Source organism: Typopeltis vanoorti, chromosome 3, assembly GCF_054136105.1.
Source record: "Typopeltis vanoorti isolate ZY-2024b chromosome 3, IOZ_Tvanoo_1.0, whole genome shotgun sequence".
Taxonomy (NCBI): domain Eukaryota; kingdom Metazoa; phylum Arthropoda; class Arachnida; order Uropygi; family Thelyphonidae; genus Typopeltis; species Typopeltis vanoorti.
This window is the reverse complement of record NC_143551.1, coordinates 108,343,875-108,572,500: the sequence shown is the minus strand read 5'-3', so window position 1 is coordinate 108,572,500 and position 228,626 is coordinate 108,343,875. Positions and strand designations below refer to the sequence as shown.

At 35.7% G+C, this 228,626-nt stretch overlaps 1 protein-coding gene across 1 annotated transcript; it reads left to right on the top strand.

Annotated features, from left to right (window-relative positions):
* Positions 1 to 29,010: 29,010 nt before the first annotated feature.
* Positions 29,011 to 221,359, top strand: Alg12 (Alg12 alpha-1,6-mannosyltransferase). The gene is made up of 10 exons (XM_090415859.1): positions 29,011 to 29,046; positions 80,841 to 80,984; positions 97,513 to 97,645; positions 118,332 to 118,505; positions 133,037 to 133,231; positions 141,052 to 141,155; positions 163,325 to 163,551; positions 178,831 to 179,000; positions 201,624 to 201,699; positions 219,950 to 221,359. Exons 2-10 carry the CDS (start codon positions 80,859 to 80,861, stop codon positions 220,224 to 220,226), a joined length of 1,482 nt encoding a protein of 493 aa, XP_090271985.1. The 5' UTR covers positions 29,011 to 29,046; positions 80,841 to 80,858; the 3' UTR covers positions 220,227 to 221,359.
* Positions 221,360 to 228,626: the final 7,267 nt, after the last annotated feature.

Below are 228,626 nucleotides of genomic sequence, written 5' to 3'. Positions count from 1 at the left end.
CAAGAGCTACATCTGTTTCTAGATAAAATAAACCTTCTTCACCCCCGCATCAAATTTACATTAGAAAAAGAATCTCCACAGGGTACCTCTTACCTGGATCTACACATCCAAAGAAGAGAAGATGGTTCCATCTCCACTTCTGTCTATCGAAAGCCGACCTTTTCAGGTCGCTCCATGCACAACTCCTCTGCTCATCATCCTTCTCAAAAATTTGGCATCATCAAATCACTGGTAACCAGAGCACACAGATTTTGCTCCTCTGAGGAATCTCTAAAACAAGAATTGGAAATAATAAAAAACACAGCCATTCTAAATGGATACTATCCCAAAACTACTCAAAAAATCATCAGCCACTTCTCCACACATCAACCTAGACAAGAACAAGCCCATAGGATTCCCATACCATATGTCAAAGGCATCTCGGAGCGACTTTCAAAAATTATGAAAAAAAATGCAATCTTGCTGCGACCTACAAACCCATCAACCAGATCTATAACTTGTTACCTTCGCCTAAAGACAAACTCCCACCTCTGTTACTACCTGGCGTGTGCGAGGTACTATGCTCCTGTAAACGGTCATACTATGGGCAGACCTGCACTTAAACGCATCTCTGAACATCAAGACCACATCCGTCTCATCAAGCCGCAGAAATATGGCCTCTCCCCACACGGAGTTGAAAAAACTAAACCATAGGATCCATTGGGAAAACACCAAACTTCTACACAGATCTTCATACAAACATGAACGTTTATATAAAGAAAGTGCTGAAGCCCTACTTCACAGACCCAATCTAAACCGCAATGATGTCCTTGCCATTCCTAAAGTATGGGAAATTGTCATACAAAATTGTGTGAATTAATTTAATTTTAATTTTAATGTAATCTAAATAATCTATTTTTTTTTATTTATTTTTTTTATTTTTGTTACACTAGAAAGCGCTGCTGCACGCATTTGGATTCCATTGTATTCATGTGCCCCTATCTATATGTTATTCCTAGTATTGTTCCCAACTGTACTGACGATGTTCTAAGACACTTAGGTCGAAAAATTTACGTATTAAAAAACTATTACTGTGGTTTTACGTGTGTTTATTTAGTCATGAATGTTATTATCATGCGCATATCTTACGTAGCATATTAACTGCGCATTCTTTGTAACATCAGTAGTGTCATCTATTTGTAACGCATAATAAGGACTCTTCTTAGCGCTTTCGATTAACCGAGATTTACGTCACCTGCCATATCATTAATTCTGCGACCGACAGTGTCATTTGAAAGAGGAATCAATCCACATATTTTAGTAACTCCTTGCCAAACATTTTTTACCACATCTTTTATAGCTGGAAGTAGCAAATTTTCCCCGATAGAATGCGGTTTTTCTGTTTTCGCTATGCGCAAACTTAAGAGACAGGATGCTTTCAGTGCTTTGCTATTAATGGAATCCATGGTCGAAACTATATCTTTCCCATGATTTAATGTGCCTAAGTATCGCTGAAAAAATTCAATTCGCTTATATTTCACATCACAATGTTTAGTTTCTAAATGTCGTCGGAGTTTCGCAGTTTTCATGCACTCGTTCGACAACACTTCATAACACAAAACACATTGAGGTTTCTGTTCACTTTCATCTCCACACCAAGTAAACCGGAATTCTAAATATGAACTGTTATATTTCCTATTGTATGTATTTTTCCTTTGAACTGCTTGTTTCTTCTACTTTAATAGTATCAGATTTACTCGCCGTTATAACACGTGTATCACAATTAGGGTTATCATCACCTGTTTCATTTGCTCTTCTTTCCAAAGTCCTAGTTTTAAGCCACTTTTCCATTATTAAAAAACGTTTCCGAAAATATATATAAATATATAAATACTGGGGCTAACTCACAACACACTTTGTCCAAGTATCACTTAGCACTTCTGAAGATATACTGAGCCTTCGTTGAAGGAGAGAAACCTTCAATAATTAAAAATTCAATAAACAACAAGCAATTGATTGAAATGTGGTTATCACATGTTCACTTCTAATCCGACAAAACAGTAAGAGAAGGCGGAAGCAATAAAATTATATTGTTGTTCACTTCATCCCTCTGTTATTATTGGGCATTCTGCGGCTACAAATTTAGCGGCAAAATGAGGAATAATAAAACAGAGTTGAAGTGAACAACGATATAGTTTTATTGCTTCTGCCTTTGAACATTATGACGCTATTTCTTGGTTTTTCTCCATTTGATTTCAATAATTTTTACTTACTTATTCAATTTTAATTTGTTTTGTTTGGATAATTAAAAATATATATTTATTTAATTAATTTGAATCTTCCTGTGGGCTACCTGTCCTATCTTCGCGACCACAAGTTGAGAAACACTGCCCCTAGCACATTCTCGGAATACACGAACTGATATCCCGTCCAAAGCCATAGCTGTATTGACATCCAGATTCTGTAATATCCTATGTACCTCGACTTCATATATCCTTACTCCCACATTAATACCAGTAATATGTTCTTTAGGTTTAGAGTTTTCTTGATCAATAGATGCTAAATTAACTTTGGCATTACTTGAACTGTTCTTTCTAAGTGGTCTAGCCTTTTTATTGCGTACATCACGATCATTCTTAACAGTTTCTGAAAAGAGAAATGAAAAAGATAATGAAGAACCATGTAATCCATAACCAGTAATATGTATTACTGTAATATCATCACCTTGATGATGCACTCTTAAAAAATGATTACTCGATAATTCAACTAGTTTGTCTTCTTCAATCACTTCCTTACCGTCTGTGGTACTGAATAATGGTACTGCATTATTCAGTACCATTCTACTGTGGCCATTTTTTCTTTTCGTTGATATATTGAAATATATTGAAAGAACTCTTTCGGATTACTCTTGGCCCTTTAGCTAATCTTTCATACTCCAATATTGCCTTTCTTAACATACTAGTCACTTTGCTGGCCTGGCTTTTATAATGCTCATGGGCTTGCTGGTCACCCATATCTATGAATCGCTTCCACATGCTTCTCTTTCTTGTTAACTCCTTCTTAATGCTGTAACTCATTTATTTAATATTTAGTTTATTAATTCTCTTAATTCTTCGTATACAGTTAGCTATTTGTTCTTTCAAACATTATTTTACCCATGCACAATATAATAACGTACTTGCTCCGTGCAAGTTCCCAGTCTTATAATTCCACATCAAACCCTTCGTTACTGAAAATTCCACATCATTAGCCACCTCCAACGTCAAAACTGAATGAACGCTTTCACCTGGCGGCAATATATCCACGTTAGTTATACACTTATGTTAAATCCTTAGATGGAATTATAAGTTCCAACACTCTCGATCCTCTTGTGTCTTACACTACAACCTGCCTTAGGTAATTATCCCTAAGAAGCTGCATAAATTCCATTTCTTTCTGCCCATATGAACTTTCCTCCTTCCAATATGTATCCTCATTATTAAAATCACCTGTAACAATTACCCGCCCTCTACTTATTGAATTCATTTGCCAATACACATCGCCCAAATCATCTTTGCATTCCCTGGCCTATAGCATCAGCCAACCAAGTTTGTATCTTGCATCAGATTGATTCGAAAGCACTGTTTTTCCTTTTACTGATTTGTTGTTGAACTAACACTGTCTAATTCTACGGTCTTCAGAAAAGCTAATTGTAGCTTAGACGTCAGTGGGATATACTATTAACATCCAAGTTCATAAATATATCACTTCCTTTCCTTTACTTTTTCATATACATAATTTACCACTCCACCAAACACACACGCATATTAAAAATAAAGAAAACATCGCAGCGTATACAACATACTGTATATTAAATAGCATTTAATATCTTCGGATCATACTTTGCTGTAAACAACTTGCGATTGCATGTCTATTATATGGCAACACTCTTTTTCAATTTTTAATAGTACGTGGTACTTTCCCGGAAATTTGAACTCTAATTATGTAGTTGAAAAGCTAACAAACTATTGTCGGTAATAAATCTGTAACAACTAAATAAAGATATTTCAACTGCTAAACTTACATATATTAATTCTACTTATTGTAAAAAATGGAAGCAGTACTCAGCAAACTTTTCTGTCATTGTCTGTACATGCAATTTCTCTGAAAGACAATACAATCTTGTAGTTATAAAAAGGATTTTTTTTTTAAGATTTTATTATTTCTCAGATAAATTGCATACATTATATGAACACAATTATGCATAACAAATACTTTCTCGTACTTAAAGTTTTTTTAAATAATAATAATAACAATAACTGTTTACAACGTATATTATTATAATATTCATAATGATGATTATTACAGATGTTTTTTTAATTATTAATTAACTTTTTTTAACATTTTATTATTATTTATTTATTTATTTATTTATTTTTATTTTTTAAGTTTGAGAAAGAATGATTACACATACAAATTTCTGCATTTGCTTATAAGGATTACTCGTAGATGAGTGAGGCAAGTTAATCCCACCTACTTCGAAGCTTGGGTTAGCTTTTATGAAGAGAGTGGGATTTAGCCTTCACTGTTTATGTTGTTGCTACTGTTTATGTATGGGATGTAGGCATTGGATGTAGGCATTTGTGATGTGTATATTAGTGTTAATGGTTTCTTAACTTTGTTGGTATATTTTCCAGAGTTCGTTTTTTAATGTTCTGTAGTTATCTACGTGTTTTAACTTTCTTGGTAGGTTGTTGAGTTGCGTGGGTATCTGATGTGATCTCACAAAAGAACCGTATGAGTTGTTGAAGAGTGTGTGGACGTAGAGAGTTGTTGTAGGTCGTGTTATACGATATGTGTCTCTGTTGTTTCGATAGATGATGTTGAAGTAATTCCTTGTTAATGTCATGTAGTGTTTCAGGTTTTTAATGCTCAGAATTCTGTGTATCGCCATGTGCTTGTCGGATATTGGTTGTTGCGTGTAAGGTGTCCAGATCACTGTTGACACGATTTTCCTGTGTAGTGTTTCTAATTTTGTTAGGTGGCTGTTTGATGTATTTGTATAGACTGTTATTCCGTATATGAGTAGGGATTCGCAAATACCGTGATATAGAAATTTTTTTATGTTGGGTGGAATAATGTCTTTAACTTGGAAGAGTTTTGCTGCGATGATCCGGAGTTTGGTGTGTGTAAGTATTCTATATGTTTTGTCCATTTAAGGTGGGAATCTATATACAGACCGAGGTATTTTGCCTGTGTTACAGGTTTGATTTCGGAACATTGGCAGGTATTTTTGTTGTTAATGCAGCGGTATGTGTGATAATGTATCGATAGTGATGCGGGGCGTATGATTCTTGGGTTGTGTATTATCAGCATCTGTGTTTTGGTGCCGTTGATTAGAATTGCGTTTTGGTGGAAGTATGTTGTGATTTCGTTTTGGTCTTGTTGTGCTTTGCAGAGAGCTGTGTTAATGTCTGTGCGGATTGCTAGCAGTGCTGTGTCATCTGCGTATTGAAATATTTGACTTCTTATGGATATGTTATGAACATCGTTAATGTACATGTTGAATAGAGTGGGTGATAATATGGCACCTTGAGGTACACCGTGTTTTACTTGTATACTACGACTGTGACATGTACCTATTTTTGTTACTTGTGTTCTGTTTGAGAGGTAGTTCTTGAACCATGCATGCAGTGTTTCTCTTATACCTATTGAGTATAGTTTGGTGAGTAGTATGTCGTGTTCAAGTGTGTCAAATGCTTTGGTTAGGTCCAGCAGTATAAGGACGGCGTACTTGTTTTTGTCAAGAGCTTTGTTTATTGTGTCGGCGATGTCTTCTAATAAAGTAATGATGCTTTTTGTTTTCTGAAAGCCGTATTGGTTTTGTGAGATGATGTTATACTTCTGTAAATAGTTCTGTAGTCTGGTGTGTGTTATTTTTTCTAGGATTTTTGAGATGACTGGTAGTGTAGCTATTGGTCTGTAGTTCTGAGTATCGTTTCTTTTGCCGTGTTTGTATATTGGCGTAATTACTGCAATTTTTAGTTGTTGTGGAATAATGCCTGTATCGAATATTATGTTCACGAGTATTGGATTTATTTGTTTAAAGTGTGTTATAAGGTCTGTGAGTCTTATTTGGTCTATTCCTGGAGTGGTCTTTGGTTTTAGTTGTAGGATTGCTTCTTTCAGTTCCTGTTTTGTTATGGATGGAAAATACATCGTTTGTTGTTGACTTTGTGTCGGTAGTTTTTTGTTGATCGTTGGTAGTTTGTCTTTTTTGAGTTGTGTGATGTTGGTTGTGAAAGCATGGTTGAATGAGTCTGCTAGTTCCTCTTGGTTTGTGTCCTGACCGAAGCTTTTTGCAATAAAATCTTGTGCTGAAGTTTTCTTTTTTCGGGTTACTAATTCGTTGAGTGTAGCCCATGTTTGCTTAATGTTGTCGTTATATTCCATGAATTTTTGGAAGTAGTAGCATCGTTTTGCCCTACGAATTTTTGTTGTTAGTTTATTTCTTGTGTTTTTGTATAAGGTTTGTAAATGTGTGTTACTGGGTGACTTATTAAGTTTTGTCCATAGATTTTCTTTTTCAGTAATAGTATTTAGTATGTCGTCATTTATCCATGGATTGTTGTCTGTTTGTCGCCTCGTTTGTGTAGGTTTTGTTGCTTTTTTTTTGTATATTTCTGTGAACTTTAATTGAAAATTCTCGTATAATGTTATAGGATCGTTTATTTTATGTAGAGAATTCCAGTCTGTATATTTTACTTGGTTATCGACAATGCTCTTTAGTATGATCGAGTTTTGTCGACTTTTGTGGTGGTAGGAGGAGGGAATAGGAAACGTAATAAAACGAAGTTGAGACAAAGTAGTGATCGGCAATTTTTACGTTAATTACTGATGATGTATATGTATGGATGGGAGCCCATATATTGATATGATCAGTGCATGATTGTGTTAGTGAGTTATTGAGTATTTCTTCTCTTGTTGGGGAGTTAATGGTAGGGTTTATGTTGTACTGACTTAGTATATCAAGATATGTGTTAGTGGTTGAAGAAGCGTGGTCAAGAGTATTTATGTTAATGTCTCCTATTAGGATGAGCCGGTGTGTGTGTTGTACACGGTTCGATGCCGCTTAGCCATGTTTCTAACTCGTGAAAAAACCGAGTGGATTATTATCTGGGGTCTGTATATTGTGTTTATTGTGTATTTGATATTATTGTGACTATTTGTGAGTTCCAAAATTAGTGTTTCCGCATGTTCGAAGTGAGTTTGTTTTTCTATCACATTGTATTTTTCTTTGATAAATGCCACAATGCCACCTCCTCTTGTTTGGTCTGCATAAGTTGTAGGTTTGATAATTATTTATGTTGTATGCGTAAATTTCTGTGTCGTTTATTGCAACTTCGGTCAGTATTGGCGCATCTATGTTTATCATGGTATAATTGAGCTGTGTTATCAATGTAAGCCAGTGTTTTTTTTATACTTCTTATGTTTGTTTGTATGACTGTGAAGTTAGTGTTGGTGGAAATGTTGTCGGACCATTTCTTCAAAGAGTCAAAGACCTTGAAGTTTATGTTTTCTGACTGGATATATTCGCCTATGTTTGAGATCTCCATTATATAGTTTTTAAATGAGTTCTAATCTTATTCTTAAGGATGTAAAGAGTTAGTGTTTTATATTGGTAGGCTGTGTAAGTCGGATTCACTTGTAATTATGTATACTCGAGTGTTTTCATTCTTTCTCAAAAATATCTGGGAATTCTTTGTCCACAGGAACTTGTAGTTTTTCTCTGTTTTTGTCTTCCTTGCCTGGTATAGAAGATTTTTGAAGTATGGAGTCCAGTGTTCCGTTATATAAATCGGTATTGGGAGTTTCTTATCAGTTAGGATCGTTGTTGTCGGCCTTGTTTTCTTGCTTGCTGTAAGAATGGAGTCTCTCACATTTCTGTTGGTAAAACGAGCGATGATTGGTGGCGGTCTCTCTTTATTTTTTTGTAGGCCTCAGTTGATATAGGTGATATCTGTGGTTGCGATTTGAATTCCAATTTTGTTGTCTATCAGTTGCATTATGTTGCTTAAGTCTTCTGTATTTTCTTTCGTTATTCCCTCAATTTGAAGTTCTTTTTTCTTTCTTTTTGTAGTATGTGTTCCATTTGACACTTGAGTGTCTTTACTTCTTTCCGCAATTCGTGATTTTCGCGATGGAGTGTTTCTTGCGTTTCTATCGCTACCGTTAATTTCGTCTTTATTTCTCGCACGGTTCCTAACATTTCTTCAGAGGTCTCGTTATTGAACTGTATGTAATGTTCGTACTCCTCGAATTTTTTGTTAATTTGTTCCATGTGTGCATTTAATAAGTCTTTCACCATGAGTTTAAATAAATCAATGTTATCTATAATTTTAGGATCCGGAAGCGGCTTACCTTGATGTGCCTCGTTACTTTTCTTTGGTGTCTGGTCTTTGTTCTTCGTATTCTCACAGCACTGTTGACATCGCCATTCGGTCCGTTTCACAGCTCCTTTTGCTTTCCACGTGCTTTCTGAGATCCCTGAACAGTGAAAGTGTTGTTTTTTGTTACATCCGGAATAATGCGGCCCGCCCCCTTCATCGCTTAATTGCTTATTGCATTTGTTGCAGCTCATTTTGCTTGAACATCGTTGTCTCGGTGACCTATAGCCTTTCTTCCCGTTAGCGACTATTAAAATGGCGACGTCCTTTGTTCTTCGTTGGCTGGTGACTGCAGTACACTCTATGAACTTCCAACACTGAAAATTTGAATCTTATTTATCCGATTTTGGTAATTTGAAAATCCCTGTCTTCAGCGTGACTAGTAGATAGAATGAAATAGTAGCACTTTCAAGTTAGAAACATGAGTTAATTAACACTTTAAACCTATAAAACCAGGAGCAGCAATACAGCATGCGTGCATCTGTCTGCCTACACAGCGCCCTCTGTATGATAATTATAATAATAATAATAATTATTATTATTATAAAAACGAATAGATCTTTGTAGTTCAGTGGAAGCGATGTTTGCATCCTCTGTGCTAGCCTGCCCGAAGAATTACCTAGGTTCTACTTAGTTGGGGACTAGAGGAACTTTTTTCTAAACTTTACTTTGACCGATTCCCATGTTTGTCGATTTTTGGAACGAGCAGTGATTTTTTTTAAATCCCCCCCCCCCCCGAAACTCGAGGTTTTATTCCCATAAACGCTAGAAAATCGACTACAGAACACATTGGGTTATGTTTAGGGACCAAGAGATAGCGACACCTGTCAGCCGTCCCAGATACTGCTCATAATTACTGATAGTCTTGGCCAGCTATCTCTGATTGGTTACTGGTGCAGATTGAACTCCCCTAAGTCTCCAAAAGATAAATATAGATAAAATAGCGTCGCCTAGTCCCTATAAAGGAATAAAAGACATTAGTTGATTTGTGATTTGATTTTAAAAATGAAAAAGATTTCATTTATTGTAACAGTACTGGAAACATATTTCCATAGATCATTGAAAATATATGTTAACACATATTACATATTACATAAGCATATAAACAATATTATAATCTAGATGCATACAACTTACTTGTACTAGACATGTGCCCATGTGTAAATCTAAATAGTAGATATGAGATATAAATCTAGATTAATGGAAAAAAATCTTTATTTTTGTTTAAATTAAATAGGAGTATTTCTAGAACAGAACCATGTGGTATCTTACTTGTAATCTGTGATTGGCTACTGCTAAACGTTTTGGGATAATGTACTACCAAATACAACTGCTGACTCTCATCAGACAGCAATTGCAGCCAACAAGCTACCAGCCGATTATCCATCCTCATGAACAATAGTTTATCATGTTGTATTTTATAATAACTTTAGAGATATCTAGGAGAAAAATCACGTATACATATCTCCTCTGTCTAACACACATCACCCTATTATAAAATTCCCCATAATCTCAACGAAATCAATCTGGGAACCCACACTGTTTCAGATAATAAATATAGTGTTAGGATAAAGGACCACGACATGGCGGTACTCGTCAGCCGTCTCTCATCACCAGAGGCACCGTATATAATTAGTAATAGTTTGGAGCCAGCTACCACTGATTGACTATTGGCAGAGATGGAACTTTCGCCTCAGTCTGGAAAAGTTAGAAGGGGCAAAAATGGCATTGCTCGGTCCCTATAGAAAAGTAAAATACGTTATGGAATTTACTATTATGCTTACACTATCTTGAATAGCAGATAACAACAGCACTTGTAACTGCTACTTCCAGAATGTCAGGGTCAAACGCCGACTGTCTCGCAGAAGGAATTAAGAATCTTATCCCCGAGGAGAATGGATAGAGGCGCCGATATCACAGAACACTGTGATAAAGACAGACAAACCTTCAACAAAGCCTTCAGTCCAACAAGCACCAAGGGACAATCGGAACAGTGGGAAAGGAAGCTGCTGTCCCTCAACACCACGGACAACTCATTATGGAATATGACACAGGCTCTGAGAACAGAATGCAGACCTCTCCCAACAGGTCATGATGAAACAGCTTTTATCTATAATCATGCCAACAAAGCAGAAGCTTTCGCCGACAGTTTCGAAAAACAATGCGCAAAATACTACTCTCTTGAAGACCAAGATTTCTTGAGGAAAGTTCAAGCCAGCATGCACTGAAAGGTGTAAATATCCCAAATGACACCCAATCAATGACGTCACTCACTGCGAGAAATAGTCAAGAAACTAAACAACAGTAAAGTACCAGATCTAGATGGGATTTTCAACAATGTCATCAAAACTACCCCATAAATCCATCATGCACCTTGTAGCAATCGCTAATGGAATGCTAATATTTCACTACTTTCCACCACCCTGGAAAGAAACTGACATGATATTAATCCCTAAACTGAGGGAAGCAAAGCAGATCCCTCAGAACTACAGTCCAATCAACCTTCTCTGAACGAGTGATATGATACCAACAAGATTCCAAAAAATCAAGAGGGAAGAAAATCCTATAACCTGATGGGCAGTTTTGGCTTTGGTGAGAATTCACTCCACCGAACATACACAAATCGTCACATAGTGGAACACATCAACATAGAATATAGCTGGAGACAGAGACTGGTGACGTCTTTCTTAACGTTGCAAAGGCATTCGAGGTCTGGCATAGAGGGTTACTCTACAAACTAATCGACATTAAACGCCCATTAGGCCTAATCAGCGTTATCTGTTTTTATCTTGAGGATCGGAAGCTTCGTGTCAAATTGTAGGGAATCAGATCACTCGAACGTAGAATTAGAGTAGGAATTTTGTCTTCGCCATTTATTATATGGCTGACAATTCCCATAATGCATAATACACGTCATACATGTCCGCAAGGAGATGTGCTTTTCTTTATGGAGAATTTACGACGAGTTGCCTCTGTCCTGAAAGGTTGCTTAAGCTTGGATCCTTCGAAACTTTTATAGTTTCTATATTCGGTACGAAACTCTTGTAGTTTCTACATATTCGGCTTTGAAATAATGTTGGATTCAATAACAACTTAATTTATATCATTTTGCATCGCCGAAGTGAAGCCGTTTGGCTCTTTATTTCAGTAGTAATTAATATATTATTATATCTAATTAATTTTTTATAACCTATGGATTCTATGAAGCACAAACATAGCCATACGATGGCGTTCAAGCGTAGTGTGTTTGAGGAAAAAAAGAATGCTAATAGGGCAGCAAAGCAACTTTGTACCTCCACCTACAGAAAAACAACTTTGGGCCTCTGCCTACAGAAAAGGTGGTACGAACTTGGAGAAAACAAGAGTAACAATTAATAGAAACAAATTTAAAAAAAAAAAACACAATCTCCACAGAAATCCAGCAAAATGGCCAGAAATTGAAAATGAATTAAAAACTTGGATAATGGACCGAAGAAGTCAGGTGGCTGCTTATCTACAAAAATGATTATTCAATGAGCAAAATTATTTCAACAGAAAGAAATATCATCAATTTTACAGGATCGAAAATAAAATTATTCGGTTTCACAGTCCCATCATAAATCTCAGAAAACAAGACAATTTTTGAACTTTTACAGATAGCTAATATGGATTTTTATTCATATAAAATTCCATATTAGCCTCTGGTTTTTGACCTACCCTCGAACAAGACTGTTGACTCAAAAGGTAAAAAAAACCATTATTGTTAAAACTTCTGATTACGAAATAACCCATTATACTGTTGTTTTGAAGTTCTGTGTGGATGGAACAAAATTGACGCCTTTTCTTAATTTAAAAAAAAATGCCCAAAGAAAAACTTCCCAAAGGAGTTTGCATTCATATTCATTTAAAAGGACGGATGGACGAGGGAGGAAAGCAGTTATAGATAAAGGTGTGTGGTCCGGACGTCCTGGCAGTTTACTTCAGAAACCTACTTTGTTAGTATGAGCTCAGTTTAGATGTCATAAATCTGCAGCTGTTATAAATCGCAAAATTAACACAAAAATAGCTGTAATACCAGGAGGGCTCACGTCCGCGCTTCAACCTTTAGATGTATTAATAATTAAACCATTCAAAGGATTTATGAGACAAAAATGGTTCAATTGGATGCAATCTCCAAATTTTGAGGAAACATCCACAGGTCGGAGAAAGAATGCCACAATTTCGCAGGTGTGCGAATGTATCAAGAGTTCATGGAATGAAGTGAAACTCGAAATTATTATAAAATCTTTTCAAAAGGGTGTATTAGTAATTTTCTTGTTTAGGGTGGATGGTTTATTATTTCAAGGCAGCGATGATTCGGTTTCTGATGAAGAATCAAATTTAGAAAATTTTGAGAATGAAGATGATGAATAAAGATTTGAAAAGAAGTGTAATGAAATTATAAAAAAAATATTTGTTTATATTATATTAGATTTTTTTTAATGATTTGATGGTTTTTAAGAATAATTGTTTTTTGTGTAATAAACGGATAATACATATATCAAAATTTAAAAAAAAATTAATATTTACATGAAAAATTTGATGCATAATTCGTGCGTCTTATATTGGGAAGAATATATATATATATATATATATATATATATATTTTTTTTTTTTCCCCCAAAAAATACGACATGAAAAATATGATGTCCAATACAACAGTGCGTCTTATAAGACGAATAATACGGTAATTATTACCAGATTGATAAGTATCATATCTCCAGGGAGATGTGATACTTATCAATATATACTTATCCTTATCTTATCAATAATACTTATCCTTGGACTCCCTGGAGATATGTGATATGATAAATACCAACACATCCCTCCCTGGTAATGATAAATACCAATATGATAAATACCAACACATCCGAGACTCCCTGTTTTTTATGCTCCAAAGTGGAAATTTTTTTCAAATAAAATATAATTAGTTATTTACAGCGTCACGAAAGAGAGAAAAAAAAATCCAATAATCCATCAAATTTATCAACACCGACGCACACATCGTGCTTTCCTACCAAGCTTCCACGGCGCTCCGAAATAATAAACATAGCAGTACTTATAGTTCAGTTATAAATCTATCGAACTACGCACTTTCTCACAATTAAATTAAATATTTAATAAAGGTTAAATTTTGCTAGTCCACCAAACGACTTACCTAGGAAAGAATATATAAAAGAACCTGAAATTTTTTTAAACACGACCTTGAAATGGAAAAGATTACGATTATTAATTTCCTAAAACTAAACAAATTACATTACGCAGAATATCTAGCGATAAGAACCGATCAGGACGCCATACACACAAAGCAACCTCACTCTAATATATCCTTCTGGGCATTTCAAGATGGACAAAGCGTCCTAGGGTCGAGTGTGTAAGATTATGAGTGTGTGTTTGCAGACTTTGCGCAATTCCTAAAATTGAACACAACATACTGTACCAATGCTTCATTGTCCTCTTCAGGAGGGTAATAAAGCGTTAGTGCTTCATGAACAGGGCACTTTTTGACACATAAACATTGCATCACATTCGCGTTAATAGCAAAGGTGTGCTTTCAAAATGCATACACCTTTGAGCCCTTCGAAAAGATGTAAAGAGGGCAGAGCAGGTCAAATTCTTAGCTGTCTAGTATTTTTAAACCGCTGAGAAGGCGAGGCTGGGTGAGCTAACATTTTGAGCTCACCCAGCACCTAGGATCGATTATTGTGTCAACCAATCCATTTGAGCTTTGTCACTTGTCATGAGTTAAGCGCTTTCTGTATCCAATGGCTGTATCACAAACAGCTGTTACACATGTTTTCTGGAACTGAAAATTTGAAAGTGGATGTTAGGAGAATAAAGCTAATTGTTTTTTCTTTTGCTTGTACACTATAGCATTTGTTTAGGTTGCAAAGTTTTTTAACGGTTCATTCTAGTCTTCGGAAACAACAGACAGTAAAAATATCTATTCCTGAATAAAAATGAATATTCTGTGTATTATAAGACGTTGTTGATCTACAACAAAATACCAGCATGTGAGATTGATAAGACAGAGAACCGCTGATACTAAAAGAAAAACAATAAACGAACGTCGGATTCCCGAAAGTGTGGATAATTCCGATAATGATCCGATATTATGTATACTGAGTCACAGTAAACAAAATGAAATTCTTGGAAAACGGAGCGAAGTATACATATACACAAACCAGAGAAATACACATAACATGTGCAACAAATTTTACGAGATGATTTGCTGCTCCATCAAACCATATTTATTCCTGCAATACTTTCTCTCTCTCTCTCTCTCTCTCTCTCTCTCTCTCACATAAGTTTTTTTTTAAATTATGCCATCATAAATTCACTTATTCATGTTTAGAATTTATAGGATCATGCTATTCGCTCTACCCAGCAACTTACAGGACACACATATCACAAATGATAATTATTAATTATTCTTTACCATTAATGACGGTATTTCTACTCACACTTATTTCTTCCTTTTCTCACATGTTATTTAAATGATGGTTCACATATTTTCATCTTTGAGTATTTCAAATATACTAACCAAATATAGCATTCTCCTGCATTGTTGTTTTCTAATCAATCATAAAAGAGATTGTTTCCCCACTCTTCGCAGAAGTATTGAAAGTTATCGTGCAATTAATTATTTTGGACCAATTAAGATGAGTGCTGATGCGCTATGTCCTCTCAAAACTTTCATACATTGATAAAATGCAATCCCACGGTCATGAGCGTCCGCGGGGGGGGGGGGGGGGACTTTCTCCCGGGATCGATTAAAAAATTCCACAAATTATAATCGTAAAATTGATTGTGATATGAAATCAATTTTATTATGGGTTGGCCTGTTGCATGGTATCCATAGAACACGTGTTTTTGCAGTAATAAAACACGTGTTCCTGTTTTTGGTTCATCTTTTTCTGATTTGTATATCTTACTAGACAGAGGGCAAATTAAAGGTCAGTTTGCCCTCTGTCTAGTAAGTTACGTGAAGTGTGAATTGTAAATTTATAGTGAAACAAATTTAAACAAAAAAAAAAAAATACATTTTTAAAAGTTAAGTGTATGTAATTTAATATTATTTTACTTGTTATTTTTATGATTTTCTTGCTTTTAAACTGAAATAATTTAATATTTGTTAATTAATTAGTTGATTTTTAATAAAATATGCTGGTCAGTTTTTTAATATATGAAATTGTGCTAAAAACTATTAATTCTGAATAACTTTTTTCCCCCAAGAATTAAAGATCATTAAAATCGATGCAAAATGAAAATAATGTATTTATCGTTTACATCGACAAATAATTACATAAAAAATAGCTAAAAGACGTTTATTGATGTAATTATTTAATTAAATAAATAATTATAAAAATTTATTAATTTCCAAGCTTCCCTCTCCCCTCCTGGAAAACGTGACTGCACACATCCAACCGAAATGATCACGCGACGCCAATATATATATATATATATATATTTTACAATATGTATTTCAACCGAGTCAATGAATCGTCACACACACACACACACACACACACACACACACACACACACACACACACACACACATATATATAAGCTATAAGCTAGAGCCTGTGTAGCTCAGTGGATATGGCGTTTGCATACCACGGCGCTTGGCCGCACGAAGGAAGACTTGGTTTCGAGTCTAGTCGGCGACTAGAGGAAATTTTTCCAAGCCTTTTTTCGACCGGTTCCCGAGTTAGTCGATCTCTGGCACGGGCAAGCAGGTATTTCCTCCGGAAACTCGGGTTTTTCGTCCTGTAAACTCAAGAAAATCGACCGTAGAACCCACATTATTTCAGACATTAAATATATTTTGTTAGGATTAGGGACCACGAGATGGCGGCACATTTGAGCCGTCTTTCTTCACTGTGTATCGTTTAATTAGTGATAGCCTTGGGCCATCTAGCTCTGATTGGTACCAGTGGAGATTGAACTGCCCACTCAGTCTCCAAAAGTTAGATAGGGCTAAATGGCTTCGCCTACTCCCCGCATACGGGAATAAAAAGGCGTTAGCTGATATATATAAGCTATTTTAAACCTGGTTTTACTCCATTTCCCAAGTAAGCAAACAGGCAAACAATTCGAGTTTGCGCCTGCACGTATTGGAAGTCTAGCTGATCCTCAAAGTAGTGCAAGTCAAGGCAACTGATGGTAAAAGTAGAATAAGCTCTGATCACCATTCTTAATATTTACCCTTAATGCACAGCCCATCTCCTTGAGGAGATGTATGATGCTATGTATTAAAGGCAAGGGGGCACTATCCAGACCGGTTTCGACCTTTATTGAAATCTCATCAGTGGGAGCCAAGCTAGTTCTGTATTACTAAAATCTTGGTATTTCTAGCCTGGCTCCCACTTATATATATATATATATATATATATATATATATATATGTGTGTGTGTGTGTGTGTGTGTGTGTGTGTACCAGTGGAGATTGAACTGCCCACTCAGTCTCCAAAAGTTAGATAGGGCTAAATGGCCTCGCCTACTCCCGTATATACGGGAATAAAAAGGCGTTAGCTGATTTTTTTTTTTTTTTAAGTATTTTACCTTGGGTATAATAAATGCTAACGATACCAAGCTATTTACACCATGAGTTGCCTTGACTTGCACTACTTTGAGGATCAGCTAGACTTCCAATACGTACAGGCGCAAACTTGACTTGTTTGTCTGTTTGCTTACTTGGGAAATGGAGTAAAACCATGTTTAAAATAGCTTGGTATCGTTAGCATTTATTATTATACCCAAGGTAAAATACTTTCTACACACACACACACACACACACACACACACACACACACACACACACACACACACACACACACACACACACACACACACACACACACACACACACACACATATATATATATACATATATTCATTTTGATGTTTTGACTGAGCTATGAACTATGTTCAGTGTAATGAGTTCTTTTGCTGAGCTGATTTTCAATGTAACTTGAAGTCATTCATATACAACAGATGGGAAAATTTTATATTACATTTAGTGATTTGATATCCAAGTGATGTTTTCTTCAAAATTATAGATAACGGAATTAATCAAAGAAATGTTCAAGAGTAATGGGGATCTTGGAAAATTTATTACTATTATTATTATTTTTTTTTAAGTAAGTGGAGATAAACTATCTAATCAGTCTCCAAAAAGCTAGATACATATAAATCGGCCTCGTCTACTCTCTATTCAGTACTAAAAAGCATTAGCTGATTTTTTTTTTTTTTTTTTTAAAAGAGCCTATGTAGCTTAGTGGAATTGGTGCTTGCACTAATCAGCACTAAAATGCTGAAAGATGTTTTCAACTCTAGTCAACGACTAGAGGAACTTTTTCTAAACTTTTTTCGACCTGTTCGCGAGTCAGTCGATCTCTTGCAATACTGGAAAGCGGTATTTTTTTTTTCTCCAGGAAACTCGGGTTTTTCGTTTCGCAAAGTGAAGAAAATGAACCGTAGAATCCACAGTGTTTTCCAAATTAAAAATATTATATTAAGGCTAGATACTACGAGATGGCGGCACTTCTTCTCCATCTCTTTACCGCGTTTCCTTAATTAGTGATCGACTTGGGCCAACCATCTCTGATTGGCTACCAGTGGAGATTGAAATGCCCACTCAGTCTCCGAAAGTTAGTTATGGCTAAAGCGGCCTCGCCTACTCCCTAAATGGGAATAAAAGACGTTACCTGATTTTTTTAAATTAAAATAATCTGTTTTGTCCAGGATGCCGCTAATCACCAGCTAGCAAAATAAATTCGCCTTGAGAAGTGAATTTCAAGAGACATGGTGATAACGATACATCCATATTTTTGCTGAGCCATACTTAGATGATACCTATTATAATAATTCAAAACAGAATAAAAGAAAAGTAAAGAGTAACAAGAAATAATAGAAATAGGACCAATCGGATTCACAGATGGAATAGGAACTAGTGATGCACTCTTTGTTGGATAGAAGATTTAACTCGAGAAAAAGCAAAAAATTATTTTGTATGCTTATAGATTAGAAGCAAGCATTTGATTCAGGAGAGAAACACTGCAAAAAAGATCGAAACGTATTTAATCAGTGTAATCAGAAAGAAATCTCGACAGCATTCATGTTTATCATGTGGTGTTGTTCTCTCTTTCCCTACTTGATCAATCTATTTCGAGGAATAGGTTGATCAAGTGAGAGTAACTGTACCTGAGAGTAACTGTCAACAGAAGAAACATTAGCCACTTAAAACAAAATAAATCTTCTGAGCTTTTTATTCCCTATAAGGAGTTGGAGGAGCTGTTGTAACTTTACCTTTTGAAGTCTGAGAAGTTGAATCTCTGCTGGTATTAATCAGAGATAGCTTGCCCAAATTGCCGCTAATTATAAATGGAATCCGATGAAGAGAAGCAGGAAGGTATCGTCATATGTTTTCCCCTAGTCCAAACAGTATATTATTGTCTGAAATAGTGTGGGTTTTCGGTTTTCTCGAATTGATGGGACGAAAATCCTGAGGGAGAAAAAATCCCGCTTTCCTTTGCCAGAAATCGATTAACTCTGGAACTAGTGTGATCTCAATAAAGATTGAAACCTGTCCATGTAATGACTCTTCCTATTATGCATAGCAAATACCCCTCTGATAGGAAAGTGCTGTGCTTTATATACTAAAATAATTGATGCGAAATCAATAGGTAGGCTCTATATATAAGTGGCCTAATCGCGAAGGTACATCATGCAAAAACTTTATTGGCTTATTCTTGAATTACACAAGAATATAATTTCTTTTTAAGTATAACTAAGTTTGTAGTCAAGCGAAAAAGCGTTCTACAACTATTCATTGTTTAGATTATATTTGGTCATTCAAACGTATAATTAAATTGAAACATATTGATCTTTAATTGACCATTATTTATGAACATCTAATCACAACAATTTTTTCGCCGACGGAGCTGTTCGGCTTCTTCAGGGCTTATACCGTACGAGAAAAAATGCAAAGTGGCTAGTACAGTGAAAATGGAGTAACATTGTATAAATTAAACATTAAAACAGAACGCATAACATTACACGCATGGAGCATATTCTGTGAGTCCCTGTTATGAGAGCATGTTCTGTAGTTTTGAGCGAAATTAAACTTTTCTCCAGAACGGAGAACTACAACGGCTTCTTTGAAATTTCTACAATGGAAATCTTCTTCTAGGTAAGGCATGAAGCTGCTATCCTATTCAATGGTATGTTAAGTAATCGCGAAATGATGGGCTAGACCTGATTTGTCTGTTGTGTTGTTATTAACATCTCCTATATGTTCTTTTTTTCGGATTTCGAGGCTTCTCGACGTCTGTCCTATATAGTTTAGACCACAAGCACATGAGATGTTGTACACTCCATCATGTTTAAAAAAAAGGATTAATGTCTTTTGGCGATCTTAAAACGTGACGGACCGTCTTGACTGGTTTGAAAGCAAATCTGACGTTGAAAGGTTTAAAACGTTTTGCGATCTTCTCGGACAGTGTGCATGCATAAGGGATAACTATGGATGAACTGTACTGAGTGATGGTAGGTTGTTGTTGTTGTTGTTGTTGTTGTGTATGTGTGTGGGGGGGGTTCTATGAAGAATCTTGTCGATTAGATTCTTTGGATAGCCATTTTTTATTAATGTCTCTGATATATGAGTAATTTAATCATAGAGTTCTTTTTCTACTGAGATGATATTCGTGGCTCTATTTTAGAGCATATGTATTATGCTGAGGTTCTGGGTAGACTGTTACTTTGATATGTCCATCTGCTAGTTTCTTGATTTAGGGTATCCAAAATGGTAGTTGATTACTTTTTTCAGTTCCAAAGTGAATTGTGTTTTTTGATGAAAGAATTAAATTTGGTTACAAAGTCCAAAAGAGCTGTGTTTGTGTCCCTCCAAATTATGAAGACATCGTCTGCATACCTCCACTACACAACAGGTTTTGGGTCTAATTTTGATAGGATGTCTGCTTGTAGCTTTTCCATGAACAGATCTGCACAAGACGGCGAAAGGGAAACTTGTAGTTTCCGTTCTGGAGAAAAGTTTAATTTCGCTCAAAACTACAGAACGTGCTCTCATAACAATGACTAACAGAACACACTCCATGCGTGTAATGTTACGCGTTCTGTTTTAATGTTTAATTTATACGATAGTGTTACTCCATTTTCTCTGTACTAGCCAATTTGAGTTTTTTCTCTTACCGTTATAAGCCCTGAAGAAGCCGGACATTCCCGTCGGCAAAACTTGTTGGTATTAGATGTTTATAGATCATGGTCAATTAAAGATCAATATAATTCAATTTATTTCTACAACTATTTCTTACTGGGATTATTTTAATAATCAGTTATATATGGAAAATATATAACTGGTAAATATATATGAATTTTGCTTTAAGCACCTTCATAGCGCGATTGGAAGAACGACGGTACCTTGCGCCCTTGGATTAGAAAAGGCCTAAGTTCGATTCTCGTCATGAAGGGAGGAATCTTTATATGGACTTTTTCGATTGAAGGGGAGTTAACCGATCTCATACGGGGGTAACAGGGTTTTTTCTCCGAGAAACTCGGAGAAAAAACCCTGCTACCTCGGGTTTTTCTTCCCGCATACAGAAAAATCGGCCTATTAGAACACACAATTTACAGACAAAAATACTAGCTGTGGTTGTGGTCAGTAGATGGCGTTGATGTAGGTGAGTGGTGGTGGAGATTTGGTGTCGTAGTGGGGCGGAATATTGTGTAGTGGGTGTTCTCCCGCGATGAGGCTTCGGACTCCTTGGAGGTGTCGCGAATAATAATAATAATAATAATAATAAAACTTTGCTGTCTTCCTAGGACTGGTTCTCACTGGTGCGATCGTAATAAATTATCATTAAAAGAATGTTTTGTGAAGTAGAATTCATCAATGATTTTGCAACTGGAGTCGAGAGTATGGCAGGCAACTCCTCCCCCTGGTGGTTCCTGACCATAACACTATTTATTAATGTCTGAAACAATGCAAGGTGAACTGTCGATTTTCTTGAATTAAAGGATTAAAACTGGAGATTCTGGAAGGTTAGCTTTACTTATTCGCACCAGAGATCGAGTAACTGGGGAATTGCTCAATGAAATGCTTAGAACAAGTTATCTAATGACGACTAGTGACTAGATCGACCTGTATTATAGTCTTTGGACGACTTACTGCTATGAATACAGTACATCCATTTATTTTAACAATTTTTGAAATCTGAATATCCCCGTGATTATATATTTCTCACAAAACAGTAATCATGGCTGTCGAATGCACCCATATTATTATCTTCTTTTTGCAAGGCATGGTGTCAAATGCACTTTCATATTTACTAAATTTGTAATTCCCTGAAGGCGATATGAGCGCTATTTTAACGTTATCACTGTTTCTAAATCAATATGCAGCTAGCTATTAATAAGTACTAAATAATAGCTAGGCTGACTATATTTCCTTGATACAAAAAGGGAACATTGAGATGGCAAAAACCGGACGGGGTTATGTAATGTTCCGTATTCATGAAAAAGTAAGACGCAAAAAAAAAAAAGTTTTATTACATAAACATATTGAGCTTACGTAGAAGAGGACTGTATTTCATCACGATTGTACCATAAATATTTCTCCGATGAAGTGATCTTACGCAGCAAATTTCGGTCTTTCAATACCTTATCATAAAACTTCTCACACTCCATGACACAATTTTGTTTTACAACTAACTGTCATTTTCTCAACACTTAATCTAGATTTCTCCTTTGACTAGGTATTCTTCATACAGAAATTATTCTTTCAACAGGTGCTGTACTTCCTGGAATACAAAAATTAGACTCTACAATTTTACAAACGTCGTGAAGGTATAGGCGTTTTTCGCTAATAAAAAAAAATTAGCTAACGCCTTTTTATTCCCCTATATACAGGGAGTAGGCGAGGCCGTTTTTAGCCCTATCTAACTTTCTGGAGACTGAGTGGGCACTTCAATCTCCACTGGTACCCAATCAGAGATAGCTGGCCCAAGACTATCACTAATTAAGCTGCACTCAACTAAGAGAGACGACTCTACAGGTACTGCCATCTCGTGGTCCCTAACCCTAACACTCGTATTTAATGTCTGAAATAATGTGGGTTCTACTGTCGATTTTCTTGAGTTTACGGGATGAAAAACTCGAGTTTCCGGGAGAAAAACCCGCGTGCCCATGCCAGAGATCGACTAACTCGGGAACCGGTCGAAAAAAGGCTTAGAAAAATTTCCTCTAGTCGCCGACTAGACTCGAAACCAAGTCTTCCTTCGTGCGGCCAAGCGCTGTGGTATGCAAACGCCACACCCACTGAGCTACACAGGCTTTTTTTTAAAAAAAAAAAAAATCAGCTAACGCCTTTTTATTCCCGTAAATACAGGGAATAGGCGTGGCCGTTTTTAGCCCTATCTAACTTTCTGGAGACTGAGTGAGCAGTTAAATCTCTACCGTTTTTCGCTTATTTCAGAAAAAAATATGTACCCACCTATCACATACTGGAATGTTTTCTTTATTCCATTTATCCAACTGCCTCACAATTATAGATTTTTAGTCTACTGATCGAATACGAGTTTCTTTTGTTTCTGTGCGTGTGATAAGTTCCTCGTTCAGGCCGTCCTGTATTTCTTTTCATTTTCATATCTTCCTTAGTAGCACCCACTTGAACTTCTCAGTGTTTCCTAAACAACACTTGTTGACATATTCTAAGCTGGTTTCGTAGTAATTCTCGACTACTTCATAAAACCCAGCCTCACTAATTTCTTCTGAATCTACAAACATTTTTAGTTGTTTTTTGATATCAGTAGTTACAAACACTTCACTTTTTTCTAGACTAAATTCTTTACAAGATTTTTAATGTTCATGTTCTGTAGCTGAAATATTATCTTTTTTAATTAAGCAAATGTATGTTTGAAACGTACACACTTGATCTTTTGCAAATGACGACCACAATTTCAAACAGGGACTTCAAACAATTTTCGCATCATAACAGGGCATTTTTCTTGAGAAAGAAAATAAGAACGGGGCTCATCAAACATACTTCTGTCAATTAATGGACCCAAGGACAAAAATCTTGTATTTCCTTGCTGTAACAATTTAGCGTAATTGTTTTCTGCAAAGTCACAAAAGTTTTTCAGTTCTTCAACTCTGACTGTGTATATATTGAAGTACAGTATTTGTATACTTTTACTGCAAAACATTCAATATCAATTGGTAAACAGTCGACAGTACACTGGAGACAATTGAGTATAATGTGAGCTCCACAATCAATACCAATAATCTGCCTCATCAGTTCAATTTAAAGTTTTTGCCACATATTATTTTTGCCAATTTTTTTGCAACCACCAAAACCGGTACCGTGTTATGCAACCAACAGTGGCGGATTAAGGATATTTGGGGCCTCCTAGTAAAATTAAAATTATAATAAAATTAAATAAATTAAACCGCATTACCCAACATTGGTAATGCGGTTTAATTTAAAGTGTAGATAGCGCGTGCTGTTCAAAATACAAAATACGAAGCTTGTCAACTTGTGCCGACATTGGTATTGCGGCATTATTTAAAGCATAATAGTGCTTGCTGTTCAAAATACGTATTGAAATGTAATAATTGTTTTGAAAATATTTTCGCGTAAAATAATCAAGATTTTTATGATGTTTACTGAAAACATTAATCTATTTTAAAACACTGTAGGAAAATATCTTGGCTTGGGGACCCCCAAAGCCTAGGGTCCCTAGGCACGTGCCTTATTGCCTTAATGGGTAATCCGCCACTGGCAACAAAGCAACAATTTTATTTTGTAAGGCAAATTTGTCACTTGCTTTCTTCAACATAGCACTCTGTAGGGCGGATGTTTCATGAGGTAAGGAAATATAGTCTATAATTTTGTCTTGAACACCATAATTTGGCAAAAAGTACTCCACAACGATTGGAAAAAGTTTGATGTCTTTTTTATTTGATGCATCTGACTGTAGTATTTGTTTTATTCAAATTCTCTATTACTGGTATCCATGATATTTATATGAGATTATAGGTTATGAATAATAATTTATGATTGACCAATATTAAAGTACAGTATATTTATAATTGTTATTAAAAAAATTGGCATTTTTATTAAAACGACAGGACAGCTAGAAAAAACGGTAGTGTCCCGTTCAAAACGGTATGCATGTATGTATGGTCAGCTTATTAATAGCTTACCTATGACAGTTGATTGTTTGAAAGTCGCCAAGGCTTTCAAACAGTATTTTCAAACAATCAAACAACTGCAGTCAATCAACAGCTGACTGCAATTGTCTCATAATTTCTATAATCCTTATTGTTGTCTGAAATAGAATGGGTGCTGTGAGATATAATTCTGATGTGTGAGATCAAAAACTCGAGTTTTTCTCTTATAACCTTGATGCCAAAACGTATGGCGTTTACCTTTATGCATGTGCCAGAGATCACTAGTGGTGATCTCTGGCACAGGCATAAAGGGTATAAAGGTAAATGCCATACGTTTACCTTTATTCCCTTCCGGAATTAGTGATTCCGGAAGGGAACGAAAAAGGATTAAAATGCATTTCTCTAGAGACGATTATCACGAATAGCTGGTTTACGTTTCGTGGTCTACCACTATGGTAACAGAAACTTTGACACAAATGTATCAAAGATTTAAGACAGTATCAACATTAACATTAACACTGAGTTCTGGTTTAAAAAAAAATCAGCTAACGCCTTTTTATTCCTGTATATAGGGAGTAGGCGAGGCAGTTTTAGCCATATCTAACTTTTTTGGAGACTGAGTGGGCAGTTCAATCTCCACTGGTACACAATCAGAGATAGCTGGCCCAAGGTTATCACTAATTAAGCGGCACGCAGTGAAGGGAGACTGCTCAACAAGTGCCACCATTGTCTCTAACACAATATATTTAATGTCTGTAAATGATGTGAGTTCTACGGTCAATTTTCTTGAGTTTATGGGAAGAAAAACCCGAAAAAACCCGCTTGCCCATGACAGAGATCCACTAACTAGGGAAACGGTCGAAAAAAGGCTTAAAAAATTTTTCCTCTAGTCCCGAATAGATACGAAAGCAAGTCTTCCTTCATGCGATCAAAGTATTGTGGTGTACAAACGCCACTTTTTCACCAAAAGTTTTCTGCAACCTACTGTAAACTCACTTGGTCCTTAAATTAATTAAAATTCCAATTAAAGATATAAGACATTCTCTATGGAAGCTTTTATATAGTACGATATCTGCATAAGAAAGTCATTAATGGGTGCGATTCTCTTAACTGAGTAGAAAAACGTTTACTAAGCCTTTTTTCGACCAGTTCCGAGTTAGTCGATCTTTGACACGGGCAGCGGGGTTTTCCCTCCGGAAAACATGGGTTTTTCATCCTGTAAACTCAAGGAAATCGACCAAGAACCTACATTATTTGGACAATAAGCATAAAATTAGGAACCACTAGATGGCGGCTCTTGTCAGCGGTTTTTCTTCCCGAATGCAATGAATGATTAGTGATAGTCTTTGGCCAGCTACCAGTAGATTAAACTTCCCCCCTCACACTTCGAAAGCTCGATAGGACTGAGCGGTGTCACGTATTCTCTATAAGGGACTTAAAGGATTGAGCACATTTTTATTTATTTAATTTAATTTTATTTTATTTTCTGAAAATCAGTATTGGAATTCTTTTACATACAGCATCAGCACTGTATTATTATTATTATTATTATTATTATTTTTTTTTTTTATGTGACAAAAGGCCTATGCAGCTCAGTGGAAGTGGCACTTGCATCTTTTGAGCTAAGCCACATGAAGATAGACTTATTGTTCGAGTCTTGTCGCCCACTGGAGGAAATTTTTCTATGCCTTTCTTCGACCGGTTCTCAAATTAGTCGATCTCTGACATGGGCAAGCTGGATTATTCGCCCAGAAACTCTGGTTTTTCATCCCATAAACTCCAGAAAATTTGCCGTAGACCCACATTATTTCAGATAGTAACATATCCTGGTAGGATTAGGTATCTAGAGATGGCAGCACTTGTTTTTCGGTCTCTGCATCGGTGGCTGCTTATAATTAATGATAGACATCGGCTATCTCTGATTGGCTACCAGTGGAGACGGAACTGCCCACTCAGACTCCAAAAGCTAGATAGTGTAATGGCCTCACCAACTCCCTATAAGCGAATTAAAGGCATTAGCTTATTATTATTATTATTACATGACACTTCCAGGGAGTCCAAGGACTCATAGTGGGAGGGCACTCTGCTACTCTACTCTAGTATAAAAGAATTCCATCAGCTCATAAATTCATTATGAGTTTTATTGTCCCCAAACTCTTTCATTGGTGCATCAACTGGATCTGTCCATATCAGGATTTGTGAAAATCTAACATTAAAATTCTAATTACGGCTTATAATATGCCTCTTGAAATGGATGCCAACATTCTTCACGTTTACTATAGAGTCGTTTTGGGAACCATTTCAGAATTTTAGAACTTGTGGGTTTTTGCTGAGCATTTGTTCCAGAGTGTGATATTTCTTCAATCCCATTATTTTGAACCTACTTATTGAGAATCAGGTTTGCATACAGAACCAGATGCAGAGCCATCGTGAGGAATTTTGATGCCTATGGCCAGGAAAGAAAATTGCGCCATTCTAAAAAATAAAAAAAAAAAAAATAAAATAATAATAATAATAATTTTATTATTATTATTATTATTAATTAATTAGCACCTATGACCAGGGCCACATTGGTCATAGCCTCAGTATGCTTCTGACCAGATGACTTAGTTTCTTGTAGCTATCAGCATACATCCAGTACCATCGTCAGGTTGTAGCATAGAGGTAGCCTGCCTCACGGCGTGACTTAATGAGGGCGCTCGTTCAGCCATATTGTGGTAGGCGCCATCGCTACAGCATAGCAAGCACTGAAAGAAGCCTTCCCAAGCTTTAACTGATTAAAAATTATTTGCGAACAGTAATGACCCAAGAAAGATGGTTGGTCTGGCATCTATATCGATAGAGGTGGACATAGCTTATAATTTAAATTTTGAAGAGCTTATAAACAGTTTTATTGTGCGATATCCCCCATAGAGCATTATTATGTAATCGTTTTGCATTAATATTTCTCTTGTAATAAAAACAAAATAACAATTGTAGATTTTCTTATATCGTTGTCTTATAATGCATCATGGGCGATATTTAATTGTTTGCCTCAGGGCGCGATCTAATCTGGCGACGACCTTGCATTCATCAATAAATTTTGTTGATAAGGTAGTAGTATCTTATGACCGCAAGTCTTAATTTCTATTCCTTGGCGACATCTCATCCCGCATACAGACAAATCGGCCCTTCAGAACACACGCAATTTACAGACAAAAAATACTAGTTGTGGTAGTGTTGGAGGTGGGCGGTAGATGGCGTTGATGGAGATGATTCGTAGCAGAGGTTAGGTGTAGAGACAGTTGTAGGCGTCCTCCTGCGATGAGTCTTTGGACTCCTTGGAGGTATCAGGAATAATAATAATAATAATAATAATATCTCTCTTGTTTTGCGTTGCAAAAACCGTAACTGGGATGGTTTCGTCTTGATTCTTATTTGAAGACGTATCCGGTACCTATTCTGTAATGGCATACAGTTAAATATGGCCAATCCAGTAAAACACTACGGAAGAAGCTTACATGTAAATGGACTGGAATCAATCCATAAATTTGTCAGATTCTTCCCAGCTCCAGGCGAAGACAATTACCCATAAATGATAAAAAAAAATCATACCACTCAAAAATTGTTGAGTACCATGAAAGTTCTACGATGATTTCCTAATTTTGCATTAAAAATACCTTATGAATTTATTTACCAGTGCAGCGGATAAAATTGCTGGCTGTTTTATGGTATACACGTGAGGTTTTGAAACAGCAGAAATATTACATAGCCCCTTTTTCATACACAAAAGAACGAGCAAGTAAGAAATGCACACTTTGGAAGTCATGGATATTAACAGTTCTTGAAAATGTAGTGTTAAAGTCGGAACAATGGTATCTTTTAACAAAGATTCAAGGATATTGCTTCCTCTAGGTCGTTTAAGCGTCTGATCAAATTATGCACCTCTATTTATTTATTTATTTTGGGGAAGGGCTTTTGGCGACTCTTAAATAAAGTACTGTATTTCAGTTTTGTAACATAACAAAAAGGGATTTGTGATCTTGTGCTGTGTGTTTGAAAATGGTTTTCCGCGATCTGAATTTTTGGTTATTAGCAAACGTATCCAATTATCAGTAAATCATATTATTTTAACGTTGTTAATGAGAATATATTCTGTCTTTCCAAGGTATTTCAACTGTTCCATCCTCACGAACATATGCAAGCAATGATTAGTGATACTAATAATATTGTTCATTTCATGAAAACGTACGAACAGCTTCTCAAGTTGCTTTCGCTAGTTGGCAAGGACGTTTCACTGAAGTATTTTTATTCTGTAAACTGCGCGCATTCGGCTGAATTTCGTATGAAACTTATCAGTTTTGTATTTATTATGTCTTTTCACTTTTTTTATGTCGAGTGTTTGTGGGATTGTTTGGGATGGTAATAAAAAGTTGTTGTACTTCTGTTGGTAATTATCAGTCTTTCAAAACATTTATGATGTGAAATATGATAGCATTACGTATTCAATATGCTGATTACGTTGGAAATTTAGGACATTTCAGTTATATGGAATGTACTTTAAACTTTGAACGTCGTCTATTAAATAGTTCTTAGCTCATTTTATGTATAAAATTGCAATTAGCAAGAATATGTTAATTATTATTATTATTATTACGGGCAACTCCAAGGAGTCCTTAGACTCATCGAAGGAGGCCCTAAATCATGTCAAAAACTATCCAGCATTCGCACAGTATCTATCATACTTGTAAATGTTAATTCACGCTGACACTTTTAACTGAGTGGAAAAGTTTAATAAGTTTTGGTAAATTAATTTGCATTAGTTGACTATTCTGGAAATGAGCCAGAAAATATTCGTTACAGTGTAAAGACGAAATTATTATTATTACAATTACATGACACCTCCACGGAGTCTAAAGACTCATCAAGGGAGGGCATTACTAAAATTTTACGAAGTTTTGTAGAGATGTTGGTATATCTGTTTATGACTTTATCCTATCCCCCCCCCCCCCCGAACCAATTTTGTCACATATCATTGTGATCATTTTTTCAGATATTCTCAGTTTGCATCTACACTAAAGAAATTGGTGTATATGAACGCACATTAAATTTATTTATTTATTAATTTTAAGGCATGGTTCAATGATCTCATTTCTTAATGAAAGTGTGGACCTTCTGCGAGGAGTCTTTTTTTTTTTTGACTCCATGAAGATCCGATGTTAATATTTTTTTTTTCAAAGTGATGTGGATATTTTCAGAGAACTCTCAGTTAATTGACTTGCTTTCTGAAACATAATTGACTTGCTCCACCCTGAAATTGCATTTGTGTGTGTGTGTGTATTTTTTATTTTATTTATTTTTTTCCAGTGTTGAGTCCAGTGTGTTATATGTCAGTTTTGACTTATAAATAAGAAAAATAGCCGTAATGGAATGGGATTTACATAATGGATTTAATACTGTTCGTATTTCGTTTGTATCGTACTAATTTAGAAAATGCCCAAACATGAACACAGAGCTCACCATGTATTGGTATGTTGAGTGTATCTGATTTATCATAGTGGAAAAAAAAATTTCTGTTATGAAATGTATGCAAAATTTAGTTTTTAGAAATGCATACATAATTCAGTCTTAATTCTTTGATCTGATAGTACATTATTGCAAGGGATTGTCATACTGTAAATCTAATTCAAGCTTGGTCTGCATAAACGGAGTGATTTGCATTTTTCATATTTATGTATATATTTATGTTCATATTTATATTTTATTTTTATTTATATTGATGTTCATCTCTTATCCATGAGAGGTATGAGCGTTGGATCTTGCTATAATATCAGAAGACCTGTTCATAACTAAGGTGACTGCATTGCTTCCGTTTGGATCACGTGGTCTTCACTTGGGAGGTAGCAAAACATGGAAAATCCCAGTTAAGAAGTATGTGGAACTACGAGGCAGGTAATTATACAATTCACTTAGGAGGCAGCTTGAAGCAGTACCATGGCATAAATATCTACAAAGGAAGGATGTTCACAGTGCTTGGGGGAATAGTCAAGGGGTATCTGGAGGAAGCAAAAGCAATATCACTCTGTATACCCAAGGTCAGTAGGGTAAATTGGGTAGGAGTGAGATGGATCAGTGGTATCATTAAGCATAAGCTGCAAACAAAGAAAAATGTTGTGGAGGGTATATAAGGAGGAAGGTAACCAGCTAACTCACGGAGCATACAAGGATTGGGTAAGAAAGGTGACCTGCATGGTATGGAAGGCAATATCAGATTATGAGAAGAAATTAGTTGACTAGACGCAAGGAAATCCCAAAGAGTTTTTTCATTACATGGAAGTAGGGGAAAAAAGACTATGGAAGGATAACCTTAATGAGTGCAGGTGACAGAGAAGTAATGCAGGCATGCTCCCATGCTGAATGTCTTTAGGGGAGAGATGAAATTGTTGAGCTAGTGAGTGATCATTTTGCAAGGGTATACATCCAAGTGAAATGCTATGACAGAGGTGACAGTGACTGATGTGAGATTAGAGGTTAAAGAATTGAAAGTACTCAGTATATTGCAGAATCTGAATGCAAATATATCTGTGGGATTGGATGGGATATTGGTTCACATTTTAATGTGAAGGAAATTGGTGAGGCTGTTGACTAGGTGTTTAAGTCTCAGCTCTGTCAAAGTTGCAAGAGAGTGGAAGAAGGGCAAAATAATTCCTTGCATAAAGGAGGATCCAAGTCTATGGTAGTAAATTCTAGACCATTTAGTATCTCAGGAGTGGTGGTAAAAGTACTGGAAAAGTTGGTCCAAAAGAGAATTCAGGAATGATACTCAATGAGGTGTGGCACAGCTTCATTCTGTCTTCTGTATCATGTTGGTCACCTTTCTTACCTGATCCTTGCACTGTTCGTGAGTTAGCTGGGCGCCTTTCTCCTTATATACCCTCTACAACATTTTTCTTTATTTGCAGCTCTGCAAGAGCAGACACTGCAACAAATTATTATTATTATTACGTGACACCTCCAAGGAGTCCAAAGACTCATCGAGAGGAGGGCACCTACTCTACAACTCTCCATCTCCACCACCATGTCATTCGCCAACTACAGCGAACAGCAACTACCATCATCATCTACTGCTCACCACTACCACAGGCAATCACAAACATCCATGTCGGGATTCGAACTCGCAGTTTTTTTGGCTTGAGAGCAGATATGCTAACCACTCGGCCAACCATGCCACCCGGGGATGGATAAAATATGGATATGACACTAGCTATGTGGATAAGAGGGTGGCTGATGGACAGATAATAAAAGTAGTATATGGAGAAGCAGAATCCAAGAAAAGATCATGCCTTAATAATCTACCAACCTTTTATAATAGGGACAAATGAGTTGGATAACGAGATTTGTTATGTGATGATATTGCTGGATGTTGCAAAGGCGTTTGACAGAATACCACATGGAATTCTGTTGCACTCACTGCAACAAATGGGGATGGATATGACACTGGTTTTGTGGATAAGAGGGTGGCTGATGGATAGATGCCAAAAAGTAGTATATATATGAGAAAGCAGGTGTCTTATGGTGCAATGCAGGGTGTTGCACTTGGATCACTGCTCTCTAATTTGTACATAAATGATATAGGAAATAGTTTGAAGAAAGATATTCCATTGTTTGCTGATGATGCAATGATGGGAAGGGTAATAATTAATGAAGGTGATGTAGAGAGAGAGATTGCAGATGATTTAAATAGGGCTGACAGTAGCAAAACATAATGGATGTCAATTTAATGTGGAAGTGTGTAAAGTTATGCATTTTGGGATACAAAGATTACAAGCTAGGTATCACATTAAAGGAACTGTACTCCAGGAAAAAGCCAGGGATTTGGGGATAGTAATAGCAGATAGTGCTAAAGTGGCCAGGGTTACTCATAGGATTACTTGGTTATTGAAGAACACTAACAAGCAAGGATAAGGTAGTTAATTCCTCTTTATAAAGTCTTGATACGACCACATCTGGTTTACTGTGCTCAGGTCTGGTCACCTGGATTTCTTGGGATAAGGAAGTGATGGAAAAGGATCCAGATGTGAGTGGTCTGTGGAATTCTTCCTATGAGAATAGATTGAGTGTTCTGTAGATTGAAAAAGTTTGTTGATAGGCAAAAAAGGTGGGATATGTAGAAACATTTAAGTTACTTAAATACTTTTATAGGATTGATTCAGGGAAAATGTTTCAGCACTTGGCTAGAGGGGGTAGAAAAAGAGGTAATCTCTGGAAGTTGGGTAAGAGTTGGTTAGCAAGGGTGTGAGGGATAGATTTTTTGCTGAGAGAGTGGTGAATGAATGGAATTAGTTGCCTGAGTCAGTTGTAGATGCATTGTCTGTTGATGGCTTTAAGGAGAAGTATGATAGATATTGTGTTGATGGTTTTGGCCTCCACCAGTGGATCTTAGGATTCCATGGTGCCTATACAATGCTAATAATTATGATTGAGTCATATAAACTAGTGAAGTGCCTATCAAATAGATACAGGGGAATTATTGCATAGGTAATGGGAGAACTGGCAGTCATCTCTGAAAACTGTACAAAGGACATATAATTAATGAAATGAAAAGTAGATTTATTGTTTTGCATGGTAGATGGTGAATGAGTGGAATGCAGTGCCAGAGTGGGTAGTGAGTGCTCCCATGCTGAATGTCTTTAGGGCAAGCTATGATAGTTATTGTGATATGTGAGTGTTTGAGCACCCACAATGAGTCTTCAGACTGCATTGAGGCTTGGAAGTAATAATAAATATACTACTAATAACTTATTATTTGTATCTTTATGCATTGGCCTGAATACTCAATATATAAAATCTATCAACAGTAATTTTTTTTTTGAGGAAGTACATAGGAAGCACTATTCACCATGTTGATTGTTTTAATGAATTTTTTTAAAGACTGCTGTTGGCTGCCACTGATGAAGCCTCAGTATATGTAAAAACATATACTGAGGTAGTGCATTATACATGTCCCTAAGGATATGTGCATTGCATTATGGGATACTAAGTCAACTGATGTGAAGTCATTCTTGGGATAAGGAAGTGATGGAAAAGGATCCAGATGTGAGTGGTCTGTGGAATTCTTCCTATGAGAATAGATTGAGTGTTCTGTAGATTGAAAAAGTTTGTTGATAGGCAAAAAAGGTGGGATATGTAGAAACATTTAAGTTACTTAAATGTTACTCTATATACAAGTATCCCAGTTGTGAAGTTACTTCACACACAAACTTTGTTTGCTTACACTTGGATAAAGGATGAAACCGAGAATATAATTTCTTGGTACCTTTAATTTATAGTATAACCAAGTGAAAAAACTTTCATCCTCCTCCTTTCATAATATTTCTCCTAGCATCTTCAAAGTCTGATATCTACATAATTTGCTGAAGTAAGGAATGATGGTGGATTCAGCTGCAGTAACAAGTGGCGTATCGCCAAGTCTTCCGCCATTTAAGAACTCTATTATAAGCAATATCATAAGGGACTTTGTGGCATGCAGTACTTGCGGCATGTATGCATCTCGGGAATTGGATATGTGGCTTGTGAAAGAGAGCGGAGAGCGTATGTGCGCAAAATGCAGGCAGTTGGAGGAAATAAGTGCATTAGAAATATCAATATCCGACCTTGTTGCTCCAGGAATGGGAAATGAATGTAGGAAGACAAGTAGTGCGATAGGAGAGAATGAAAAAAATATATATATGAATGAGAAAATAATAGTTGATAGTGTGAAAGGTGTGAGTGACTGTGAAAGTTTAGGAGATGGTTTTGTTTGGGAGAGTGAATTTAGATTGAGTGACTGACCTGCAGAGGGAGATAGATGAGCTGAAAGAAGAGGTGGAATGTCTTGTGAATGAGAGCAGAAGTATGAAAGATAAGATTAGGAGAATGGAAGAGATAAATGCAAGGCGAATCAGAGTAGGGGAGAGAGAGAGAATTTTGGGAGTGTTAGAAGAGGAGCGAAAGGAAACAGTAGAAGAGAGGGAATGAGTGAGAGGTATGGGGGTGCTAGAAGAGGAGAGAATGGAAACAGTAGAAGAAACGGAATGAGAGAGAGAGGTATGGGAATGCTAGCAGACAAGAGGATGGAAACAGTAGGAGAGACAGAATGAGAGAGAGAGATATGGAAGTGCTAGAAGTGGAGAACATGGAAACAGTAGTAGGAGAGAGGGAATGAGAGAGATGTATGGGAGTGCTAGAAGAGGAGAGAATGGAAACAGTAGTAGGAGAGAGAGAGGTATGGGAATGCTAGAAGAGAGAATAGCAGTAGAGGAGAGGGAATGAGAGAGACCTATGGGAATGAAAGAAGAGGAGAGAATGGAAACAATAAGAGAGAGGGAATGGTAAGAGGTATAATGTATGGCGACTCAATGATCCGTGATGTTCGAGATAGGATGCATGAGGAGTGTTTGTCAGGAGGAACAATAGAAAGGGTGGCTATGACAATTAAGAGAGGTGAAAGGGTGGATGAGATGATTGTGATGGTAGGAAGAAATGACTTGAGTGGTAATGTAAGTCGGGCAGTGAGAAATATGAGATATTTGCATGAGGCTTTACGGAAGAAGACAGAGAGAGGAAAAATAGTGTGCATGTTGCCTAGGTATGATAATGACGAGCTGAGCAGAAGAGCAGTAATATTGAATGACATAATAGCTAGAATGTGTGACAAGAGAGGACTGGTATATGTGGATGCTTGGAGTGCGTTTGAGGAAAGAGAGGATTTGTATGCGAGAGACCACTTACATTTGAATGAGGAAGGACGTAGGCATCTGGAGAGATTGCTGTTCTGAATGAGTCAGTGTGTCCCAGGGAGGATGATAGAAGGGGTGGCCTCTTGTGGGAATGGATACTTGGGAGAAGGGAGATGACATCAGGTAACACTGAGCCCAGTGGAGTCTAGAGGGGATAATGCTAGGTATAGAAACAATGGCATTTATATGCTTTATACTAATACCAGGAGTGTCCTGGCATTAGTATAAAGTGGCGCAGAGAGCATTAGCCTGGCCAAAAACTATTGGGGTTACTGATACGTGGTTGACAGAAGAGGATATAATAACAGGAATAGAAGTCGCTGGATACATCATTTTTCGGCAGGATAGGAGGGGAAAGCGTGGTGGTGGGGTACTGCTTATGATAAGTGACGACCTATGTCCTCTAAGAGTGGAGGCTTTGGAAGGCAGTGAGACAAATGATTTTGAGAGCATATGGTGTGAGGCAGCGGTGGACAAGATAGGATATTTAGTGGGGTGTTGCTACAGACCAAGGAGCACAGAGGATGGGGACCAGGAGATGTTTAGACAGTTAAGTTTGGCAAGTGCAAGCAGAATGATTGTTATGAGAGATTTTAACTACAGTAGTATAAATTGGAGAGAGGAAGATGCATGTAGCAATAGGGGAATGGAATTTCTAGAATTCTTGAGGGACAAATGTCTTAGGCAACATGTAACAGAGGGAACAAGAGGTTCAAGAGTTTTGGATTTGGTTATAGCATCAGAAGAGTTGATAATAACTGAGATGACATCTCTCCCACCAGTTGGAGAGAGTGACCATATGGTTTAACTTGGAAAATGAATAGACATGCAGGAGTATCAAAGAGATGGGAACTTATGTGGAATTATAAAGCAGGTGATTATAATAGTCTTAGACGTCAACTTTGGGAAGTTTCTTGCAGGGAGGAACCTGGAAGGCCAGGATATCATTAGTGCATGGGAAATTGTGAAAGAATATTTGTTAGCAGCAATGGTAAGTTGTATACCATGAGTGAAAAAGAGGACACAATTTGGAGTAAAGTGGATGACAAACAATATTAAACAGGAATTGCATGCGAAAAAGAGGCTATGGAAGAGATATAAGGAGAGATGTGAAAAGACGATGCATGAAGAACATAAGACACAGGCCAGAAGAGTGACTAGTGTGGTAAGGAAAGCGAAACTGGAATACGAGAGGAGATTGGCCCTAAGATCCAAAGAAAATCCTAGGGAATTTTTTAGCTATGTGGCCAGTAAGAGGAGAAATGACTGTGGAAGAATGATATTGTGGGATAAAAATGGGAATAGAGTGACTGATGCAGAGGACATAGTGGAATTGTTCAATGAACACTTTATTGGAGTATTTCATCCTAGAGGAGTCAGTTTTAATGCTAGAGGGATAGGGCAGGTTCGAGGTTTAGAGGTACAGGAGGAGAGTGTGTTTCAGATACTGAGTACTCTGGATGTCAGTAAAGCGTTGGGACTGGATGGTATTTCACCACGAGTTTTGAGAGAATGTGCTAGGGAACTGACAGTACCTTTAACCTGTCTTTTCAATGAAAGTCTGGCTGCGGGAAAGGTGCCCAGGGAATGGAAGGAAGGTAAGATAGTGCCATTGCATAAGGGTGGTAATAGACTGGAAGTGTCTAATTATAGGCCAGTTTGTGTGTCATTAGTAGTTGTTAAGATCTTGGAGAAAGTCATGAGGGACCATATACAGCATTGGGCAGATGAGGGTAATGTTATCTGTGAGAGTCAACATGGATTTGTGAAAGGGCACTCTCGTTTTAACAATATGCTTGCCTTTTATAATAAAGTTACAAGAACATTAGATGAGGGGAAAGGCATATACTGCAATTTTCTTAAACTTAGTGAAGGCATTTTACATGGGGCCACATGATAAGCTGATATTTAAGTTGCAGCACATGGGTCTGGATGTCAGATTGGTCAACTGGATTCAGGATTGGCTGTCTGATAGGTATCAGAGAGTTGTGTATGGTGGAGAAGTTTCAAGGAGGTAGAGGGTTACAAGTGGGGTCCCACAGGGCTCAGTACTAGGACCTATATTGTTTAACCTTTATATCAATGACATTGCCAGTGGATTGCAAAGGGATATTCAGTTGTTTGCAGAAGATGCGAAGCTGGGAAGGATTATTAGTAATAGTGCAGATGTGGTAGCCCTGCAAGAGGATTTGAATAAGCTAGATAGATGGGGAAATGAATGGGGGTGTCAGTTTAATGCAGCAAAATGTAAGGTCTTGAGGTTTGGGAAACATCGAGGGGGATGCTGCATACTCTGTGGGAGGAGTTATACTGGAGGAAGTAGGGGAGACAAGAGATCTGGGGTTGATGATTGATAGAAACCTGAAATTTAGGGGACATATTGCAAAGGTGGTGAAGGTAACACAGAGGATTGCTGCAATTATGAGAAGGACACTGACCTGCAGAGATAAAAGGGTTATCATTCCATTGTAAGTCTCTGATCAGACCACACTTGGACTATTGTTCTCAGATTTGGTCCCCCAGGATTTGAAAGGGATAAATTAACTGTGGAAAGGGTACAAAGATGGTTTCAGGACTGTACAATTTTGGTTATGAGGATCGGCTGAGGGAATGTGGACTGCAGAGTTTGGTGGATAGAAGAAGGAGAGGTGATATGATTGAGGCTTTTAAACTGTTGAGAGGTGGTTACAGGGTTGACACTGGGGAGTTCTTTCGCTTGGTTGAACAGCCGGAAGGAGTGATGACAAGAGGCCATCCCTGGAAGTTACAAAAGGAAACTGTGAGCAAGAGGGTGAGGAGTGGTTTCTTTTCATGGAGGGTGGTTGAACCGTGGAATGCATTGCCTGATGGAGTGGTGAGAGCGAGGGTCAATGAGTTTAAGGAGTGGTATGATAGACTTTGTGTTTCTTAGGGGGGGACCTCCCCTCAATGAGTCTTGACAGACTTTATGTTCTTAGGAAGGACCTCCCACGATGAGTCTTTTGGCTCCATGGAGGCCTGAATAATAATAATAATAATAATAATATGGTTTCACATACTTTTTAAAATTTAAAGTCTAAATTTTAAAGAAATGCCATGTTAATATCACTCTTACTTGCAAGGTTATTAGAGAAGGAAGGCTGATGCCCTCATTCATTATCCAATCTCAAGTTTGTCATTTAAGTGTCAAAGAGTCCTGTTATTTAACTTATATATTCATGATATTGGAACAGGTTTAAATGGAGATATGCAGCTGTTAATGGATGATGTAAAGTTGGGGAGTGATAATGAGGAAAATTGATATTGTGGCTCCCCAGGAGGATTTGAATGGATTATGTGGGCCGATAGTTCAGCATTACAGTATACAGGTGATATCAGACTCCTAAGAATTACAGGATTTGTTTGGTATAGTGAATACTTTGATATAGTAAATTTTGTTTAGCATGGTATTGGCCTATTTTGTTTTAGTTAGAAATTTTCAATAGTTTGTTATAGCAATTCAATTTGTTATAATAATGTTTGCTGTAGTGAAAATCAGCTGTATGAGGTTTTGAAATCAGAAGTTGAGGACGGGATGGGATGGGATGCTATATTCAGTTGGTGGTGAGGTATCAAAGGATGCCTTGCCACTTAACTCAGGAGCCATGTTATGAGAATTGAGGACAATGGATTATGGCAATAATGAGATATTGACATTTTAGATCCACTATGTGAATATAAGGCCATGATCAGGTGACATTTGGACTACTGTGTACAGATTTATTCACTGAGATTTTGAAGAAAGAAAACATTTTGCAAAGGCTCCAGAGAAGAAAAATTAAAATAATACAAGGTCTGGAATTGAATAGAACAGATTGAGGAAATGACAGAGCCTGGTAAATTGGAAGAGGATGGGTGATATGATTGAACCATGCACAGTTGAGAAGTTTATACCAGATTAATGTAGAAAATATTTTTTAGAGTAGAGAGAAATAGGGACAAAATGAAACTATCATTGAAAATTATGCATAAAAGGGAGTGAGGAGCAGGTTTTTTTTTTGCTTGTTGAGTACTGTGAGTGGAATTTATTGTCTGAGGATTCCATTAGGCAATTGAAGAAGCACTGTTTAATGATGAACCATATTTAATAATGAAGAATCTTGAAAGTTCAAATTTATTTTTTAAGTTTTAAATGAGTTTAAATATAACCATCTAGAGAGTTTGTTGTTTATGGAGAGTTAAAGCGTGAATTTATTATACATATTTAATGGAAATGAAATTAAAACATTCATGACTTCACTATTTCATCTGTTACCTGCTTCCATTTAAAAGAACATCAATAGGTTTCCCTCCTACCATCAGCCTTTAGTCCAGTGTTTTTCAACATAAATTATAATGCAGAATAATAAATGTCTAAATTTTCTATAGACTGTGGACTACTCAAATTACATTTATATATCAATATTGAGTAAAACTTCCCTTGAGTGTGTGGACTCAATTGAGATTTGAGACTGGTTTCAATTCTAGACATGCATACATGTTCAAGAATTGAAACCAGTTCGAAAGTAGATCTGGAAAATTGCAAATTTTAGTGATGGTTTTATGCTGGAATTTCTTTAGTTTTACATATATACACATGAGAGGCAGCATACTCTGTTGGTAGAACTTTACACTAATGGAATAAGTACTTTATACCAAAAGTGGAGAAGACAAGGAATCTTGGGGCAATTGCTGATAGAAGTTTGAAGTTCAGCAGACATATTGTTGAGGGTTGTGAAAATAACCCAGAGGATTGCTGCAATATCAAGGATGTTGACCAGCAGAAATAAGAGGTGGTTTCATTGTAAAGCTTTAATCATACTCATATAGATTATTGGGCTAATATCTGGTTCTTGGAATAATATATATATATATATATATATATATATATATATATATTATTCCTTTTATTCATTAATGGGTGCATGCTGTGGATATAGTTTTAATATGCATATTCCTAATAGGCATTTCTGTAGAATTTCTTGAAAAAACAGAACATCAGGTGTCTCATATTTGGATTGAATTTTCTTAAAAACAAAAAATTTTGAGTTCTAAGTTTTTTTTTTTTTTTTTTTCCATTAGTAAATATAATCAAAAGCTACCTTTATGCAGAATTTCTATTTCCTAGATCTATGTTAAGTGGATAAATCTTCTAATCTGCCAACACTGTCAGAGCTTATGTGTATGTACATGTGCACACATGCACTCTGTCTATATGTATATATTAAATTCTTCAGTAAACAGTCAAAAATATTCACGTTTTTATTTATTTATTCCTTTTTACTTAAGAAGCTTAAATAATCTGGAAAAGTGGATGGATGAATAGGATGTCAATTTAGTTTCAATGAAATATAAGATCTTGAATTTGGGATTGACTGATGGGAGGCTGCATCCTATTGGTAGAACTTTATTAGAGGAAGTAGAGGAGATAAGGATTCTTCAGGTGATTGTTGTTAGAAGTTCAGGTGACATATTGTGAAGGTGGTGAAGATAAGCTAGAGAATTGATGCAATACCAAGAAGGATATTGGCCAGCAGAGACGTGATCTGGATTATTGTGCTCATATTTGATCCCTGGAATTTGAAGGAGATAACATAACCTTGTTGTAGATACAGAGGCAGGTAATAAACAAGATATCAGTACTATATACTGTTGCTTATCAGGATAGACTGGTAGCATGCATACTGCAGAGTTTGATGGACAGAGGATAAAGGATGACATGGTTGATATGTTTGGCAGGTATTTACCAGATCGACATTTGGTATGGTAGTAGAAGAGTAAAGAACAAAGATAAGGGGGGGGCATCCCTGGAAGTTTCAAAAGTGATGAGTAAGAGGATGAGGGGCAGTTTTTTTGTGTGGAGGATGGGTTTGGACTGTGGAGTGCTGCATTGCCTAAGAGTGTGTCAAGGGCATAATAGACTTTCTGTTGTCTAAGATAGACCTTCTATGATGAGTCTTGCGACTTCTTTGTTGTCCTGAATAATAATAAATCTGTATTAAGAAATTATATTTAAAGACATATGTGAAATACACAATATTGAAATAAGTATAGGACAGCACTTTCACAAAAACCTAAATTGCACACATGCCTGTGCATACTCACACCTTTCAGTGCATCCAACAATTGGTGTGTGTGTGTGTGTGTGTGTGTGTGTTGCCCAGATCCAACATCAGATTTGTTCCTGAGGTGTTTTAAGAAAGAGACATCTTTCTTTCAAGCATTACAACCAAGGTCCAAGTTTATAGCATGAACACTGAACACAAAGCATTGTCTTGGTATTTTGTACACCCACAATTGTTCATCCAATCAGAACAGGGTGTATCACATGATTTGTTGCTTCATGTAATGGGCATATTGTAGTTGTAGTTGCTCTATTACAGCTACAATATTCATTATGTCAATATTTTCTGTGTGATAGCCATGATTTGTTTTTGGTTTGTTATTATTATTATATACAGCTGCCATTCTATTGAAACAGAGACTGTGCAGCTGTTAATGTAGTGTTGTACCTAACCTGAGTCCATAGATTTTTTTGAGTGTTGTTTGATTGATCATTGCCACAGTTAGACTGCAAAGATTTTCATGTCATCCTTGTGAGCACTGTTTGGTTCCTTGATGTAATTAACACTTGATAAATTAACACCTCACAAATGAATAGGCAGTCAATATTGCATCCTATGATAACATCTCTTGCAAAATCTGTAACATTCTTTTCCCTAGTAGAGTGCAGATATAGGGTCGATTCTAGGTGTACATCTGTTTACTTTATAAGTAGCATATGATGATTAGAATATACTTTGTTTCTTTCTAAAACAAGATATCCCATTACTTATTTTTGCATAATGTATATATAATTTATAATAATAAAAAACATTGCAGAAAATGAAGATACCATTTTTTTTTTTTTTTATTCACTGATTCTTCAGTGAAAATCTTTGAATTAAAGATACCAGATGTGTTGATAAGGGTCAGATATCAGTTTTCTTCTGCTTTAATTTTAGTGCCAGAAGTATCATTGAAATACCTCACCATCCCTGCTACTTGGGACATCTAAATTACATGATCTTCAATCTTTTAAACAATATGATAAGATAGCCTCTTTCAACCAAGTTTTTGACTTTCTATTTTCTGCATAGCACTTGGCATTCATCATTCATTTTTCTTCAGCTGTTAGCAAACATGGACAGCATTCAGAAAAGGTAGCATTCATTGATATTAGCAGTAGGATGTACAGGATATATATATATATATATATATATTAAATCTATGTTTTCAGAATTATTAGCAAAGTTATAAATTAATTATTGAAATTTTTTCATTAATTTTCATACCTTTCAAAAACACATTTAGTACATTATAATTTAACTTGACTCATTTTGTAATTCATTGGGCAAATAGGCATAGTTTTGGGTGATATAGGCATTGTCACAAATAGACTGACTACTGATACACATGTATCATGGCCAGTATTGAAAACTTCTATCCTGGAACCATGCTTATGGAGTGGTATTATTTGCTTTTGTTTCATTCCTAGGAACTTTTTTCACTGCAAGATTTTCATTAAAGAACCACATTACCTCTTTAACAACTACATTTTGTGAGGATATTACTAAATCTAACATACTAAAACCTCATATTACTCCCATCACAAACTTAAAGTAGTTATCCATCAAAATTTTAACAAATTGTTCCCATACTATCTCCTCCTTCCAGTCCACAATTTACCTTTCCCAATCAGTGCTTGCTACATTAACTATTATATATATATATATATATATATATATATAACACAATTTCTGTGCTATCATTAACAGCACTTCCTCTCCTTTTTATCTATGAAGGGGGGGGGGCTGAAAAGTACTGATAAACACCTAGAACAAAAATCACTGGTTTGTGCAACAAGGGTAATACTTTTTCCCCCAGAGGATTGCAAATGATGCAGCAGTGTTATAACAAGTGTATAACACTTTGCGAAGAATATGTAGAATAATGTGTAAGTTAATGGTTCTACCTCAGTTCCATCATGGTGATTATCACAACTTTTCAGCATCCTTGTTACCTATCCTTACAGAAAATTCTATATTATTATTATTATTATTATTACGGGCAACTCCAGGGAGTCCTTAGACTCATCGAGGGAGGCCCTAAACATCATGTCCGCACGACTATACGACATTCTCACAGTATCTATCATACCTTGCCTTGACTCAATCACCGTTATAGTACCCACAACAGACTCTGGCAGTTTATTCCACTCATTTACCACTCTAAAAGTAAAGAACCCAGCTCTAAAACCCCTGCTAACCACACTCTTGCTCAGCTTCCATAGGTGTCCCCTAGTTCTCTCTCCCCCCCCCACCAGTCCTGGTCTCAAAAATATCCTCTGAATTAATCCTATACAGACCCTTTAGCAATTTGAATGGCTCAATCATATCTCCCCTTTTCCGCCTATCAACTAATTTCTGCAACCCACAAATCTTCGACCTGTTCTCATATGGTTCATTCCATAGACCTGCTATCATCTTAGTCACTCTCCTCTGGATCCTCTCCACCTCCTTCCCATCAAGAAGAAACCTAGGTGACCAAATCTGGGCACAGTAGTCGAGATGAGGTCTTATCAAGGCTTGGTACAGAGGTACAATAACTTGCTTGTCTCTGCTCGTCAAGGTATTTTTCAACAACCAAGTGAGTTGATGAGCTGATTTAGCTACTTTTGCAATGTGCCCCCCCCCTAAACTTCATCTCCCTATCCACCAACACTCCCAAGTCCCTAGCATCATCAATCTCCTGGAGTACAGTTCCACCAATGTGGTATACTGCTGCTAATCTTTTCACCTTAAAATGCATAACCTTACATTTTGTCACATTAAATTGACATCCATTCTCCTTAGCCCAGAACTCCAATCTATCCAAGTCGTCCTGCAAGATTTTGACATCTGCATTCACTATTGCCCTACCCAACTTTGCATCATCAGCGAACAAATGAACTGTTCCTCTTAGATCCTTCCCTATATCGTGAATGAACAAATTAAACAGCAGTGGTCCAAGAACAGAACCCTGCGGCACACCACTAGTCACAGGCCGTCTTTTGGACACTCTACTCCTAAATAAACTGCTCTTTGATATCTCTCCATCAACCACCCCACCTATCCATCTCACCAACCCTATATCCATTCCCATATGTTGTAGTTTATGGATTAGAATTCCATGTGGTATCTTGTCAAATGCCTTAGCCAGATCCAGCAGTATCACTGTAAATGCATTACCCTTATCCAGTTCAGCCGTCACTGTGTTATAAAACTTGAGCAAGTTATTGAGGCATGATCTACCCTTCACAAAGCCATGCTGTTCCCCCTACAGTATCTCATTTTCATCAATCCATTCCTGTATTTTTCCCTTGACTACTTTCTCCAAGACCTTGACAACGACTCCTGATATGCTGATCGGTCAGTAATTTGCAACCGTAGTCTTGGATCCTCCTTTATGCAGTGGAACTATTTTCCCCTCTTTCAACACCTTCGGGACTAAACCAGATCCGAGACTCAGATTAAACAACATAGTCAAGGGCACTGATAATTCTTTAGCCGCTTTACGCAAGACCCGTGCCGGTATACCATCCAATCCCACAGATGTATTCACATTAAGGTTCTGTAATAGACTATTCACCTCCACTTCATTCATCACAATTCCTGTATAAACTAATGGTTCCTTCATTTTTTCAATGTCACCACCTGGATGATACACTTTTGCAGAGTGCTCACTCAGTAACTCCACTATGTCGACTGATTCAGTGACCTCCTTACCATCGTCATTCCTTAAAATCATTTTGCTGTGTACAGTTTTTTTTTTGCTTGCAGATTATTGAAAGAACTGTTTGGGATTCTCTTTAGCTTGCATAGCTAGTTTCCTTTCATTATCCGCTTTTGCTTTTTTTACCACACTCGTTACCCTTCTGGCCTGCATTTTATACCATTCATGTGCCTGCAGGTCACCTCTTTCTTTAAATTCCCTCCACAGTTGTTTCTTTTTTTACAACTCAAGCTTAATGGTTATTCATCCATTTAACCCCTACTTGTTTTACTATTCAGACCCTAGGTATACAATCAGCCATAACCTCCTGTAGATGCTCCTTGACCACTTCCCATGCTCTCTCGACATCCAGACCTTGCAGTTTTACGTGCCATGGCACTGAACCACACAATCTCCTAAGCTTGTCATACTTGCCAGCACGGTAATTCCACATATACCCTGTCTGAATCGAAAATTCCACACCTTTAGCCACCTGGGAGGTGGCTAAAGGTGTGGAACCTTATGACCACTCTCACCAATAGGTGGCAACATGGTCATATTCATTACAGTCAAATTCTCAGATGCTATTACCAGGTCAAGCATTCTCACACCCCTAGTATTTTCAATTACATGCTGTCCCAGATAGTTATCCCTTAATAATTGAATAAAATCCATTTCCTTCCTCACATGTGTCCTCTGCTCCTTCCATTCAATGTTACCATAGTTGAAATCCCCCATAATAATTACCTTCCTTCCGCTCATTTCATCAATTTGTTTATGCATACTATCTCCACCATCAATTCCATCACCTGGTCTATAGCAGCACCCAACTGTATATTTTGTTCTGCCAGTCTCAATCTCACACCAATTAGCCTCAAATGAGCTCTTTTCACTATCCTGCGATACAACTTCAGTTCTCCTTGGCTGCAGTTCATCAGCTATCATCAATAACATCCCTTCCCCCATTTTATTCCTATTCCTCCATTTTTATTCCCAACATATCATCCTCAGATAACCATGCATCACTTAATTATCTTTGGGCATACTGACTCAGTCAGCATAAATTCAGTTCCCTTGTTTATTGAACTCCTTACATCAGTATACTGACATAACTTTAGATTACTTTAGCTGAAGTAACTAGAACAGGATTACATATGGGTGAGTCTTTGGTGAATGATTTAGTAATAAATAGTATGGGAGTGATTGGGAGTCAACATAATAAAACCACAAGTGGCCTAGAAGAAATGAGATGTAGTGAGAGTGGGGAGGTAAGTAATAGAGAGTTGAGTAATGAAGCTGGGAGAGTCATGCTGAATAGTGTAGAGAATGAGTCCATGAGCGTGGACTTGAATGAAGTTAAGAGTGGTAAAATATATGGTGATTCTATGATTAAGGGTATGGAGAGTGGTATGCATGAGGAGTGCTTGGCTGATGGGACAATAGAAAGAGTGGCTTTAGCAATAAAGAGAGGGCATGAAGCAGACAAGATGATAGTTATGGTAGGTACGAATGACCTGAGAGGTAGTATAAATCGGGTAGGAAAAGATTTAAGAACATTATTAGATATTGTGAAGAGGAAAAGTGTCAATGGGAGAATAGTGTGTGTGCTGCCTCGTTTTGACAATTACGAGTTAAGTAGACGAGCAATGATAATGAATGATATGATTGCAAGAATGTGCAGAAAAAGAGGTCTGGAGTTTGTTGATGTTTGGAGTGTGTTTGAAGGAAAAAGGCAGTTGTATGCTAGAGATGGACTGCATCTTAACATGGAAGGACATAAGCGATTGAAGAAGTTATTGTTTTCTGAATAGGTTGAAGTTATTGGGCAGGGAAACTAATATTGAAAAGGTTGAGTGTAAGAGAGAGAAACTTTAGCACTGATTGTGTATCTATTGATCCTTATAGGCAGAATAAATTGCAGAAGAGAGGGGATAAAAATCGGCATAGGACTACGGTAGTTAGTGACTAATATTTCAGTTCTAAAGCCGGTACAAGATCTAGAGGGAATCTGCAATTTTTGTATACCAATGCTAGAAGCATTCGAAATAAGAGAGAAGAATTTTTGGCATTAGTCAGTGAAATCTCACCAAAAGTTGTAGGCATTAGTGAAACTTGGCTGTCAGCAGAAGATGTGGTCACTGGAATTGAATGTGATGGGTACAGTATTTTCAGGGAGGATAGAGAAGATAGAACAGGAGGAGGAGTACTGTTGATGATAGCTGATGTGTTGCAGCCAAAGAAAGTAGTATATCATGATGATAGACATGTGAATGAAAGTTCATTTGAGGCAGTCTGGTGCGAAATAGTGACCAATGCAACCAAATATACAGTTGGATGCTGCTATAGGCCAGGGAGTACGGGGGGAGATATTGAATTCATGCATCAGCAACTTAGTGCAATGAGTGAAGGCTTAGTGATTATTATGGGGGATTTTAATTATGGTGATATCAATTGGAAGGAGGAAATATCACGTAGCAAAAAGGAAATGGAGTTCATACATCTTCTACGAGATAATTACTTGAAACAGCACGTAACTGAAGGGACACGTGGTGTGAGATATATGCATAAGTAAGGTGTCCTCGTTACCTCCAGTTGGTGAAAGCGATCATGTGGTATTGACTTGGGAGGTTGCAAAATCTGTGGATTTTTCTATTAAGAAGGGGTATGTACAGAACTACAGGTTAGGCAATTATAACAAGCTTCGGAGTGAGCTTGCAGCCATCCCATGGCAGAACATATTGCAAGGGAAAGATGTTAGCAGTGCTTGGGATAAAATCAGCGGGTATCTGAGGAAAGCAATATCAGAATGTGTCCCCATGGTCAGGAGGTCAAACAAGGCAGGCATTAGATGGATGAGCAGTAGTATCAAGCTTGAACTGCAAAAAAAGAAAATGTTATGGAGAATTTACAAGGAGAAAGGCGATCAGGACACCCATGAGCAGTACAAGGCTCAAGCTAGGAAGGTTACCAGCATAGTAAGAAAAGCTAAATCAGATTATGAGAAGACCTTAGCCAAAGAGATCAAGGGTAATCCCAAAGAGTTCTTCTGCTATGTGGCAAGTAAGAGGAAGAATGACTTCGGAAGGATAACCTTAGTGGGTGCTGATGGTATTGAGGTGACAAAATCAGATGTAATAGTCGAGTTACTGAGTGATCACTTTTCAAAAGTCTATCACCCAAGTGAGGATATCTCTATACCTATAGCAATACCTAATGTGAGAATTGAAGCTAAAGAATCAGAGGTATTAAATATATTGCAAAACTTAAATGCAAACACTGTGGTAGGCTTAGATGGAATATCAGCTCCGGTGTTGCGTGAATGTGCAAATGAATTGTCAACCCCTCTTACCTGGATATTTAATTCAAGTTTGAACTCTGGTATGGTCCCTAGGGAGTGGAAGTTAGGCAAAGTGGTTCCTTTGCATAAGGGTGGCTCTAAAACTGCGGTATTGAATTACAGACCAATCACCATCTCAGGAGTAGTGGTAAAAGTATTGGAAAAGTTGGTTAAAGACAAAATTCAAGAATGGGTGGATCAGGATATGATACTCTATAGAGGCCAACATGGTTTTGTTAAAGGTAGATCCTGCCTTAGCAATCTATTAACTATTCATAATAGAATAACATCTGAGTTGGACAAAGGAACTGGCTACACAGTGGTACTTCTGGATTTTGCTAAGGCTTTTGACAGGATACCCCATAGAACACTGTTACGCAAATTGGAGCAGATGGGAATGGATATTAAATTGGTGATATGGATAGGAGAATGGCTCAGGGAGAGATACCATAAGGTGGTGTCTGGAGGAGCCGAGTCCAGAATGAGGCAGGTGACCAGTGGTGTGCCTCAGGGCTCTGTGCTTGGGCCAATGTTGTTTAATTTGTATATAAATGATATAGGAAACGGCTTAAAGGGAGATATTCAGTTGTTTGCTGATGATGCAAAGTTGTGTAGTGCAATAAAAAATCAAGCTGATGTTGAAAGTTTGCAGGAGGATTTAAATAAGCTATTAAAATGGGCAAAAGAAAATGGATGTCAGTTCAATGTGGAAAAGTGTAAAGTCATGCATTTTGGGATTAAAAGATTACCAGCTGTGTACTACATCGATGGAAAGGTACTCCAAGAGATTGATGAGGCTAGGGACTTAGGGGTATTGGTAGATAGGGAGATGAAGTTCAGAGGACACATTGCTAAGGTGTCCAAGATTGCACATAGGATTACTTGGTTGTTGAGGAACACACTGACATCCAGAGATAAAGAGGTTATTATTCCCCTTTATAAAGCATTGATACTTCCACATTTGGATTACTGTGCTCAGGTCTGGTCACCTGGATTCCTTGGAGATGAGGAGGCTGTGGAGAGGGTTCAGAGAAGAGTGACAATGCTCCCTACATTGATAGATTGAGAGCTTGTGTATTGCAGAGATTGGTTGATAGACGAAGAAGAGGGGATATGATAGAAACATTCAAATTAAGGTTTTTATAGGATTGATGCAGGGGAAATGTTTCAGCTGTGTGATAGTGATGGAAGAACAAGAGGTCATCTCTGGAAATTAAAGAAGGATGTGGTTAACAAAGGTGTCAGAACAAGGTTTTTTGCCTGGAGGGTGGTGAATGAGTGGAATTCATTGCCTGACTTAGTTGTGAGCTCTTCGTCTGTAAATGAATTCAAGAAGAGATATGACAGATATTGTTTTGCTAGTTTGGGTCTCCCGCGATGAGTCTACTGACTCCATGGAGATACCCGTAATAATAATAATAATAACAGTCTCACTGTTATAACTGTGAATCACTTACTTTTTTGATCCATTTGTTTGTTTGTGTGCTCATTCACGCATGTGCATTCAGATTGTTGAATAAAGTACTAATCACTAGTAACAAGTTTTGTACTTAAGTCTTAAATGTTATCAAACTTATTGAAAACATTAGAATGTCATGTTTTTCAGGCAATTCATAATTAATATGTTCAGGTTAATATTACATTCATAAATGAATTGATCAAATTTTTGAAATAATCTTCATGCCTTTCGGCAACTTAATTAACTGACACATTTTGCAATTTGAAAAGTGAATAATTTTATAAAATTTTTGAGTCTTTAGAGGAAAAACTCAACACCATATCTGCTTCCTCAACACAGGTAAAGCACTCTGCATAGAAAATGAGCCTTTGATCAGAACAAGTGATAATTTATCAGATAGCATTACATTTGAACTCCTAAGTTAAGATGCCATTTCCATTTGTTAATACTATACACATTATCTAACAGCACTGTGATGTTTCTGTATGTTATTTGGAAGAACACCTGATGTTGATTGACCGGTGATTAATAGTTTTCATAAGTGGACTGCACTCTTGAAATTCCATCAAAATATATATGACCTCATTCTCAAACCAACTTCTTATTTTATGGAAATACTTTTTACCTAGCTTGACTGTGTATGAAATCATACATGCAAGCCTGGTTGGCCGAGTGGTTGGCATATCCGCTTTCCAACCAAAAGGTTGCAGGTTTGAATCCCACGGTGGGCATGGATATTTGTAATTGTCTGTGGAAATACTAGTGGTGGTGGTGGGCAGTAGATGATGCAGTGCACTGTAATTGGTGGATTTAGTGGTGGAGACAGAGAGTTGTAGAGTGGGTGCCCTCCCTCGATGAGTCTTTGGACTCCTTGGAGATGTTACGTAATAACAAAATACTGAGGATTGGCAAGCAATTCTCAATGGATATTGAGATTCTTCTGTAAAGAAAGTTTGTGTAGAGCATTTTGAAGTTGGTCTTGCACAGTTTCCTTTGAAATATCAAGTTTAGCTGACAGTTTATAAGTGTTTGTAACCAGATAATCCTGAGACTGTGATCTCAGGATTGAGTTACTACATAGAACAAAATTGATCTTTGAGAGTGTTGCCGCTGGCTTTGGACTTTTTTGAACTGGTTAAGTGCAGTGTGCACTTCTCTACTTCATAATTATTTTTAAGCACATTTATGATTAAATTCATCAGCAGTCTTTGTATTTTAATTTTTTTTTTTATATATATATTTTTTTTGTGTATATCCCACCCAAGAAAGGTGGTAAGCCTGTGGGTATGTTTTGTACTGGATTAGATAATCTGGAAATCCTGCTTTAGATCCCAAACAGAACTTTTTCAGCTATTTCAGACATTTTTAGATTCTAAATATGGAGCTTTTTTCCAAGTTGTTTCATGCCTCCAATACGTAGGATGATAGTCTCGCAAAATGCAATGAAATTCATCTACCATATGAAGACGTTTAACATGAATTCCTACAGTAGGAATGAAATCAACAACCTGCTGGTTGGAGTGTAGAGGCATTGTTTGCTGCTTGTCCCATCAGACCAGAAATTATTTCAACATGCAACATGACACTTTTGATCTTTCTCATTTCTTACCAAAAGTTTGTTTCCAGGATGCTTGTGAGTGTTAAAAAAAACCACTCGGTGCTTCAGACCTTTTGTGTAGCAACTGCTATAGAAATCTAATTGAAGTATCTTTTGTTTTAAACACATGTTGTGAGAGAGAAGAAAATTATTACATAACACCTTCAAGGAGTCCAAGGACTCATCATGAGAGGGCACACTACTCCATTACACACAACTCATTGTCTCCCCAACTACACAGTGACACTACTACTACCATCAATACTACCACCAATAGTATTTTTTGTAAACTGCATTTGTTCTCATGGATAATTTGCCTGTTTGCAGGATGAAAAACTTGAGTTTTTGGGAGGAAAAAACTTTGTCCTCTGTATGAGATTGGCCAACTCACCTACAATCGAAAAAGTCCACGTAGTGAGTTCACAACAAAAATTGAACTTAGGTCTTTTCCATTTAAAGGGTGCAATGTTCTGTTGTTCTTTCAATTACACTATAGAGATGCATAAAAACCTACTAATCAGTATGAAATCAGTTGACTCACCTTCATCTGTAAAAGACCATATAAAGATTTCTCTAATATAGACAAGAATTGTATTCGTCTTTTTTCAACTGGCTGCCCACTTGGCTTCAGAAAGTTAGGGTTAAAGATACTTTGCACACTCCCTTTGGAGAAAAAGTGTTAGATTCCTATCCTCCCAATTTCTGCATTCTACTATTATGATTTTTGTTATTATCTTAATCAATATAATTAATATATGCTATTCTATGTAATGCAATATCTATATTAAATAGGTCTAGCACTATATATTGTGATTCACATGCAGTTTCATTTTTTAAAATGACTTCTTTGTAAATAAGAACTTCTTATAGAGTTATTCCAAAGGCTCCAAATATTGTTGGGTTTACTACTACTGCTATTATTATGGAATACTTCCAAGAGATACTTTCCAGGAGAAAAAACTTGGCTGTATCCATATGAGATCAGCTAACTCACCTTCAACTGAAAAAGCTCATATAAAGATTCCTCACATCTTGATGAAAATCAAACTCAGATCTTTTCCAATTGAGGGTGCAGTGTCCCACTGTTTATATTTTTGTAGGTCTAATTTTGTACAGACAAGTATGATGCCCTGTGGGGGGGAGGGGGCAATTCCTGTCAGACATTTCCCTCAGCTGGCAGGTGAGGAAAGTCCTAAATGGACTGCAAATAAAGAATGAGAATCCATGGACCAATGGGATCAGTGGGTATTTCATCTATTCCATGGAAAGGGCCTCTACATCTCTAACACATCTAGTAGTGACTTAACTCCAAACTTAGTATTGTGTCCTATAACAAATCTTATGCTGCATTCAAGGGACTTGGGCAGAAGGACCTGTTGGAGATGTATATTACAGTCTCCAATACAGGTCACTGTGATTGAGGAATATAGAAGACACAGGCTCAGCAGCAAACTTTGCGTAGGCATATTGAATGTCCAAGTACTTCGGATGGGTTCTCTTGACACTAACTGTAGAGAAAAGGGGTATGGAATTGACACTCTGGGAATTAGAGATCAGATGGAATGGAGATTATTTCAAAAGGCAGAATGGTGTGCTGTAAATTTACTTTTACTCAGAGATTCAAAGCACTATGGATAGCTGTGATACTATCTACCAAGGAGAGATGATCATTCATTCTAGTAGATTCAAATGCAGAAGTGGGAAGGATTATGACATTTAGCCTTGAATGTGAGTTTGTTCTAGGAGAACATACACTCATGATAAACATCTGTTGGAATTGCCAATGCTAACAGATTAGTTATTACTAGCTTCCAGAAGCATCCATGACATAATTATATTTTGACATCAAACATCAATAGATCAAGGCACCAAGTTTGATTACATCTTGACACCATAATGGTGGCAGATGAGCATCTTTGATGAGCATACTTTTCCAGAAGCAAACTATGGCACAGACCATCAAATAGTAAGAGTCAAAGTAAGATTACGACTCCAAATCCTCCCAAGGCAATTATATCCCACTAGACCAGATGTCTGTAATCCACAGAAGAATCACCAAAAGAAATTGGATGCTCATTTGGAGACTGATGAGAATGCACCTGAAATGTTTTAGGAGAGAGAGAGTCAAAGATATAATACAGTCAAGAAACGTTGGTCCAATTAATGGATCTCAGTCAATATTGGATCTTTTCAAGAGGAGGAAAATGGGAAAAACAGAAACTGAAGAATATATATATAAGATTGCATACAGAAGTCAGGAACCACATCATGTAGGACAAAGTCAAATATGTTAAGAAATGTGATGACAGAGTACTAGATGAGCAGGCATAGTTACAGAAAGATGTTCAGGTTAGTTTGTGAGCTTAAGCACAGGTTTCAGCCCAAATTGAATGTTATTAAAGACAGGAATGGGACAGTACTAACAGAAGAAAAGCAAATCAAAAACAGACGGAGAGAAGGGGGGGGGGGTGTTGAGTAAAATTTGGAAGGGACCACTTCCCGTGGGAATTTTGAGTTGGAACCACCACCTTAGGCATGAAGATGAAAGACTTGGGAACATAATAACAATAACGCCCAAGTGCAGATGGAATCAGGGCATTATTAATTAAGGCTGGAAGAGGCGAGGCTCGATGAGTCAGCAGTCTGAGTTACATTGATGATATGCTGCTATTCTCTAATGACAGGGGAGTGCTAGGATGATTCCCTCAGTACTGTATCATCAGTAATGAGGATTCTGGATGCAACTGTTTCTTAGTTACTTATGGATGTGAAACTTAGAATGTGAAAAAAAAGTCTGATAGGAAAAAGGATAACTGTTTTTGAGATGTGGTGTTATAGGACACTGTTGAGGATCTCATACCCTGAAAATTGGACAAATAGATGGGTTCCAGAAAGGATTGGTAGGACTTTAGCTCCTTAAGACCATTAACAGAAAAAACTGAAATACTTTAGACACACAGAAAGAATAGAAGAAGGATTTTTCAAAACAGTAATAGAGGAGAAAATGATAAGTAGTAGACCTTTGTTGAGATGGATAGATGGTGTGCCTGGGGGAACTGGTTCAGAGAGAGAGTTGCAGTCTCAAGAAAATCTCACAATAGGACTATCTGGAAAATTCATCTGTCAGATTACAAAGGTATGGAATAACCATATCGCATCTTATGTCTGTTGAAATTATGGAAGTTAAGCATTTGAAATTGCTGATGCATAATCTTTTTTTTTACGTTACTGGTTAGTGTGGTATCTGTCATATCCAGTTTCTCTTCATTCAAGAGGCTGACCCTGGCTAGCATCTAATTTCTAATGATTATGGCCTGAAAGGGAGAGGAGGCTGAAAACATTTTTATTGTGATAGCCAGGATAGATTGCATGATTTCAGTGCCTGAGGACTAAACCACAGAAGTTTAAAATGTTGATGGAAGCAGTGGAATTCAAGCTGTCCCATTGTAAAGTGTGGTTGAATTCTGTTTTTCATGTGGTATTGCCCTGCCAAGTGGAGATGATCTATAGGAAAATGCAGAAGAGTGACATTTAGTCCTTATGGTGAATTTGGTCTGGGAGGACATACACCCATTCTAACAGATTAGTTATTACTAGCTTCCAGAGGATTTCATGACATAATTATACTTGGACATCAAATGTCAATAGGTCACCACTAGATCTACAGCCATCAGATCCGTTGGATCTGATGGCTGTAGATGTAGTGGTGACCTTTGTAGATCTAGTGTTGGATCTGATGGTTGGATCTGTCTACACTTTATGGCTGTAGATCTGTCTACACTTCATATTGTTAGTAGCTGTGTTTATCTTCCAGTTATTAAACTATAACACTTAAGTCAACTATTTAGCAGTAAACTATCTGCTGCCTATGTAACTTTTCCAGTTCATTCCTAGATAGTTTATATAGGCAACAGTGGTTTCCACACCCTTCAGCAGAAAGGCCAAGTTAGATACCGATAGATGGTGTTTGAGTTGCATCACCTGTTGTGATTTCGCTTTGCTTATCAGAAGCTTGAAATGCCATAGACCATTTCTGGACTTCAGAGCAAAGAACCTGAGTTACATTTTTTCTATTTTTTATTTTTTTATTTTTGGCTTGTACTATGAATGATGTTTTCAGAGTTATGGCAGACGTCGTGGTATTGCCATGATGCCAACATTTCCTCTTTTCAAGTGTATTGCTTTAAAGTGGTTATTCCGCAGACTGGCTACTAGGTGATATACTGAAACTTAATAATGGTAATTAGGACACTGCCATGTTAGCTAGGAAATAATAATTATTATTATTATTGCCTCCATGGAATCAAAAGACTCATCGTGGGAGGTCGTTTTTAGGAAACGCAGTTTATCATACCACTCATTGACCGTTCTTGCTCCAACTAAGTTCAACCACCCTCCATGCAAAGAAACCACTCCTCATCCTTTTGCTCACAGTTTCCTTTCGTAACTTCCAGGGATGGCCCCCTTGTGATCGCTCCTTCCCGCCATTCCACCAAGTGAAAGAATTCCCCAATGTCTACCCTGTAACTGCCTCTCAACAGTTTAAAAGTCTCGATCATATCACCTCTCCTTCTTCTATCCACCAAACTCTGCAGTCCACATTCCCTCAGTCGATCCTCGTAACTGACACATACAGTTTTGCTGCCACTATTATGTCAGGTTTGCCTGGAGGGAGTCTGTGGTATTGGAATACACAAGGCTGCAATCTGCAGAGGAGCTAGGTACAATTTTTCATGAGGTCTGATATTTCTGTAGTTTCACAACTATTCATTTGACTTCCTATATAGAGCCACATATTTAATAACAAGAATGAGTTTTAAAATAACAATAAACTCGACTAGTTTATAAGTCATCTGATGTGCATCATCAGATGACTTATGCGAAAGACTTTCTAGATGACTTACTAGAAAGAATAATTGCACATAAAAAATGTCATGAACTTTAACAGTCTAATACATATAACAAAGTGAAAAAAACACAAAAAACATTGAGACAAACAATATGTGTGTAGTAGAACAAAGATGGTTATTGCTGTCACGTTCTATAGCATATTGTGTGTCATATCCCAGGCGTGTAGCATTTATTAAAAATTTGGCATCCATGGACCTGGGATTTGCACATTAAGCCATGACCATGGGCTTGTACTTCCCCTTATGAATTTGCTTGTGTGTACTGATGTTGGCATGTTAGGTTTGGTCAGAAATATCTGCATTAATAAATTATTATTATTAATTCTTGTGCCTAAGTTTTTAATAATCAACTATGAATTTACAAATCCACCCAACATTGAATACTGTTCTCACATTTAATCTTTAAGCCTTTGTGCTTCCTAAGAATACTTGACTTGGTTGGCTATTTTTGCAATTACAGCCTAAGGATATAACCAGTACCATTGTTTGGAATTGCATATGTTCTTTTGACTGAATTGCCTATTTCGCAGAACAGGAAACCTGCATTTCTGGGAGGTAAAATGGCCAACTCAGTCTCTCATGAATTCAGTTCACTCTCCATCACACAGTTTTTGCTGCATGTATACTCTACAAATATTTCCACTGGTCATCAGAATTGGCATTGCTAATTCCTCCACTCTCCGCTCTTGCAGCAGTTAACATATTTCTTCATGGTTTCACTGTCATAATCACAACAAAATTTTCCTCTTCATTCATTCTTTCTGCTCTTGCTGTCTTTTGGACCAGTCCTCCATGTTATATAAATGCGAATTTAGGCTTAGTTGCTGGTTTAAGCTTATTGCCAGGTTTAATAGAATGAAAACAGCAAATTGAAATAAGGGTGATTAGTGGAGTCACTCTCATTCTCCTATAATTCTCATGGCCACCCTTATTCATGATTTAAATAAATTGACATTGTGGGTGAAGGATAATGATTGTCAATTTAATGTTGCAAAATGTTAGGTTATGCACTTCAGGATGAAAAGGTTACTGTGTATCACATTGATTGTAATTGATTGCAGAAAATTGATGAGGCTAGGGATTTGCAGTATGACCTCTGAACTTCGTCACTGTTACCCTCAAATCCATAACAAAACTAACAAGTAAAGATAGGGAACTTATTAACAGTTTTTGTGGGGTGAATGTCCCTTGACTTTACCTGACACTTCAGTTCATCCCACGATGTTCAATAAGGTTGAGATCAGACCTCTGTGGAGAGCAGTAAAGTATAGTAATGTTCACAAACTACACAGTCACACAGTAGCAGCCTTATGATATACTGAAAGAGACAATAGTTAGTTCTGTAGAGATGCCACAAAGTAGGAAGCATTTCATTCTCCAGTATGTTCAGTTACCTCTTGGCGTTCAAATGTTCATGGCACCAAAAACAAAGGTCAGAGGCTAAGCCAGGAAAAACAGAACCATACTATCACCTCTGATTTCATAGTTGGGGGTTACACACTCTGTAAAGAGATGATCACTGGGCATCTGCCAAACCACACCTGTCCATCTCATTGGTAGAGGGTGTAGTGCGATTCATTGGTCCATAACACAGCTTTCCAAGCTTCCACATTCCATCGTACACACTCGTTGCATCACTGAAGACAATGCTGCATGTTATTCCAGTAATGTGTGACTTGCATATTGTAGTTCTACCATGGAAACCACGTTGTGAGCCTTGGTTCTGAATGTTTTTGTGCAGATTCATATTCCAGTTAATATCTTGGAACACTGGATTCAGTGTGTCAGCCAATGAATGGCTGTTTAATATATTATTATTAGACACCTCCAGGGAGTTCAAAGACTCATCGAGGGAGGGCACCTGCACTACAGGTCTCTCTCCACCGACGATGACTACTACTTCCACAGACAATCACAAACATCCATGCCCATGGCGTGATTCGAACCCGCAGCTTTTTGGCTGGAGAGCAGATACGCTAACCACTCGGCCAGCCAGGCTGGCATATTATCCTTCATAGTACTCCAGTTACATTTGGTGAGTGTGGTGGGTTGTCCATTTCAGGTAGCACTTACAGTTGCAGACTACCTGCACTTCCATCTCAGTATGGTATCACTGATTATTGACCTGGGATGGACCAACTTGTCAACAATTTTCTGAATAGATAGGCCTGCAACATGCATCCTGTCACAACGCCTCTTTCAAATTCTGTCAATTCCCTTCTCACAGCCGTTTCACCCAGACACAGTTGCACTGATTTGGCAGCATCATATACTTCCAATTTATACTGGCTACAAATATGTGACTTGTTACATGGCACAATGCACCTTGTTCATGAGGATGTCCATTGACTTTCCAAGCAGTGTATATAAATCTTGCCCACACATAAAAGATTACAAGACCTATAGCATGTCAGTGCTGAGAATGGGTAAGAAGAGAAAATAAATTTTGTTGATTTGATTTTTTGACTAGTTGAAAGCTGTAGTCTTTCAGAAAGACAGTGATGGAGACTGTTCCAGAGGACAGTAATAAACGGAATGAAAGAGAAGGAGAAGTTAGTTTGATAAGTTTCAAGATGGATGCTAAATGGATGTTTATCAACAACTGCTCTTGTTCTTACAGTTTTGGAAGATATTGGAGAAATGACACTTTGCCAATTGAAGAGCACTGATTTGAAAGTACCTGTAGAAGAGGCATAATGCAGAAATTGAATGTGTCTCAGTGATTAACTTAATGATTTTGTTACAGATGGGCATTAGTTAATCTGATTGTTCTCTTGTGTATAACATCAAGAAATGCTAGTGAGGTTTTGAGTGCATTATACTAGGTGTGAGCAATAATCCATAGTAGGTGGATTTGGGGATTTAGACAGTGTTAATCTTAATGACATTAGATTTGCAACATAACTGAGTCCACTAATGTCAGTAACGTAGTAGGACTAGAATGGAATTTAGTAAGATATTTTAAGGGAATGTGCTAAGGAAAAGAACTGATCTTGCCATTGACCTGGCCATTTAATTAGTTTTACAATAGAATGATTTTTTTTCAGCAGTGAAATAATGGGTTTAGCTAGTTCCATTGCATAATTGTGGACTGGAGGTACCAAACTATAGACCAGTTTTTGTTTCTTCTAAGGTTGTTAAAATTTTGGATTTATACAGTGTTAGTAGTTGTATAAGCAAAAAGTAGTGCCATGTACATTTTTGGTGCCTGCAGAAACTATTGCTAAAATGCATTTGTGCCAGAAAATGCTGGTTGTATAGTTCAGTCCAAGAAGAGAAATTCATCATGTGTAAAACCCCATTATGTTAATTGATGATGTTAATGGATGAAAATGTAGAATGGTAACTGCTGCTAAAGATATTGTTGAGGCATTTAGTAATCACTTTATAAGGGTGTTTCATCCTTATCAGGGTAAAGTCATGAGAAACTTAAGTCTAGAGGACATAGGAGAGGATGTAATAATTGTGATTGGGCAGGAGGTATTTGAGGAAATAAATAACCTTGATGTTAGTAAGGTGATAGGATTTGGTGACATATTAAGGCACATGTCACCAAAGCCTTAAGGGAATATTCCAGGAAATTGGCAGTTGCATTGGCATGCTTGTTTAATAAGAATCTTACAACAGCACAGGTTCCAGGAAAGTAGAAAGAAGGCAAAATTGTTCCACTGCATAAAGGTGGTGATAAGGCTGTGGCTAGAAATTATAGGCCACTATGTATATCTGGAGTTGTGGGTACTACAGAGATTGGTAAAAAGTAGCATACAGAAATGAATTGATAACGGTATTCTCTGTGGACATATACAGTGGTATAACTTAGATTTTGTGAAAGCTTTTGATAGACTGCCACATGACAAGCTGTGAAATAAATTGAAACAAATGGGATTGAATAACAGACATCTGAGTTGGATCAGTGACTGGCTGTTAGATAAGTATCAGAAAGTTGTATATGGGGATGCAGTATACCAAAAGAGGTCACTAGTAGTGTTCCACAGGGGTCAGTTTAGGGACCATTGTTGTTCAATTTGTATATTAATGATATTGGGATGGGTTTAACTGGTGATATGCAGCTGTTTTCAGATAATACAAAATTTGGGAGAGTAATGCAAAGTCAAGGAGATATTATGGTCTTACATGAGGACTTGAATAGATTGCATGAATGGACAGGTCAGTGTTGCAAAGTGTAAGATTTGAAATTTGGTAAGCACCAATGGGATGCAAAATATACACTTGGTAGGGAAACTTCAAAGGAAGTAAAGGAGATGAGAGATCTGGTGGACAAGGACCTGAAATTCGGGGACCACATTGCACAAGTTGTGAAGATGTCCCATCGGATAATGGCAACGATGTGGAGGACCCTGACATGCAGAAATAAAGAGGTTATGATGCTGTTGTATAAGGCCTTGATCAGGACTCATATGGATTATTGTGCACAGATTTGGCCACTGGGTTTTCATGGTGATGAGGATATGTTGGAAAGGGTATAGAGAAGATTCACAAAGGTGGTCAGTGGTCTTGGGAATGTGGAGTACAAGGACAGATTGAGAGAATGCAAGTTGCAGAGGCTTCTGAATAAGAGGAAGTGGGGGGGGGAAATATGATTGAGACGTATAAGACTAGTCAGGATGTTATCAGGTTGACATGGAAGAGATTTTTCATAGAATGGGAGAGAGGAGATAGAACAAGAGGCCATCCCTGGAACCTGCTCCTCACTCCTATGCTCACACCCTTATACAGTTTCCAGAAGAATGGTTAGTGAGTGGAATGCATTGCCTGAATGTGTTGTGAATGTAGACAGTACATTGAATCAGTTTACGGCACGGCTGGATAAGCTTTGTGTGTGCCTCTCTCTCTCACAATGAGTCTGACTCCATGGGGGGGTCAGATGTTAATAATGTGTTGATATCTGAGTGCTATTGAGAATAAGAGAAAGTGATGTTAGCTCTTTCTTGTGGGAAATTATACAGAATTGTGTTTGTATCATTGAAGTCTACAAGTTTCTGCTGGCTTCACTGAAAAGTAGTGAGGAGATGAGAGTTTAAGGTATTTGTTATAGAGGATCTTGAGGCTTCTAAATTGGGTACTACATGTTTGTCAAGTGAGCAGGAAGAGTGAAATGTACTGTTATCGGTATAGCTATGAATAGGATTTGAAGTCGTTGAGAGCAGGCTGTTTATGTATAGGAGGAAGAGAGTGGATGTACAGAACTCTGGGGATACTCCTGCATCATTGGGAAAATCCAATAAAAGCCATCTACCATGACATGTAAATGACCAGAGTGGAAGCTGATGACTCAGTTGCAAAAGGATGAAAATGCAGACCATAGGATGTAGTGTGTGCTGAGCAGATCTGTGCGTTAGACTTAATCATATGCCTTAGAATTGTTGAGAATGACCACTTGAGTTTCTCTAAACCTATCCATGACTAGATCCAGAGGTAGGTCATACATTCTAGAAGATCATTTGTGGGTTGAGAGTGGTAGAATCCATATTGTTAGTCACTAATTAGCTGGTGGACCTCCCACGCAGTGTAGGAGTTGACTATTCATCACCTCTATACTTTTTGAAAGAACAGCAGTGAGACTAATCGGATGTAGTTCAATGACTGACTTTTACACCAATTTTTTCTTTCTTTTTCTTTTTTTAGTACAAATAGGTGGTGTGCCAGTCGAGCAGGAAAGATCAAAGAGACTATATAAGATAGGTGTTGATTTCAAAGAACAAGTTTTTAGCACAATAGGGTGTGCCATTATTTCCAGATGCCATTTTTATGTCCAAGTTATTCAGTATTCTTCTGATCTCTTTATCACAGAAAACAAGAAGTAGCATACAGTGAATTGCAGTTGGGGTGGGGGGGGGGGGTATTTTTTTTTTTTTTTTTTTTGTCATCAGTGTAGGAATTATATCAGCCTTGTCTTTTGGGTGATGTTACAAAAGCACTATCTGGTTGTTAGTGGTGGAAGCATGGTAGGCAGAAGGTATTCTCACTGGGCTTGGCTAAGAAGCAGAAGGCTTGACTATGTTTATGGCATTTGGCTCTTTCAAAATTAGATTTAAATTTATTAATGGTGTTATTTTGCAGTTGTTGCAAGCTGCAGTATAGAGTAGTGTGACTGAAGTTTTGTCTCAAACCATTTGTGGTATGCTGAATTTTTTTTTCATGAATGCTCAGAAAACTTGTTGGAGAACCAAGGCTGGGAATTTTGGGTGCAGTGAGGGAGATGAAGGCCTTCATTCCAGTTATAATTATTTCTGTCATTTGATCTAAGCAGGAGAACTGAAGCAGTAGTCAGACCATGGATAGGAGAAATAGAAGTCATCTTGTCAGGCACCTTTGTAATGCCAGAGGACATAAGACTGAGAAAGGCTAGGTTTAGGTGGTTCTAAAGTGTAAGAAACTTTGATCAGCTTGTGGTCTGAGTTACCAAGAGAAGAACTGACATCCATGGTGTATTCCTCACAAGCTCTCCCTCTATATTTGGAAGGGAGAGCTTGAGCTCCTTACCTGAGCATTGTACAAACACCATCAAGGGTGTTTGTATGATGGTGGGGATCGCCTGGTATTCAGGTAGGAAGATGGACTATCTGTATTAAGTCTTTACTAATGGCAAATATCCTGGCATCTCTGCTTGCTTGATCAGAAAGGGAAGCAATTTGAGTTACATTGATATTCACAAGCAAGATGATCTCAATATGTAGGTATTTTGACCATATGAAATTATGCATTTCATATGAGCTCAAATTATGAAATCATGCTTGAGAAATACGAGGGTGATCTGAAAAGTTCTCAGCCTCGACCATAGATGGCAACACTATCAGCAAGATTTTTTTTCTTTTCTAAGTTGGTATATCTGTCATAAGCATCCATGTGAAATTGCAAATCATTCTATCAATTAGTTTGTTTTATACAGCTGTTTGAAGCAAAAGTGTTGTCTGTATACCTTGAAATGGATAAAATTGAATATCGTGTGGCTATAAAATTCTTTGTAAAAGAAGGTTTAACGCCAAAAGAAATTCATTCGAAGTTCATAAAAGTTTATGGCACTCTTCTCTTTTGTTTTCGACAATTAAGAAATGGGCTGCCGAGCTTAAATGTGGCCTTACCAGCCTTGAAGATAATCCACATGAAGGACGTCCAAAAAGTGTAACAACACCAGAAATCATTGATCAAGTGCACAATATGGTATTGGATGACCGGCAAGTCAAAGTGCATGAAATTGCTGAGACTATACGCATTTCAAAAGAATGTGTAGGATATATTTTGCATGAAGAATTGCAAATGAAAAAGCTTTGTGCAACATATGTGGCACACTTGCTCACAGCAGATCAAAAGCACACTCGCATGAAAATCTATGAACAGTGCTTGGAGTATTTTAACAAGAGTAAAATTGATTTTGTGTGTCGATTTATTACTATGGATGAGACTTGGATTCACCATTACACACCAGAATCTAAGTTGTTCAGTGCCAAAGAAGATAAAGTCGGTTCCATCAGCAGGAAAGGTCATGGCATCGGTGTTTCAGGATGCTAAAGGCATTTTGTTTATTAATTATCTTGAAAAGGGTAAAACAATAACCAGGAATATTATTCCGATCTTTTAACCAGACTAGACGAAAAAATTCATGAGAAAAGACCCGGTTTGCAGAAGAAAAAAATCATCTTTTATCATAATAATGCACATACCCACAAAGGTGTTTTGGCAATGGGAAAATTAAGGGATCTGCACTATAAATTGTTGGAACATCCACCCTATTCCCCAGATTTGGTTCCATCTGACTTCTATCTCTTCCCAAAACTAAAACTCTTCCTTGCTGTCAGTGTTTTTCTTCAAATCAAGAGGTGATTGCAGCTGTAGAGGGGTATTTTGCAGATCTTACTGAGAACCACTACAGGGAAGGGATAATGGTGCTGGAGCATCTCTGGAATAAATGTATTAGTCTTAGGGAGATTATGTTGAAAAATAAAAATAATTTTGAAATTATAAATTCATTTTTTCATTGTTAGGCCAAGAACTTTTCAGACCACCCTCGTATATTTGCAATTTTTGCTATGTGACCTTTGAACTTCAAATTCCTATCTGCTATAATGCCAAGATCCCTAGTCTCATCATTATAGCATAAAGTCTTGATATGGCCTTGATAAATCCTTGGTTGTCCTTAGTAGCAGATGCCATACACATGTTGTTTAGCTAACTAAGTCATTTTTTAGTAGATATTAGTGATATTGTTATATATATTTGCTGGTATTTTGTTTATTTTTGACGGTGTTGTTTAGTCAACTATTATTAAGTGATGTACTTTCAGAAGCGTTTTTTGTTATGGCACCAATGCATACGAGAAAAATAGTGACCAAGACATTGATATTGACTGGTCAACATGTGGGATTTTGTGCAATGTAGAGTGTATTTAATGTATTCGTTCTAACAAATAAGCTTAGGTGTTGATAGTTATTCATGACTTCTTTTTAATGGTATTAACAACACCAAACAATTTTTTCAAAAGATATTTTATTAATGGCTTATATTTCGTTGAATTTCAAATCAGCATCATCAGAGCACAACACAGCTGGTATATGTGACAGTGAGTAAGTGAAACAATACAATTGTAATGGACAAAAGATCTAAAATCCTATTTTGACACCATCTAATGTTGTAAAAAAAAAAACAAAAAAAAACATTACAGCTATGTGGAAGTTGCTCTTACAATAATAGTCTATTTTTTTATTTATTATTTTTTTTTTTTTTGGCAAATTAATGTAATCATATTTGTTTAGGTTAGGAGAATTCTTCAAAGCCATCGCTGACTCAAAAAATAATCTTTCAGATCTATAACAGCTTCTGAATGGCACTTTCGTTTTCTTCCATCTAATCCTGCGTGAAGGGACAACCAGCGCATGGTCTGCTAGTCCTGACTCGCCATAGTAATAGTAACGAATATATATTTTTTATGTTCTTCCAGGCAGATGTTAACTGATCTTCCTGTTTGTCTGTACTAGGCCAAGTCACAGGGAACTTCATGCACTCTAGGGTGTGCTAGAGGATGAAGTTTATCCTTAGGTGAGCAAATCAGAGTTGCTAGTTTAACATGAGGTTCGAATGTAGTGTAAAGGCCATGTTTCATCAGTACTTTGGTTATCTTTTCTGATGTACCTCTGACACAGGGAATAGAAATGGTAATGTTGTGTTCCTGTGTATTAGGGGAGGAAGGGGGTAATGGGGCTATGGAGTATTTTATCTATTTTATAGGGATTGTAGCCATTGGCCAAGAACTTATGGCGCAGATATCTGAGTTCTGTGAACAGAGCTGTATCGTTAGAACAAATGGCTCTGGCTCTGTGTAAGTGTTTTTAAAATGGCATAATGTTGAACTGGATGATGAAGTGATTGTTTATGTGGGTATCTTCCTGTGCATGTGGACTTTCTGTAAATGGAAAAAAGACAGTGATCCATCTGAAAGGTGTCAAGAAATGGTAAACAGTTATTTGATTCTTTTTTTATTTTGATTTTTTTTTATTCTTTTTCTACTGTGAAACAAAAAAAAATAAAAAATAAATAAAATCAAATAACTGATTACCATTTCTTGACACATTAGTCACCTGCCTTTCAAATGGATCACTATCTTTTTCCATTTACAGAAAGCCAACACACACACAGGAAGATACCTATGTAAACAATCACATCATCATCCAGTTACATCATGTACCACATGATGTAACTGGATGATGATAAGAGGTATACTTAATGAGAAAGTGATGAAAGAATGTTTTCCAGATGCGAAGATAAAGGATGTTAGTGACACTGTAAGTATACAGAAGAAAGAGGCAAATTAGTTAATTTTTTTTGGTTGGCACAAATGATTTGAAAGGTGAGAAATACATAATAAGAGAAGATATAAAAGAGTTGTTAGTGGAAGCAAAAATGAGTGGCAAGAAAATGAAGATTGTGTCTGCTGCCTCAGAGTGATAGGAAATAACTGAGAAGAAAGGCCATGATTGCCAATGAGAAAATTATGCAGGAGGAATAGTGTGCAGTTTATTGATGTGTGGAGGAGTGAATTTGATGGATGAAAGAACTTATATATGCCTGACAGATTACATTTAAATGGTTTTGGAGTTAGATATTTGGAGAAAATGTTTAGTGAGAGTGTGGTAGTGCAAAATCAGGGAAACTAGAGATATTAGAGTATGTGTGAACATACTCTAAAAAAAAATTAGAGTATGTGTACACAAATGATTATGTGTATAGTAATGATTATACAATGCTGAATGGGATTTCACAAGTTTCTGATTTGAATGGTTGATAATGACATTATACAAAGGTAACTATGGGTATAAAGGGATGTTGAAATGCATGTACACGAATGTAACAGAATAAGGGTGAGGAATTTTGGCGTTGTTCAGCTCGACTTGACCAAAAATTATAGAAATCAGTGAGATCTGGTTGACTGAAAATGATATAGTTACAGGGATAGAATGTCAAGGGCATTGTATTTTCAGGGAGGATAGAAGGAACAGGATTGGAGGTAGGGTATTGCTGATGATTGCTGAAGAATTATAACTAACAGAATTAGAAGTTAAAGAGGATTTTAGGTTTGAGGGAGATGATTCATTTGAGGCTGTCTAGTATGAGATCGAGGCAAATAGGACAGAATACATTGTTGGGTGCCGCTATAGACGAGGGTTCACATAAAGATGTAGATGCCATGTATTGGCAGATTAACACAATGAGTGGGAGACTTTAACTATGAGGACATCAATTGGAGGGAGGAAAGAGTACATAGCAAGATGGAAGCAGGATTTATACATTTGCTAAAAGATAATTACATGAAACACTATGTTATAGAAGTGACAAGGGGGTTTGAGGGTGTTGGATCTGATAATAGCATCAGAAAATGAATCCATAATGAAGGAAGACATTCTGCCTCCAATTGGGGAGAGTGACCATGTGGTCTTGTTCTGGGAAATTGCCAAACGTGGAGTACTCTGTCAAGAAGGGGGGGGGGTATGTTCAACTATAAGGCTAGTGATTATGAGAAACTCAGGCATCATCTTGGAACAGTGCCATGGCTTAGAAGTTACAAGGAAACAATGCCAGTAATACATGGCAAGTGGCCTGAGATTGCTTGAGATGAGCGTATCATACTGCATACCCAAGGTCAGGAGCATAAACCAAGTTGGAATTAAGTGGATGAGTAGGGATGTTAAGTAAGAAGATGTTAAGTAAGAACTGCAAAAAAAGAAAACATTCTGGAGGAAATATAAAGAAGAAAGTGATCAGCATATTCACGAGCAGTGCAAAGTGCAAGGCAAGAAGGGTGATTAGTATGGTAAGGAAGGCCAAATTAGAGTACTGTCTCTAGAAGTAATAAACCTAGCAACCTTCACTTCAGTCTCTGTTTTATTGCAGAACTGTCTATTTCACATGCAATTGTCTAGCGCCAAAAAAAAAGGTGATAATCGCTTGGAGGATGAGGGAGTATCTCCCATCATAAAGTACAAATCTTCTCACAGGCTAGTTTTGCAGTATAAGGTTTTGTGTTGTCCTGTAATTAGCACTTTCTTCCAATTAACTAGTCCTGGCTGTTTCTGAAGTAACATCCTGCACATGCTCAAATTGCATCGAGTAGATCTTAGCCTGCAGCGAGTGACTTGTAGTGGACAATACCAGCTCCAGTCCAACACACACACACATACAGAGCATAGTCTTCTGAGAATGAAGCAGTGCCTTTGAAGTGTATGGTATTGGATCGTTTGGTGACACCCAATGATAAGTTTGCTTCCTGTTTAGAGTATAACATTCATTTTTCATCATAAGTGAGCAAGTAATCCAAAAAGGTTCATTTTTTATGACATAAAAGAAGTGAAGAACAAATGATAGTCTTTGAAATTTATTGTCATCTGATAATGCATGTGGGACTCATTTGCTTAGTTTCCATGATTTTTCCAATTGTTGCATGTGTAAACGAATTGTTTCACCATTTCCATTAAACATTTGTGAAAATTCTTGACATGTTAATGTAGAATCATTTTTAACAGCAGCATGTAATTCTTCATTATCAATAATGGAGAGTCTTCCTGAACGTGGTGCATCTTCAAGTGATTCATCACCAGAAACAAACTTTTTAAACCATTTCTGCTCAGTATGTTCTGCTACTGCATCTTTTCCAAATGTCACACATATCTTCTTATGAGATGCTTTTGAAGCCTTTGAACTAGGGTTACCATATGTCAGCATTTTGATAATGAAAATATCTGCCAGTGTTGAAAGGCTCTTTTCATTAATACAAGCTCAGTGGACCAAGGAAAGAAATAGACTTACCATAGACTCTGTGAAAGGACTTGCTATAGTTAAATTTAATTACAGACATTTTACATTTAAAAATATGTTCAACTATTTGTGTCGAAACAAAGAACTACTAAAGAAAATTAGGTCTAGTGAAAAATATGCATGTGCTGCAAAGTAATGTATGTAGTGTGATAAGTCATTCTTTTTCATGTAGGCCTACTCTTGTTTCATAAGACTTATGATGACATTTAAAATCTCATAATTTTGTGTGTTCTAATAAGCATACTCATCACATCTAATTAATGAAAAGCTTACAAAGGTAAAAATTTCAAACATATGTATTTATTTTTGTGTTAGATGTTTGTGTCCGTAACTAGTTGGTCAGGCGAGGGGGGGGTGTCAGCATTTTGGCATTTTAGAATAAGGTAACCCTACTTTGAACCAAGTTTAATTCTGTAAAGCAAACAAGCCTGAATTATACCAGGTTCAACTGACATTTTAAAAGGGTTCAAAGTCACAGAAAAAGAGTGCACTGATTGACTGATGTGTATCTGTGCCTTATGACACACACAAAAAATTGTGCTCTGCAAACCACTACAAAATAAAACAAGTCATTGCAGTGAACTGTACTGAAAACTACACAAACCTTTTTGGTTACCGTATGACTTATTCACATTTTATAATAAAGTGACAGCAGAATTGGATAAAGGTAATGACTACACCATGATACTGCTCGACTGTGGCAAGGCATTTGAGAAAATACCACATGGAAAACTATTACAAAAACTGGAGCAAATGGGAATGGATATGAGGCTAGTAGCATGGATCGGGTAGTGGCTCATGGACAGACACCAGAGAGTAGTATATCTATCTATCTCTCCCGTAGTACTTAATGGACCGTTGGGTCACTCATGGCTGAGCCATGAATGTCTAATGGGCGGTGAATTAAGAAGACAGATGGAGCCCATCTCCTCTTCTGTCTTCGTCTATATCCTATGGCTGTATCCTGTATGTTCACGGGTTTGGTTTGCCTGTTTGCGGGATGAAAAACCCCAGGATAAACTGGGGAAAAAACCCTGCTGTCCATGCCCAAGACCGGCTAACTTGGCTATGGCTGAGGAAGATCCTTCAGCTCCTCACGTCACCGAAAGGAATCGAACCTAGGACACTCCTTCCCCAGGCATATGGTTGTGAGGCACACAGCCACTAGGCTAACCGCATGGACGAGTAGTATATGATGGAGTGGAATCTAGGAGAATGATGGTGACTAGTGGAGTACCTCAGGGTTTGGTACTAGGATACTCTTTAATTTTTATATCTCAATGACATAGGGATAGATTTAAGAGGGAATATTCAGTTGTTCTCTGATGATACAAAACTTGGCAGAGAGTAATAGTTGATAAAGGTGATTTAGATATCCTACAGAATGATTTAAATAAATTGGCATTGTGGGCAAAGGATAATGATTGTCATTTTAATTTTGCAAAATGTAAGGTTATGCACTTCTTGTTGAAAATGTTGCATATGGGGTATCATATTGATGGTATTGGTCTGCAAGAAATTGATGAGGCTAGGGACTTGGAGATAATGGTGGACAGAGAGTTGAAGTTCAGAGGGCATATTGCAGAAGGATTACTTGGATGTTGATAATACACTAACAAGTAAAGATAAGGAAGTTATCCCTCTTTATAAGGCTATGATTTGGTCACCTGGGTTTCTTGAGGGACCAGGAGGTGGTAGAAAGGATTCAGAGATGAGTGACCAAGATGGTTGACAGGTATGTGAGTAGTATATGATGGAGTGGAATCTAGGAGAATGATGGTGACTAGTGGAGTACCTCAGGGTTTGGTACTAGGATACTCTTTAATTTTTATATCTCAATGACATAGGGATAGATTTAAGAGGGAATATTCAGTTGTTCTCTGATGATACAAAACTTGGCAGAGAGTAATAGTTGATAAAGGTGATTTAGATATCCTACAGAATGATTTAAATAAATTGGCATTGTGGGCAAAGGATAATGATTGTCATTTTAATTTTGCAAAATGTAAGGTTATGCACTTCTTGTTGAAAATGTTGCATATGGGGTATCATATTGATGGTATTGGTCTGCAAGAAATTGATGAGGCTAGGGACTTGGAGATAATGGTGGACAGAGAGTTGAAGTTCAGAGGGCATATTGCAGAAGGATTACTTGGATGTTGATAATACACTAACAAGTAAAGATAAGGAAGTTATCCCTCTTTATAAGGCTATGATTTGGTCACCTGGGTTTCTTGAGGGACCAGGAGGTGGTAGAAAGGATTCAGAGATGAGTGACCAAGATGGTTGACAGGTATGTGGAATACTCCCTACGAGAATAGGTTGAATGTTTGTGGGTTACAAAGTTTAGTTGATAGGCGAAAAAGAGGGGACATGATAGACACATTTAAATATTAAAGCAGTTTTATAAAATTGATGCAAGTGAAATTTTTCAGTATATGACAAATAGAGAACTAGGGCCATCTGTGGAAGTTGTGCAAGAGTGTGTGGAGCAGATATTTTGTATGGAAAATGGTGAGTGAGTGGAATGGATTGCCATAATTTTTTGTGGGTTCCCTGATGGTGAATTGATTCAAGGAGAGGTATGAAAGGATTTGTGAGTATAATGATTAATTTAGGTCTCCCCATGATGAATCTCTGGACTCCATGGAGATGCCATAAAATAATAAAAATATCTTGACATCTGGATTACTATGCTCATGTCTGTTTTCCTGGGTTGTTTCTTGGAGAGGATTCAGAGACCAAGATGGTGAGTGGTCTATAGGATACTCCCTATGAGGATAGATTAAGGGTGTGCGGATTGCAGAAGTTGGTTGATAGGCAAAAAAAGAGGGAATATGATAGAAACATTTAAGTTGCTCAGTCCTTCAGCCAATCCTCTTATTCAAGCCAATAGTTTATATTCCAATCACATATCCTTCAATTTATTCAACAGTCTTTCATGTGGTATCCTATAAAATGCTTTACCAAATTTATTTGGCATATGACATAATAAAGACACATGACATCAAAATATATAAATACTTATTTGTGCAGACAATAAAAATGAGACAAGTAATGCACATATACAAATATGTAAAAAAAGTTACTGAAATTTTAAGTCTAGTTTGGCTAGCCATTCAAGAGCTGAAGGATCTGCCTCAAAAAAGTCTCTCAGGTCACCAAGGTAGGCTCATATGCTGCAGCTTTCCACAATGTGCCGGATGGTTTGGTTTATGGTCCCACAGTCATATTAGGGGTGTAGGTGATCTTCCCCACTTGTGTAAGCTGTTTGTGCAGATGCCACGTCCTGTGCATATCCTATTTAAGCTTTTCCATAGATGACGTGGAAGCTCAATCCCTTTTGGATTTTGTTTGGGAAGGATATATTTGTTTAAGTCTGGTGGTGATTTTTCTTTCCAAGTTTCTAGCCATTTTGAATTAACGTTGAAATTGCTATTTACTAGTTCTTCAGCTAGTATTAGTAGAGGCTGATGGGATTTATGGCGATTTATACTTATATATGGGAAGGCTTCATGTATTGGTAACAGGGGATTGCTGTTGAATTTTTTTTATACTCTTTTACTAGAGCGTCTTGTCTGCACAGGTTCGGTGGTGCAATATTGCTCAAATTTGTGAGCCAGTAGAGAGATTTGGATTTGACACAACCTGTTATTGTCCTCATCACTGCATTTATTTGCGTGTCGATTTTCTTGATATGAGGACTGTTGAGCCATACTAGTGAACAATATTCTGCTGCAGAGTAGAAGACTAGGCCCAACGTGGAGCATCGCAGTGTAATAGCAGAAGAACCCCATGTAGAACCACACAGTTTTTGTATGGTGTTGTTATGGATTCTGATCTTTAAAGAGATATTCTCCAGATGTCTTTTGAAAGATGGTGTTCTATCCAAAGTAACACCCAGATATTTAGGGAAATCTTGGTGCTGCAGCATTGTGTTGTTAAAGAACCTATTTGTCAATTTGGTGTTTAGGTGAAAAGAATTAACCTCTGTCTTATTGAGGCTTGGTGTTAGTCTCCATTTATGAAAGTATTCCCCTAAGGTCATTTGTGAGAATATCTTTAGTTACTTCGATGTTCTTGTGCTGGGCGGCAAGGGCTATATCATCAGCATAAGCAAATTTTCTTGGCCTAGTTGTCAGTAGATCAGATGTATATAAGTTGAATACGATGGGTGCTATTACTGAGCCTTGTGGGAGCCCATTGTTCAGCTTTCTCAATTTGCTCATTTTGTTTTCAGTACCACATGAAAGAACCTGTCAGAAAGCATGTTACCAATAAGTCACATGATGGATTCGCATGGTATGGCTTGTATAGCAACCCCTCTTTCTGTACAGTGTCATATGTAGCAGTAAGGTTAACAAACACAACAGAAGTTTTCAAACATCTCTGAAAGCCTGCTTCGATATAGGTAGTATATAGGTTTGATATAGGCTTAGTACTTGGTCCATACAACTAGGTGCAAAATAAGGAGTGCAATTGGGTGATAGTTCTCTGCTTGATCTTGAGGCTTGTTGGGTTTTAATATGGCTATTAATTTGGTTCTCTTAAAGGCGGTTGGAACGTTTCCTATCCTTAAAATGTGAGAAAAGAATCTTGTTAGCCATCGATGAGCATTTTTTCCACAGTTAACCAAGAATGCAGGATGAATACCATCTAAGCCTGATGCTTTGCCGGTTTACATCTCCTTTAAGGCCTCAGTTATTCGTCTGTGGTAAATTCTCCTGAAAATTAGGAACTATCAGCTGCACTTTGTCATAAGTTTCTGAGTGTTCTTTTAACCTCCCATGTGTGTTGATGATCTCTAGGGCTCTACAGCAAGGTTATTCAACAAGCAGTTTGATCTGGAGTCACCAAAGGATCTTTATGAGTGACTGGGTTACTTCCACCTAACTTCTTTAATAGGCTCCATGCTTTTCTAGTTGATTTTTTAAAGTCTAAGTCCTCTGTAGTTTTTATCCATTTTTCTCTGCGCTCGTTATCAAGCTTCTGTAGTAATTTGTCAGTTATGTCGCAGTCACCAGATTCTAAATAGACTTGGTATAGCTTTTCACAGTCTTTAATCCAGCCAGGTATGTATTCCTTTTGGAAACTCCTTGGAATATACTTCTTCGCTGTTGATATGACTGCTCCAATGCATCTTTGTAGTTTTCACTCATAGGTGGTATCCATCTTACTATTTTATCCAGTTCTTGTGAAAAATCCTGCCAGTTCGCTTTTCTAAAATTCCATCATGTGGAATGGACCGTATTATTAGTATTTGTATTTCTACTTCTACCAATACTGGGCGATGTTGGCTGTGTGAAAAATCTTCAAGGACTTGTCTTGTGTTTATCAGCTGATTTTGGGTAACAAAGCAGAGGTCTAGGTTGTATTCCCTCTTCCATGCTGCAGCCTTAAAGGTTCATTTGCATCAAATATTAAGCTAAGATTGTTTTGCTCAGCCCAGTTTTTTAATGCTAAACCATTTCCATCATTATTATTGTAACTCCACATGGTGTGATGGCTATTAAAATCTCCTATGTAAATAGTAGGATGTGGAAATATGGGAATTACTTCAGATGGCCATTCTACCAGGGGAGGCTTATAGATGTTAACCACTGTGAGATCTTCAATTATTGCTATGATAATATGTATATTCTGATTAATATGAGCTGACATTAAGTGAGCATTCTCTATATTATTGCATACATAAGTTGCACAGCAATGAGCTTGGTGATGTGTAGCTCCTAGTATATCATACCCTGGAATTTTTCCTCTAGATTTTAATTGTTGTTCATTATCTGTGTGCATCTCTTGAATGACAGCTATGTCTATATCATTTTCTTGAAGGATTTTTGAGATATCGACTTTTAGCAAAGCTGATTCATTTAATGTTAGTTGCCAAATCCGGAAATTAGCACTCAGTTTTCTTTTCTTGTCCTGATACAATCACCAAATGGTCCTTTACAGGACCATTGGTGATTGTATAGCTTGTGATTTCATGTGTCTGTAGCCAGGAGATCATTAAGATAGATCTGGCTGTCAGCAATCGCTCTAGCTCCTAAATGAGCTAGAGCAATTGCTGACAGCTATCGCAATTGCTGACATAATCGCTGACAGCTATCAGTGATTGCTGATTGCTAGAGCGATTTATGGAGGCGAGCTAGAAATACATCCTGCTTTTCCAAAATCTAGCAGTATCATAGTGTATTCATTCCCTTTATTCAACTCAGACATAACATTGTAACATTATTTTGTAATCTTTTTATGTTTTTTATTTTAAATGTTATATTATGAGCATATTTGAATATATAACTGTTATGTTTTTTAAGTTCTTACTCCCAATACAAAACTTTCAATATTTAGATCAATTTAGATTGCCTTGATCAATATGTTGGGACCTCAGATTGTAGGCATTAGTGAGACCTGGCTGTCAGAATCAGATGCACTAACTGGTATCGAGTGGAAAGGGTACAGTATTTTTAGGAAGGATAGAGAGGATAGGAGAGGAGGAACGTACTGTTAATGATATCGGATGACTTGAATCCAGTTAGTTGAGGACAATGATTGTAGTACTAGTAACAGTATTTCATGTGGCAGTGAATTTGAAACCATCTGGTGTGAGGTGGAATCTAACAAGATCAATTACATAGTGGGGTGTTGTTAGTGATGAAGTTGGATAAGTTGCTAGTAATGAAGAAATGCATCACCAAATAGAGACAATGGGTGCAAAAAGAGTAATCATAATGGGAGACTAATCATCCAAATATTGATTGGGTAGCAGTAAAATCTCATGAGAAGAATGAAACTCAATTTATTGAGCTGTTGTAAGACAACTTCCTCAAGCAGCATGTGACAGAAGGAATTCGAGGTTAAAGAATGTTAGATTTGATTATAGTGTCAGAGGGTGTGTCATTTAAAGACCTAACTATTCTGCCTCTAGTTGGTGACAGTGATCATGCAGCACTCATGATCACTGTCACCTTGGGAAGTGACTAGGTTTATGAATATTCCATTCAGAAAAAGTTACATGCTATTACAAAGCAGAAAATTATGACCAAATGAGGAGTATCCTGTGGTTCAGTGGAATGGTATCTGTTGCTGGATGGAAAGAATATTGACAGTGCATGGGAAGCATTTAAACAATACTTAGGAATAGAGGATGTACCATGGAATTGGAAAAAAAATATTAATTAAATAACAGTCATATTATTTATTGTTTTTGTTAGGGAGCAATGTCAGTAATAACTTTCTTGGAAAAAATGTTTAAAAAATTAACATTGATTTTAAAAAAAGCAAATTTTTATTAAAAAATTATGCATTTTTTTATGTTCTTTTTTTTATGAAACAATTTTTTTTAGTTTAAATTTGCTGCAGATATTCTATCATGTCTATTAAACAATATAAACTAAAATTATTGAGCAAATATCAGTTCCTTTAAAGCTATGAAATTTAATTTGTCCATATAATGATTATTACACAAATTTTGCATGTTTGAAAAATAAACTTAAAAAAAAAATTAAAATACATATCAATGATTATACTTTTAGTTCAATATATTCTGGATATATTAAGCTATGTTAGAAAAAAAATTAATATTCTAGGACTAATAGTTTTCCAAGATATCTTGCCAAAAACAACTGCAATGTGTTAAAATTTAAAAACCAGAGAAAAATCAATTTAACGTTTATAACTATATTTTATTATTATTCTATGAATATTTAAAAGCCACCAGCAACATATGTGTTATCAACAGTGTTTTAAATAACATATTCATAGATTTTTGCTTTCTTTTTAATTTTTCTTCTTCTGAGTTAGTTTTTTTTGCTCTTAAGCATCCCTGTTTATCAAATATCTGAAATATTTATAAACATTGTTCACCTATTTGGAGGTAGCAGAGTTTCCCGGAAACTCTGGTTTTTCATCCCACATACAGACAAATCGTCCCTTCAGAACACACGCAATTTACAGACAAAAAATACTAGTTGTGGTGGTTGTGGGCGGTAGGTGGCGTTGATGGAGATGATTGATAGAGGTTCCGTGTAATAGTGGAAACAGTTATATAGTAAGTGTCCTCCCGCGATGCGTCTTCAGACTCCTTGGAGGTGTCACGAATAATAATAATATTTTCAGTCCCAGTCTTTCAAATACTGGTAATCTTCCTAGATCACCACCATTAAAAGTTATCAGTGCATGATATACTGCTATTTCTTCTCTTCTTTTAGGCATATTTATATATATTAATGTTTCTAAATGTTATATTAAAACTTAATTTTTATAATAAATCTCAGACTGAAGACAAGGCTTTGAAAACACACGAGTTAGTGGCAGCCACATTGGTTCTGGCTTTGGTGTTGTAAGCTTTGCTCTGATTGGCTTATTTCAAAGTAGCTTACAATATAGCAATGGTAGCAAGAACCAATAAAATTTCTTCTCACAATTGATTTTACTTACAAAACTGATGTTAAAGAGCTTTTAAATCTACATAATTTACTTTTTAAATTTTTTAATTCTGACAGTTACAAGCAAAGTTATAACAATTTAAAGATTTTGCATATTTAATGGACATTTAAATGATAAATATGATAAGATAACTCAAAATGTAGGACATTTTTGAGTACAAAAATTACAGAATATATTCATTAGTATATAAACTTTATAAAAACAAAAAAAAAATTTCTTATTTTTACCTCAAAACTGTGATTTTTTTTTTTGTGGGTATCCTAACCTTAAATGATATGATATCAGAATGTGTCCCGAGAGTTCGAAGAATTAATTGGATAGGAGTCAAATGGATGTGTAATCTTATTAAGCAAGAGATTCGTAAGAAAAAGATGATGTGGAAGGAATACCGTTTGCATAAAGATGATGTCCGTTATGAAAATTATAAGCAGCAGGCTAGAATAGTTACACCTGTTGTATGGAAAGCAAAGTCTGAATATGAAAAGAAACTGGCTCTGCATGCTAAAAGACAACCCACAAGAATTCTATCAATATGCAGCAAGTAAAAGAAAGAATGAATATGAAAGAATAATTCTTTCATATTCATGCTTATGCATCAAAGGTTGTTCAATTAATGAGTGCCCATTTTGTTAAAAGCTATCAACCTGGTGTATATAACATTGGGCAGGCTCTATAACCAGGCTATATAATTTATATTATAAGTCTCATAACAGGGAAGATGCTGCAGGAATGGAAATTCTATGGTAATTCCATTGCACAAGGGTGGTGCAAAGACTGACCAACTATCGACCAATTAGTATCTCAGGAGTGGTGGTGAAGATCTTGGAAAAATTGGTTACTGCTCGCATTCAGAAATGGGTTGACAGTGAATCTCTATTTTGCAATGAACAACATGAGGGAAGGTCATGTTTTAGCAACTTGCTCACATTCTATAACAATGTTACCATTGAACCAGACAAGGGAACTGGATACATCATGATACTTTTGGATTTTGCTAAGGCTTTTGACAGAATACAGCATGGTAGACTGTTGCATAAATTGGAGAATATGGGTTTGGATTATAGAACAAGAGGATAGCTGACTGACAGATATCAAAAAGTGGTATATATGGAGGATGTGAGTCTGCAAGATTTAAGGTAATAAGTGGTGTACCACAAGGATCGGTGCTTGGTCCACTGTTAATCAATCTGTACATTAATGATATTGGGAAGGATTTAACAAGCAACATTCAGCTATTTGCTGATGATGCAAAGATAGGTAGGGTAATCAGGAATGCTGCTGATATGCAGTGCTTGCAGAATGATTTCAATAGGCTGGAATTGTGGACACAGGAAAATGGATGTCAGTAAATGTAAAGTCATTCACTTCAGCATGATTAGATATCAATGTCGTATTATACTGGTAGGAGTATGCTAGAAGAATCTGATTAGGCTAGGAATTAGTAGATAAGAAGTTGAAGTTCAGGGGCCATGTGGCAAAGATTGCAAATACAACTCAAAAGATAATAGCAATGCTGAAATGAACGTTCACATGTAAAGATAAGGATGTCATTTTGCCTCTTTACAAGGCCCCGATAAGACCTCACTTGGACTATTGTGCACAGGTCTGGTCTCCTGTTTCCATTGTGATTCTGATATAGTGGAGAGAGTGCAAAGGAGACTGTTAAAAATGATATCAGGATTGTGGAATACTGATTATGAAGATAGATTGAGAATTTGTAGACTGCAGACACTAGCAAACAGGAGAAAGAGGGGAAATATATTGAGACTTACAAACTTCTGAAAGGGTCATATAGGATTTTATTTGATGGAATTTTTCAATTTGTGGAAGGTGGGGAAAGGACAAGAGGGCATCCTTGGAAGCTGAGAATGAATGCCACTAAGAAGGGGGATGAGGGCCAGATTTTTCTCTCAAAGAGTGGTGCGTGATTGGAATGGATTACCATTGGATGTTGCGAGTGCAATCAGTGTGAATGAATTCAAGAATAAGTACGATAGCTGGTGCGTGTAGTATGTGGCCTCCTGCGATGAGAGTCTAACTCCCTGGAGATCTCTCTTAATAATGATAATAATAATAAATTATTATGTGTTAAAAAAACTCTAAAAAACACAAACCTTCAAAGCATCCCAGATTTTGGAACTTGTATTAAGAAATGGCTATGGTACCAGCTGTGACAGGGTAGAAAGTTATTGCAAGATCACCAGTTTATGTGCAGTCTACTTTCGCTATTGCAAGCACTACTACAACAAATTCACTCACTATAACAAACTCTCCAACAGCTCTCCATGGGTACAATATTATGCTAAACAAAATTCACTATATCCAACTATTCAGTATAAAAACTTCTCTTGTGGTCTTTACAAGTTGGATATAGTAAGCAGGAACTGTAGTTTGACATTTTAACATCAAAAGACCAAACAGAAATTACTGTGAATACCTTGCATCAGTTTTTGTATATTTGAACAATACAATAATGTTTCCAGTTTTACTAATTTAATATGAAATTTTGATTTTAAAATATTATTATTACGCCCTCCATGGAGTCGGCAGACTCATCGTGGTAGGTTCATTCAATTGACAACATATTTATCATATAGAATCTTAAAATCCTTAACACTCCTTGCAATTCTCCATGAAAAAAATTACTATTCACACCCCCTCTTCACCACACTTTTTACATAACTTCCAGGGATGACCTCTGGTTCTTCCCCTCTCACCTTCTATTCTTTTATAATCCTCTCTGGATTAATCTGATAAAATCCTCTCACTAACTTAAATGTCTCTATCATATCACCTCTCTTCCTCCTATCAACCAAACTCTGTAATCCACATGATCACTCTCATCAACCGGTAGAAGCGTTAACACCTCTTTAACAACTACATCTTGTGAAGTTATCACCAAATCCAAAACATTAAAGTCTCTGATTGCTTCAATCACATACTTCTTAAGATACTTATCTCTCAGAAATTCCACAAGCTCATTCTCCTTGTTCCCATACACTATCTCCTCCTTCTATTCTATATTCTATATAGCTGAGTGGTTAGCATATCCGCTCTCCAGCCAAAAGACTGGGGGTTTGAATCCAATGGGCATGGATGTTTGTGATTGTCTGTGAAAATAGTGGTGGTGGGCAGTAGATGGCATTGGTGTAGTTGCAGTTAGTTGTAGTTGGTGGATTGAGTGGCAGAGAGGGAGAGAGTTGTAGAGTAGGTGCCCTCCCTTGATGAGTCTTTGGACTCATCGTAATAATAATAATATCCTCTAATTAAAGTCTCCCATCAGGATCACTTTCTTTTTCCATGAGCAACTAATTTGCCTAAATGTAATTGATATGTAATATCAGTTTCACAAACAGCTACAATTACCAAACAGATCAAACAGTACAGTAATTAGTTAATAATTGTTAATAATCAGTTAAAGATAGGAATCAATTAAAGATTTCTGTTTAAAAAGAGGGTCAGTTAAAATCTTGTTGGATTATTGAGTTTCTTGAATATTTTTATTTCTGATATTTTATAACGTGATATTTATAATGTAGATATGAACTAAATAAATAAGATAAGCAACATTTTAAGATATCTTACTTTCTTTTATTCTCTTAAAGCATCTTGTAAACACAAACATGGAGCTCTTGCTTGTGATAATAGCAGCTGTTCATTTGGTAGTGTGTCCATACACCAAGGTAGAAGAGAGCTTTAACTTGCAGGCAATACATGATATGCTGTATCATGGCAGTAATATTTCTCAGGTTTGTTAGAAATGCAAATTAATGTATTTTAATGTTTTAAAGTTGAATAATTTTAATTTCCATATAATGCAGATACAATGTAACAGAAATGTAAATTTTTGATAAAAATTATCATTTTTATAGCAGACTTTTTGTGCCTTACTCAATGGTATATGTATGATGTTGAATCTTAAACTCATTCAAACTCCTAGCTTTTCACAACTCATTCTAGCATTGTATTCCACTCATCAACCACTCTCCATGTACAAAATTGATCCTCTCATCTTCTTCACAACAACTTTACACTCCTTCCAGGGATGGCATCTCATGATATAAATCCTGTAAAATTCTGTTACCAAATTAAACATCTCTTTCATATCACCTCTTTCCTGCCTATCCACTAAGTAATTTCTATTTCTGCAACTTCTTGTAACCAACATTCATTCCATTGTCATGACCGCATCTCTAGACCAACTTCAGTTTCCACATCAGGTTGGAAACTAGCTGACTAAATTCACATGCATTTGTCAGTGTACATGGCTATCAGTTCAGTTCAGTGCATTCTGCAGTGGCATAACCATCTCCTTATCTTTACTTGTCTTTGTGCTCTTATTAACTTTGAAACACTTGTTATTGTGCTCTGAACTTCAGGCTTATGTTGAGCATCATCCTAGGAACCTGAATCTCACTACCATTTGGAGTCTAGGTCCACCAATACAGTGCAGTTCTGCACTTCTACATTTCAAAGTGTGACACCTTACTCTTATTCACAGTAAAATTATAACCTCACTCATTCATCCCAGCTGAAAGTTTATTTAAATTTTCCTGAAGGGTGGTAAAATTAGCATCATTCCTGATAACTCTTGAACTTTGCCTCATCACCAAACAGCTGAATGTTTTTTGTATATACGAATTGTTATTGACAAAGGAGAGTCAAGTAGAGAACTCTGCACCACACCACTGGTTACCTTCCTGTTCCTCCTTCCTGAACAAAAACAATTGCCTAAAATGGAACATCCAAAAACAATTGCCTAAAATAGAACATCCATAAGCTAGGCTCATGGATGTTCCATTCAGAAACAGTTACATGCTGAACTAGATCAGAAAATTATTACCAACTGAAGAGCATGCTAGATTCTGTTCTATGGTATTATTTGCTGGACAGGAAGGATATCAGCTGAGAAGCATTTAAAAAAATACTTAAATGATGCAATATTGGAATGTGTTCCTAGAGTTTGAAGAATAAATAGGGTTGGAGTAAAGTGGATGGGCAATCTTATTAAGCAAGAGATTCCTGAAAAAAAGATTATGTGGAAGGAATACCATGCCACTTAGGTTGATGTCAGTTATGAAAATTGTGAGGCATAGGCCAGAAGAGTTATAAGTATTGTATGGAAAGAAACTGGAATTGCAAGATAGAGACAATCCAAAATAATTATATTGTTGTATTGTAAGTAAAAGAAGGAATGAATGTGAAAGAAGAATTATACTAAATGCAGAAAGTTCATGGGTGACAAATGGCTGAAGAGATTATTCAACTGATGAGTGACTACTTTGCCATGAGCTATCAACCTGGTGTGTGCAACATCGAGCTTGCTGCTACCTCTTTATTCAACAGAGAAACTCAGGTATATGAGGAGGATATGCTAAGAGCTGTTGCACAAACTGAATAAGAATTCGGCAGTAGGGGCTGATGGGATATCAGCACAGATGCTGAAAGAGTGTTCAACTGACTTGGCTGTCCAGTTGAACACTCTTTTCAGTTCAGATGAACAACACGAGTTTGCTAAAGGAAGTTCATGTTTGAACAACTTGCTCGTATTTTATATTAATGTTACTGTTTAGTTATATAAGTAGAATGGATACACCATAGTACTTTTGGACCTCCAAGACTTTTGACAGGATGAGGCTTTTGGCATTATGGAAGACTGTTGCATAAATTGGAAAATGTAGGATTGGATTATAAAAGATTAGCAGGAATAAGAAGATGACTGAATGACAGATATCAAAAGTTGATATATGAGGAATGTGAGTCTGTAAGATTTAAGGTGACATTGATTAATCTGACCTTGTCCATTGTTATTCAGTCTTTACATTAACGGTATTGGAAAGGATTTGACATGTAATATACAACTGTTTGCTGATGATGCAAAGATAGGCAGGGTAATCAGGATTGCTGATGATATGCAGTAGTTGCAGAATGATTTGAATGATATGCTGGAGTTGTGGCCATGTGAAAATGGCTATCAGTTCAGTGTTAGCAAATGTAAAATGATGCACTTAGGTGTAATGAGATATCTAATGTTGTATTGTATTGGTGGGATTATACTAGAGGAAACCAATTGCACTGCTGAAATAAACCTTAACATCTAAGGATAAAGAAGTCATTTTGCCTCTTTATAAGGCCTTGATAAAACCTTACTTGGGCTATTGTGCACAGGTCTAGTTTCCTGGTTTTCTTGGTGATGCACATACAGTGAAGAGAGAGAGAGAGAGAGTGTGTGTGTGTGTGTGTGTGTGTGTGTGTGTGTGTGTGTGTGTGTGTGTGTGTGTGTGTGTGTGTGTGTGTGTGTGTGTGTGTGCAAAAGAGAGAGTTAAAGATGACATTGAGGTTGTGGAAGACAGATTGAGAATTTGTGGGCTGTAGGCACTAGCAAAACAGGAGAAAGAGGGGTGATATGATTGAGACTTACATACTTCTAAGAGGGCAATTCATTTTATGGAGAGTTGGGAGAGGAAGAGAGAGAGCATCCATAGAAGTTGAAAATGAATACAGTCAAGAAAGATGAGAGCTATATTTTTCTCTCTTAGAGTGGTGCATGATTAGAATAGATTGTCTTTGGAGGTTGTGAGTGCAGGTAGTATGATTGAATTTAAGTAAAGTTATGGCAGGTTGTGTGGCCTCCCTCGATGAGTCCCTGACTTGGTGGAGATCTCTCTCTTAAGAATAATAATATTTAAAAATTGTTTTACATGTTTGTATTTTATTATAATGCAAACATTAAAAAATAAAGACCTTTACAATTATTCATGTTTGAATGAAATATTATAACTTCTCCCGAATTGCCTTTGCCAAACAGGTGGTGGGAGATAAACCAGTGTTAAAATTTGATAAAGATGTATAACCAGTGTTAAAATTATAAAGATGTATACAGTTACTGAAAGTTTGGAGCTATAGTTGGTATTTCCTCCATTTTGGAAAGGTATGCTTTTATTATTATTATTTGACAACTCCAGGGAGTCCAAAGACTCATTGAGGGAGAGTGTGCCAACAGCATCGAACGATTGATCTCCTTCCAACTAATAACCACGCTCAAACTTGCTTAACTTTTTACGTGAGCCATTAATAGCAGAGGCTCTACCAATCGACCAACCTTTGCTGGCCAATTTATGTTGGCCTCACTATGGGATGTTGCATTTGGCTGGGAGGAGATATATATCACATTACAAGTCCATTAGTTGTTCAATAAGGTGGTGACAAATGCTCACATTTGCTATATGCAACAATCATCACTATGGTATTAAAATGATACATTTAAAAATTTAATACTGTATATGATTTTAACAAAAGAAACACATACACACATAAAATGTATGAAAACCCAAAGTCGTATTAATTATTGATTGTGATTTAGTATGTTGTTTCCAAGGTTTTTTGCAAGTAGGTATAGGAATGGGAATATTTTATTTATTTTATTTTTTTAATTTTTGTGTGTATCTCTTCTGACTGCAAGTCCTTTTCTGTGAATGCCAACTATGAGTGATAATAATTTATAGAACGAAATTTTTTAAAATAGAACACACAAATTTGTTCTTAGATATATATATATGCAGTTGTGATACCGCTCCCTTTTTTCTTTTTTTTTTCTTTTCTTTTTTTTATGGCAGAAATCTATCAGTAATAATTAAGAAAATTCAGTTTGTACCCTATCAAAAAAAAAATAAATAAATAAAATAAAATAACAAATAACAAATAAATAAAAAAAAAAATTTAATAAATTCAAAATGGATTATGCATACACAGTATTTCATTATACATTATAAAATAAAAATATGTGCAAAAGTAAGAGAAAAGGCTCGAGCTTTATGGCCTAGGCCTAAGCTTAAATCACATATAAAAGTTTTAAAAAGAATAAAAGATGATCAGTTTTCATATGTGAAATGTAGAAAACTCAATATATAGATGTAAATACTATTCAAGAAAAAAATGAAAGTTTGAAACCAAGCACAAACTCTTGGCACTTAGGCAGTATTAAATTTAGTTTAATCCTTTATCCAAGTGTGAGCAAACAAAGTTTGCACCTGAAAGTATCTTCAGGACTGGGGTCAGGTAATACAACACCGGGCAACTCGTGGCAAAGGTGGACCAAGCTAACATCACTCCTATCTCAGTATCTCCCATAATGCAAAACACATCTCCTTGCGGATATGTATAATGTTATGCATTAAGGAAAGGGCCACTACCCAGACTAGTTTCGACCTTTATTGAGGTTTCTTCAGTGGGAGCTAGGCCCAGACGTGGAGATACCAGGCAGAAGCAATAGCGAGGTCATCTTTACCTATAGGAGTTGCCAAAAGGTGTGCCACCTTTTTATTAAATTACTCTGGATTTAGAGAAAGATGTTGAAAGTTTATTTTTCACTTGGTTAGACTATAATAAACTTAGTTTAATCCTTTATTCAGGTGTGAACAAACAAAGTTTGTGCCTGAAAGTATCTTCAGGACTGGGGTCAGGTAATACAACACCGGGCAACTCGTAGCAAAAGTGGACCAAGATAACATCACTCCTATCTCAGTATCTCCCATAATGCAAAACACATCTCCTCGTGGATATGTATAATGTTATGCATTAAGGGAAGGGCCACTATCCAGACTAGTTTCAACCTTTATTGAGGTCTCTTCAGTGGGAGCCAGGCCCACTGAAGAGACCTCACCTGACCCAAGTCATGAAGATACTTTCAGGTGCAAACTTTGTTTGCTCACACTTGAATAAAGGATTAAACTAAATTTATTATAGTCTAACCAAGTGAGGGGTGTATGGGATGTATGGAGAGGTAGCACCTTAGTATCGATGTCAGCCGCTGATCTCAGGGTCAGGATGTTGGGCTCTGGTCCTCACATACACTCAACTCCCACTTATGACTCCAAGAAGTTGGTAGTTCACACCAGCGGCCACACCCCGGTAAACTGCCTCGGCTGGTGGACTAAACTAAGTGAGGGTATCAGCAATATAGAATGCTGTAAATAGGGAATGTCACCCCTTATGTGCACGAAGTCTGGAATGGCCAAGATGTCAGAAGAATCAACACTGACTGATCAATGGCATCAAGGTCATGACAGCAAGATGTGCGGCACATCGAGGGCACACTCCTGACATCTAAGGGACTTGTGGCCAGCCGTCGTGGAAGAGATCGGAGCCTCACCACGTATTTATCCATTGTCAACCATGAAACACACCATGTCACAATATGAAGTTAGAGATGTGGTTGAGACCTCTGCAACCATCAGCTCTTATAGATACAGGGAAGAAGAGCTTGAAACTGGGAATTGTAAGACAAGAACTACTAAGGTAGTGTATGAAGATAATATCCCAAACTCTCCAGGGAGGATATTCTCAGATATCCCTTGTCTGAAATCCAGGAGCAATCTCTTGAAAATAGTGACATGGAACGTCAGAACACTCTATGAGGCAGGCAAATTAGTTAACCTACTCCAGGAATTAGAAGTGATGAAGGCTGATATTGCAGGTATCAGTGAAGTGAGGTGGACAGATACAGGCATAATAAGAAGAAAAAATCGCACTATAATCTACTCTGGCAGTGACTTACACCTTAATGGAGTAGTGCTTGTCCTAAGTAATAGAATTGCAAAATCTCTACAGGGATGTTGGCCCATAAATGACAGAATCATAACAGCCAAAATAACTGCACAACCATTCAACCTGTATATTATCGAAGCATATGCACCGACCCAAGATCACCCAGATGAAGAGTTGGAACAATTTTATGAAGGCATCCAAACTGCAATCTCCAGTGCTAAGTCAGATGATGTTATTATACTGATGAGCGACCTAAATGCAAAAGTGGGCTCAGAAAAAATCTCATTTTGCATGGGAAACCAAGGGCTTGGAATCAGAAATGAAAGAGGTGAAAGATTAATTCAATTCTGTGAAACCAATGACTTAATAATTGCCAACACACTGTTTAAACATCCTCTCAGAAGACTATATACCTGGACAAGTCCTAGGGACATCTATAGAAACCAAATTGACTATATAATAATAAGCAAAAGATTCCGAAATGCAATAACACAAACAAAAACATATCCTGGAGCAGACATAGGATCAGACCACAACTCAGTGATTGCAAAAATCAAAATAAAACTTAAGATACCAAGCCAACCATTCATAAGAGTAACTTATAATTCAGACTCACTTAACAACCAAGAACTTAAAGACTGCTTTATAAAAGAATTCACAGAATCCCTTAACAAGTCTGACACCACAACTCACACAGAAAATAGAACGCCAATTGATGAAATTAACATGAACTGGCAAACATTCAAGAATAGCATCAATGAAGCAGCCAAAAATACACTCCCACAATTAAAAAGGAAAAGGAATAAACCTTGGATGAAAAAATACTGACGTTGATGGAACAAAGAAAAAATTTAAAGAACAAACCTGAATATAAAAGCATGAATAAAGAAATAAAAAAAGAATGCAGGAAAGCCAAAGAGGAATGGATTAAATATAAATGTATAGATATAGAAAACCTTGATAGAAAACACAGAAGCAGAGAAATGCATGAAAAGATCAGAGAAATGACAAGCAGGACAAATACAGCAAACCATGCAAGTGTCATAGAGACTCAAGAGACCATATTCTAATGGATAAAAAAGAAATCATGGAAAGATGGATTGAATACACAAGGAAATTATATGAACAACAAAGAAATGATATTCCTGAACAGACTGATTTAGAAGGACCATCCATTTTACTCTGTGAAGTTGAAAATGCCGTCAGAAAACTAAAACCACATAAAGCTGCAGGAATAGATAACATCTTGGCAGAATGGTTGAGGGCTCTCGATGAAGGAGGACTGAAATTTCTAACAAAATTATGCAATAAAATATGCAAGACTGGATTTCTACCCATAGATATTAATCACTCAATTTTCATTCCAATTCCCAAAAAAATAAAAGCTACAAGATGTGAAGAGTTCAAGACAATCAGCCTCATCAGTCAAGTATCAAAAGTCCATCTATACGTTATTCTTGAAAGAAATAAAAGAAAAATAAACATAGAAATAAATGATACATAAAGTGGCTTCAAGGAAAATGTAGGTACAAGAGAAGGTATTTTCAATGGCAGAACCATCATAGAAAGATATCAAGAAAAACAAAAAGATGTGTATCTCTGCTTCGTAGATTACAAAAAGGCATTCGACAATGTCCAACATGAACAATTAATTGAAATCCTTTCAAAAATAGGCATGGATGGAAAAGATATTAGGCTATTAACTAATCTTTACTGGGAACAGACTGCATCTTTGAGAATAAACAGAGAGACCTCAGAAGAATTCCCAGTTCGGAAAGGTGTGAGACAAGGCTGTGTCTTTTCTCCGATTCTCTTTAACCTATACACAGAAGAAATATTTAATAAAATTAGTAACCTCAAAGGAATCACTGTAGGGGGCAGAAATATTAATAACCTAAGATATGCATATGACACGGTTCTTCTAGTTGAAAACAAATATGACCTCAAAACTCTTATAGATGAAACTCTCAAGTATAGCAAACAGTATGGCCTCAGTTTCAACTTTAAAAAGACAAAAATCATGATAATTTCAAGAGAAAAGAAAATACCAAAAATATGCATCGATATAGAAGGAAATAAATTAGAACAAGTGCAAAAATACATATACCTCGGACACTTGATCACAGAGAATGGCAGGACAGAAGATGAAATTAGAAAAAGGATTGAAATCGCAAGGTCAACTTTCAACAGTATGAAAAATCTACTAACATCTAGAGAATTAAATCTGAAAACAAGACTAAGAATCTCCAAATGCTACATATGGTCTACATTATTATATGGAGTAGAGACATGGACACTCTCCAATCTGAGTGTGAAAAAACTGGAGTCTTTTGAAATGTGGATGCTGTGAAGAATTATGAGAATATCATGGAAAGAAAAAAAGACAAATGAAGAGGTATTAGAGATGGCAGGTGTCAACAGAAGCATGATGAAAGAAATTAAAAAGAGAAAAGTCAGATATTTCGGACATATTGTGAGACATAACTGCCTACAAAGGACACTTCTCGAAGGAACTGTTGAGGGAAAGAGAAAGAGAGGAAGACAAAGACTGGAGTGGATGAAAAATATAGAAAGCTGGACCTATCTCTCATATGAGGAATGCAGCAGAGAGGCGCAGAATAGGACATGGTGGAGACACATGGTAGTCAATCTCCTGGAGGAAGAAGACACCTGACAGGACAGGAACCAAGTGAAAAATAAACTTTCATCTTTCTCTAAATCCAGAGTAATTTAATAAAAAGGTGGTGCACCTTTTGGCAACTCTTATAGGTAAAGATGACCTCGCTATTGCTTCTGCCCACGTCTGGGCCTGTCTCCCACTGAAGAGACCTCAATAAAGATCGAAACTAGTCTGGGTAGTGGCCCTTTCCTTAATGCATAACATTATACATGTCTGCAAGGAGATGTGTTATGCATTATGGGAGATACTGAGATAGGAATGATGTTAGCTTGGTCCACCTTTGCTACGAGTTGCCCGGTGTTGTATTACCTGACCCCAGTCCTGAAGATACTTTCAGGCGCAAACTTTGTTTGTTCACACCTGGATAAAGGATTAAACTAAATTTATTATATTCTAACCAAGTGAAAAATAAAAATAAACGTTCAGCACTTAGGCAGACTCTGAAGAAAATATTGATTGATTGATTGATTCAGCCAGTTTGCAATGTGATCAAGTTGTTTGCAGTTAAAGAAAAATCAGAACTCCATGGTGGTGAAAGTTAAGGAAGCAGTCCTGGAAAAGAATGCATATCAAAAACTGCTAGTAAGTAAGTTAGCATCTACTCTAAGAAAATAAAGAGAAAAATATAAGAAAGTGAAGCAATGTGCAAAAATAGGTAAAGAAAAATCATGGTAAGAATATAGAAGATGAATATCAGGAAGGTAGTAAAATGGCCATTGCAAAAAGCTTAAAAATAAAGGAAGGGGTGCTATAAAAGGAATCATAGATGAGAAAGGCATTATAAAAAACTTGAAAGCTTGCTAAATGAAACAGGAATTGACAGAACAATGGCAGAAAATATTCAAGAGGAATGCAATAGAACACACGGTAGAAAAAGCCAAGGAAATACTTGAAATGAAAGGCAGCTAAAGTAGATTATATTTAACCAGAAAAGCTCCAGTATGAAGATATAAAAGTTTTTTCATTGGTTGCACTGCATAATTCAGAAAGCGTGATCAGAAGGTCAAATTTCAAATGACTGCAGTATAGTTCTTATGACACTCATCTAAAAAAAAAGAAGTAGGACAGGCTTGAAGGAATGTAGTCTTCAAAGTTCGAGATGATAGAGGGGAGATATGGTAGTTGGTGGGATAATCCTATATAGTTCGGGTGTGTACAAATGACACTTTATGGCTGATGAAAGAACAGAATCTTCCATTCAAGTTGAGTAATGGTGTGGTCTCATGCCATATAATATGGGCTACCAGTGGATGTTATGAATAAATCTTCAGTAAATACTTTTAAAGAAAAATATGACCTGGAAGAGGTCCTCTCTTGATGAGTTCTTACTGATCAAGAGAGGACCTCTTGATCAGTAAGAACTTGACTGGCTTCTCTGGAGAAGCCAGCATAAATAATATATAGTAGAGAGTGGTATAATTACTGATGCCAATTCTGATGAACTGTGACCATGCATAGTTTATTTTAACAGTATTACAACACCAAACCAACTAAATTATAAAAAAAAAACTGGCTAATATTTCACTGAATTTCAAACCAGTATCTTCAGAGCACATTACATGTTACAGTTAACATGCAATAATGAGTAAGTGAAACAACCAGACAAAAGATCTAATTTGATCTTTTGTCCGGTTGGTGATCCTAATTTGGTGCTCTCTATTGTTGTAAAAAAAAAGGAGTATTACAGCTGTGCAGGAGCTGATCTTAAGATAAGGATTCTTAATGGTTGATTGAATAATGGGTGTGAATGTAGACACATTGAATCAGTTTAGGGCATGGTTAGATGAGCATTGTGTGCGATAGTGTGTACCTCCCACGATGAGTCTCTGACTCCATGGAGGTCAGATGATTTCATGGTAATGAGAATATTTTAGAAAAGGTCCAGAGATGATTCACAAAGGTGGTCAGTGGTCTTTGGAATGTGGAGTATGAGGACAGATTGAGAGAATGTAAATTGCAAAGCCTTGTGAATAGGAGGGGGAGATATGATTGAGACATATAAGCTGGTCAGGGGGTTGTTATCAGGTTGGCATGGAAGAGATTTTTCATAGAATAGGAGAGGAGGTAGAACAAGAGGCCATCACTGGAAACTGTATAAGGAGGGTATGAGCAAAGGAGTGAGAAGAAGGTTTTTTATATGGAGAGTGGTTGGTGAGTGGAATGCATTGCCTGAGTGTGTTATGTGGACACATTGAATCAGTTTAAGGCATGGTTTGATGAGTGTCATGTGTGATAGCATATACCTCCCACGATGAGTCTCTGACTCCATGGAGGTCAGATGTTAATAATAATCTCCCAAATGTTTGACAAATTAATGCAACCATAGTTGTTCAGGTTAGGAGAATGCTTCATAGCCATGGCTGACTCTACAAATAATCTTTCTGACCTGTAATGGCATCCATAAAGCACATTTGTTTTCTCCTGTCTAATTCTGTGTGAACGGGGTATCCAAATCATGGTCTGCCAATCCATAGTAGGCCAAGTCACAGTCAGATGGAACTTTACAGGATATGCAAGGGTATTAAGTTTATCCTTAGGAGAGCAGATCAGAGTTGCTAATTTAACATATTTTTGATGATATCATATTTGTGACCATGCATGTAGAAAATTCAAGCAATAGAAAGTGAATTCAAGAGAATGTGAAAGAGAGTGGAGTGAACTGGTGAAAGATGGGTCATTGATCAAATTAATTGCACTCAAATCTGATATAATCAAATTTTGATATCAGATTTGCGATCATGCATGTAGAAAATTCAAGCAACAGAAACTGAATCAAAGAGAATGTGAAAGAGAGTGGAGTGAATTGGTGAAAGATGGGTTATTAATCAAATTAATTTCTCTTCTGTGGTATTGTAAATTGTGTTGCTATTACTTGTTGTTATTTATAAAGCCTGCTTGGTTACTGCACCTTTGAAATACCATTATTCTAATTAGCTGTGCGTGCTTTCTCTCGCGTAACCTTTCGTGCTTATACTATTGCATACTATGTTTATCTACCTTTTGCACTACGAGTCTTATGCCTATGGATACTAGAAAATTTATTTTTATTGGGACTGTGCCACTAAGATCTTTTAACTGGCATAAAACTCAGTAATATGGCCGGTTGATTTCTCTCTCTCTTTCTCTAACACAAATTCCTTCACTAAAACTTTACGCAAACATTCGTGGTCTATTTGCACTTAACTATACGATTCGGCTATCTCACTTGGTTTCCCGCTCACAAGTCCGATAATATTTTTAGGAACAGTGCATTGTAAAATAAACAATGAGGTGGTACTCTATAGACTAAATCTAAATCAAAACACATTTATTTACATTTAAAATAAAGTACATTAAAATAAGTGATAAGGAGGTTACTCTTCTCTCTCTACCTATCCTTTTGGTTTAAAGAAACAAACTTTCTCTTTTCAATATTAAATGACTAAACAATATATATATATAATTACTCTGTTACTTCTCTGCTTAAAAAAATCAAATAGCTGAGACTAAATTACTCATAAAGAGATTTGCTAGCTATGGCAAGTTATCTTACAATTTATATTCCAGTTAACAACTCAGAGTACTCTAGAGATTAGCTAGTTATGGCAAGTTATCTTACAATTTATATTCCAGTTAACACAAATCAGAGTCTCTTATAGATATTTCTTATTACTATTTCTTATCAGTCCATCTATGACATATATCCTAGATTACAAAAAGAATGTACATTAGAGGTTGGAACACACTTATGGAGACTCTTTGTCACGACGCCTTCCAAAGGTCCTGCATCAAAGTCACTATGGTTCTTCTATCATCTTAGGCCTTGCTTCAGGGGACATTTCGTCAGAGTATTAACGGTTCTTGGACTGCAATTTTCCTGGTACTCAAAAGCTCAGGCAAGAAGTTTCAGCATACAGGCTTGAAGATCATTCTGTGGCTTTTGGCTTCGGTTGACTTCCCAATTTTTTCTTGTGGCATGGATTCACCGTAAAGTCTGTTTCTCTGGGTCAGTATGCTCCGCTGACTGCCTCTGGCTCTCTTTGGTAACAGCACTTCACCTCTCCTGCTTCGGTAACTGGACCTTGTCTCCTCTCGACTGCCTCTGGTTCTCTGCTGGAAAACTGCCCCTCTGGTTCTCTGCCAGAAACTGCTCCACTATGTTTGGCTCAGTCCGCTTTTATTTTCGCCTTCTCAGGACCTTACACCAAGGGTTGTAATCCCCGAAGAAATCGGCAGTTCTCCTTGATCCTTTTATTAAGGCCATTGCGCTCTTTTTTCCTTGTCTTGTCGGGCAGCGGAAACTTCTCTGAAATTAGTGGACCTCTTTGATACTAGCTTTGAAGGTGTTCATGTGCAGAGCTTACAAACAAATTTCTTGTGCTCTTATACATAGCTATTATACATTATACAAAGTTCCGATGGCAAAGCATTGCCTTTGTTTTTGACATTCAAGAAACTTTAGTTAAAATAGTAAATACAATCAATTCCCATAGGATTATTTACATTAATAAAATACATAGATACAAAACAAGGTTATTTTTGTGACAGTTCTCATGAGACTTAACCTTAGTAAAAATCGATGTAAAGTGCTTTGGTATTTCTAAGCTACATAGAGTTTTACAGTATGTCGAGAATATTTAAGGAGTGCTTAGACAAATCATTCCAAATATAAAAACATATTCAATCCATCTGTAATTGGATGGATTTGTGATTTGCATAATACTCAGACAAAAGAGAAACTTGAGAAAGCTCTTCTTGTAATATTTATGCCAAGAAATATTGATGTTTAGTTATTTTAAGAAGAGAAATCTCATGTTATCCAGATTTGGCTCCTGCTAAATGAAAGAATGGAAAAGTTCTCTTCTTGCAAGCAATTAGGTTGAGTTTTGCTATCATTGAATTTGAAAAGTTATCAGGGACCTTATTGTAGAGTGGTTTGGAAATCAAAAAATTAGGGTTCTAGAAGTAGATACTTAGATGTATTGTTGAATTGTTAAGTGTAATGCATTTCAGATGAGAAAGAAATGTGATATACTGTCATCAGCAAACTAATAGATTGGATTTACAGCTAAAGAAAGTAATTGATATGCAGAGGGAAGAGATGAAGTCCTTGGCATTAGTGCAAAGTTTAAAGATAAAGCCACCATAAATGCACACTAAAGAAAAAGCTGGCAACCAATTACAAAAGACACAACGTCCAGACAGTGCCATTGCATTTGTCCAGAGATGTAGGTGACATGAGCAAGGTGATCCCCTGGTAATTGTCAGTAATGAAATTCAGACTGCAATTATTTCATACTTGAAGGATTCTTGGTAACATAAACATGATCCATACAGCAGAAATAGATTGATTATGCACTAAATGTCATTAAAGGAGTATAGCATAAAAACATATTCAGCTATTGAGCATAATGTAATCAGGATCAGAAAACATTTTGATATCCATATTCAATATGAATCCTCTGATGTCTCTGTGGTAAAAAATTAAAATAAGCAAGCATTGAACATTGTGAGTTTGGAAATAAGATGACATTTATCAGGATCATCAGTGCAGGAATTAGGGGGGAAAAAAAAGTAGGATGTCAGAAGATTTACTTTTTATTTGGTTATAAACTATCCAGTTGTAAAAAAGTGGAAGCAGAGTTGGCAAAATATTGCAGCCAACAGCTTTGGTAAGAGATGTGCACGTTTTCTGTTTTTGGCCCTTTAAAAATTATTTTTTGATGTCTGATAATTTGTTTGCAGATATTTAGAGCTTTTAGTACAATCAGCAAAAAAAAAAAAAGGTGAAGATTTCATTGATATCCAGTTATAATATGCTTGATTCTCTTGAATAACCTTAGCATACCTCTTAAAGAATCACAACTTTAGATAAGAGAGAATTTAAAATGAAATTAGAAATATTTCCATACTGGTAGCTTAGATAGTAAAAGTTACTGCTTGTTTATTTTAAGACTGTATGTTCTTATCTCATGTAAAACATGGATGTTTGCTAAACCTAAAATCTTTTCTAGAGACAATTGCAAAACTTTTTGGCTTGTGTTTTTAAATTTGAAGCATACTCATTCATTATAAATATTTGGATTAGAAGACTGGAGCAATAATTCACTCAGTAAAATCAATATAGAAACCATGAAGTCTTAAAATACCAGCAGGTTGAAGCAACATAAAGTGCTACTGTGTGATAATAAAAAAAAATTGACACTATGTTGCAATATGAATTGTCTAGAAGATTGATAACATCCACAATGTACTTAAATGCATTGTTAATGAAAAGAGATTAAGAGTGTGTGAAGTGTAGAAGTGCAGTTTTGATATGTTGGTGGGGGGGGGGTCACCTGCAGATAGCCCTCTTCTGTATACAATCAAGAATTCTTAGGGAGGTTTTGGGTGCACCACCCCAAATGTGAGAACAGCATTCAAAGAGTGGAGCGTGCACCCAAAACCACACTAAGAATTCTTGATTGTATACAGAAGAGGACTATCAGCCTAAAAGGTGATCCCCCTCTCTCACATTTGAGCTTTATAAAGCATTAGGAGTTGAATAGGATAGAAGTAATGTTTTGAACATTTTTTTTTTTTTGTACTCTTTTTGCCTAAGCTTTCTTAACATCTCTAACACAAATTCTCCACAGAAAACTTTACTATGAGTTTGCTGTTCTCCACTTTGCATAAACCAATGTAAACAGTACTATACTAACATAATTTTAACATATTACAAGCAGAAGCAACATATACAATTTTTAAAGAAATGACTTTCCTGTATGTCATACCAAAATTTGCAACAAAAGGAAATAAATCCATCCCCCAGTAATAATAAAATCTGCTACCATGCCTCAGTATCTCATGAAACTCATGAAATATTGACTAAAATATTTTCTAGGCCCCAAAGAATGGCAAAATTTCTCCAATAAATTACAATTGTTAATTAGTAGTACTTCTTACATAATAGAAGAAAGTCACAATAAAAAAATGGAAAAATCTTACTAATTCACCAACACAAACCACATCCTACCTTCCCCTCCCCCTCAACCTCACTTTCAGTATGGATCATCCATATTGAAGTTTCAATCATTTGAGTAGTACAGGGTTTCTCGAATGAAGAAGAGGAATGGAGAGTACTATCATCGTCAAAATGATGAATAAGATTTGAAGCTAGAGAGAGAGAGAGAAGGTCATGGATGTAAAGGAGGAAGAGTTGAGTATACATGATTTAATTGGTTAGTCTGCAACTGGACTGTACTGTTATACCTTAAACTGATGTGCCTTGTGTACAGTGGAAACAAAGGGCATGCACTATGATTGGAAATATCTGGAATTGAATTCTAGGTAGAATGTAAAAAATCTTTATAAACATTTTTAAATTAAAAGTGAGTTTCTGTTTTATATAGGAAAAGCAATTTTTCCTTTTGTTAAACAAACAAATCAGATAGAGAAACATACAACTGGGAGATATAAATGCAGGTTCTGCATAGTTTTCTTTTGCTGTGCTATAGAGCAATGTCATCTTCAAAGAACATTGTTTACACTTTATACCAGGAGGAAATGGGGGAGAAGGGTTTGATTGTTATGCTGGGGAACACAACTCCTAATGTGCGGCTCTCATCAGTTCCCAGTTCTAAGTTCACTTGTCAGATGGCTCCTATATCTATACTCCTAACAGTTTATTTTTCTCATCCTACAAATCTAGGTTCTTACCTTAAATAAACATTAGATCCAATACCCTACTTCCTTAAACTGCTTTTGAACTGGTAACTACACTTTGTCCACTTATAGGCTTCTATTGCAAACCCTGATATTCATGACTGAATTTTGCTATCTGTTCTTAGGCTGATTTGTTTCTTTGCAGGATGAAAAGCCCGATTCATCTTCCGTTGATAAAAAAAAAATAATAATAAATAAATAAAAACTGGCAATCACCTGCTGGAAAGATTTAGTCTATTACAAGTTTATTATTAACCATCAATTTGTTTAGTTTATTTCACTAAGGTTTTGAAGCCTTTCAGGCCCAGTACTTAATAATATCTTGTAAAAAACATATCATTATTATTTTTTTTAAATATTTCTTTCAGTATGATCACCTGGAGTTTCCTGGTGTGGTTCCTCGTACTTTTATTGGTCCTCTGATGGTAGCTGCTTTATCTTATCCCTTTTTTAATATTATCACTGTTTTTGGACTTAGCAAATTTTTAACACAGTATGTTGGTAAGTTACATAGAATTATATAACTGTTATATATATAGTTACTGTTACTTGTTAAAAATTGTTTAAAATGCACATTCCACAATATATTGTAATTGAAACACTGATACTCTTCTAAAACTTTTCAATAGTATATATGGTAATCTCATTTAATCTGGCAACCTTTAATTCCGGGATGCTTAAGGGTCAAAGCTGTATAACTGAGAGAGACCTCTACATTGCCTTTAAAGGAATGCGAAATATATATAATGCAAAAGGAATGCTGGATACTGAATGAACTAGGATGGACTGGCAATTTGGGATTTAGCCGACCAAATTTTATTTTTATTGGTTAAACCAAAATAAAAAATTATGGTACAACATGACAAAATTTCATGCCGGCTGGGGCGTCGCTCGGTTAAACAAGGCCCCCTGTTGTTTTCGCCAGGGAACCAGGGAGAACAGTGCAAATTCAGCTTCTGGAACAAATCTGAAAACAAACCCCAACTCAACATCACCAGAGTTAAAGATCAGTACTATCAATGTAAGAAGCCTGAATGTCAAAGAAATGGAGCTAGCTGAAGAATTAGATAACTACCAGATCGACATAATAGGGGGTGACTGAAACAAAAAAGACAAAAACTGGTGAGATCTTTCTGAGCAATAAATACAAAATGTTATATTCAGACTATGACAACCAAGGAAAAGAAGGAGTAGCCATTGCATTCAACACTAAATACGAGGCTAATCTTCTTGAATGGCAGGCAATCTCAAGTAGAGTGATGTGGATGTGGGCAAATATGAGAATGGGCAACTGGACAATGAGACTTATTTGTGCCTATGGTCCCACAGAAGGTTCTACTAAGGTAGAAGTGGAGGAATTTTTTGATGATTTAGAGAAAGCAACTGACACAATGCATAAGGAAAAGTTGGTCCTTGTTGGGAATCTAAATAGCAGAGTAGGAAATGTTTGTCAGACATACAAAAATATATTGGGAAAATTTGGAGAAAAGAGCACAGCTAATAATAATGGGAATTACCTGTTGGATTTCTGCTCAGGTCATGGACTGGTTATTACTAACACCATGTTCAAACTTAAAAATGTGCACAAATTCACATGGAGAGAAGAGGCAAGAAATAAGAAAAGTCTCATTGATTATGTTATTGTTGATAGTGATGTTTTCTGCTAGGTGTACAGAGGATTTGAAATTGGAAGTGATCACTATTTAGTCTTGAGCAGGATGAAATTGAATTTCATATTGAAAAGAATAACATGTAAGAAAGTTTTAAAACGAATAAAAGTTGAGCAGCTCTCAGATGTGAACTGTAGATTAAATACACAAAGATTATTGAAGGAAAAATTAAAGAGTTTGAGAACAGGAACCAAACCTTGGAGATTCTATGGCAAGCCTTGAAGAAAACCTTGATTGATTCAGCCAGAGAGGCATGTGGTGAGGTTGCCTGCAAGGATAGAAAAATCAGAACTCCGTGGTGGGCACAGGAAGTTAAAGAGGCAGTGAAGGAAAAGAAGAAAGCATATCAAAAGTTCCTGGCAAATAAGTCAGCTTGTGCTCATAGAGAATACAGAGACAAATGTAAGAAAGCTAAACAAAAGTCATGGAAGACTTTGACAAGAACATAGAAAATAAATATCAAGAAGGTGGTAAAATATTCTGGAGGTTGTTGAAGAAGCTTAGAAATGGAGGAAAGAGTGCTGTAAAAGGAGTTAGAGATGATAAAGATAACATGAAAACTGGAGAGAAAGATATCCTTGAAGTATGGAGTAATTACTTTGAGAAATTGCTAAATGAAACAAGCAGTTATAGCATAGTGGTAAAAAACACTCAACAGGCATACAGTCAGGAATACATATCCATACTTGAAGTAGAAAAAGCCATCAAAGGCTTAAAATGCAGAAAGGCGCCAGGAGTAGATGATATTTGACCAGAAATGCTGAAGTATGGTGGTATAAAAGCCTTGCAGTGGCTGCACTGCATAGTTCAGAAGGCCTGGACAGAGGGATGAATTCCATGATTGGAGTAGAGCTCTCATAGTACCCATATATCCCAACAGATATATGGGTATATATACGTTCCATATATGGAATGTACGGAGTGTTCCTGGTAAAATATATGCAAGTATGCTTGAGAAACTGTTGATAAGAATTGTGGAAGAAAAGCTTGGTGAAGAACAAGCTGGATTCAGGCCAAACTGAGGCTGTCAGGATCAGATCTTCACTTTACGACAAATAGTTGAGAAATCATGGGAATGGGAATATAACAAAGATCTCTATTTAAGTTTTGTAGATCTGGTAAAGGCATATGACAAGATGCCAAGAGAGAAGATATTCAATACACTACAGTTATATGGTGTCAATAGGGCATTATATCTAGCAATATTAGTCTTTATTTGAGTTGTAAATCAGCAGTTAGAATTGAAGGAAGTACAGGAAGATGGTTTAATGTTAAATCTGGTGTGAGACAAGGATGTACATTATCCCCCTCTGTTATTCATTATCTATATGGATCACATTATGAAGGAAAGTAGTATTAGACATGGTATCAAAATTGGAGATGTTAATGTCAGCTCTTTGCTTTATGCGGACAATGTTATACTGATCAATAAATCCGCTACAAGTCTGCAAGATTCCCTGACTAAATTAAATAACTGTTGTAATAAATATGGTATGAAGATCAGCAATAAAAAGACAAAGACAATGAAAATAGGTAGAATCGTTGAAAATTTCAACTGCATTGTGAACGGAGAACCTGTCGAAGAAGTAAAACATTTCACCTACTTTGGCACGATTTTTAGTGAAGATGGTAATTTAAATATGGAAATAGACAACAGAATCAACAAAGCTGGTATGGTAGGAAGTCATTTGAATAAATTCATATGGAATAAGAGAGAAATTAGTAAGAACACTAAATTAGCTGTATACAAGACTGTGTTCAAACCAGTTTTAACTTACGGATCTGAGAGCTGGGTCAGTAGTAAAACACTTGACCAAAGACTAGAGACTGCAGATATGAGAATCCTGAGAAAGATTACAGGTGTGAACAAATGGCATCAATGGCAATATCATATTGAAAACGAGGATATTAGGAAAGAACTTGACATTGTCAGCATCCAGGAATGCGTTAGCAGAGCTAATCTTCTCAGGTGGTATGGTCATTTAAACAGAATGGGCGAGGAGAGATTAGCAAAACAAGTGTTCTCTGCTAGGTTGGCAGCAAAACGACCCAGAGGAAGACCAAGATATATAGTGGATTGATACGGTACAAAGTGCCTTAGATGACAGAAATATAAGATCTGATAATATTGGAGTCTTGACAAGTAACAGACTGATCTGGAGGAAAATTGTAGATAGGAAGTTAGTAATGATGTAAATTTTTCATGTAGTACTATCATATCCTGTACACCCCCTTGAGGGTACATGGCAGGAATTTGATGATGACCTTTAATTCAGATTATAGCTAGATTGTAAAGGATTTTTGATTATAGAAAGGTAACTAAATCTAGACTATCACTTTATAAAATAGTGTGCTAATTGTATTTTTCAAAGTTTATTTTCCAAGTGCAAAATATATAATTTTTAAAAATATGTTCATATTTTTGCACATTCAAAAATGCCTACACCTCATTTTCTAGCATTTGCTTCCATGACAGCTAATACACTATATGCTTCCTTGTTTGATGGATTTGGTTGATGATAGTATCAGTGGATGAGATAAACCCCCTTTGCTTCCCAGTTAGAGAGTGACCATGTGTCTCTGAGCTGGGAGATGGCCAAACATGTTGAAGCTTTGGTTATAAAAAGGTATCTCTGGAACTGCGAACAGTTAATTATGATAAATATAATAAATTTAGTTTAATCCTTTACCCAAGTGTAGGCAAACAAAGTTTGCAAATCAGGCACAAACTTTGTTTGCCTACACTTGGGTAAAGGATTAAACTAAATTTATTATAGTCTAACCAAGTGGGAAATAAACTTCCAACATCTTTCTCTAAATCCAGAGTAAATTAATAATAAGGTGGTAGTACATCTTTTGACAACTCGTGTAAGTAAATGTGACCTCTCCATTGCTTATGCCTTAGTATCACCACTTCTGGGTCTGGCTCCCACAGATGAGACCTCAATAAAGGTCGAAACCGGTCTGGGTAATGGCCCTTCCCTTAATGAATAGCATTATACATGTCTGCAAGGAGATGTGCTTTGCATTATCGGAGACAAGGAGTGATGAGAGCTTGGTCCACCTTTACTGCCAGTTGCCTCAGTCCTGAAGATGCTTCAGGCACAAACTTTGTTTGCCTACACTTGGGTAAAGGATTAAACTAAATTTATTATAGTCTAACCAAATGGAAAATAAACTTCCAAAATAATTATGATAAACTTGAAGGTAGTGTAATGCAATACTTGGAAACAGCCAAAGAGGATGTCTGAGGGAAGCAGTATCCAACTGTATTCCTAGAGTTAGAATAAATACAATTTAATAGATGAGAAAAGAAAGATGTACAAATATGTTGCACAACCCTGATATGATGACATTAGTTTCAGCACATTTTGTTAACATTAGACATATTAACAGAATGTAAAAGAATTAGTAGTATCTCTAGGTCTGGTTGATTAATTTCAACTTTAAATGCTAGTAGGTCCAAAGAGGTGGAAAGAAGGTATGATATTGACACTGCACAAGAATGGTGCCAGGAAGCAGGTAATTATAGGCTTCTTAGTATCTGCTGTTAGAATTCAGGAAATGAATTATATATCTACACATTGCTTTTCTTTTGGGTTTCATTATTTTAAGTATGCACAGATAACTACACAGACATTTGCTGATATTATGAACACAAATAATATTTAGAAACGTGTAGAAATAAATAAAATGAAGATTTGCTGACATTGATGCTCCAAAATACTCTACACATTATTGCAAGAATATGAGTATAACACATGCTGTGTCAGATGAGACAACTACCCTGCACTTCAAATGGAACCAAGACTGTTCTACAGCAGTTCTACTTTTGTGAAAGGCCATATACACAGATTTGTGTGTGTGTGTGTGTGTGTGTGTGTGTGTGTGTGTGTGTGTGTGTTATGATTGGGATATAAGAATAGTTGGAGAAAGTTTTTTCACTTGGTTACAAAGTAAATTATGCTTGAAAAGAAATTATGTTGTATATATGTGAAGTGTCTTCAGTAAACTGGTCTGGTTAGTAATCCTTCTCATAATGAATAGCAATATACACATCAGAAAGTGTGCTTTGCATTATGGGACACTAAAACAATTGATGTGGAGTCAACAGCCTCTGTATACGAGTAACCTAGTCATGAAGATACTTCATATGCAAACTTTGTTTGTTTACACTTCAATAAAGGATTAAACAAGAATATAATTTTTTGTCAAGAATAATTTATTTAGGATATAAGAATCTTGCTTTAAAACAAATCATCTTGTAAAGCATCCATTAAACCATCAACAGTTTATTAGGCATAAGGTTGTCTGTATTGAATGAGGTTGACCAGAGAAAAAATAGCTATCTTTCCGAAGTTGCAGGTTTTGTTTGCCTTATATCTTGTTTTTCTTGGATATCCAAGAAACTTTACAGTATTAAACTTTTTCAGGCAGTTGATAAAATGGCTTTTGTAGTATATTGGAAAGACCCTGAGTAGTGTATCATAATGAAGTCAAAAACTAGAGTGTAGCAGTATATGAAAGAAAACTTGTACAACTGTTAAAAAGCTTCTCATTCTCACAAGATTTCAGCACAAATTTATGACCAAGCAACAACGAGAAGTAGGATGGCAATTAAGTACATTTCCTACTTACAAAACTTAAGAAGCCAGATATATACAGCATCCTTGTTGATTGCTGGAGCAACCAGAGAATTCAGAAAGTGAATGATGCTTAGCAAATTCTTGTTGTGTCTTCACTGAAAAAAAATTTGGAGATTCATATTTTTTGATTGAATTTTGATACAGTACATTAGAAAACCTGAGAGGGAAAAACTACACATTTTCCATTACCAGATTGTTCTCATTTGACTGATGGAAAGAAGGAGGCATTAAAAAAAAAGAAAGAAAGAAAAATAACCAGTAACTCATCTAGAAAATGACAGAATAACAAAATTAGCTATATTTACCATAATTGGTAAATGATTAATCATCATGAGTGACTTTAATTATATGAACATCGATTGAATATCAGTGAAATCTCACGAAAAGAATTAAGCCAAATTTACTGCACTGTTGCGAGACAACTTCCCTGAGCAGCATGAGAAGAAAGAACTCATAGTTAAAGAGTATTAAACCTGATTATCATGTCAGAGTGGTTTCCATAAAAGATATGACTGGTCAATCTCCAGTTGGTGACAGTTATCATGCTGTGCTGACCTGAGATATATTCATACACTTAGTGGCTAAGCATATGGATATTCCATTTAGAAAAGATAATAATGTTACAGTTAAGTCTGACAAGGAGAATGATACTTTTAAACTTTGCTAAAGCTTTTGATAGGATGCAGCACAGAAGACCGTTGCATTAGCTGAAGGATGTGGAATTGGATTATAAACCATTAGTTTGGATGAGAGGATAGCTGACTGACAGATATCAAAAATTGGTGAATGCATGATGTAAGTCTGCACAATTTAAGATGACCAATGGTATAAAGGGATATCTGAGGTCCATTGTTATTCAGTTTTCACATGACACTGAAAGAATTTGACATGAGACACAGATTTTCGATTTCCACAATTTTTCCACAATCATCAGCAAACTGCAACAGCAGTTTGCTGATGATTGTGGAAAAATTGTGGAAATCGAAACTTGGAGAAGAGCAAGCTGGTTCAAGCAGTTCACGGACAATTTATTGCAGGGAAAATTCATCACAGAAAAATTCATTGCAGGAAAAAATTCGCTGAAAATATTATTCTCTAGAAAATTGAAATGATATTGCATTGATACCGATACATGAAAAGTAAATGCAGCGCGAGATAAATTTCACAAAATATAATTTTTTTATGTATGTATTATTTATTTAGATTTTAATTACATTTGCATAATATTTTTTATTCTTATACAGTGAAAGTAATATTTTATTGATCAGTGAGTTTCCTAATTTCTGTTTCGTCTTAAAAAGTTGTAAATATTCTTTCTTACTTAGATAACTACAGGTTCTGCTAATGGAATATTAATATTTACAAAACTGGAATAGTGTGGTTTAGGGAGAAAGGGCCATATTTAAGAATATTTATTCTGCGAACCATTTACTGTTTTTCTGCACACTTAGACACCCATCCAGATGTGATACACACACACATTATCTGAACTAATTCAAATGAGGTGTTTCAGTTATTGAATACACATGTATTTTGAAAATGACTCCACTTTTCCTATGTAGGAAAGGTATGTTGTATGCTGTTATTGTTTACAGAGTTAGTTTGTAGGTGCACTTTTGAGTAATATATTAAAGAAAATGATAATTAAATTACATATATGCTATCATAATGATGTAAATCAACATATGCTAAATTGCCATCTCTGGCTGCAATATGTCTTTACCTTTTCCTCCAATTCTAATATTTTCAGACGAAGAAATTCATCTCTCACCTAATAACAATTACAAACATCCATGCCTGTTGCAAGTTTCGAATCCACAGCTCATTGGTGGGAGAGGGTATGCTGTCTAGTCGGTTGTTCATCATCATCATGGTTTATTTACAATTTGTAAATAGGGAACAAACTAAATAAATAGGAATAAGAAAAAGTTAAATATTATATGTAGCTTTCTAGGCATCTCTTTTTTGAACCTGTTGAGTTATTTCTTGTGGAGAGAAAGAAAGAGTCTGTGCTGATAAGGTGATTAATATACTGCCAGAATTGTTTAGTTGATCTTCCTCTCTGTTTTTGTCCATTTGAGGGGGCATATAAAACTAAGATGTCAATGTCAAATTATGGAGAAGGAGAATGTCTTCAGTTGATATCCAAGCCAATCAAGTTGATGTCTGCGTTAGGTTTCAATCAAGAGTTTTTGGTTTCTCTCTTCTAAAATAATGGAATTACAAATATGATCCTTCCAAGAGTAACCGAGTAATGGTCTTAAGCAGGTTGTATTAAAGTTGTTAATTGTTTTTATTGTTTTTTGGGTGGAAACTTTCCAGTTTCTCCACCATATAAGAAGAGAGCCTGAGAGGTTACTTTGTAAAGTTTAATTTTTGTTTCCAAGGTAATGAGGGGCAATTTCAATATATTTCTTAGATTCCTGTGTTGATTGAGAGCTTTATATGTTCTTAATATTATGTTATGTCATTTACAGTATTATTTATATTTGAGCCTAAGTATTGTAAGACTTCTACTTTTTCTAAAGGTTGGTTGTGTTCTGTAATGATGGAACCTTGTACTATATTTGTGAGTATTTTAGTTTTATTTCAGTTAACTGTCAATCCAAATATTTTTGCAGCTTGGCATAGTTTGTCATGGTGTTGTTGTACCTTGGCTAAAGATGAGTCTATGAATACAATATCATCTGCATAGCTGAGATTGTTAGCTAGTTGAGTTGGTTGTTAATGACATGATATTTCTGATTACAGTTTACTTTTGAATGGTTCAAAAGAGAAGTAATTAATTATATCACTTTGGGAGGCATCCATCTATAGATATATTTTTTCAGTAAAAAAAAGACTAAATATAAAATTTAATTTCTTAGTGTCATAAAATACTAGTATTGGAGAAAAAGGTAAAGGCTGCAGATGGCAATTTATTCATGCTGATTTGCATCATTATGATAGCATTTACGTAATTTTATTATCATTTTCTTTAATATAATTACTCAAAATTGCCCCCATGACTTAAATTAGCTCTGCAAATGATAGTAGCATGCAAGATGCCTTTACTATACAAGAAAAATGCAGTGATTTTCAAAATACATGTGTATTTGATAACTGAAACACGTTACCTTCTGAATTAGTTCAGATAAAAAATATAATTACACCTGGATGGATGTCTAAATGTTTAGAACAGAAAAATAGTGAACAGTTAGAAGAATAAATATTCTTAAATATTGTGCCCTTTCTCCCTAACTATTCTTAAATATTTTGTTCTCCCTAATAACTATTCTAACTATTAATAGAATAGTTAGAATATGAATAGTTATTAATATGAATAATAGGAATATGTAAATAGTTAACTATAAATATTAGTTAGAAATATTATTATTCTAACTAATATTTATCATCAGTATATCAAAAATCTTTTTTTTTTTTTTTTCATATATATGGGAATGACAAAATAGAATTTCAAATTTTCTTGCAATGAAGTTTCTCATGATGAATTTTCCAGTGATTAATTTTCCTCACAAATTTTCTTCATGATGAATTGTCCGGAAATGGGTTCAAACTAGATAGAAGTTTTCTGGATCACATTTTCATTTTATGTGAAACTGGAATAAGTAAAATGTTATGGAACAAGCCTATGTAACAAGTAAAATATTTCAGCTATTTAGACACATTTTTATTGAAGATGGCAAAAAAAATCTGCAAATATATAACAGAATAAGCAATGCTGGTATGGTGGGAAGTCATTGAATAAATTTATATGGAATAAGAGAAAGGAGCAGAACACTAAACTAGCAGTATACAATACAGTGTTGAAACCAGTTTTAAGTTATGGATCAGAGTTGGGTTAGAAATAAAGATTGAATCAAAGATTAGAGACCACAAATATGAGAGTTCTAAGAAAAATTTGAGGCCTGAACAGATGGCATCAATAGCAGAATCATATTAAAAATGAAGACATTAAGGAAGAAACTTGGCATTTTTTTGTATTCAAGAATTTGTGAGCAGAACTAATCTAAGGTGGTATGTTCACTTATATAAAATGGGAGAGGAAAGGTTAGCAAAACAGGTGTTTGATGCCAAGATGACAGGAAAAAGGCCCAGAGGAAGATGAGGTCTAGTTGAATTGATTGCCAGAAGTGCCTTAGAAGAATGAAACGTTAGATACAACAATACATGAATGCTGACAAATAATAGACTAATTTGGAGAAAAATTATTGAAAGGAGATTATTAATAATGTAAACTTAATCATGTAGTGCTGTCATTCTAGCCCGAACATCCTTTGCAGATATAAGGAAATTGATAATGATTATGACAATTTTCACTTTAAGACAAATTATTATTATATTACGTGACCCCTCCAAGGAGTCCTTGGACTCATCATGTGAAGGTACACTACTCCACTACACAACTCACTGTTTCTACTATTACACACTGACACTACTACCATCAATATATAATGTCGTCTACCACCCATCCACCACCAATAATATTTTGTCTGTAAATTGTGTGTTTGTCCTGTTGGCCAATTTGGCTGTATGCGGGATGAAAAACCCTGCTACCTCCGTATGAGATCAGCTACTCACCTTCACTTGAAAAAGTTCATATAAAATTTCTCTCATCACAACCAGAATCAAAAGCGCAGTGTCCAGTTCTTCTAATTGTGCTATGGAGGTGCTTTGAGAAATAATTAAGAAACCATGGAAATATAATAAGGATCTGTATTTAAGTTTTGTAGATCTGGAAAAAGGCATATGATAAGGTGTCAAGAGAAAAGTTTTGTATTTCCAAAACACTACAATTATATGGTGTAAATGGGACATTATATTTAGCAATACATAATCAGTATTTAGGTCATAAGTTAGCAGTTAGATTTGGAGGTACAGGAAGATGGTTTGATGTAAAATTAGGTGTGAGATAAGGATACACTACACATTATCCTCCACTGTTATTCACCATCTATATAAATCACAGTATCAAGAAAGGTGGCATTAAGCCTGATATCAAAATAAGAGATACTCAACTCTTTACTAGCCGATGATGTCCTAGTCTTAAATCCAGTACAAGTTTGCAGGATTCCTTAACAAATATTGGCATGAATATCACAATCAGAAGACCAAAACGATAAAATAGGCAGGAAATTAAGAAACTTTAACTGCATTCAGAGTGGAGAACTTATAGAACAAGTAAAACATTTCAGCTATTTAGGCCCAATTTTTAGTGAATATGGCAAATTAAATATGGAAATTGACTTAATAGTATTTCTAAACCTGTGGTTCATATAGCTAGCTCCTTTGGCTCAAATATAAAAAGATAAGCAGATTAAGGAGATAATGAATATATTATAATAAATTATGAATATATTGTGATACTATTATTTTAACAGCATTTTAAATTGGATATGTTTCTATTTTATTATGTTTTTAGATTTTTTAGGTCTTTTTTAATATATATTGTTTTTACTTGTTTTACTTTTTCTCACATTCCAATTTTGCTTGTAGAGTTGTTTTTTATTTTTTGCTATTTTAATTCTAACTTGTGATCCTCACTATATCTTATTTATTATTTATAATTGTTATAACCATCTCCTTTATTCCTTTTTTTTTTTTTCTATTTTAACTTCATATTTTAACCAACATTTCAAACATATCTCAATCTGAGAGAGAGAAAATCACTACAAATTAATTTCCAAAGATTTGCTGTTTCTAGAAGACGTAATACTACCAATGTAGTCCAATGATATCATTGCACCATTGTTCTCATTAATATCTTTTCTTTCTTTTTTCCCCACAGTATTTTTAATTTAAAGGAGCTGTAGCCAAAACAGTTCATTATTATAGGAAACTTCATATTGATAAAAGCTTTGCTTATCTTTTTATTAAAATAAGACAATAGAATTAGCGAAGTTGGTGTGATGGAATTCAACTGAATAAATTTATATGGAATAAGTTAGTTGAAAACTAATATATACAAGACAGTGTTCAAGTCAATTTTAACTTATGGATGTGAGAGATGGGTTAGAAATAAAACACTTGATCAAAACCTCTCACAGACTTGAGAGTTTTGAAAAAAAAAATAGGGAAACAAATGGTATCACTGGCAGTAAAATGCAGGTATCAGGAAGGAACATGAAATTATTTTCATTAAAGAATGTTTGAGCAGAGCTAATCTGAAGTGGTATGCTCACATGAACAGAATGAGAGAAGAAAGTTGAGTAATAAAAGTGTTTGATGACAGGTTGGCAAGAAAAATTACATGAGGATGACCAAGATCTAGGTGGATTGATGCAATAAGAAGTGCCTTAGAAGTTTGAAATATAAGATCTGACAATATTAGAATTCTGACATACAGCAGACTAATTTGGAGAAAAAGTGTCAAAAAGGAGTTAATAGTAGTAATATCGGAAACTTTTCATGTCATGCTATCATAGTATTCCCTTTGTGGATACATATAGCCAATTTCATAATGAAAGTCTTCAGTAGTATCTGAGACAAGCTTCAATACTTACAAAACTTGGTTCTATTCTTTTCTTTTCACTCTTATGCTTGACTCTACTTAAATCTCGGGGGGAAAATGAGATTTCTTTTCTTGGGATAACCTTGACATTTAATCTTTCTTTTTTAACAGTCCATGTTTCTGAACCATATAATAAAGTGGGAGTAGCCATTACTTTGTAAAATTTTAGTCGAGTTTCTCGTCTTGTTTTTTTAGTCAGTGTCCTTTTAATTGTTCCACAGATCTGCTAAAATTTCTTTATATTTTCATCTATATCTTTATCTTTTAGATATGATATTATGCAGCCTAAATCATTATTTTTTTATTTTCAATGACTATTTTTGATCTAACATGATCTTGTTTAAATGCCATGACTTTTTTTTTTTTTTTTTTGAAATTTTTAAATTGTATCGTTGGCTTATTTTGTTTAATTCATAAACTGATTTTTGAAGGACATCTTCATTGTCTTGTAATATAATCTGATTATCTGCATACAGCATTATATTGATAACAGTTCTTCTGGTTAACTGGATACCTCAGTGCTTCCCAAACTTCTGAATGTCAGGGCCCTCTTTGGAAAATTAAAATATTTCACAGCCCTCTTGGAAAAAAATGGTAATATAGGCATATATTATTATAATATTTATTATATTTATATTCAATATAAAATGTACACAGCGAATATTGCAAAAATCAAATGCAAATATTACATTTTTAGCATCTTACATACACATTTGACATGGCACATTATCTCATATTTTTATATAGATAGATATATTGTACATAATAAATTTAGTACAATCCTTTATCCAAGTGTAAGTAAACAAAGTTTGCACCTGAAAATATCTTCAGGACTGAGGTAAGGTAGTGCAACACCAGGCAACTCTGAGCAAAGGTGGACCATGCTCTCATCACTCCTTGTCTCAGTATCTCCCATAATGCAAAGCACATCTCCTTGCAGACATGTATACTGCTATGCATTAAGGAAAGGGCCACTACCCAGACCGGTTTCGACCTTTATTGAGGTCTCGTCAGTGGGAGGCAGACCCAAACGTGGAGATACTAAGGCAGAAGCAATAGGAGAGGTCATATTTACCTATAGGAGTTGCCAACAGATGTACCACCTTATTATTGAATTATTATGGATTTAGAGAAAAATGTTGGAAGTTTTATTTTTCACTTGGTTAGACTATAATGAATTTACTTTAATCCTTTATCCAAGTGTAAGCAAACAAAGTTTGCACCTGAACCAAGGTGCAAACCAAGTGAAAAATAAAACTTCCAACATCTTTCTCTAAATCCAGAGTACTTCAATAATAAGGTGGTACACCTGTTGGCAACTACTATAGGTAAATATGACCTCTCCTATTGCTTCTGTCTTAGTATCTCCACATTTGGATCTGCCTCCCACTGACGAGACCTCAATAAAGGTAGAAACCGGTCTGGGTAGTGGCCCTTCCCTTAATGCATAGCAGTATACATGTCCGCAAAGAGATGTGCTTTGCATTATGGGAGATACTGAGACAAGGAGTGATGAGAGCTTGGTCCACCTTTGCTCGGAGTTGCCTGGTGTTGCACTACCTTACCTCAGTCCTGAAGATATTTTCAGGTGCAAACTTTGTTTGCTTACACTTGGATAAAGGATTAAACTAAATTTATTATAGTCTAACCAAGTGAAAAATAAAACTTCCAGATATATTGTACATTTGCAGTACAAGCACATGAAATGCAAAACAATTAGTATTAAAGAAAGAATTAAAAACATAAAAGAAGTTTAATAACAATTTAATGTGATGGATGTGTTTCAATACTGCTGCACCAATATCAGGTGAAATATTTGAAACTGCAATTCTTAGATTTCTGCTTTGAAATGAAACTTATATGAATAAGCATATATTTATTAATATTCATTGAGTGCCGAAATACGCAGGAAGCAAAATTTGTGAACCCCACCAATATGTGATTTTTTTTCCATTAAAATATAAAAAATAACAAAAAAGAACTAATAAATAATAAAAATTAAATATGTTTCTTTTAAGATAAAAAAAAATCTACCTAGTCTTAAAAGATTTTAAATTTGTTTTCATTATTTCACGGCCCCCCTCAACAAAACCTATGGCCCCCAAGAGGGCCGTGGCCCACAGTTTGGGAAGTGCTGGGATACCTTGTTTTATTGTTGTTTTCCATATTTTAATAATCTGATCAATATATATATATACAGGTATCCCTCAATTAACGCGATTAATTAATCCCTCGATGTTACCGCGTATATCAAAATCGCGTTAATCAAATCTAATAATCAATGGTAATAATTACAATTCGCCCATGATCGATTACTGTATTAATAATTCGTTTTATGTGGTACTCTTTTAGGAAAGATAAAAAATGAATGCAAAGTAAATGTTTAATAAATACTTGTACTTACATTATTTACTGCATTTTTTTTATCAAAAGAAGTTATCAAGAGTCGTTTGAACAGTTTAGTGGTTTTTTTTATCGGCATAAATTCTATGATAAAAGCAAAATGACTCTCCAGACCTCAGCAAAAATGCAAGAAAACAAAGAAAAAACACTGCAAATATAATACATGATGGTACAAATTAAGTGGATATTGAATCCAACGTTATTTCATAGCCGAATATAGAAACTAAAAGAGTTTCGTGCCGAATATATAGAAACTAAAAGTTTCGGTGGATGCAAGCATAATCAACCTTATGGGCAACCGTAATAAAGGTGGAGTAAGCTCCAGATCACTTTTGCTTAGTATTTTCCATAAATGTAAAGCACATCTCCTAGAGGACATGTATGATAAATCAGTCTTTGGCTCTCTATTTCAGTAATACACATGATTTATTTATTTTCAGTTACAATCTAAAAACTATTGAACAAAGAATAAAAAAACAACAACAACTAAACCGTACTCTACTGATATCGGAGGTCGCAGTATCTCTCAGATACAGTTTACTGTCAAATATCACAAACCTTTACATAACATATGTTAAACCAAACTGACAGCAAAAAAACACTGTGGAATATCACTTGTAACATATGAATGCACAGCTACTCACGACCTCCAAGTTATACACTGAATTGTGTGAGAATATTTATATTAAGCATTTTGCTTGTATCTCTCAGATCTGCTGCAAGCTCCTCAGGGTTAAAGGCGCGTTAATCAAAACTCTTGCCGCGTATATCAAGGGATTGCGGTAATTAATTTCGCCGCAATAATCAAATCCACATTAAGCAAAACCGCGTTAAGCAAGGGATATCTATATATATATAGAGAGAGAGAGAGGGAGAGAATAGTGTTGGAGATAGCTACATCCCTGATTTATTTCAGTCTCTTCTGTTAATTTATTACCTAACTGTAGTTGTATTTTTGTATCTTTGTATAAACTTTGTATAGCTTGTATCAAATGTAATGGATATCCTTGGTTTTTCATTATATTCCATAGTTTTTCTCTGTGTATTTTATCAAAATCTTCCTCATAATCTATGAAGGCCATATGAGTCTTTAAATTAAATTTTTGTCTTATTTTAATAATTTGTTTTAACACACAAATGTTGTCTATACATGATCTTTCATATCTGAGAGTAGATTTTTTGCAGTATTACTAAGTCTTTTATTCAGGATATTACTGTAAATTTTAATCTTTCTTGTCATAAACATATCACAAATATTATCTTCTCCATATCCAACAAATTTTCTGTTTTTCTCCATGGATTGTGCAACAACTTTATATAACTGCCTATAGTTGCATATATATAACTATATAAATTACAGATCCATCCATCTATTGCATACTGTTCACATTTGGGATGGATCACTTTGGACTTCTTTAGCTGCTTTTATATCTATAGATATATTCTGAGCCTCTTACCATTGATATATCTTTGATCCTTAAGTAACCACCTGATTACTTTAAGGTCAAAGCTAGATAACTGTGAGAAGTCCTTCCACACTTATAAGGAATATGGAGAAACAACCAGAGCTTCTAATGCATTTGCCCAGTTCTCATGTTCTGGTGATGTGCCATGTTATTAGGTATCCACTATGATATTTTTTATTATTATCCCAAGACCTCATGGAGTCAAAGACTCATCTAGGAGGTCCTTTTTTGTCATACACACAGCTCATCATACTGCACCTTAAACACACTCAAATTCTCTGCAGACACCACACTCTCAGGCAAGGCATTCCAATCATTCACATTCCAGGGATGACCTCTGGTTCTCCCCTGATCTCCCACCATTTTCTGTAAAACCTCTCCAACATTGATCCTGTAACAACCCCCTTACTAACTTGTAGGTCTATCATATCACCCCTCCTCCTCCTATCCACAAGACTCTGTAAATTGCATATTCTCAACTTTTCCTTATATCAAAGATCAGAAACTACCTGAGCCAGTTGCCTCTGGATCCTTTTGAACACCAGGCAACCAAATCTGTGCACAGTAGTCGATGTGTGGCCATTGATATAACCTCACACCTGTTACAACCTCAGTTTTGCTGAGGTTTGGTTTTCCAGTAGATGATTTTTTGCTGATTTCCCTGGTATCCTAATGAAAACACTGTGACCTTGTTTAACCATGCGATATACAATAACATGATATTTTTTCCTCTTGTACCATGATTTTTGCTTGTAGTGTAAACTAATATAGAATACAGCTTAGTTGGCTAAGCCTTAAATTGCAGGCCCATTCTTATTCGTTAAATATACATACATATAATGCTAGGGTGAGGGACCGCAAGATAGGGGTGGCTATTCTCTTTTGCAGGTGCTGTATAAAAGGTAATAGTTTTGGGCTAGCTATTTCTAATTGGCTAAGGGTGGAGATTTGTTACCCTCCAGTTTCTAAAAAGTTACGGTTTAATGACCTCACCTACTCCCTTTGCAGAATAAGAGGCATAAGCAAATTTATTTTTACTTTTCAATGATAGGCTTTTGAGGAGTGATATTGGCAAATTTAAAAATATGAAACTGGACAATGAAATTTAGTAGAGCCTGTGATCACACAAGGTTTTAGTAAGAAAGTAGAGGAATTTTTTCTAGTCATTAAAGGGGGGGGGAACTGACATAAAAAAAAATGAAAAGGTTCTTGTTGGAGATCTAAACAGTAGGAAACATATCAGATTAGTATATATGTGTAAATGTTTTAGGTAAAATTTGAGAAAAGAGCAAATCTAGTAATAATGATGACTGCCTGGTAGATTTCTTGTAGAAAGTGCTGAATTTCTTTTCAGGAGACATAGTCTAGTCTTTGTTGATAACCATTTTTCAACATAAAGAACTATGTTACTGCTGATAGTGAAATCATCATGCTGGTTCAGAACATAAGAGTGTACAAGGAATTTGAAACAGGAAGTGGTGATTCATCATTTAGTTTTGAGCAGAATAAAATTGAATATCACATTGAAAAAAAAAAGTGTGTAAGAAATCCACTTTAGAAAGAATCAAAGTAGAGCATTTTTTTGAGGTAGTTGTAGTCTCAAATATACAAACATTATTCAAGAAGAAATGAAGGAGTGAAAAAAAAGAACCAAACCTTGGCAATCCAGTGGCATTTGCTGAAGAAAATGTTGATTGATTGATTCATCCAGAAAAACATGGTGGAGTTGTATACAAATATAGAAAAATCAGAACTTTTGGTGGACTTGGAAAGTTAGTCAATTGTGGAAAATAAGAAATTACATCAATTCCTAGCAAGTAAGGCAGCAGCATCATTAAGAAATGTAGAGAAAAGCATAAGAAAGCTAAGGTATGTACATAAAAGTATCTAACTAAAAGTAACGGAAAGACTCTGTTAAGAGACATTGAAGATAGGTATCATGAAGGTAGCAAAATGTTAAATGTTCCATATGCTGTTGAAAATGCTTAGAAATGGATGAGTAAAAGAAATGAGGGATGATAAAGGCAAAATAAAAACTGAACATAAAAGATATTCGACATATCCAGAACTTTAATGTCAGAATTATTTAATTTCTTACTGAATGTTCAAAAGGAAGATTTATGCAAACATGCTTAAAGAGGTTAAGGAAAAGAAGAACAAGATGAACAAGTTGTTGAGAAATCAGAGTATAAGAAAGATCTGTATTTAAATGTAGTAGAGCCAAAAAGAAGAAAAAAAAAGCCTATGATAAGATGTCATGAGAAAAGATCCTCAGGTATGATGCTACCCTTATATGGTATAAATGGGACATTATACAAAGCAATATATATTTTATACTTAAGTTAGAAGTGAGAAATGTACCAGAACACGGTTTGATGTGAAATCGGGTGTAAGGCAATGATGAATGCTATCCGTGCTCGTTATTCATAATTTATATGAATCATATTATGAATTAATATGGCATGAAACCTGATATCAAAACTGGAGACACTGAACTCAATTCTATGCAGATTTATAATCTTAAATAAGTCAAGACAAGTCTTCAGGATTCTTCATCTAAAATTGAATAATTAAGTTAATCCTTATTGTGACAGATTTGTATAAAAATCTGCGCTGTAAAGGTAGTAACTGTAAAAATAGGCAAGAATGTGGAAAACATTAACTGCATTATCTATGGAAAATCTATAGAAACAAGTAAAACATTTCTACAATGTAGATAGTGATGATGACAAATTAAAGGTGGAAATAGATACGAGAATAAACGAAGCTGTTATTATGAAAATTAATCTGAATAAATTATATGATAAGGAATAAGAATAGAAACCGAGCAATAATGTAAACTTTATTATTATTATTACGTGACACCTCCAGGGAGTCCAAAGACTCATCAAGGGAGGGCACCTACTCTACAACTCTGCCTCCACCACTCAACTCGCCAACTACAACGAACTGCACCAACACCATCTGCCACCAACCACTATCACTGGTATTTTCACAGACAATCACAAACATCCATGCCCACTGCAGGATTTGAACCTGCAGCCTTTTGGCTAGAGAGCGGATACACTAACCACTCGGCCAACCTGGCCGGCAAAACTTAATCATATACAGTAATGTATATGATTAAGTTTATGTTAATGCTAAGATTCCATTAACAATGATGTAAACTTAATCATATTCCTTCATTATCCATCACAGAAGGAAAGCTATTTGCCAATTGAATAACTGGAAGTGCAATTACATTGTGCTGCACCAGAAGTCAGTTGACATACTAACCAGTTCAAGAATCATTTAATTGAAGTTTGGTCATTTTTGAAGGTCTTCAGATAATTGCAAAATAACTGTAGTACTATCATGATATACTGTATATATATCAGGAATAAATGATGATATCCATGGATAATTATCAGTGAATTCTGTTAATCAAAATTCATTGGTAACTTCTACTACCCAACTCTCCTATGAATCTGTTAAAACATAAAGTGACTAATTATATTATCACTCATTTGAGTTCAACTCATCTCTAGATTTATAAAACACACACACACACACACAAAAGTTAGTTCCCTCTATTGCTGTTCTTTAAAATACTTATGTTTCCTGTTATGTTCAGGTCTTTAAATCCAGTGTGAACAAGTTTCATCTCTCTCTTTACCTTTCTGCCCATCCATGATGGTAGTGTACAATTTCACAAATGTTAGATGGAATAAACTCTTGCTTAGAATTGCTATTAAGAAAATGAAGGATGAATTGTCAGGATGGATACTGTTCATAAAAAAAAAAAAAAAAAAGTCACCGTTTGGCAGGCAGTAATGTCTGTTTTCATCTTACAGCTTGAGTTTGGATGTTGTCAGCATAGATGTTTGTGATTATCATTTCTCATATGCCACCATCCTGTGTATTGGAGCTCTTAAATGACTTGTTTGGGCTCTAGCTTGCTGGTTTCCAGATTATCTAACTATCAGCCTGCTCACTATAGAACAGAATTTACTCTGAGAAATTTAGTAATTAGAAGAGCATGTTTGTGGTCTCCCTCTATATTTGCAATTATAACATGAGCCTGTGATGTTTTAATAAAAATTTAAATATGATTTAATCTCACTTAATTGATGTCTGTCATTTAAAGTTCATATAATCCTGAAATTACTTCAGGTGCAAACTTCCTTTGCTTACACTTGGATAAAGCATTAAACCAAGAATATAATTTCTTGGCATCTTTAATTTATAGGATATATGAATTCATATATTTCAAATATAAATATAGATTATGGAATAGCCAAAAAACTGTTAAAAATTTTCAATCACTTTTATAATTAGAGTACAAAAAAAAAAAGCTTGTTTTTCATTATTGTTTTCAGCTTGTTTAACAGTATTAGTAATACGAGTAACTTCACTATTTAACATTTAATTAATTGGTAGGTTACATAAAGCATATGTTACTCTATGAAAATTGCTTTTAATATATTTATTTTTTTATTTTTTAAAATGCAGTTCGAGCTATTTTGGGAAGTATGGTGATTGTTGCCTTTGGTAAGTTCCGAAAGTCTTTAGAGATGGAGTTTGGCACTGTTGTGACAACTTGGCTAGTACTCATTACTGCATCTCAGTTCCATTTCATGTATTATTTGTCTCGTCCTCTGCCCAATACATTTGCTCTTATATTTGGTAAGTTATTAGGACAAAAAATAAATATAACTATTAATGGGAGCGGGATTTTATGTAATTCTGACTTTGAGATTGAAACAACTCGTTATACCTGGTGGTAAATTTACTAAACATCTTCATGATAATTAAAGATATACAGAAACCTATTAGAGGAATAAGATTTAAGATAATAACATCAGAGTAATTAGTAATCGTCATCATTGCCCATGGGTCCAGTGCCCATTGTTGTCTAATGCTTGTTTCACCATTCTTTGCCATTTCTCTCTGTCCATTGCAGGTGACTCTTCTTCTTCCTAACATGGATTTTAAGCCAGATGGCCTGTTTCGGTCTCATGCCATCTCTTTCTTGGTATTCCAATTCTTCTTTTTCCACTTATTTTATCTTTGTATAATATTTTCAGTAGTAACTCTTGTCCATTTTGATCTTTCTACTGTTATCCATTCTGCAGATATTACCAAAAAAACCTTGAGTTTCCTTTGAAGTATTTTCTGCATTAGATTCGTTTTGCAGTTTATTTACTTTGCAATACAGTTCTTCATTTGTTTCTTTTTGTATCCATCCAATTCATAGAACTTTCTATAATATGTTCTTTTGAAGGCCAATATTTGTCTCATAGAGTCTTTCGCCATTACCTATGTCTCACAACCATAGAGACCACTTGTGAATATGCATGTTTCCAACAGTTCAGCTTTATGTGAAGGCTCACTGATTTATTTTTCCAAAAACTATAGTTTTTGTTATCCAAGATCTTACTCTTTGTTACAGTCTGAATCATGCATTATGTTGCTGCCTAGATAAGTGAAATTCCTATTCCTCTTGACCTTTATTTATTTATTTATTATTTCTTTATTTATTTGCTTTTTCAACTTCTTCTCTCTGAATATCATTGTTTTTGTTTTATTGATGTTCATTATCAGCCCGGTATCTCTTTCCTTCTTCATTTAACTTCAGCACAGTCTTTCTAGTTCCTCTTCATCTTCTTCAATAATGACCATGTCATCTGTAAATTGTAAGTTGTTTATTTTTATACCTTGAATTAAAATTCCCCTTATTATCTTATGACATCCATTGTTTTTTCCAAAAGCACTATAAAAATGCTTGGGGATATTGGATCTCATGTTTCCTGTTGTCTACAACCATCTTCCTATTTCTCCACAGTTTCTCACAGCAGCTTCTGCATTGTCATTGATGTTCTGCGATAGACATATCAGTTACTGTCCACTCCATAAGATTTGAGTACAGTCCATGTCGCTTTGTGATTTATACTGTTGAATGCTTTCTGAAAGTCAACAAAACGTTTTTATTTTTACATAGAGCTTTATCCACAATCACAATTACTCTTAACATTAATATTTAGTGCACAGTACTTCTGTCTCTTCTAAATCCTGCTTGCTCATCTTCCATATTTTCTTCCATAAGTTTCCTTATTCTTTCCATTAATATCATCATAAATACTTTTCCCACCTGACTCGTTAGAGTCATTGTTCTGTAATTTTTGAAGTCCATTTTGTTTTTTTTGTGAATGGGTATTAGGATTGATCTTGTCCATTCTTTTGGTATTTTGCTTTCATCCCATGCTATGTTGCACAACTGGTACAGTTCGTCTGTTATCACTTTGCCAACATGTTTCAACATCCATCTTAGTGATAGATCATGTTAATTACCTACAGTTATTATACTGTTAATTATCCTATGTAACAGTAATCACTGGATCCGTCATAGCTCAGTCTGTATCAACACTGTCCTGGAATGAACAGGAGAACTCATGCAATTTACATACAAATATACTTATAGGCACAGAACCAATTGCCTTATCCTAAAATCCTAGTTATGAAATACCTTGGATGGTTATAAGTGCTTCAGGACCCATTAAGAACCATAGAAGAGGAATAGTGATCATTTAATATTGGCAGGGGATTTTATACTAATGAGAGAAATGATAATTAGGAAGCATTTGGATGGAGTTGCAACATAACTTTGAGGATATGATGAACTTTTTCACATTGTACTATTATAATATCCTTTACATCACCCCTTGAGGATACATATCAGGAATTTGATAATGATAAAAGAGTTAAGAGGTATCAATTTGGGAAATATTTTAATTTGTGTTTAGTAGTATATTATAAGTACTAAGGATTTTAAAATTCAGTATGATAAATAAATATGTTGTCAGTTGAATTGAATCCTCCATGATCAGTCTGCTGACTCTATGGGTGTAATAATAATAATAACCCCAAATCGGTGTCACTGATTGGATGCCTTGCAAAATTTAATATGCAAGTTTATTCTCAGAAGTAAATTTCTTAATAAAGTGGAGACAGTTGAATAAATAAGCAGTTTCTCAAAGAAATGTAAGAAAATGCTATGGAATATGTATGGATCTTTTAGATCATCTGTTAAATGTAATTGTATAAGTGAAAACTAATATTAACTAAATTATTAATTAAAAATTCTAATACACAATTTGAACTGTAGTTAGTTAGCATGCTAATATCTGAAGAGATTTTATGGATATATAAAAAGGAATATTATTATTAATGCCAGACCTCCATGGAATCAAGGATTTGTCACAGGAATCACACTGTCTCAAACAAAGTTTGATTAAACTGTGCTTTAAACTCATTCAATATGTCTGCATTCACAAATCTCTCAGGCAATTCATTTCACCTGCAAACCACTCTCCACGCAAAGAGCTTGTTCCTCACTGCTTATCTCATACCCTCCTTATGCAATTTCCAGGAATGGCCTCTTAATCTACCTCCCATTCTATGAAAACTTTCTTTGACATTAACATGTTAGTAACTCCTAACCAACATATGAAGCCTATTCAGAGGCTTTGCAAATTCCATTCTTTTAATCTGTCTTCACCCCCCCCCCCCCATTCTAAGACCAATTATAACCTTAGTTGATTTTCTTTGGACCCTTTCTAATGTATTATCATCTTCATGAAAACCTGTTTCCAAATTTGTACATAATAAGCCACAAGGCCTGATGAAGGTCTTATACTTATATGGTCTTATAGAACCATAAACTCTGTTGCTGGACATTAAGGTCCTCTGCAACATTGCAAACTCCAATGTAATGACTTTTACAACTACAACTTACTCCTGACTAGTGACTCCTGAAATTCAAGTCCTTGTCTACCACCACTTCCAGATCACATCTCCTCAGCCTTCAAAATTTTCCCCATCAAATTCATCTTATGTTGCCTACCGAATTTTAGAACCTTACACTTTGTAATATTGAACTGAAAGTTCTACTCACTTGCCAACTTATACAATCTATTCGAATCCCCCCGTAATGCCATAAATTTGCTTGACTCCTCACTGTTCTTCTCATATTGACATCATCTGCGAAAATTGCATATTGTTATTATTTAAGACCTTCAGAGAGTTAAGGACTCATTGAGGTAGGCCATACATCACCCACACTAGCTGTTATACTTTCTCTTAAATTACTTACTAATATAATAACGGAATTAACTCGCGTAAATTATTCTTTATTCTTAGAATTTTCGCCTGAGTATTACAGGTATCATCAGTACAGGTACAGAGGCTAATTAAACAATAACTGTTATATTCATAAAGGGCCACCTAAGTAGCTCAAGTTCAAATTTTCTAAATTTATTTAAAAAAATAAATAAATAAAAAATAAAATAATTTTATTTTATTTTATTATTATTTTTTAATATATGTGTATACAATTACAAGTTAGGAAAGATTTGCTGATTTATAGAGTACTATCTCCCACAAGGGGGAAAGACATAGACCATCATATCTGTTTAGGTTAGGGGAGTTAAGTAATGTTTCACATGTTTCTTTGTAAAGCCGTTTCATTAGGAATCGACTTTTGTGAATGACTTTTGTTTTGTTCCACTGAACTCTGTCTGGTGTTGATGGCATGCTCTGTAAGTCCAGTCCAGTTCAGGTTTAAGGTACTGGATATACGACTTGTGTTCTTCTAACTGGATCAGATCAGATCTTCCTGTTTGTCTGAAATATGATAACCCACAAGAACAGGGAATCTGGTAGACACCTGGATAGCTGAGATGTGGGAGCTTGTCCTTTGTAGACATGAGGAATGTGAAGATTTTTCTGATGGGTCGAAAGGCCACACAAATATTTAGTTGTTTTAACACTTTAGCTATGCATTCGCTAATGCATTGTACATAGGGGATAGGTTCTTCTGTATTTGAAGAAGGATGCTGGAGCATGACTACTTAAAGCTCTTTTTATGAAGGAATTCTTACAACCATTGGATATGAAGGAGGAATTAATATATTGTAATTCTTTTTGTAATAGTTCTTCTGAAGAACAAAAGGGGTGGGCTCTATGAACTAGTGTTTTTATGGTACCTGCCTTTTGACTGGGATGGTGATGTGGTTCAGCCTGGATGTACTGGCCTGTATGAGTCTCCTTCCTTTAGACTGTGAATTGTAAGTTACCATCTGGTTGGCGAAGAATTAAGAGGTCTAGAAAGACTAACTGCTTATTTACTTCTACTTCTAGGGCGAACTGGATCCTTGGATGAAGTGCATTTATTTTTGAGAGAAACTGTTGTAATTCTTCCGAAGTGTCCTTCCACATGGCAAAAATGTCGTCCACATATCTGAACCACAGGTTAGGTCTGGGTGTAACGTTGTCAAAGATACGTTGTTCGAAGTGCTCCATGAAGTAGTTGGCAATGGCAGGAGATATTGGATTACCCATTGCTGTTCCTTTGATTTGTTAGTATAACTGGTTTTTGAAGGAAAAATAAGACTTTATTACAAATTCAGATAATTTAATTATGTCTGGAGGAAATTCTTGGTGTAGTAATTCAGTGCTGTCTGCCAACAGAACATTCGTAAATAGCGAAACAACATCTAGACTAATCATAATCTCCGAATCGTCTAGATGCAGATTGGAAATTTTATTTCTGAAATCCACCGAATTTTTTATATACGTAGCAGTTCTTCTAGTTGAAGTGAGTAACTTTAGCAGAAATTTTGATATTTTGTAAGTGTTACAACCTATACAGTCTACAACAGGTCTTAATGGAATTCCTGGCTTATGCGCTTTTGGAAGACCATATAATCTTGGTGGGTGCCCGAAGGAGGTCTTTAGTGTTTTCTTTTTATCTTTATCCCATATCGATATTTTTTCTATAAGAGCATTAAGCTTTTTATTTGACTACCATTAGGATCCGAAGTGAGGGGCCTATAAGTCGAATAGTCATGCAGTAACAGTGACATTTTTCTCTCGTATTCCCTTCTGTCTTGAATGACTACAGCCTTCCCTTTGTCAGCTTTCGTAATAATTAGGTTCTTGTTATTTTTTAGCGATTTCAGCACTTTTTGTTCAGCATACGATAGGTTCGGCCGAGGAGGCTTGGTGCTAAAAAGAATTTTTGCACACTCAAATCTTGTCCTGGTGGCTGTTTTTTTGGGGTAAGGATTGAATACCTCTATCTATGCTATGGAAAAAATCTATTATGGGTATCTTATTCGGAGCAACGGCAAAATTATGAACTTTTGACAGAACGCTGTCTGTTAGCAGGCAGCTGGACACATTTATCACTACTCTATCTGTATCACTGACAATATTGCTAGATTTGGGGTGACTCACCAGTGAATCAAACTTGCGTTTTAATCTATCACGGGAAGCATTGAAAACCTTTTGGTATGACATCGATGAAATGCATAAAATGGTGTTAAAATTTTCAGTCTCTAATACTGGTTCTATAGCGTTCTTGATATCTACTTTTTCAGAAGGGTAAGAGATTTCTTTGCTTCTTGTAGCTGATAATTTACCAGTGACCTACTGGCCTTTAAATAAATCTGATGGGCTCTTTGAGACTTAAAAACTTATTTTAGTTTACAGCAGGTAGGAATAACCAGAGCCATCTTACAGCGCTTTAGGACTATTATTGTGTTAATGCAATTTGCCTTCTTAACTAATACTTTACCATACTTTACCGTATCTGGCATATTGTTTGGACAAAGCATATTTGCACATAACATAGATAGAGGTATTCAATCCTTACCCCAAAAAACAGCCAACAGGACAAAATTTGAGTGTGCAAAAATCCTTTTTAGTGCCAAGCCTCCTCTGCCGAACCCATCGTACGCTGAACAAAAAGTGCTGAAATCGCTAAAAAATAACAAGAACCTAATTATTACGAAAACTGACAAAGGGAAGGCTGTAGTCATTCAAGACAGAAGGGAATACGAGAGAAAAATATCACCTTTACTGCACGACTATTCAACTTATAGTCCCCTCACTTCGGATCCTAACGGTAGTCAAATAAAAAGACCTAATGTTCTTATAGAAAAAATATCGATATGGGATGAAGATAAAAAGAAAACACTAAGACCTCCTTCGGGCGCCCACCGAGATTATATGGTCTTCCAGAAGCGCATAAGCCAGGAATTCCATTAAGATCTGTTGTAGACTGTATAGGTTGTAACACTTACAAAATATCAAAATTTCTGCTAAAGTTACTCACTTCAACTAGAAGAGCTGCTACATATATAAAATAAAAACCCGTCAGAAAAATCTCCACATTCCTCACATCTCCAAAGGACAAGCTCCCACACCTCAGCTATCCAGGTGTCTACCAGATTCCCTGCTCTTGTGGGTTATCATATTTCGGACAAACAGAAAGATCTGCTCTTATCCGGTTAGAAGAACACAAGTTGTATATTCAGTACCTTGAACCTGAACAGTCTGGCCTTGCAGAGCATGCCACCAACACCAGACATACAGTTCAGTGGAACAAGACAAAAGTCATTCACAAAAGTCGGTTCCTAATGAAACGGCTTTACAAAGAAACATGTGAAACATTACTTCACTCCCCTAACCTAAACAGATCTGATGGTCTATGTCTTTCCCCCTTGTGGGAGATAGTACTCTATAAATCAGCAAATCTTTCCTAACTTGTAATTGTATACACACATATATATATATATTAAAAAAAAACATAAATAAATTTTATTTTTTAAATATTTTATTTATTTTTTATTTTAAAATAAATTTAGGAAATTTTAACCTTAGCTACTTAGGTGGCGCTTTGTGAATATAACAGTTATTGTTTAATTAGCCTTTGTGCCTGTGATACTCAGGCAAAAATTCTACGAATAAAGAATAATTTACGTGAGTTAAATTCCGTTATTATATTAGTAAGTAATATGTCTACTCGTGGTATTTCCTTAATGAAACTTTCTCTTAAACGCATTAATGCTACTAGATGCAATCACCACTACCACCAGGCAAACAGTTTAACTCACTTCCTATGAATGAAAATCTAGCTCTTGCCCCTTTCTTACAAACTTAACTTCCATGAATGCCACTCCCTCCTGTCCTCTCCCCATCTTCCATATAATGAAAATTTGATATGCTATAATTCCCATTCAGAAGTTTATGGATTTAATCATATTATCCTCTCTTTCATCTACTTACCAGTCTGCAGCTCAATTTTGCATAAACTACATTCCATAATCCCAGTCTCGTCTTTGTAACTCTTCTTTGCATTTTCATAGCTTTTTTATCTCTCAGGAGACCAAATCTGTGCAGTAATCCAAGTGTGGTTGTATCAAGATGTTGTAAAGAGGAAAAATCATTTCCCTATCCTTACATGTCCATGCTTATTTCAACATTAAAATTGTTTGCTCAAATTGTATTTGCAAATTTTATTCTGTGACTTTTGAACTACAAACTCTTATCCACCATAAGATCCCTAATTATGTGGTATCCTATCAAATGCCATAGAAAGATCCAACGTTATCATAGTGTATCCATTCTCTTGATCCAACTCAGCTGTAACATTGATCCAACTTGATCCAACTCAGCTGTAAAATATGAGCAAATTGCTAAAACATGACCTTCCTTTAGTAAACCCATGCTGCTCCTTGCAGAGTATAGCTTGCTTGTCTATCCATTTCTGTATCCGAGTTCTTATACCAACTTCTCTAAAATCTTCACTACCACACCAGAAATACTGATAGGTCGGTAGTTAGACACATCAGTTTTTGCACCACCCTTGTACAATGGAACTATCATACATCCCTTCTATTCCTGTGGTATCATTCCTGAGTTGAGACTCAAGTTATACAAACATGTGAAAGGCCTAATCAATTCGGCTGAACTTTCCTTTAGCAAACAGACTGATATTCCATCTGTCCTTATAGACAAATTCTTATTCAGGTTATGCAAGAGCTCTTCAACCTCATTTTCATGAACCTGTAACTCTTCATCCAATGTAGCAATAGCACTGTGCACCATGTTACATACACCTGGTTGATATATCTTAGCAAAGTGAGCACTCATTAACTGAACAATCTCCTTAGCTTCTAAGACTCGGGTAACATCTGCATTCAATAAAGTTATTCTTTTACATTCGTTCATTCTTTCTTTTACTTGCAGCATAACAATAAAATTCTTTTGGATTGCCTTAGCTTGCATGACCAATTTCTTTTCACACTCCGATTTAGCTTTCTTCACAATACTCGTAACTTTTCTGGCCTGTACTTTATATATTTCATAACTCCTCTCACTCCTTATCTCACAATATTCCTTCCACATCATCTTCTTCTAGTGGATCTCTTGTTTAATAAGGCTGCTCATCTGTTTCATTCCCATCCTATTTGTTCTTTGACACTTCAGGACTCTGAACTCTAGGACACTTCAGATACTGCCTCGTTTAAGCACTTTTTCAAAGCTTCCCATACATTGCTGATATCTTTCTCATTCAATAACTGATATCATGAAACCAAAGATAGTATTCTCCTGAGTTTGTCATAATTTTCAGCTTTGTATTTCAGTATGCAACTACTTCTAATTAGAACATTGATATAGTTTGCTACTTCTCAGGTCAGTATGGCATGATCACTGTCACAAACTAGAGCAGAACAGCCATGTTCTTAATAAGTTTGAGTTTTATCTGCTACCCAATAAATGATCAAATAATTTAAGTTACCCATAATGATTACACACATCAGGGCAATTTGACACTGCATTTCATCATCCCCAGCAGCTGAACCATCAGGTCTATACAACGCTCCACCATATAGGTTCCATCCAGTTAGCTTTCACTTCAAACTCATTATTATTGCTTTCATGCCTTTCTATCTTAACTTGATTTGAATCATCAGATTTCATTAGTACTATTCCTTCCTCTCCTATCTGTTCTGTGCTTGTCTTCCCCCCCCACCACCACCACCAACCCATATATAACTTGCTGATACCTATCTGACAACCAGTCACCTATCCAACTCAATAGTCTGTTGTCCAATCCCATTTGTTTCAGTTTAGTTGCCAGCTTGTACAAGAATCCCACCTAGTAACCAGTGATGATGGTGAGTATTGACAAGGGTGTGCTGTGATAAGGCAAAATGATTAAAAAATCATTAAATTTGTCTGCCAGCTTTAACAATTTTTAACTTGCCTTCATATTCCCTCATTTTAAGGTCTTGAGGTTTGGGACATATCAATGGGACACTTCATACTCTGTTGGAGGAGTCGTACAGGAGGAAGTAGGGGAGACAAGAGATTTGGGGTTGATGATTGATGGAAACCTGAAATTCAGGGAACATATTGCAAAGGTGGTGAAGGTAACACAGAGGATTGCTGCAATACTGAGAAGAACGCTGACCTGCAGAGATAAGAGTTATCATTCTGTTGTATAAGACCCTGATCAGACCACACTTAGACTATTGTTCTCAAATTTGGTCCCCAGGATTTGAAGGGAATAAATTAATTGTGGAAAGGATACAAAGGCGGATAACAAAGATGGTTGCAGGACTGTACAATGTTAGTTATGAGGATTGGCTGAGGGAATGTGGACTGCAGAGTTTGGTAGATAGAAGAAGGAGAGGTGATATAATTGAGACTTTCAAACTGTTGAGAAGCAGTTACAGGGTTGACACTGGGAAGTTCTTTCGCTTTGTTGAACAGCGGGAAGGAGTGATGACAAGTAGCCATCCCTGAAAGTTATGAAAGGAAACTGTGAGCAAGAGGGCGAGGAGTGGTTTCTTTGCATGGAGGGTGGTTGAACCGTGGAATGCATTGCCTGATAGAGTGGTGAGAGTGAGAACGGTCAAGGAGTGGTATGATAGACTTTGTGTTTCCTAGGAACGACCTCCCACGATGAGTCTTTTGACTGCATGGAGGCCTGAATAATAATAATAATTCTTGGTGTAAAAAAGGTGTACACAAAATATCTTCAATACTGTTTCTCATTGTCGAGAAGGATAGAATAAATGTTTTTTTTTTTTTTTTTTTTTTTTTTTTTTTTTTTTTTTTTAAATACACAGTTATCTAACAGGAAACCACAAGGAATATTTAATTGCATTTCAGTTCTCTGTTGGCAGTAATGTACTGAGTAGAACCTACTATTTGTACTGTTGAGAGCCTGCATACCAACAGTACAAGAACAACAGTACAAACACATGCGATCATCTGCGTATTTAGTGTTGAATAACTACTCCTTTTGTTGTCATTACCTGAATATAACATTTGTATTTTTTGCTCATAAAAATCTCATCTGTTTTTGTCTTCTTTATTTTGGTAATGCCTATCATGTTGATCTGTTACTTATTCAATTCTTCTGCTTATTTAGTTTCATTTCTTTCCATTGATGCTTCATATGTTGGTGGTGCCAGTCTCGAACTCTGAGTTGGGATTTGCTCCAGCAGCTGATTTTCACTATTTTCCCTGACAAAAACAATATGGGCCTTGTTTAACTGGATGATGCCCAGCAGGAATAACATTCTGTCATGTTGTATCATTATTTTGGATTTTGGTTTAAGCCAATAAAAATACAATTTGGTTGACTAAATCCCAAACTTTTGTCCCTTTCTTGTTTGTTCAGTATCCTCCAGGTGAACAAACCTATTAATTGGTGCACTACGAGAAGGTGAGGATTTTTTAGGTCAGAAGCCCTGGTCAGTTCTCTATTCCTTAAAAGGCAATTTGGAGGCTTCCTCCAAGTTATTCAGCTTTGACACTTAAGCACCCTTTTCCTATGTTTCCTGTCTTAGCTGGGAAAAACTAATCAAATAAGCATCATCCTTGGTCTGTCATGTTTTGTTTATGTAAATTTTTAGGCACTTTGATACAGTCTGTGTTCTATGTAAACTCTTTTCCTTCATATCTTTGGTATTCCTAGCATTTATGAATGGACCAATTTTCAGACCTGGAAGCAACCTGTTCATCCTTTCACAACATGTCTATCCTCCCATCATATATAACCAATTCTCTTTCCTGCAATCATCCTAGTCTCCAGGTTCTTCACACTTCTCTTCCCATTCTGGTTTTTTGTTTTCTTATTTTTCTTCTTCCATAATTTGCACTTCACCTTCAAATTCCCCTTTTCTCAGTTCGGTAATATTTAGCCTTTCATAACCTTCTCATCCATGATGGAAGATGAATTTCATTGCCTGGTGTGAGACCACCTCCCTGCTTACTGGAGACCTGAAGTGGCTCGAAAAAAGTTCCATGTTTGGTCTTTAGAGCAGGGTTTCTGGATTATGTAAAAATAAATTTTAAAAAATTACAAAAAAAAAAAATTCTTAGACCACCCATGGTACAAAATGTACTATAGGTTTATAATAACCTTTTGTGGGTGGGAACCACACATACATACCTACATACATACATCTTCAAGGCCCACTTTCCTAATTGGGTTGTGGGGGCAGAAGCTGCAAGAGGAACTTCCAACGGTCGCGATCCTCCGCCACCAAGCTCAGGTGTTCTGGTGGGACTCCTAAACATGTCCACCCAAGGTTTTGGTTATAACCTATCCAGCGAGTCCTTGGCCTTCCGCGTGGCCTCCCACCAGGAAGCATCATCCTTGGCAAAGAGGGCCTGCCAGGGGAGCCTTTCTTGTGGCATTCTGACCAAGTGTCCGTACCAACGTAACTGTGATCTCTCAACATGGAGAAGCAACAGTTGAGTATTGCGGGTTTCCTGAATTGCAGAGCTTCTGACTCTGTCGAGTCTTGTCAACCCCGCAACCCCTCGAAATGAATCTCATTTCAGCCGCTTGGATTCATGTCTGCATTCTTTCAGTCATTACCCAACTCTCATGACCATTGGTGAGGATGGGGACATAGACTGTATTGAAGACAACCAGCTTTGCCTTCTGGCTTAACTCCCACTTCAATACTACCGAACGACCAAGCTCCCGCAATATTGCTCTTGCTGAGCCAATCCGAGTATCTAGCTCTACGTCCCACTTTCCATCACTCGTGAATATGGACCCAAGGTATTTAAACTTTTCCACCTGTGCCTCAGTGGGACTCCACTCACATGTAGAGTGCACTGTGATGGTTGTCTTGAGACCACAAATGTTTCAGTTTTGGCCACGCTGATCTTCATTCCAGCTTCTGCACAAACAGCTACAAACCTATTCAGGGTCTGCTGGAGGTCATCTATGGAAGAGCTAAGCAGAACTAGGTCATCTGCAAAAAGCAGACATCCAATGCTACATCTTCCAGTTGTGACACACTCACTGCTTCGGCTGTGCCTGTCAATCCAGTCCATAAATATTATGAAAAGGAGGGGTGACAGAACACACCTTTGATGGAGGCCAATGGAGACTGTGAAAGTTCAGACTTTGTGCTGTTTACCCTGACACAAAACTCTGGGCATTCATACAGGGACTTGATGGCAGCTTGATGGAACCACACATAAAAAAAAGAAAAAAAAATCTCCTTATTTTCTAGATTTCTCGCTCTTTATTCCATACTCACTCATATTGACATCACGTCCATTCAAGAGCAATCCATTTCTCTTGTACAATTATATTTTCCTGTTAAACCTCATTCCAGCACCCACAAACTGCAGATTCATCTCTTTATGCACCTTAACTATCTTGTTAATCATCACTGTCTGTGTTCTTAACTGCATTGACTGTTTCATCTCCTCTAACAATTCTTTCAGATTATATTCCATTTCTTTTCTGACTTCTGACATTTCATGATCCTTGTCTTGCTTGAAGCCTCAGTTATCCTGCTCATTGTTTTACATTGAAATTACACTTTTTTTTATATTCCTTCCTCCAATATTCATAGTTCTTATTTGTTCACTATATTATCTTTCATTTCATTGTTTTTTTCCTTTTCCTTTAGTACATGTCACTTGCTTTTCCATCAATTGCCTTAGATATGCATCATTTCACTCATTTAATTTAACCTCTTTCACTATTACTCCTTCTATACACTTAAAAAAAAAAAAATAAGAGAAAAGTTTATCACACTAATGCAGTAAATCAGGTTAGTGCTAATTTGCTTGTATCAAATAATGTGTTAATTTATTTATTAATTAACATAACACATTAACATAACAACATAACATATGGTATTAATTCACAATATGAGAATAATAAGAAAACAATTAATATTCGTTTAACTTATTTGCTGATATTTCACTAGTATTATTATCCAACATCTTCACAGCACAAAAACAGTTTGTCACATTACACAAACAGCAACAATTTAGTTAACAATGGGACTAATTTAAAAAGTGTAACAGATAACACAAGGAACTAAAGTCCTAATTTGCACCTGTTGTTGAATAAAGAGATTGAGAGAGAAAAAACAAGTATTAATTTGATCTTAAAATATGTCTCCCGGATTTATAATAACCTTATAAACCCTTCCAAATAAAAAAAAAATCTGGGAGACCGTTATTTTAAGATCAAATTAATACTTGTTTTCTGTCTCTCTCTCTTTACCCAACAATAGATGGCCCAATTAAGACTTTAGTTCTTTGTGATGTCCATTACAATTTTTTAAACTGGCTCCAATGTTAACCAAATTGTTGCTGTTTGTATAATGTGATGAACTCTTTTTTACGCACTGAAGATGCTGGATATTATATCAGCAAATAAATTAAATAAATATTAATTTTATTCTTATTATTCTTGTGTTATGAGTTAATACATTAAATAAATTAACATGAACTGCCAACACATAAGCCTTTCTACTCATTGAAGAATGTGTTAGTTACCGCATGAGAATTAATTAGTCTCCATTAAAACTCAAATTTTTGCGATTTGAAAATTATGATTCATTCTAGAATTGTGATAGTTATATTATCAGTTATTAGACATTTTAAATTAATATGGTGGGATTTGATGAAATAACTACCATTTGAAACCAAAAAACTTGCAGACATCTTGTTGCATTTTAATGTAGAGAATTATATGTTGCATTGTGTTTTGTGTGCATACATTTAAATTTAATAAACTCTTCATCAATGGATATATGACATATTTGTAGAGACTGTTTACTTGTGCATACATTAAATTTTGGTGCAGCATAAGTCATAACTGCTGAGTGAGAATTATCTCATCAGTCCCACTGAGACACCTAGACAATTTCATTACAAGAAAATACTTTTTTTCTAATGAATTTCTTTATATTAAAGTATGCATTATTGACTCTTTCCTTATTAATATCTTGAAATATGAACTAGATACTCTTTCTCCCTCTCTCTCTCTCTTTCTTCTCTCTCCATCGTTCTCTCTCTCTCTGATATTATTTCAGCTTTGTTATCATATCATTTCTGGCTGAAACAGCATCATCTGGGACTCATCATTACTACAGCAGCAGTTGTAACTATTTTCAGAGCTGAACTTGCCATCCTTCTGGGTATTATCATTCTTATTGAATTAGCAACAAGGAGATTGAGTCTTCAATATCTGCTGAAATGTGGAATACCAGCAGGATTTTGTATGTTAGGTAAGTGATAACACTCCTTATTCAAAATAAATTCTATCATAGGAATATAGGAACACACTTTCATTGACTGTTATTCTTCTGAATACAATCAAGCAGTTAATATATATATATTCTTTTGAATACAACATATATCTACCCAGGGCCGCATTTATACTTTTGGAGGCCTGAGGCACAACATCATTATGAGGCCCTCAAAAATAAGCATTTTTTTAGTTTATTGAAAATAAAAGTCAACATTTCCATAATAACTAATTTTAATAACACAATACGACATTGGTATACATATATTTGCATTTTAAAAAAAGTATAAAAATAAATCAGTTCAAATTTAAATAAAAAAATTAATAACTAAGAGTTGTTTTTTCTGACTTTGGTTTTAGCAAATATATCTATAATGTCACCATAATTGATAGTCCATTACATCTGATTCAATGCATAATAACGACAGGTCACTTGTTTTATTTTGGTGCAAGTTGCTTCTTAAATAATTTTTTATTCGTTTCAACACTGAAAAATAGCGTTCAGCACTTCCATTTGAAATAGGCATCGTCAAAAAAATATTTTTAAAATTCTTTCTACGTTCGGAAAAGTAGACAAATTTATACATATTTTTAATTGAAGAATTTTCTTCCTTTTTCATTATTAAAAATTGCTTAACTTCATCAGTAAATTTTTCTGGATCAGTATCAGTCCCATAAGTTTGTAAAATTTTATCAATACTAGTCTTGTCTTGATCTATATCTTCCTTCAAAAAAAATGTCAAACATATCTAATATGTTGAAATAGCTTTTTGTTCTTTCATTAATTTCCAAAATTAGCTTATTGCAAATGACATTAAAAGTGTTCACAGCAAAATTTTCTTTCCCATGTAATATAATCTCATTGTTAGATTGTGAAACTTTGTCACTCATTTTTTTTTCATTTTTTAACTCTTTCCTTTTCATCTTTAAATTTTGTGTCATCTGTTAATAAATTCCCGTCTTCATTTACAGCAGCAAAACTATTTCTTATATCTAAAATAAAACCAACTAAAGAGTGCAACAAATTATTAGCTAAAACCAATCCATATCGGGATCTTGTAGAGATTTACTAACGAATTAGCGTTTATTTGTTGTAAAATTTTGTCACACTGTTAAAATTGCTGTTTCTGGTTTGTCAAAATGTTCAGCCAATGATGAGCTCTCTAATTTAGAAATAGGTTTTTCATGAGGAGAAATGAATAGTTCAAGTAATGCGTCTTTAATTTGTTTATATCCACGTTTCAAAGCCAATATAGCATCAGCTCTTGCGGACCTCGTTTCACTTAGTCTTTTAACTGTTAAAGATTTTTTTTTCTAAATGTTTATGGAGTATACCCCATCTTCTTGTTGAAGATGAAAAGTAATTATATACATTTTGAATAAAACAAAAATATTACACTGCTTCCAGACAAGATTCCACAGCATAGTTGTCAATTAAATTTAAGGAATGAGCACGGTATATAATGTGCAGAGGGACTACGTTTTTTCAGCCTAGCTTGTAAACCTGTATAGATACTTTTCATATTGGCAGCATTATCATAGCTTTTCCCTCTGCACATTTTTATATCCAAAGATAATTCTTTTAATTTTTTTAATAAGGAATTATGTTATGTAATTCTGATGAATCCGATAAATGTTTCTCTAATGTCAGAATTTGCGGCAACATACCTAAATATCATAGCTAGTTGGTCATTATGGGCAATGTCTGGCATTGAATCGATTATTATTGCAAAATAAGCAGCTTCCTTAATTTCTGATATTAATATTTCTCTTGTTTTTTTAGCTATTAACACTATGAATTCATCACAATTATGGTAAGAGAGATAATTTGATCTGCCAGAACCACAGTTGGCATACATTTTCATGTGATGTTTTAAAAAATCATCAAATTCACTTAAATAATGTAAACACGATAAATAATTTCCGCAAGAATCAGAAAAAATATCATTTGTATTTCCTCTAAATGCTAGCCCTAGTTTACTCAGTAACTTAATGGTAGCTATTATTCTTTTTAAAACCTCTCTCCAATAATTTTCTTCAGAATGTATTTGTTTGATCAATTCGACTATTTACAGAACTTTATTTTCTTTTTGCGATATGTGCACATCGCTCATATATGCTCAGTAGAATGCTCGTGATCACATAAGGTTCGTGTTATATTTCCCCCAGTCATTAAAACCCTTCATTAAGCTATTATTTGACTTAGAAAACAATTTACAAACAAAGCAGTAAATTGCTTTGCTGGTTTCTAAAAAATTGGCCACTCTCATTTCTCCTTTTTATTCCATTCGCCTTTTTACAGTAAAAATGTGATATATTTACATTTCTGACATATATTCTATTGCATTCTATGTATTCTTTTTTTTAAATTTTCGATTTTACCAACATTCTGGTGCATATTTATTAAAATATGCTCGATAAACTGTTCATTAATAGTAAGTGGCCACGCTGCTATATCGGTAGGATAAGAGATAGCTTGCTTGCTGATAAGTACAGACTCTGATTGATAATTTTCTTCAGAATCCTCTTGATTTGTATCATTTACTTCTCTCTCTCTCTCTCTCTCCTTCTATGTTTTCCACATCATTTTGATGTTCTTCATTTTCACTTTCATCTCCTCCTGATAATGATCCCAATGTTTCGTTTTCATTCTGAGAGCTGTGAAGTACAACTTCAGTTCTACGAAATTCTTCATTTTCAGAAGGCAAAAAGACAAAATTGCCCCTTTTTGACTATTCAGCTGTTTTTCATTTTCTCTAAGTCGTTTTCTTCTACTAGCTCCAGATTCAAATTTTCTTGGCATCATTATGTGTATTAATCTATCAAAAGCAAAATAAATATTTATTAAATCCAAAATAAACATATAAATAAAATAAATAATTACATTAAAAGCTTAAAAAATACAAAAATAGAAACAGTAGTATCTTGGTTTTGTTAAAATAAACAAGTAGCAGTAAAATAAGAATAATAATTAATTGAATAATATATTCTTACCAACTGCGACAACTACTTTAACCATATAATTAGGTATATACACTTGTATACAGTATACTGCTTTACAAGTACTAGCCAAATATTAAACTGATAGTAACTAAACTATCAATTTAATTACCATTTTTTGGAATTTCTTTTACTGTTCTACGATATTTGGTACACAATTTGGTACACCCTTTTTGATGCACAATTTATTTATTGTGTTTCTTCCCAAACATATAAACGAATTTCACATGTATACAATAAATATTAATATTAATAAAATCTTGGTAATAATAAACTGGCATCTTCGTAAGTCATATTATATAAATAAATGACTAACTTATATCGATGGATTATAAATAATTATGCAACTTCTATGATACTTTATATTTAATATTAAATTTTCTAAATGCCGTATATTATCGCGTATAATGCGAACAATTTCTGGTAAAAAATACTACTTAAAGTTAGGGGTTCGCATTATATGCGGATCCTAAAAAAAATATATCTTATTAGACTTGCACACACAATATATACTACCTAATGCCTATGCAACCAAATCTACTTGACCCACTCGCATTTGGCGACCGAACGCACATCGTATCTGTGCATAAAGCTACTTACATTATTGGCTTTATGCACAGATACGATGCGCGCTCTGTCGCCGAATGATAGAGCACAGTTAGGTATATCGGTTTAACCACAGCTCATTTTAAATATTATTCGTTAAACAAACCTAGCCTGAAAATGAGCTAACAGAAATGTAAACGTTCATCTTTTGAAGCAGGATTTAAATTGCGTGTCGTGCAGTTTGCAGAAGAACATAATATAACAGTGTTGCTATGAGAGAATTTGGTGTAGCAGACAGTAATATTAGACTTTGGCGTAAGCAAAAAGACAGTCTTCAAGAAATCCCCAAAACGAAACGTGCCCGTCGTGGAGATGTAGCATTCTTTCCAGAACTCGAAGAAGAGCTAAATGAATGGATTTTGATGCAACGACAAGATGGCATTATAGTAACAAGAAATGCAATTCGTTTTTGAGCTCTACAACTCAAGAATGGTAAATTCAAGGACACACCAGGTATTTCATCTTTTCTTGCTTCGCCTGGGTGGTGCAACAGATTTATGGAATGCAAAGCATTACCATTATGACACCGAACAAAAATTGCGCAGAAGTTACCAAAGCAGCTTGAAGAAAAAGTGCAGTCCTTCCATAAATTTATCATAAAATTACGGGAGTGTCACGGATATGAGCTTTCCCAAATTGGCAATATAGATGAGACGCCCATGTACTTTGATATGCCTGGGAATCGAACAGTAAACTCAGTTGGTGAAAAGGGTGTCTTCATAAAAACAACAGGACATGAAAAAACGCATTTTACCATTGTTCTAGCATGCATGGCAGATGGAACCAAATTAAAGCCGATAGTGATATTTAAAAGGAAGAAAATTCCGAAGCATATGAAATTTCCACCAGGTGTAATTGTTCGTGCCAATCAGAAAGGTTGGATGGATGAAGAAGGTGTACAATTGTGGCTGGATCAAGTATGGAACATACGTCCAGGTAGCTTGTTACGTCAACAAAGCATGCTAGTCTGAGATATGTTCCGGGTGCATTTAACAGAGGCAAGCAAAGAGAAAGCACGTGAGCTACGTACAGACCTAGCAGTCATACCGAGTGGTCTAACTTCCGTTTTGCAGCCACTTGATGTCAGCTTGAATAAGCCATTTAAAGATCACTTACGTGAAAAATGGAGAGAATGGATGTCATCTGGTTTGGTGAAGATGACAAAGGGTGGGAATTTTCAGAAGCCTGAGATCACCCTAGTCACCAGCTGGGTTAAAGAAGCATGGGATTCGATACCATCTGAAATGATTCAACGCTCATTTCTTAAATGTGGAATAAGTAATTCAATGGATGGATCCGAAGATCACGTCATATATACTAAAGCGAGGATGATGCACAACAAAATGGAGAGCATGAAGACGACAACTGCTACACTGATGATGCAATCCCTACAGATGAATTTATAAATGAAATGTTTGATGACTCAAAAGATGAAGAATTTAAAGGATTTTGACATTTTGTTTTAAAATAAATATTTCTTTCATTAATTCGTATTGTATTTTGACATTTTGTTTTAAAATAAATATTTCTTTCGTTAAATCGTATTGTATTATTTATAATGTTATGGAAGAAGATTAACAGATCTCATTATACGTGGACATGGCATTTTAGGGCTAGTTTTCAAACAAAATTTCTAGTTCGCATTATACGTGGATCACATTATACGCGATAATATATGGTAGTTTAAAATCTTTTAATGTAATTCTAAATATATATATTATTTACACTTTTAAATATTCCATGTAATTGAATCATAATTAATTTAAAGAAAGATGTAATTAAAATCTTTCTGTGAAAGATTTCAATTGCAGTGTTGATTATTGATTGATTTTGTTTGACAAGTATCATAGTTGCTACAAAAATTCTGAATACTGAAAAAATATTAAAAGGTATTGGTAATAATTTAGTATAAGGATAAAAGGTTTTTGTTTTTTTTTTAAAAAAAGAATTTAAATGCAATCAAATTAAGCTTTGCTAATCAAGATAAAAATTGGAAACTTCATGAACTATGAAGTTCAGATATTCTCACTAAAAATAAAAATTTTGAATTTACGGTAATAAAAATTATAGCAAAAATCATCATATTTATGGAATTACAACATTTATTTATTACAAGATTTATTCAATTCCAGTCAACCAAATCACAAATAAAAGAATAAGACTGTATGTCACAAACACTTCTCAATGGACTCTATTCTTACAATATTCCCTCCACATCATTCTCTTATGGATTTCTTGCTTAATCCATTTCACTATGACCCTGTTTGTTCTTTGAACTCTAGGAACACAGCCAGATAACACATTATGCAAGCATCTTTTCAAAGCTTTTAACACTATAGGACTAAACATAATATTTTCCTGAGTTTTTCATAATTTATCTCTTTGTACAGCATGTAACCTGTCCTAATTGGAACATATATGTAGCTACTTCCTAAGTCAGTATGGCATGATCACTTATCACCAACTAATAGCAAAACAGTCATCCTTAACTTAGATTCCTTTCTGACACTGTGATCAAATCTAACATTCTTTGGCCTTGATTTGCTTCTTTCATGCGCTGCTTGAGAAAGTTGTCTCGCAATAGCTCAATAAATTTTTCATTCTTATCAGGAATTTTCTGTGCTAGTCAATCAACATCCCACCATATATTTCATTCCATTAACATCCATTTTACACCAGATAGCCTCAAACTCAGTTCTATATTATCACTATTATTTCTTTCATGAGTTTCTGCCTAACTGGACTTAAATCATTAATTAATATAATTAATAGTACCTCCTCTTCCCCTCCTGTCTTATCTCTTCTGTCCTTTCTAAAAATAGTGTACCCTTCACACTCAATTCCAATTACTACATTTTACTCTGGGAGCCAAGTTTCACTAATGCTAACAATCTTAAGCCGCAGCATATTCACCAATGCAACAACTCAACCCATTTGTTCACAGTTCTCTTGGAATTTCTATATAGATATAAGTCTATATACTTTCATAAGTTTATATATACACACACACACACACACACACACACACACACACACACACACACACACACACACAGTTTATATATAAGTTTGTATACTTATATCTGCAGTCTGCTTAGCCCATTTCTGCAGCTTTCTCTTTTAAGTCTCCCCTCCCTCACTGACACACATACTCAAAAAAAGTCTGAACTACGGCATATTGGTCCATCCCTTCATCAGGTTCATAACCATGTTTGTGATATTTATATCATTATCATATTTGTATGCTTTAGCTGAACTTACACATTTTCACTGTTCCTCCCATGATGATCTAGGTTCCCTAATGTTCTGCATCCCAGGTCTCGCCTCAGTAAATTAGGTCTCACTCCCAGTAAATAATTTCTCCAGGTTCATTCAAATGCATGCCTTTCCTGTAACAGGTTTTTTCTATCATCAAACTCAATCCACACATCCAAAAATTCACAACCGTATCTTCTACACAGCCTGCATATTGGATCATTTGCTATCATACCATCCTTCTTAACTAGTACTATCATATTTCATCAACATACTAATAATTTTACTCTTTCACTGTTCTTTCTTGCTTCTTCCAGGAATCCTTTCATACTGTGTTTATCACTAATTAAATCCTTTGTCTCTACAAATACTACCATCCATTTTCTTTTCTGTTTCCTGATTGCATTTGTCACATCTTTAATTTTCGCTCCCAAGAATCTCAAAATAGGGACTCTCTTGTCAAGCCAAATGAATGAATCATTATACCATATTACCTTCTTTTTTTCTTGCATTCTATTCAGCTTATCTTTATGTGTTCAGTTAATTTTTAATTTAACTTTTTATTCCCCCCCCCCCAAACACACACACACACACACACACACACACACTAGAGGTCAGGCTAAGGCCAACAGTTGGCCAAAGTAATAATGCTATAGTACACCGTAGTGAAATGTAATGTTGCGCTTGCCTCTTTGTGTGTGTGTGTTCCTGATTGATGACCTTAATATGAGGGTCAAAATGTTCAGCACCTGTTCTATTTTAAATTAATGTTATTACTCTAACACAAGTAGTTGTGTCCATAATTTTGACACAGAGAACCTTGAAATTTATCTAAAAAAAATTAAATAACAAGAAAAAAAAGTTTTTATACTGATATGTTTTTTCAAATGTTTAAATGTGCTAGTTTTGTTTCTAACTAGTTCTTAATCAACATTTCAGCTCTAACAATTACTGTGGATTCATATTTCTGGCAACGGCATTTGTGGCCTGAAGGGGAAGTGTTATGGTTTAACATAATTCTGAATCGAAGTTCAGACTGGGGTGTATCCTTTGTTTAGGCTTTTAATAATATAGATATAAAATATCTTTTAAGGAGACATCATTTGCTGTCACATAGGTATCTATATAGACTGTATTGCATTTGCAGTCCACACAAAAGCAAATAATGACTTGCATTTTAGGGTCTTTTTTTTGTTGAGTTTTCATTGATGAACTAGATACATTTATGTTTCTTTAAATGTCATAGGAAAGCATTGCTTTGGCAATAGATTGAATTATAAATTAAGTTCACGTGTTTGTAATTTGGCTTCATGGCAGTCAAACTATTAATGTTTCTTGTTCAATGTGTCATGTCTTATGTCACATTAGTAGAGCATGAGATATGTCCCAGCATGAATGTGTTAAATGAACATAAACATATTGGGGTCATTATCAGTTTATTAATGCTAACATAATTAGCAGATATAATGAATAATCTATATGCATAAAATTCCTTGAGGAATAAAGCCTTCAGTATAAATTTTATATGAAAAGATGATTACAACAAGCTTTTGAGGAAGTTTGAAAAGTAGTGACATGGCATTCATCTGTAAGGGAAGAATGTTAGTTAGCAGTGTGTGGGAGAAGGTCAAGGGATGTCTGTCTGAAAGAAGTAGTATCAGATTATATATTCAAGATTGAAGAATGAATGAGGTGGGGTTAGATGGATGTTAGTACCATTAAGCAAGAGCTGAAGGGAGAGGGAAGGAATTGCAAAGGATAATGAAGAAAGCAAGAACTGAAAAAAAAAAATTGTATAGGGTAGATTAAAAATGATCAGCAATTTCATGAGTAATATAAGCACAGGTAAGAAGGATAATCAGATTATCAGTATGAGATTCTGAGAGAAAATTAGCTGAGTAAGCCAAAGGAAATCCCAAAGAAATGTTCATTATGTGGTGAGTAAAAGGAATAATAATGAAGGATAACCTTAATAAGCACTGAAAATAAGGATGTGACAGAAGTAAACAAAATAGTTGAGTTACTGACTATTTTTCAAGGGTGGCATTCAGGTTAAAGATATTGCAGTGACAAATAAGACAGGAACTGATGTGAAAATAGAGGTTGATAAATTAGAAACACTTAAGATAATGCAGAATCTCAGTGCAAATATGACCATGGGATTAGATGCAGTATCAGCTTGCCTATCATGAGAATTGTGCAAAGCAGTTATTGCCTCTCTCAGCTCTGTTAAATTTCCTAAATTCCTAAAAACAGTTTAGACTGCTTAAATTTAAATCTCAGCTCTGGTAAAATCTTAAGGGAGTAGAAGAAGAGAAAAATAATTCATTTGCATAATGGTGGCTCCAAGATACAACTAATGAATTCAAGACCATTAAATATCAAGTGGTAGTAAAAAGTATTGTCAAAGTTGATCAAAGACAGAATTCTGGAATGGATATTGACAGACGCACTGGCAAGTAGAGATAAGGAATTATTATTTCTCATTTTAAGGTTTCGATACGGCCATGTCTGGGTTTCTTGGGAATGAGGAGGTGAGACAGCATGGTTTTGTAAAGCGTAGATCATGTCTTAGTAATATACTCACTTTTTTTTATAATAGTGACACTTGAGTTTGATAAAGGGAATAGCTACAGTGATACTGCTGGATTTTGAAAAAGGCATTTAACAGCATACTGCATAGAACTCCAGTAGATAAATTGGAATATATGATGATGGATATGAAGCTGGTGATGTTGATATGAGGGTGATTGATGAACAGATATCAAAGAGTAGTATATGGAGAAGTAGAGGCGAAGAGAGAGATGACTAGCAGTGTGTTATTTGGACTGCTACTGTTTAATTTGTACGTTAATGATAGAGGAAATTTATTTATTTCATATGATGATATAACAGCCATGATCCCATTTTACAGGGGGGAAATAGCATCTCAATTCCCCCCCCCCACACACACACACTTTATCTGGGCTCAGGACTGGTATAGCTGACGAATCAGGCCTATGGCTGGGAAGGACCATTTCTTAAGTATTCCTGACTGTAATCCTGTGTGTATTCACAGGGCCGGTTTGCCTGTTCTGGGGGATAAAAAAAACCTGAGTTTCCTGAGTAAGAAAACCTCCATATGAGACTAGCTAACTCACCTTTTCATCAAAAGAGACCAGATAAAGGTTCCTCACATCACGGACAGGAATTGAACCCAAGTCTTTCCGACCAAAGGGCTTCGTTTATACCGACTGAGCCACCGATGCTCTTATAGGAAATGATTTAAAGGGAAATATTCAGTTGTTTCCTGACGATGCAAAACTGAATAGCCAGCAGTAATTTGGGATGAAAAAATTGCAGGCTGTGTACTACATTGACACAACTGTACTCCAGAAAATTGTTGAGATAGGGATTTAGGGGTTAGTGGATAGAGCATGTTACAAAAATGGCTGTAGTAGCTTGCAGGATTACTTGGTTATTGACAGATACACTGGCAAGCAGAGGTAAGGAAGTTGTTATTCATCATTTTAAGGTTTCAATACAGCCATATCTGGGTTTCTTGGGAATGAGGAGGTGGTAGAGAGGATTTAGAATAAAGTGATCTATGAAATTCATCCTGTAAGGATGGATCAAGGATTTGTGGGTTGCAGAAGTTGGTTAATAGGTGATGAAAAAGAGGGGACATAATAGAAACGTATAATTTATTTTTAAAAAAAATTATAGTATTGATGCAGAGGAAATTTTTCAGCACATGACTAGAGGAAGAACAAGGGGTCATTTCTGGAAATTGGAGCATGTTTGATGAGCGGATGAGTTGCAAGAGTCTGCCGAGTGCTCTGTCAGTAAAGGAGTATGATAGGTATGTACAAATAGTTGGGCCTTCTATGATGAGGCTTTAGACGTCATGGAGATTCCAATGGAATAATAATAATAATCAGTAACAAAAGCACATATTTCACGATGATCATGTGATCACATCTTCAGAGTTGAACATACAGTTGGGTCATTACATAAAACAAGAATGGTAATGACAACAAATGTTACACAGAACATTTGTTTTGACTAAAGCAAACATTGTAATATTAGGGAACTAAGGAACAGTTTAAATATAGTCAGTAAGCAGTGAGGTGTAAAGACTCAGTACATAAAAGTATTTATTAAAAAATAATAAGAATAACAAAAATTAGTAGATTATTAGTAGCAGTTCAAAGTCACCAATTCTCAAAATTTTGAAACATTTAAACTATTACTGATTAAAATTAAATCGAGTATGAAAGACTTCATGGCATTCATTGAAAAGTCTTTCATATTTGTAAGAGCTACTAGTAAGAACTTTTCATATCAGCTCTCACAGATTCTATAATAGGATTTGGCTTGTAGAAACTCAGTGCTCTAAGTATAGCCTTAATGTCAATATCTTGGTCTCTTGAACGTAATTTAGGGGACAAGTTATGACTGTCACTCTGAGAAAAGTCCTTACATGGAGAGACTTTTGCCCGGTATTGTACTACCTACTAGGATCATTTGCATTGGCTAACGCTAGTGTCACCGATACTTTATAGTTTACTATATTAGGCAAGAAACTCTCTGATTCCGATCTTTGAGTTTCTTATTCGGTTTTAAAACTTTGTGGGATTTAATATCCCCTTAATTTAAGTAAAGTCCTTACATGGATTTTATGTGTAGACAAAAAAAAAAACCTATGTTATTTTTCTTCAGATTTGGTTAAAAAATTACATTTTGAAGTGGTATATATTCTTTATTCTTCTTGATTGTGAATATAGAATTTATTCTATATTCAGAAGAATATAGAATAAATTCTATATTCTTCTGAATTACTGCCTTTAAACATATCTAAAGTCAGAAATAAAAGTTTTTCATTTATTAAAAGAAATCATAATCTTATCTCAAGAGCTGATAAGGGAAACACCACTTGGATTCTACAGAATATAACTGTAAGGTTTTATTTCCTCTCAGTTATTATTCCACCAATAAATTCATCACACACCAAATCACAGGCAATTACTTGCTTGAAAACACTACTTCTTTGGATGTTGACGTTCAAATGTTAAAGATTTTTCAAGCAGGAACATTAGGATAAACTTCAAAAAATACATAAAATAGACAAACTGTTGAGCCATTGGTAGACTGTATTGGTTGTCCTACATAAAAAGTTTTAAAATGTTTATCTAATTGTCAAATCAAGGAAAGTCAGTCATTCATAAAGAATACTTCAGTTTCATTTCTAAATTGAAAATCACCACCTTCAGGGCTCATTAATATTTTGCTCATCACCAACTTACCTTTAGAGATAACACTTCAGTTACTTTCTTAAAACTTTTCTGCTGAGTCATTAATTGATTTGCTTTTACAGTTCACTCCAGTTACTTTGTGGGAAAGTAAGCTCTATAAGCAAGTTGAAGGGTATATTATGAGTTCTCTTCTATCTCTGCAGTTATTTATGGAACCTCAGAAGAATGTTTTTTTCACTACTGTTACTCCTTGCCTCTCCATTTGGATTCACTAAGTTGATTATGTGTTTTCTGTTTGGCCATACTCTATTGAGGAATAGATATCTTTTTAGTCAAAACTGAGAATTGTCTCTACTGAGGATTCCCTCAGACTAGAATTACAAGTGTATTAAAATTAACAGTTTTTCTCAGTAGTTATTTTTCTTCCAAAATACAAGGGTGGTCTGAAAAGTTCTCGGCCTAACAATGAACAAACGAATTTATAATTTTAAAATTATTTTTATTTTTCAACATAATCTCTCTTAAGACTAATACATTTATTCCAGCAATGCTTCATCGTCATTATCCCATCCCTGTAGCGGTTCTCAGTAAGATCTGCAAAATATCCCTCTACAGCTGCATCAAAGAAAAACGCTGACCAGCAAAGAAGAGTTTTAGTTTTTGGAAGCGATAGAAGTCAGAGAGAACCAAATCTGAGGAATAGGGTGGATGTTCCAACAATTCATAGTGCAGATCCTTTAATTTTCCCATTGCCAAAATACCTTTGTGGGCAGGTGCATTGTCCTGATGAAAGATGGTTTTTTTCTTCTGCAAATTGGGTCTTTTCTCACGAATTTTTTCATCTAGTCTGGTTAAAAGATCAGAATAATATTCCCAGTTATTGTTTTACCCTTTTCAAGATAATTAATAAACAAAATGCCTTTTTGCATCCCAAAACACCAATGCCATGACCTTTCCTGCTAATGGTGCTGAACAACTGGCTTCTGTCCACTGTTTTGACTGCTGTTTGGATTCTGGTATGTAATGGTGAATCCAAGTCTCATCCACAGTAATAAATTGGCACACAATATCAATTTTACTCTTGTTAAAATGCTCCGAGCACTGCTCAGAGATTTTCATGCGAGTGCGTTTTTGATCTGCTGTGAGCAAGCATGGCACCCATCTTGCACAAAGCTTTTTCATTTGCAATTCTTCATGCAAATATATCCTACATGTTCTTTTGAAATGCATAGTCTCAGCAATTTCATGCACTTTGACTCACCAGTCATCCAATACCATATCGTGCACTTGATCAATGATTTCTGGTGTAGCTACACTTTTTGGATGTCCTTTACGTGGATCATCTTCAATGCTGGTACAGCCACGTTTTAACTTGCGGCCCATTTCTTAATTGTCGAAAACGAAGAAGAGCCCATAAACTTTTATGAACTTCAAATGAATTTCTTTTGGGGTTAAACCGTCTTTTACAAGGAATTTTATAACTGCACGGTACATGCTCAATTTTATCCATTTCAAGAGATACAGACAACATTTTTTGTTTCAGACAGCTCTATAAAACAAACTACTTGATAGAATGACTTGCAATTTCACATGGATGCTTATGACAGATGTACCAACTTATAAAAAAAAAAATCTTGCTGATAGTGTTGCCATGTATGGTCGAGGCTGAGAACTTTTCAGACCAACATCGTATAACAGATCTTGGACTATCATTTTCTGCTAACAGTACTTCATGAGAGATCAAGAAAATATCCATTCCTTATATCAAAGACATCTCAGAACATATCTTTTGGGTTCTAAAAAAATATAATAAAAGTTTTTCATATCAGCTCTTATAAATTTGAGACCTTTCCTGAAGTCCTTCATAATCAGCCTAATTTAAATGACAGTGATGGTTTAAATGCTTCCAAACTTTGGGAATTGCTGACTTGAACAGCTGCTAATAATCTGCTTATTATTATTATTGTTTCATTTATTTTTATGTACTGAACCTCTGTACCTTTTGGATGTGTTTTACACTGTTTCTTAGTTTCTAATAGTATTATACTGCTGGCCTCAGAGTAATAACAATAATGTACTTTGTAAGTTTAATTTCCTCACTTAATGGTCCAGTTTAGTTTTCATTCTGAAGATGTGATGAGATATGCATCACGATATGTTTTTATATTAAATACTTTATTTTTCATTATGTAATTTTACATATACAAGCTGATAAGGGGGAACATAGTTCCCCTCCTTATCTGCAGTTTCAGTGATCCGCAGTCAACCCCCAGTTCAGAAAAAAATTCCAGAAATAAACAATTCATAAGTTTTAAATTGCACGCTATTTTGAGTGGTCTGATGAAATCTCGTGCTGTCTGGCTCTGTCCAGCCTGGGATGTGAATCATCCTTTTGTCCAGTGTATTCACGCTGTACTGTATATGCTATCCCCCCCCGTTAGTACCTTAGTAGCTGTCTTGGTTATCAGATTGACTCTCGGCAATTCAGATATGCCAAAGAGAAGCCGTGAAGTGCTTCATTTAAGTGAAAAGGTGAAAGTTCTCAATTTCATAAGGAAAGAAAATAAATTGTATGCTGAGGTTGCTAAGATCTACGGTAGGAATAAATCTTCTATCCATGAAATTGTGAAGAAGGAAAGAAATTCGTGCTAGTTTTGCTGTCCCATCTCAAATTGCAAAAGATTATGGCCACAGTACGTGATAAGTGCTTAATGAATATGGTAAAAGGCATCAAATTTGTGGGTGGAAGACATGAACAGAAAATGTGTTCTGATTGATGACAACAGGTTGTGTCAGAAAGCATTGAGCCTATATGAAGACTTCAGCAACCCCTGAAATGAGTGATTCCAATCCATTTATTGCAAGTAAGGGATGGTTACACAGATTCAGCAATAGGTTTTGGACTGAAAAATATATAAATTACTGGAAAGGCTGCATCTGACAATGAAGAAGCTGCACCTACATTTCTGGCAAAGTTGAAGAAGTTGATTAAAGAGAAGATACCATCCAAAGCAAGTCTTCAATTGTAATGAAACCAGGCTCTTCCTGAAGAAGATACCCAATAGAACCTACATTCATAAAAGTGCAAAGGAGGCACTAGGGCATAAAACATGGAAGAACAGATTAACTGTGGTACTATTGCTGCAGGGCATATAAAGCCAGGCATAGTGTACAGAGCAAAGAACCCATGTGCTCTCAAAAACAATTATCTACCCATGTTCTGGCAACGTAAACAGAAAGCATGGATGACAGCCATCTTGTTTATGGAATGGTTCCACCAATGTTTCATCCCAGAAGTGAAAAAATATTGGAAGAAGAAGGATTGGAATTTAAAGTCCTATTAATAATAGATAATGGCCATCCTTGAATCTATTTGCTATGTCGAGGTTGTATTTTTACCTCCAAATACAACCTCACTGCTTCAGCTGCTTGACCAGGGCATTATTTGGTGTGTTAAGGCCACATACACCTGCCTGATATTTGATCGCATTCAATCAACAATTGATGCAGACCCTAATCTGGACATAATGCAGTGCTTGAAGTCATTCACTATTGAAGATGCAATAACATTCATCAAAGCTGCAATGGATGAATTAAAATCAGAAATTATAAATGCCTTTCGGAAGAATTATGGAGTGAAGTCATGAATGATTTTAAAGGCTTCCCAGGGATCGATGGAGAAGTTAGAAAAATCATTCATGCAACAAGGCAAGTTGGTGGAGAAAGATTTGCCAACATTCTTGATGAAGAAATGGAAGAACATATTGAAGGCCATTGAGAAGTGTTAACAAATGTGGAATTGGAAGAACCCGAGTCATCTACTAGGAAGATGAAGAAGAAGAACAAAATTGAAGCAGAACCAGAAATATGGACATTACCAAAATTTACCAAAAAGTGTTTTAAATTGCACAGACATTAAAGGACAAAATTATGGAATACGATACTCGGATGGAATGCAGCATTGAAGTCACTCGTATGATTACCAAAGGTTTACAACCTTTGCAACAACACTTTGATGAGTTAAAAACAAAGACGACAACTTCTGATTACAATTTTCTTCCAAAAGGTTTTGGCAAAAAAAAAACTTCAACTACATAACAAGGATCTCCAACCATCAACATTGTCTCCTCCTGACATCCAACCATCAACATTGTTATGGCTTGATGATCATCCTTCTTATGTATTGTCAGAAGGTCAATAGTAGCCTAACACTACGTCACAATGCCTACGTCATTCACCTCACTTCATCTAACATCATCAGAGAACCTCCATCACTCAGTCAGTAGAGACGAAGCCCTTTGGTCAGAAAGACCTAGGTTCAATTCCCATCTATGATATGAGGAACCTTTATCTGGTCTCTTTCAACTAAAAGTGAGTTAGCCAGTCTCATATGGAGGTGTTATCACCCAGAAACTCCGGTTTTTCATCTTTATATTTTATATATTATATATATATATAGGGATTATATATATATATAATCCCTCATTAGGAAGGCTCTCACCCCCCCCCCCCCCAAAAAAAAAAAGGGACAGGGGAGAAAGGGAGGAATCCCATACAAATAAATAAATAAATCACAAGAAGGGTGAGTACAGTACAATGAGATATTTTGAGAGAGAGAGACTGCATTCACATAACTTTTATTACAGTATATTGTTATAATTGTTCTCCTTTCTTTTAGAGTTACATGGTGATCAGCATTCATTTTAAAAATTTATGGAATTTACAACCCTGTTAAAAAAACTTTTTTATTATCCAGACGTTTCGATCTTCACATCAAGATCATCATCTGGAGCATACATCAATATACAAGACAAGCTGAGTTACATTATTAACTGTAAGCTAAAGAAACAATGATTTGATCACATGTTATTCTACTGGCATGACCTCTAGTGAAAAAAAAAAAAAGTACATCAAGCTAAATTCTATTTATGATGACAGGAATAAACATTCTTTCAGATAGTTTTCTTTCAGAAACAATGATGTCCTATTGTTTCTGAAAGTCCAATATGTCCAATGTTGGCAGTTTCTAAACGTATTTTGTCTGGTATGTTATTAGGGATGAATCTTAGGCCTCTTTCAATATTACACATAAATCCAAGTTTGTTTATCGATTTCAGTGCTATAGCAAAATTTAAACCTTTGTTAAGTATAGAGATTTCGTCTTTGTTTAGAGCGTGGTTAGATAGGTTGACTATGTTATCGATACCTGTGGGTGATTGGTCCAATCACATTTAAAAATAATAAATTTAGTTTAATCCTTTATCCAAGTGTGAGCAAACAAAGTTTGCGCCTGAAAGTATCTTCAGGACTGGGTTAAGGTGGTACACACCAGGGCAACTCGTTGCAAAGGTGGAGCAAGGTGGCCCTTCCCTTAATGCATAACAATAGACATATCCGCAAGGAGATGTGTTTTGCATTATAGGAGATACTAGGATAGGAGTGTTGGTAGCTTGCTCCACCTTTGCAACGAGTTGCCCTGGTGTGTACCACCTTAACCCAGTCCTGAAGATACTTTCAGGCGCAAACTTTGTTTGCTCACACTTGGATAAAGGATTAAACTAAATTTATTATACTCTAACCAAGTGGAAAATAAACTTTCAACATCTTTCTCTAAATCCAGAGTAATTTATTAAAAAAGGGTGGCACACCAATTGGCAATTCCTATAGGTGGAGATGACCTGCAAATGCTTCTGCCTGATATCTCGACTTGGGCCTGGCTCCCACTGAAGAGACCTCAATAAAGGTCGAAACCGGTCTGGGTAGTGGCCCTTCCCTTAATGCATAACAATAGACATATCCGCAAGGAGATGTGTTTTGCATTATAGGAGATACTAGGATAGGAGTGTTGGTAGCTTGCTCCACCTTTGCAACGAGTTGCCCTGGTGTGTACCACCTTAACCCAGTCCTGAAGATACTTTCAGGCGCAAACTTTGTTTGCTCACACTTGGATAAAGGATTAAACTAAATTTATTATACTCTAACCAAGTGGAAAATAAACTTTCAACATCTTTCTCTAAATCCAGAGTAATTTATTAAAAAAGGGTGGCACACCAATTGGCAATTCCTATAGGTGGAGATGACCTGCAAATGCTTCTGCCTGATATCTCGACTTGGGCCTGGCTCCCACTGAAGAGACCTCAATAAAGGTCGAAACCGGTCTGGGTAGTGGCCCTTCCCTTAATGCATAACAATAGACATATCCGCAAGATGTGTTTTGCATTATAGGAGATACTAGGATAGGAGTGTTGGTAGCTTGCTCCACCTTTGCAACGAGTTGCCCTGGTGTGTACCACCTTAACCCAGTCCTGAAGATACTTTCAGGCGCAAACTTTGTTTGCTCACACTTGGATAAAGGATTAAACTAAATTTATTATACTCTAACCAAGTGGAAAATAAACTTTCAACATCTTTCTCTAAATCCAGAGTAATTTATTAAAAAAGGGTGGCACACCAATTGGCAATTCCTATAGGTGGAGATGACCTGCAAATGCTTCTGCCTGATATCTCGACTTGGGCCTGGCTCCCACTGAAGAGACCTCAATAAAGGTCGAAACCGGTCTGGGTAGTGGCCCTTCCCTTAATGCATAACAATAGACATATCCGCAAGGAGATGTGTTTTGCATTATAGGAGATACTAGGATAGGAGTGTTGGTAGCTTGCTCCACCTTTGCAACGAGTTGCCCTGGTGTGTACCACCTTAACCCAGTCCTGAAGATACTTTCAGGCGCAAACTTTGTTTGCTCACACTTGGATAAAGGATTAAACTAAATTTATTATACTCTAACCAAGTGGAAAATAAACTTTCAACATCTTTCTCTAAACCCAGAGTAATTTATTAAAAAAGGGTGGCACACCAATTGGCAATTCCTATAGGTGGAGATGACCTGCAAATGCTTCTGCCTGATATCTCGACTTGGGCCTGGCTCCCACTGAAGAGACCTCAATAAAGGTCGAAACCGGTCTGGGTAGTGGCCCTTCCCTTAATGCATAACAATAGACATATCCGCAAGGAGATGTGTTTTGCATTATAGGAGATACTAGGATAGGAGTGTTGGTAGCTTGCTCCACCTTTGCAACGAGTTGCCCTGGTGTGTACCACCTTAACCCAGTCCTGAAGATACTTTCAGGCGCAAACTTTGTTTGCTCACACTTGGATAAAGGATTAAACTAAATTTATTATACTCTAACCAAGTGGAAAATAAACTTTCAACACATTTAAAAATACATTTTAAAATGCGATTTTAAAAAAAAAAACATTTGAAATGCATTTCAAAATACGTTTAAAATGTTGGCAGTTTAGAAACTGCCAACATTTTAAATCATAACAAAACAATAACAAGCAACATTACTAAACACGAATTAACAGCGATAAAATCACTTAAAACAAATCCGAACATAGTAATAACCAGAGGCGATAAAGGAAATGCCACCGTTATTTTAAACCGTACCACTTACGTAAAAAAAATGAATCTGCTGGTCTCTGACAATAACACATACAAATTAGTTAACTACAACCCAACCAACAGAATAAAAAACAAAACAGAGAAACTACTTAAGTCAATTACCACTTGGCCCGAAGACAGTCAAAAAAACTATTTCCTCGCTGCCCACGCTCCCCAAGAATTTACGGGCTACCGAAAATTCACAAAGAAAACACACCGTCAAGACCTATAGTTGAAGGAATTGATAGCCCGACGTATCACTTAGCCAAAAAATTAGCGGCAACGCTCAAGGAGTTGGTAGGTCATTCCTCCTCCAATATCAAAAACACACAACACTTCATAAACACCATCAAAGACATTACATTAGAAAAAGATGATTTATTAATCAGTTTTGACGTCTCTACCCTCTTCACGAATGTCCCAATCAATGACACAATCCTTCTCCTACAGAACAAATTCCCTCAAGATATCACGGCGCTCTTTGCGCATGTATTACGGTTTGATTATTTTGTATGACGAAACGCCTTCTACTTACAAAAAGAAGGCACAGCCATGGGCTCACCATTATCCTCCCCTATTACTAACTTTTACAACATTTTGAGCAACTTGCCTTAGGTTCCCCCCCTTTAAAACTCAAAGTCTGGTTTAGATATGTTGACGATGTTTTCGCAATCTGGTCCCATGGCCGCCAGACATTAGACACATTCCTTAGCCACCTAAACAAACAACACAAATGCATACAATTGAAAAACACAACATACTTCCATTTCTGGATACACTTGTCACACGTCTTCCCTCTGGCAACTCTTCACTGTTTACTGGAAACTGACACATACGGGACAATATATACGCATAAACTCCTACCACCACCCAACACAAAAACTAAGTGTCAGCAACACGCTAAAAAACAGGGTGCAGATGATCTGTTCCAACGAACAGGCACTAAAAGGCAAATTTAAAATTATCTTTAATACTTTCCAAAAAAACGGATACAGCCAAAACACTATTAACAAAATTCTCTACAAAACCTCAATAAAAAACAAAGACAAACCAGACTACAGTAAAACTATAACCATTCCCTACATTAAAGGAACATCAGACAAAATAAACAGAGTACTACGAAAATACAACCTCAAAGCCACCTTTAAACCTCCTGCAAAATTAAAAAGCTTACTCAACTCATCCAAAGACCCACTCCCTCCACTAGCCTACCCTGGAGTATACCGGATTTATTGTACTTGCAACATACCATATACAGGAGAAACAGGATGCACGATTCCTCTCAGACAAAAAAAACATAAACGACACATTAAATGTAATAATTATGGTGAAGCTTTTCCAGTTGACTGGAAAAGCACTAGCTGTCTGCATCGCACTAAAACATGGTATGAACGGAAATTTAAGGAAGCATGTGAGATTATTATCAACCACCCCAATCTGAACAATAAAGATGGTCTAAAAATCTCAAACATATGGAAGGTTTCGACCCACAGAACATTCCTCACTGAGAACAACTATAAACAGGACTAGAAAATCCAGTTTCTTAAAAGCAAAAATAAGAATTGTAATACTAAAAATATGACATCATTGTTTCTGAAAGAATGTTTATTCCTGTCATCGTAAATAGAATTTAGCTTGATGTAATTTTTTTTTTTTTCACTAGAGGTCATGCCAGTAGAATAACATGTGATCAAATCATTGTTTCTTTAGCTTACAGTTAATAATGTAACTCAGCTTGTCTTGTATATTGATGTATGCTCCAGATGATGATCTTGATGTGAAGATCGAAACGTCGGGATAATAAAAAAGTTTTTTTAACACGGTTGTAAATTCCATAAATTTTTAAAATGAATTATAATTGTTCTTTTTATTATTAGTTATTGTTAATTTCTTACTGTGCCTAATTTATAAATTAAACTTTATCATAGGATAAAGTATGTATCATCATCACCTTCAAATTCTTATTATATAAACTCGAGGGGGTGTACAGGATATGATAGTACTGTTTGAAAAAGTTACATCATTACTAACTTCCTATCTACAATTTTCCTCCAAATCAGTCTGTTACATGTCAAGACTCCAACATTATCAGATCTTACATTTCTGTCTTCTAAGGCGCTTTTTACTGTATCAATCCACCCATATCTTGGTCTTCCTCTGGGTCTTTTTCCTGCCAACCTGGCAGAGAACACTTGTTTTGCTAATCTTTCTTCTCCCATTCTGTTTAAGTGACAATACCACCTGAGATTAGCTCTGCTAATGCATTCCTGGATGTTGACAATATCAAGTTCTTTTCTAATATCCTCATTTTTAATATGATATTGTCATTGATGCAATCTGTTCATGCCCCTAATCTTCCTCAGGACTCTCATATCTGCAGTGTTTGGTCAAGTGTTTTACTTCTAACATAGCTCTCAGATCCATAAGTTAAAATTGGTTTAAACACAGTCTTGTATATATACAGCTGATTTAATGTTTTGGCTAATTTCTCTCTTATTCCATATAAATTTATTCAGTTGACTTCCTACCATCGCTTTGTTGATTCTGTTGTCTATTTCCATATTTAATTTACCATCTTCACTAAAAATCGTGCCTAGGTAATTGAAATGTTTTACTTGTTCTATCGGTTATCCATTCACAATGCAGTTGATATTTTCAATGTTTCTGCCTATTTTCATTGTCTTTGTCTTTTTAATGCTAACCTTCATACCAAATCTATTACAACAGTTATTCACTTTAGTCAGGGAATCTTGCAGACTTGTAGTGGATTTATTTAGAACTATAACATCGTCCGCATAAAGCAAAGAGATGACATTAACATCTCCAATTTTGATATCAGGTTTAATACCACTTTCCTTCATAATGTCATCCATACAGATAATGAATAACAGAGGGGATAAAGTACATCCTTGTCTGACACCAGATTTAACATAAACCACCTTCCTGTATTTCAATTCTAACTGCTGACTTACAACTCAAATAAAGACTAAGTATTGATTGATATAATGCCCCATTGACACCATATAACTGTAGCATTTTGAATAGCTTCTCTCTTGGCAAGGAAGAACGATCATCCTTCTAATCCGGAAGGACTCTCATAGGTGAAGAGCCAAGGTCCACGAGAAAATCAGCTACAGGTCGAAAAGCCTTGAACCAGATGCTTATATTGCCCTTTTATTCTATTCTCAGTCCTTTGTTCTAAATTCGGAACATTCCAGAATTAGCCACAAGCAATGAATGAACCTACGACATCGCTGGCCGCTTGACCTTACGATTCTCGTTGCATTTGGTGCTAATTGGGCATATTTCTTTTTAAGCTCTTAATAACAATTCTAGCGTGCAGGTGCACTTTAACGGCATTTATACTTTTACAATTTTATATTATTGCAGCTAAGTACATTCTTTTATTTTATTATTACAGACAAAATTTATTGTAAAATATTTAGTGAAAATTCTTTAAACAAAACTTATTTCTCGTGATATTTTACAAAGGCCACCCTTTTCTCTAAAAAAATTAAACTGAAAGGTTTAATTTTTTTGTTCTTTGCTTCCCTTGTTCTCTGGAGATGACTTTGACTAGTTTTTTTCACTTTCAATTTTCTAACCTTTGTTGACACACAAGACAATTTGCCACATAATAGGTGATATACTTTTCATTCCCTTCCATGTGTAAGTTTCACTAATCTGGTGCCATATTGTATCAAATTCCTTATGTCTGTTTGAATCATGGAACTGGTAAATTATCCATGGAATCATACTTCTTGGAACAAGAACCCTTTCTGCAAATTTTTCCAAGACTCTCCTCCTTGACAAGAGAAGTCCATTTTTGTCTAGGTAAAGTGTTTTGAGGAATACTCGGTTCCTGGGAATATGGTCACCTCTCTTAATTTTTTTCATATATATTCCTCAACTCAGGATCTCCTTTCTGAGCCTCTATAATATGGGGTTTACCCCAGGTTTGTCAATGAGGAGGCTTATATAAGACTCTTCCTAAAGTCTCAGTACTGCTTAGCTTACTTATGTTACTGTCTTCCCTCTTAACAGGGTCAGCTAGTGCAACACTGGAAATTGCATATGTTTCAATAGCCATTCCCTTTTTGAGACTTCCGTTTTCTACAGGATTATCGGAAGAGTCATCATTCGAGTGAAATCGGCGCTTGTCTTTATCTTTCTTTCTTTGTCTATTCATCTCTCTGCCTTTATTTACTGGCTTGGTTATCTCAATCTTTTCTACCTGGGACCTAGGATTGCTGCTGCCATTTTGTGCACATATAATTCCCATTAGGGAAATATTCCCTCTTTGGAAACCACAGGAGAAGTTGCACTTCTGCAGAAAATTCAATCCCAAAATAATTTGAACGCTCGGACGAGAAGACATAGGAAGAATTAACAATTCTCGGGAAACGTTCAAATTAAACTCAGGTAGCTTAATGCCTACTTTTATCTTTCTCTGAGTACATACTTCAGATTTTGAGATACCTGTTAGCTTGATTGGCTTTCTCAGCTCTATCATGTTATTTGTGATACGGGTACTTACTCTCTTGAAGAATGACCCTGTTAGAGAACTATTAGGTCTCTTTCTGATGTAATTCTTTTGTTTTCTCTGATATTCTTGAGAACTTTTCTTATTAAACATGACATTTGATTCATATCTCATTCCTCTAGGGGGTGAATTTCTCCTCATAAAGCAGTTATTAGCCAAATGTCCTACCTTGTTACAGTTGTAACGTTTAGGTGGCTTTCTTCTGCTTTTCTCTTCACTATTCCCCCCCCCCTTTCCTGAAATGGATTAAATTTTGGGGGGCCATCATTTTGATCTCGCCTAATTCTTTGATAATGGCATCTAATTGCTCCATTACTAGTTGATGTAACTTCTCTATTTCATGCTTAATTAACAATCTTACTGACTCCATGTCAAAGGGATCAGTTAACTTTGGTTTGGTGGTCAATTTCTCTTCGCTTACAACCTTAACATGAGCCATGTTCTCTAGGTTTATGTCCTTTTCTTCCACTTCTCTTGGGAGTTTTTCTTTCAGCATATCAAGAACCTTTTTTGAGTTACAGTTGGAATCACCTACTTGTTTAATTGAGTGTACTTGTTTGAGGATAGAGGTGGGATGTATATCACCAAGCCTTTGCTCTCTGTCTCTGGCTGCAAGGTAACACTCTTCCAAGTTCTTTATTTTATTTTTATATGCTGTTTCTTTTAGTTCTTCCCTTAATCCCAATCAAAATTGATGAAAGACTGCCCAATCTAAATGCGGCTTATCCTCCTCAGAGACACTCAGACTACTTGCAAGAGTTAGTAATTTATTATAGAAGCCTGTAATGCTTTCTTTGTTTCCTTGCCCACATTTCTGTAACTTCCAAAGAGTGGGCTTACGTTCCTCACTTTGGAATACTGAGATATTAAAGTATCCTTAAACTTTGAATACTCCGTTTCTCTCAGAATAGGGGAAGCATTTAAAAAGATCTTTGCTTTACTAACCAATTTGTTTCTTAGCAGAATCAGTAACTGGAAGTCCGTCCATCTCCCAATTTTTCTTAATTCTTCTACAAAACAAAATAGGAATGAATGTCATCATTTTCATTCCCAGAGAACGATGGAATAACAAGGTGAGGATTTACAGTCCTAAAAAATTCCTTATCATCCATTCGTATGTCAGTGCTAGTTACTTTACAGTCAGTAGTATCACAATTCATATAAATTCAATTTCAAATTGCAAAAAATTTTTTTCTTGCTAAACTTTACCTGTTCCTTAAGCCAAAACTATCCCAATCCACTTCACTTGAATTTTTTTTATGTGGATTTTATCCTGCCGACGGTTGCGGCATTGTAATATTTTACGTTCTTTTTCGTTTAACCCTTTGTTTATACTTATTCTTATTTGCTATCCTTTAACTTATCTTTTCTTTTATCTATCTAGTTCCTTACTTAGCATTTTTTCTTGCCGCCCTTTTTTTCTGCTGCTAGTTAGACCTTGTTTTATAGATCTATCTAACGTGACAGTCCCTGAACAATCGCACAATATCAATTAAGAAATTTATTTATCTTAACGACTGCACCACTTAATTGATATAATTTTGTTTGAAAGTCAGGGCAAGAAGAAGACAAAATTTAATCTAACACTTCTATACAAATTTCTAAAATGCAAGTCGTGGTTCGCTGTTATAATTTACTCCCGCAGGCTCACTAATAATTTTCGGGATAGTGCATTGGCTTAGGAATGAGAACCGGATAATTATAAAAACAGAACATGTTTATTATCAAGCCAAAGACATAATACAAAGCATAGAGAAATTTTAACTTAAACAAAATGCACTTTAAATCACAAATTAACTCGCTATCTGAACAACATAAACTGTAATGCTTTCTCTAGCAGAATGACTTAATCATGGTTGACATAAAAGTATCTTCTATGGCACAATTTAACTCATAAGCATGCACAATTATTCTAGGAAGGATATTACACTTAATTCTCTTCCAACTCATTCACTACTTATATAACACTATTTCAGACGTCTTAAGAATTAGACAACGTTAACAAAGCACCTTCTTCCCTTATAAAAAATGTTCACATATAACCGCCAGTTAACAAATAACCTCTTTCTTTCTATTACGATTTCTAGTTATAATCGTAATACATACTGCAAACAAAATGAAGGCTTACTTGTTAATAAAAATCTTGAGAGGAAAGTCCGATTTCTTTAGTGATACATGTAGATACTTTCATCAGGTCAATCCTCAATAATTTTTCTTCGACATACGCACTGGAGTTCTGCCGTGGCTATCCGCAGCCTAGAGCAAGCGAGCGGCAGGAATACATCAGGCATCGATGGCGGGAAGAACGATCATCCTTCTACTCCGGAAGGAGCCCTCATAGGTGAAGAGCCAAGGTCCACGAGAAAATCAGCTACAGGTCAAAAAGCCCTGAACCATGTGCTGTATTGCCCTTTTATTCTATTCTCAGTCCTTTGTTCTAAATTCGGAACATTCCAGGATTAGCCACAAGCAATGAATGAACCTACATCATTGCTGGCCGCTTGACCTTATGATTCTCGTGGCATTTCATGCTAATCCGGCTTATTTCTTTTTAAGCTCTTAATAACAATTCTAGAGTGCTGGTGCACTTTAACAGCATTTATACTTTTACAATTTTATATTATTGCAGCTAAGTACATTCTTTTATTTTATTATTACAGACAAAATTTATTGTAAAATATTTAGCGAAAATTCTTTAAACAAAACTTATTTCTCGCAATATTTTACACCATCACTATCAACAATAACATAGTCAATGAGACGTTTCTTACTCCTTGCCTCTTCTCTCCATATAAATTTGTGAACATTTTTATGCTGGAACATTGTGTTAGAATGACCAGTCCATGTCCTGAGCAAAAATCCAACAGGTATTTACCATTATTATTAGCTTTGCTCTTTTTTCCAAATTTTCCCAATATATTTTTTTGTATGCCTGACAATCATTTCCTGCTCTGCTATTTAGATCCCAACAAGGACCATCTTTTCCTTTTTCATTGTGTCAGTTGCTTTCTCTAAAGCCTCAAAAAATTCCTCCACTTCTACCTTAGTAGAACCTTCTGTGGGACCATAGGTACAAATAAGTCTCATTGTCCAGTTATCCATTCTCATATTTGCCCACATCACTCTACTTGAGACTGCCTGTCATTCAAGAAGATTAGCCTTGTATTTAGTGTTGAATACTATGACTATTCCTTCTTTTCCTTGATTGTCATTTCCTGAATATAGCCTTTTGTATTTATTGCTCAGAAAGATCTCGCCAGTTTTTGCCTTTTTTGTTTCCGTCATCCCTATTATGTCGATCTGGTACTTAGTTAATTCCTCAGCTAGCTCCATTTCTTTGCCATTCAGTGTTGAGTTGGGGTGGGTTTTAGGATTTGTTTCAGTAGCTGACTTTTCAACAGTTGTGGCCTTGTTTAACCGGGCAAAGCCTCAGCCGGCATGAAATTCTGTCATGTTGTACCATCATTTTTTATTTGGTTTAAGCCAATAAGAATACAGTTTGGTTGGCTAAATCCAAAATTGCCAGCCCATCCTCATTCATTCAATATCCAGGTAGATACCTAACAGGGTGCATCACGAAATGGTGAAGATTGGACATTAGGTCAGAAGCCCTGATCAGTTCTCCACATTCCTTTAAAGGCTATGTGGAGCTCTCCTCTCAGTTATATAGCTTTGATCCTTAAGCACCCCAGTATATGTATGTATTGTAAAAAACATAGTATATATAGGGTTCATTACTATTTTGGTGATTTCTCTAGATTTGATCTAGAAATCAAATCTAGAGAAGTCATCAATCCTATTTTAATATGATCAGATCATCCCTGTGATTTGTCCATACCAGCAGCTACTTAATCTACATTTGTCTTTTTAATTTAATTTAATTATATTATTATTATTATTATTTGACACCTCCAGGGAATTCACAGAGTCAACGAGGGAGGGCACCTGCTCTACAACTCTATCTCCACCAACTGATGACAACTACACCAACACCATCTACCACTGACCACCACCTGGTATTTCCACAATCACAAACATCCATGCCCATGGCTTGATTCGAACCCACATCCTTTTGGATGGAGAGCGGATACGCTAACGACTCGGCCAGCCAGGCTGGCAATATATAAATTAAAAACAAGAGTAACTGACATGGCATAGAAAACTTGCTGTATACACACCTACAATCCCAAAACAAAAAGTAAAGTTGTACAAGACAAATAAGGAAAATTACTTACTGATAACAAAGAGATATCAGCAAGATTGAAGGAATATCTTTAAGACTTATAAGTAGAGAAAATATGAATAGGGAAATTATTGAATCAGAAAAGGAAAGTCTTAGACTGGAAATACTGGATGAAGAAATTAAAAGAGCAATTAAAGAATTACCTAACTGGAAAACTAAATACAGATGAAATTCTAAAATATCTGGAAGACAAAAAACCTTATTTAAAGTCCTTCTTCTTCCTTTCCAGTAATGGGCCTAGTGGCCTGTTACAGTCTTCTTCCCATCTTTTCAAAAGCTGTCCTCTATTCCTTCTCCCTTGAGGTCGATATTTCTGTATCTCTCTCTCTCTGGGGAGTCTTCCTTCACTCATTCTTTCTGTATGTTATCTCACTCTATTAAGATTGATGTTGTCTAAAACAGATATCATTATTTCTTTTGAGGTCTAGTCTATTATATCCAGCTTTTGCACATGAATCTCATTTCAGAGCTTATCAGTCTTTTTCTATCTGCTTGAGTTATGGTCCAGTTTTCTGAAACCATATGTTAGTATATTTCTTAGATTCTTATTCTTGTTTTCTTGCTTATTAAATTTGGATTGAATATCTGATTAATAGTTTTTCTTATTCCTTTATAATTGGTTATTTTATGTTGCATGTCTTTCTCTCTTTCATAAGATAAGTGGTAGCCTAGATATTTGAATGTATTAACGTGTTCTATAATGTCATCATTGATGCAAACTTTGCTTCTAATTGGGTCTCAGCTTTTAAATGCCATGACTTTGGTTTTGGAATGGAGATTTCCATATGGTATGTTTTTGCTATTTCATTTAATGAAAAGGCTGCTCGCTGTAATGCATCTTCATTATTTTCAATTAGAACCTAATTGTCGGCGAATAAAATTGTATCAATGTTGGTGTAATAATTTATGTGAATACCAAAACTGGTTGTTTCCCTCCACTCTCTTATAATATTATTAATATTAAAGGAGTGGCGATAGACTGCATCCTTGTCGGACACCTGGATTTATGTTCTGTGATTCAGATTTTTGTGTTGCTATCTTAATTTTAATTTGGTTATTGTTACATATATTGAAAATTGCTTTAATTAACTGGTTAGGAATGTTGTCATCTCTTAAAATTTTGAGTATCTTATTACAATTGACTTTATCAAAAGCCTTTTTATAATTAATAAATAATATACGGGTTCTCTAAATTGAATATCTTCTGTTTTTTCTATCAGGAGCATGAGAGTGAAAAACAGCATCAGTGCAGGATCTGCCTTTACGGAAACTGTTTTGTTTTTCTCATAAATATTTTCATAATATTTGGTTAATTTAGATTTTAATGCCTCTACAGTTTTGCCATTCACACTGTTATAGTTTCCTATATAACTTTTGAGGATAGGTATCAAGAATTTGATAATGTTGATGAATATTCCAAAATTCCATAGTATCAGTGCTCTGTAATTCACTGTAACAAGCTATTACTTTTGTTCTTATGAGTTTTCTGTAGTGACAATCAACTATGCTATAATTTTAAAGGTTTTAATCAGCTTCCACTATAGCATACACCATTGAAACAAACCTAGAAAGTCTTGACCGAAGACCCATAGGTGGAATACTGCTAAAAGAAATTCCTTATAGCAATCTATCCTCTATAACAAACATTCCTGTAATCCCTTAATTTGCTATATTGTAAGAATTAACTGTATTTTAATTGGAAATATATTTTTATTTGAATATATTGAGTATTACTTAACCAGATTACCAGACCTCACCATGGCTGTGGTATTTATATTCTGCTCTTCCTAGAGCTCTTTGTTTGTCATTATTATTCGTGCCTTTTGGATGTTGGGTGGATAGAAGGGTTCAGTTGCTTATGTGTCCTGCTATAGCCTTCATTCTCCTCTACTCATTCCTGCCACATAAAGAACTTCGTTTTATTATATATGTTTTTCCTTTAATTAATGTAGCAGCAGCACGTGCTTGTGCATATCTGTAAGTAGTATTCTTAAATTACTAGATTTATTTATTTTTTCCCATTTAGTCTTATCATCCTATACTCCTGAAAATATCAAACATTTTCTGTAACTGAAACATACCTATATGAGAATGTTTCATTTCTAGAAATACAAATCAATGTATGACAATCTCATGCCACTGACTATTAAGAAAATGTATTACAGACTAAATAGTTTGCTATTTGCAAGGTCAGTGATTATTACAGTAATCTCTAGTCACATATATTTCAAATGTTAGTACTGGTATCTGTATCTATCAATAATAAAACCATTTACCATGATACTTAGTGAATAACTAGAGAGAAAGTAACTCAATTGCAAAATGGAGAAGACAGAATACATGGGTGTGCTGAAATGTTGTGATAATCACCATGAAGAAATTGAGGTAGAACCATGTAACTTACAAATTATTCTACATATTTCCCATGAAGTGTTATGCACTTGTTACAATGCTGCTGCATTATTTGCAATCCCCTGAGGGAAAAAAAAGTATTTTTCTTGTTGCACGAACTAGTCCTCAGCTGCAGATAAGACTTCATCCGTGGTAAATTGTTTCTTTCAAGTATCTCTTTAAATTTGAGAATAGGAAATAGTCAGATGGGGCCAGGCCTGGAGAATAAGGTGGGTGATGCAGATGTTGAAAGCTCAAGTTGTGTATTGTCTGTTGGGTTTCATGAGCAGTGTGATCAGATGCATTGTTCTGCAAAAGCAACACACCTCTTCTCAGTTTCCTGTAGTGTTTTTCCTTCAGTTCCTTCAGAGCTGTTGAATAAACTGCTGCTGTAACAGTTTCAATTTTTTTTAAGGTACTTGATAAGGATTACATCATCCATATCCCAAAAGACAATGGCAAGAACCTTCCTTGCTGACTTGGGTTCAGAACTTCTTTGGTCATGGAAAACCTTTGTACCTCCATTTCATTGACTGTTGTTTGGTCTCTGGGTCATAGTGATAAAGCCATGTTTCATCAACAGTCACAATATGAGCCAAAAAATTTGCACCTAATTTTTCAAAATGACCCAAAATCCCTTGAGATGATAGTACACATTCTCTCTTCCCATTTTTCTTCTCCAAGGGAGTAAAAAAAGTACATATTAATATATGTAGTTCCAGACCAATTAATATCTTTAGAGTAGTGGTGGTTAAGGTATTGGTCAACTATTGCCCTAGGGAGGGCAATAGTTAGTTGATAAATGTAATGGGCATATCTTGCAGGGTGATTTAAATAAATAATCATCATGAGCAAAGGATAATGGCTATCAGTTTAATGTTGGAAAAGGTAAGGTTATGCATTCAGGTTGAAAAGATTTTATATTGTGTATTACATTGATGGTGTTGGATTGTATAGGAAATTGATGAGGCTAGGGACGTGGAAGAGTTGAAGTTCAGGGGATGTATTCCAAAAACTTTCAAAAGAGTTCAAACGATTACTTGGATGTTGAAAAATTATCCTTCTTTATATAAGGTTGAGATTTAGCTGCATCTTAACAACTGCACACAGACTAGTCACATGGGTTTCTTTTGAATTTAGGAGGCAGTGAAGAGGATTCAGAAAGGAGTGGCAAAAATAATGACAGATGTGGAATGCTCCCTATGAGGATAGATTGAAGATGTGTACTTTGCAAAGTTTAGTTGGCAGGCAGAAAAGAGTAGACATTGTAGAAACGTATAGTTACTATGAGGGTTCTATGAGATTGATACAAAAGAAAATTCTCAGTACATGAAAAATATAGAACTAGGGATCACCTCTTCAAGTTGTGTGAGTGTGGTTAATAAGGGTGTGCAGACTAGATTTGCTTGGAGAATGGTGAAATGGATTGCCAGAGGTAGTTGTGAGTGAACAATGAACAAGTTTGGTAAATACCTGCTCGATTTCTGTACAGGACATGGACTAATCATTACTAATACTATGTTCCAATATAATAAAATGCATAAATTCACATGGAGAGAAAACACAAATCATACGAAAAGTCTCATTGACTATGTTATTGTTGATAGTGATATCTTCATGCTGGTTCAGGATATAAGAGTATCAGGGGGATTTATAAAGAAGCAGTTATCACCATTTAGTTTTGAGCAGGATAAAATGTTGAGGTTTTCCCCCAACATTTTATTACTAATTGCCTTCAGTTTGGCAGGAGAGTTAGGCAAGGATGTCCACTTTCTCCTCACTTGTTTTAGTATGTATGCTGAGGAGATCGTGTATGTGTGTAGCATTGGATGAGTCAGGAATTAGGATAGATGGTAGACTGATCAGTAATCTGAGGTATGCTGATGATACAGTACTCCTTTGTAATGGTAATAAAGAACTAGGACGAATCCTCGACAAAGTTAACGAGATTCTTACTAGGATTGAGAAAAGGAAATGTAGATAGGGAAGCCTCTGAGAAACAAGTGTACCTTAACAAAGGAAAGAATTGAGGACGTTAGCAATTTCAAGCACCCGAGATCCATTATTAACATGATGAATTGTTATTCAAAAGACATCAGTAGAAGATTAGGAATGGCTAAAACAAACAACAGTCAGAGACTGGTCTAAAATATGGAAGGAATGATCTGTTGTCTCCACAAGAACAAATCTGAGGATTCTAGATACAGCTATTTTTCTGGCAACTTATGGATACGAGAACCTAAAGAAGTCTGATAGGAAAAAGGATAGCCACTTTTGAGATATGTTGTTATAGAAGGCTGTTGAGGATATCATTTACTTGAAAATGGACAAATGGATGGGTGCTAGAAAGGATCGGTAGAATTTTAAGGCTCCTTTAAAGATGTTGACAGAAGAAAGCTGAAATACTTTGGGCACATTGAAAAGATGGAAGGAGGACTTATCAAAACAGTAATAGACACACCATCCAAGGAGATGGATGCTGTGTCTGGAGTGACTAGTTTTCAGAGAGTTGAAGCCCCCCCAGAAGAGCATACAGTGGGATCACCTGGCAAGGACTGATATGACAAATTACCAAGGAACAGAGTGACCATATAGTATCTGATGATGTTCAATGAATTGATGGTTGGATTCAATTCTTTGTGTTTCCTTTCTGACAAATGCAATTTCTGATTCTAAAGACTGTCAGAAGGTATGTTTGATCATTCTTTAATTCAGTAGGCCTTTTGTTTTCTGAATAATACTCCAGGTATGTAGGACTTCTTTCTGTATCTTGAAGAAAATTTGCTGCATTTAGTTCAAGATTTCTCTGGTTTGCTGGCTGCGAAGCAAGCTGCCGTTGATTTATAACATTGAACTGTAAAATATGGCATAATAATAAATTAGATTCAAAGATGTTAAAGATACCAAGCAATTTTATAAGCTAGATTTTAATCCTTTTTCCCAAGTAAGCAAACAGACAAGTCAGTCAAGTTTGCGCCTGAACATAGTTCAGGTCTGAGGCAACTCGTGGTAAAGGTGGATTAGGCTCTGATCACTTTCCTTAGTAATTTCCCCTAATGCAAAGCACATCCCATTGCAGAGATGTATGATGCTATGCATTAAAGGCAAGAGCCACTACCCAGATCGGTTTCGACCTTCATTGAGGTCTCATCAGCGGGAGCAAGACCAAAAAATGCCAAGGTTGAAGTAATGTGGCAACTTGTTTAGGTAAAATTTATAAGCTCTGCATTACTTCAACCTTGGCATTTTTGGGTCTGGTATTTAATATAGAAATTCTAATAACACACACAAAAATGCACAAACAATAAGTAGGAGATGTTCGACTAGAAGCCTACAGTCCTAATAGGGTTGCCTTCTTTGGTTGCCAATGGTAGCTAGCTAGCCAGCCTTGGCTGTTGGGTGGGAGGTCTAAGAATTCCTATTTCTAAAACTTGGGGAGGTTTTCGGTTTGTTTTTTAAAAGCTGCTGTTGGTTCCAAAAAAAAAGTTTTTCAGGTTTGTATTTATTGCTGGAAGAATTTTTTTTTTTTTTTCACTTGATTCTGTGTTAGGTGTCCAAGCAGCTAGAATTGACTGACTAAAATGATGGCTGGCAGTTATGGTTCTTGTGTTCTTCAAGGCAGATTGCTGGCAGCACATTACTGAATTATTAAACCTATATTTAATTATTCCATTGTGCTGTTTTCATTCTATTAAACCTGAAGATTAGCTTAAACTACCCTGAATGCAGGATTCAAAAAAAAAAAAAAAAAAAAACTATGAAAAACATTATTATTATTATTATTATTATTAAGACAGACCTCCAGGGGTGTCAGAGACTCATCAAGCCAGGCTACATACTACACACACACACACACACACACACACACACACACACACACACACACACACACACACCAGCTATCATATTTATTCTTGAATTTATTCACGCTGCTTGCACTCACAACATCCAATGGCAATCCATTCCAATCACGCATCACCCTTTGAGAGAAAAAATCCCTAGTGGCCTTCATTCTCAGCTTCCAAGGATGCCCTCTTCTCCTTCCCTCCATCCTCCATAAATTGAAAAATTCCATCAACTGAAATCCTGTATGACCCTTCCAGAAGTTTGTAAGTCTCAATCATATCACCCCTCTTTTTCCTGTTAGAATTTGTGTCTGCAGTCTACAAATTCTCAATCTGTCTTCATAATCAGTATTCCACAAACTTAATATCATTTTTAACAGTCTCCTTTGCACTCTCTCCACTATATCAGAATCACAATGCAAACCAGGAGACCAGACCTGCGCACAATAGTCCAAGTGAAGTCTTATCAAGGCCTTGTAAAGAGGCAAAATGACATCCTTATCTTTACATGAACGTTCATTTCAGTATTGCTATTATCTTTTGAGTTGTACTTGCAATCTTTGCCACATGGCCCCCTGAACTTCTACTAACACTCTAAGATCCCTAGCCTCATCAGTTTCTTCTAGCATAATCTTACCAATATAATACGACGTTGGATATCTAATCAATCCGAAGTGAGTGACTTTATATTTACTGACATTGAACTGGGGGTGCTTAAGGGTCAAAGCTGTATAACTGAGAGGAGACCTCCACATAGCCTTTAAAGGAATGCGGAGAACCGACCAGGGCTTCAAACCTAATGTCCAATCCTCACCTTCTCGTGGTGCACCCTGTTGGGTATCTACCTGGATACTGAACGAACCAGGATGGGCTGGCAATTTGGGATTTAGCCGACCAAATTGTATTCTTATTGGCTTTAACCAAAATTTCAAATGATGGTACAACATGACAGAATTTCATGCTGGCTAGGGCATCAGCCGGTTAAACAAGGCTCCCGTTGTTTTTGCCAGGGAACCAAGGCGAACAGCAAAAAGTCAGCTACTGGAACAAATCCGAAAACAAACCCCAACTCAACATCACCAGAGTTAAAGATCGGTACTATCAACATAAGAAGCCTGAATGGCAAAGAAATGGAGCTAGCTGAGGAATTAGAAAAGTACCAGATCGACATAATAGGAGTGACTGAAACAAAAAAGACCAGAACTGGTGAGATCTTTCTGAGCAATAAATACAAAATGTTATATTCAGCAATGACAATCAAGGAAAAGAAGGAGTAGCCATAGTATTTAACACAAAATACAAGGCTAATCTTCTTGAATGGCAGTCAGTCTCAAGTAGAGTAATGTGGGCAAATATGAGAATGGGGAACTGGACAATGAGACTTATTTGTGCCTATGGTCCCACAGAAGGCTCTACTAAGGTAGAAGTGGAGGAATTTTTTGAGGCTTTAGAAAAAGCAACTGACACAATGAAAAAGGAAAAGTTGGTCCTTGTTGGGGATCTAAATAGTAGAGTAGGAAATGATTGTGAGACATACAAAAATATTTTGGGAAAATTTGGAGAAAAGAGCAAAGCTAATAATAATGGCAAATATCTATTGGATTTCTCTTCAGGACATGGACTGGTTATTACTAACACCATGTTCCAACATAAAAATGTGCACAAATTCACATGGAGAGAAGAGGGCAAGGAATAAGAAAAGTCTCATTGACTATGTTATTGTTGATAGTGATGTTTTCTCCCTGGTGCAGGACACTAGAGTGTACAGAGGATTTGAAATTGGAAGTGATCACTATTTAGTCTTGAGCAGGATAAAATTGAATTTCATATTGAAAAGAATAACATGTAAGAAAGTTTTAAAGCGAATAAAAGTTGAACAGCTCTCAGATGTGAATTGTAGACTAAAATGCACAAAGATTATTGAAGAAAAAATGAAAGAGTTTGAGAACAGGAATCAAACCTTGGAGTTTCAGTGGCAAACTCGAAAGGAAACATTGATTGATTCTGCTAGAGAGGCATGTGGTGAGGTTGTCTGCAAGGATAAAAAAATTAGAACTCCCTGGTGGACACAGGAAGTTAAAGAGGCAGTGAAAGAAAAGAAGAAAGCATATCAAAAGTTCCTGTCAAATAAGTCAGCTTGTTCTCTTAGAGAATACAGAGACAAATGCAAAAATGCTAAACACTGTGTAAAACTAGCTAAACAAAAGTCATGGGAGGACTTTGGCAAGAATATTTTAGGCACAATTTTTACTGAAGATGGTAAACTAAATATAGAAATAGATAACAGAATCAGCAAAGCTGGTATCGTGGGAAGTCAGTTGAATAAATTCATATGGAATAAGAAAGAAATTAGTCGGAACACTAAATTAGCTGTATACAAGACTGTGTTCAAACCAATTTTAACTTATGGATCTGAGAGCTGGGTCAGAAGTAAAACACTTGACCAAAGACTAAAGACCACAGATATGAGAATCCTGAGAAAGATTATAGGCGTGAACAGATGGCATCAATGGCAATATCATAGTAAAAACCAGGATATTAGGAAAGAACTTGACATTGTCAACATCCAAGAATGCATTAGCAGAGCTAATCTCAGGTGGTATGGTCACTTAAACAGATTGGGTGAAGAAATATTAGCAAAACAAGTGTTCTCTGCCAGGTTGGCAGGAAAACGACCCAGAGGAAGACCAAGATATAGGTGGATTGATACGGTTCAAAGTGCCTTAGATGATAGAAATATAAGATCTGATAATGTTGAAGCCTTGACAAGTAACAGACTGATTTGGAGGAAAATTGTAGATAGGAAGTTAGTAATGATGTAATTTTTTTCATGTAGTACTATCATATCCTGTACACCCCTTGAGGGTACATGGCAGGAATTTGATGATGATGATGACATTGAACTGACACCCATTTTCCCATGCCCATAATTCCAGCCTATTCAAATCATTCTGCAAGTACTGCATATGAGTAGCATTCCTGATTACCCTACCTATCTTTGCATCATCAGCAAATAGCTGAATGTTGCTTGTTAATTCCTTCCCAATATCATTAATGTACAGATTGAATAACAGTGGACCAAACACCGATCCTTGTGGTACACCACTTTTACCTTAAATCTTGCAGACTCACCCCCCCCCCCATATACAACTTTTTGATATCTGTCAGTCTGACTTCATCTTATCTATTCATCTTCATCTAAACCCATTTTCTCTAATTTATGCAACAGTCTACCATGCTGTATTCTGTCAAAAGCCTTAGCAAAATCCAAAAGTATCATGGTGTATCAATTTTCCTTGTCTAGTTTAATGGTAACATTGTTATAGAATGTGAGCAAGTTGCTAAAACATGATCTTCCCTTAGTAAACCCATGTTGTTCATTGCCAAGCCTGAACCAATTTTTCAAAAAATCTTCACCACCATTCCTGAGATACTAGTTGGTCGATAGCTGGATACATTGGTCTTTGCACTACCCTTGTGCAATAGAATTACCATACATTCCTTCCATTCCTGCAGAATCTTCCGTGTTCTGAGACTCATATTAAACAGCCTGGTCAAAGGAATGGCCAGTTGAGCTGAACACTCTTTTAGCACAAGTACTGATATTATATCAGTCCCTATTGCTGAATTCTTATTCAGTTTGTGCAACAGCTCTAAAACCTTGGCCTCGCACACCTGCATTTCTTCATCTAGCGAAGAGGTAACAGTGAGCTCAATGTTTCGATCACTAGGTTGGTAGCTTTTAACAAAATGGACACTCATTAACTGAACAACCTCTTCTGCATCTGTAACCCTCATGCCATCTCGATTTAGAAGAGTTATTCTTTCATATTCATTCCTTCATTTACTTGCAGCATATCGATAGAATGCTTGTGGGTTATCTTTAGCACGCAGAGCCAGTTTCTTTTCATACTCAGCCTTTGCTTTCTGTACAACAGTTGTGACTTTTCTAGTCTGCTGCTTATAACGTTCATAACTGACGTCATCCTTATGCACATGGTATTCCTTCCACATCGTCCTTTTCTTATGAGTCTCTTGCTTAATACAATTAACATCCATTTGACTCCTACCCTATTTATTCTTTGAATTCTTGGGACACATTCTGATATTGCATCATTTAAGCATTGTTTAAATGTTTCCCATGCACTGTTAATATTCTTTCCATCCAGCAACCGATCCCATTGCACTGAACTCGGTATACTCCTCAGTTGGTCATAATTTCCTGCTTTGTAGTGTAGCATGTAACCTTTTCTGAATGGAACATACATAAACTTAGTCACTTCCGAAGTGAGTACCGCATGATCGCTGTCACCAATCGGAGGCAGAATAGTTACGTCTTTAACTGAAATGCCTTCTGACACTATAATCAAATCTAACACTCTTTGACCTCCAGTTCCTTCTGTCACATGCTGCTTGAGGAAGATGGCCTGCAACAGCTCAATAAATGCATTTTTATTCTTCTCATGAGATTCTACTGCTTCTTCTTATTGTGCTATCTTCTATCGAAGGTCAGCGACCATCTTGGCGAACAAACTGTGGTCTTGTGCTAATCTGAGCAGTTGTGCACTGCTCTTTCCTGTCCACGTCTTGATGTTGTCAAACCATGATATTCTTTTTCTTCCTCTAGTTCCTTTGCCATCAATTCTTCCTACCAAAATAGTTTGTAGAAGTTGGTATTTGCTGTTTCTCATGATGTGGCCAAGATATGATGTTTTTCGTTTCTTGATTATTTGTACAAGATGTTTAGCTTTGCCAATGGATTTTAAGACCTCTTCATTGGTAATTTTTTCTGTTCATGATATCTTTAGCATTCTTCTGTATAGCCACATCTCAAAGGCTTTGATTTTCTTGATGGTTGTCGCCTTCAATGCCCATTTTTCAACTCCATAGAGCAGAATAGACCACACGTAACATTTCAGCATTCGGCATCTGACTTCCATGTTTAGGTCTTTATTGCAGAATAGTGTTCTCATTTACATGAAGGACTGCCGTGCAACTTGAATCCTTGTCTTTATATCTATTTCTTGATCCCACCGTTCATTAAGCCAACAACCAAGATATTTATATCTTGACACTTGATCAATATTTTTCCTATTGAGTGTCAGTTTCATTGATGAGGCTGGATGTTTGCTGATGATCATGTATTTTGTCTTGTTGATGTTTATATTTATTCCCATTCTTTGGCTTTCTATGTATACTCTGTCAATGAGTTTTTGGAGATCCATAATGTTATCTGCAATTAGCACGGTGTCATCTGCATATCGTAGGTTGTTAACAATCTTTCCATTTATTGTGATTCCCTCTGGACATTCTTCCAATGCTTTTTTAAAGATTACCTCTGCGTATATGTTGAACAGGAGTGGTGAGAGCACACATCCTTGTCTCACTCCTCTTTTGATGTTAATATCACTGGTGGTAATGTTGTCTAATTGAACGGTAGCTGACTAATTCCAATACAGATTTGTTATTAGTCTTATGTCTTGTTCGTCTAGCCTTGTTTGTTGAAGGACTTCTATTAAGTTAGTGTGTCTGACTTTGTCAAATGCTTTTTCAAAATCTATGAAACACATAAAGACAGATTTCTGTTTTTCTATGCATTTTTGTATCAATATTTGGGTACAGAAAAGGGCCTCTCTAGTACCAAAACCATTCCGAAAGCCAAATTGTGTTTCACTTAGAGTTTCTTCACTTTTTCTGTAAATGCGATTCTGAATTACTTTCAAAAATATTTTTAATGTTTGGCTCATTAGACTAATAAGTAGGAAGTCCCCACAGGAATTCGCTTTGGGTTTCTTTGGGATAGTGATAAATGTAGATTTGAGCCAATCTGATGGAAATTCATCACTTTCATATATTTCATTAAATAGTTTTTCAAGAAGTTTGATGTTATCTGGTTCTATTAATTTTAAAAATTCTGTTTGCACACCATCTGGTCCACTGGCTTTTCCTGTTTTACTTGTTCGTATAGCATTCTCTATTTCGCATTTCATGATTGCTGGTCCTTGAATGTTATCTTTTATATTTATAGGCCTCTATCTAGTATCATTGAAAAGTTCTGTTACATATTTTATCCAAATCTGTGCTTTATTCTCTTCTTCTAGAACTATTTTTCCATTTTCGTCTCTTAGAGACACTATTTGCTTTTTCCTCAGTTTTCCGGAAATTTCGTTGATTTTCTTATACAGATTGAAATTATCATGTTTCTTCTGAAGCAGTTCAATTTCAGTACATAAATTTTTCATCCAATTTTCCTTGGCTTTTATTTTTTTCTTGATGATGTTATGTGTTTCTGTATACCTGGCTAGGTCTTTGTTTTTGTACATTCTTCTTGTATCAATAAGAGAAAGAATCTCATCTGTCATCCATTCCTGTTGTTTTATATTATTCACATAACCTACTTCTTCAATACTTGTTGTTACGATGGCATTCTTTAAGCTATTCCAAAGAGATTCCACACTTTTATTTTCTTCTATGTTAATCTGTTGTAATTGCAGGTTAAGCTGTGTCTTGGCACTTTTATTTTCTTCTATGTTAATCTGTTGTAATTGCAGGTTAAGCTGTGTCTTGGCACTTTTATTTATGTTCAGGTCTTTCAGTTTTTCTACATCAATTTTCTTTTTCTTCTTTTGTGATTTTTTAGCTGATTTTAATCTAAGACGTACTTCTGCAACTATGGGATTGTGATCTGATGAGATATCTGCTCCAGGATAAGTCTTTGCACTCTTTATACTACTGTGGAATCTTTTATTTATCAGTATATAATCAATTTGATTTCGGACAATGTTATATTGGTTATCTTGAGGCGATTTCCAAGTGTACAGTCTTCTGGGTGGAAGTTTAAACCAGGTATTTGCTATTATTAGATCTTCTTCCTGACAGAACTGGACTAGGCGATCTCCTCTGTCATTTCTGGTGCCTAAGCCATGTTCGCCAACAATTTCTCCATCACCCCCTCTTCCTACTTTTGCATTGAAGTCACCCATCACTATGTTTATATCATGTTTCTTTGTTAGGTTTTTAATCTCTTTTAGGTGTTCATAAAACTCTTCAACATCTTCTTCACTTTTGTCAGCTGTGGGTGCATAAGCTTGGATGATATTTATGTTAACGGGGTTTCCCTTAAGTTGTAACAGCATTATCCTTTCAGAAAATGGAATCCAATTTAGTACTGATTTATTGATTTCTTCATCTACTATTACAGCTACACCATGTCGATGTTTGTTCTCATCATTCCCAGAGTAATACATTGTTGTATTATCTTGTTGACACTTTCCAGATCCTGGCCATCTTGTCTCGCAAATTCCCAAAATCTGGATGCCCAGCCTCTTCATTTCTCTTGTGGCATTTCTTAATTTGCCAGCTTCATACAGAGTTCTGACATTCCAAGTTGCAATTTTAAAAGTGGACATCATTTTGAGCCCGGAGATTCTTCGCACCCCTGTCCCATTTAAGGGAAACTGGGAACTTGGGGCCAATTGTAAGGGTTTGCTCACCATGGTGGTTGTTCTGGAGATAAGGTAGAGCAGTAGTTTCTCCGTTTGTTTTCTGCTCCGCAGTATTACAGACGTACACAATATAATCATATTGCTATCTGCAAATCTCTGATCACAAGCTTTTCCGTCATCATTTGGCTTCAACCTTGTGTTAATACTGACAATGCTGCTTCCCAATGTCAGGGGCAGTGACCCTAGCAGGTACTTATTTAATGGCGGCACTACTCGCCATGTCACCGAGTTGTCATTGGGCTTTGTGAGGTTTTAAGTGAGACAGAGTTGCCACTTCTGCTCCCCCACGCCCTGATAGCTCAGTCGCTGTTGGTCCACGGCTGCTTATTCGCCAGATTGCTCTGCTTATATCGCAGCTAGCCTCCATATCTGAAGGCTGTTCCCCGATCCGCCACCTTGGGACGCACCCGGTAGCAGTCAGCTCTGCCCTGGGATTCTACTGCTACCCATTCGATATTTGGATAATTGAAGTCTCCCATTATGATTACTCTTTTCGCACTCATCTTTTCTATTTGTGATTCATTTCTTCATCATTAGCAACTGATCCACCAGGTCTATAACAACACCCCACCATGTAATTGACCTTGTTAGATTCCACTTCACACCAGATGGCTTCAAACTCACTGTCACATGAAATATTGTTAGTAGTAGTATAGGTCTCAATTCTAACTGGATTCAAGTCATCCAATATCATTAGCAGCTTGCCCTCCCTACTCTCCTATCCTGTCTATCCTTCCTAAAAATACTTTACCTTTGACACTCGATACCAGTTAGTATGTCTGATTCTGATAGCTAGGTCTCACTAATACCTACAATCTGAGGTCGCAACATATTGACTAAGGCAACAAACGCTATCCCTTTGTTTTTGATACTCCTAGCATTCATGTACAGGCATAATAATTTACCTGTTTTGTCTTTTGTATTGTCTTGTTTGCAATCTGCGTGCCACAGTTGGACAACTTGCAGATCTTTATTCTTCTCTAATGCTTTACACATGTAGACATCTTTGCACACGTTTGATGGGTCCAAACCGGAAGAACACAAAACCGAAATCATTCTCTCCTGTCAAGATTTCCATGACTAAGCCCATTCCTGTTATTAACATAGTTATATAACATTGTCGCTCTTACACTCACGTTCACACTATTCCTCCCTTTATAATTTAGTTTCCCTGACACACTTTGTTAGGTCTAATACCAATTATTAGTATTATACAAATCCAATCTTACCTCAAACTCACTCCACACATCCAAAAATTCACATCCATTCCTTCTACATAGCCTACTCATCGAATCGTTTGCCATCATAGTCCTTCTTAATTCATTTTTATCATAGCGAGGTAAAATACTGATGATTTTCACTTTCTCACTCTTCACTCTTGCCTTTTCCAACAACCCTTTTATATCCTCTCTCTTGCTGAACTTATTGCCAGTTAAGTCATTTGTACCTATTACAACTACAATTTCGTTTACTTTTCTTTTCTGTTTTTGAATTTCTTCTGTTATATTTTTAATTTTCGCTCCAGGAAAACTGGAAGTTATAACTTGCTCATCAATAGTGTGTTTTACTATAGAGTCACCATACCAAATAACTTCTTTTTCCTTATTAACAACGTCACTTACCTGATTTCCATTATTTCCTGACTTATCTGTTTCCGTGCTTTGTTGTTTCTTATTTTCCTGCATAACTTTCTTTTTCTCTCTCTGTTCGTTTAAATGCCTCTCGACTTTTTTGCAATTCCCACGTCATCTCTCTCTCTCTCTCTGATGATCTGCTTCAATTTTGTTGTTTTGAGGTTAATTCATTTTCATTAACCTCCTCCACATCACAAATAACCTCGTTAGCAGGGCTAACCTTCTTATTCTCACCTGCAGTGCTTTTTTTTAGCCTTACATTTCTTGCCCTTTTGTGGCGCCATTTTAAACGTATACTAATTATTGAAATATCTTAATAAAAAATTTGTGGTAAAATACTAAATACGCTAAAATCTATACTAGCATACCATAAATCACTAATTTTCTAAGGGAAAAACGCAATAAAACAGACAAAAGTCACCAGTTTTACAGGAGCACTAAATTCAACTAACCAACCACAATATATCCTTGAACCAGTTCATTCATGTTGGTTTTTAAAAAAATTCTATGTGATGAAAGCTCTCAGATTGCATATTTGGATTTAGCACCTAGAAGTATGTTAGGAAAAACAGAATGCATTAAGTTTGTCTAAAGTGAAAAAAGCTGGCATAAAATAAAGTCATGTTTAAAGTTTTGCTGGTGTCGGTTCATTATTCCTTTTTTTTGTATTACAAGCAGCGTGAATGGGTGCTCCTTGAAAAGACCATAAAAGTATGGGCAATTCAGTTTTGTTTTACCTAGGTGATGAAGCTTACTTTGCAAATAAGCTTTCTCTCCCTCCCCTCATTATAAAATTTTCTCTTCTATTAATCCTCTTTTGCTAACTTTCAACATCATTACTTTTAAATTTTCAGATTTATTTTGCTATGATATTGGTCATTCTCTCAGTTTTTAAAGTAGTTATTCATATGAAGATTATAAAAAATAATGCTTGCAGTTGAACAGCAGATTATTATATAAAAAAGTGATAGCCAGTTGCACAAAGGAAATTATGGGTAAAATTTAGGCTGCTTTCATGACAGATATTTTTTTCTTCTTCTTTTCATGCATCTTTATTTATTACCCAAACTTTATATATCTTCTAAATATGAATTCACTCGAGAATACTTTTTTTCATTGTGGTTCTCAGCCACAAAATATAGTAAACGTTGATTATTTTAATACCATGGGTTGGCTAAGGTTAGATAATCTGTGAACCTTACTCTAGAGACTAAACACTGTGTTTAAGTCACTTTGAGCCTCCATTAAAAATGGAGGCTCAAAGTGAGGCTCAAGAATAGTCAATTCATGCTGAAGGGGAGAAATAAATAAAGGATGTATGAATTGGCCACCAACACACGTAGTCACATGCTTTATACATAAATTTTCCGACATATAATAATAAACACTCATCCCACGAAACGCTTTGATTACCCTAATATCGGAATGGATTCTCCTTCCTTTGACATGAACAGAAGTGTCGAAGGGTCTCGCATCTGTGGACATACAGTACTTAAATTATCCAAACTTGCCATCCTGATAATTGAAGGGGCAGATTACTGTACTAAGGTTAAATCATTGCATAAGTCATTTTTCTTACACACAAGTAATACGAGATCTGGATAGCAGCTCTTCTCCCTGGTGCTTTTGCAATATGAAATACTCAAGCAATTGAAGTAAAGTCAACATCCTAGACTTCACAGCCAATATTTGTTTATTCTTGAGAAAGGATTAAAACAAGAATTAATTTTTGGTCAAGTATAATATACTTTGTAACCCAGCAGTAAAACTTTCTATACTTCATAAATATGAAAATGCATTTAAAATTGTATTTATCTTGTATATTAACTTAAAAATTTGTATTCTTTACTTCTGGCATTCATATTTCCTCTCTTCCAACAGGTGGCACAACCGTCTAAAGTCTATGCTTCAAGTATTTTTTCTTTTGATAGCATGCTTTCACCTTCTTGTAAATTTGTTTACTTCAGGACTGTTACTGTACATTTCTCATTATAATTATCCAGGAGGTTTTGCACTTTCCAGACTTCATGAACTTGAAGCTTCAAAATCAGGTAAGTGACATAAACTAAAGAAATCACTTAATGTTATAATTAAAAAAAAAAATTATATATATATATATATAGAGAGAGAGAGTGTGTGTGTGGCTACTTTATTAGGAACATCTCCCCATTTAGGAAAATAGACCATTCCTGAAGATGTTGAATCACATGGCTGCAGTTTGCCATATAAACCAAGAAGACAGGTGTCTGGCAGTTCTGTTTTATGTGTTTGCTGCATCTGAATTGGTAAAAGGCTTGACTTAAGTGACTTTGAGCATGTCATGATTGTTGATGCCAGTATCTCACAAACATCCACTCTTCTAGCTTTGCGCACGTGCACACAACATCGTTTAGGGTGTACCAGAGATGAACATCTTGGGTCCCAGTGCTGTCAGCTAATAACAGGAAGATGCAGCTTCAGGGGGCACATGATCAGCAACTCTGAATAGCTGGCAACTGGAAAAATGTTGCCTGGTCTGACAAGTCCCAGTTTGTACTTTATGTAGACAGCAGAACCGGAATATCGTGGCAACAACAACTGTTACACTCCTGCCATCAGTCTGAACTGTTGCTACATGGAAGGAAGGGCAATGTAGCAACAGCTCAGGCTGGTGGCAGGAGTGTAATAGTGTGGGGAATATTTTCTTGGCACTTGTTGTTAAGTCCTATGATACGAGTTGAACACCACGTGAATGCTACAAACTATCTTAACATCATCACTGATCATGTTCACGCATTCATGGCTGCAGTTTACATTATCAAATGGGTACAGCCAGCAAGACAGTGCCCTATGCTACAAAGCACATGGCATGTTGAAGTGGTTCAGGGACCATGACAGTGAATTTCCTTTACTTCAGTGTCCAGATTAGTTCCCACTCTTCAACCCAATAGAGCATCTCTTGGATGAAGTGGAACAAACAGTTTGCAGCAGCAATGATTACACCTTTTCACTACTTGTATATTGGAAATATATGACTTCTTCATTACTTTAGCATCTCTTTTGGGTCTGGCTCCTGCTGATGAGATCTCAATAAAGGTTGAAACTGGTCTGAGTAGTGGCCCTTCCCATAATGCATAGCATTTTATACTCCCCAAAAGGTTATGTAATATATGCAATATGGAAGAAATGGAAATAGAATAGCCTCTAAATGTAGTATAGATGGCATAAAGGATTATTGGATAGTAAAGTTGTAGATAAGAATTTTAAACTAAAAATTGATTATTGGATCAGTAATAACATATGGATGTGAATCATGGACTCTACCCCAAAAAAGAAGAGAATAGGTTCAAGATTTTTGAAAGGAAAATAATGAGAAAAATTTATGGACCAATTGAAGAGAAGAATGACAATTGGAGAATAAGAACAAACAGTGAAATTAATGAATTAATAAATGGAGAAGATATTGTTAGATTTATTAAGGCACAAAGAATAGCATGAATAGACTACTTAGAAAGAATGGAAGAAAGTACAGAAGTTAATATATAAATGGAAAATAACTGGACGAAGAGGAAGACCTAAAAAGAGATGGTTAGATGAGATTGAGAAAGACCTTGGAATTCTTAACGTTACGAACTGGAAAAGTACTGCACTGAATAGAGCAGAATGGAAAAATATTGTGAAGCAAGCCAAAACCTATAAAGGGTTGTAGAGCTAAAAGAAGAAGAAAAGGTTATGTGCTCCCTATTATGAGATACTAAGGCAATATACCAATGGGAAGTCATTAGCATCTATATACACACATGCAGCTTTGTCATGAAAGTACTTCGTGTGTACATTTTGTTTGCTTACACTTGGATAAAGGATTAAAAACAAGAATTTGATTTCTTGACATCTTTAATTTATAACCAAGTGAAAAAAAAAAAAACTAAACAACTAGCTCTGATTAAGAGTATTTTAATAATAAGGTGTTACACCTGTTCACTACTTGGAGATGGGATTCTCGTAGACAAGCTTATACGTTGGTTATGCATTATTAAAACACTTAAGGAATTGAACAACGTAATTAAGGATATAAATTAAATTAAACTTTAATAGATATTTTCCGATATTTCGGCAATGTCACATTGCCATCTTCTAAAGGAACTTACAAAAAGGCACGTGCACGTAGGCACTACAAACACAGTAACTGGGAATGAAGAGCTGAGGCTATTGTTCTCCTAAAAGTCCTGATGGTGCCCTCTAGCGGGCTAAGTAGGTGTTCTTGGTCGTTGGGCTGAAGGTCTGCTGATGTAAGCCTCCCAAATTTGGGGCAGTCGCATACAACCAAATTTGTTGAGGTTTGGAGAATTTCTTAGGGCTGAGGCTGATTCCATAAATGGTCTTTCGTATTTGTATTTGCTACGGTGTATTACTGTAGCTTTCTTCCACCGTATTCTGTGGCGTGTATCCAGAGCGTGGTCCGCAAGTATAGCCATTCTGGTCTTGCGGACCACGCTCTGGATACATGCCACAGAATACGGTGGAAGAAAGCTACAGTAATACACCGTAGCAAATACAAATACGAAAGACCATTTATGGAATCAGCCTCAGCCCTAAGAAATTCTCCAAACCTCAACAAATTTGGTTGTATGCGACTGCCCCAAATTTGGGAGGCTTACATCAGCAGACCTTCAGCCCAACGGCCAAGAACACCTATTTAGCCCGCTAGAGGGCACCATCAGGACTTTTAGGAGAACAGTAGCCTCAGCTCTTCATTCCCAGTTACTGTGTTTGTAGTGCCTACGTGCACGTGCCTTTTTGTAAGTTCCTTTAGAAGATGGCAATGTGACATTGCCGAAATATCGGAAAATATCTATTAAAGTTTAATTTAATTTATATCCTTAACTACGTTGTTCAATTCCTTAAGTGTTTTAATAATTGGAGATGGGAAATATATGACTTCTGCATTACTTCAATCATGATTTCTTTTCTGGATCTGGCTCCCACTGATGAGACTTCAGTGAAGGTTGAAACCAGTCTGGTAGTGGCTCTTCCCATAATGCTGTAAAATCTCTCATGATATGTGACTTCGTAACTTATGTTTGTTTTTACATGTTTTTTTTTGTTTAGGAGAATGTACTTAGAGAAATGTTAAATTTTTACTGAAATAATCTTAATAATATTGTAATGAGCCTTTCTTAAAAATAATGTGGCTCAGGTTGTCATCATGTAATAATATTAACTCATGTTAAAATTAGTAAGTCTAATTATAAAAAATAGTGAAGAATTCCAGGAATTGTCATAGATGGAAATTTTAAATTAAGGTACTGTTACTGGTCAAGTATACCTAGACATGTTACGCACTTCCATTTTAACTGCTATTCACGCACTTTATGGGAATGATCAATTTCTCTTCCAACATGATGGTACATCACCACACTACCACCAAGATGTGAGAGCTTACCTCGATGAGAGTTTGCAGGGACAATGGATGGGACGAAGAGGTGCAGTTGAGTTCCCCACCCACATTTTCCTGATTTAACACCCTTGGACTTCTACCTATATGGGACTCTAAAGGATGTAGTGTATCATAGAAAACCAGCTACACTGGTGGTTCTTCGGAAAGAAATTGAAACGTCATGTGCAGCAATCCCACTGAACACTTTGACATACTAAATGCGTCCGTCTGGCTGACGATCTTACCTGGGGATTATTTTTTGGGTTGGGCTTATATTACAAGTATCCTGAAAAATCATGCTAGGGCTTAATTTCCAGTTAGGTCATATTTTGGGGGAAATATGGTGGTATGGGATGTTTCGTAATCATTTAACTGAGAATACTAAAAGTCTTCTAGAAAAAAATAACACAAAAATTGCTGTTATTCCAGGTGGTATAACTTCTATATTGCAACCACTAGACGTCTGCTTGAACAAACCATTTAAAGATCACATGAGAAGATTGGAATAATTGGATGTTGACTGTTGAAAAATCATTTACAAATGGTGGATCTATGCGCACTGCATCACTTGATATGTTGTGCAATTTTGTGATCAAAGCATGAAGTAAAGTAAAAGTAGAGACTGTAATAAAATCATTTAAAAAGTGTGGTATCTCTAATCTTATGGATGCTACGGAAGATGATCTGTTGTGGAACACTGATGATGATGATGAAAACTAAATAAATTCACCGGATTCAAACTGGGATCCATATGAGGATCATTTAAACAATGAATCTGTTTAAATTCTTCAACAGATGATGAAGAAAATTAAGATGAAAATTGAGGTTAATAATTATTATTTGTGTTTTAAGATTTACATCTATTGTAATATTTTAAATAAATTTATGTAACAAAAAATTAATCATCATCAAATTCCTGATATATACCCTCAAGGAGTGCACAGGATATGATAGTATTACATGAAAAATTTACATCACTGCTAACTTCCTATCTACAATTTTCCTCCAAATCAGTCTGTTACCTGTCAAGACTCCAATATTATCAGATCTTACATTTCTGTCTTCTAAGGCACTTTGTACCGTATCAATCCACCTATATCTTGGTCTTCCTCTAGGTCGTTTTCCTGCCAACCTGGCAGAGAAAACTTTTTTGCTAATCTTTCCTCTCCCATTCTGTTTAAGTGACCATACCACCTGAGATTAGTTCTGCTAATGCATTCCTGGATGCTGACAATGTCAAGTTCTTTCCTAATATCCTCGTTCTTAATATGATACTGCCACTGATGCCATCTGTTCATGCCCCTAATCTTTCTCAGGACTCTCATATCTGCTGTCTCTAGTCTTTGGTCAAGTGTTTTACTTCTAACCCCACTCTCAGATCCATAAGTTAAAATTGGTTTGAACACTGTCTTGTATACAGCTAATTTAGTGTTTTGATTAATTTCTCTTTTTTTCCATATACATTTATTCATCTGACTTCCTACCACACCCTCCACAATCCTTCTCAACCGTTTCTCAAGTATACTTGCATATATATCTTACCAGGAATACTCGGTAATGAAATATCTCTGTAATTCTCACATTCAGTTTTATTTCCCTTTCTATATATGGGTACTATGAGAGCTCTACTCCAATCATCTGGAATTCTTTCCTCTGTCCATGCCTTCTGAACTATGCAGTGAAGCTACCGTAAGACTGTTATACCTCCATACTTGAGCATTTCTGGTCGAATATCATCTACTCCTGCTGCCTTTCCACATTTCAGGCTTTTGATGGTTTTTTCTACTTCAAGTATGGATATGTATTCCTGACTGCATGCCTGTCACTGTTTTTTAACCACTCTACTGTCATCACTGCTTGTTTCATTTAGCAATTATTCGAAGTAATTACTCCATACTTCAAGGATATCTTTTTCTGCTGTTTTCGTGTCACCTTTATCATCTCTATTTCCTTTTACAGCACTCTTTCCTCCATTTCTGAACTTCTTCAACAACCTCCAGAATATCTTGCCATCTTCTTGATATTTATTTTCTATGTTCTTGCCAAAGTCCTCCCATGATTTTTGTTTAGCTAGTTTTACACAGTATTTAGATTTCTTACATTTGTCTCTGTATTCTCTAAGAGCACAAGCTGACATATTTGTGAGTAACTTTTGATTTGCTTTCTTCTTTTCCTTCACTGCCTCTTTAACTTCCTCTGTCCACCATGGAGTTTTGATTTTTCTATCCTTGCAGGCAACCTCACCACATGCCTCTCTGGCTGAATCACTCAGGATTTTCTTCAAGGGTTGCCACTGAATCTCCAAGGTTTGGTTCCTGTTCTCAAACTCTTTCATTTTTTCTTCAATAATCTTTGTGTATTTTAGTCTACAATTCACATCTGAGAGCTGCTCAACTTTTATTTGCTTTAAAACTTTTTTACATGTTATTCTTTTCAATATGAAATTCAGTTTTATCCTGCCCAAGACTGAATGGTGATCAATTCCAATTACAAATCCTCTCTACACTCTGGTTTCCTTCACCAGGGAGAAAACATCACTATAAACAATAGCATAATCAATGAGACTTTTCTTATTCCTTGCCTCTTCTCTCCATGTGAATTTATGCACATTTTTATGTTGGAACATTGTGTTAGTAGTAACCAGTCCATGCCCTGAGCAGGAATCCAACAGGTGTTTGCCATTATTATTAGCTTTGCTCTTTTCTCCAAATTTTCCCAAAATAATTTTGTATGTCTCGCAATCATTTCCTACTCTGCTATTTAGATCCCCAACAAGGACCAACTTTTCCTTTTTCATTGTGTCAGTTGCTTTCTCTAAAGTCTCAAAAAATTCCTCCACTTCTACCTTCGTAGACCCTTCTGTGGGACCATAGGCACAAATACGTCTCATTGTCCAATTCCCAATTCTGATATTTGCCCACATTACTCTACTTGAGACTGCCTGCCATTCAAGATGATTAGCCTTATATTTAGTGTTGAATACTATGGCTATTCCTTCTTTTCCTTGATTGTCATTGCCTGAATATAACATTTTGTCTTTATTGCTCAGAAAGATCTCACCAGTGTTTGTCTTTTTTGTTTCAGTCACACCTATTATGTCGATCTGGTACTTAGTTAATTCCTCAGCTAGCTCCATTTCTTTGCCATTCAGGCTTCTTATGTTGATAGTACCGATCTTGAACTCTGGTGATGTTGAGTTGGGGTGGATTTTAGAATTTGTTCCAGTAGCTGACTTTTCGCTGTTTGCCCTGGTTTCCTGGCGAAAACAATGGCGGCCTTGTTTAACCGGCTGATGCCCTGCATGAAATTCTGTCATGTTGTACCATCATTTGAAATTTTGGTTAAAGCCAATAAGAATACAATTTGGTCGGCTAAATCCCAAATTGCCAGCCCATCCTCGTTTGTTCAGTATCCAGATAGATACCTAACAGGGTGCACAACGAGAAGGTAATGATTGTACATTAGGTCAGAAGCTCTGGTCGGTTCTCCACATTCCTTTAAAGGCTATGTGGGGTTCTCCTCTCAGTTATGTAGCTTTGACCCTTAAGTACCTCCCCCCTCAAAAAAATCAATCTGATATGTTTAAAACACTGCCTATTTTCTTATATAAAGATGTATTGTGACTACCTAAATGTTCATCCCAGAAATTAAGCTTCCCTTTTTATACTCGTTGTATGAGACGACCCATGATTTTTGAGTAGTTTTCTATAGTATTTGAGAGTTGTCTTATACACCGACATATATGGTATATTATTACTGAGGACTCGATTACTTTTAGATCTTATGCTTGGCATTGTAATGCAAGTATTCACAGGCCAGAGGCCAAATGTGACTCAAGAACACTTCCAAGCTTGCCTGCAATTTATATCATCATCAATTTTCTGATAAATACCTTCAGGCAGTGTACAGGATGTTATAATAATACTACAAATGAAACATTATATTGTTACTTACTTCCTATTGACAATTTTCCTCCAAATTAATCTGTTTGCTGTCAAGATCCTAATGCAATCAGATCTTGTATTACAGTCTTCTAAGGCACTTTTTGCTCTGTCAGTTCACCTAGACACCATGGTCTTCCTCTGGATCTTTTTCCTGCCATCAAAAGCATTTGTTTTGGATGGCAAAAAAAACTTGTTTTTGCTAACCTTTCCTCTCCCATTCTATTTAAGTGGCCACACTACCTGAGATTAGCTCTGCTAATACGTTCGGAATGCTAACAATATCAAGTTCCTTCCTAATGTTTAATATGCTTCTGCCATTGATGCATCTGTTCACTCACATAATTTTTCTCAGAACTCTATTATCTGTGATCTTCAGTTTTTAAGTATTTTATATTTAATCCGACTTTCAAGTGTATAAGTTAAAATTGGTTTGAATACTGTTCAAATATCTGCTCATCTTTCCTCCTCCCACTGTTTAAATTGGAAACTGATGAAACGTATTTGGGAGTGATCACTTTCCTGTGATATCCACGCATGTGGATATCGCAGGATCACTTTCCATGTACTGCATCATAGATATCACAATGGAAAATCAAGCAAGCTGATTTGCTTACCTTTTCCTTCCTGGAAGAATTTGATTCAGCTCCTCCCTTATCAACAATGAAATGGATCATGTGGCAGAGTGTATTATACAAGCTGCCACAACTGCAATTCCCAAAACATCCAGTTGGTTTCTACTTTTCCCTAAACCATGGTGCAACAGCAAAACTCAGTGCTGTCAAATGAGCATAAGCAAGACACATCTATTGTTAGAGCCAAAAGGAATCCTGAATACAATATATATCTTCCATAAGAAGAGCAATCAACAACAAAGAAATGTGGGATAAAATCCACAAAATGAAGTAGATAAACCAGTCACCCACTTTCCATCCTTGAATATAATAGATGCATAATTGCCAATACAACAGCAATTAAAAACGCACTCTCAGGGAGACTTTTGCTAAAACAGCAGTAACATCTTATTCACTGGAATTCCTTGCTAAAAAAAAAGTAAAGCAGAAAGACAATAAATTTTGTTCTCTTTTGAGTGGCATGGAAGACTACAACAGGCCATTCATAAAACAAGAAATGGCAGCTACTTTGCTTAAATTCTAACTGTTGTTGGAGAAAATAATGTCCATTATGAAATGATCAAACATATGTTACCAACTGCCAAGGATCAACTACTGTATGTACCTATTCAACAGAATTTCTCTGAGAATGTTTTTCCAGATATTCTGGCAAAAGGCAATTATTATTGACTTTTCTAAGCCAGGGAAGGATCCAAAACCCCTAATAATCAATTGACCAATTGCTCTGACCAGCTGCTTCTGCAAGACTCAGGAAAAAATTGTTAACTCTTGTCTTTTATAGTTTCTGGAGAAAAATAACATTTTTTTTTCAGTTCACAATCTGGCTTCCACAAATATAATTCAATAATTGATTATTTAGTCCATCTGGAAGCATCCATTCAAGATGCCTTCCTAAAACAGGAGGTGCTTAGTATTGATTTTTTTTTTTATATGGAAAAAGCATATAACACTGTTTGGAAATTTGGAATATTGAAAGACGTACACAACTTTGGTCTCAGAGGGAATTTCCCTCTTTTTATCCATCCCTGTCTTACAAGTCTGAGTGGGAACGACACTCTCCTGACTATGTACCTAAGGCCAGCAAGGTTCAGTTTTAAGTGTCATGTTTTTTTGCAATCTAGGTTTACTCAATAAGTGGACAGTTCAAATATAATGCCCTCTATGTTGATTACTTTATCATCTTCTGCCATTCCTGTGATATAAGGGTCATAGAAAGACAACTGTAGGAAGCCGCTGACTATCTTTCCAAATAGGTGCCTGTGAATGGGTTTAGATTATTCCAACAGAAGGCAGTTTGTGTGCATTTTTGCTACAGACATGGTCTTCATCCTGACCTAGAACTCGGGCTACTGTGCTGGTTGCACAGTAGATACCGTATATGTCAGCATATAAGACGACTCTCAAATATTACAGAAAACCTCTCGAATGGGTCGTCTTATATGGTGAGTATAAAAAGGGAAGCTTAATTTCTTGGATGAACATAAACAAATCAGATTAATTTTTTGTTACATAAATTTATTTAAAATAGATGTAAGTCTTAAAAAACAAATAATAATTATTAACCTCAATTTTCATGTTAATTTTCTTCATCATCTGTTGAAAATAGTTCTTCAGATTCATTGTTTAAATGATTATCATGTGGATCCCAGTTCAAATCCGATGAATTGATTTCATTTTCATCATCATCAGTGTCCCACAACAGATCATCTTCCGTACTATCCATAAGAATTACAGATACCACACATTTTAAATGATTTTATTACAGTCTCTACTTTTACTTTATTCCATGCTTTGATCACAAAATTGCAGTGATGATGCAGTGCACATAGATCCACCATTTGTAAATGATTTTTCACCAGTCAACATCCAATTATTACACTCTTCTCGCATGTGATGTTTAAATGGTTTGTTCAAGCAGACATCTAGTGGTTGCAATATAGAAGTTAAACCACCTGGTATAACAGCAATTTTTGTGTTATTTTTTTCTAGAAGATTTTTAGTATTCTCAGTTAAATGACTACAAAACATATTCCATACTAATAAACTGCATTTCTTCATTTTACCACCTGGTTGCATGTTCCACACATTATTTATCCATAATTTCACACCATTTTCGTCTATCCATCCTTTTTCGTGAAAATGTACAAAAACACCTGAAGGGTTTTGTACATTTGTAAATTGTGGGGTCATCTTATACAACCGACATAAGCTTAAAACCTAAAATAGCCTAAAATTTAGGTCTCGTCTTATACGCCGACATATACGGTAAGTTCTTGAGGCTTTGACAATAAACTTAGGTTTCTCCTCACGTCCACCATTTGCACTAATTGTGAAATAAAGCAATGAACATCCTTTGCACTCTGTCTCCCTCCTCTTGGGAGTACTGACAGACATTCTTTGTTTTGATTGTATTGTGCACTGATTAGATCAAAACTTGATTATATGTCTATGCCTCTTCTAGTGGTAACTTGCAGTGGTTGGACCCTACCCGTCATCAACTATGAGAATTGCAACTGGAGCATTTTGAACTTCACTGATCTCTGGCATATACGTATGCAAATGAATCATCCTTGTCACTTCAACATCATTTCAAGCACATATAATGAGATGCTATGATTTTGTTCCTGTCTACACAGATAGTTAAAAATTAGAGGCTTTAGTGGGATCTTCTACTGTCTTCCCAGACAGCATAATATCTGCTCAGATTCCACTAGAATATAACAACTTTACTTTTGAGCTTGCTTTGAACTACATAAGATTGCAATGCAACACCTACCAAAGGTGCATTATACATAGTGATTCACAGAACTACCTAAAGGCAATAAATCTAGAGTCACAGAAACCTCCAAGTCCTCTTTGGTATTAAAGGAAACGAGGCTGCAGACCTTGCATTTAGGTCTGCAGCCTCGTTTCCTTTAATACCAAAGATATCAGCTTTAATATGAGCTTATTTCTCAAGCTTTCACGATCTACCTATCCCCTATGCCAATAACAGGCATATCATAAGAGAGAAACTTTTATTCCAGTGGCATTCATCATGGACTAGAGAGACCAACAACAAGCTCTATGCAATCAAGCCTGAAATCAAGTTGTGGCATTCAAGGAAGTTTTATTGCTTGTCTCTGCATAGATCATAGTCATCTTAAACACTCCTTATTGAGGGATAATGACATGCTAGTGTGCAAGTTCTGTGGTACCAGAACTTGCACATTAGCACTAGATGGTTCCAAATGTGAACCATCATTCACATTTGGAATCTACTGCCCTCATTTCATCAATGAGTGCAGTCATGATTTTAGTCATATTCATAATGTGTCTGAATCCTATACATTCAGGTAGGTGTTATCAGATTCATCAAGTGTTATTTTCATTTTTACATGATATGTATATAGACTATATACATATCATGTGCATTCATTTTATTTATTGAACTTAGTCTGTACAAGTATTTTAAAACTTGTTTATTTATGCTTTTTTATGAATTTGTTTACGCTTGTTATATGCCTTTTTATACACTTATTCATGCTATTGTTTTATATATTTGCTTATTTTATTTTATTTTATTTTTTACTTTGTGTACTACTATGACATTTATTGGTGCAATATGACCTTAACTGTCCTTACACCATAAAACCCTAAACCAAGCCAAAACAAAAACACCTATGGGGAATGTGACTAAAGGGAGTGTTTGAGAGAGAGAGAGAGATGTCACTATTAAGTGAATTGCCCTGTTCTGTATATCATCAAGAATTCTTAGGGAGGTTACTGTATCTACACCAAATATGAGAACAATATTCCAAGGTTGTTCTGATGTGGGACTTTAGGAGTTGAGCAAGAGAGAAGTAATGTTTTAAAAGAAAAAGAACAAGTTTTTCAGAGGCTGAGGAGGCTATTGATATAATATGTTTGTTGCAGAATAAGCTGGATATGACAGTCAGCCCAAGAGGGGAAACTGATCTTGAAAGGATGTCGGAAACATTATCAAAAGTAAGATGGGGATGAAGTAAGATCTTTCTTTCAAGTAATAAGACAGGAATGAGTTTTAATAGGATTGAGGTTCACAAAGTATTTAAGTCACTGGTGGTGGAAGATTTTAAGGCTTCAGTCATTTGAGTACTAGAGGGTTTCTTGAATGAAGAAGAATGGAGGATACTGTCTTCAGCAAAACTATGAATAGGATTTGAAGTTAGAGAGAGAGAGAGGGAGGGGTAATTGATGTAAAGGATTTGAGCACGGGCAACAGTACAGAATCCTGAAAAGGCAGGAGGGAGACCATAAGATGCAGTCAAATGCTTTTGAAATATCATGAATGACCACATGGATTACTACAGATCTTTCCATGTCTTATGTCCAAAGGTGGGTAAGATTAGTAAGGAGATAATAAACCATCAAAAGGAGATCATGTCCAAGGACTTCCTGATGCATACTAAATTAAATGTACTTGCAATAGAATGGTAGAATCAATATGGATTCTGTCCTCATCAGTGAGACCATCAGCAATGGTCCCATTGATGGCTTTCCAAGTAACAAAGAAACCGGTTGTTGATGACTTTCTCCAACACTTTTGAGAGTATCAAGGTGAGAACAATGGGACCATCATTGATGGCTGACTTTTATCCCCTTTTTTTAGGTGCAAACTGGATAAAGACTTGTTTCCATGCTGTTCAGCAGTTGCCAGATGAATATGACAGCTTATACAGGTGATGCAGGATGGGTGTTAATTCTAGAGCACAAGTTTTGAGCACAACAGGAGGAATACTGTCTGGACCAGGAGACTTATTAATATGAATATTAATCAGAATTTTTCTGATGAAAGATCAGAAGAGATATGCAATGGGCAGTTTGCACTAGTGCAAAAGGTGATTTACCTTGGTCATTTAACAAGAGTTGGAGGAAAAGACTGATTCCAAGAAATCTGCCTTACCCTTGGGTTAGGCTACCATGGTACCATTGGGATGTGAGAGGTGGGAAAAAGGAAGGGCTCGACTGCCAGTTCAGCAGGAGGCAAGGTTGTTAGATTTCATTTTTATAAAGTGTGGTTTGGAATTGTTAATAACTTTTTGACATGTTTGGGGATATAGTGTAAGCTGAATGAGAAGCTGGAATTTTTGATTTAAGCCAATGAAAATATGTTGCATTTTTTATCATGGACTGCAGACATCCATTTCTTAGAGAACCAGGACTTGGATAGGAGTTGAGGATTTGCTGTAGAGTGAAGAATGAATATTCTCATTCCAGTGAGGATTATTTTGTTTATTAGTTCAGTGCAGATGTTTGGATCAGGGGAGCAAAAACAGTATGTTACTTTAACTATGGTGTAAAAATTCTGGAGGTCATTCCAGTTGGTACTATTGTTGTGCCATAGTACAAGAGTAAGATTGACTAGGGATTAGTATGATCTGTAGAAAACAAGACTTGGATAATATTATGGCCAGACTTGCCAAGAGGAAAGTCAATATCCACAGTGTATATGGAGGGAGAGTTGGTTAAGAAAAGGTCCAGAGTGTTGGAATAATGATGAGGATTGTCTGGTATTCTGGTTGGTAAGTTAACTATTTGTGATAGCTCATGGACTGATAGCAGATGATTTGTCTTCCCCTCCAGCTTGATCTGTGAAGTTAGAGAATGGGAGCCAGTTTGTGTTATGGATGTTAGTCTCCTAGGAAGACATTCTCACAATTTGAGTAATTATATTGTATGAAATCAAGTTTTAGCAGTAAGAAGTCAAAACGTGGTTTTCAGAATTAGTGAGCAGTAAAGGCAACGAATGAAGGCTATAGAAGGAAATCTTGAGCCAGAGCAGATTGAAAAGTAGGGATTCCAGATTTGATAGTCTTTGGCAAGAGCTATCTAATTTAACAGAAGCATACATTCATCCTTTTTTTTTGCAGAACGCATCATATAAGATGTAGTTAGGATAGTTGAGGTGGACTGTTGTCATGGGGAATGCCAATTGGGATTCAGTTAGGAATGCCAGATTGGGTTTTGATGTCCATAAGTGGTAGTGTATATTATTAAAGTATGTCTTGGGTGTTGGTAAAAAGGATGAGGAATATTTTTTTGATTGGAAGAAATTTTAGTGTTTTTTTTTGGGAGGGAGATTTTTTTTTTTTTACATTTTTTATTGTATTTTTCATGGATATTATGGATATTACAATTTTATGGATATTACAAATTTTTTTATGAATATTACAAATCGGTATAGTTTTTATACTTTTTTTCCCCTGATAACTACTGTGCATCCAGTTTCACCTAAGGTTGCATTTAATTTAGTATGCATCAGGATGTGAGAGAGGGGGGGGCAAGTCCTTGGACAAGATAATGGTGTTTATTATCCTTAGTTTTTCTGTTGGAAATAAGCTAAGCTGGTATGGTGGGTAGCCAGCTGAATAAATTTATATGGAATAAGAGAGAAACTAGCCAAAAAACTAAACTAGCAGTATACAAGACTGTGTTTAAACCAGTTTTAAGTTATGGATCTGAGAGCTGGGTCTGAAAGCTGGTATGGTGGGTAGCCAGCTGAATAAATTTATATGGAATAAGAGTGAAACTAGCCAAAAAACTAAACTAGCAATATACAAGACTGTGTTTAAACCAGTTTTAAGTTATGGATCTGAGAGTTGGGTTAGAAATAATGCACTTGATCAAAGACTAGAGACCACAGATATGAGAGTTCCGAGAAAAATTAGGGGAGTGAACCTATGGCATCAATGGCAGAATTATATTAAAAATGAATAAATTAGAAAGGAACTTGACATTATTAACATTCAAGAATGTGAGCAGAGCTAATCTAAGGTGGTATGGTTACCCATTAAATAGAATGGGTGAGGAAAGGTTAGCAAAACAGATGTTTGATGCAAAGATGGCAGGAAAGAGACCCAGAAGAAGACTGAGGTTTAGGTGGATTGATTCAGTCAGAACTGCACTAGAAGAACAAAATGTTAGATATGACAATATTGGAGTACTTACAAGTATAATAGATTAATTTGGAGGAAAATTGTGGATAGGAGATTAATAATAATGTAAAGTTAATCATGGAGCACTGTCATAGTAACCTGAACACCCCTTGGTGTATATCAGGAAATTGATGATGATACTAATACTTACACAACAATCATCTGCAATCCCACAAAATGAATCAAAAACAAAACTACAGAATTACTGAAAGAGTAAACTACTGAGGCAGTGAAAAAAAAATTAATGCTATAATACGTTATTCTAGATCCCCTCCGAGAATTTACGATCTCCCAACACCATCTAGACTGGTTGTGGAAGGTTTTGACAGCCCAGTGTATTAGCTACAAGAGATTAGCAGCAGCATTCAATCTATCTGGAGTTGGTAGGCCTTTCCTCTTCATTCATTAAAAATAGTAGTACTTCATTGTGAAAATTAGAGACTTCTTGAGAACCAAGATCTCTTAGTCAGCTTTAACTCTGGCCTCTTTGCTCATGTGCCCTGCTCAGCTTACTTCATGTGGCAAAGTAACTTCTATCTGCAAAAAAGAAAGGATGGCTGTTGGCTTACCACCATTGCAAACTTTTATATGGGTAACAAAGATAACTCTTGATTTTACTATTTTAAAACCCAGATTTGGCTTGAATACATAGGTGATGTGTGAACTTCAGTGCTACTGAAACATAGTTCTGTCTTTTTTTATTCCCCATTTATATGTATCAACCTGACACAAACGGTCACAAGACCTATGATGTGACAATATTGTGTAGGGTGGGGCAAATGGCGAGAGATAGAGAGCGGGAATACTTTTTAATGTGTTTCTTGAAGAGCTGAGGAAGTATTCATTGGGAAAAATGGTATGAGGCAGGCTACTCTATAGAAAAGCAGTAGTCAGCATGAAGGAAGATGATGAAAAAAGAATATGATGTTTCTACAGCATAAGCCAGATGTGAAAGTAAGTCTAAGCAAAGAAAACCGATCTTAGCTGGCATCCAGTTTCACCTAAGGTTGCATTTAATTTAGTATGCATCAGGATGTGAGAGAGGGGGGGGCAAGTCCTTGGACAAGATAATGGTGTTTATTATCCTTAGTTTTTCTGTTGGAAATAAGCTAAGCTGGTATGGTGGGTAGCCAGCTGAATAAATTTATATGGAATAAGAGAGAAACTAGCCAAAAAACTAAACTAGCAGTATACAAGACTGTGTTTAAACCAGTTTTAAGTTATGGATCTGAGAGCTGGGTCTGAAAGCTGGTATGGTGGGTAGCCAGCTGAATAAATTTATATGGAATAAGAGTGAAACTAGCCAAAAAACTAAACTAGCAATATACAAGACTGTGTTTAAACCAGTTTTAAGTTATGGATCTGAGAGTTGGGTTAGAAATAATGCACTTGATCAAAGACTAGAGACCACAGATATGAGAGTTCCGAGAAAAATTAGGGGAGTGAACCTATGGCATCAATGGCAGAATTATATTAAAAATGAATAAATTAGAAAGGAACTTGACATTATTAACATTCAAGAATGTGAGCAGAGCTAATCTAAGGTGGTATGGTTACCCATTAAATAGAATGGGTGAGGAAAGGTTAGCAAAACAGATGTTTGATGCAAAGATGGCAGGAAAGAGACCCAGAAGAAGACTGAGGTTTAGGTGGATTGATTCAGTCAGAACTGCACTAGAAGAACAAAATGTTAGATATGACAATATTGGAGTACTTACAAGTATAATAGATTAATTTGGAGGAAAATTGTGGATAGGAGATTAATAATAATGTAAAGTTAATCATGGAGCACTGTCATAGTAACCTGAACACCCCTTGGTGTATATCAGGAAATTGATGATGATACTAATACTTACACAACAATCATCTGCAATCCCACAAAATGAATCAAAAACAAAACTACAGAATTACTGAAAGAGTAAACTACTGAGGCAGTGAAAAAAAAATTAATGCTATAATACGTTATTCTAGATCCCCTCCGAGAATTTACGATCTCCCAACACCATCTAGACTGGTTGTGGAAGGTTTTGACAGCCCAGTGTATTAGCTACAAGAGATTAGCAGCAGCATTCAATCTATCTGGAGTTGGTAGGCCTTTCCTCTTCATTCATTAAAAATAGTAGTACTTCATTGTGAAAATTAGAGACTTCTTGAGAACCAAGATCTCTTAGTCAGCTTTAACTCTGGCCTCTTTGCTCATGTGCCCTGCTCAGCTTACTTCATGTGGCAAAGTAACTTCTATCTGCAAAAAAGAAAGGATGGCTGTTGGCTTACCACCATTGCAAACTTTTATATGGGTAACAAAGATAACTCTTGATTTTACTATTTTAAAACCCAGATTTGGCTTGAATACATAGGTGATGTGTGAACTTCAGTGCTACTGAAACATAGTTCTGTCTTTTTTTATTCCCCATTTATATGTATCAACCTGACACAAACGGTCACAAGACCTATGATGTGACAATATTGTGTAGGGTGGGGCAAATGGCGAGAGATAGAGAGCGGGAATACTTTTTAATGTGTTTCTTGAAGAGCTGAGGAAGTATTCATTGGGAAAAATGGTATGAGGCAGGCTACTCTATAGAAAAGCAGTAGTCAGCATGAAGGAAGATGATGAAAAAAGAATATGATGTTTCTACAGCATAAGCCAGATGTGAAAGTAAGTCTAAGCAAAGAAAACCGATCTTAGCTGGCAGCCGCAGTATTATTGAATGTGAGTGAGAATGAAGCAAGATCTTTGTTCCAAGAAATAAGACAGGATTGTATTTTGATAGCATTGAAATTCACTACATTATCTTCACACCACTTGAGAGAATGGTGAAGAGATTAAAGACATTAGCTATAGAACGAAATTTTTGAGGTATGAATCGTTTAAGCATTACAAGGTTTCTGAAATAAGAAGAGGAATGAAGTGTATTGCAGTCAGCAATATTATGGATAGGATTTAATATGAATTAGAGAAAGTAATTAATGTATGAGAAGAAGAGTATGAGCAAAAGTACAGAGCTGTGGGATACCCCAGCATTGAGAGAGAAATCTGGTGTGTGTGTGTGTGTGTGTGTGTGTGTGTGTGTGTGTGTGTGTGTGTGTGAGAGAGAGAATTGTTCCTATGTCATGCATTGAGCATCTAAAGAGGAAGCTAGCAGTTCAGTCACAAAGGTGACTAACTACATATGTAGTTTTCTCAGGATAGAAACTACATATCAGACTCAGTCAAATGCCTTGGAAATATCAAGAATAACCATGTGAGTTTCTCCAAACTTTTCCATAGCTTGTATCCAAAGTTGAGTGGAATCCATATTGGTAAAAATTAATTATGGGTGGGTCTCCAAGTAGTGAAGTTGGCCATTAATGACCAACTGGTAATGAAGTGGGGGACAAAGGGACATTTATTTTTCTTTTGAGGAACAGGCTGGCTAAAAGCTTGCTTTGATGCTGTAGGGTAAATGCCAGATGAGTGATAGCTTGTAAAGACAATACAGGATGAGTGTGTATTCTGAAGCACACACTTTTAATACAATTGGTGGATTACTATCTGGACTAGGAAACTTATTATTAAGACAGTTAGTATTTTTCTGATGTACTTTTGGCAAAAGATCAAAGGAGGTATGCTCTGAGCTATTTGTGATGCAGCAGGGGAGGAATGACTTCGTTGTTTATCCTAGAGCTGGAGGAAAAGACCAATGCCAAGAGGTCTGCCATATTTTTAGGTGATGTTACCATAGTACCATCATGATGGGTGAGAGAGAGAGAGGTGTGGAAACATGGAAGGGTAGGCATTATTGACAGACCAAAAAGTTAGACTGCCATTTGAGTGGGTTGCAAGTTTTTTTGCATTTGATCAAGATGGAAGTCTGCTTGAGATTTTGACATATACACTAACATCTGTTAGTGCAAGCTCAGCAGAAAGTGGAATTTTTGACTTGAGCCATTGAATATATGCTGAATTTTTGTCTTAGACTGCTGCAACACATTTATTGTAAAAGTAGGGCTTGGATAGGGATTAGAGGACTTTGAGTAGAGTGAAAAGGCACTCATTCCAGCAAGAATAATTTATTATTTGGTCAAAGTAAGGTTCTTAGATCAGTGAAGTAATCAGACCATGAAAAAGAAGTATTAAAATCTTAATGGGCCATCCCAGGTGGAACTGTTGTAGTGCCAAGGAATGCAAGTTTGGGAAAAGAATACAAGGTTATTGTCAGAGTTGCCAAGAGGAGAGCTAACATCTGTGATGTCTTTTTGAGAGGGAGATATGGTTAAGAAATTTTTCTTAACCTTATTTCTTGCAAGGAAGGTCTCTCTTTCATTTACTTTTTGTGAGTTATCTTCTTGGAGCTGACTTACTTCTAACCTTTCCTGGCACAAATATGTCACATCCACATTCTCTTCATTCTCCAAAAAAAACTTTGTATCTTTCCTACTTTAGACACTACTTCTCACTTGTGCAACTGCTAACAATATATAAATCTGAAATCTGCTCAACTTTATGACACTTTTAACACATTTGGGTGGTGCATGAAAATCTATCCTAAAATGCTTGATGCCATCTGGCATTCTTTGGAACAGCATTTCTCATAATGTTTTTCCCAAGAAACAACTTTCAGTTATTTGGGCTGTTCTGTCATTCTACAAAACATTTGACTTTGTTGGACTATCTCTGCAACTATGTCTTTCATTATCATTATTCAACATATGTACCCTGATAGCATCCACTCTTGGTTTGCATGGTCTAATATTCATTTTCTTGCCTAGATGCATTCTCCCTTTTCTTTTCAACAACTACCTTCTCATTTCATACTTCACTCACTCAGGTTATTGTCAGCTCTTTTTAAGTGGACAGTGCTATCCACCCCTCAGATTTATCCTCAATATCCATAAACTCAAGACCTCTTCCTACACATCTTGCTCTCATATCATTCATAATTATGTGCCTTTCTTTTAGTGTTGCACGGTGATCAGCATTCATTTTAGAAATTATGGACTTTACAACTGTATTATAAATAACTATTTTAATTTCCTGACATTTCGACCTTGATATTAAGGTCATCATCTGGAGTATATACAAATATATAAGGACAAGCTGAATTATATTTCACAGAGTAAGCTAAAGAAACAATGATTTGATTACCGGTTATTCTACTGGCATGACCTCTAGTGAAAAAAAAAAAAAAAAAATACAGATAAAATTACAAATTAATTGTTTAAAAACTACATCAAAGCTAAATTCTTTTTAAGATAACATGAGAAAAACATTCTTTCTTATAGATAGTTTTCTTACAGTGGCAATGATGTCCTATTTTTAACGTTACAATTGTTATATTAGATTTTGGATTATCTACGGTCTTGTTTATAGTTTACAGTGGCAATGATGTCCTATTTTTAATGTTACAATTGTTATATTAGATTTTGGATTATCTACGGTCTTGTTTATAGTTAACTCTTAGGGAGAAAGGTTGCATGGGTAGAATATGTGCCTTCCATATGCTTGGGATTTTTAGACCATCATTATTGTTCAGATTAGGGTGGTTGATAAGAATTTCACAGGCTTCCTTAAATTTGCATTCATACCATGTTTTGGTGTGATGTAAACAACTGGTGCTTTTCCCAGTCAATTCTATGTAAAGTGTTCAGGGCATGATCAGAATAGATCAGAAATATAATAACTGGTGAAGTTGGCCTTTCTGATCATGCCCTGAACACTTTACATAGAATTGACTGAAAAGCACCTGCTGGCATGACCTCTAGTGAAAAAAAAAAAAAAAAAAATACAGATAAAATTACAAATTAATTGTTTAAAAACTACATCAAAGCTAAATTCTTTTTAAGATAACATGAGAAAAACATTCTTTCTTATAGATAGTTTTCTTACAGTGGCAATGATGTCCTATTTTTAACGTTACAATTGTTATATTAGATTTTGGATTATCTACGGTCTTGTTTATAGTTTACAGTGGCAATGATGTCCTATTTTTAACGTTACAATTGTTATATTAGATTTTGGATTCACCAGTTGTTTACATCACACCAAAACATGGTATGAATGCAAATTTAAGGAAAACTGTGAGATTCTTATCAACCACCCAAATCTGAACAATAATGATGGTCTAAAAATCCCAAGAGTTAACTATAAACAAGACTGTAGATAATCCAGAATCCTAAATCTAATCTAATATAACAATCGTAATGTTAAAAATAGGACATCATTGCTACTGTAAGAAAACTATCTATAAGAAAGAATGTTTCTCTCATGTTATCTTAAATAGAATTTAGCTTTGATGTAGTTTCTAAATAATTAATTAATTTGTAATTTTATCTGTATTTTTTTTTTCACTAGAGGTCATGCCAGTAGAATAACCGGTGATCAAATCATTGTTTCTTTAGCTTACTGTGTGAAATGTAACTCAGCTTGTCCTTGTATATTTGTATATACTCCAGATGATGACCTTAATATGAAGGTTGAAACATCAGGAAATTAAAATAGTTATTCATAACATCGTTGTAAAGTCCATAATTTCTAAAATGAATGCATAATTATGTGCCTTTCTCTTCAGCTTCTGCTGTCATACCTTAGACTGTGTTAGCACTCATAACACATCTTTCACACTCTTTTCCTTGCTATCTCTGACAACACTCTTATATCCTCTTCTGACTAATATAATTCCTCTCTTCTTTCCACAATTCCACCTTCTTGTGTTCAGTGCAGTCCTAGACGATAACTCCTCACAATACTATTTTCTCTCTCTCTTTCACAATTTTATATTTCAAACTTCTATTGCCATCATTCATCTCCAGTTCCTCATTCATGAGTACTTTCATTCTCAGCTCTTTCATATCATTTACTTCCATGTTACATTTCATTTTGACTTTCTTACTTCTCATTCATCTCACTGATTTGCATGATATCACTTTCTGCTTTACTTGCCTCTTTTGCAGCAGGGTGTAAATTTTTCCTTCTATTTCATTACTACTCCTATCATTCTTTTTTGTGCTTGAATTCTATCTGTATATGTATTCAAGATATATTATTTCTATTTGGCAGATGTTCAGTGTCTTTCATGTGCCAAAAACATTTGCATGTCGAGTTAAGGAATTTGGCTGAACACAGCAAACAGTTTCTCATGTGTCATGCATATCACATTGAACCCATTTTTACCACAAATATAAGAACCCATTGAAGCATAACACAAACATAAGGCATATTTCTGCTTTATTATAGATTTTATTATAAGATCTCGTAAAATGAAGTGCTACTGTGTTGCTTGAATAGCAGATAATTAGAGTGGTATCTGATGTGAGAAATTCTGGTTGGTTGTTTTCTATTTTTCAGATTACCACAAATATTAAAATACTTATTTTAAACTGATAAGTGCATATCATCACTTGCAAAATTGTTAAAACGCATAAAAAATGATTACTCTTTTTGTCTTTGTACCATATATTTTATATCGTAAAATAAAAGATTAATGGTTTTCAGTAATATAGTAATAACCAATTTTTCAAATTTTCATCCTTTATTCTATGGAAAAAAAAAAAGGAAAAAAAACTATCAAGAAACAATTTGATTGTAAAAATAAAAACACAGACTTTTTGACTTTTGAATTTATAGACTTAGTGACTTTTTTTTTTTTTTTGTCTAAATCCTCTTTTTTTTTTCTAAACATCAATGTACTGTTTCATAACCTTATACTAAATAAGAATTGTAAATAGGACATTTACAATTTTTTAGATGCTCATGTCCATATTGATGTATATTCTGCCCAATCTGGCGTATCAAGATTTACACAGATCAATCCAAAATGGAGGCAAGTATAATGGAATTTTGTTTTATTATGCATAATGATTGTTTCTAATATCAAAAAGATCCTGTTCAAATTAAACATATTTGGGGTCAGTATTAAACAATAAGTTTTTTATGCTTGATCAAAAAGATCCTGTTTAGCTTATTTCTTATTAATGTTTCATTTTGGTTGAAATAGATCATATGCTTATATCAATATTCTTCATTTTATAAAAGAAGAATACTGTTTAATAAACTTGCCATACACATAAATGATGTAAAGAAAAGTGAAAAATTTAATATAAAACACTTATATTTTGTGATGCATACATTGCAGTGATCAGAGTGAATGCACAAAAAAAAACAGACAGTTCCTGAGAGCAGTAAAAAGAAAGTGACATTGCCAATCTCGCTTTATGTAACTATTAGAAACCCATGGGAACCTGTAAACGTAGTCATTAACACAGCAATAAGCAAACTTGGGCAGAGGAGCATATTGCTCTTTTTCCCAAGTTTGACTCATTACAGGGATGTGCAATTTAAAAAGAATTTAGCAAATTAAATATAAGATAAAATTAAATTATACTAGTTACATAAAAAGTACATAGAGTAATATGATTAATAGATTATTCATGCAAAGTGAATGAGAAAAGTGTGTAATGTGTAACAAAGAATGAATAACTACGAGGGTGGTCTGAAACGTTCTCGACCTAACAATGAAAAAACAAATTTATAATTTCAAAATTATTTTTATTTTTCAACATAATCTCCCTTAAGACTAATGCATTTATTCCAGCGATGCTCCAGCACCATTATCCCATCCCTGTAGTGGTTCTCAGTAAGATCTGCATAATACCCCTCTACAGCTGCAATCACCTCTTGATTTGAAGAAAAACGCTGGGAAGAGTTTTACTTTTGGGAAGAGATAGAAGTCAGAGGGAGCCAAATCTGGGGAATGATCCAACAATTCATAGTGCAGATCCCTTAATTTTCCTATTGCCAAAACACCTTTGTGGGTATGCATTATCCTGATGAAAGATGATTTTTTTTCTTCTGCAAACCTTTCTTTTCTCACAAATTTTTTTTGTCTTGTCTGGTTAAAAGATCGGAATAATATTCCTCGGTTATTGTTTTACCCTTTTCAAGATAATTAATAAACAAAATGCCTTTAGCATTCCAAAACACCGATGCCATGATCTTTCCTGCTGATGGATAGAAGACTTTGCCATTGAACAACTGGCTTCTGTCCACTGTTTTGACTGCTGTTTGCATTCTGGTGAATCCAAGTCTCATCCATAGTAATAAATCGATGCACAAAATCAGTTTTATTCTTGTTAAACGCTCCAAGCATTGTTCAGAGATTTTCATGCGAGTGTGTTTTTGATCTTCTGTGAACAAGTGCAGCATCCATCTTGCACAAAGCTTTTTCATGTGCAATTATTCATGCAAAATATATCCTACACATTATTTTGAAATGTGTATAGGCTCAGCAGTTTCACACACTTTGACTCTCCAGTCATTCAATATCATATCATGCACTTGATCAAGGATATCTGGTGGTGTTACACTTATTGGACATCCTTCATGTGGATCATCTTCAAGGCTGGTACGGCCATGTTTAAACTTGACAGCCCATTTCTTAATTGTGTAAAACGAAGGAGAAGAGTGCCCATAAACTTTTATGAACTTCGAATGAATTTCTTTTGGCATTAAATCTTCTTTTACAAAGAATTTTATAACCACACGATACTCAATTTTATCCATTTCAAGGGATACAGACAACATTTTTGCTTCAGACAGTTGTATAAAACAAACTACTTGATAAAAACGACTTGCAATTTTACATGGATGCTTATGACAGATGTACCAACGTAGGGGGGGAAAAAATCTTGCCGAAAGTGTTGCCATCTATGGTCGATGCCGAGAATTTTTCAGACCACCCTTGTAAATCAACCTTGGAATGTACAATACGATACAATACAATACATACGTATGTATGTATGGTATCTGTAAAGAGTAAATATATATATGCAAAAGAATATATATATATATGTATATATATATATATAGATAGATATATATAGATATTTATGTATTAAAAATACATAATTGCACATATTTTTGAATAAACATTAGATTATTAGCAAGAGTTCAAAATTTTAGATCACTGCAATTAGGTTGATTGCAGAGCTTCATAGCATTCTTTAAAGAGTCTCTCAAATTGGAAAGGGCTTTTGGGAAGAATTTTTGCATTGTTTCATAAAAACTTGTGATAGAAACTCCATGTTTTGCAAGACTAGATTTCTCAGCTTAGGGAAAACAGATGTAATATATATATATATATTCTGTTCATCAGATGTCTACATTATGACCATCTAGCAGGATAGATAAACTCTTCTTTACTGGCTTGAAAGTTGTGTGGAAATCAAACTGTTTAAAAACTTTTACGATGCATTCAGATATACCTTTCACATAAGGAATAGAAATTCTTTTGATATCTGATGGTGAGCTATTAGTTGGAGAATAATTATACAAGATATGTTGTAATTTGGATGAAAAGTAATCATTAAATACAAAGTTGTCTTTAATGCACTGTAATTCTAGTTTGAGAGCGTTCCTCAGAAGAGCAGGTGACATGTGCCCTATGAATATGTCTTGACAATTCCAACCTTTAGTGAATGGTGATGCATTGCTTTCTTAATGTATATTAAACTACTCTCTGATATCTCTCTGTGAACCACCCTCCTATCCATCTCACCAACCCTATATCCATCCCCATATGCTGCAATTTGCTGATTAGAATTCCATGTGGTATCCTGTCAAAGGCCTTAGCAATGTCCAGTAGAATCACTGTAAACCCATTACCCTTATCTAGTTCAGCCGTCACTGTGTTATAAAGCGTGAGCAAGTTACTGAGGCATGATCTACCCCTTCACAAAACCATGCTGTCGCCCATACAGTATCACATTTTCATCTATCCAGTCTTGTATTTTCCTCTTGACTATTTTCTCCAAGATCTTGACAATGATTCCTGATATGCTGATTGGTCAGTAATTTACAACAGCAGTCTTGGAACCTCCTTTATGCAGTGGAACTATTTTCCCCTCTTTCCACCCCCCTTGGGACTAACCCAGACCCGAGACTCAAATTAAACAAAATGGTCAAGGGCACTGACAATTCTTTAGCCGCCTCACGTACGACATGAGCTGGTATACCATCCAATCCCACAGATGTATTGACATTGAGGTTTTGTAATAGACTATTCACCTCCGCTTCATTCACCACAATTCCCGTATAAGCTGTTGGTTCTTTCATTCCTGCAATGTCACCACCTGGATGATATACTCCTGCAAAGTGCTCGCTCAGCAATTCCACTATATCAACTGATTCGGTTACCTACCTATCATCGGCGTTCTTTAAAATCATTCTGCTGCATACATTTTTTTTTTACTTGCAACATATCGAAAAAGCTGTTTGCGATTCTCTTTAGCCTGCATGGCTAATGTTCTTTCATAATCCACTTTTGCTTTTCTTACCACACACACGTTACCCTTCTGGTCTGCTCTTTATACTGTTCATGTGCCTGCCGGTCACCTTTCTCCTTAAATTCCCTCCGCAGTTGTTTCTTTTTTTGCAGCTCAAGCTTAATGGTGTTATTCATCCATTTAACCCCTACTTGATTTATTATTCGGACTCTAGGTATACAGTCAGCCATTGCCTCCTGCAAACACTTCTTAACCGTCTCCCATGCACTATCAACATCCAACCCTTGCAGTTTTACATGCCATGGCACTGAACCAATCAAACTCTTAAGCTTGTCATACTTACCAGCCTGATAATTCCACATGTATCTTGTCTTAATTGTAAATTCTACATCTTTAGCCACCTCCCAAGTCAAGACATTATGTTCACTCTCCAACTGGTGGCAACGTGGTCATATTCGTTAAAGCCAAATTCTCAGATGCAGTTACTAGGTCAAGCAATTTCTGGGTTAGATCGGAGAATAGGTTAGATAAAAAGTTTGACCATTTATAAGTAGAACACTTTTGGTAGTCCATATATAATCTAGGCATTTTGGTGTGAAAAATCTTTAACTTTTTTGATGGTGTAATAAGAAAAATGGCTACAGATATGATATTACTAGACTTTGCAATGGCATTTGAGAGGATCCCCATTAGAGCAAAAGGGATGAATATGAAGCTGGTGGCATACATAAGAAGATGGCTAATGGATAGATATCAAAAAGTTATGATGGATTGATACTGGTCTGAGGCAGGGCCCTGTAATTGGGCTCTTGCTGTTTAATTTGCACATTAATGGCATCGAACATGATTCAGGGGAACCAGTTGATTGTTGATCATGCTGAAGTGAGGAGAGCAACAGTTATTAAAAGTGTAGAGATCCTGATAGATGATTTTAATCTAAAATCATCTAGCAGGATTTTGTGCAAAGGATAGTAGCCAGTTTAGTTTGGCAGAGGCAATGCTCCATCTGGGAGAAAAAGACTCAAACTGTGTATTATGTAGATGGAACTGGACCACAAGAAATTGATGAGACTAGGGATTTGGTTATGATGGTAGATAGAGTTGAAGTTGCATGTTGCAACTTCATTTATTATTATTATTATTATTATTATGTGACACCTCCAGGGAGTCCAAAGACTCATCGAGGGAGGGCACCAACTCTCTGTCACCACCAACTACAATGAACCGGAACTAATATCATCATCTACACCAACAACCACCACCACTACTATTTTCACAGATAATCACAAACATCCATGCCCTTGGCAGGATTCGAACCCACAGCCTTTTGGCTGGAGAACAGATATGCTAACCACTCGGCTAGTCAGGTCGGCATAAGTAGGACAAAATAACTCCAACAAAAATACAGCTTGGTTAGCTGAATCTCAAATTTTACCAGTTCATCCTCATTTGTTCAGTATCAAATAGATATCTACTAATTGAGTGCACCATGAGAGGGTGAATATTGGATAGGTTAGAAGCCCCGATTGGTTCTCCATGTTCTTTAAAAGGCTATATTGTGGAGTCTCCTCCCAGTTATCTAACTTTGACCACTTCATTTTAGAATGTTGTTTACTTAATCATTGAGTAGATGATAGAGTGGATGATGCACTGACAACTGATGAGCATATACTAACCAGGGAAAAGTGTTTGTAGATTTGTTTATACTACAACTTGAAAATGTTGCAAGCAAACTATCAGCACATCCAAAATTGATTTTCAAATCTTAAAGCAGGAAACTTTCATCATGTCCAAATGGCAATCATGTTTTCTGGTTTCTTGCTAGAGCTATGGGTCATAACTTTTGTCCTATTGCAATTCCACCTCTTTTGCACTCGGACGATTTACATTACATTGTTACCCACAAAAAAAAAAAAAGATAATTTCCTGGCTTATTACCTTTTCTCTAATTCTTGCATATATGTTCTTGGTAAATGTCCTATTATTCCAAAAAAAAAAACATAACATTCAGTACCCCTTTTGCTTTTTTGCCAGGAAGAGATGAGAAGAATCTTGTCCAGATTGGATACCACAAGTTTCTACTCTTGGTGTCATTTCTCTGATTCTGCTGAAAGTTTTGCTCCACAATTGGTTCCTGTTCTGTGTTGCCTTTCCTATTCCACTGCTATGTCTTCTGCAACCTGGAAATTAGTCATTATTCAACCTATTCCTAAGAAAAGTGACAAATTTTTGTCATCTGATTACCATCCAGTTTCACTCATTATAGGTCTTTCTAAAGTAATGGATGAAACCATCGACACACAACTTCTGCACTACCTTAAAGTCGCTTACTGATTTGCCACTGTCAATCAACAGGAGATCTTGCTTATGTTACTCATTTTTTTGGGCATATACCACATTTGGGGGATTCTTAAATAGTTGGCCTAGATATTTCTAAGGCATCTGATCAGGTTTGGCACAAAGGCCTGTTAAATAAGCTTCTGTCTTCCAACTTCTGCAAATGAGTTTCCAGCTTTGTCTAGATGCTGAATGGTGGACAGATCTTTATCTTTTGCAACTAATGCTGGTATTCCACAAGGCTCTATTCTTTCACCTACTCTCTTCATTCTGTTTATCATTATTTATCTTCTTCAGTTGACTGCAAATCCAGTGCACATTTCTCCTGATAAACAAGCCTAGCACTAAACAAATTGCTAAAAAAATTTCAGAATATCAACTTCTATAATCCTAATTTCTGATCTCCATTCTACAGTTTTTGATAACCTCATTAATTTCAGTGCCACAATTCTGTATTATTTCTTTCTGTATTATTAAAATTGAATTTCATATTGAAAAGAAGAACATGTAATTCTGTTATTCATTACCTATATGGATCACATTGTGAGGAAAAGGGGTATTAAACTTGATATCAAAATTGGAGGTGTTAATCTCAGCTCTTTACTTTATGCAGATGGTGTTATTATTATTATTATTATGGGCAACTCCAAGGAGTCCATAGACTCATTGAGAGAGGGGCCCTAACATTATTTCAAGAACAACTATTTGACATTCACACAGTATCTATCATGCTTTGCCTTGAACTCATTTACAGTCATGGCACCCACAACAGATTCTGGCAGCTCATTCCACTCATTCACCACTCTCCAAGTAAAAAACCTAGCTCTAACACCCTTGCTAACCACACTCTTGCCCAGCTTCCATGTATGGCCCCTAGTCCTCCCACCACCAGTCCTATTCTCAAAAATATCTTCTGAATTAATCTTATAGAAACCCTTCAGTAATTTGAATGTCTCAATCATATCACCCCTTTTCTGCCTATCAACCAATTTCTGCAACTCACAAATCTTCAACCTGTTCTCATAAGGTTCATTCCTTAGACCTGCTATCATCTTGGTCACTCATCTCTGGATCCTCTCCACCTCCTCCCCATCCATAAGAAACCCTGGTGCCCATATGTGATATAAGATCCCATCTAGACAGTAGTCTAGATGGGGTCTTATCAAGGCTCGATACAGAGGAACAATAACCTGTTTATCTCTGCTTGTTAAAGTATTTTTCAGCAACCAAGTGATTTGTTGCTGAACTTCAAGTCCCTATTCACCAATACTCCCAATCCCTGGCCTCGTCAATCTCCTGGAGTACAGTTCCACCAATGTGATATACTGCTGCTAATCTTTTCATCCCAAAATGCATAACCTTACATTTTGCCACATTAAATTGGCATCCATTCTCCTTAGCCCGGTCCTCCAAATCATCCTGCAAAATTTTGACATCCTGTGCACTCACTATTGCTCTACCCAACTTTGCATCATCAGGTCCTCTCAGATCCTTTCCTATATCGTTAATGAACAAATTGAACAGTAGTGGTCCAAGAACAGAACCCTGTGGCACACCACTGTCACAGGCCGTCTTTTGGACTCTACTCCTGAATAAACTACTCTCTGATATCTCTCTGTGAACCACCCTCCTATCCATCTCACCAACCCTATATCCATCCCCATATGCTGCAATTTGCTGATTAGAATTCCATGTGGTATCCTGTCAAAGGCCTTAGCAATGTCCAGTAGAATCACTGTAAACCCATTACCCTTATCTAGTTCAGCCGTCACTGTGTTATAAAGCGTGAGCAAGTTACTGAGGCATGATCTACCCCTTCACAAAACCATGCTGTCGCCCATACAGTATCACATTTTCATCTATCCAGTCTTGTATTTTCCTCTTGACTATTTTCTCCAAGATCTTGACAATGATTCCTGATATGCTGATTGGTCAGTAATTTACAACAGCAGTCTTGGAACCTCCTTTATGCAGTGGAACTATTTTCCCCTCTTTCCACCCCCCTTGGGACTAACCCAGACCCGAGACTCAAATTAAACAAAATGGTCAAGGGCACTGACAATTCTTTAGCCGCCTCACGTACGACATGAGCTGGTATACCATCCAATCCCACAGATGTATTGACATTGAGGTTTTGTAATAGACTATTCACCTCCGCTTCATTCACCACAATTCCCGTATAAGCTGTTGGTTCTTTCATTCCTGCAATGTCACCACCTGGATGATATACTCCTGCAAAGTGCTCGCTCAGCAATTCCACTATATCAACTGATTCGGTTACCTACCTATCATCGGCGTTCTTTAAAATCATTCTGCTGCATACATTTTTTTTTTACTTGCAACATATCGAAAAAGCTGTTTGCGATTCTCTTTAGCCTGCATGGCTAATGTTCTTTCATAATCCACTTTTGCTTTTCTTACCACACACACGTTACCCTTCTGGTCTGCTCTTTATACTGTTCATGTGCCTGCCGGTCACCTTTCTCCTTAAATTCCCTCCGCAGTTGTTTCTTTTTTTGCAGCTCAAGCTTAATGGTGTTATTCATCCATTTAACCCCTACTTGATTTATTATTCGGACTCTAGGTATACAGTCAGCCATTGCCTCCTGCAAACACTTCTTAACCGTCTCCCATGCACTATCAACATCCAACCCTTGCAGTTTTACATGCCATGGCACTGAACCAATCAAACTCTTAAGCTTGTCATACTTACCAGCCTGATAATTCCACATGTATCTTGTCTTAATTGTAAATTCTACATCTTTAGCCACCTCCCAAGTCAAGACATTATGTTCACTCTCCAACTGGTGGCAACGTGGTCATATTCGTTAAAGCCAAATTCTCAGATGCAGTTACTAGGTCAAGCACTCTCTGACCCCTAGTATTTTCCATTACATTCTGTCGTAGACAGTTATCCCTTAATAACCGCATACAATCCAATTCCTTCCTCCCATGTGTCCTCTCCTCCTTCCAGTCAATGTTACCATAGTTGAAATCTCCCATAATAATTACCCTCCTCCCACACATTTCTTCTATTTGCTTATGCATGCTATCTCCACCATCTATTCCATCACCTGGTCTATAGCAGCACCCAATTGTATATTTTGTTCTGCTAGCCTCAATCTCACACCAAATGGCCTCAAATGTGCTCTTTTCTCTATCCTGCAGTTCAACTTCTATTCTCCTTGGCTGCAGCTCATCAGCTATCATCAATAACATTCCTCCTCCCATTTTATTCTCCCTGTCACCCCTGAACACACTATACCCATCACATTCAATCCCACTAGCTATATCATTTTCTGTCGGCCATGTTTCACTAATGCCAATAACCTGTGGCCTGGAAGTGCCAACCAAGGCCAAAAATTCTTCCTTCTTGTTCCTAATACTTCTGGCATTAGTATACAAGAATTGCAGAAGTCCATTTGTCCCATCCCTATTTTGATGCCTTATAATAATTATCCCATTCTGATTTGTTGTCCTTCGTACTCACTGGGGCATATTACATACATTCATACACTCAACTGTCTCCCTAAAGTCTGCATATCTATTTCTGCCCCTTCCTTAATAACTCTAGTTTCTCTGATTCTGCACTTCCACTTCATTCATCAACAACACCTTTTCAAGTCTCCGTACACCAAATCCATTCAAATGCAAACCATCCATCTTATATAAATCCTTTTACCCATTGAACTCACTCCACACGTCCACATATTCCCCACCACTCCTCCTACATAATCCGTGCATAAAGTCATTAGCAATTATGGCCCTCCTTCTATACTCTTCACTGTCATACTGTGGCAACAGACTCATCATCCTAACTCTTTCACTCTTCTCTTTTGCTACCTCAAGTAATTCCTTCAAATCCTCTCTCATAGCCATTTTGTCTCCTTTCAAATCATTCATTCCTGCTACTACTATCAATTCTTTCATCCTCTGCTTTTGCACTCTAATAGACTCGCTTACATCCTTAATGTTCGCACCAGGTTGGTATGATTTTGTCAAACCTCATCTATCACACCTCTTACTAAAGAATCTCCATACAACATTCGCTCTTTCATTTTGTTCACACTCACGATCATACTCTTATTTTTCTTATTATACTTTTGCCGTTTATTAGTGGTACGCTTGGTAAACATTTTTGCCAATGCTCCAGCTGCCGATTCGCCCTATGTATCGCTCCGTGCAACAGTGCAATCTCACTCATTGCATCTGTCTCATCATTTTTATTATCCGTTAATCTATTCATTTGTTCTGTATTTTTACCTTCATTCTCACTTTCAATGCCGCTCTCACAGCTATCTGGTATACTACCTTGCAAATATCACTATTCATACCTCTCATATCACTATTTTCTACATTCTGACTTTCAACAACGATATCACTCTCACGACCTGAAACCCACTTTAAATCCTCACATTCCTTACACTTTCTGCACACATTCACTCCACTATCATTGAATAACCAGACTCCAACCGCTCTCCTCAAAGCATACATCTCGCAAACGGTACACTGAATAAACTCCTTTATATTATAATTTTTGAACAAAGCTGGCGATCTGGATGCCATTGTATTCCTTCTTATTGGCGCCATATGAACGCTATTAATCATATCTATCATATTACTAATTGAAATAACTCAGAAAACACACAAAAATCACACAGACACGCTAAGATACGAAAAGTAAACAATACTACGTAAGATTCAAGCAAATTTACCAGTTATCATTTAAAATAATAGTTATCTTTTCAGGAGCTCTCTACAAAACACTACACACCATGTAGCCCTCTAGTGGCCAACTCCAATGTTATGCTTTTAAATAAATCCAGTACAAGTCTGCATGATTCCCTGACTAAACTGAATAACTGTTGTAATAAATTTGGTATGAAAATCAGCAATAACAAGATAAAGACAATGAAAATAGGCAGAAACGTTGAAAATATCAACTGCATCATGAATGGAGAACCAACCTATAGAACAAGTCAAACATTTCATCTACTTAGGCACAATTTTTAGTGAAGACAGTAAATTAAATATGGAAACTGACAACAGAATCAACAATGCCAGTGTGGTAGGAAGTCAGCTGAACAAATGGAATAAGAGAGAAATTAATCAAAACACTAAATTAGCTATACAAGACAGTGTTTAAACCAATTTTAACTTATGGATCTGAGAGCTGAGTCAGAAGTAAAACACTTGACAAAAGACTAGAGACCACAGATATGAGATTCCTAAGAAAGATTAGGGATGTGAACAGATGGCATCCATGGCAATATCATATTAAAAACAAGGATATTAGGAAAGATCTTGTGATTGTTAGCATTCAGGAATGTGTTAGCAGAGCTAATCTTAGGTGGTATGGTCACTTAAAGAGAATGGGAGAGGAAAGATTCCTCTCCCATTCTCTGTCTGCAAAACAAATATTCTCTCTCAGGTTGGTAGGAAAAAGACCCAGAGGAAGACCAAGATATAGGTGGATCGATACAGTAAAAAGTGCCTTTGAAGACAGAAATATAAGATTTGATAATGTTGGAATCTTGACAAATAACAAATTGATTTGGAGGAAAATTGTTGATAGGAAGTTAGTAACGACATAAAATTTTCATGTAGTACTATCATACTATCCTGTACATCCCTTGAGGGTACATGTCAGGAATGTGATGATGAACTCTTTCCTTCCAGTCTTACTTCTTCCAGTCCACACCAATTCACTAGACAAGATGAGATCTCTTCTAACCTCAAGTCTCTCTTTCTTGCATAAAGGTATTACAAATGTAATTTCTTCAGAAAAAAAAAAGTTTCCTTTTTTTTGCTCAAGGCATTAGTTTACCTCTGAACAGCTATTAATTCTGTACAAACCAGAAATAACTCCAGCCATTGAGTACAGTATTAATATTTTGGGTGTACCCCTATGAGCTTCCTAAAAATACTTGACTCAATAAAGAATGGTTGATTACTGATCCATTCCTCACCAGTTCATTCTACGGATTCACAAAAATTGTCAGTTTCTTCTGCTTGTATTTTTACATATTTTTTCATGGTCACTTTTCCACAGAATTGCCATTCAATAATTCCTCCTGTCTCCTCTAAATTGATTAAAATACATGCAACAATTATTCAACATCCTTTTGCACTTCAGCTACAAATTCACAGAACAGATGTTTTCTCCTCTTCATTAATTTCTTTTACTTCTCTCTTTTGAAAAGCTATTTCTTATACATTTCTTAGAACAGGGCTGTCCAAAGCACTGCCCACGGGCGGCATACACCTGTGGGTTTTGATTTTCACTAGCGAAAAAATAAAATAACAATTTGAATCCAATGCATATTAGATATTTTTATTCTATCACTAATCGATAATGTCGATAATTTTATTTGGCGTTTTTACATCACTATATACTCGCATGTTTTTCAAATATTAGATGTGTCAAAGAAGCGTTCTTACACTGTTTTGTTCCAGTGCGCGTGCTCTGGGCGCTCACGAGGAACGTGAGCGCGCGATTAGTGTTATTCGTTTGTTCCGCTTTCAAGGTTGTGTCGTTGCTGTTCACCAAATTACTAGAGACACATTGTGATGCGTCCTTCGAGTAATTTTTTTTCTAATGCGGCCCTCAGATTACTTAAGGTTGGATAACCATCTAAGTATATAATCTGTAGGTCTTTAAATCCAGTATTAACAAGTTTCTTCTTTCTTCCCATCCACCCTACTAATATACTGTAGAGTGAACAACCTCTAGTGGATGAGATTACCATTAAAAAAATAAACAAATAACCCATCAGTTTCACATTGGAGATGAACATCCAGAATGGATAATACTCCTTATGATTCCTTTTCAAGACTAACTTAATCCTGGACTGAATCAGATTGAGAGATGGATAGAGCAGAACTTTTTCACCATGGGCAGACTAGTTATTTCCTAGTCTGGCAAATTATTTTTTGGAGCATTTAAATGAAAAAGTTAACTTTGTGCATTTTGTGTATATTTTTATACACAAGATGTCTCGATTCTGATAGTATTCTGCTTGCATTTTTAATTTTTCTAAACTGAACCATTGTGTGAGCTCATTTTGGTATCATGGGAAGTAATTTGCCATATGCAGGAATTATCTGAAAAATAACAATGCAATTAATAGGCATAATACACTGGCCTTGGTGGTCTTTGTTATTCAAGCCATAATTCAAACCAAACTGAATCTCAACCTTTTTTTCCTCCCTCCATGGTACTACATACAGGTCAAACAACTTCTCATGTGAGTTAACTGCTACTGAATTCCATTTGAAGCTGTGCCCAGTGCACGGTACAGTCACACACTCTCTCTTTGTCCTTGATTGCACTGTACACAGTCATTCAACTAATTATGACACATCTGTTGTACAACTCAGTTTATCTTTTGCCTGCTTCTTGCATTCATCAGGTGTTCCAAACCATGTATCCAATGTTGTGTTGACTTGATGTTTTTTGTTGATCACAGTGTTCTGAACATACCTTATATGGCCATCCCAGCAGGACAAATACTTGCAAAATTATTCCAACTTGTGCTAAAACATTATTTCAGCTAATTAATGAAATTGTTACTTTAGATCAGTGATTCTTAACTGGTGTTCCCCGAACTGGTTACAAGTGTTCTGCCGGTGAAATATGTCACATGACAGTTCTGAGTATAACTTGCTACTCTGATCCTAACAACTGAAGACTGCTTTTTGAAATTTTAAAATTTCATGGGAGCTGTGTGTAGGAATTTGCACGGACAGTGCTCCATCAATGGGAGGCTCTATTAAAGGATTTGTTACCCTTGCAAAGAAAATAAACCCAAACATTATATCTACGCACTGTTTTTTGCACAGAAAATCCCTAGTTTCAAAAACATTACCAGCAATATTAAAACCTGTACTACTGGACCAAGTTGTAAATATGGTAAATCACATCAAGTCAAAAGAAGCACGCCTTTTTTAAAAAACTTTGCATATCTATGGAAGCCAAGTACGAATTTTGCATTTGCATACTGGAATAAGATGGTTATCCAGGGATAAAGTGCTATTCTGAATTTTAGAACTTAAGAATGAGTTACTGGCCTTTTTTCAAAATGAAGGTAAGATACTTTTGTAAAAATGTCTTCAAAATGATATTTGGTGTGCTAAAATGGCATATTTAGCCAATATTTTTAATTACTTAAATGTCGTTAATACAAGTATCCAAGGGAACAATGAAAATATTTTGACATCCACTTGACAAATTGTCAGCTTTTGAGAAAAAAGTATCTCTTTGGAAAAATTGCATATCAGAAAAAAATACGTAATACAGTAGATATGTTTCCTTCACCATATAATAAAAATGTTGAGGGAATTATTTCTGTTATAACAGAACATTTAACAATATTGGAAGAAAAAATTTCAAGTTACTTTCCTTCCTAAAATCACACAATTATGACTGAATACAAAATCAGTTTGGATTGAGTTGCGAATTTTTGTTACAAGAAGAACAATTAGTTACCTTGTCAACAGATCGTACTCTAAAAATGAAATTCTCTGAAATAACTCTCGAGGAATTTTGGATTTTTGTCCAAGCGGGAATACCCAGCTCTCTCCACAAGGGCACTGAAAATTTTGTTGCAGTTTTCAACATATTTGTGTGAGCTCGGTTCCTCAATATTAACCAATATAAAAACTAAAAAAGTGTGAAAGACTTACTAATATAGACAAAGAAAAGAGGGTAGCTATATCACACATTACACCTGATATTGCTGAAATATGCAAAATCCAACAAGCTTAAGTATCACATTAAAATAAGTTCCATTTTTATAAATGGCAAGTCCATGCATATTTTTATTGTTAGTTTTATGACCCTAATGCTTTTGGTGTTCCCAAAATGTTTCTTATAATCAAAAGTGTTCCATGACTTCGAAAAGGTTAAGCCAATGCTTTAGATGTACAAAGTTAACTATATATTTGATAGAAATAAACTTTGTACTATCTTGTGCATATGGTTCACAAAAGCAAGCCAGTAAAGTATTCTATATGAGGAACTTTTCCTAAACGCTATTTTTTAAATAAAGATGCATATTAATACATTAGATTCATTCCAGGTCTGAGAAAACTGAATATAAATAGAACATTTGCATATGGAAAAAAAAAATATATTGAATCTTTACACCGGATTCACACAGTTAGTTTCAAATTTACAAATAAATTAATATTGTAGTCTTGTTCTTATTAGCTGATATAGATGTGCTAATACAGTATACGACTAAGACTCACAACTGTTTCAAACTGTATCTAATAAGAAAATCATTATGCAGCTAGATTAACTGCATAAGAAAACATTTTTTATAATTTGTTCATTTCATCCTAGAGAGAAAAAAAATTACTAGCAGCATTTCAATATTTTCTCCACAGACAGAAATAATTAAAATAGAGTCTCTCCAAATTTGGAGAATCCATGAGTATATAGTTGTTTCTTGATAGTAGTCCATAAAAATTCTTAAAAACTATCACTGATGTTCTCCAAGGTAATTCATTAGAAGAAAAAAAACTTTCATAATAATAATAACATAAAGAGTTGATAATAAATGCATTTTAGGTTGGTTTTATTTATATAGATACCACTTTGTAATATCCATGTACAGGGCTCAACAAATATGCTCACCCATGGCAAATAGATTTTGCCAGCTGGTAAGTAGCTGCAGACTGGAGAAAATATTTTTTATTTATTTAATAAAAAATAACTTTTTAAACAATATCCTTTTTTTTAACTTTATGAAACCACGCAAGAATATGCATAATATAAGCGGTCATTCTAGTAATAAATTATATTTTCCAAAAAATTAATGTTGTTTTTTTACTGAATTTCCTATTTTTATAATTTATTGACTTCTCCTTTTTGGGATGATTCACACAAACGTAATGTTCTTCAAAAAATGACACAGCTCTACTAATCACCTTATGGAACTCTTATTGGGATATATATCATTAAAAAATGGAGGATCTTGGGCAAGTATGATTTTGCAAAATTTGTTGAGCCCTGTCTTATATATATGTTTAAAAAATTTATAGCAACATTTCACACACATTCTTGGACTGAAAGTAGTTCTTGATATAAAGCACAACACTATTTTAGTTTCTGAACTAATGCTCAAGTATTAATCTACAGTACCATTAAACTTGCATAACCTGTCTGTACAAAACATCTGAAGAAATTCCATCCATTTTCCAATGAAGGTTTTATTTTTTACATTATGATATTCCTTCTAATTTCACAAGTTTATCATAGTATACTGTACCCCATAGTGAGAGATATACTAAAAACAAACAAAAAGAAAAATCACTATGGCACAAATTTTCCACCACAGCAAACCATTCCTGTGGTCCCTACAAGTCTCTATAGTAAGAGTCAATGATAATCTAGCGTGCAGTGGAATGATTACTTTCTAAAAAAACAGCATGATATTTGGTTCCTAACTTATTTTTGTGACAAAATAAAATATACAAGGATTGAACCAAAAGTGATGAGCAAATATTATTTAATAGAACTGTAATGTGTTTTCTTTTTACCAAAATCTCTAGAAGAATTCATTTCTGCTAACATGGCAACCATCAATGCATGGTGTCTTATACTGACCATTGTTGTAGTGATCTTGAAAGGGCCCAAATAAGTAGCAGACATCTAGACTTGGTGTCTGTCTGGGGAGTGGGGGGGGGTAGAAGTTTCATGATGACTGGATCTAAGTTGTTCCTCTGGCAATTTAGTCATGGCATTTTGATGAAATGATAAGTCATTAGCAGCCATAATATATACAATTCCTAACATATGCTGGTCCTTTGTGATCATTAAAGAGCCCAAGTAAGTAGAAGTCTCTTAGGCGACATTCAGACTTGGGTGGGAGGTAACAGTTTCATATGTGAACTAAATTATTTTCTTTCACTGAGAATTCACTCAGCGTTTCAATGAAAAAAACACTGTCATTAGCAGCCATTTTATTGCAGTGAATTGGAGAATATTTGTTACATATAATGTGCTGGGTTTGTGTACAAACAAATGTTACTGTCATCATATAGACAGGAGTACACAAAAGAACATGCAGGTAGCTTATTATGTCTGTATACGAATGATAGAAATATCAGAAACAAAGGGGTAGAGTTTGTTGCCTTGGTCGATATGTTGGGACCTCAGATCATAGGCATTAATGAGACATGGCTATCAGAATCAGACATACTAACTGGCATCAGGTGTAAAAGGTACAGTAATTTTAGGAAGGATAGACAGGATAGGAGAAGAGGGGTGGCCTGCTGCTAATGATATCAGATAACTTGAATCCAGTTAGAGTTGAGACCTATGATTGTAATACTTGTACCAGTTTTTCATGTGGCAGTGAGTTTGAAGCTATCTGGTGTGAGATGGAATCTAACAAATTCAAATACATAGTAGGATGTTGATAAAGACGGTGAATTGGTTGTTAATGATGAAGAAATGCATCACCAAATAAAGATAGGTGCAAAAAAAAGTAATCATTATGGGGGACTTTAATTATCCAAACACTGGATTGGTAGCAGCAAAATCTCATGAGAAGAATGAAACTGAATTTATTGAGCTGTTGCGAGACAACTTTCTCAAGCAGTATGTGATAGAAGGAACTCGAGGTCAAAGAGTGTTAGATTTTGATTATAGTGTCAGAGGGCGTTTCAGTTAAAGATGTAACTATTCTGCCTCTGGTTGGTGACAGTGATCATGCATACTCACTTAAGAACTGAGTAAGTTTATGAATTTTGCATTTAGGAAAGGTTACATTCTGTACTACAGAGTAGGATATTATGACCAACTGAGGAGTATACTGAGTTCAGCACAATGGTATCAGTTGCTGGATGGGAAGAATATTGATGGTGCATGGGAAGCATTTAAAAAATACTTACATGATGCAATATCAGAATGTGTTCTGAGAGTTTGGAGAATAAATAGAGTAGGAGTCAAATGGATATGTAATCTTATCAAGGAAGGATTCGTAAGAAAAGGATGATGTGGAAGAAATACTGTGCATAACAATGATGTATGATGTCATCTTGAAAATTATAAACAGCAGGCCAGAATAATCACAACTGTTGTACGGTAAGCTAAGTCTGAGTATGAAAAGAAACTGGCTCTGCAAGCTAAATAAAGATAACCCAAAGAATTCTGTCAATATACTGCAAGTAAATGAAAGAATAATTCTACAGAATGCAAATGGTGTGAGGGTGACAGACGCAGAAGAGTTTGTGCTAAAAGCTATCACCCTGGTGTATGCAACAGTATAATAATAATAATAATAATATATTTAGTGTTCTTTGATATTTTCTGAGTAGATATAACTGGAATGCATTCATTATTTTTGTTACAACCTTAGTTGGAAATTAAACTATAATGCAATAAAAATGTATATCTTTATCATATTACTTTTTTTTCCTTTTTTGTTTGTTTAAATTGATTAGATATAACAAGACAGAGAACCTTCCATCTGGAGGAAAAGATATGATGTCATTTACCCATCTTCTTCTTGAAGGACGCTCTGCATTTAGTAGCTCCTTTGTTCCATACCAGAATACACATTATATCCTAGAAGCTGTTCCAGCATTCAGTCATTTTAAAGTAGATTATACTTTATTTCCTCCCTTAAAGGTGCGAACGAAACCGAGAATTCTCATTCTGTGTAAAAAAACTTCAACAGAAGTTATAATTGATGCTGCAAAATCAGTGGCTGCAAAATAATGGATTTTGATGGGGAAATGGGAGGGAAAAGGTAGTAAATTTCAGTCTGGTAAGGGGGTAGGAAAAGGCAGTTTGTTGAAATTAGGAACTATAACGTATTCTTATTTTGTCAAATTCTTCAACTTTTCAAGCATTGTAAATCAGCTTTATTAAATTAACAAAAAAAGAAAAGTAAGTTTTGAGATGATTAACTATATAAATTATAAAAATTAATATATTGTTACCTAAATTTATAAATACATGTATAGGCATCTGTCACTATAGCAAACTTGGCTTTTATTTAAGTCCTGGAAAGCAGAGCACAAATTGAAATTGCAGTTAACAGAAGGAATTTTTCTCATAAACACAATGTGTAAATAGCTTTAATTTATGCCACCACCTTGTCTTAATATTAATGAATTTCAAAGTGAGGTATATTGCATACTCTAAGAAACAGAGTGAGAAATAAACAAAGACAATTGCCAGAGAAAGAGGGGGGGGAGAGACTGTGTATCTGATCCATCATTTTCTCTCTTTCAGTGTTTTCATACAGGTTTTAAAGAATAGTCAAGCTGTCTTTTTAAAGATCCTTTCCTTCTCAATTATAATTTGAGTGTCTTGTCTCATTCAGTTTTATAACATTTGAGGTAGTTCTATCCTTCTACATTCTTTAATTTTCATCTCTATTTTTTAAATTGATTATTGCAGATCTGTTCAAACATGAAGGTGTCATTTACAAGCTTGAATTTGACTAATTATATTGTTTCACTGAAGCTGTTGTTTTTTTTTTACTTCCAAAACATGGATCTTTATGATTAAAATTTAATTGGAATAATAAAAATAATGGAAAACAATAAATAAAAAAAACACCAATATGTAACAAGAACATGAACTGGCTAACTGTAAATGGTGGTATCAGACTGCGTTATGTCGCATGCAGACATCAGCTGCATTATGAAGAGTGAAATGTGTTGAAGTAATATTCTGATCATAAAGGAATGATGCTTATATTTAAAGATTGCTTTAAACCAGTAAGCTTAAGCTTAATTGAGTTTTTTTTTTAATCTGACTTTTGTTCAGAAGTTTTGTTATATGCATATGCATTGGGAGGGGACAGAAGATATTGCAAATTGTATGAATTGATTTACAGTGAATCATCTCTGAAATGAGAGGCATATGAAAAGTAATCAAACATTATATTGATGTAGAAATTATAACTGTTTTTTTTTTTGGGGGGGGGGTGTTTAAAAAACTGAATATAGTTTAAAGATATTACAATATCATAATTGAAAAAAATGTGTGAAAAGTATAAATATTTTTTCATGTCACTTATATGAGCAGCTCAAAAGTTGCCTAATCCATATTTGGTTAATATTGAAATAATGTAGGTCGAAGTATACTAAATTGAGATATAGTCAGTATACTGATTATACCTTCTTGCTAAACTTGATAATACGTTCATAAGGATATATATACCCAGTGATCGATAGATAATGCTTTAAAAAAAAAGAATTACTCAGAGATGGTATAGTTTGCTCATTTATTTATTGTTAGGCAATATCCGACTGACTCATACATAATGTAATTTGCATTTACTGAAATACAGATATGAACTTTCATAAAGTTAATGATGATCAGCCAATAAAACTTATACAGTATATAATAAAACTTATACTCGACAATTTCTTTAAATTCATGTCTTTTCACTGTGGAACGAGAAAAGAGTGTGTACACTGTTCTCATTAATGTATTAATATCTCTGAGTAGTTTAATTTCCTTCCACGTATCACAGATCCCCCAGATCCTCACTGTGAGCTACACAGTGTTGCTGGACAAGATGTGGAACTTCTAATTTAAGTTTTGCAGCGACACCGTTAACTTTGTCCAGCATCACTGCGGCTCCATCAGAGGTAAACATCACCATTTTTTGGAGATCAAATTTCTTTTCTTGATAAAACTGTTTAATAGCTAATACAATGGAAGAGGTATCACATGCCTGCAACTGAATTATTCTGCCAAAATATGTTTTATATTCATTACAATCTTGAGGTCTAAACTTAAAATAGAGAATGAGACATTTGTTAACAGTTATATCAGTGCTATCATCAATGGTTAAGGTGTGGAAATTTGCAGATGCAATTTGCTCAAACATCATTTTCAACAATTAAATTGATTGTTTCCAGAAATTTAAACGCATAATTTTTGCTTCGCCAGCTGTCTGGGAGTTGAACATACTTTTCCATATGTTCATTAATATGTTGAACTGAAAGTAAAGAGTTATTCATCTTAATAACTAATAAGACACTGTCAATAAGAACTTTAATCTGCTCTGGGTTTGATCGTTTTCTCTTTCGGTCATCTGAACTTTCACGTAGCATATGCAGTACTCCTGTAGCTGGCAATGAACAATTTTGTTGCCTAAGTTTGTGTACACCATTCAGATGTATTTTACTTGTCAAATGGCTTTTCAAAAAAGTCCAACTTCCAAGTGACATCAAACTTCTTCCCATTAGCAAAATCCCCAGCAACCTTTGCATCACGACAATAAATACAAACAACACCAATTGTAGCATCATACATAAATATTTCACGCAGCTGAATGTTTATCAACTCATGAGCTTTTGGCTTAGCAGTTTTCACTATTTCATCCAGCCATTCACTTTTAAAGCAGCTAGCAGTTTGTTTTCGCTTCACACCTTTTTCTTCCTTTGAATTTGACATGGTGCATCAGTTTTTTGCAATTTTGTTATTTGAAGAATCTTTTTTATTGTTTTTATAAATTTACAAATGTATACTATTCACTGAATAACTTAGCAAGGCAAAAGCTGAACCAAAACTAAAATTTGCTGAGGGCAACACAAGAGCTAAAAGATATGCCTAGAGGCTAGATTTAATTAACTTGGTTGTATCTCAATGCATATACACGAATGTTATTATTTAGTCTACTATTTTAAAATTTTTTTTAAAAATTAGAGAATTATGAAACCATTGTTTTAATTCGTCATGATCTTGAACTAATTTGATCAGCCAATCACGTTTGGGAATTTTCCATGAGTCAAGCCTAAGATGTAAACAAACCGCACGCCATTCTATATGCTACTTAAAAATTACACATTTAAGCCACACACCTTTCACTTTGGCATCAAATCGCTAGCTTCAAATAGGGTTACTGTTAATAATTTATAAGTTTTGTGCAACTTCGAGAATGTAATAAAAAATGCGAGGTTATAGGCTTGAGCATTGCCGAGTTACCGTATTTTTTAAAGAATTTATAGGTTAATGTTTAGGTGGAACTTCTTTAATTAATAAATTTTAATTTCATCTTGAAAATCTAGTGTGCGCTAGTTGTAAAACATGTGCGTGCGCGCACATGCGCACAGCTCAGAGGGAACATTGCTCACAGACTTTCCTTTTATTGCATGATCGCTCACAAGAAACGCGATAATGCAAATTAATGCATTTTACAGCGCCAAATTTCCCCCTGTTGGCGACTTTTGGTACTTTTTTTTTTTTTTCATTAAATTGAATCCCCATGTTCCACTGTGTACGTCTACCGAATATTGGTGTGTTTCGTCCAATACATTACTTGCTAGAGGGCTCTGAACACTTGACGTTATTTTATAATCACCTGGTATATCATGCACATATACTCGTAAAATATTTTTTATATTCTTTCAAAAGTCTTCCCACAACTTTGTTTAGCTATTTTTTGCATATAACTTTGCTTTCTTACGTTTTTCTCTTTAGTTTTGTTTTGATTGTGATACTTATTTTATTGCTGATATATATATATATATATATATATACACACACACACACACTGATCATTAACTATTTCAGTGCTCTGTATATGCTTGTTTCCCAAACCAGTCTGAAGATATCACTATCAACAATAACGTAATTGAGAATATTATTCTTATTTTCTAGATGTTCTCTCCATGAAAACTGATCAAAATTTGATTGCTTTATGCCTATCTTTATAGTGGAACATGACATTAGTAATGACTGGTCAACATCCTACACAGAAATTAACAAATATTTACCAGTGTTCATTAGCTTCTTATATGATGATGTATATGTACTAGAATACTGATAAGTTGAGAGGATACTCAGCCCATGTAATCTTTATGACCAGTCATAAACCACGGTATTCCCTTTCCCGAATGTTGAAAGATTTTGATATCTGAAAAGTCCGGTAATTCATGAATACTTCCAATTTATTCCATAATGTTGATATTGCAATATTATAAACTATATGTAATGAACATATAAACATTTTTTTTTTTTGTTTTGAATGTTATTAGCCTTCATGCAGAAAGAATAAAATCAAACATATCTAACTGCAGTTATAGATAATAGCTGCATGAATAAATACATGAAGCAGCACAAGCCAGATTATATTGTTGCATGTATTCAAAAAATCTTGTACTTAAATTGTAAAATCATACAAATGCATTCATCAGTTTGAAAAAAGAAATGAATTTCTATAGAAAAAAATTTTAGCACCAAACACTTCAGTATGCTTAGTTTGCTAATGCCTCAAGTATCATAGTGCTTAGAAATAGCACTGTGTTATTATGATATGAAATATTTAAAGATATATGCTTTGTTTGTAGAATTTTAGAAAATATTTTAAACTATTTAAATGTTTAATCATAGATTATAAGTAAAATATACGTATTTTACTTATTATTTAAATTATTTCTGAGATATATAGTTGTATTTTGTGTTCTGTATATGCTACTACTTTACAGCTACTACCTATACAAATCCCAAATCTGCCCAGCCATAGAATACTGCTCCCATATTTGGGATGGTGCACCAAAATTCTCTCTAAGATTGCTTGATTCTATCCAGAAGAGAGAGAGAGAGAGGGCAATCTGGCTAATTAATGATCTCTCTCTCTCACACACACACACACACACACACACATACAGATGTTCAGTTTCTGGCTTGGGCCTCTTCTATAGATACTTTCATGGACAGTGCTCTGCTGAATTGGCCACTATTATTCCTCCACTCTCCTCCAAAATCATTAAAACAAGAGCCACTGCTAACAACACTCTTTTACGGTCAATCTTGAAACTCACCAACTTCATTGCCTCCTCTTTCTTTCTGTCTACTTGTGTTCTTTGGAACAGTCTCCCCTCACTCTGCCTTCCCCAAAGATTACAACCCTCAGCTGTTTGAGTAAAATGTGAACAGTTTCCTCCTTGCTTCTATTCCTCTTGCCCACACACAGCACTAATGTGCTATAGGTCTTGTGGCCTTTCGTGTATGTGTGTGGATCAGATATATATAAATGCATTAAGCCATGTAGTACACATTATGCTAGTGAGTTACATTAATATAGAAAATATAAGAAATTAAAAAATGTTGGCATTTAGAATATATTTTTAAAAAAATTATCACTTGTTTTGATGATTTTGGGTATAATCTTCATCAGCTATTTTCTGTGCACTGCTAGATGAAGGCAAGTCCTTCATTTAATCATATGTTGAGCTTTTCTGTACCACTAGGTTCCAGCTATCTCTTTAATCTCATCCTCCCAGCAGTTCTTTTACAGTCCATCTTGAAACTCACCAACTTCACTGCCTCCTCTTTCATTCCGTCTACTTGTGTTCTTTGGAACAGTCTCCCTCACTCTGCCTTCCCCAAAGATTACAACCCTCAGCTGTAAAAGAACTTCCTGTAGTTCTCTTTCCAACTCAGGGATACCATTCTGATATCTGAATGGTATCCCTGACATCTCAGGGTTACTGCTTGCAATATGACCTGTCCATTGCTATTTGGATCTTTTAATGGTTGGAAACACTTTGAGATATTGGAACTGACAAAAAATATTAATGATTGTTGTTTTCAAATGGAGTGTGAAAACAGCTGTATTTCTGAAATTAATTACAGTCATCTAAATATATAATATAGCATATATCATTTTTTTGAAAATGCACTTCCTTTCAAACACAAATGCTATGTGGTAAATGATATTAGTCAGACTGATGAATTTTATTACAAAAAATAAAATGCAGGTTTTATATATAATTTTACAACTGGATACCTTAATTTTACATCTTTTAAATATTGTAGAAAAACTGAAAAGAAAAAAGCCAAAGATAAGTAGTGCTAAATTACATTCTAAAACGTTCTACCTTAGCTGTCCTTTAACTAAAAGAATACTTTCTTCCTTAACACTAACCCATTGTGATCATTCATTAATTTTAAACTGTGTTATGCCTTGGATAATGTAAAATATCTTTATAATTCTGTTTATTCAATCTTTTAATAGCTTGATAAATGTCAAGTAAATTCCTTTAACTGTTTTAATTTGTTATCTGCAAATTTGAAACCTTTCTTCATATGAAAAGCCACTCATATCATTTAATAATCTCATTACTTTCCTCCATGGCGTCTCTAATGTGTCTGTCTATTGCAGTGCATATACCATCATTAATACCCTGAACCATTTGGGTTTTTTCATCTGACATTACTCTGTACATTTTACCACCATACATTACTGCATTTTCAGATTTTCTAAAAGGCTTACTTGAACAGACAAGACACACACACACACCTCAAATTTGAAGCAGCTGAATTTTTTGCACAATGTGGACTTCATATTAAGTTAGTCTTTTGTTTTTTATAATGTATAGCACACTCCCTTCTCAAGTATATATAAATAGTGAATATCACTACCCAGACAGTAAATTAAAAATGCCAAGAAATTATATTCTTGTATTATATTCTTGGTTTAATCCTTTATCCAAGTGTAAGCTTTTTGTTTAACTTTATGCCTGAACTATCAGGACAGGGCAACTCGTATATATAAAGAAGCTAATGATTTCACATCACTTACCTTAGTATCCCATAATGCAAAGCACATATCCCTATGGACATTATAATGCTATGCAATATCGGAAGGGCCACTACCCAGACTGGTTTTGACCTTTATTGAAGTCCAATCAGTGGGAGCAAAACCTAGAGGTGATACCAAGATTAAAGTAATGCAGAAGTCATATATTTCCAATATACAAGCAGTTGAAAGGTGTGACACCATCATCATCATCATCAAATTCCTGCCATGTACCCTCAAGGGGTGTACAGGATATGATAGTACTACATGAAAAAAATTACATCATTATTAATTTCCTATCTACAATTTTCCTCCAAATCAGTCTGTTACTTGTCAACACTCCAACATTATCAGATCTTATATTTCTATCGTCTAAAGCACTTTGTACCGTATCAATCCACCTATATCTTGGTCTTCCTCTGGGTCGTTTTGCTGCCAACCTGGCAGAGAACACTTGTTTTGCTAATCTTTCCTCGTCCATTCTGTTTAAGTGACCATACCACCTGAGATTAGCTCTGCTAACGCATTCCTGGATGCTGACAATGTCAAGTTCTTTCCTAATATCCTCGTTTTTAATATGATACTGCCATTGATGCCATCTGTTCATGCCTATAATCTTTCTCAGGATTCTCATATCTGCGGTCTCTAGTCTTTGGTCAAGTGTTTTACTTCTGACCCAGCTCTCAGATCCATAAGTTAAAACTGGTTTGAACACTGTCTTGTATACAGCTAATTTAGTGTTCCGACTAATTTCTCTCTTATTCCATATGAATTTATTCAATAAGGTGTGACACCTTATTACTAAAATACTCTGGATTAGAGATAGTTGTTGGAAGTTTTTCCACTTGGTTATACTATAAATTAAAGATGCCAAGAAATTCTTGATAAGTATAAATACTTTCCAGTCTGGTGAATAAAAAATAAAACTTCTGCTATCCAAATAGCTTCTTCTGATGACCCAATAAAAGTTGAAACCAGTCTGGGAATTGATTGCCATCATAATGCATGGTATTATACATGCCTCAGAAGATGTGTACTGTGTATTATGGGATACAAAAGAACTGTTGATGTGACATCAACTGTGCTCACTATATACAATACAAGTAGTTATACATGAAGATATTTCATGTGCAAGCTTCTGTTTGCTTATGCCTTCTGCTAGAGTGAAGATCTCATCTCATTTTCCCTTTAAGTGGTAGGGCTAATGGTCTGTTGCATCCAAGTGACTGGGCTTCTTAGAAACCTAATTTTTGCTCTGAGAGGAACAGTTATTTGTGTCTGCATAAGGTATTATGTGTGACAGTTGCATGTATTCTCTGGCTTGTCTGCTGGTCTGTGTAGATGAAAAACTCAAAAGTTCTCTTCCCACCTCTGTATGAAACCATCTGACTCCTGTTAATATGAAAAACTTTTATAATGGTTCTTCTTCATGTCCTGGACAGGATTCGAACCCAGGTCTTTCCATTCAAAGGGCATCATCATTATTGACTGGGCTACAGAAGCTCTTAAAACTAAAGATTATATAAGAATATACTTTCTTATGAAATATAATTTCCAGACTTGTCATTTTT

Excerpts from the sequence above, each read along its gene's own strand:
- Alg12 (XM_090415859.1), top strand. The coding sequence starts at position 80,859 with ATGGAGCTCTTGCTTGTGATAATAGCAGCTGTTCATTTGGTAGTGTGT. Across the intron at positions 97,646-118,331 it reads ATTTTTAACACAGTATGTTG|TTCGAGCTATTTTGGGAAGT; the intron begins GTAAGTTACATA and ends TTTAAAATGCAG. Across the intron at positions 141,156-163,324 it reads ATCGAAGTTCAGACTGGGGT|ACCTCACCATGGCTGTGGTA; the intron begins GTATCCTTTGTT and ends CCAGATTACCAG.